This window comes from Cotesia glomerata, linkage group LG2 (genome assembly GCF_020080835.1).
Source record: "Cotesia glomerata isolate CgM1 linkage group LG2, MPM_Cglom_v2.3, whole genome shotgun sequence".
NCBI classification, from domain to species: domain Eukaryota; kingdom Metazoa; phylum Arthropoda; class Insecta; order Hymenoptera; family Braconidae; genus Cotesia; species Cotesia glomerata.
Window position 1 is genome coordinate 6,425,825 of NC_058159.1, and position 288,358 is coordinate 6,714,182.

The 288,358-nt window shown below is 28.7% G+C and overlaps 19 protein-coding genes, 2 long non-coding RNA genes and 4 other non-coding genes across 45 annotated transcripts in view; 14 read left to right on the forward strand and 11 right to left on the reverse strand.

Moving 5' to 3' along the window:
• The first annotated feature begins 20,595 nt into the window (after window positions 1-20,595).
• On the forward strand, window positions 20,596-102,985 carry LOC123259403. Its single transcript, XR_006508229.1, has 3 exons — window positions 20,596-20,743; window positions 20,825-20,908; window positions 102,852-102,985. It is a non-coding gene; the product is annotated as an uncharacterized LOC123259403 (long non-coding RNA).
• Window positions 37,517-38,956, forward strand: LOC123259402. Its single transcript, XR_006508228.1, has 2 exons — window positions 37,517-37,733; window positions 38,782-38,956. It is a non-coding gene; the product is annotated as an uncharacterized LOC123259402 (long non-coding RNA).
• On the forward strand, window positions 62,864-62,970 carry LOC123260236. Its single transcript, XR_006508425.1, has one exon. It is a non-coding gene; the product is annotated as a U6 spliceosomal RNA (small nuclear RNA).
• Window positions 63,491-63,597, forward strand: LOC123260235. Its single transcript, XR_006508424.1, has one exon. It is a non-coding gene; the product is annotated as a U6 spliceosomal RNA (small nuclear RNA).
• On the forward strand, window positions 69,821-69,927 carry LOC123260234. Its single transcript, XR_006508423.1, has one exon. It is a non-coding gene; the product is annotated as a U6 spliceosomal RNA (small nuclear RNA).
• Window positions 72,542-75,945, reverse strand: LOC123259400 (SAP30-binding protein-like). 4 transcript variants are annotated; one of them, XM_044719898.1, is made up of 3 exons: window positions 75,557-75,943; window positions 75,426-75,452; window positions 72,542-74,005 (listed from the first exon to the last, which is right to left on the reverse strand). In XM_044719898.1, exon 3 carries the CDS (start codon window positions 73,817-73,819, stop codon window positions 72,764-72,766), a length of 1,056 nt encoding a protein of 351 aa, XP_044575833.1. In that variant the 5' UTR covers window positions 73,820-74,005; window positions 75,426-75,452; window positions 75,557-75,943; the 3' UTR covers window positions 72,542-72,763. The 4 variants fall into 4 exon arrangements, 3 of the variants coding, with proteins under 3 accessions (XP_044575833.1, XP_044575832.1, XP_044575831.1); XM_044719897.1 differs by having other exon boundaries at window positions 75,056-75,452; XR_006508227.1 differs by lacking the exon at window positions 75,426-75,452 and having other exon boundaries at window positions 73,664-73,805; window positions 73,876-74,005; window positions 75,557-75,945.
• Window positions 79,050-82,106, forward strand: LOC123259399 (polyubiquitin). The gene is made up of 2 exons (XM_044719895.1): window positions 79,050-79,203; window positions 80,277-82,106. Exon 2 carries the CDS (start codon window positions 80,284-80,286, stop codon window positions 81,883-81,885), a length of 1,602 nt encoding a protein of 533 aa, XP_044575830.1. The 5' UTR covers window positions 79,050-79,203; window positions 80,277-80,283; the 3' UTR covers window positions 81,886-82,106.
• Window positions 81,949-88,116, reverse strand: LOC123259398 (NPC intracellular cholesterol transporter 1 homolog 1b-like). The gene is made up of 20 exons (XM_044719894.1): window positions 87,847-88,116; window positions 87,505-87,722; window positions 86,596-86,726; window positions 86,393-86,528; window positions 86,116-86,296; window positions 85,955-86,038; window positions 85,653-85,870; window positions 85,487-85,588; window positions 85,233-85,420; window positions 84,765-85,167; window positions 84,264-84,689; window positions 83,933-84,187; window positions 83,714-83,877; window positions 83,515-83,630; window positions 83,304-83,446; window positions 83,039-83,235; window positions 82,728-82,959; window positions 82,538-82,651; window positions 82,286-82,448; window positions 81,949-82,214 (listed from the first exon to the last, which is right to left on the reverse strand). Exons 1-20 carry the CDS (start codon window positions 88,046-88,048, stop codon window positions 82,183-82,185), a joined length of 3,705 nt encoding a protein of 1,234 aa, XP_044575829.1. The 5' UTR covers window positions 88,049-88,116; the 3' UTR covers window positions 81,949-82,182.
• Window positions 88,502-94,813, reverse strand: LOC123259397 (NPC intracellular cholesterol transporter 1 homolog 1b-like). Its single transcript, XM_044719893.1, has 21 exons — window positions 94,798-94,813; window positions 94,543-94,759; window positions 93,549-93,763; window positions 92,997-93,127; window positions 92,805-92,940; window positions 92,533-92,713; window positions 92,381-92,455; window positions 92,081-92,298; window positions 91,918-92,016; window positions 91,649-91,836; window positions 91,175-91,577; window positions 90,674-91,099; window positions 90,343-90,597; window positions 90,104-90,267; window positions 89,925-90,040; window positions 89,678-89,820; window positions 89,413-89,609; window positions 89,102-89,333; window positions 88,912-89,025; window positions 88,660-88,822; window positions 88,502-88,588 (listed from the first exon to the last, which is right to left on the reverse strand). Exons 2-21 carry the CDS (start codon window positions 94,748-94,750, stop codon window positions 88,503-88,505), a joined length of 3,750 nt encoding a protein of 1,249 aa, XP_044575828.1. The 5' UTR covers window positions 94,751-94,759; window positions 94,798-94,813; the 3' UTR covers window position 88,502.
• A 2,624-nt stretch (window positions 102,986-105,609) lies between the features above and the next one.
• Window positions 105,610-144,706, reverse strand: LOC123259396 (protein still life, isoforms C/SIF type 2). 7 transcript variants are annotated; one of them, XM_044719886.1, is made up of 29 exons: window positions 144,579-144,706; window positions 140,763-140,950; window positions 139,567-139,685; window positions 139,146-139,356; window positions 138,656-138,927; window positions 137,346-137,910; window positions 135,575-136,066; window positions 134,213-134,269; window positions 133,748-133,931; window positions 133,442-133,684; window positions 132,148-132,277; window positions 125,403-125,548; window positions 124,998-125,265; window positions 123,165-123,308; window positions 122,751-122,933; window positions 121,732-121,986; window positions 117,701-117,871; window positions 117,383-117,569; window positions 115,035-115,304; window positions 114,356-114,672; window positions 113,503-113,697; window positions 112,930-113,038; window positions 112,541-112,720; window positions 111,215-111,333; window positions 110,980-111,156; window positions 110,711-110,898; window positions 108,168-108,565; window positions 107,846-108,067; window positions 105,610-105,851 (listed from the first exon to the last, which is right to left on the reverse strand). In XM_044719886.1, the coding sequence occupies exons 1-29, from the start codon at window positions 144,704-144,706 to the stop codon at window positions 105,673-105,675; spliced, it is 6,297 nt and encodes a 2,098-aa protein (XP_044575821.1). In that variant the 3' UTR covers window positions 105,610-105,672. The 7 variants fall into 7 exon arrangements, with proteins under 7 accessions (XP_044575821.1, XP_044575825.1, XP_044575823.1 ...); XM_044719890.1 differs by having other exon boundaries at window positions 135,575-135,934; window positions 144,552-144,706; XM_044719888.1 differs by having other exon boundaries at window positions 135,575-136,018; window positions 144,552-144,706.
• LOC123259401 lies at window positions 109,104-110,257 on the forward strand. The gene is made up of 2 exons (XM_044719900.1): window positions 109,104-109,307; window positions 109,438-110,257. The coding sequence occupies exons 1-2, from the start codon at window positions 109,219-109,221 to the stop codon at window positions 110,240-110,242; spliced, it is 894 nt and encodes a 297-aa protein (XP_044575835.1). The 5' UTR covers window positions 109,104-109,218; the 3' UTR covers window positions 110,243-110,257.
• Window positions 111,743-111,826, reverse strand: Trnal-uaa. The gene has a single exon. It is a non-coding gene; the product is annotated as a tRNA-Leu (tRNA).
• A 9,632-nt stretch (window positions 144,707-154,338) lies between the features above and the next one.
• Window positions 154,339-157,233, forward strand: LOC123258861 (inosine-5'-monophosphate dehydrogenase). Its single transcript, XM_044719115.1, has 2 exons — window positions 154,339-154,913; window positions 155,798-157,233. Exons 1-2 carry the CDS (start codon window positions 154,596-154,598, stop codon window positions 157,040-157,042), a joined length of 1,563 nt encoding a protein of 520 aa, XP_044575050.1. The 5' UTR covers window positions 154,339-154,595; the 3' UTR covers window positions 157,043-157,233.
• A 2,341-nt stretch (window positions 157,234-159,574) lies between these two features.
• LOC123275532 lies at window positions 159,575-160,498 on the reverse strand. Its single transcript, XM_044743694.1, has 2 exons — window positions 160,331-160,498; window positions 159,575-160,244 (listed from the first exon to the last, which is right to left on the reverse strand). Exon 2 carries the CDS (start codon window positions 160,169-160,171, stop codon window positions 159,761-159,763), a length of 411 nt encoding a protein of 136 aa, XP_044599629.1. The 5' UTR covers window positions 160,172-160,244; window positions 160,331-160,498; the 3' UTR covers window positions 159,575-159,760.
• Window positions 160,499-161,260: 762 nt separating this feature from the next.
• Window positions 161,261-165,407, forward strand: LOC123275527 (protein AAR2 homolog). Of its 2 annotated transcripts, none has more exons than XM_044743687.1 (6): window positions 161,261-161,542; window positions 162,112-162,365; window positions 162,460-162,575; window positions 162,650-162,803; window positions 162,872-163,147; window positions 164,971-165,407. In XM_044743687.1, the coding sequence occupies exons 2-6, from the start codon at window positions 162,175-162,177 to the stop codon at window positions 165,377-165,379; spliced, it is 1,146 nt and encodes a 381-aa protein (XP_044599622.1). In that variant the 5' UTR covers window positions 161,261-161,542; window positions 162,112-162,174; the 3' UTR covers window positions 165,380-165,407. The 2 variants fall into 2 exon arrangements, with proteins under 2 accessions (XP_044599622.1, XP_044599623.1); XM_044743688.1 differs by lacking the exon at window positions 161,261-161,542 and adding an exon at window positions 161,874-162,042.
• A 249-nt stretch (window positions 165,408-165,656) lies between these two features.
• LOC123275531 (methyl-CpG-binding domain protein 3) lies at window positions 165,657-167,486 on the forward strand. Its single transcript, XM_044743692.1, has 5 exons — window positions 165,657-165,908; window positions 166,004-166,148; window positions 166,238-166,291; window positions 166,724-166,969; window positions 167,232-167,486. Exons 1-5 carry the CDS (start codon window positions 165,775-165,777, stop codon window positions 167,319-167,321), a joined length of 669 nt encoding a protein of 222 aa, XP_044599627.1. The 5' UTR covers window positions 165,657-165,774; the 3' UTR covers window positions 167,322-167,486.
• A 291-nt stretch (window positions 167,487-167,777) lies between these two features.
• Window positions 167,778-170,000, forward strand: LOC123275530 (metaxin-1). 2 transcript variants are annotated; one of them, XM_044743690.1, is made up of 4 exons: window positions 167,778-168,071; window positions 168,144-168,394; window positions 168,956-169,508; window positions 169,906-170,000. In XM_044743690.1, the coding sequence occupies exons 1-4, from the start codon at window positions 167,979-167,981 to the stop codon at window positions 169,960-169,962; spliced, it is 954 nt and encodes a 317-aa protein (XP_044599625.1). In that variant the 5' UTR covers window positions 167,778-167,978; the 3' UTR covers window positions 169,963-170,000. The 2 variants fall into 2 exon arrangements, with proteins under 2 accessions (XP_044599625.1, XP_044599626.1); XM_044743691.1 differs by lacking the exon at window positions 169,906-170,000 and adding an exon at window positions 169,670-169,703 and having other exon boundaries at window positions 167,779-168,071.
• Window positions 170,001-170,110: 110 nt separating this feature from the next.
• LOC123275525 (vacuolar protein sorting-associated protein 45) lies at window positions 170,111-173,446 on the reverse strand. The gene is made up of 8 exons (XM_044743685.1): window positions 173,229-173,446; window positions 172,588-172,786; window positions 172,367-172,516; window positions 171,618-171,997; window positions 171,089-171,361; window positions 170,832-170,996; window positions 170,472-170,701; window positions 170,111-170,410 (listed from the first exon to the last, which is right to left on the reverse strand). Exons 1-8 carry the CDS (start codon window positions 173,319-173,321, stop codon window positions 170,212-170,214), a joined length of 1,689 nt encoding a protein of 562 aa, XP_044599620.1. The 5' UTR covers window positions 173,322-173,446; the 3' UTR covers window positions 170,111-170,211.
• Window positions 173,447-173,769: 323 nt separating this feature from the next.
• Window positions 173,770-176,877, reverse strand: LOC123275529 (cyclin-dependent kinase 7). The gene is made up of 5 exons (XM_044743689.1): window positions 176,711-176,877; window positions 176,529-176,588; window positions 175,728-175,836; window positions 175,215-175,660; window positions 173,770-174,135 (listed from the first exon to the last, which is right to left on the reverse strand). The coding sequence occupies exons 1-5, from the start codon at window positions 176,762-176,764 to the stop codon at window positions 173,788-173,790; spliced, it is 1,017 nt and encodes a 338-aa protein (XP_044599624.1). The 5' UTR covers window positions 176,765-176,877; the 3' UTR covers window positions 173,770-173,787.
• A 49-nt stretch (window positions 176,878-176,926) lies between these two features.
• Window positions 176,927-179,268, forward strand: LOC123275526 (intraflagellar transport protein 52 homolog). Its single transcript, XM_044743686.1, has 6 exons — window positions 176,927-177,181; window positions 177,451-177,668; window positions 177,737-177,845; window positions 177,918-178,200; window positions 178,272-178,520; window positions 178,934-179,268. Exons 1-6 carry the CDS (start codon window positions 177,051-177,053, stop codon window positions 179,204-179,206), a joined length of 1,263 nt encoding a protein of 420 aa, XP_044599621.1. The 5' UTR covers window positions 176,927-177,050; the 3' UTR covers window positions 179,207-179,268.
• Window positions 179,269-180,186: 918 nt separating this feature from the next.
• On the forward strand, window positions 180,187-183,666 carry LOC123260196 (nuclear transcription factor Y subunit gamma-like). Its single transcript, XM_044721197.1, has 6 exons — window positions 180,187-180,264; window positions 180,364-180,557; window positions 180,786-180,918; window positions 180,985-181,449; window positions 181,920-182,045; window positions 183,481-183,666. Exons 2-6 carry the CDS (start codon window positions 180,535-180,537, stop codon window positions 183,652-183,654), a joined length of 921 nt encoding a protein of 306 aa, XP_044577132.1. The 5' UTR covers window positions 180,187-180,264; window positions 180,364-180,534; the 3' UTR covers window positions 183,655-183,666.
• Window positions 183,667-187,561: 3,895 nt separating this feature from the next.
• On the forward strand, window positions 187,562-196,665 carry LOC123260197 (eyes absent homolog 4). Of its 3 annotated transcripts, none has more exons than XM_044721198.1 (7): window positions 187,562-187,938; window positions 192,826-192,941; window positions 193,394-193,559; window positions 193,629-193,945; window positions 194,417-194,527; window positions 194,588-194,853; window positions 195,871-196,664. In XM_044721198.1, the coding sequence occupies exons 2-7, from the start codon at window positions 192,833-192,835 to the stop codon at window positions 196,504-196,506; spliced, it is 1,605 nt and encodes a 534-aa protein (XP_044577133.1). In that variant the 5' UTR covers window positions 187,562-187,938; window positions 192,826-192,832; the 3' UTR covers window positions 196,507-196,664. The 3 variants fall into 3 exon arrangements, with proteins under 3 accessions (XP_044577133.1, XP_044577136.1, XP_044577134.1); XM_044721201.1 differs by having other exon boundaries at window positions 187,593-187,938; window positions 192,826-192,911; window positions 195,871-196,665; XM_044721199.1 differs by having other exon boundaries at window positions 187,599-187,938; window positions 194,417-194,497; window positions 195,871-196,663.
• A 1,293-nt stretch (window positions 196,666-197,958) lies between these two features.
• LOC123260198 (digestive cysteine proteinase 1) lies at window positions 197,959-203,680 on the reverse strand. 2 transcript variants are annotated; one of them, XM_044721202.1, is made up of 9 exons: window positions 203,545-203,680; window positions 202,691-202,735; window positions 201,691-201,903; window positions 201,450-201,622; window positions 201,220-201,324; window positions 200,912-201,068; window positions 200,469-200,661; window positions 199,751-200,394; window positions 197,959-198,452 (listed from the first exon to the last, which is right to left on the reverse strand). In XM_044721202.1, the coding sequence occupies exons 2-9, from the start codon at window positions 202,725-202,727 to the stop codon at window positions 198,265-198,267; spliced, it is 1,710 nt and encodes a 569-aa protein (XP_044577137.1). In that variant the 5' UTR covers window positions 202,728-202,735; window positions 203,545-203,680; the 3' UTR covers window positions 197,959-198,264. The 2 variants fall into 2 exon arrangements, with proteins under 2 accessions (XP_044577137.1, XP_044577138.1); XM_044721203.1 differs by lacking the exon at window positions 203,545-203,680 and adding an exon at window positions 203,286-203,304.
• A 423-nt stretch (window positions 203,681-204,103) lies between these two features.
• Window positions 204,104-211,071, reverse strand: LOC123258817 (inner centromere protein A-like). The gene is made up of 4 exons (XM_044719047.1): window positions 210,724-211,071; window positions 209,322-209,763; window positions 206,516-208,424; window positions 204,104-204,724 (listed from the first exon to the last, which is right to left on the reverse strand). The coding sequence occupies exons 2-4, from the start codon at window positions 209,754-209,756 to the stop codon at window positions 204,531-204,533; spliced, it is 2,538 nt and encodes an 845-aa protein (XP_044574982.1). The 5' UTR covers window positions 209,757-209,763; window positions 210,724-211,071; the 3' UTR covers window positions 204,104-204,530.
• Window positions 211,072-216,837: 5,766 nt separating this feature from the next.
• The window catches only part of LOC123259379 (zinc finger protein 608-like), a 95,086-nt gene continuing 23,565 nt past the window's right edge, over window positions 216,838-288,358 (reverse strand). For 2 of the 7 annotated variants that reach the window (XM_044719835.1, XM_044719832.1), the window contains 5 exons: window positions 248,532-250,899; window positions 230,011-230,134; window positions 220,835-223,046; window positions 219,264-220,045; window positions 216,838-217,276 (listed from right to left, as the gene is read on the reverse strand). In XM_044719835.1, coding sequence (XP_044575770.1) covers window positions 217,206-217,276; window positions 219,264-220,045; window positions 220,835-223,046; window positions 230,011-230,134; window positions 248,532-250,349 — 5,007 coding nt within the window. In that variant the 5' untranslated portion in view covers window positions 250,350-250,899 and the 3' untranslated portion in view covers window positions 216,838-217,205. Of the gene's footprint in view, window positions 217,277-219,263; window positions 220,046-220,834; window positions 223,047-230,010; window positions 230,135-248,531; window positions 250,900-262,091; window positions 262,352-273,200; window positions 273,413-273,480; window positions 273,636-288,358 lie in introns of those variants that run through there. The other 5 variants (XM_044719837.1, XM_044719833.1, XM_044719834.1 and 2 more) reach the window with 5 other exon arrangements.

The window sequence follows — 288,358 nt, forward strand, 5'->3', positions numbered from 1 at the left end:
TGACGACACTGATGACGTCGTGAAAGATCTCGGGTCTGCAAAAAGTTGTCTGATGGACGACGAATTTAACCATAAAACAACTCGTTCCACCAGGACCATTAAATATATTTTGTCAAGTATATAAACATATCACTCTGTTTCGAAAAATAATTATCAATTACAAATGACAGTATTCCCGAGTCGAAAAATAACTACGGTTTTAGGTCTCAAAATGCTATAAAATGAGGTTTGTCTCAGTTTAAGCCTCACCATTTAAAACTCATGCCAGGAAAAACCTCATTTAGTACGCAATATTCCGGATTGAGACAAAAATGAGACATTTCTAAAGAACATTTAAATTTGAAATGAGGTTAAAATGAGGTTTATCTAATACACCAAATTTTCTTACTATGGGGCCCAAAGTGAGATATGTCTCATATACGGCCTCAACATATGAATGTAGATCGATAGAGACATGTCTCACACACGTGTCTTAATTTTAACGACGTATACCTGAGACAAATCTCATTTTTGGTCAGACTGAAAAATCTTGTATTATATGTATATAATTCATAGTTTTATTTTATTTAAATTAGACTTACATTTATAAAATGAAAAGTTCGAATTTAATTCAATTGAAAAAAAATTTTATTTATTAATAATAAATCGATACCAATACATACTAGAATGAATACTAATTAATTTAATTTAATAACTGATTAAGTACATTACTGAATTTTTTAAAATTCTATATATAACTATGAATCAATTGAAGAGTTTTTGAGATAATTTTCATTATTATTATCACCAGTTTCATTATTATCATTGTCATCGTCATCATAATCATCATTATCACTTCTGATCCTATAAATCCGCGACCAGTATTTTCATCAACAGAAATATTGTCCAGCAGATCTTTATCATCTGGAATAACATTATTATAATTTATTTTAATTCAAAAATAGTTTGGTTTTGTACCATCCAAATTTACATTTATATAGTTACTTACCACTTATTTTCAAAATTTTAAAATCTAACACTTCAAATAATTTTGATCGTTCATTTTTCCACTTTAACTTTACACTAGCGTTTTCATATCGTGAATGGACAGGTATGTTTGAAGTTTTAATGGTCTGTAATTGTTTTGATTTGGTCCAAAAAATAAGCGCATATATTCCAGACATTTTTACGAAAATTTTTCACTTTAGTCAAGGAAATCAACAATAAAGTTAAAAATAACAAACTGATCACAATTAGTTTATTTGAACTTTTTACTTTATAGAATACGAGAAGTGCTCAATATGAAAGCCTAAAAAGTACTAACCGGGATATTCTTGAGATTGTTTAACTATGGTCGGTTTTACTTGGTATGTATACATTGTTGTACATGTATACATGTTGTACATAGCCAGACATATGGCCAAAATTTTTTTGAAAGTAGTGTAGACAAATAAAATTTTTATAGCTCTTTAAAGTATTAGAGTCGTAAAAGTTGAAAGGCTTTCTTTGTATTTTAGTTCTTTTCAAGGGTACAAAATTTTTAAGTGTACGGGTTTCAGAAAAAATTGTTCCAATATTTAAACATTGTGTTTATTACTTATGAAAATTCATTATTTATGAAAATATATTTTTGATTTGTCAGCTATTTTAATTTTTTTATTAAGAAAAAAATGAATAATACTTTCTGTCATTCAGTCATGCGATTTCAAGTATGGATCACCAGATAAATTTATGAAATAATTCGTTTACACATTAGAGAGTTGTCGCTTACTCTGTTTCAAGTAAGAACTAGAAAAAGCATAAAATATAATATTTCAAGTAAACTAAAAAAAGTTTGGAAAATCCAAAAGTGCACGCCTCATAACGCTCATTCATTTTTTAAGAAAAAATAAATTGTGTAATTGATTAAAAAAAGAAAAAATTATAATTAAGTCATTTCTTACAGAGTATTTTTTTTTTCTTTTTAATATCAGCGCCTTTTTTTCTTGTCATATGCGTACGCAGTCTAAAAAAATCTAGCTTGATCAAGTCGCGCCATAGTTTTCACGTGACAAATAAGAAAAATTCATTTGTCTTTGTACGGTTGTATTGTAGTGAATTTTAATAAAAATTCAATTTAAAAAAAAAATACGTAAACTAAGCTACTGATATGAAATACGAACTCAATTCATCGCATTCTGAAACTAATAAAAAAGGTCCGGTCTTGAAATATCAACTTGTTCGGGAGTAATCGTTGGTACATCCAAAATGGGGTGACATCCGGACGTCCACGTAAAATTTTTTTCAAAACGTTTTTTTTTTTTTTTCAAAATGGTTACATGAAATGATTTTAGAAAGTAAAAGATGGTTTAATTTAAGTGTTTTCTCGGTGTACATCTACTTACATTATTGTATAAGTGTAATATGGTTGTGATAGAGACATTTAAAGATCACAAAATTGCTTGACCTTGACGAGTCGAGTATAAAGCACAACCTCACGCGCTTCGCGCTATGAGGCGTGCAATATATAATAATAAAATTCGACATAAATAATACCATAAATAATAAAATTCAACATAAATAATACCGTACTTTTATACACATTTTAACATCGTTATAAGAAAATATTTCTAAGTTCCAAATTATACCTTCTATCAAAAGAGAAAATTTTTCTAAGTGTATAAATGTGGAAATATTTCTAAGTTCCACATTATATATCTCATTTACTTCTCACTTCAAAATATTTGGATTGAGAGCGAAATGAGACTTTACTCGTAGACCGAAGTGTTTGAGGTCTTCTTGAGACTTTTCCGAAAAATAATGACTATTTGAGACATGAATGAGACTTAAACTCACATTTGAGACCTAAAACCGTAGTTATTTTTCGACTCGGGTTTACTTTGCGATTAAATTTTAAGTTTAATTTATAGATGATAAAAAATTTCTGTATTATAAAAAGAATATTTTTAAAAAATTGAATAATTAATCAATTATTATTGTTAAACTTGTAAATTTTTTGGATATTGTAAACGTTTAAAGTAAATTAATAAAAAAAAAGTTGATCATCCTGACAGCTGATTGCACTGAGAGTTTATTACTTCTTATTATTCTCTCTCTTGTCTTCGCGAACTGGCTACTTATCTCAATTTTCTTAATTAATATAAAGACTCGAGCAATTAATATAACGAGCTGTATAATAATTTTATCTGAGTGTGGAAATGAAAAGTTCACGAAGATATATTTCATTTAAAAGTTTACTTTAGCCCACTCTAACTGCAATTTATTACATGAATTAATTGGTAATTAATTAAACAGCAAGTACCGAGCGGAGATTAAGAAGCCCGAGAAAAATAACCGAAGAAGCGTTGAGTTTCACTGATGGAAATAAATAAATAAATTTATATTTCCGAGTTCATCGACTTGTTTTCTCGGTTTCAACTCATTTTATTTTCATTTATCTCCGCGCTGCATTCAAAACCCTGAGGAACTTTGCGGAGATTGAATTTCTTACGAGGATGAATCCGGGATGATCTCGATTCGGATGAAAGGGATTCGTATGGCACCTCATCCGGAACAACAAACAGTCCCATGTCACGAGATGAGTGTTACGCTTTTGCTTTATTCAATTTTATATTGAGTTACCAATTTCTCCAGTTTATCTCAAAATCTCTATCATTTTCCTTTCATATTCCTAAATTTCAACACTTGTCACTTACCGAATTCCATCAGTGAATTCAATAGAAACTAAATCTTCTTTTGTAAGAGAATGAATTACGGATTTTAGTTTTTCAGTCTTTTTTAAATAATCCATTTAAAATACACTAAAAAAAATTTTTAACACCAATTTTTTAGTCAAATTCTTTAGAATTTTTTTTTTTTAAAGATTTTTTCTAGACATAATTTTTTTTTTAATTTATCGATTTTTTTTTTTAATTTTTAAGTTTAAAAATTTTATATAATGATACTAATAATAAAATAATTGTACATTTTATTTAGTGTAAAAAATTATAAGCAATACTCTGTAATTACCTCATTTTTGAGCCTTACCAAACAGCGATTGAACAACATAAATAAAGCGCAAGTTAATAGTTTACGAAATGTCGAGAGCCCATTACAAGGATGTTAAATAATTTAGAAACCTCAGAACCGGCGCCCGAGGTTATTAAACGCAAAAAGAGCCGCATTATTGCGCTTCCAAGGTGCAATATGTCGAGCATGGCAGCGGAAAAATGCGGGAACGCATTCGGGTCGAGCAAGGCAATCAATATTGCAGGAGAAAACAAAAAGATGAGATGAGAAGGGCGTAAAATAGGAAAAAAATGACTAAAAAAGCAAACTGTTTCTCGCTTATCCCCTGAGGGAATGCCCACCTGATAGTCGTTACGGGATCACGATATCAAGCGGCGCCTGAGAAAATTCAGTCGAAGCGGTTAATATGAAAAATAACCGCGTTATCATCATTAACGGCGGATCTTCTTTATGAAAATCTCTACTATACAACTTATTTTTAAAATTTTCATACTGCCATTTAAAAAAAACTCAATAAATAAAAATCAAATTAGTTAAAAAAATATCAAAGTTGTGGTTTCGTTCTGCATGCAGCAAATTTATAAAATTATTTATTTACACAAAAAAAAAAATTGAATCAAATTAATCCGCATTAAAAATTGTCTATGGTTTAAAGAATGACCGCCGAGATTAACTTATAAAAATCTAATATAAAAAATATCATAAATCTCTTCTTTATTCGATAACTTATAGATGGCATCTGTCGTTAGAAACAGCTGAAAACAGTTAAAACTCAATTCCTAATGCGATAGTACTTAAATCCAGTATTTTTAGTGACATCAGTTACACACAACCATAACATTATCAATCTTTCTTAAAAGAACTCTTTTCTTATTTATTTAAATTGACATCTCTTTCATCCACTATCCACTTCGTCACACTCTTCGATTTTGAACTATAGTTCTATCGCCGGAAAAAGAAATTAAAAATCCGGATTTCAAAAAGTTCAAAGTATTAATATAATCTAAGCCTTTGGATCGAATTGGGATCTAAAAAAAAAAAAAAAACAGTGGAATTTTTTTTGTGAAAATTTTCAGATGGCCAGAATTTGTTCCCGGTGAAGTCTTCAGTAAATATATTTAGGGTAAGTAAATACGTTTTGACAAAACATAATTTTTCTTTATTCTGAACGGTGTCTTATTTTGCCCTAGTTAGAGTATCTACGCAGTGTTTGGAACTGGAGTTACTATATAGTTATATTATGAAAATTGAATAAATAGAATTGATTTATCTCTAGATAAACAGCACTAACAAACACTTAGACGCATATGGTTTATCATAAATTGTACACAAATAATTAGTGATGTCACGGAAAATCCAAGCGAACTAGAACTTTTGGACATCTGGTGAACACAATGAACATTTATACGAATAGAACTAGATTATATCAAATATATATTAAGCGCAGTGGTTTTCAAGTACAAAGAGAGGGTGGAGAATAGTATTAAACTGAATCGAATACATATATTTATAGTTATCGAGTGAATCTAAATTATATTATTTCACTCATTTTCTCGCTGTCACTGTAAATGCGAGTATAATTTTGATACTATTGGCTGCACATGTTATGCAACATAAATAACCAAATAAATAAAATTTTACCTTTTCCATTTTTTTTTGTCATATAATTTTATAACATTTTTTTCTTGGGTATGTTATTTTTACAGAACCATTCCTGTGAATTTAACAGTTTTTCTTTGTAAATATACCATAAAATCGTACCTCTAATTAGAATTAAGAATTTTTTTTGCTTTCATTATCAGCATCCCAATTTACATTAAGAAAAAATAAACAAAATTTACTGAACTATCTTGTTTGTGTCTTAAGTACTAATTTTGAAAATTAGGATCTTTGTAACTTTTTTTCCCTGTTTTTTAGCAGGCAGTGGTTCTAATACCTACGGACTACACTATGAATATAAAAGATTAGACCTTTCCTAATTCCCAATTGAGACTAAAGTGAGTAGAAAAAAAAAGTACTGGTGGTTCGGTAGAGCTATCACTGAAGGACCAATAACAATAAAAGCTTCTAATCTTCATAAAGCAAGTTTCCCCTGTTTGTTTACTGTTTCTCCACTCTCTTTACTTTTTTGTGCAGCTACTTTGTATGTGTGGCACACACAGCATTGTATTCTACGGCCTGGTATGTTCCCCGGTTGTTGTCTTGCTAGTCAGTTTGTTCTAATAGTTTTTTTTCCAAGTAGAGTAGAGTTAGAGCAGTAGAACACTAGGAATTCACGATAGGAGGGTCGCAAAGATACGTACGAGGCCAAAGGACACACGTGATCGAGTGTATACACTGATGTGCACACAAAAAATACACCGGATGATAATATAAAAGAACCGACAGCACTAACTGTATAAAAAGTAAGTAAACATATTTAGATGAATTGAGTTGAGAGGAGTTCAAGGAAAAATAAAAGTACAATCGATTTTATATTTTGGAACCCGTTCAAACTAAGAAGTGACTTCATATATTTTTTTTTTATTTATGAAAGCTTATAAGTAAATTTTTTTACAGAGATAGAAGAGTTTATTAAATTTTAATAGATAATCTTAATGGACTCAGTAATAAAATTAATTAAAATTTTAATTTATCATATGAACTCAAATATTTAAACCGACGAAAATTCAAAATTAAATGAGTTATAACTTTATAACTAGAACATTTGTACGAAAGCTCTTTAGCAAGAGTTTCAAAGCTTGGATTAATTAATCCCTCATACGGTAGCTCCGGGAATGTTTCTCAAAGTTTCGGCGTATGAAAAAAATAAAAAGTACCTAATATAATCCAGATAAAATATAAATGATAATTTTTGTATTATATATCATGAAATACAACTCCCACGAGTCCTAAACCCGAGCTGGTAAATCTAATCCCGAAGTTTAAACCGGTGAATAAGCTTCCCACAATCTCGAGCTAATTTATTTTGAAATAGTTTAAAAAATGACATACCCGCTGACACAAAGAACTTTTATCACATTGTCACCCTGAATAAATGACTGGTCTGGTAATGACGTAACGATAAAAAAGCTATACAGCCACCGCAATCCACTAAATAAAAAAAAAATAAAAAACACCTATGAATTATATTTTATTATTTGAAATAAAAATTACTAGTTACACAGATAAGGAGCATTTGATTTTTTCTTTATCCGGGGACGTTAATTCATCATATTTATTGGGCAAGCTCCCAGAAATTGAGAGGTGTGACCAAAATGACACGTGTTCCGAAGCGACACAGCTTCACAAGGGTTGTTAACACACGTGCCTATCATTGTTTGCATGAGAGAAAAAGAGACGCCATTTCGGTAAAGGGGAGCATGCACAACGATCTGTCCCCCATCCCTCATCCCCCAGCCACCACACACCCATCATTCATCTTCAAGCCTGCTTTCATCATTTACGCTTTCACGTACATAAATAAATTTTGACGTATATATGTGCCAAAAAAAATTTTTTTATCGGCTCAAAAATGTTTTGATACTTTTATTGCCTCATGGTCAACGTTTGGAATAATTTTTTTAGTCAATCAATTATTCAAAAGGTTTTTATGGGGACATTAAAAAAAATTGACATTTTTTTTGGAAACAAAAAATTCCAAAGGATAACCTGAGCAAATATTTACTAGAATAATAATAACAAATGAATAAATTAGTCTTAAAAAATAACAAAATTTCTAAAAAAAGAAAAGTTTCGATTCCAAACTTTGAAAAAAATTTTTATTTGCTACGCCAATAAAGAAAAAAAAATCACTAATGCCAACTTAGGTTATCTAAATTTCACTTACAGAGCGCACCCAATTCGAAACACTTGAATCCCAAACTCCTTGGTCTATCACAAAATCTTATCTGCATTATCAAAATGTTCCCCTCTCAGAGAACCTCCTTTACAATTGAATTCCCAAAAATCATCCCTACACAACGGGCTATCTTTCATTGCACTCAACAAAATTAACATACCCCTTATTATCCAGCGTCACCAAAAAAACAGCCTCAGATTTCCATCGATCACGTATTTTAACTCGGGCTGCCTTTTCACAAATTCTATATCTTGATCCAACATTATTCTCTCTTTATCGCCTCCATCATCGCCGGGACATTTTCTGGATTTTTGCATCTCCCATTTCTCATCATTCATATTTCTCACATTTTTTCACCCAATCCCATCTAGCTCCAACTCAAATCGAAAATCTTTTCTCCCCTCCGTGTGAATATTCTTTTAGTAAAAAAGTAATTTACATTTGTGTAGACTCTAGTATTCTACAAGACGCACTTATCGTGAGACACTGCATCAATCCTCCTTCTGTCTCCTGTCGACTTCTGCCCAAGAAAAAATGACAAAGGATTATCAAAAAAAAGACAAGAATCTACTCTTTATTGTGCTCGCCTCATCAAATATTATATTATGTGTCATATCTACGTTACCTACACGAGTATGAGAATATTTTTTGGCAATTACTTCAGTTTATTGCTGAGTTACTTCATCAAATCTAATAACGACTTACTGATTTAATCTGATCTGACGATTTGATAACACTTTTACCATCAATCAATTCTAATGGAAAAAAATAATAACCTATTCTTTCAAATAAGCCATTATTGTAAAATCGATGCGTCAAATTACCGATACAATTTTATTGAATTAATTTAAACAACATTCAAACACAGAAAATACCAGTCTTTTACAAAATTGATTTAACAGATAAGGTGTGATTTAAATAAAATTGTTCGCGTCCTCATTAAACTATGTACCTAGATGATCTGAGATAATTTCCTTAAATAGGTAACAGCAGTAAATAATTATCTTTTATAATTAAGAAATGGTAAGTTGATTACCACAATATTGATAAAAAAATGAACACACATCAAGCAGGAATGAGCTTGATGGTATCCTCCGCTTCTCACAATTACCAATAATAATAAACACGAACTAACTCTGCAGAGGTGCTGTGCTCCAATAATGTGTGCATAGATCTTATAAAGAAAATAGGGGAATAAAAGATCAGATCGGATTTATCGCTCAGGCTACCAAGATATGATTTACAAGGGAGATAACTGCCGCTATTATCTGAACCGTCCTACTCGTTCGCGTTCCCCTTTATTACAGGACAATCTTAATGATATGGACGATATAAATTAGATCGCTACCGTTCCACATGAATGCAGATCCTATTATCACATGCGCGTTAACTATGCATCTTGTAAATTTTAAACTTTACTATATATCGTTCATACATTCTTAGTAATTTTATGCTGTGAAATCTTGTTTCATCTATTTATAACTAATGACTGTTTACCAGCAATAACGATAATCCGATATAATTTCTTATTCATTCTCACTATCCACAAAACTTTTTTTTTTCAGTGAATGTAAATAAATACTAGACATAAAAATTCCTTAAGTATTTAAACGTTTAGTTTTCCAACTACCCCCAAATTAGTCCCTCAAAAAACTAAACCTTGAATCCTCCTACTTGTTATCTGTACTTGCCATTGCAATGGGTCCCTAAATCTCTCACTTAACTTCAAAAAAAAAAAAAAAAAAAAAAAGAATTGTGAGGGCGTCAACGACTGTTTGCCATTAGGCTGTAATTTAACGATAAGTATATTACTCGAAAGACCTCTGGTACAAATCTTAACTGGGTGCTTTGACAACAGCGTGCACGTAACGCCCTTTGTATTTTCTTATTTTTATTCTTAACTGTGACATGCAGCACACGTACATATAGACATAAGTCGGTTAGGAAATCTATTCTCGTCATATCACTGCTCACTCTGCTTTATCTTTCATATATTTCTATTTCTGCTGCACACCCTAATAATATACTCCATCATACGTAAGTCTCATCCCTAAATTTTTGGTAAAATATATCTTGTTTGGACAAAGCACACTCCCACATCCACATCCACACACATGTTACATCGAGATGACGAGAAACCGAACCAAAAAGGATAATAAAATACTAAGACTGAATCCACTTGTCTTTTGTTGTTCATCTACCGACCACTCGTATAATTTAGCGGATCAAATATCGTTTGGTTTGTTGAATCTTCGAGGGTTAAACTTATAATCTAACACATCACTTCTATATTATATATATCACGGGATTTTATTTCAGTTGAATGGTAATCTTGCGAAACGAATTAACTAAAAATACTATTTCCTTTTTCCCTTATTTTCCCCGATCCTGGCTAGGTTCCATGTAACGCAACACCGTCCGCAGTTTGTGTACCCAATAACGAGCGTCATTATATTGATTTTGGTATTGACGCGTATCTTACGCCCACAGGTTTCCCAATAGAACCTAATAAATAATCCCGCAGATGCGGATGCACATGGCTCACTCATGCAATTATAATTTCCCCGCACGTGCGCTCAGGATTTATATTATTTAATATTGTATTTACAATTTATATTTGTTTAAAACAAAAGAGTATTCAATCGAATTGGTGGATTTAAAGTAAATACACAGACGAATATCATTTATCTGGTTTCTGTTTTTTTTTTTACAACTGGTCGATATAAATTTTTATGGGTGTCTAGATAGCGATTCAATAGTCATTTTTTCAGATATCGCAGTAGTTGAGAAAATGAAGAGTTACCAAATGAACCGTGAGACTTTGATTGGATCGGCACACTCAACTGGAATGATATTGTTCACTTGTATTGAAGCGGTGATCAATGGAGTAATGATTACTTAAGACTAATCGTCAAAGAACTGATATTAAATTCTTTATTGAGAATAGCGATGTCTTGTAATTATTAAAAAGAATTCCTGGGGAAATATTTGAAGTTTTACTAAGAGATTTTCAAAGTAATATTGCGAAATGTTTATTAAATTTTTTTTTCAAAAGAATCTGACATAGCTAAAGTGGCCTACTACTGATTAATATATGTTATTACGTATTTTGCTGATAAAAGTCTATAAAATAATTTTTCATTATTCACAGAGAATTATTTTTAACGGTCAATGGGTATGATGATTTTCTAGCGACTCAATGTCGATGAGGAAGGCTGTTTAACCCCTCGAGGGATACTTTCCCCTATTTAAAAATAACAAAAAATCTCCAATAATAGGCTTTTGCAGTCATGAACAGTTAAAAATGTATTGGATACTCAGTTTTTTCAATAAAATGAGCGAAAAATAAAAAATCAACAAAGAAAGGGTATTACCCTAAGCTGCTCTGAGTAATCCCTGGCTCAGTGGGCATATGTCACTCGCTTTTAATGGTATTTTATGTCAATCGAATACCAGTCGTTCATTTTCACCGTTTTTTTATGACTTTATGAATTGATAGAGTTTTTCCATGATTCAAAAAGCTCAATCCCTATAAACTTGGTGTTCTATTAATCAAAACTGAACAGCGTAAATTTAGTTCGTTTTTTTTTTTTTCTATTATTTCGATTTTTACACAATCTATAGCACAATAAAAACTTATACCATAAAATAATAAATTTAAAGATAAATTAATTCAAAATTACAAATAAAAATTTTCTTGATACACCTATTCGATAATAAATAAAACTATTTAAATAAATTTTCTCCTATTAAAATTAATTTATTGACTAAAATAAAAAAAAAAAAAAAAAAAAAAAACAACAATAAAAGTTATAAGATTCAAAGGATTATAAAACCTTTGAAATATCATCACTTGATAAATTATTACGTTACATATGTATCGAACTATCGTCTATTAATAATATTAGTACGCAACAATATCGATGAATTGTGTGTAATTTCGAAGAGCACGCGCCTTTCTCTAACACCACAAATGTCAAAGTAAAGTCTAGAGTCTAGTCGCGATAGACTATTCAATTTTCATTGTAACTAAAAATAATGAAAAAAAGGAAGATGGTATTTCGCTCGGCTGTTGATATACAAAGCAATCAATCGGTTGGAATCTTTAGCGACTAGTCATGTGAAAAGATTCAATCACTGCAAAGGCATGCATTCAATGCAAGCTGTAACTTCATACACTTTTAAAGAGAGTACCACCATCTATAACGCAGAGAAATTTCAATTTGATATTAGGATATTACTATTTCACATTATACATATCAATATTTATATCTTGAAATAAATTGCTTACTTTTTTACGATTCGCGGCTCAATCCTTCGTTAATTTTGTTCTTTTAAATTTTTCATTACGTTACGTAAGTTCTTTGCGTAATATATTTCCGTGTTAATATATTTCGCACGAAGAGAAAAAAATTAATCAAATAACGGCATAAGATTTAATACAATTACGATAGTTATGTATATCAGAGTGATCACGTAGAATATATATATTATAATTACGATAAACTTTCTCCCTGAGAAATAATATCTCACTTCTACAGAGATTTAAGATTTTATCTCATCCACTTATGTTTCATTTTTTCGATTTCCTTCATTCGACCTGTTTAGTTGGTATTAAACAGTTATTTTTAATTTAAAACAGTTGCAATATTAATTATCAGAATTTAAATCAACTAAAAATTTATTTAAAAAACTCTTGGTAGTATAGTTTGCAAAAAAAAAAATTAAATAATTAATTGATGACCGTGCAAAAAATTTGAACCGACAGTTAATTACTTAAATCGAATCGTCCTTTCAGCCGTCATATAACTAAACCGTCCAGAATAATATAAATGTATCTGTCCGGTATATATACTTTTCTTTAGATACGTAAAACGATTCCACAGTAAAGTAAATCCAGAGGCTTTCACGTGTCCACCAAACGTCCTTGCATCCTTTCACCCTTGAAAGGAAAGTTAGGCAGAGTCAGAATGACAGAAAAAGATAGGACAGCCAGTAGGGTGGTGTGATCCGTGGTAATCTACGAGGACAGAAAGGGATTTTTCAAGGATTTTAAGAAAGATGGAGGCAAAAAACTCACCACAGACGTCACTTCGACAGTACGTCCATTTATCCTTGACCATTATCACAGCCTTTATACACTATGCTACACCCAAAACCCTACACCCGTGTCTCAAATTCAAATATGCTAATTTGACAATCCTGCCAAATTAGATTTATCTTGCCGGTCATTCGCATTAATATTAACCGACAACCGACTTACCCTCGCATTTAATCGCACATAAAAAACATCCATTTTTTCAGTTCAGACTCCAAAAAAAAATTAAATGGCCAGTTCAGAATAAAATAGAAGGGACAAAGTTTTTTAAGGGAAAACCGTTCTATTTTCTCCATAAAAATAGAAGTACGGGTTTGCCAAAAGTTTTATTGCCATTTGATATTTTCGGCTACTCTTAAACTTATTTATTTTCCTTTCAGTCTTATCCCGCTCGGTTTTTATGGTCTATTAGAATATTGGTTTATACGATCTATAATGCAAAGTATCTCCGCAGAATCATATACAAAAGATTTCCATAGCATAACTCTAAATCACCATCCACAATACTCCTAAAAAATACCGTCCAGTTTATCATCCTCCCGACCTGATGTGCCATGAAATCCTGTTACGATTTAGTTATTACCGATTTACATACACGGAGATAAAAGTATAAAAAACTTCACCGAATAATATAGGTTAAAATTATGTACTAAATCACCCATGTAGGAGTCCCCAGAGTTGAACGACGGGGCCAAGCTTGCGCCAACACTGGGACGCCAGGCTTGGCGTCCCAGAGTTGGGCCGAGACTGGGGAACTCAGTCTTGGCCGTTCCTTTGGTGAACCAGACTTGGGCCAAGGCTGGGTTAACTAGCCTCGGCCGTCCAATGGCGCGCCAATCTTGGGCCAAGACTGGCTTACCTAGCTCTGGCCATTTGATGGTACCCCAGACTTGGGCCAAGGATGGGTTACCTAGTCTTGGCCATTTAATGGAAAATCTAAAGTTAAATAATCATTAAGTAATATAATTTTTACCAGTAAATATTCTTTGTTTATCGAATATTTATTAGCTAATGGTACAATCGAAAATTTATTATTTAACAAAAACAATTACATATCATCAAGATTGATATAGTATTAAAAAAATTAAAATATAATAATTTACAGTTGAATTTTTAATGTTGATAATTTTAAACATTAAAATTTATAATAAAATATTAAAAATGTACAGAACGATTTACAAAGTCTAAAGTAATATAAGAAATTGACTCTTGCATTTTTTTACCTAATAAACATTTGTAAAAAATAGTTAATTTTCATCAAAACACAATATTAAATATCATGTTATATAAATAAACCGTCACCTTATAGATTTATTTTATGAGAATGATGAGATGTATTTCAACATATCGGTCGTACGGTGTAGGGGTTAGTTATCGGTCTCGCAAGCGCGCGGCTTGGGTTCGAATCTCGGTTAGGACGGATGCGAATTTCACTTTTTTTTTACTTTGCGAAAATTAGGTTTAAATTAAGAGTTAAGCGGTCTGAATTGGCGTTAGCTCTACATCAGAAATAAAATTTAAAAAATTTTTGGAAATTAACTATGGCTCAGCCCTAGCAACCAAGCCAGACTTCCACCAAGGCTGGGCCAACTCTGGCTTACAAGCTTGGGCCAGAGTTTCACAGAGTTGGGCCAAGCCTGGGCCCGTTGTTCTTTCCTATATAGGCAACTATATAATCACTTTGAATTTTTATTTCTAAATAACTTATTCAAGTTTCGTCACACTGATATAAAAATTACTTTGAAATTAATGAAAACTCAAAAATAAAATAATTATAAAAATAATAGATGAATTTTCTACTAAAATGCAGTATTAAATTACTTAACCGAATTTTTCAGACTTTATATCGAAAAAATACATAAGTTTATAACTATTAAAATATAACATGGATACAATGTACCTCTAGAAGACAATAAAATGTAAAATATTTTTTTTTATCGTCTTCTATTGTGATACCGGGTCCTGAATATCTACTTTGTATGCATAGATATTCATCCCCGCGTCATCAATGTTCAATAAACCCGTAGACGTGGCGAAGTATACAATAGTCTATCCCATTTTAAAGTAAAACAACCAGACATAAATATAAATATAAATATAAATATATATTGACAATATATAAAATAAATATTTTATATAGATGCATAAATTTTCAGATTTATTGTTTTACATTGCTTTGGAAGAGATCTGTGAGGTCATTGTTTGTCAAAGAAGGCTTAATAAATGCAAGGAAATAATATTTCGACATAACTGTGTGAAGTTGTGTATACCGCGCACATGAGCGAGAGTCTATGGATGTGTACGTTACAAGATCCGGTAGAGTTCGTGACAGATGAGCACGAATGGGCTTTGGACAGGGATCTGTACAGCAATCCCTCGGGATCCAAGAACGAGATTGATGCGTTATGGGATGCGATCACAAGCCATGCATCGGCAATGATGTACTCGTAAGTTATTAGATAGTTTTTTGAGGTTGGTTTGTCACTTGAATTCGTAATTTAAATCTATTTTTCTATTTTATTTAGAAAGTGGAATTAATAGACACACTGAGAGACAATTTTATTCACAGCGAATAAAAACGCGTATTTGGATTTTTTTTATTTTAGTACTACTTGTCAATAAATATTAATTACATATAAATATAATTTGTTTTGCAGTGAATAAAATTTTATTAGATACTAATATGTGTTTATTAAAACCACCGCCAGTCTCGCTTTAACGGCAGCCATCTTTAATCCTAAAGTCAAGGCGTAAAATTCGGAGTTATTGTTTATTAATAGTGAATAAAAATTAAAATAATTATTAAACAGTGAAGAGTGTCTATTAAACAATGGATGTTTTATTAAAAGAAAGGGATTTAGATGCATTGTGGCCAATATTTCAACGCAAATAAAAATTAAAATTTCTTTAAGTAATTCAATGTATATATGTGTATATTGCATGTTTATAACCTGCTTGTGGTTAGCCTTACTTGATTTTTAATTTTAAAGTCATCACAAGTGCGAATGGTACTATTGTTATATCATGTAGTGATTTTCAATAAAAGAAAAGTTAGTTAAATATAATAAATTCTAATTATTTTTTTATAAATATTCATAACACTGAAGTTAGCCGTCAGCTGTCAATTTTAAAAATTTTTTTAACAAATCAATCACAATAAAAAAATACTTCTAAAAATTTTCACTTGTAATTTTTATTAATTTTCACATGTGGAACTTTCAAGTCATATTTATTTATAATAATTTAATTGCTATAAAATAAAAAGAAAAATTTTTTTTAATTTATCTGTTAACTTCATAATGTCGTAAATATTTACCTTTAAAAATTAAAAAAAAATTTCTATGTATTTTCATTATAAAATTCCATTTCCTGATTTACATTTTTTAATTTGAAACTATGAATAATCGTCAATAGTTCAACATTATTTGGTGATAATAGATAGATTTATTATAAAATTTGTTGACAACCATTTATTAACAAAACGAAACCGATTATGACGTTTTTATCTTATTATTCATTGATTACTAAAAAACTAAGTTATTTTGTGTATAAATAAAAACGTATTATACACTAATAAACGCGTATTAAATACTAATAAACGTTTATTAAATATTAATAAATACGTATTAAATACTAATAAAATCTCAAAACTGGTCCAAATAAAAATTTTATTTGTATTTAATAAATTTTTTATTTGCGCATGAGCCAAATACGTGTTTTACTAAATACAAATAAGCGTTTATTAGTATTTAATAAAACTGTCTCTCAGTGCAGTTCAATTTTGCTTTTTCTATTTAAATTCTACGTTGAACTTATTTTTAAAAAATTTCGATACACGTTATATATGTTGAACAGAAAGTTTAAATTTGCTTAGAGAAGTTGTCATTTGAGAAAAAATAAATCTTGGTGCGGTAACCAACCTCTAAAGCTGGAGCTGAAGCCATTAAACGGATAGAAATGAAATGAAACTCAAGTAATATAAACTGACGAACAAACTTTAGCCAATTACTGACCACTATTGAGCGTTTGAAACATCAAACGAAACTTTAGCCAAGTCCTTATTCGTTTCAACAATTTCATCGATTTGGAACTTAATTTTGGTAAGTATTGAGTAAAGAAATAAATATTATATGTAATTAATTAAAAATGGAATATTAATAGGTAATAAGTGAGAAAATCTATTTGGTGTGATAAAAATCTGACTTTTAAACTCTCATTTGTATGGTTACTTTTTATATTTATGTGTTGATGTGGATAAGATTCAAGAACCTATACACAAAAGTCATAGTATACTGTACAGTATACAGCCGAGGGTATTAAGGGTAGCATGTATATACAGAGAGGGTAAAACACCCTACGCGAATGGTTATCACCTTGGTAACGACAAGTAGACCGTCGGTTTCCCGCAATCTCAAAGTTCTCAAAAGCATAGCTCAAATATTACGATAAACCAATCGAAAGCAACTTTTGATATTTTCTGTATTATTTGCTCCTCAACTATTTCATCTTTTATTTGCTTCGGAATAATTAGAATATTTAACGTTTTATTACTTTTGATAGAGTTAAATTCAAATATCAATGTAAAAATAAAAAATAAATTTTAGCTTAACCTTTACTTAATCGTGGAATTCATTTGAGGAAAAATTCGATAAACTATTGTTTTATTTAATCTCAAAATAAAAAAAAAAAAAAATAATACTTTTAAAAATAAACTTACAGTCGTTGTCGTTGATTTCTTCAATAATGATCCTCAGGAAAAATATCAGCAAGTACTTGATTACTTGCTTGATCTCTCACCACTATTACTCCGAAAATCAGGACTTTCTTTTTTCTAGAAACGAAGGAAATAATGAAAAAAAAATATTGATAATTTGATTAAATTAATTGTGAAATCAGATCTGTAATTTTAAAGAACTTACTTTATGATTGCTGACATATGATGATAGTTGGCGTTGACACTAATGCTGATGCTGACAATGCTGTCAATTTCGCCAAAAAATCACTCACGACACAATAATAAAAGCAATGAATAAATAAAATCGTAAAAAAAAATAAAGCATGCACCGAATTTTTATAAACTATTTCACACATATTTTTGAATAACCACTTTTAGTCATTTAAAATCACTTGAAAAAAAAAAAAAAAAAAAAAAAAAAAAAAAAAATATCATCTAAAAAACACTAACACTTTCTCACTTAATTACATTATTAACATTTATCAGTGATCACCAATAACTAAATTTTACTTTTACTACTACCCTACCACACGATGCTTGTCACTTTACTACACCACTACACTTCCAAAACACAGATCTAAAACTAATAAAAAAACTGCACATCCACTTTAAGTTTATTATTAAAATAATCAAATACCGAGTTAAACAAAATGGCCTACATCAATAATTTTAATTCCGTATAAAAATAAAAAATAAAAATCTGTCTTTATTTAACAAAATTAAATACTTCTTATGACATTAAAGTTAGCAATCACTTGATAAGTTTTCAATTTTATTTAATAAGTAAATTTGCTCCGAAAAATTATTTCTAAAAAATTGTATTTTTTATTTATTTAATTTTCTAAATGTCAATTTTTTTTTTCATATTCTTTGATGTAATTAAATTGTTTAAAAAATTCTTAAAATTATAAAATATCTGCTAACTTAATTTTCATATACTTCTTACACAAACGAGTCTTTGTATATAAAAACAAATTCGACGTATTCTAACTGTGGTCAGTAACTTGAAATATGGCACCGCCGAGCTTCCGAGAAAATTCGTTTTCGTTCGTATTCTATCGACGAACTCAATCGTCCTTGGCTGAAATAAAACCAACATATTTTATATGTTTTATTTTTTTCTTCAACTCTAATATTTCCGAGACCTACAACCTTCTCGTTTACTTATTTGTATCAATATTTATTTAATTCAAGAGAATTATTATTAATGTTATTATTATTATTATTATTATTACTATTTATTTAAAAAAATTTATTATTTTTAAGCCAAATTATTATTATTATTGCATATTCATTACCTTTTGCTTGTGTGTTATAGTGACATAGTGCATCTCATGCCAGCTAATTTTACTCGCTTTTTATTATTTTTGATTTATTTTTATTTGAAACAATTATTTTCTTTCATTTATATTATATTTATGTATAATTTAATTATAATTAATAGTTAGTGATAATTTATTTACTAATTAACCGGCAAGCAGAATCCCCGCGACATACGACTTACCGCTGACTTTACTGTGATGCGTTTGACCGTTACTAGAAGCTTCGATTATAGTTTCCTAAAAGCCGCGCGTTGATTGGCTCAGCGAATTTCAAATTTCGCCAATCAGATTTAAAGTTACTAAAATTTTTAACCGAATCAATTCAAATTTTTATTTAAACTGTCACGCACTCTAGTGACTTATAGGGAAGTTAATTGTTTAAATATTATTGCTGACCAACTGACTCCAGATTGGAGAAGCTTCTATTGTTGCTGGCAGCTCGGTACTCAGCTCGGTGAAATTAATTAAATAATAATTAAAATTTACTTAAAATAAAGAGATGAGAAGAAATATGCAAATATTGATAAAGAATAAAACAAAAATATAAAGCTGAAAGGTAAACAGAAATGCGAATGTCAAATCAAACAATACAATGGGCGGTATGTATGCGGGATAAAAGTAAAATAATGCTAATTAATTAAATAAATGTAATTTTTTGATAGGATAATACGAATATTATGAAAGAATAATTTTTTTTCAATATTAATATTGAAAAAAAAAATAATTCATCTCTAATTCTCTAAGATGAATTTTTTTATTGCAGTAAAAAAATAACATGTCCGTTATTTCATATTTTTCATATTATATGTCAATAAAAATGAGAGAATAAATAAGTAAATAAAGGTTGTAGACACTATAGACAGTGAAACTAAAATATATTTGTATCATTCCAGCCAAGGTCGACAGTGTTGGTGAAAAAACTAGAGTAAATTTTCTCAGAATTCCAACAGCGGAGTCGTGCCTCATGCTATTGTCCACTACACCGTTAAAATATGACTGTCGAGCTTATTTTCATATTTAAATACCCGAAGGAATGTGAGGTATTTATTTATTTTTTTTTTTGTTGAAGGGAAAATTTTTTTACGGAATTAACATTGTTGACGACGGCCATTTTTTTAAATTCAGTGATCGACTTTTTTGCAACAAATATAGTGTGTGTGAAATTTTTTATAAATAGTTTTAAGTTTGTGTCCTGAGAGTGTTATAAAGTGATGTGTAGAGTAAAAAACATCAATAGTATCATTGAGTGAGAAAGTGATAGTGTTTTTTAGAAATGATGAAAACAGCAGATGTCAGACGATTGTTTTATTTAATTTTTTATTTTTATTGGAGTTGATTTATATCGCTGAAAATCAATTCAGCAGATATTTAATAGTTTTAAAAATTTTTTTAACAAATAAATTATGGCAAAAAAAATTAGGAAAAAAAATTGACCCGTAGAAATTTTAATAAATTAAAAATGCAATTTTTTTTAATGATTTTTCATTAAAAATTTTTTTGGTAAAAAATTAAAAAATGGTCAAGACTGCTAACTTAAATGTGATTTTATATTGTTAAAAATAATTTAACAAAATTCGTTGAATGTTTTTTGTTTAATTTTGTTGCCGTTTTATTTATTAATTTATTGAAAAATGAAACTGTCGAGTGTCTACTGCTTTTATTATTATCTGTCGTGAGAGATTTTTCGGAGAAATTGACAGCTCTGTCAGCATCAGCATCAGTGTCAGCGTCAACCTGTGTCAAGTACCAACAAAAAATGAGTAAATATTTGAAATTTATTAATTTTACTTTTAAATTCATTCAATTTAATTTTCTAGTAATTTTTTTTTTCCATTATTAAGGTCATTTTTCTTAGGATTATTTTTGGAGAAATCAAAGATTTTACTGTCAGTGTCATCAAGTATAAGCGAGAGAGATCAACGACGGTAAGTTTGCTATTAAAAGTATCTTTTATTAATTATTTAATTTTTTAATTTCTAAAGTGGAATAAGTAAAATTAAAAAAGAAAAAAAATAGCAAAACTTAAGATAAATGTCCTTTTACTAAGTTGAAATATTAAAATATAATTATTGGTGAATTCATGATTACTTATGGAATAACTTAATTTTATTTGGAATTTAATGGAAAAAGTTATACAATTTTTATGAGTATCCCATTTTTTAGTCAGTTTGTCCTACCTTGGTATCTATTGAAAAAATTCATAATTTAATTATTAAAATTCGTGTACATGCTTTTAACTAAATAGTTTCAGTATGAGACATAGTTTTAGTACGAAAGTTATTCAGTGACGATAAAAAGCCGTAGAGAAAAAAATATAAAAAATTCATAACGACTAAACTCTTACTCGGGAATATTATTTTTAAACTGAGTAGAACAAAAAAGGTCACACAGATTGCATCGCGTTAACGTTTTTTAAGGGAAGACTACTACGTTAATTAGGCGCATACTCGGTTAAGATTATTTTTTATCTCGAGTATAAAAGTTCAAAAGAATATTATATTATGTTTTACTGTAAATACTCAAAGGCGTTGAATATAATTCTACAGATGATCATTTTTAAATCTTTTATACTTGACATTTAATTACTTTCAAGTCATAAACATTTTCAAAGTAAGTTATTTTTTCTTTGACTTTATCCATAAAAATTTATTTTATTTTTTTCAGAGTAAATAAAAAATATCATTTTCATATAAATTTATATAAAATAATCATTTAAAAATTCAAAAAATTAATTATTAAGTCAGCAAAGTTTTTATTCGACAAATATTGGTATTTTATTGAATAATTAATCAAGAAGTATTACTTTTGAAAAAAATGAACATAAATCACTTGAAACAGCCCTTTGAAGTTTACGAATCTCTTTTTTTGCTGACAAAAATTATTTTCGCTCTCAAGTGTGCCAGATTTAAGCTCTAATTTTTTGTCTTCACAAGAATCATTTAAGATTAATGGAATAAAATTTTAAAATTTGATTTATTGATTAAAATTAAGAATTTATTAATTTTTTTCTCTTTAATTTCTATCATTTTAATTAATACTGTTAATATAAATTAGTATTTAATAACAAATAATTATTCCATTAATTTTTTTTTGATAACCCAAAAGTATGTTACATTAGAATTGAAAATAATTCTTAATTACAGTTCTAACGAAGAAAGAAACGTCTCTAATTTCCATGAGCGCAACATCTGGTACAACTATTCATTCTTTCATTATATTTGGCAATAATGAATGATTATTTTGTGATTTTGATACTATTTAGCCCTTACGAAAACACAAAGAAAATAATTTTCCATCTGTTTAAGCGATCATGTATGCATTACACGTAAAACGAGTATAAAAATACATAATGGCCGTCAATGAAATCATTGAACGGCAATATAATATATAATATAATATGTGCAAGTATTATGAAGTATGTAATATAAAAGAGAATACGGATAAAGACCTTGAAAGGTTGACAATTGGGCGCTGATTTGAATGGACCGTTGATTGCGATCTAGCCGATTTACCGAGTCACTTTGTTAGGGGATTAGGTCTTTGAACTTTGTCAAGTATCTACACTTATAAACATCTTTAAGTATATAAGTGTACCTACAAATTGAACACTTGTACCTTGTATCCACCAAAAAACCCGAGAATCGACTTTTTAAATGAGAACTAAGTACGTTGATTTATTTTCTTGTAAAAAAAATTGCTTTTAATTTATAAGTTATTATAAATGAGTTGACGAATTTTCTACAACTTTAATCTCTTCCATTAAGGCGCGGTGAATCATTGATAAAACTGAAAAAACTTTTAATGATAAAATCGTGTTAAAAAATAACAATCTGATAAACAGTGGCTCAAAGTCTTGATAAATTCAGTGAGGTTCTATCATGTTCTAAATACGCAATTGCATTTTCGTCATTTCAGTAATCCCATAAAAGGCACGGTTCCTCTTTACTCAGAGCTTACCTTTTTCCTAAGAGTTACGGTAATTAAAAATTCTTTTCAACTCCGATTATCCGCACGAAAGATTATTTTTTTCTTCATTTTCTCCCCAACTCAACTCAACTCGACTCCGTTCTATTTTTATTTTATTTTTTATTCAATTTTTTTACTCTATACTTTAATACTTTCATCTCCTTTTACTTTTAAACTTTCCAATTAAGAAAAAGGGCAAATCTCGGTAAAACCTTTACTTTGCTGCTAAAATAAGTGACGTCAGGTAATTAACAAGACTGCTGTTAATTAATAGTATACAGATAGGTAATTTTGTTATTATTATTGTCATTTTTTTTTTTTTTTTTAATGTATAAACTTTAAAACAGTCGTTCTTTCGTTATAATAATTACCTCCGTTTTCTTGCTTTTAATTTTCAATTGAAATTAATTTTTCTATTAAATCATAACATTAAAATTATTGCAAAAATAAACTTAAACTTTTTTGCATATAAATTCAACATATGTACATATAGTGACATGATCATATAAGCCCCCGACTTTCCTTCACTGTCGGTTCGTGTCACCTTAGTAATTTAATACCTTATGGGCGAAAAAAAGAGCTGGATATCACCCGCTCGGCAGTTATATGTCCTATATATGTGTATGAAAGGGGATAGGATTGAAACCGTTACAAGTTAAAGTAACATCTCGAAGAAAACGTAACGATCGATAAATTCTGTTGAATACGCATCGCCGGGACAACATAATAACGTGATGTATATCGCACTCCGGAAATACGTGACTACCGCCATGTATTGACGCATATTTATCTGACAATTCAGCGCTATTAATTTCATTGATTCACATACTCAATCCTTTTAGTACAGTTAAGACTTAAGACATGTATTTAGTTTTGTTCAAATAATAAATTTATCTCAATCACGGGGAAAATTTTTATTCAAGCATTTAACGGCATTTTATTTTTTATTACAACTTTTAATTTATTTAAAATCAATAGAAATTATCTTATACTTTTTTCGCCGATTACTATTATATTAATTTTTTTATTAAACTATAAAAGTATTAAAATTTTTATTATACCTTGAAATAAAATAATTATCAAATTAAAAATTAAATAATTAAATAAATAATAGATAATTAAAAAATAATTATCAATAGTACGTAAATTTTTTGTGTCTACACAGAAAAAAAAATCAACTTGAATCGATTAAATAATTTTGAAGAACTTTATCCTCTTGATTTGAGCAGACAAATTCTTAGACTAAGAAATTTGTCTTGGTTTAAGTAAATTTTATTTGATTCAAGAATTTTTCGTCTTGATCCAAAACAATGAAATCTTTAATATTATTTTCTTGGTTCAAGAATTTTTCTCTTTATTCAAGTTAATTTTTTTCCTGTGTAGTAATTTTGATTCCAAAATTTACATAAAAAAATTAGGAAAACGGTTGACCCTAAAGGTCATCCCTGCAACTTACCGCTTATTCCGTTAATACCTGGGCGCTTAAAATTGCACCTACGAAGTTTTTGAGCTCTTCGAGCTCAAAAATACAATCTATGTATTGTTTTGAGCTCTCCAAGCTCAAAAAGATACCTTTTCTATGCTTTTGAGCTCTTTGAGCTCAAAAGTCTGATAAACGTTTCATAGAACACTATTTTTTGAATTTTCAAACCGCAATAACTTTTGAATGAATGAACCGATTTTTACGCGGTTGGCGGCATTCTACGCAGTTTTTTAAGCCTTACAAACAATTTCTAAGTTTTAATTGGTCAAACTAGAAATTTCGGAGTAATTCCGAAAAAACACTTTTTTGGTTTTTCTTTCCTGCACGATATCTTTCGAACGAATCAACCGATTTTGACCGGATTAGCGGCAATCGACGTAGTTTTTTTATGTTAAGAGCTGATTAGTTTTAGGAGTTGATTGATAAAGCCGTTTAAAAGTTATGCCAAAAAAACCACTTTTGAAAAAAAAATTTTTTACAGTTTTTTTTAGATTTTTCGAAATCAATCGGTCCGAATCAGTCCAAATTATATTCAAAATCTAAGTTCCCAAGCGTCACAAAAAAAATGTTGACTTTTTGGTAGATTTTAATCAACAAGAAGTTAAAAAATTAATAATCATCAACTTAAATTCAACAAAACATTAACAAAAAAAAATTTGTGCCGCTTGGGTTTAGCCAAGTCCTTTCGAATGGCAGCAACCGCGATGAAATCGGTTTAACCGTTCAAAAGTTATAAGAGGTTTACATACTTACACACACATACACACACATACATACATACAGACATAGTGACACCCTCGCGGGAATAGTCAGGGAAGCTTCCTAGGACCTCAAAACGTCGAGATCTGATGAAAACTCGATTTTCGAAAAACGGGGTAAAACCAATAACTTCCCGATTTTTGAAAATTTTCAATTTTCTTAGCGGAAAGTTAAAAAAATTTTAGCAGAATTTATTCAAATAATTTTTCAGAGTCTCATATTAGTCGTTTATTTATACATAACACGGTTTCCTTATTAAATAAAAAACTAAAGCGATACAAGTATACAGAAGAAAAATGGTAAGATATGAGTACATCCTTTGACAAAAAAAAATAATGTTTAAAACATATATAAGCTTTAAGTACTTAAAATATTTCGTTGGTGGTATAACGCAGTGGAGTACAAATTACCGAAATAGTTCTGTCTTCTTGAATCGGTTCTCCGTTATGAATAATAAACTACGCCGACAAAGTTCCTATGGATAGACAGAGCTAATGAGAAAACAAAAAGGTTTAGGATGTGGAAGAGTTATATACATCAGTGTACCCTCTTTAACTCTGTTGTCTCATTTATAAACCTATGATACCAGAGTGTTTTACTTTTTATTATATGTTGTATAGGGTATTGAGTAAAAGAGTTCTTATTTTTGTTAGTTGGAATTAGAAAAATGGATCGAGAATAAACTAACTAAACCTGAAGAAGTTAAGTGAGTGAAGAATTAACTGAAATAAATAAAGGAACAAGTAAATGACACTCGTGAAACTTTTATGTCTAAAATAAGAAGATAAAGTCTTTAACTGGTGTTTATAGTTTCACACAACGTTATCCCAAAAATTTAACTTGTAGGTGGGTGGTCTTTATTATTATATGTGTCTATTCACTAATTGTCGAGTTTAGTGTCGTAATCTAACCGATGGAATTTCATTTCAAACTATTCTAACTCACTAACTTTTTGTTTGATTTTTATTGTGTTCCTGGCTTGAGGGGCAGGTGGGTATGCATTGTTAAACTTTTTTCAATTTATATTATGTCTATTGCAAAATATATTTAGTAGAAGAACGTGCCACTTTTCGGTTCTTTTTAATAACATTTTTTCTTTTGCATTATTCAAACTGTTCAGTTTATGATTATAATTTTTTTATACACAATAGCTTAAATATTTTCATTGTAGAATTTTATCCCACTATATTAATAATATTTTTCTAAAGGAACGATTAATTGCACAATTATAAATATTTTCGATGAGACAACCATAATAATAATAAGATTTTATTACAGCAAAATTGAGAGGAAATTTTAAAGCATTATAAAGAAACTAAAATTCAATGCATACGTGGTACTTTTTATAATAAACAGAAAGAATAAGAAAGATAATAAACAATGCCGTGACATGTTTCCTAATAGATTAGTATAAGACATAAGAAAGTATCCGAGTATAAGCATGTTTTGCGACTGGGACTGGCAAGCAAGCTACTTGTCCAAGATCTAACGTACAGTGTCTTGTTCAGTAACCCTGGTTACGCGTATTTATGTACCATTGCTAGTACACATATGCCCGCGAAATTAAGCGAACTATCCGTGGGTAGTCCAGATCGAGATCGACGCGACGATCTCAGTTACTAAGAAAGGGTTTCGAATTTAAGACGACAGTTGAATATGCTACGTGATACGGATTTAAAATGATAACTTGATATATTTATTATTTTTTATCTGTAGTTGAGGTCCTTTTTTTGTTTATTCTGTCTGAATTACTGTTTTGAGAGAAACTTCATTTTTTTAAAATAACAAATTCATTTTAGGGGGCAAAAATTTTATAAAAAAAATTTTTTTTTTAAAAGCATAAATTATCGAAAATATTTATATGGGTAATTCTCTGTAAGGACGTCTTAAATCTGTACAAAATTTTCCAACCAAATTATTTTTGATTTTATTAGAAAAGAAATTAACAAGGGCTACAAAACTATCAGCTTAATGATAATAAATAAACAGCCAAATTAATTTTTGTTTTTTCGATATTTGTGTGTCTTTTGCCATATAACATGACAGGAGACTGTTTGCCAGGGGACTGTTTTTTTTTTTATCAAATTGAGAAAAATCAAGCAAACTATTCCAATGCATTGAACTGTTCAAGTTCTCAATGAATGTTTACATTAATTAGAATAATATTAAGACTTATGGATCCAATTTTATAAATAAATTATAAATAAAAATAGTTGCCAGAGGACTGAGTTTTGAAGTGGCCCAGACACATATTTCCAGCACAAACGGTGCTTTGACACTAAATAAAATGGTGATAAAGCGCTAACAACCCCATGGTTATTAACTTAAGGCTAGTTAGATCTTTATAAACCTTACAAAAGGTAAAATAACACGCTGGATTTTTTTTTTGGCTTTGAACTTCTGGCAGGGGACTGTTCTTAAAATGCTTAGGACAAACTTTGGTTTAATGAATTTAATGAAACAAATTAATTTTTGGTACTTTTTATTGAAGAAGATTGTTAGTTAACTAACAATTAAGTTTATAAACATTATGGACCAAATTATATGTTATGGACGAATAACTTAAAATTTAATCTTAAAGTTTTAATTTTGGGAATGGGACAGCTCAGGGGACTGTTATTTCGGTGGCTTACGAATTTATAGCAAAAAAACCAAAATTTATTTCATTTTAGTTTTCAATGCTCCAAATAGAAATGTTTTTTTACTTTCGTAACAAATTTTTTTTAATAACAAAATAACAATTTTTCCAATAAAAAAATGCCTGGGACAGCGACAAACATCCTTACAGAGAATCACCCATATATTAAAATTATTTAAAATTAGACCTCTAACTTAAATGTAAAAATTTCATAAAATTTTGATATTAATGACTTGAAATTAAAAAACGGGAAATATATTTACGAGGATAAATGGTGAAATGAAATCAAGACAAATGTTGCCATTAAAAATAATAATTATTTAGAGTCTGCAGAAATACGAGTGATTTTGGTGGTTAGATTTTTTGCTCAAACTTGAGCGATAAACATTTGCGGAAAATGCCCCGAAATACGATAAGATAAACGAGCTCGCTCGGTAAACTCATGGGTTGTCGAGGAATATGCACGAGAGTAATTTGGACTGTTGGCAGGCGTCATTACCGGCTTTTACTTTTCAGGAAAACCGCTTGAGTTTAAAGCATACTTGGGGAAGAATAGAGACCCGTTGGTGGTGGGTATAATATAAAGCAAGAAGAGGTTCGAGTGCTAAGTGCGCACAGTTGATGTCAATCCCGCAAAAAATGGGGACAAAAAGGATGGACCTGTGCTGCGCGACAGGGAGAAAGATGGCAACCCCTCACGGTGATTCAATTCGATACAATCAGAGAGTAGATTTCCACGCTTTCCAAATATATTGCCTCCCATACTAACACGACAGGACTAGATACAGATATATTCTGGATACTCAAGACTCAAGTGGGCAAGAGAGAGATATGAGATGAAAAAGAAGCAATAGCAATCCGCCCTCTGACTGAGACCGAGATCCCGTGATCGCAATGCCCAGAAACTTGCCCAATCGCTTCTATTTCTGTCTATTCTTTATCTACTTTCGCCTAATATTACTCAACACCGCTCGAGATATTTTATTATTTATCATTACTCATTACACATGACAAAGGCGTTACAAATTACATATTTTTTCTCCATACCAACTTTTATCCACTTCTATTTTATTCTCTGAAAATATAACGCTCATCAAATCATCAATTCCGTCAGCTCATATATATTGGATAGTTGTTTTTGTCTCGGTAAATTCGAATCAATTTATTATTTTTTTTTTTCCGGTCATTGATGTTGCGAAAAAATTCGGCTATTTATTTATCATTCAAGTGATTCTGTCACTTAAATTAATACCGAAAATGAATAAAGTTTTAAATTAAAGTTCCTCGATTGATTCCCTAGTTTTTAGAACACGAGTATAAGTACATTCGATTCTTAAAATTAATGAAGAAGTACCAGTAGAAACCTCGATAGTATTTCGGGAGCGAAATGTAAGAAAAAATCGAGATATTAAATTATATAAAATGAAGTTACAAACTTAAAATGTGTTTACCCACATTTCGCTAAAATTGAAACGCAACAGCTATTCTTTCAACGACTTAGCAACCCCTCAAGTAAATCTGATTTCCTCGCCTTTTCCGTTTTCCGAACACTCCAAAAGCCTACCCTCAATCTAATAACACTATTTTCAACGAATCTTCCTTTTAATTTATTTTCTTTCACAATTCACTGATATTTAAAACTTTTTTTACCAACCAACTATTTTTTAATATATATTTAAAAAATGTTTTTTGGAACCGAAAATTTAATTTACGGTCAACTAAATATACTGAATTCAAATATTTATACAATAATAATAAAAATAGACGGACAGAATTTTATATAAATAAATTTCGTCTTCATGTACATCCAATTGAGAACGTCCGATAGCCAGCACTTAAAAAAATTGAAGAAAAAACCTTCCCTTCAAAACCAGAGGGAAAGAAGTAAGGGTTTGATTGAATCTTTACATGTCATTTAACTAAATTTTTTATATTTCACAGAAAAAAAAAGGTTGACGTTGAAGTTTATATCTACTTTGAATTTCCAAATGTCTGCAAAAAAATAAAATTACTCGGGAATAAATTTTCGATAATTTTTTGTTGGTCTAGTCTAGAGACATTTGTTACTTATTATTGCTCCGAATAAACATCACATACATCGAGTGACCCCCGAAAATAGCCAGAAATTTTTAAGCGATTCAATTTACGACTCAATCAGCTGAGTGGATCGCTGTAAATTCAGTATTGCCTTATATTATACTTATATTTATCTGTTTTACTATAAAATAAGTGACCAAACAGAAAGTGTTTTATCTTATAAAAAGTTGTTAAACTTACTGAGTAGATATATATATATATATATATATATATATATATATATATATATATATATATATATATATATATATATATATGTATATATATATATATATGTATATATATTGATAATACAGTAGATGTATATGTGAATCTATAATACTTAGGATAGAATCGAAGCTATTTAACTGATAAATATAAGAAGGTGTTGAGTGTGAAAGCATCTAAAAGAATATCATCCGCAGACGTGGCAGAGTATCTTCTAGAGTGAAACCCAACCAAGTGAACCCTCTTCCATGGCGCCAGCTGGCATTTTTATACTTTTATTTTCGTTATCATCGTCACACCCGAACGGATGGAATGGGACGGGATGGAATGGACTATTCGTGAAGGAAAACGTGGTGAGACCATTGCAACTGCAAATAACAGACCACACGTTACGGTTACGGTTTACGGTGACGAAGTGGGTGAGAAAGCTAGACTCGACTAAACTACTCCAGTATATAGATACTCTTATATTATATAGAGAGTAGACCACACTCCAGTAGACTAGACAGATATCGAGCAAACGAGCAGAGCAAGTAAAGATACACTCCCTGCTCTCTGAGTCCCTGAAGAAATTGTACAGCGACGTTGACACATCTCCACGAATTAAATGTGTCATCGTATGTTACGTACCAATCAACTTCCGCAAGTACTATCATTATCACTTTAAATTGAATTTTATTTCTGAGACTTAAATACCTTTCCGTCTTGATTTCGTCACTCTGCGAAGAAATTTTCTGATATGACCATATTAAGATGACATATCAGATAATTTTTTAAAATTATATTAGATTTATTTTGTAATTCATAAATTAAAATTCACTGTAAAAATTTTAGCCCTCAATTGATATTTATATAGAGATCGCGGATCGATATTTTCCGTTTTCTAGTGAAATTTTAAAAGATTGACTGAAATTTGATTTTATATTAAGGGGGAACACCACTGTGACGATCGAAAAAAAGAGGTGATTTTCGGGAACTTTTTTGACAAAGAAAATGAAGGAATTTGGAGATCGGATATATTTATTTTATTAAGAATAGATTAAAGATTATTACCCAAAATTTTTATTAAAAAATATTTTATTATTACAAAGTTATTAACAATCTCGTAGAGCACTAGAAAAAATTTCCCCCTCCATGGTCGGTTCGATAACTAAAAAACGGATCATCTGAAAATAAAAACCCAAATTGCTTTTTAATCAGTAAGGATGTAGTTATCGTCGCACGTACGGAATTTAAAAAAATTTTTATTTTAAAGATTTTGTTAGCCTGGTTAAAACAAAAAGAAAACAGTAAGAATAGTACAAAAATTTTCAATCAGTCGCCATTTTTTTTTAAATTAAAATTTTCAAATCAGGATTTGACCAATTAATTAACCGCTACTTAATATTAAAAAATACATTAGAAATAAGGTTGGCAATAGCCTAATCGGCTCGGTACCTGCATTTCGAAAGAGTGGGACCAGGGTTCGATTCCGGCGCGCACCAATATTTTTCAATGATTATAAACTAAGAATATGTGCGTTTCATTGCCAGCCTCTGTACCGGTCGGGTTTTCTGTGGTTTTCCCATATAGTTATGGAGGTAAAATGTCATTATAGAAGTGCCTCCATACTATTTAAGACCGTAATGCAAATGCAGGTACTGATTATAACGCGTAAGTCGGCCACAGTCGCAGCACATGTGTGTCGGGCATGAAAAAAATCCCGACATGCAGGTGGGTGGGGACGAAAAAGTGGTTGAGAGTTATAATGACGGGGTTGAGAGATTATATTGCGGAGAAAAAAGTGGAGAGACAATAATTCCCCACCCTCCCTTGTAAAACACTCTACAGTGATACAAGTAAAACCATCCTCAATTATAACCTCAATTTACATTAGAAATAAGCTTTCTTTGTTGCTGTAAGATGGACAGCGGGGTTGTAGTTCCACCTCAGTATCCTCCTCCCGTGCGGTGTGTTTGCATGTTCCAGGGACGGGTATACAGTCAGTAGCAAAAAAAGTAGCCATAATTAATAGCTAAATTTATCATTAAAGACAAATTTGGGAACTGGGGAAATAAAGGATAAAGGGGGGAGGGGGGACCTTACTCAGTAGGAATTTTTCGGTGACCGAAAAAATAATTCAGACAGCCCAGACCGGGACTCGAACCCGGATCGCTTGGTTACGCGCGCCAAAGGCTCTACCAGTTAAGCTATCCGAGACATTGCCCGTAACTACCATTCAGTCACCTAATAAGACTTACCGAGTAATAAACACCACCGTCCATCTTAGGTAAAGAGCCATAATTAATAGCTAAAAGTCAAATATAACTTTGAACAAATTTTCAAATAGAATAAAATCAGTATACTGATTAAAAAGCAATTTGGGTTTTAATTTTCAGATGATCCGTTTTTGAGTTATCGAACCGACCATGGAGGGGGAAATTTTTTCTAATGCTCTACGAGATTGTTTATAACTTTGTAATAATTAAATATTTTTTAATAAAAATTTAGGATAATTATCTTTAACGTACCCTTAATAAAATGAAAAAATCCGATCCCCAAATTCCTTTATTTTCCCTGTCAAAAAAATTCCCGAAAATCACCTCTTTTTTTCGATCGTCACAGTCGTGTTCCCCCTTAAATAGCTGTAAAAATGTAAAAGATTTGATCCTCAGAGATGTAGCTAGAAATGTTTGTTTTAAAAAGCAGCTCTAATTTTTCCCCGTGAGTTCTTACACATTTTCCCTTTTAAAATCCCGTGTCTAAGCAGATATGGAGTAATAATAGTGCGGGTTGCCTCTAACAAGGTCCAAGATCATTATATTTGCACTCGGATTAATAATGAAGCTCACGCTATATATCCATGATATATGGTACATTTTATACAAACATATAGATATATAAGGCTAGTTAGAGAACCGAAAGCGAGAGCTTCAACAGTGTGCTCGGGATTATTTACTTCGGGAATTAAAAATCCCTTCGCAGCGAAGCAAATTCGAAAGGCTCCGGCGAACCATAAAGCCGACGTAGAGAAACATCCCCGGTGAATTAGCTCGCGTGTATCATCGTTCTTCATCTCTACTCGCCCACTGGGTGCTCCGGTAATTTCTTCTCCCTCGCTCTCTCCCTTTATCATTCGACATCCCTACTCAGTTGTTTCGAGGGAGGTTGAGACTGCCGATTAGTTTCACTCTTCAATTCATGTCCATGCTCCGTCGGTTTCACCTGCCCTCCGGGAATACCGTGCCAAGAAAAATGAGATAAAACTTGGGTGGTTGGATTCTGTATAAAAAAATTATTTATTTGAAAGGGGTTTTTAAATTATCTTATAAATTCTTTTCATATATACATAAACTCCTAAGCACATTATACTTAAGCTCATTACTTTGTTAAATAATATATTTCTAGCATATTCATATTTACATTATATCTGCTTAAATACATTTTAATATTTTATCTAATAAATTACAGTGTTATTTTTTAATACTCTCTCTTCCGTAAAATAAATTAAGCACATTAAATTTTTTTTAAAAAAGTAATAATTATCATTGTTTAAAAATCTTTATAATTTGAAAAAAAAAAATTCACAAAGAATAAAATCGACCCGAAACTTTATTTTATAAACACTTTATAAAATCAATTTCATCCCTCTCGCTTCTTCTTTTATAAGCTCGAGTCTCACAGTGTAAATGTTTGCACTTTAATTAATATTACTTAGCTCCCTCTGACTTATTTGACCATTCGAGATTCCAAAACCTGTAAATATATTTATAAAGCGTGAGAAATTAACTAAGAGTTGAAAATAATAAATAAATTCATTTGGACAAAATGTATGAATTATGTGAAGATAAATAAGTATAATAGAAATAGAAGCTACTGAAATTAAGGGTACTGTGGTCAAACACAGACTATGAATTACAGCTCGTAATAACTTACGACGGCTTACCAAACCCTCAGAATTAAGGACAATTGCGGATGGCTCTGTCTTGCTGACTTATATAAATATCCCTGTTACAAAGGACATCTGCGAAGTAATTTAATAATGAATACCTTGTAATCTTTGCAATTGAATTTTATTAATATTTACTTTCATTTTTATTTTATATACATACTTTATAAAATAATGTATTAAAAAAATATCGATAAAAATTACAATAAATTTTACAAAAAAAAATCACAATTACCGAACTAAATAAAATTTGAAAATGAAAATTTAATATTTTATTTTGGGTAATAAATCTTAACGGTGTGGTCTAACATGACAACGGTGAAACCACTCCCTTGGTAGTGATGTGATCAGCTAAAAACGCAAACGTGGCCGAAACCCACCCTCGTAACTGAAACTAAAACTCTTAAACTCACGCGCGTCTTTTCCGTCTTATTCGCCTTTCGTTTCTCTTTTGGCTTGGTATCGTCTTTGCCTTTGCCTTTGGCCTTTGCTTCCATTTCGGTCTTCTATCTGTATCTGGATGAATACTTGGACGGTCATATAGAACTATACCTTCTTTTTTTTCCACTCGTACTATGTGAACAGACTGGAGGAACGTATAAGGTATCCGTCTTATTGCCTAGTGGATCTTCCAATCCCGTAATCCCGGAAAGACCTCCCATCGTTATTCCATACGATTCAGTCTTCCGTTTTCTCGCTGTCAGGAAGTTCTCTGGTCATAACGATCGAAAGTAAACCTCGGCGCCAACCTCGGTATCACACATTTCTCGGTAGTAGTGGATAATAATAAATCATATGCCATCAGAGAAAATAATTGCACCCTAAAAGTATTATGATATTAATTATTCGGCTGTCCCGTTAAAAAAATTATTTTTATGTCTAAATTCAATTTTTTATTAATTTATAGTATAAATTTTCTTTCTTATCAGGTAAAGGGGAAAAAATAAATTTTAAAGTTTTTTAATTGTTCATCAATAAATACACATTAATTTTTTTAATTACACCTAAATGACACCAATTAAATTTTCTTAAATATAATTGAACTAATGAAACTTAATTTTGTTAATTATTTTTTAATAACAATTTTATACTTAGAGAATTCCTGATTCGTATATATAATCGAAAAATTTCATTTTTAATTATTATAAAATATAAAATTAATAAAAAATCATTACATTTACCCGGATTAAAAATAGTTAAAAAAAGTACACAATAATATTAAAACTAATAACAAAATAAATACCATTAAAAGTTATCATAGAAAATAATAACTATAAAGTTCTCAACTGGTTTCTGAAAGTAAACTATAATTAAAATTCCCAATAAAACTCTTTAGCTCACCGTAAACATCGGCGTCTAAATGCAAATACCCGAGTAAAGTCTGGGCAAACAATAACTTTAAATAAAATGTATACAGTAGCAAAAACATAAACTTGGATCCAGCTACTCAACTCGATCGGAGCACCAGCTACTACTATAAACTATATACTGGTACAGGTACACCAACGATATAACTCCGTATAAAAGTTATAGCATAGGCTCTACTCCAGCATCAGCTCGATTCGATCCAACGTCAGATGTAACAAGAAATAAAATAACTTCACCGAGTTGTCGTTGCCTTCTCTAATTATATTGACTTACAGACTTAACTTCAGATGTTTTATCAGTAACAACTTGAGGAAAAATAACTATACAGGTATTGAAATTCATGTAACAAGTCTTAGTCGCAAACAAGATATATCTTGACGCAACATAAATAAATTTTTTTACATTTATTGTTTATTATTTTTATTATCAGGCTTTTATAACTTTTGTTGAAGGCCACAACCGGGCTAGTAACGACAATCATTAAAATTTTCATCTTTTTTTTCTCTGAAATTTAAACTAATGGCTCAAAAAAGTAATATAAATATTTTGCACGCCTCTAGCGTGATCACAGACATAAATTTTCTAAAGTAATTTATTTTTTATTTTATTGACAAGCCTTAAAAAATTTTGTGCAATAGAAAAAATAATTTTACAATTTTTTTAAACTAAATTCCCATCAATAATTCATACGACCGGTTCTGTTAGACGAATTAGACGAAAGATCTCACGGCATTAAATAAACTTGGATAGAGCGATAATATTATAAGAATCATCAATTATTTTATTTGTTAAATATTTTTCCCTTGGTGTCGGTATTATTACATTACATTAGTCTTTAAAGTTCACATCACTTAGACAGTTCACACTTGTACTTATATTTATTGTTATTATTTATTGGAAATGAGGCGTTAACTCAACAATGACGATGAGGAAAAGATTCCGCGAGATAACAATGAAAATAATAGATAACTATGTATAATATATCAAGCACAATAGAATGAGAATATATAGAATAGACATAACATTAACAGGAACGTAACATGTCAAACGTGTTGATCAGCACAAGAGCCTTTCGATAACACTCAGCGACCTAACTCTGGACCATTAGCTATCCGTATTGATCACATATCAGACATCAGACATCACAGATCACACATTAGACATTACACGTATACACGACACACAATACACTGGTACATCCACTATCCTACATAACACCGTGCCTGGTCTCTCTCAACTAGACAATTCATTGTGGATAAGATTGTTTTGCGTAGGTTACAATCGTGATTGTGCTATCGCACGTGATAAATGTCGACAAACTTCTGGGTGTCAACATTTTGTGTTTTCAGGGGTGATTAATTTATTTTTCTCCTTGCGTTTTAAATTATCGGAGACGCTAATGCTGAGGTTTATTGTTTTTTACACTGCAGTATGTTGTGTCTATGCACTTTCGATGAATCATTGCATATTTAATGTAATCCTATCGCAGTTTAGGCGCGGGGGCGAAATTTATTATCAAAGAGTTCGGATAATTAATTATTCCGGCAATGATTCATTGTTCATCAGCTCAGTCCTTTGATTTCATCATATTAATCAAATTTTAGTTAATGAATAAATATTTTGTCATTGTTGATGGCTGTTTCATCTCTTTATTCGTACCGAGCAATAACCGAAAACGAGCAGCCTATGACAAATCACGATCCACTCAAGTTCTTACAGACTAATAACCCTAGCCAGATAACTATAGTGTCAAACGGAAAACCCGATCCATCTCTTCTTACTTTTAATTAAATACGCTATTTTGTATCATTTATAATTCCCTTCCTTCTTCGTCAAATCTTCAAGAGCGAGTATAATTTTTTTTTAATATAATCAAATGCAATATACGATAAATACACAATCAGGGAATCCCGTTTTATGTATTTAAAAAATGTAACTACTGAAACTCATGATTGTGCTTTCCCCGTTTTAGCAAAAAAAATAAAAATACTTTGTGTACAAACGTAATTGATGAAATAAAAATAGCTGGGATTCCCGATTGGCAGGAACATGTTATCAATAAAACAAGTTATCGATTGTTTGCTTGCTTTAAACGAGTTTATTCAGTATAAATATAAATACACTAACAATCAGTACAACTGACTCAGTAGAGAGAATTTTCTTCATTGAGTTGCGTTTTTTATTGAAAAGATATACCTAATCGAAATGATTTCTAACCAAATTCTTCGGTTCATTATTACTGCGTTATATTTGACTGTGCTCATTAAAGTTGTTATTGGAAAGTGTTTAAAGAAAGGTTTGATGGTATGTATTAATATAAATATATTTCAATTGTTTAAGGAAGTACGAGCATTAAGACAACTTTTGATAAAAGGCTTGATTTTTTTTTAATATGAAGTTTAAATATGTCTAAACGAATTCCGAAAATTTGAAAGAGATTGCCCGATTATTTAAATAAATAATTAACTTTGAAGTTGAGCAATTTAACATTGGTCGGTGAATATTTTTAAAAAACTTATGGATGAAAGTAAATATATTAGTGGTAAATTTAATTCAAAAAATGTACACTTGCCCAACTAATTAAAATGTATTAATTAAAAGAAAAATAAATGCCGTCATTAGCAAATGTTAAATGTACATCTATATATTGAGAAAAATCATATGGTTAGTGCTTTCCCAGTGTTCCCAGAAACTTTTGCTTGTCTGATCGACACAGTGCCGTCAAATTATCGGATCTTCTGAAAAATTATCGTACGCACAAAAAAAAAATTTTAAACTTAAGTTCTTGACTAAATTTACATAGTTTAAATTTTTTTTATGCCAAAATATTTTCATTTAAAATTCGGACATAAATTTACTCTTGAAAAATATTTACAAAAAAAATGTTTCTTCATGAAATGAAATCAAATAAAAAAATAATCAATTTTATATATTGATTCATATTAATTTATTAAACATTAGCATAACAAAATAAACTGTGTAGGGCGATAGGGCACCCGCGGGGTGCTGCATACTTCGAGCAGGTAATAAATGAAAGTTAACCCGCATGGATAAGAATGAAAATCAAACATATCGAAAATTATCGTACAATTACCGTACAAGACTCATTTTATCGTAACTTTTCGTCACATAATCAAAGTCGGATGTACGATCGTATAATGCTTCAAATTATGTGACGTTTACGATAATTATGTGACGGATGGGAACACTGTGCTTTCCCCTTACCGCGCTAGAGTCGATACTTATCCCCACCCTGCCTAGCGCTCATACTTCCTTAAGAATAAATTTAGTTAAAATTTTTTTAACAAATATGTTCAATCAAAAACTGAATTTAATTTTTATATTTTTTCAGTGTCATCAAAACAGTGATTGTTGTTTGGAATGGTGTTACAGACCCCCATTACAACTTCATAATATTTGTGATTAATGACTGTTTGAGGTTAACTACTAATTAATTATAATAATGTAAACTCATTAATTGAATTCTATAAGAAGATACATATTAAATAAAACTTCCTTGAAATAAATTTTCAATGTGCTCAAATGAATTGATGTTAAACATTAACCCACACGGAACATAAAAATTGAATATAATAAATATATGTGATACAATGTAGGAAAATTTATAATCTCGATTTGTATAATAAATCATTTTAAATTTAAAAAGCCACATGGCACTCAAAAATTGCACTTCCGTCATGTTTTCATTTGAAAATTGAGTTTGAAACTTTTCATTTTTCACAATAAGCCATTCTGAATACATTATACTCACACGCGAGTACATACATACATACTTGTTTTTATAACCATCCTGCACCCCAAGTTAAAAAGTATGCTCCCATATCGATTCGACTTCCGCTTTAAATACGTCAGCTCGAGATATATATGCGAAAATGTCACAGGGAACAATATTTTTCTACCCTCTAACTAATGATTTTTAAGATTGTTCATACGAAGTACACGAACCGTGCAATATATAACGTAATATTCTCTCAGTCAATTTACATTCGATATTTGATTGTGAAAAAAGAAAAAGGAGGAAAAATATATGTGATCCGGGATCATTTGTCGTACTTTACAAATCTACTATGTACTATTGAATATAAACTATTGTACTTACATACGCTCATGGAAACTTTACTGTCATAAATCACGATTTTTATTTCGAAAAGTATATCATTAAAAAACAGTGGCAATGTTTTATATTTTTTAATAATTAATACAATCGATTTTCTTGAGAAATTTTTTCAACATAACGCGAAAGATTTTTTTACATGATTTTAACATATATATCAGTGTAAAGAATTTCATTAAAAGAAAATTTTTGATGAAGATCAAACAAGTGGTATACCATAAACGTGGAATAATAATAATAAATGTAGTTAATCTGAGTAATGTGGTCGAGTAATTCGGACCACAACTTAAAAAATAATGTATCAGCGCTGTACTATAACACACAATAATTCTCTCATAATAATACTTAGGACGGTACAAAGTTGAATCATTTACGAAGCTAATTTAGTGCTGTGATGAGTTGATATATCCGAAAATTTGATATATTCTAAAATCTCTATTTCCATTTCCCGGCGGTACTTCGATATTACGAAATTCAGATGCGTGAAATGTGATCGTAAATGAAGCTTGAAATATACACGTATAACCCATTGTTATACTGTGTTTATCGATCCTTCGCCATTTTAATAAACAAAATTATTTATACGTACAAATAAACTTAAAATATCCTTCTTATGAAAATTTAAAAAATTCATTCCTACTGTAATAATAAATTCAAATTTACAAAAGCGATATCGTTTCTCGCCAGAGTAATATCAATAATAATAATCCAGGAAATACCTATAGAACAAAATTCCACATATATTAACACCATCATTTGCAACATCTGCGCTCACATGAATAGTCTATAAACTGTAAAGTTTATTTATACTAGTTTTTTATTTTCATTTTCCTCGGCGCATATACATAACCTGGATTCTTTTCTCGGGGATAAAATCATCCCGTCTCTCCTGCAATTCAACTTTCAATATCGAGTACTTTGAGCAATTCAATATTATCTACAAGTGATCAATATGTCACATATATTACTTTATGCATTTCCAAAACTACAAACAGCACTTTCAATTTCTCTTTATTACGTTCTGCACCTTTTATTTTTTCCTTTCTCTAGCTACTGACGCTTCTTTCCGTCTTACCATACCCGAATAAATATTAAATTAAGTATAGAAGATAAAGTAAAATCACGCGATACCAATTTCTTGCAAAATTGAAGTATGATCTTCGACTTTTGTTCTTCTGTATAATAAAATAGTTATAGAGAAAAATGATCCCATTTGTTTTATTAAATATTAGTCAGAGTTAGATAAAATTTATCGCTTACATGTGTAGGTTCTGTACGCGAGATTATAAAATACTGTATGTGACATTGAATTGTAGTGGGTTTTTATCTAAAAAAAAATCCATAAATAATTTTCACCCTACATAATTCGGTTTAATGTAAGCAATTTCGAGTAATGTGTGTTGTGTGAACGTGTATTGTAAAAATCGTTTCACTAAATATCTTGCAAATCTTCAATACAAAAACGGGATAACTTCCGCTTATCTTCCGCCTACGAATTCAGCGATCATAAAAAATTGGATGTGAAAGACTTATCGCACACTCTGATCCCATGTCGGGTTTTATCTTTCGACGAATGAAAAAAATAATAATAAAAAAATAACCTTGCTAAGATAATAAAAAAATAAATTGAATCTTCTTAGTCCTCAGTCAAGCTACTCCTGCCGCGGTGAGCCCTGAGAAATGACAATTTTTTTAAATAAAAATAAAAACACTCACGGTCTTATGAAATATTGAAGATTTTGTTCTGTTTATACTAAAACTGTTGCAATGTTTTTATTTTTTAGTTATTTTCTCAAACTTTAATACTTTGAATTATTACAATGCAATTTTATTATTTATTGCGATAAAAGTAGAGATCAATATCGGATCTGTTTTATTCAGATCGACTTATCATAATTTTTTTTTCTTTTCTTCCAACAAATATCTGCATTAATATATTAATATATTAATATATTAATATATTAATATTTATCGATATTTTTGTGTACTTATAAAACTTGAGTTTATATAAATAAAAATTTTGACCTTCAATAAATAAAAAAAAAATTGGAAAATCCAAAAGTGCACGACTCATAATGCTCATTTAATTATAAAATATTAATAAAACAAAGAATGAAAAAAAAAAATATATAAAACCGCTAAAAAAAACAGCTGTACTAGGAAGGTAATGCACAGGCGCCCTTGGTGGAATAAATGTACATAATATCTATAGATATAGATATATCACCATCCATGTTAATTTTACATGGATATATATAGATATACAGTCTTGTAGTTTTCGTTTTTTATTAATTGTAATTAAACGACACTGAATTAATTAGCCATTCACATTCGGTGACCTACAATTGTCGATTAGAATTAAAAAAAAAAAAAATTAACTCAAATAATGGATTTTTTCACAAGTTACAGTGCTCCGGAGTTTCATACATGACGGACAGGAAAATTTTTTGACCTAATTTGATATTTTTTCCGTTTTTATTGCACTAAATCAATTTTTAAAAAGTATGGAATTAATCTCCATTAAATTATCTCGACAATAGTATGCAAAATATCTTGGCTATAATAATAAAAATAGTTGCCAAAATGAGACGAAAAAAATTTTTCAATCGTAAAGCACTCTCTGATGCTTTGCATCATGAGTCGTGCAAAAAAAATCTTAAGATGAAGAAAATAAGCTAAAGTTATTGTTTATTATTGAGTAATTTAAAAACCTAATAAAAATAAATAATAAAATGAAATTAGTTATGGTAAAATTGAAATCCGCTTTCTATTCAATCCGATAAGGAGAAAAAAGTATATTAGCTATTGATAAATGAAATACGATAAAGCATAATCGAAATGTAACTCTGACATTATTGATTACAAGTGTGTAAATATGTATATTTATAAGATGGATGTGGATGGGAGCCCGGAAATATTATCCAGTCAATCAGAAGGTAATAAGCATAGTACAGAGTATACAGAATCATTGATAGCCCGATACGCGATACTGTACGATTGAATCAGGTTTTCGATGGCGTACTACGTGTCGCTTGATACGTGTCGTTACGATCGGTTGCTACTCTATCCACAATCCTCTATACCCCCTATACTCGGCCTTATTACTATTCTCAGTTGACCGTATAGTGCTAGGACGGGTTTGGTATGGGCTAAAGCCAGGAGCCTGCAGCCTGCAGTGTTGTTTATGATCGAAACCCATTTGCGATGCGAAACTACAATGCGTATCCTGGTGTGCTGCTGGGATGCATCCGTGCGTTAGAAATTGAATGTCGATGAGCACGTACCCGTGTCATTGATCTCTGCATTAAACTTTAAGCTGGAGATATTGCGAAAATAGTTCTGATCTCTGTTTTGATCTGATCCAATTGATATATAATCATAATCACAATCACAATCAATAAACAATAACCATAAATAAATTACAATCGGAGTAGCTCCAGTATCGACCTAAATTGAATCATAAAACATATTTATTATTTGTTATTTTATTTTAATATCCAAAGTTTATTTTGATCTCTTATTTATTTTAAAATTAATGTAATATTTATTTACAGTTTAAAAATTAAAAAGATTTTACCAGATTTGTTATATAAAAAAACATTTATGAATGTAATTATTATTATAATTATAAAAAAATGATTTGATATCATAAAACCTCCTTTTAATTTTCTGAAATAATAACGAAAATAATTATCCATCTTTTATAATAATAATAAATAATTAATGCTCATTAACGTGTAATATTCTTATCACTTTTATAGATAATTAAACTACAGAGTTGTTAATTAGGTTATCGAGTTTTCGTCACACGTTAAATTACCTCACTGTAATGAATCACTCGTTTTTTTGCAAAATACACGTAATTACAGACTAACTCGGTAGGTACATAACGTGTTATCATATTATAATACTCGAGTCATTAATTAAAACAGTAAACTATAAAACTGGTTCATTGCTCAGTACACGAAAATTAATCAACGCATCGCGATCAAGAATATTATCTTCATCGCTATCATTTTTACTTTAAACTTTACTCGAGGTTAATCATAAATTATCATCTCAAATAACAGCCTAGCAGTGCTTTAATTAATTAGTAATCTCTGAAATCATCATTATAATTTTGTAAAAATTTGTCATATTGAAAAAGATTATAATTAAGCTCTCATACGAACATGCTGATAGATATTTTCTTATTTTTATCTTTATCCTTCGGAGGATTTCAATTACAAAGTTAAAAGAGAACAATTTTTATGACAATATCTGAGAAAAATATAAGAGCTCACTTTAATTTATTTAATAAATGTTTATTGAAAATGAGACAATTTCCCGGTAAAATAACTTTTTTATTATGTATTACGGTCTGGTCCTTTGAAACAAGTTTGATTTTAAAGAAAATGCAGCAATTATTTGAAAATAATTGAATAAAAAAAAAAATGTGTATGTGTGTGTGTGCAAGTCACACACGGTAGAAGTGAAACTTTCGAAAAGTCCCTGATTAAATATACTCATTGAAAAGTATTGAAAAAATAAACAATCTCTTCATGTAAACTGTATATTTAAAATACATAAAAAAAGTATTAGGATTATTGAAAACAATTCAAATCTCATCATTTTCAATACTTTTCAATTAGTATTTTCAATCAAGGGTAGGCTACGAGAGATTGAGATAGATATAGAGTGTCAGGAGTATTAGGATAAATGTAAGGTTTATTATTTTTCACCGAGCCTAAAAATCATTTAATATTTTAATGGGCTTGTTCAAGTTTACTAAGTTCTTCGCTGGACTGAGCTTAGATTAGTATAACTTGCATTGTTTTTTTTATAGATATTCTTTAGAGAGAATGTAGTCACTTTTAGTTTTTGGTACATGATCTGCTAAGATCTCCCAAGAGCTTAGTAAACTTGAACGAGCCCAATGTAAACAATTATATTACATATATTACATTAAGTCTCTATATTGTCACATTGAACAAATGACACGAGAGGTTTATAGTAACTGAAATAGAAAACAAATGCTCTAGTTTCAATTTGATTTATATATCTTTGGGGTCATAATTTACAAGTAGGGTCAACCCCATTTTGGGCCATAACTAAGTGAAAAATTAAAACCTTTTAATTTTTTTTATTCTGCTTATTTTTACGGCGCATTTAAGATAAAAATGTCGTGAAAGAAAAAAAAATGATTTCGATAGCTTTTTTGCCTTCGAAAGGAAAAAATTTTGGCTTTCATTTTTTTGGATAAAATTTCTATTTGATCTTTTTTTGATGTTTTAGATATATATTTTTTTAAAAAGTACATAAAAAAATGAACAATTTGAAAAAAAAAATTGTTCAATTTTATAAGAAAAAAAAATTAACATGGCTTAGCTTGGATTGATCCCACTTGTAAATAATAACCATCTTTGGAAAACAGCGTCAATTACTGTTTTTGATCTGGTAGTTTTTGGCATAATTATAAAATTAAGAAAATTAAAATATTCACACAAATAAAAATGCATCAAAAATCAACACGCTTGCTTTTTATTAAAACTTACTCATACGCAGGCGCAAACACTTGTATTAAACACATACTAACATAACACGTAGAACGCTCGGACCTGGAGCAAGATATAGATATAGATATACTGACTATCCCACTACACAGGAGCATACATATGGACAATGTTTAGTAAACGATAGTGGGGATGCGACGAAGAGTCGCGCAAAGAGGAGACCGAGAACGTCTAATGTGTTCTATCTCATTCTCTCGCCGGCTGAATCCTATACATTTATGTGTTTGTGTCTCTATGGACTTATTTTTTCGTTTCATCGAGTTTGAAATCACAACGATTCTAAAGAAGTTTCACTTCAAAACGTAAAAGTTAATTTAAATTCTCTATTCATACGAAGAATTTATCAAAGCGATAAAAGATAAAAGCGAATTCGTTGGAACGATTTAGTAGAGAGAAAAAGGTACCGAGACCGAGTCAGAGTTTAATTGAGGGTAATCAACAAAAAAGGAAAAAAAGGATAAAAAAATAGTTAAATAAATGAGTAAAAGGTAGAGCGATGGAGGTTGTTGATGAATCGCATGCATTTGATCAAGTGCCATTGAGAGTAGAGACTTTATCCTCTATTCCATTGGATTTAGCTCTGGTTGTGGCTCTTGCTACGCGGTGTATCACCAGTTTTAGTTAACGGTATCCAGTATCGTACTCTAGTTATCCAGATTATATATACCCACTGTGGAATGAGAAATAAAGGGATAGGAGGAAAGGGTAGGAGTATCAGGCTCTGGGCTCGCTCATTGGAATTGGAATCAGCCAGGGTGGTAATGTTCTTGAGTAGCGATATAAAAGGCTTAGCCATGAAACGCACTTCGCTTTGTGTAATGCCAGGAAACGCAATTAGAGAGCTAGACCGGTCAGCATTTGGCGGTGTAGTGAGGGGGGTGATGGACGATCAGTCTGTAAAAAGGAGTAGAAAAGAAATGAGAAAGAGCGTGAACTCAAGAGTCGAGAAATCAATGAAATTTCTTCAACAACCTCTAGCTCCTGCTTTATTTCTCAGCCTTTTCTTCCTTATTCTCTCTTCATGGTTTATTGGGTATTTCTTATTTTCAGTCCCGCTTCTTCGTCTTGTCTTATACTGAGACTGCTGCTCCTGGGATTTTTCACGATATCGCTGCCCAGCAAAGTCAGCACTTGCGAAATTACGGATCCCTCTAATCCACCCGATGCAACACTTTAATACTATTTTATCTAACGTCAGCTGTTTTATTAATCGAACTCCTAAAATTATCTTTGATTTATTCCTTCCTATTATTTTTATCCCATTCCTAATTCATTGATTATTGCTCCCTCATTCGTGAATTAGTCACTCAATCCGCGAAAAAAATAAATATTCAACCATTTTTCTTTGCAAATTACAAGGGAAGAAAAAGAAGAGCACAATTATTGCCGACTTTGATAAAAAGAAAAATATAAAAATAATTCTTTCATTCAAAAATATATTCTTAGCTTACAATTATTATTAGTAAAAAATCACTCGTTGTTACTAACGATGTATGCAGCGCCATCTGTCTAAAAATGCGGTAACTAAGTACTAAAATCATGCAGTGTGTATATATACATATCACTAATCGATACAATCGATTTTAATGAAAGGAAAATAGAAAATAAACAAATACTTATAAATTTATTCATCAAAATTAAAATAAAATCTGTAAGAAATAGAGCTTTAAAAATTTAAATATTATTTTGTTAAAATATGCAAGAAATACATATCAACATCGTAAACAGTGTTCTCGCAGCTCGTATTATTTTCCAAGAAAGAAAATTCTATCTGAAATTATGCACAGGATCTAGTACAGGGATGATAAATATTGCGTTATATGCACTGGGAAATATTCCACCTCTCTAACTTATTCCAATCTTCCTCTTTTTCACATTTCCAAGTGGAGCTTCGGCTATACCTATATACACCGCGTGTAGTACCTAAACTGGATATAGAGATGGAAATGTAGAGTCGCGTTTTTTTCTCCAAGTAGAAAATATTTACGGTTAAAATATTGCTGAATATTTAAGCCCGCGCCCAAAATTTAATGTCCAATAATTTTTTTTATATTAAAATATATAACAATATTTATATTTAAGAATAACTTTATCTTAGTTTTCATTAATTGCTAAGTCTGATTTATTTTTCCGAATACACTGACTATATTTCGTGTCTAAATTTATTCTTTTAAAATTTATACCTCCGCTGTAAATTTTTTTCTTTCGCTTTTTTTATGAATTCAATCCTAGTGTATATCTGATACGTATGCTTTATGTGTATGTATTGAATCACTCGACTTTAAATCACATCGATAATATTTGCACGATAAAGCATGCTTACCAAGCTTTCCAATTTACTCCATATATTTTATACTTTTTATTTCCTTTGCTGCAACTAAATATCCGTAGATTTGAATGATCAATGATAAAATATCATCATGTAGAGAAAAAAAATTTTTTAGGAGTTATTTACGCACTTGGAACTTCAAAAAAACAATTTAATTATGTTATTTTATTTATTTTAGAGAAGAAAAAAATTTTTTTTTTCAAATTAGGTGTAAAAAACCTTTTTTCGTTTGATAAATATTAAATGATAATGGAAGAAAAAAAAATCCTATAAATAATACGTTTACGCAAACCAGAACTTGGTAATCCCAGGTGCAGCTTGTATTATTAAATACCGGAGTTAGTAAGAGGTTGTATTTATTTAGTAAATCAGTAAACAGCAATAAAATAATTCAGAAGCGTCCTAAAGCACAATAAAATAAAACAAAATAAATAAATAATTAACAATAAACTTTGAAAAATAAAATTCCTAAAGATTAACAGTTCGTTAAATGTCATAAGAGGGTTTTTATTTCTCGCAAATGTAAACGCTCTGGGCGTAAACAAAAAATGAGAGATGACTAAGAGTGTAGAGTATATATATATGTTTAATAGTAATGGTAAGAAGAAGCAGCCGGCCTGGAAAAAGGCTGAAGGTACCTATAGGATGAAAGGGGCCATGAAATTGGATGTAAGACGACCGTCTACGCTAAATTAGATGGTTCGTTGTTTGTTGCAATGGAAATGATTAGTGTGCGCCGTCATTTCAGAACGAATTTACGAGCGACACTGAGAAAATTCATGCCTAGCCTTTCATACTCCTTCATTTCCTTTCTCTTTTGTGCTCCCATTTTTTAACCCCACAATTTTTTATTAACTTATTTACTTACTTTTACACAACACCGTTTCTTGTATTTTGTGTTATAGTAAGATCTTCATCTCTGCAGTTAGTACCTAGTAAACGAATAAATAATCTCTTACTGAGAACGATGCATCATTCAGCGGCAATAATAGTTAAGAATGAGTTCTGCAAATGACAAATACTAAATATAAAATACAACAATTTGACATTTAATCGTCTGTATTATATTTAACAACTAGAAAATAATACACCACAGATGACAGACTTTGAAAATTTATTGCTTCTATCGGGTCTTGAAGACTATTACTAAGTAAAAAATTGTTTTATATTCCACAGAAAATTTATTTCACGACACATTTTTAAATTGACTGAAATTTTTTTTATTTTTCCCTTTAAAATTTATTTTTAAAAGATTAAAACAATTGAAAAAAGAAAAGAAATAATTTTTTTTATTCTGAACAATCTCCGGATTTTTATAAAAATTATTTTATTAAAATTTATGCTCTCAATATTAAAATTTCGTTTATTAATTAAAAGTGTTAAAAAGTATTTAATAAAATACTATTACAAAAGTAAATTTTTTCCTACTTTCTAAGCATACATATCTACAAGTTCAAATTAATAAAATCTTAAACATAAATACAAAAGATCAAAGCGATTAATGTTATAACAAAAGTACGGCTAATCTTTCTTTTGTACTAAAAAAAAGTAGGTATATAGTAGCAGCATACCAGTTGTGATTATATCCCGAAAGAACTACCGAACTGAAGGGGATGAAATCTCCAAAAGTATAAGTAAAACTTTAATTCTAACATAATCGCATTACGTTCGGTGTATTAGATCTTTTTTCGCCAAAACGTCATAGTTTTCTCTTGAGTAAATCGTAAGACCATCAATGCACCGTCCCTAACTCAAATACTTAAGTCTGTTGACCCCAAATTCTACCGAGAATAATATAAGTATAAGCAGAGTTACTTAAAAAAAATATAAAAAATTCAACCAACGCATTTTATTTTTAGATTTTCACGTCAATAATTCAAATCCAATGTCTTTTAATGAAACAGGTGACTGTCCGTTTTTATTTCGGTTCTCGGTGGTACATAATTAATTGACATGAGTCTGAGTGATCGATACGAACATGGCGAACCTGAAAAAGGTTTTAAGTTGAATTTAGTTATTTACATCCAATCAATTTCTAATTTTTGGCTAAGTAAAAATTTATCGAGATTAATTTCTCAAAAGAATACAACAAATATTTTATCTAGAAGAATCGACAGTTGACGGCAGCAAAAGTATTAAATAATACAAGTGTATAGTGTTGTTAAAAAAATTATCCATCGAAAAATTTATGACCCTATACGTAACAATCTGATCTTCTTTTGCACTCTCACTGTCCAGCTGGCAACCGTGAGTAGCGTTAAAAAAATACATCTTCCCCCTGGAAGATTAATCAGACAAGAGATTAAGTCGAAAACTGACGAAAATATTGTACCTGTAGGTTGTAATTAAAGATAAATAATAAAAATAAAAACTGATGAATTTACTGCGGTTAAATAAACGTCAAAAAATGATCGTTTTCGATTTGGATTTCTCACGAGAGGCTAAGTAGAGGAGTTACTACACATAGTACAGAGCATAGGATAATTTATGAGTGGCGGCAAGTCCAATAAGAGTTCGTGCAGCAGATCGTACACGATTTTTTGCCCACAAATTTTATGAGTGTTGAACTGCACCTCGGTAATACTGCTTACATTGGTATTTAAAGTTTATATGGACTCAATTTTACAGCGTCAGCTTTGCGTCAACGGATTGCCAAGTTTTGTTACTATTCCCCGCATTGAAAAATATATATGCGAATATATATTTTCACATATATTTTTTTTGCGCTAAATATATGTCCGCATTTATGTTAACATATATGTCCGTATAAATGTTCACATATATGCGCACATATAAATGCAATATATATGTCTAGAGATACACAGAAAAAAATTTAACTTGAATCAAGTAAATAATTTTGAAGAATTTCACTTTCTTGATTTGAGTAAAAAAATTCTTAAACTAAGAAATTTTTTTTCAGTGTATGCTTACATATATGTCTACATATATTTTAGCATATATTTTTGCATATATGTCAGTGTCTATGTGGAAAATATATGTTGACATATTTTTTTTTGCGTAAATATATGCGGCATATATATTATATATGCGACTTATATTTTTGACATATATATTTTTCCATGCGGGTCATATTAAAAATAACGAGAATTAGTTTAATATTTAAAGTACAAAAATGTCCTGTATATTACTAGCTAATAAAACAGCAAATATAAAATACAAAACCTCGACAAGGTTTGGGGAAAAAAAATTGAATGCTTTCTGAAACCTTTAGAGTGACGGATATAAGAGTACAGATCTTGAAAAAAAAAAAGTGATTTTATAGAGAGAAAAAGCATAAAACCGATGGCAATAACTTCCCCTTCACCTACCACTACATCTCCCGCTGCCCTTGGTCTCTTCATATCCAAGCAATACTTGAAGCCAATTTAACAAATCTTTCATCTTTCGCCGCTCTGTAAGAAGAGCACACTTGTTCTTCACTCGAGTAGAGTAAAGTATAAGCACTATATATCTTTGAAAACAAAACAGCCCTCTTCTAATCTTGTCGTCTTACATTTTCCTCCTCCACTTCTCGTCAATCTTTTACTTCTTTATGAACTCCCAAAGGATAAAATCGTAAAAACGATACTCAACTCCAAATGTCTTTTCACATTTGTCTCGCATCGCTTAATTTTATAAGTTACCTTTTAAAATATTAAGTATTTAATGAACAATAAAATTTAATGTTTTTTTTTGTTGATGCAAAAAAATTTTACAGATTAATTTACTGGAAAAATATTTTTAAAATGATCTATTATTTATTTTGATTAAATTTTAATAAATTATTTGAAATTTTACTCTCACAAAAACTTAATAGGAAAAAAATTTTCGGTAATTTCCACTATGAGACAAAATGCAATAGTTAGATTTGTAAAAAAAATTTACTAATACAAACCACAAAAACCATCTCATCAAAATAATGTGATATAATAAAACATAATACAATAAAATCTTTGATTTCGATTGATTCGACATCCTCGGATGCCCAATCGACATAATTCATTCCAGATGAACAATTACATTACTCGCTATAAATACTAAAGTCAGAAATACATAGATCAATCGTCCATAAATTCTTAGTCACAGTGTTCCATCATATCAAGTGAATAAGTATTCAGCAGGCTTTTCCCCAGTAGACTTTCCCGATTTCATACTCAACTTGTACTCGCTACGCCACGCTCTGCGACATATATAACAGAGTAACAATAAAGAACACGGAAAAAATGTTTCCTCGAGCGTGAACAAAGTTCACCAGACCCCACTGACACACGGAGGAAATTCAGTCTTCCTGCTGTCGTAGACCTTGATGGATGGCTGGATAATTGTGATCATTGCCAGCAATGGGGTCCACGCCTCATTCCAGACAAAAGACAATGTCTGGATTAACGCTATATCCTGCAATACAACAGTACTCTATTAGCTTAATACTTTTCTACATCTTACTAATTATTACATGCATTTATTTCAAACTTCTTTTCAACATCAGCATCATTTTTTTCTGTAATTAACTCGAAAAATTTTGTCATTTAGTAACTCCATACTCTCTAAACATTAATTAATGAAAATTCATGTTTAGAGAGTAAGAAAAATAGATTAAAACTGTATTATATATTTTTTTTAAATACACTGAGAAAAAAAAGTTCTTTTGAAAAAATTAGGCATTTTGATACGCTTTTTATTAGCTTCACTTGTAGTATGTTTGTTTGTAACCGACTCGTTTGGGCGCGATTTTGACCCACTTTAAACGGCCAGATTTCATTCAAGCTATGTAGATTTGTCGAGGACCGATGAAAATACACTAATTTGATAAAATTATTCCATTTTTTAATTTGCAAAATAAGATTTTTATTAATTTATATCATTTTCATCTATAGTCGACAAGGCAAGAATTGATGTTAATTTTAAATTTCAACCATTATATTTAACCGATTTATCTAATATTAGGAAATTTTCGAATACCAAAGAGAATTTTTTAATTCAACAAAACAAATAATAGTTAAAAAAAAATACACTTTTATAAATAAACCAAACTAAAAAGTCAAAAATAAATAATAGTTAAAAAAAACTAGAAAACATGCTTTTTATAGAAAACCAAAGTAAAAAATAGAAAATAAATCTGATTTAAGAATAGTGTAAAAAATTTTAATAAATATAAATTAATAATAGTGTAAATAAGAAAAAAATGTATTTTATTTCAAAAAATAGTGCTTTTTAAGATATTATCTTAAATGATAATCCTTCTACTCATATAGGTCAATAAAATATTTCTAACTATTGACACCACGCACTCCACGCTTTTTTACAATAAAATATACATTTTTTTCTTATTTACACTATTATTAATTTATATTTATTAAAATTTTTTACATTATTCTTAAATCAGATTTATTTTCTATTTTTTAGTTTGGTTTTCTATAAAAAGCGTGTTTTTTAGTTTTTTAAAACTATTATTTATTATTACAAGAAATTAATTTGTGAAAATTTTAAAAAATTTTATTTCTTATTACATTGATCATTTTTTTAAAAGAAATTTTCTCTCTGAGCGTGTTTTCGTATAAATTTTTTTAAATAGAGATAATAATTGAGCAATCTCAGAAAGACGAAATTGTCAGATGTATTGATCAGTCTAGTTGTAATTATAATTACTGTAACACAAGGATACAAATCCCACAAGTTAAAGTGTATCATGATACATATACCCCTGAATGACATTGTTTGAATAGGATGGTATACTAGGGCGCAGAATGCAACCAGATGTAATAGACATGTCTCCAAGCACATTGACGCATCAACAAGAGGTGATTACCCGCTATTCAGAGATATGATGGTACCGCCACAAATGTGTTTGTCATATCCCACTGGAAACTAATATGATCGGCTAACGCATACCTTCTTAATAGCCTTGTTTATGCCACTTGCAATCCAGCATTCATTATCTACCGATTTGCTCCGCAATCCAGAAGACATTCGCTTAATTTGTCATTTAAATTCTCTGGCGTTATTGCCGAAACATAACTACTGTTAATATTAATATTAATTAATATTATTCATTATTCAACATCACCATCATCATCACCATCAATATCAATATCATCATGTAACCCAGCTGCAATTAAGTTCGGTTGTAAATTCAAATCATTGGATGGGACAACTGGTCTCTTTAATGGAACCCTGCTAATATTCGCTCGACATCTACATATCGATACTGCCATTCTAATACGTCGTATCCCACATTTAGAAAATTTTACAACAGACGGTAAAAACAGTTCATTTTTAACATTGATTAAATGGGATTCAACGGATGAAAATATTTATTTAAAAATAGTTATTAAACCATTTGAGCTTTAAATTTTTAACATGACTTGCATAATATTGTTGTGATTCTATTTTTCAAAAAAATTCAATACGTCAAATTTTGTGGGATACGACGTATTAGAATGGCAATATCGATATGTGTTTTAATTAAATCATATATGTTCTTCGCTAGTTTGTTATTGATATGATTTATATTTTCATTAACATCCCGTGTAAAAAAAAAGTTTCCTGAAAAGTTCCGGAAAAGTTCCTGGTCCGGAACGTTCCTATGATGAGACAATCCGGAACATCCCCGGAATACTTCTGCAATGTTCTCGAAATAGTTCTGGAACATCCGTGGAACACTTCCGGAAAATCTCCGGCTGTTTTATAGAATATCGCTGGAATACTTCCAGAATAAATTGGGAATACTTCCGGAACATCTCCAGTACACTCCTGGAATATTCCCGAAATACTTTCGGAACAAATCGGGAATAGTTACAAAATATATTGGGAATACATCGGGGATATGTTTAAAATATCCCTGGAAAAATCCTCGAATGCTTCTGGAACATTTCCGGTAAACGTTTGGATTATGTTCCGTAAGTATTCCCAATTTATTCGGGAAGTATTCCAGCGATGTTTTATAAGTCTGTCGGAGATTTTCCGGAAATGTTCCGGAAGTGTTCCATGAATGTTCCAGAACTATTTCGAGAACATTGCAAAAGTATTCCGGGGATGTTCCGGATTGTCTTATCATAGGAACGTTCCGGACCAGGAACTATCCCGAGTCGAAATTTTGATCGTATTTTGAACCTCCTAAGGTACGATCAACTTCGGATCATGGAGTTCAAAGTACGATAAATTTTCATGTTAAATTTGATCGTATTTTGAACTCCACAGTGGTACAAATTTCCGTTTTTACCACTCTGGAGTCCAAAGTACGATCAGACAGAAATAAAAATTCGGTCCGATTTTGAACGCCTTGATCGTATTTTATAATGATAATAATAATAATAATACCAGGACTGGGCCATAATTAATTTTTAAGTCTGGCTCATGCCATTTGATTAAAAATTTATAAAAAAAAGAATTTTTCAATGCCATTTTTTTAGTTTGATTTTGATGTAGAGGTAACGCAATGTTAGACCATTTGACTCTTAATTTAGACCTAACTATTGCTAATTATAGAAATAAAGTGAAAATCGCATTCCGTTCTAACCGAGATTCGAACCCAAGCCGCGCGATTGCCAGACCGATAACTAACCCCTACGCCGTACGACCGATGAGGTGATGCACATCTCATCATTCTCATAAACTAAATCTGTAAGGTGACGGTTTATCATTTATATAATTTATGTTACTTGATATTGTGTTTAGATGAAAATTAACTATTTTTACAAATGTTTATTAGTTAAAAAAATGCAAGAACTAAGTTCTTATCTTATATTACCTTAGACTTTGTACATTGTTCTGTATATTTTTAATATCTTATTTTAGATTTTAATGTTTAAAATTAGAGTATTAAAAATTCAACTGTAACTTATTACATTTTAATTGTTTTAAGACCAAATCAATTTTAACGATATGCAATTGTTTTGGTTAAACAATAAATTAAATATACACTCATTAATCCATTTACCTGACAGTGAAAAATTTAGGACTTTTGTGGGTTCATACGTGCTATGAATTCGAAGATCTGAATAATCAAATATTAACACTGTTGCATGGTACCTGACATATTGATAGGCAGCTAGCAAGATCTCAAAGCCAATTCATAATAATGACAAAATTTATTCAACTATCAGCAAATAAAAATGTACGTAATTTTTGTCAGGACAAAAAAGTACACACAAAAATTTTGAATCAAACTTCTGATAATTGTTACAGTGTTGCCAATTACAAGTGTCTTGAAAATGTTGATATTCCATTAATAATTATGCTTGAAATTCAATGAAGTGAGTTATTAATTGATAGTATTACTATAAGACTATACTTGAGGCTTATGAAAAAGAATAAGCTATATGTCTCTGAAATGTATAAAGATAACTTGCAAACACAATCTTTAGTGGTGCAATATCTAAAAAATAACCATCTCCAATTTGGACTGATTTATTGTTTTATGCAATGATCATGCTGTATTTATTTACAAAACATTCGTAATTGTAAAATTAATCATCACTTTACTATTATTCGTGGAGTAGTTGCAAATAACGTATTTGTTGCTAATGGTGATAATTTTTTAAATGATAGAAGATCATTCTTATGTAAGTGCGATAAAACTGAAAACATTGAAGGTGTCGCGGTAGAATCATTAGCAGCACCTTGCTTCTATATAATAAGTAATATAGTTTAATAAGTAATTAAATTTAATTTAATAAGTAATAAGTTTAAAATAAACTAAAAAACATGCTTTTTATAGAAAACCAAACTAAAAAAGAGAAAATGAATTTGGATAAATGTAAATTAACAATAGTGTAAATAAGAAAAATATGTACTTTATTGTAAAAAAAGGCGTAGGGTGCATGGTGTCAATAGTTATAAATATTTTATTGACAGATATAAGTAGAAGGATTATTATTTCGACAATAGCTTAAAAAGCACCCCACGCTTTTTTTAAAATAAAATACATTTTTTTCTTATTTACACTATTATTAATTTATATTTATTAAAATTGTTTACATTACTCTTAATTCAAATTTATTAAAATTTATTTTCTATTTTTTAGTTTGGTTTTCTATAAAAAGCGTTTTTTTTAGTTTTTTTTTTTTAACTATTATTTAGTTTCTACTTTTTAGTTTGGTTTATTTATTTTAAACTACTATTAATTCCGTGATTACTATTAGTAACTATAATTATGACTATTGCCTTGACTATTGTGCCGAGCCGAGTGCTCGAATCAAAATAGTACGCATACGCAAGACCACGCGCTTGCCCTATCTCTCTTGCTCTCACGCGAAGGATGCGTGAAAAAATCATTCAATCTTGACGATCTTAATTAGGATAATGGAATAATCTCATCAAATTAATGTATTGTCATCGGTCCTCGATAAGTCTACGAAGTTTAAATGAAATCTGACCGTTTGAAGTGGGTCAAAATCAAGTTCACAGGAGTCGGTTACAAACAAACATACAAATGAAGCTTATAAAAAGCGTGTAAAAATTCAGACACAAATCTATGAAGCAGTACCGATAAATAACACGGAACGAGAATAATAGAAGTAAGAAGAAGTGAAAATAAACTGATTGAATTGAATTTCATATATGACCTTAAAATAAATTTTTTTTAATATTTCTCGAAAAAAAAAATTTATTTTATTTATGTGAATTTAATATAAGATTTTAATTATGATAAAACATTAAAAACTTATAAGTAAAGTCTAATCTAAAAAATGCTTACAAGAAGCCATAACCTCTTACTAAAAATAAATAAATATTGAGCATATACTAGAACATGTCTAAAAAAACGGTACTAGTACTAGATCACCATTTAATAATTCATTAATAACATAAAATCGATGTTTACCTTATTTTATTGCATAAATTAAACACTTTAAAATATTAAAAACAACACGTTTATAAATTTGAGGCACAAAATAACCGTTAAACAGCAAATTAGAAATAGGCGTCTTCGTTGTTGGGAAACTTTACTCGACGCGGCACCTGTGCAAATGGTTCAAAATAACAGCGGCCGTTTAAAATTATTTAATTCTTAATTATTAAAAATTGTAAGATTTAATAACATCATCAATTTAAATTCAGAAATAGTTCAATAATATTAAGGAAATTTTTTTAAACGTTTTTTTTTCAATAATTATATAAATGCAAAAAATACCAGAAGTGAGCATATACTGGGGCCTGAGCATATACTGGGGCTCTTACCTTATCCATGAAGTTTTATCACGATTTTTGCCAAAAATCTAATTACATTTTATGTATTAAATATTACATCAGAAATATATTTAAGACTTATTTTTTTTTAATTAAAAATATGTATGAATTTATTATAATTACATCTTTATTTGAAGAATATATATTGTGAAAAAATTGTTTACAAGGAATAAATAATTATTTTTAATAGTATTTTCTAGTAGGTTTTTTACATTTTTTAAAACTGATGTATTTTATAATGTAAATATATTTTTGATGTATGTGTTTAAAATTTCTTAATTTCAACACATATTATAATATTATCTTTATATATTCATAGGATTTTGAAAAAAAAAAAAAATAAATTGAACTATTTCTCGAAAAATGTAATTTAACACAAATTATATTGCGCTTGAGGAATTATAAAAACATAATAAATGTATAAATAAATAGAATAAATCCATGAAAGTTACAGGTTAATATGGACAGAAATTATTTTTGTGATTAGTTTAATTTGTTCAATAATTATTTATAATTAATAAAATTTTATTTATTACTTTTATCGGACTTGAAGGTTTAAAGTCGGATCTCTCGATGAACGGTCGGACCGAGGAGTTCAAAATCCGATTTCTCGGTAAACAGTACGTCCAAGACGTTCAAAATCGGAACTAGTCGGACCATGGAGCTCAAAGTAAGATCAATTTCGGATCAGGAAGTTCAATATACGAACTAGTCGGACCATGGAGCTCAAAGTACGATCAATTTCGGATCAGGAGGTTCAATATCCGATCGAAATTTCGACTCGGGTATTCCGGAACTTTTCAGGAAACTTTTTTTTACACGGGATTATAAGCCGATATTAGAAGTTAAATGTGTAATTTTATTCAATAGCACAATAAAACCCAAATAGAATAAAAACTGTTGACGTCTATTTTATAAAGTGATTGGTGATTGACACACCCTAACAAATTTTCGATACACACTGCGCCAAAACTCATTTGACTGTTTAATGTCAACTACAAATTTTGCTTAAGTTCTTTTCATCAAAATCATTTTTTTGAGCTTAATAATGTGACACTTATAATTTTTTTTTTTTTTATTTGATAAATTTGACATTAGAATGAATTTTAAAAGGATCATTATTTTGAATTAAATAAAATTCTGAATAATGAGTCATCTTAAATGAATTTTTGTTCGTGAAATATCACAATTTGATGAAACAGCGTTTAATTTAAATAAATTAAAAATATTCAAATTATTGAGAATAAGTAATAATACTATAAGTAATATTTTAAATAAAAATCTACGTGAGGATAATTTTTTTTATTTTTTGATAATTCAATAAATATTTAACCAGCCTTGCTTGTATAAATGAATAAACTTGTAAAAATAATTCTACAATATTAAAAACCAATAATCGAGCACTATCGCTTCAATTAAACGGTTATTAATTAAAAGTTAAAGCTGCTATCAAATATTTGTAAACGAAAAACTAATAAGTAGGATAATCGCAGATAAATTTGACGATTGAAAATACATATACCTCAACTGCATACTTTAATGATCCATTAGCATAAAACCGCTAAAATATACGACATAGTTTGTTCGGGTAAAGTTTTGTGTCGTTAGTCCATTAGGTAATTACTGACTGCTCTTAATTAAGAAAGTTAACCCATGGAAAGTAATTAAAGCTACGATATCTGCTGCTATAAATCTCCATTTTAAACCTTATTTTGTTTCCCATTTATTTTATTTACGGATTTATTTTAATCACTCATATATTCTGTATCACGATGAATATGAGTCGAATTGAGAAATATTTTTTTTTTTATCGAGGAAAATCAATAGAAGTGCATTTAAATTTAGTGTGTGCGAATAGACAAGTGAGTCAATATTACATGCACCGAAAACAATGGCGCTAACTACTCAATAGAAATAGACATAGATATTTATTAATCGAACTCATCAATTCGTTAATGGTCTCTTATTTGCCGTCTACTTGAAACCGAAACGCTCTTGCTATATACTCGTCTTTTGGCTCTATTCCATCACCCAAGTTCCGTATAATTGCTCTTATCAACAAACTATCGGTATACCTACAGCATCATTTTCTTTTAATTTTTTAAAAATAAATAGCAAAATTTTTAAATCTTAAAAAAAATGAAAAAATATAATTTAATTATTTCCGTATAAAGATGAGTACACAGAAAGAAAAATTTCTTGACTGGAGAATAAAATTCTTGGCTCAAGAAAATTTTCGGGTGCCTGAAGGAAGACCGAAGTTGTGTTGGCCGGAGTAAAAATTTTTCTTGAAATTCTATTCTTGATGGAAGTAATTTTTTCTTAATTCAAATTATCATTAATACTTGATACAATAAATTTTTATATTTGATTAAGATTTTTAGATACTTCAGGAAAGCAGTGCCACCTACTTTAGCTGAGAAAAAAATTTTCTCACCTTGAGAAAATTTTTCTCTTGAATATTTGATATTCATTTTATATTATTTTAGCGTGCAATTATACATATTGAATGAAAAAAAAAATGATTCAATATTATATGATCTTCCCATTTGACATGTTAATCAATAAAAATATTAATGAAAATTTACTTCTATCGAAATATTTAATTTTTTGGAGCAAAAGAGAAATTTTCTTATGACAAGAAAATTTACTTTTATCAAGAACTAAATTTTTTTGAGCAAGAGGCTGAATTTCTTCAAAACAAGAAGATTTTCTTGACTTAAATAATCTTTCTTGGATCAAGATACGTATTTCTTAAAGCAAGAGAATTAATTTTGTTGGAATAAGTGAAATTTCTTAGGTCAAAAAAAATTTTTTTTTTCGTTCAAGAAAATAATTAGGAAAAAAATATTTTCTTAGCTCAAGTCAACCTTTTTTTTTATTTAATAAAAAATTAATTATAAAAAAATAAAAGTAGTATCGGTTATACTTGAATGAAAAAGATGTAGCTGAAAGTTTTTTGACCACGTCGAGAGTTAAGCGACAAGTTCGTCCCGAAAAGTTTTCGAGTACTAAATAAAAATAAGAACCCCCAGAATGAATGCCCATAAATATCGAAGCGTTTTAGCGGGTTAGAACCCCATACCCATACCCACTAAGCAATAGCGCAATCTAATATATCCAACGGTACATTCCACGGATGTAAAGTCAAAAATAAAATAAAACAAAGTCGGTACTCAGATGACCAGTTTCCCGTTTAGTTTCTTTCCACCCTTTAAACCTCGAATTCAATTTTCCAGATCTGGTAATGAATTGGCTCGTCAATCCCATTTTAATCGAATGGAATTCGTCTGTTAGCTTGAATCCTTACCATACTCCGTACTCCTGCACTCTACTTCGGTCGACTGTAAAAAATTTAACGACTCTATCGTATCAAAGCTTAATATATTATCCAGTTAAATTAAATCAATTTTTAGTGTTCAACAGATCATTTATTGCACGCCATACCGTTACTTTCTCCAACACATTTTATTTTATTTTATTTTATTTTATCCTTGCACTTTATTTATATTCAATCCAATTTAAAATTCTGTTTTTACACACGCTCTGCGCTCTACCGGATAATTTATATCTATTTACCCGGCACTTTTATTGTTTCATTTCACACTTTCGATGATTAAATTCATTCAAATACTCATTAATCACTAATTATTTTTCCCATGGTTCATGTGCTCGAAGTTTATGTTCACTAAAAAAATATAATATCACGATGCACGTAAATATTTTTTAATTTTACAAAAACGATAATCATTAATTTTTTGCAATAACCCGCTAAAATTGACAATAACGCGCATCCGCAGCCATCCTACGTCACTGGGCCATGTGTCAGACACTCGATAATTAATAAAAAGTGATAATAAAGAGCATCTGCAACCATACGGTAAAAAATTACGACGGAAATAATTTTAAAGACGAAAAAATAAATGGAAAGTATTTTAAATACGAATTCTGGGTTAAATATTGAAAATACGGAAAAAATGTAAGTAAACTTTTTTTGTAAAAAATTTTTTTTTCTTACAAAAAAGGTTTCTATTAAATTTTTCGTATTTTTTATTTTTTAAACAGAATTTAAATTCAAAAATAAAGTTCTAAGCAATCAAATAAATTAATTTATTATAAATATTCAACTTTTTACAATAGTTTTTTTCCAACCTACGACGGTAACAATAAAAAGTTGATTGAAAACAAATTTTTAATGAATTCGCTTAACAAAATTAACTTTAAAACTAAAGTCAGTAATAAAAATTCTCATTACAAGAAATATTGTTAAAAAAAAGTGTTTTTTAGTTAAGGCTGCGACAGGTGAGGTTATAACCCCATTAAAAGTTTGTAAGGGTCAACTTCCAGTCAAATACACTCGAGTTGTGTTGACTGGCTTGCAAGTTTTCGTTTTATGTTCCCTTCTATCCGTATTTGTCCCAGACAGCTAAGCGAAATCAATATTAAGTTGAAAGCATTACTGCGTACATTGCTCAAGCCAACGCTGATACTATTCATTAAAAGTGTTAACTTTTCATTCTACTCTGTCCTAACTACTCCGTTCATTATTAATCTGACCATTGATTTATTCACATTTTATATATTTTTTGTACAGAGGTATTTTTTTAGTATCAATTTAAACTCAAAATTTAATTTACAAATTTAAACAGACTAATGAGATATTTTTTAAAATAGATATAATATAGATAATTGAAGACAAAAAAATGAAATAGGGAAAGGTCACAGGTTTCGTCGTAAGGTCGATTCTCAGTCGCAACGTCCACAAAAAAATATAAATAAAAAGAGAAGCCTTATTCGCCGGAAGCGATGTATATTTATCCATTATTCTGTTTTAATATAGAAACATATTTTTAGATGTATACTTTGTATGGTATTTAATTATCTTTATTTCTTTGATGAAAAATTCAATTCGAATATATTTTCTCAAAAAAATGCGCTTTGCTTTACAATTTTTATTCCTTTTATAAAAACATTTGAAAAATTTATTTAATTTTCAAGTTGTAAAAAATTTTAATAGAAATTTTCCATTATCTAAAAATTTATATTTACAATTAAATATAAATTTTTAATTACTTAAAAAATTTATTTTGATGTCGACATTTATTAAATTTAGAATTTTCCTCTAGAGAAAAATTGTTAAGGTGGCCGTTAGATGGCACTAGTTTACTTTCTTCTCGCATGTGCTTGTTATAATGCTGTTTTCTTTATATAACATTTCCAACAAAGAACGGATGTACTTGCTTTGGCAGTACATATACTAAAATTGGAACGATACAGAGAAGATTAGCATGGCCCCTGCGCAAGGATGACACGCAAAATCGTGAAGCGTTCTTTATTTTTTGTCATTTTTATTGATTAATCTATGTTGTAATTTTTTAACTGAAAAAATTACTAAATATTAATAACTAAAATTATTTATCAAATTTTTTATTGTTTTGCATAATTCAAGTAAAAAAAAAACAAAAACATTTGTTTTTTTAAGTATTGAAAACTTTATGAAAAAAACCTACTTTAGTATTTTTCACTTAAAGAATAATAAATTATTAAAGAATTGCCATTTTTATTAATTAATCTATGTTATAATTTTTTTACTAGAAAAATGACTAAATATTAATACCTTAAATTATTTATGAAATTTTTATTATTATTTTGCATACTTTAATTTTTAAAAAATAGAAATAATTATTAATTTTTGATTACTTAAAAAATTTATTTTGATGTAGATATTTATTAAATTTAGAATTTTCCTCTAGAGAAAAATTGTCAAGGTGGCCGTTAGATGGCACTAGTTTACTTTCTTCTCGCATGTACTTGTTCTAATGCTGTTTTCTTTATATAACATTTCCAACAAAGAACGAATGTACTTGCTTCGGCAGTACATATACTAAAATTGGAACGATACAGAGAAGATTAGCATGGCCCCTGCGCAAGGATGACACGCAAAATCGTGAAGCGTTCTACATTTTTTGTCATTTTAATTAATTAATTTATGTTATCATTTTTTAACTGAAAAAATTACTAAATATTGATAAAAGCGGCATGATGGCCGAGCGGGTTAAGTCATTATCCCGTTAGTTCGCTCGCACATCATGCCGTGAGGCGAGGGTTCGAGCCCCGACGGTTGTTCGAATAGTTCCAACACCAACCGTCGGGGGTCGCTCCGGTAGCCGAACTGTACTGGCATGGGTTTTCTCTGTGGTTTCCCCATCGCCACTATTCCAACAACCGATAGATAGGGGTGAGGAGGAATAGGGTAAATACAGTACAGAAAGCACAAGTCGGTCCACAGCCGCAGTAATAATAATAAAGAGTTGAGTATATAAATGTGCGAAAAATAAGGTTGATTATGTAGTGAAAATACAGGAGTGAAAAAGAGGACGCGCTGGGGTCCAAAAAAGCGTTGAATAAAATAGGACAGTATAAAAACACAGGACGGTGGCGCACTCGAGGAATGCGACAGCTACCATCTACGCAGCCTTGTAAAAACCAAGAACGGTATACAAGTAAAAATCGAAATAAAATAAAATACTAAATATTGATATCTAAAATAATTTATCAAATTTTTTTATTGTTTTGCATAATTAAATTTTTTAAAAAATAGAAATATTAATTTATTAATTTTTAATAAATTTTTTATTTTTTACCATTAATTTTGTATATACATTTTTTTCCAAGGATATTTTTATTAATTAATTAAAAATATTTATTTTATAAATTTGAACTTTTTAAATTCCATAAAATCTCTAGAAACAAAAAAAAAATCAAAAAAAGAGAAGCTTAGGTTTAAATCGATAGTTGAAACCACAGCGGGCCCGTTATCAATACAATATTATTGTGAAGCATCTATATTTCATATTACTTTAATAACTCCTCGGCCGGCATCAAAAGAATTTAAGCATAAAGCTGCCCTCGTTTCCGGCTGGAAGAGCGAGAAATTTTGTTCCGATAAAGATCTGGAAAGGCGATGCTTCTTGGGAGTTTCTGACTGATTTCGACGCCTTTGAGCTTAACCCAACCGAGAGACTCTCAACTGAACACCAAACATTCGAGTTTCATAGACTCTCGTGGCTTTCGCCTTACAGATAAGCTTTTCAAGATATTTGATGTTAAGATCAACTTCCTAGTCATCAAAAGCCCTGTCATCTCCACCCTTCCTTTCCTTTCAGTCTCCATTTGTCCGCCTTACTCTTAGTACCTTTTTATACTTACATGCCAATATTTATACGAATTCTTCTTGGATTTAAATCCGTCAAGTATTCGGCAATTTTTTTCAACCCCATTGTCTTTTAATTTTTTATAACATGTTCCAACAATTCATAGTGTTAGTCTTTTTCACCAACTTTCCGAGTCAAAATTTAAGTCGTAAATTCAACGTATTGAACGTTTAAAACGTCAGTTTAACGTATTGAACGTAAAAAATATAGATTGAAAATTTTCAAAAAAGAATAAATTCAACTGTTTTAAAAAAAATATATGATCCATAGTAAAAATCAAAAATTACCAAGATCGTTATTCACATACTCAAAATTATCTTTCTAGTTGATCATTTGGCATCTGATAGACTCTTTTTAAAAGAAAAATGAGCTTGATAGCTTCTAAGGCCAAATTTTCTAGCTGTAAAAGTACCCAAAAATACTCCAAGTACACGGAGAGAAAAATATGGAAATCATTCCTCTAATTTTAATGAAATGTTTTCCTATACACGGAAAGAAAATTATGGGAACTATTCCTATACCATTATGGGAATGGTTCCCATAATGCTATATAGGAATAATTCCTATACTATTATAGAAACTATTCCTATATCATTACGGGAACTAATCCCATAATATTATGGAAACTATTCCTATAATATTATGGGAATGGTTCCCATAATGCTATAGGAATCATTTCTATACTATTATAGGAATGATTTCCATAATTTATGGAAACTATTCCCATAATAGCATAGGAATGGTTCCCACAACATATAGGTTTAAATCCTACATGGAAAAAAAAAAATTGGGGCTGCCGCATGATACATTCCTGTGGAAGATACATGACTTTCATATGACAGCAACATGATTTTCATGTGGCAAGCAATAATAGTTAAAACAACAATAATGGTTAAAAAATAATAATAATAATAATAATTTATATTATTAAGAGAATAGGAACAATTTTGTCTCTTGGATAATCACATGGTGAAATCGATTTTTTAGTGAAATTTAGTGTCATTGCAAAGGACGACATGAATTTGTGCCTTTTCAAGGTTTCATATAATTCTCGTCGATAGTCAATTTATAATAGATATTTAGGTTGCATTCGAAAATGCTCTATCTCTACACATATAATTGAGAAATGACCTTGTATCTTGTGAACTATTAACATTTTTAAAGATATAAGCTCATATTGATGTTACACTCATCGAGACTTTTCATTTGAGTACCCACATCAATTTTTGATATATTTTATATATTTATATATATTATATATATGTATATATGAAAAATATATCAAAAATGCATGTGGGTACTCAAATGAAAGCTCTTGATAAGTGTAACATCGGGATGAGCTTATAACTTTAAAAATGTCAATAGTTTACCAGATACAAGGTCATTTCTTCATTATGTATCTAGGCACAGAACATTTTCGAATGCAGCCTAAATTCTTATTATAATAAATTGACTATTGGTGAGAATGATATGAAACCTTGAAAAGGCACAACTCCAAGCAAAAACCCATTTTATCACATAAATACACTGGCCACAAAATTTTCCTTATTCTCTTAATAATATAGATTATTATTGTTATGACTATTATTATGATTATTATTATTATTATTATTATTATTATTTCATTATTATTGTTTTTTTAACTATTATTGCCTACAACATGAAAATCATGTGGCTGCCCAATTTTTTTTTTCCGTGTATATATTATAGGAATCATTTCAAACTGACCCCGCACAAAGATTTTATCTTTATTTTATTTTGAGAATGATTCCCATAATGGTATAGGAATGATTCTTAGAATATTCTAGGAATCCTTCCTATACCATTATGGGAACCATTCCCATCATTATGGGAAATTTTCCTATAATTATGGAAACAGTTCCCATAATTCATAGTAACAGTTCCTATAATTGCCTGGGAACTGTTCCCATAAAATTATGGGAATAGTTCCCATATTTTTCTTTCCGTGTACCATTTTAAGAGCAATTACTTAAATTATGGAAATTGTACCCAAAATTTTTGGGAAATTTTACTATAATTATGGGAATGGTTCCTATAATTATAGGAACGATACCTATAATTATAACTGTAATATCGGCATGATTCCCATAATATATAGGAATAGTTTCTATAATATTATAGGAATCATTCCTATAATATTATAGGAACCATTCATATAATATTTTAGGAACCATTCCTGTAATATAATGGGAACCATTCCCATAATATTATACTGATAATGCCTAATAAAATTGAGATATTTATCATTACAACTCAAGTTATTTGAGACTTCGATGACCACTTTGAACTGAGTTTGAATAAATAATTTAAGATTAAGTACACGCGTGAATAAAAATTATGAAAAAGAGATTTTTTCACTCTAGTGAAAGATCAATTTTTATTTACAAAAAAAAAATTTATTAGCAAAAAAATATATAATAATTACTTTATATTTTTTATGTGATTGCTCCATTATTATGAACATAAAAATTTTTCTATTATTATGTCCGTCATTCCCATAATATTATAGGAACCATTCCTATAATATTATACGAACAATTTCTATAATATTATAGGAACCATTTCTATAATATTATAGGAACCATTCCTTTAATAATATAGGAACCAGTCCTATAATATTATAGGAACCATTCCCATAATATATTGAAGCTATTCCATTATTGTATAGGAATGTTTCCAATAAACTATGAGTATGGTTCTCATAATGAGCATAGGATTGATACCTATAATGATCATTTCATTATAGGAACCATTCCCCACTGGTTTTTAATTAAACACTTGGTAGTCTTCTTAAACCAGCCATATACCTTTAAAAAAAAAAAAAAAAAAACATTTTGGAAACGATTCCACAAGTAAAAAATTCGTACTAAGTATTTTTATCGTACAGATGGTAGAATTTAAACCAAAAAACTGAAATTCTGCCTAACAGAATTGAAAAAACATTTTTTATCGTACTTCCGTTTAAATGCATGTAGTTATCTGAATAGTTTTAATATTACTTATTTTTACTCCTTATCAGTTTGAATCGGTTCAACTAATATTTTTAACGTTCAATACGTTCAAATAACTATTTTAACGTCCAATACGTTGAACGTTTTCAACTTCTAATACGCTAAACTTATATACGATTTGAACGTTCAATACGTTGAATCTACGATTCAAATTTCAACTCGGGTTAGCTCTAAAATTTTTAATGATTTTTTTCGCAGTTTTCAAAATCTCACATTTTATCCAAGTTAGACCCTTAGAATTGTAAATTTTACGTCCACAGAATAGAAAGCGTATAGATGGAAGTGACTTTTTCTCCGTTTGTCGATGCTAATTCGTTGTACACATACGTTAAGCACTTGGTTCCCTATTTTTATATAGCGCACACAATAATATGATATTGTGTATAGTATAGCATACCGTTAACAATATAGCTCGATATAAATACAATGTATAAAGCTAGGATTGTTGCCTATTGCTGCTTAACAAGTAATGTAGAATAATCGAGGTTGACAATGGTACTTGAGACAACCTTTTTACCATTTTCTTACCTTCCTGTCAACTAGGAAATGTACAAGAAGAAAAGCGGTCTATATTCATGTTATTAAAATTTAAATCTAGGGATAAAAATATTTTTACTACTCTTTTAATGGTCCAATAAATATTTATTCGCGCCGACACTTGAGCATGCACTGAAACAAATATTCTTACAGAATTTCTCTTTGAATTTTTATGAAATATCTCAAAAAATAAATTATTCACATGCTTTAATATCAAACCAAACAAAAAACTAGATTGTAATTTTAAAATAAAAATAGAGTGATTAAAAAAAATTAATTTTATTATTAAAAAAAAAACCTGCTTGATATTAAATGTTGTAAATATTTTATTAAAAGAAATTTGTGCAAGTAAATATATTAAAAAAATATTTTTCATTGGATAAATTAATTTGCTTCATAATCATAAAAAAGTATCCATTCCACTATCAAATCAAAGAAATACAATCCATTTCCAAATAAAACATTTTTTGATAATTTATTTGTCCATATTTGTATTTCATTTATTTTATCACTGTAACGTCGAAAAAAAGAAATCGGATATTCATTTGGAGCACGCCTGCAAATACTCACTTCGCAATTTCGTATAATATCAATTTACTATTATACAATATATTTTATTTGTATTTATTTGTAGATGCTCTCCCTATATCCACAACGGTGTGATGTCTCTTTCTAACGTTATTTTACCCTGTCGTTCTGACTCGCTCTTGCGTTATAATCCAACCCCTGGAACATACAACTACCATTTGGTATTGTCACATAGTAATAGCAACTTTGGTATCCCCACGGGTTTAACTCGAAAGTTCCCCGTCGCTCTTGTGTGTTCGTTTGTCACTTGCGTCCATGGATATAAAGTGGAAATTTCTCATTTCCCATGCCCCAAAATAAAATGCTAAATTATATTACTTAATATTTCTCTTCTGAATATTTATATTTATAACTTTGTATGAATTTTTATTTAATAATACGCAAACTATTTTGTTTTAATCCACATTTAATTTGTATACTTAAAAAATTTTTTGTTATTACAATTATTCAAGTAAAATAAAAAAATGGAACTTAATCATTTTTTTTCTAATGATTCATCTTCATTAAAATTATTAAATATTTATTAAAAATTATTTATTTTTAAAATTACTTACAAGAAAATTAAAACTTGAAATTTTTTACAGCTTAAAGATTTTAAAAATTAACTGAGTCTTATACTAAAAATTTATATTTACAATTAAATATGAATTTTTAATTATTTAAGAAATTTATTTTGATGTAGACATTTTCAAAATTTTGAATTTACCACCAAAGAAAAATGATCAAGGTAGCCGGTAGATGGCGCTAGTTTACTTTCTTCTCGCACGTACTTGTTCTAATGCTGTTTTCTTTATATAACATTTCCAACAAAGAACGGATGTACTTGCTTCGGCAGTACATATACTAAAATTGGAACGATACAGAGAAGATTAGCATGGCCCCTGCGCAAGGATGACACGCAAAATCGTGAAGCGTTCCACATTTTTTGTCATATTCATTAATTAATCTCTGTTAAAATTTTTTAACTGGAAAAATTACTAAATATTAATACCTAAAATTATTTATCAAATTTTTTTATTATTTTGCATAATTCAATAAAAAAAAAAAAAATTGTTTTTTTAAATTATTGAAATTTTTCTAAAAAAACCAACTTTATTTTTACTTAAAAAATAATAAATTATCAAGAAATTGTCATTTTTATTAATTAATCTATGTTATAATTTTTTAACTGAAAAAATGACTACATATTAACACCTAAAATTATTTATCAAATTTTTTTATTATTTTGCATAATTAATAAAAAAAAAAAAATTGTTTTTTTAAATTATTGAAATTTTTCTAAAAAAACCAACTTTATTTTTACTTAAAAAATAATAAATTATCAAGAAATTGTCATTTTTATTAATTAATCTATGTTATAATTTTTTAACTGAAAAAATTACTAAATATTAACACCTAAAATTATTTATCAAATTTTTTTATTATTTCGCATAATTAATAAAAAAAAAAAAAAAAATTTGTTTTTTTAAATTATTAAAAATTTTATAAAAAAACCAACTTTATTATTTTCCACTTGAAGAATAATAAATTATCAAGAAATTGTCATTTTTATTAATTAATCTATGTTATAATCTTTTAACTGAAAAAATGACTACATATTAACACCTAAAATTATTTATCGAATTTTTTTATTTTGCATAATTTAATTAAAAAAGAAAATTATTTCTTGAATTCTTAAAAATTTGATAAAAAAAAACGAATTTTATTATTTTTTACTTAAAGAATAATAAATTATTAAGAAATCCAAAGTCCAAATAAAAATGACCCAATTAAAAATGGATAAAAGGATAAACTTTAATGTGCAATCAATTACAATTAACATATCATTCAATAATGAACAGGTATTGATATTTTAGTATTGAAATTTATCACATAATTTAGTAAATTAATAATTATTCCAATTGACAGGTAACAATTAAAATAATATTTAATTATCATATAATTTTAATTACGGCAGTATTGTTGAGTAATTCCAGTTAATAAATAAATTTATTAATTTTTACAGTAGTTAAGTTTCATTTATTATCAATTTTTCAATCCGACGTTGATCCATAGGATTTATTATGCTTGCAAAAATATATACTTGTATCGTAACATTAATTTAAACTATTCATTTATTTATTTATATTTAACAATTTTTCTAGATCCACTCTCGCATACAATTTTTTATTTAAAATTTATTTAATTGTAATTGCACAAGTAAATCTTATAAAAATTCCTGAAAAATTATCGTCTAAAAAATTAAAGGCAATCATTAAATTAAAAATACCTTTTTAAATGAATAATTATAATAATTCGTTATTAATTACTAGTTATCTTTTACATTTAATTAATGAAAAATAATTTATTTTTATACATTCCTACTATTATTCTATTTGTTTGTTAATTATCTAATTATTCAATCGTACACTCATTAGTTCTGAGACCAAAATAATAATATGTAATATTTTGTCAGGCAATTACGATTACAATTTTTATATTAAAAATTATTTTAATTACATAGCAAAAATTTTTTTTATTTTACTCAAACATTTTTATAAATTTAAATAATTATTTATTGATATGAAAATTTTAGACGAGTAAATTCTGGTTAATCATTCAAAATATTCATTTTCTACACTGCAAATGGAATGTATCGATTAATATTATAATAATAATGAATAAATACATCACTAAATAACTGTTTAATATCAAACAATATCAAGTAAACCAAATTAAAAATTAATTATCGCTAACAAAACATCAATACGCATTCTAACTATAAATAATAACAGTGATGATTAATTATTAATAATGAAATTCAATCGTCCGTCGGCGTACTTTATTATTTAAACATTTCGCTACTTAATTTTATTTATTAAATCGCTGATAATTAATTAGAGTTTAATTAACCCGTTTTATTGATTGCTTTTTTTAAGTTTCATTTAATTCATTAATACGAATTAAATAGTCTGATCATTTTCACAAGTCAATAAAACTTTATTGATTAATTAAATTTAATTTAACAATTATTCAGCTTCTCGGATTATTTTTAATCATAGAATTTTTTATTTTATCTACATATTTTTGTGAAAGAAAAAACAATCCAACATTAGTGTCAAAAATGAAAAAAATATTTACTTGATAATTTTAATTATTTTTTTATTTTTTCTGATTTTAAAATAATTGTTTTTTTCATAAAGATTCTTCTTCTACACAAAATTTTGCAAATATGTAGATAAAATAAAATAATTCTATGATAGAAAATAAATGCCATTGTTACAATAAAAATTGTACTCGAAATTTTCCTATCAAGAAAAAAAACTTTTTAGACAGTTTTTTGATAAAAAAATCTAGAGTATCCGTAACAATACCAAAGAAAAATCCATATAAATTGTTTACACGGAAAGAACAAGATGACACTGGGTATCATCCCAGATTATACTCAGTGATATTTGTGGTGAAAAAAATGTCAGATAGTAGCTAAAAAAATCCAGATTGTACTGCGTAATATCTGGATTATACTCATTGTAATCTTTATAATACTCATTGTAATCTGGATTATACTAGCTACTATCTGAAATTTTTTTTCACTCAGTATAATCTGGGATAATATCCAGTGTCATCTTGTTCTTTCCGCATACTAACCATTACAGAATTAAGTTTTGAATAAAACAATATCGTTACAATAAAGTATTTACCGTATTAAAAAATGGCATCATAAAAAATACAAGTATGTACAGAGATTGTGTATGTAGCTTGATTTTTACAAAATAACATATGTTACAGTCTTTTCTTTGGTAACGAACCAAAAGCAGATATTACAGTAGCTTTCGTAGCAGAACTGGCGTTTAAAGTTGTCAAGGTAGGCTGGGACAGAAGTACCGTGGGTTTTACACTGGGATTAGCGGTTCCAGTGGCAACTTGGTCCCACTTGCTTTTTCTCTTCTTGGCGTCCTCTTCAACAGTCGGAGCAGAACTGTTGGGGCGCTTGGCAGTGCCCGAGACAATTTCGATTTTGGTTTTTTCTTTCCTAGCCTTCTCGAGCTTGTCCATTTCGGCTTTTTGGACCTTGGCGAGCTCCTCGTAATACGAGTCTTTGCCCCACTTGAAGGGGTCAAACCGGTCAGGCGGGTAATTGGTACCCAGTTCATTGATGCTACAAAATTGAATAAGTTTTTCATAAATAGAGGGGTTGCGAAAGTCTTTGCGCTGCTGGATTGCTTGATTCATGTCGACGCCGCCCTTGGACTCCATTTTCCTGAAAAGTACCGTTATTTTTTCCTGGAGGTCCGGTGGATACTGGCCAGGTGGCTCCGGCGGAATAACAACACCGTCCGGGTCCGGAGCGTCCGAGAATTCGGGGCCATCTGAAACCAATTCTCCGGGATGACGTGAGGGCGACTTTTCACCGGACTTAACGGAGGGTGTTACGCCATTGTGATTAGGCGGGTCACCCTCGCTCGGTGGATTTGCCGCCCCCTCGTCATCCGAAACAATAGTATCATCAAAATATGAAACCAAACGATGCACCTTATTATGTACTGTTAGATTGTCAGTAATGACTAAGGTGGAGGACGGTGGATTTTTATTACTGGGTAAATTACTAATAGACTTTTTCCCAACGCCGGAAGCAACGTTCGGGCTATTGGAGGCTGATCTCCCAGATTTGGGACTGGTGTGAGCCTGCTGGGGCTGGCCGACTTGGGCATTATTGTAAGGGACGGCACCCTGGGGAGTGGAGGTATTCTCCTGGAGCTCGTCGTCCACCCCGTCCTCGCCCTCCGAGTCGGTATAGGTGGCCGTGAGAGATGCCAGAGCAACACTTTGTACAGACATGGTTAGTTGGCTTTGAGTCCGCTTTTTTCAGAGATATATTTTGTGTTGGGACTCACCGAATTTATGGTTTAGCTTAGGATTTTTCTAGCTAATGATGATCTCTAGGATTACCGCTTGTTTTTGCACAAGTACCTTTCTTTGCTGATATTATTAGCCTCTTACTGTCTCCTACTCGGCTAGTTTCATCTGGAATATATTGAAAAGTGAATTAGTTTTTTATTTCTACATTAATTTTTACACTAATAAAATTGTTAAATTATTTTTAAGTTAATCAATTTTTTCTACCCAGGCGAAAAATTTTTATGGATTTTTTTTTAATCAATTTTTTAGCTGATATTTATAGTAATATTTAATTTTATTACAAATCACAAATTTATCCAATTTAAAAAATATCTTCTAATTAAACAGGAAAATAAAATTTTTTATTTCTTATTTAATAATATTTTTAGAATTAGAATAAAAGATTTATAATAAAAAATAAAGAAATCATTAAAACATACTGTACGATTTTGACCTTGACAGAAAATAACTTTCATGTTATAAAAATAATTGTTTATATAAAAACAAAAAAAAAAGATAAAATCAGACAGTTAATATAATGAATCTTATAAATCATACAAACCAATGACAGCAAAAATCTTAATTATTTTTTTACTTAAAGATTATACATATAAATGAGCGATAAATACACGGAAAAAAGAACTCGAAAAATTACAGTATAAAATGTAAAATCGGTCCCGTCGTAATTAAAAGTAGAAAAATTACAGTTTGAAATAACATTTTTGTAAATTTAATTTTTTAATTTAATATTCAGAGCTTTCAATGTAAATATTACATTTTACAATGTAATTCTTATAAAATCTGTAATAATTACAATCTGAAACTGTAATTTTTCCAGTTTTTATCACGAAGCGTCACGTTGCATTATATACAGTAATTTTTTAAGTTTTCTTTTTTCCGTGTAGTAATCAGTTCTTCTACACTGAAAAAAATATTAACTTGATTCAAGAGAAAAATTCTTGAACCAAGAAAATAATTTTGAAGAGGGTAATTTGTCTTGAATCAAAACGAAATATTCTTGAATGAAGTAAAATTTCCTTATATCATGAAAAAATTATTAGTTTAAGAATTTTTCTACTCAAATCAAGATTAAGTTCTTCAAAATTATACACTTGATTCAAGAACATTTTTTTTCTGTGTAGAGTGTTTCTGATCTTAGTTTAATTCAGCAATTACCGGAGAGTAAAATCGAGGACTAATTTATGAAATTTATCAACCTCGAAAGCATTTATGAGTTTAGATTCAAAACTCCATCAAAGACGAAAGTTACCCTGACGGGTACGCTGAGATTGCCGACAGTGCGTTCAATTATCCAGCACTTAAAGTACTCTCGAGTTGTCCTCAATCGTCCTCTCTGGTCACTGCCGTCTCATCACATATTACATTTTTTTTACTCTTTTATAATTATTATTGTGATAACATTAAGAATATTATTATGGTCGATGAAATCGTATAGTATGTATCATACTTTACAATGAATTATAAAATTATTGTTATATTTTTCCGCCTGGGTAGTTACTCATGGCGAATTGATTTTCAACTCCACTTTATTTAATTAATTAATATTCGACATCTAAAATATTAAAAGAATTATTAAAACTTTAGTAACATGTATTAAAAATAAAATACATTAGATATAAAATAGATAAAACTAGGTTATGTATTTGTTAAACTTACCTATTAATTTAAAAAATAAAAAAGCAATAATTCCCAGTCATATAATTGATATTATTCATCACCGAAACATGGCTCAGTTGTGTATTCAAATACAGCTGGTCTGCTAAATATTTTTATACTGAAATGCAAACGCTGATACAGTATTTTGATGGCCTTGTTGATTGGAAAACAAACTCCTTCACCTAAACTATTTTCCACGGTACTTTTTACTCCAACACTTAAAAACGATAATCAGTTAAATATTTTATTTATAACCAGACTGCTGATCGATCTGTTAGATTTTTTTTATTTTAATTTAAATCTAAAAAAAGATTCTTTTTGGAACTTGTACACTACTTTTAACAGGTCAATACCATCCGGCAGCCATTTTGGGACACTAATTATGTTTTATGTATAGTTTTTTTTTTTCATAGGAATATTTTAGTTCTTCAACCACAGTTCCTTATTCACTAGATAGATTTTCACGCCATCTGCCATTTACTGTAATTAGAAAATATTTTTTTTATTAATACAAAATCAATAAATAAAACATTTAATTTATTTACCTATTATTATTATTAATTTTGCAATTTTGCGAATTATAATTTTTATTTTAAATTAGAGTTATAATTTACCAGCACTTAGTCACACTTAAAATAAAAAAATTACATTAAAGTTAGATGAAAATTAATACGTAGTACATATTTAATAATTTTGAACATTTATTAACATATAAATTATGGCAAAAAAATTGACATCTAAAAATTAAAAAAAATACAATTTTTTTAAAAACAATTTTTGGAACAAATTTTTTTGTTAAATAAAATTAAAAAATTGTTATATGACAGCTAACTTTTAAATATCATTATAGTTAGCAGTCACTTCAAAATTTTTTGATTTGATTGAACAAAAAAAATTTGATTCAAAAATTTATTTTTAAAAAATTGCATTTTTTATTATGACTGAAGTTGACAGACATTAAAAATTTTTTTAGAATTTTATAATAATTAAATTATTATAAAAAAAAATTCCACATGGAACAATTAATAAAAATTATAAAAATAAATTTAGCAGATATTTAATAAATTTTAGAATTTTTTTTTTAAATAAATTATGGCAAAAAAATAGAGTAAAAAATTGACATGTAGAAATTTTAAAAAACAAAAAATGCAATTTTTTAAAAGTAATTTATTTAAACAAATTTGTTTGTTATAAAAATTAAAAAATTCTCTAGTGACTGCTAATTTAAATGTCATATAAAAATTATAAGTGAAAATTTTTAGAAGCATTTTTTTTTATTGTAATTGATTTGTTATAAAAATTTTTAAAATTGACAGCTGACGGGCTATATAACTTCGGTATGATTTTTTATTTTTCAAAATTTCTACATATCAATTTTTTTGCCATAATTTATTATGATATTAAATTTAGCTGTCACTTAACCATTTTTTAATTTTATTTAAGTAACAAAAAAATTTGTTCCGAAAAATTTTTTTTAAAGAATTGCATTTTTTATTTATTAAATTTTCTAAATGTCAATTTTTTTACTCATTTTTTTATACAGTAATTATTAGGAAAATTATTAAAAATCTGCTAAATTAATTTTCATTAATTTATTTAATTTATTTGTTATGAAATTCTTAAAATTCTTAAATATATGCTAAATTAATTTTCATAATAATAAATTGTTCATGATTAATTTTTTTATATGAATTATTATGATGATTATATTTATATAAGATATGTTATTCGGTACTTTAATGGCTGCGTTCAAGTTTACTAAGTTCTTGGTGTAATGCCTCTAGATGCATCCAGAAGGAGACGCTACCAGCCAGTGCAAATTTAAATGTAATTTAGATTATATTAAATTATTTTATTAATTCATAATTTAAATAGTGAACATTATCCAAATTAGAAAGTTTAGGTTCTGTATCGTAGAATATTTATTATATAGAGTATATTTTGTTTCAAATAAATATAAGCTATTATCGAGTACAAAGGGACATTGTAGTTAAGTTCTGAGAAACCTTAGGTACTTGAGATTCTGAGGAAAAGCCATAAAAGACACGTGTGAGAAAAATTCTATGATCCCTTGTTTCAACGGCTAAATAATAACGTAACAAATATGTACCAATATCCTGTTACGTGAATGTGGAACGCTTCACATAATAATTACCGTAACTCCTATTCTTTCCCGCTTCACAGCATTATTTATATTTATAAAAATGCTTACCGTAAGATGGACGGTGTGGCTTGATGTATATAGAATAAGCGAAAGGAAATTTAGTATAGACCGGATAGCTCAAATGGTAGAGTAGCCGACATCTCTTCGGAAGGTTCTGGGTTCGAATCCCAGTCCGAGCTATCTAATAATTTTTTCTTGCATATTCTATAAACTCACATTAAGATGATCCTTTCCACATTCCTTTCTCAATCCTTTCCTACCAATATCCTGTTACGTGAATGTGGAACGCTTCACGTAATAATTACCGTAACTCCTATTCTTTCCTGCTTCACAGCATTATTTATATTTATATAATTATTTATATTTATATTTATATGCCCCCTGCGCAAGGATGGCACGCAAAATCGTGAAGCGTTCCACATTTTTACAAATATAAATAATGCTGTGAAGCGGGAAAGAATAGGAGTTACGGTAATTATTACGTGAAGCGTTCCACATTCACGTAACAGGATATTGGTAGGAAAGGTTTGAGAAAGGAATGTGGAGAGGATCATCTTAATGTGAGTTTATAGAATATGCGAGAAAAAATTATTAGATAGCTCGGATTGGGATTCGAACCCAGAACCTTCCGAAGACATGTCGGCTACTCTACTATTTGAGCTATCCGGTCTATACTAAATTTCCTTTCGCTTATTCTAACGTGAGTTTACTCACCGAGAGCTTAGATTGCTAATTAGCAATCTTATTAGATCTTAAGATCACGTCATTGTAAACCTCAATTTTATATTTTGAAGCTTTTTAATATTTTGTCAACTTGAATAATAAATTGAAACCAACTAAATAATTTTGATCAAAATTAAATAACGTCTAAATAGAATTCTTTTATTTAAAATGATTCCTTTCCCGCGCTGAAACCGAGTATTTTAACCCGTCAGAACTCACGTGAATTTTAGTTTCTCACTTGCACTACAGCGCCGCTCTATAAGTCGGATGTTGTTGCGTGAGCAAAATGCTCATAACGTGAGTGCTGACGGGTTAATACTCCCGGGCGAAAGAACTACAGTAAGTAAAGTTTTCAATAAATAAAAATAACATCCACTAGATGGAAGCATAACATTGGCAGATCCTAACAACAACTTAAAGTAACTATATTATTTTTTTAAAAAATCTACAATAAAACAATGCAAGGTATATTTATTTAAGTGTGTCTAAAATTAATTTTTTGGTAGATAAAGTTAGCCCTGCTCAGAACTTAGTAAACCTGAACGCAGCCAATATATCTAAACATTAACTATACGCAATTCTAGAGAATTTAAAGCTTGTAAGACTGGTAAAGCTGCTCCGAGCGCTCGGATAACTACCACCGTATTTTGCGTTCCAGATTATTCGTTGTTAGTCACTGGTGGGATACTTACCAAGCTAATAATTATTTACGTGATTCACGCAATTTATTTTCTACTTATATCAAGTAATTCTTCAACAAGTAAGTACAATATTTATTTTAATTAAATTATTCTTTATCGTTATAATTTATTAGGTGATTAAACCGGATCACAAAACAAATTTAATTAAAATAATTATTTTGATAGAAAGTTCTCGTATGTCCTTTGTTCTCAGGCGTCCATTTTATATCTGCAGCGTCACATAATTCAGGTCAATCAATAGTCGAGAAAATTTTATTTATTCGTTGATCTAAATTCATTTTGTTTGATATTTCCATTTAAATATTATTTAATTTAATTATAAAACAGTTTTCAAAATTTATATTTGTTTCGTGGTTATTAAATTCTCCAGTTTTATTATTATTATTATTAGTAAGTAAGTAAAATCTGATGAAAATAACGGACGCCATTACATGGAAATTGCTTTGTCATATTTTTCCTCAATTATTTCATTTGAAATTCTCAAAAATAAATTTAATAAGACTTATTTTAACAATTTAATTAATTAATAAATCCAAAATTTATTGTCATTATAATTAAAAGTGACATTTAATAATTCTTAGAATTTTATCAGATTAACTGTCAAAAATAAAAATACAGAATTGACATTGGGATTTAAAAACATTTAGTACAATGTTTCAAAAGTAATTTCTAGATTATTCATAATTTAAATGGGCTAAAAAAAAAATATTTGGTGTTTATATTAATTTCAGTATTTTATTTTTTGTGTTTATTTACTGTAAATCTCGCAGGTCTCTTTAAAAATTTAATCTATTTATTTTTCAAATTGAAAATAAAAAAATAATTAAATTCATAAAAATAAAAAAAAAAATATTCAGTAGGGTAGAGGTACCGTTTATGGCTATTTATTGTTCAAATAAACGATAGAAATGAATTTATATTAATACTATTACAAACTCAATTTGTTTTAATATAAATCTTTTAAAACTCAACAAAAATATGGTTATAATATTATAATTTTTTATAAATTAATTCATATGTTAACTGGCCAAAATCGGTACTTCTACCCTATTTTATATTTAAATAAAAAAATATTTTTTTTTTTTTTTTAATTATTTAATGAAACAATTCTAATTATCTCAATAATTTACAGACAAAAAATGCAGATCTTCGTGAAAACTCTGACGGGAAAAACCATAACTTTGGAGGTGGAAGCATCAGACACCATCGAAAATGTAAAAGCCAAGATTCAAGACAAAGAGGGAATTCCTCCCGACCAGCAGCGTCTTATCTTCGCTGGTAAACAACTCGAGGATGGACGTACTCTTTCTGATTACAACATCCAGAAAGAATCAACCCTTCACTTGGTATTGCGTCTTCGTGGTGGTATGCAGATCTTCGTCAAGACATTGACCGGTAAAACCATCACCCTGGAAGTCGAAGCTTCAGACACCATTGAGAACGTCAAGGCCAAGATCCAAGACAAAGAGGGAATCCCTCCAGACCAGCAGCGTCTTATCTTCGCTGGTAAACAACTCGAGGACGGAAGAACCTTGTCCGATTACAACATTCAGAAAGAGTCCACTCTCCATTTAGTATTGCGTCTTCGTGGAGGTATGCAAATTTTCGTAAAAACTTTAACCGGAAAAACGATAACTTTGGAAGTCGAGGCTTCCGACACTATTGAAAATGTGAAAGCCAAGATCCAAGACAAGGAAGGTATCCCACCAGACCAACAACGTCTCATCTTCGCTGGTAAACAACTAGAAGATGGACGTACCCTCTCTGATTACAACATCCAAAAGGAGTCAACTCTTCATTTGGTCCTTCGTCTCCGTGGTGGCATGCAAATTTTCGTCAAAACTTTGACGGGAAAAACCATCACCCTGGAAGTCGAAGCTTCCGACACCATCGAGAACGTCAAGGCCAAGATTCAAGATAAAGAAGGTATTCCACCAGACCAACAACGTCTTATCTTCGCTGGTAAACAACTCGAGGATGGAAGAACTCTCTCCGACTACAACATCCAGAAAGAGTCAACACTTCACTTGGTGTTGCGTCTTCGTGGAGGTATGCAGATCTTCGTCAAAACACTGACCGGCAAGACCATCACCCTCGAAGTTGAAGCTTCTGACACCATCGAGAACGTCAAGGCCAAGATCCAGGACAAAGAAGGAATCCCACCAGACCAGCAGCGACTTATCTTCGCTGGTAAGCAGCTTGAGGATGGTAGAACTCTTTCTGACTACAACATCCAGAAAGAATCCACTCTTCACTTGGTGTTACGTCTTCGTGGAGGTATGCAGATCTTCGTCAAAACACTGACCGGCAAGACCATCACCCTCGAAGTTGAAGCTTCTGACACCATCGAGAACGTCAAGGCCAAGATCCAGGACAAAGAAGGAATCCCACCAGACCAGCAGCGACTTATCTTCGCTGGTAAGCAGCTTGAGGATGGTAGAACTCTTTCTGACTACAACATCCAAAAAGAATCCACTCTTCACTTGGTATTGCGTCTTCGTGGTGGTATGCAGATCTTCGTAAAGACTCTGACTGGTAAAACCATCACCCTCGAAGTTGAAGCTTCAGATACCATCGAGAATGTCAAGGCTAAGATCCAGGACAAAGAGGGAATCCCTCCGGACCAACAGCGTCTTATCTTCGCGGGTAAGCAGCTCGAGGATGGAAGAACTCTCTCCGACTATAACATCCAGAAGGAGTCCACCCTTCACTTGGTATTGCGTCTCCGTGGTGGTCAATAATCATTCATCGTTTACCAGTAGATAAAATAGTCATACTAGAATACATTCTTTTATTAATTATAAAATTTATTATTCATTCCAAGTTTGATTTAATTGAACTTTTTTTTACTGCAGTCTCGTGGGTAGATTTATTGTAACCTACTGGTACAATTAGTAAATAATCTCGGCGTTATAATTCTGGAATTTATTTTGGCTTTTAATAAATAAAAAAAATAATAATATTTGGTGATTTTAAATTATTTATTTACATTATACTTAGATACATTCTATTTTTATTTTTATTATGAGTTATTTTTTTTAAATAATTTCAGAATCTGTCCTCACTGGGCCTGATAACAATAAATAGTAATTTTTATTAGTAACATTGATTAAATTTTTAATCAATAATCTTGATACTTACCAATAAATCGTAGGAGTACAGGTAAAAATATCAATCCGTGAGAAGCGCCGATTATTAATATTCCCAAGTACATTCTGAAGTAAAACACTTGGAATATTTGAGTCTGGGCGAATGCAAGAACAATAATTCCAATTAATTTCGTCATTGTTATGCCTGAGAAGACCTTTAAAAAATAAAAAACAAGGAGTTACAGGTAATTATTATTTTTTATTTTTGATGGAAATATTTATAAGGAAAATAAAATAAACTTACAGAACTGCCCATGTCAGTCAGAGCTTCCGAGGTTTTGGCGACTCTTGTTTTTTGAGTAGAAGTAAGGTACGAGTGAACCAGGTGACTGCAAAATTCAACAGAGATTCCAACAGTCTGAAAAATAATAAGCCATTTTAATGATTATAATTTTTGCGCTCCGTTCTTCAGATTTTATTTCAACGAATGTTACCATCACTAAATTGACGAGCGAGATTGCATTGAGAGTTATGTTCCACCAGTACATGTATCCGAGCATGTTTACGATGATCATCGCTACGGTCAACAGTACAACCACCGCCGAGAATAATGATAGTCCGGTGAGTAAGTACGTCACCACGAAAACGACGAGAAGCGACAGTCCAATCGACTCGAGCAGTTCTTGCCAAATCGTCAGATACTGCTCGAAAAATACGTAAAAAATACTGAAAATATAAACTTGTAGCTTCATCACATCTTCAACTCACCCCTAATGCTACTATTTTAATTTGATTAATAAAATACCTGTAGGGAAAGACCTCGATTGTTTGATTAGTCAGCGAGGCGCTGTTGATCATACTCGTTATATTTTTAGCGATGATCCGAGCGTACGAGAGAGCGTTGTACCAGTCTGACTGCTTCTTCAAAGGCGTATGGTAACTCATGAAGTACGTGTCTCCAACATCAATCATCCCATATTCGTCAGTCGAATACTTCAATGCCTGTCAAAAATTAAATAAGCCAATTATTCATTTTATACCACAAAAAAACGTATGCAATTACAACTCACATCAAGATATGCAGCGCGACCACCTTTCGCACAATCTTCATCTGGTATATCAGATACAAAGTAGCTGATATATTTACGAAAACTTCGCGCATCTGGTCTTAATCCTAATTCATCAGTTGGTATTTTACAGCTTTTGCAATCGTCTATAATGAGTTAAATTCAGAGTTATTTATTTTATTTTATTGGAATTTTAATGTTTGATAAAATTTACATCTAGTATGAGGACAAAACGATCCATTGCTTGGAAAATATTGACAGCAGTCGGAAATTGTGCTCCAATCAAAGTAATCATCCATCCATGAAGAAGCTGGTTTTGCAATATATGATCTGTATTGTTGTTACTAAATTAGTCATCAATGATAAATCAATAGTTATTTTAATATAAAAAAAAAATTAAATTAAATTTTTACATCGCAGATTGTTCAGAAGCAGTAAAAATTTGAGTATAGAGAGAGTCCGAATTGCACTTTTGACCGCCACAAATTGCATTTTGAACATTTGTATTCGTGTAATTTAGCCCACTCTTCACTACAAAATATACCGGTGGTCCCATCGATAAAAGATCTTCCATGAACTGAAAATAATCAACTCTGATCATAAATATAAAAATCATCATTTAAAAGCTGTACCTGAAAATACTTGAAAACGTATGAATCTTTGACCATCGAGAGCTTTTGATCTATACCAAGTTCGACATTGGGCCCAACTATAGAATGAAGCACTAACGCGCCTATAAAAAATACTATGACTCCAATTCCGACAGCTTTCTTCATCAAAAAAGGCGTGTAAAAGTACGAAAATATGCTATGAATAATTCTATAGTCTCCATCATCATATACTGATTTCTTCACTTGAATACAACACAAAATCTCAGCGCGATGATTCTGTGAAAGGTTAAACAGAAATACATATGCTGTTGTACTGAAAATATTTGTTCGTGATGATAAGAAAGGTGATTACCTCAGATCGCCTCACATCTAATGCGAGCAAACTTATAAACGCTGTGATTTGCAGCAGAAAGTTTATGATTATCGCCACTGATGCGTACAGAGCAAACGTATTGACAGCTGGCATGGACGAGAGGGTTCCAATCAAGAAACACAGACACTCGGAAATACTTGTCAGTAATATGCTGGGCCCTACTGACGATAAAATTCTTCCGATGTAATCTGGTATGCTTTCTCCAGCGCGCAGGGGATTTTTTTGGTGAGTTTGAACGAGGATGAAAATATTGTCGACTCCTACTGCCAATACCAGGAATGGAATCACCTCGAGTGTTAAAATCGTCGTTGGGACTCCAATGTAGCCGAAAATTCCAAAGGTGCTGGCCACAGAGGCTAAAACAATAACAATTCCACCGAGACTGATCAATATTTTGCTGGTAACCTGCAAATAGAAGAAATTAATCACCGTCATCAGTCGAAGCTTTGAATAAAATCATTGAGATTGTAGTTTTCTTACGAAGCACTGTGGAGATAGTTTAAATTGTCCTAGAGTCAAAACTATGTAGAGGAACATGAAGGCATAACTTATGACCACTGTTTGTATTTCAGTCACAGAAGTTCTTTGCAATTCATCTTCAATTGATCTCTCTGCGCTGTAAGCGACTTCCATAAACTCTGGACACGCGGTACTGGTCCAATTTTTCATGAAATCCAGATACTTTTGTTCCCACTTTAACATTGGTTGTAATTCTGTTTTGTTCAATGAATTTTTAACCAAAAAAGTCAGAACTAATCCAGTAGACTTCATATAGTCAGTACTTTCATATTTTGATTTATTATCCTGCTGAAACCCTCCGAATGATACATCTGGAATAATTGGTCCTTTGTACGGAGCCCTACAAGTTGGAATATATGGATTTCTGTAACGGAAATTAATTACTGTTATTATATAAATTCTTTTTTTGTTCTAGTCATATAATCTTACTGCATGCATTTGAGCAACTTTTCCAGATTTTCGTTAAATTCAGTTTTATTAAATTCTTCAAAATTATCTTGAAAGTATCCCCACACACTTTGTACCGCACACAATTCTAAAGTAACTGGTCCATCAAAGTCACTTTGAATTGGAGCAAAGCAAATTTTGTCCAAGCCTTCATTCGAATCCTGGCCAATCTATTAACAATGTCAATTCTGAATTATTTATTAGTTAAAATAAATTACTTAGCGTTTTAATTTTACTCTCAAAATTTGTTGTTGAAGATCATAAACGGCAGTAAGGAATTCCTTTCTGAATACTGGACCAACTTCAATAGTTGCATTACTTGAAGGTACATATGTAAACTAGTGTTAATACTTTGAATTAATATCAGTTTTTTCTACAGTATCATTATATCAAGTAACTTACATTTTCTAAGCCAACAGATTTTATAAAAACTTGCTCGGCGCGATAAAAAGGAGTGAAGTGACTGTCAAAATAATCTCTCTCAGATCTGGATCTACTTTGAGGCGAAGACCAAATTTCAATGGGATTGATGGTTATTTGCAGATACATTGAACCATAACTTAATCCTGCTAGCACATAAGATATCAGACACAAAGATACGGTAGGATATTTTGCAAAAACTGTTAACGAACAAGTAGATTAATTAAATAACTGCAAAAATAAAAAAAAAAAGTGTTCAGTAAAAATAAAAATTAAAAACTTGCAGTATCCCCATTTGGTAAATAACGATTCGAATTTTTTGTGATAACTTATTTGAAAGTCATAGCAGTCACTCATCTTAAAATTATCTGCACAGAATAAATAAAATAATTAATCGCTTCCTCCGAACTTAAAATTAATAAATAACATCTGAAAAAATACATACTGGCCCAAAATTTTTTAAAAAATATCTGATTCAAAGTGAAGATTGTACTGATAATAATTATCAATATTCCGACGACTATTCCGTAGCCATTAAGCTCAAGAATGGTAAAAACCGAGTCTTCTTCCTTCCACTCGATAATATTTTTGCAAACACAGTCGACACACCCGCATGCAGTCGAATTCTTAGAGCAATAAACAGAAATAAACAACAAAATTTATCTATGTTCGATATAACATATCTAAAAGGCAATTAATTTAATAAATTTATATATTCGTACTTCGTAAGCTTCACTGCATAATTTAGTCGGCGGATTCAATGGCTCGGTTAAATTTTTTTCTTGATCCGGTTCATAAACATAAGTTATTTGAAAGGGAACCATAGGAGTATTTCTGTCTCCCATAGAACTGAACCATCTGTATATAAATTTATTATTTCAGCATAAAAACTGAAATTTTTTTATGAAAGTTTTAAAATACCTACAATTTGGGTGAACAATGACTTGCTTCGTACGGGATGCACGCTAAGTCCATAACCAAATTACCTGTCTGTGGGTTTATTACTCTTCTACACGACTCATAAGTCGCATTTGCATATTCTTCTGATATATAAACCTAGTTAGAAGAATATAAATATTAGAACGTTTTGTATAATTGTACACAGAAAGAAAAATTTCTTGACTGGAGAACAAAATTCTTGGCTCAAGAAAATTTTCGGGTGCCTGAAGGAAGACTGAAGTTGTATTGATCGAAGTAAAAATTTTTCTTGAAATTCTATTCTTGGTAGAAGTCATTTTTTCTTAACTCAAATTATCATAAATACTTACGATACGATAAATTTTTATATTAGATCAAGATTTTTAGATACTTTAGGGAAGCAGCGTCACCTACTTCAGCCGAGAAAAAAATTTTCTCACCTTTAGAAAATTTTTCTCTTGAATATTTGATACCCATTGTATATTATTTTAGCGTGCAATTATGCATATTGAATGAAAAAAAATGATTCAATATTATTTGCTCTTCTCATTTAACATGTTAATCAATAAAAATATTAATTAAAATTTACTTCTATCTTTATATTTAATTTTTTGGAGCAAGAGAGAAATTTTCTCAAGACAAGAAAATTTACTTCTATCAAGAATTAAATTTTTTGGAGCAAGAGGCTAAATTTTCTCAAAACAAGATTTTCTTAACTTGGATCAAGATACGTATTTCTTAAAGCAAGAGAATTAATTTTGTTGGAATAAGTGAAATTTCTTGTCAAAAAAAAAATTTTTTTTCGCTCAAGAAAATATTAGAAAGAAAATTATTTTCTTGGCTCAAGTAAACCTTTTTTTCTGTGTACATATATTAATAGATAGCAATAATTCTAAATTGAATTAACATATATTACCCTAACTTCTTCGATATACTTTTTCCCGGTAGCGATATTAATTTTACTCTCTACCTCGGCCATAAAACTACTTTGATTTTTAGCACAAGTCAATTGACAGATTGCCTGGAGTAAATTTCTGAAACAGGTTTTACAGCGACCAAGTATCATTTCAGCCATTGTTAATTTTTCGTTTATTGCAAAAATTATGCCTGCATCACAGCAAGTTTCAGGATGTTCTAAATAGCAATCAAATAATAAAAAATATAATATAATGTTCGATAATAATTTTTTATTAATAAATGACTGGTCGATTTGATAAAATTTTATTGATTCACAAAAAAATAAATGAAAAAAAATTACCGGTGTCAGAAAAAAATTCTGGGCATCTTTTCTTGAGAATTTTTTCAGCTGCTGAGTCATTTATTAATTTAGCTGGTCCGTTGTAAGGACAATATTGATGACCAAACGAGAGATCTGCACATATTCCGTACCAAACACATGTAGGTTCAGTAGTTACAGAAGAAATGAACGCACCGATCAAAAAAATTAATAAATACGCCATTCTTTAAATAAAAACACTATTTAAAATTAAAAGAACATTTGTAAAAAAAAATATACACGTATAGTAATATAATTTTAAATTCAAAAAAATTTAATAATGACTCATTGAAAATAATTTTGTCTGATGGCTATATTCGTTCAATTAATAATATCAACTGAAGATACCGAGAAGAAAAAATAACAGACTTCGGTAACTTCATAATTTTGATCAGACTGAACTTTAGAGCGACTTAAGAAAAAAAAGTAGCTTATCATTGTGATTATCAGCCAGGTGTTCAGTCACAAATTGATTCGCATTAAAACATTTAATCTCTGGTGATAAAAAATTTAATAAAAGTGTTAGGATTAAATAACTAAAAAAGTTTATTATTTATTTATTCAATAAAGTTATAAAATACGCTAACTTGAAAAACTAAACACACGTTTTTAATTTAAGAAAACATAAAAATTTAAATTTAATTTGCATCTTTACTGATGTTTTCAGTACTTGGCTCAAAGACTTCTTCAGGAGCTTCAGAGTCAGTATTTGCTTGAATCGGGCCTGATAAAAAAAAGGATTTTTATTATAATGAATGATACAAATAATTGTTGGATTGAAATTTTTAGACTTACCAATAAATCGTAGGAGTACAGGTAAGAATATCAATCCATGAGAAGCGCCGATTATTAAAATTCCCAAGTACATTCTGAAGTAAAACACTTGGAATATTTGAGTCTGGGCGAATGCAAGAACAATAATTCCAATTAATTTCGTCATTGTTATGCCTGAGAAGACCTTTAAAAAATAAAAAACAAGGAGTTACAGGTAATTATTATTTTTTATTATTGATGGAAATATTTATAAGGAAAATAAAATAAACTTACAGAACTGCCCATGTCAGTCAGAGCTTCCGAGGTTTTGGCGACTCTTGTTTTTTGACTAGAAGTAAGGTACGAGTGAACCAGGTGACTGCAAAATTCAACAGAGATTCCAACAGTCTGAAAAATAATAAGCCATTTTAATGATTACAATTTTTGCGCTCCGTTCTTCAGATTTTATTTCAACGAATGTTACCATCACTAAATTGACGAGCGAGATTGCATTGAGAGTTATGTTCCACCAGTACATGTATCCGAGCATGTTTACGATGATAATCGCTACGGTCAACAGTACAACCACCGCCGAGAATAATGATAGTCCGGTGAGTAAGTACGTCACCACGAAAACGACGAGAAGCGACAGTCCAATCGACTCGAGCAGTTCTTGCCAAATCGTCAGATACTGCTCGTAAAATACGTAAAAAACACTGAAAATATAAACTTGTAGCTTCATCACATCTTCAACTCACCCCTAATGCTACTATTTTAATTTGATTAATAAAATACCTGTAGGGAAAGACCTCGATTGTTTGATTAGTCAGCGAGGCGCTGTTGATCATACTCGTTATATTTTTAGCGATGATCCGAGCGTACGAGAGAGCGTTGTACCAGTCTGACTGCTTCTTCAAAGGCGTATGGTAGCTCATGAAGTACGTGTCTCCAACATCAATCATCCCATATTCGTCAGTCGAATACTTCAATGCCTGTCGAAAATTAAATAAGCCAATTATTCATTTTATACCACAAAAAAACGTATGCAATTACAACGCACATCAAGATATGCAGCGCGACCACCTTTCGCACAATATTCATCTGGTACATCAGATACAAAGTAGCTGATATATTTACGAAAACTCTGTGCGTCTGGCCGTAGTTTGAGTTTATTCTTTACTATGTTACAGGTCTGGCAATCATCTATAATGAAATTAATTGCATAGATATTAAAGATTTTATTTAAAATTTAAGTAATAACTTTTTTCATCCAATGCAGTTATATATTTAATCGTGATTAAATTTACTTCGGTTATGAGGACAAAACGATCCATTGTTAGCAAAATATTTACAACAATCTGGAATTTTGCTCCAGTCGATGTAATCATCAATCCATGAAGAAGCTGGTTTAGCAATGTATGATCTAAAATGTAGAATTTAATTAGATCACCAAGTTATTCTAATAATTTATAAAACCAAATCTTACATTTGAGATTGTTGAGACGCAGTGTATATTTGAGTGAATACAGAATCTACGTTACATTCTGGACCGCCACATACTGCATTCTGGACGGTTGTATTGGAGTAATTCAATCCACTCATTACTACAAAGTACACTGGTGGTCCTACTGATAATAAGTCTTGCATAAACTGGAAAAATTTTATTATAGAAAATTTTTTGCAACTGTATTTAAACATTTTGAAAAAAATTATGATGTTTTTTACATTGAAATACTTTAAAACGTATGAATCTTCGGACATTGAGAGCTTTTGATCTAAACCAATTTCGACATTCGGCCCAACTATAGAATGAAGCACTAACAAGCCTATAAAAACAACTATGACTCCAATTCCGACATTTTTTTTCATCAAAAAAGGCGTGTAGAAGTACGAAAATACATTATAAATAATACTGTGATTTCCCTGGGTGGTTGTCGATTTCTTTATTGAGAAACAGCACAAAACATCAGCACGATTATTCTGTGAAAGATTAAACAAAAATACATATGCTGCTGCATTGAAAATATTTGTTCGAGATGATGAGAAAGGTGATTACTTCAGATCGCCTCACATCTAATGCGAGCAAACTTATAAACGCTGTGATTTGCAGCAGAAAGTTTATGATTATCGCCACTGATGCGTACAGAGCAAACGTGCTGACAGCTGGCATGGACGAGAGAGTTCCGATCAAAAAACACAAACACTCGGAAATACTTGTCAGTAATATGCTGGGCCCCACTGACGATAAAATTCTTCCGATGTAATCTGGTATGCTTTCTCCAGCGCGCAGGGGATTTTTTTGGTGAGTTTGAACGAGGATGAAAATATTGTCGACTCCTACTGCCAATACCAGGAACGGAATCACCTCGAGTGTTAAAATCGTCGTTGGGACTCCAATGTAGCCGAAAATTCCAAAGGTGCTGGCTACAGAGGCTAAAACAATAACAATTCCACCGAGACTGATCAATATTTTGCTGGTAACCTGCAAATAGAAGAAATTAATCACCGTCATCAGTCGAAGCCTTGAATAAAATCATTGAGATTGTAATTTTCTTACGAAGCACTGTGGAGATAGTTTAAATTGTCCTAGAGTCAAAACTATGTAGAGGAACATGAAGGCATAACTTATGACCACTGTTTGTATTTCAGTCACAGAAGTTCTTTGCAATTCATCTTCAATTGATCTCTCTGCGCTGTAAGCGACTTCCATAAACTCTGAACAAGGGGAACTGGTCCAATTTTTCATGAAATCCAGATACTTTTGTTCCCACTTTAACATTGGTTGTAATTCTGTTTTGTTCAATGAATTTTTAACCAAAAAAGTCAGAACTAATCCAGTAGACTTCATATAGTCAGTACTTTCATATTGCAACTTATTCTCCTGCAAAAAACCCCCGAATGCTATTTCTGGAATGATTGGTCCTTTGTACGGTGCCATACATTGCACGTTGTACGGATTTCTACAAAAAAAGAAAAAGATCATTTTAATTTCTACGATTATTCTTCAATCTTTTTGATTAAATTTTCTTACTGCGTGCAATCAAAAAGCTTTTGTATACTGTTATTATAACCGTCGTTAATAAATTCCGTCAAATTATTTTGGAAGTAACCCCACACACTTTGCACTACACACATATCTAAAGTTACTGGTCCATCAAAGTCATTGCGAACTGGAGCGAAGCAAATTTTTTCCAAGCCTTCATTTGAATCTTGTCCAATCTTAACAATTAAAACAATTAGAACTTTTTTTTTCTGATTTGTTAATTTTAATACAAATTTATCACATTTTCAACTACTTACTTGTAAAATTTCTTTTTGAAGATCATAAACGGCAATAAGAAATTCTTTTGTAAATACTGGACCAACTTCTAGTTTCTCATCGTTTAATTTGTATGTAAACTAATGTTAATGCTTTGAATTAATTTCAGTTTTCTCTATAGTATCATTATAACAAGTAACTTACGTTATTTAAGCCAACAGGTTTTATAAAAATTTGCTCGGTTCGATAAAAAGGAGTGAAATGATGGTCAAAATAATCTCTCTCAAATCGAGATCTACTTTGAGGCGAAGCCCAAATTTCAATAGGGTTGATGGTTATTTTTAAAGAAGTTGAACCATAACTTAATCCTGCTAGCACAGAAGATATCAGACACAAAGATACGGTAGGATATTTTGCAAAAACTGTTAACGAACAAGTAGATTAATTAAATAACTGCAAAAATAAAAAAAAAGTATTCAACAAAAATAAAAATTAAAAACTTACAGTATCCCCATTTGGTAAATAACGATTTGAATTTTTTGTGATAACTTATTTGAAAGTCACTCATTCTAAAATTATCTGCACAGAATAAATAAAATAATTAGTCGCTTCCTCCGAACTTAAAATTAATAAATAATACCTGAAAAAATACATACTGGCACAAAATTTTTTAAAAAATATCTGATTCATAGTGAAGATTGTACTGATAATAATTATCAATATTCCGACGACTATTCCGTAGCCATTAAGCTCAAGAATGGTAAAAACCGAGTCTTCTTCCTTCCACTCGATAATATTTTTGCAAACACAGTCGACGCACCCACATGCAGTCGAATTCTTCGAGCAATAAACAGAAATAAACAACAAAATTTATTTATGTTCGATAGAACATATCTACAAGGCAATTAATAAATTTATATTTTCGTACTTCGTAAGCTTCACTGCATGACTTGGTCGGCGGATTCAATGGCTCGGTTAAATTTTTCTCTTGATCCGGTTCATAGATATAAGTCATTGTAAAGCCGCCGAACATTTTAGACATTTGACCCATGAACGTAAACCACCTGCATGCAAAGTCATTTGTAATTACAAAAAAAAAATCAGTTTTTATGTTTTATACCTTTTTGGCGTACATCGACTCAGTCCATACTTTCCACAAGCCATATCAAACGCCGATTCACCGGTCGCTGGATACAGTACTCCTCTACAAGAGTCGAAAGTCGCATTTATGTATTCTTCTGATATGTAAACCTATTTTTATTGTTTATAAAGTTATTTATTTTATTATATTATATTATATTTCTGCACAGAAAAAAAAATTTACTTGAATCTGGTAAATAAATTTTTTTGATTTAAAAAAAAAATTTTAAACAGACATTTTTTTTTTAGTTTAAGTAAATTTTACTTGATTAAATTCTTCTTCTTGATTCAAATTAATTTTTTTTTTGTATAGTTAATTATTTGATAACACTGAAGTTGACAGACAAAAATTTTTTTATAATTTTATAGCAATTAAATTATTATGAAAAAAATTTAATAAATAATTCCACATATTAAAATAAAAAAAAAAATTAGTGAAAGTTTTTAGATGCATTTTTTTATTGTAATTTTTATAAAAATAAAAAAAATTGACAGTTGTCAGCTAATTTCAGTAATTATTTGAATTATTTACCTCAATCTCTTCGATATAACTTTTGTTAGTATATTCATCGATTTCAATTTTGGTCGCAGCCATAAAAGTACTCTGAGTTTTAGCACACGTTATATCACAAATCGAACGTTTTATATTTTTCAAACAAGACTGACAACGTTCGAAAATCTGAAGCATCCCTATCTTGCTACTCATTGTGGAGATCATACTTGAATTACAGCATGTTTCAGGATGCTCTGAAATTAATTAGAGATTTTTAAATTAATTTTTCAATATTAATACTAATTATTCAACATTATTCGAAGATCGGTGATTTTACTTATTAAAGAACATTTATTATTTTAAGCCAACTTACCCGATCTTATTTAATGGTAGGCTATTCAATTTTTATTTAATAATTATTTTCACCACATTTTAGTATGAGCACTCATACCATATTCGCGATAATTAAAAATTTTTATTTTTTATTTTGAGACAAATTGTGTAAAGATGTAATTGTTTACTCAGTGAAACTTTTTTCGGTAACCCAAAAAAATAATTCGGACCACTCAGACCAGAAGACAAATTATTTTTTCGGCTACCGAAAAAGTTTCACTGAATAAACAATTACATCTTATGATAATAAAGTTAGCCAACATTTTTGATTTTGCTTAATTTATTAAATTAGAACAAAAAAATATTTTTGTCAAATTGCATTTACAGTTCTTCAAATTTTTTTACAAATGAAATTTATTTTTTTATAATAATTTTTTCAATAAAAAAAAAAATTCTTAATATTTTTAGATGTCGGCAAACTTTATTTTCATTTATATCTTTACACAATTAGTCTTAAAATCAAAAATAAAAACTTTTAATTATTGTATCTTCACCCGAATATGGTATGAGCGCTCATACCAAAAAAATGTTGTAGTGAAAATAATTAATTAATAAAAATTGAATAGTCTATCATTAAATCGGATCGGGTAAGTTGGCTTAAAATAATAAATGTTTTTCAATTAATAATAATAAAACATACCAGTATCAGAAAATAAATGAGGACACAATTCTTTCAATTTTAATTCTGCTGTATCATTATTAAGTAACTTGGCCGGTCCGTTGTATGGACAATTTTGTGTCCCGGATTTTTTTGCACACTCTCCATACCAAACACACGTCGGATCGGCAATAATAAATGACAAATTGTAAAAGAACAAACCAGCGAAAATAATAATAAGTTTCGCCATTATAAAATTAGTACACTAATCTTCAAAAAAGTTTTTCATAAATTGAATTTTTTTCAACTAAAAATCGATTTATTAAATAGCACTTTAAATTTATTTCACTTAAAAAATAACTTTAATGATACATAAATGCTGTTTACTGTAGAAATAAATTAATTAAAAGAAATCTAATTAATACAATTCAGGAAGACGTTAATAGATTATCGGACAGATGTTATAGCCTCAAAAAATTTTGACTCATCGTTTAAATTAATGTCATCAATTGATATATTAAATGGATACTTTTAAGCGTGACGCATCGTTATATTTTTTTGTCAATTCCACGGAATTTCTTGACAATATTTATTTTGATAAATATTTTAATTAGGAACAAATATTATAGAAATTTTCTTATAAACTGTAACAAAAAAAATGTGTGTGTGTGTGTGTGTGTGTGTGTGTGTGTGTGTGTGTGTGTGTGTGTGTGTGTGTGTGTGTGTGTGTGTGTGTGTGTGTGTGTGTGTGTGTGTGTGTGTGTGTGTGTGTGTGTGTGTGTGTGTGTGTGTGCAAGTCACACACGGTAGAAGTGAAACTTTCGAAAAGTCCCTGATTAAATATACTCATTGAAAAGTATTGAAAAAATAAACAATCTCTTCATGTAAACTGTATATTTAAAATACATAAAAAAAGTATTAGGATTATTGAAAACAATTCAATTCTCATCATTTTCAATACTTTTCAATTAGTATTTTCAATCAAGGGTAGGCTACGAGAGATTGAGATAGATATAGAGTGTCAGGAGTATTAGGATAAATGTAAGGTTTATTATTTTTCACCGAGCCTAAAAATTATTTAATATTTTAATGGGCTTGTTCAAGTTTACTAAGTTCTTCGCTGGACTGAGCTTAGATTAGTATAACTTGCATTGTTTTTTTTTTATATATGTTCTTTAGAGAGAATGTAGTCACTTTTGGTTTTTGGTACATGATCTGCTAAGATCTCTCAAGAGCTTATAGTCCAGTCAGCAGGGAGATATTAGGCCGTTTGTTTACGACTTCCAATGCAAATGAGATAAATTGCAATTTTTTTTTTTTAAATACTCAGAAAAATATGTACAATGCCTTTCAATGATTCGTACTGGTCAAGAATTTTACTTTTTAATCGTCTTTGTTATGAATTGTAAAAATTTATATTTGTAAATATTTAGAGATGTCCAAAATTAAAGATATCTAAATTTACTGGTCTATATTTAGAGATGGCTATTTTTTAAGTTTACGAATAATTAAAACTATCAATTTTTTTATATTTCTAAATTTTCAATTGTCTTTTTATTGACTTGTCTAAATTTATTCTTCTCCATTTTTTTAAATATCTGTCATTTCACTTGTTTGTTTTATGATTTGTCTAATTTCATAGATATCTTATTTTTAAATTTTATAATTTTATGCTTATCTTTTTTAAAATAATTCCAATTTTTTTGGTAATTAATTTTTACATTAATACCTTTATTATTATCGAAATTTTGAATTATCCTTATTTAGACAAATAATTTTTTTATTATTTCTAATATAATATTTATATAAATTTTTTACTTAGTGATTTCTTTATTGACCAAATTTGTTGGCCAAATTTTGATGTTTCCATTTTCCGTAGAATTCTTGACCGGTACGAATCATTGAAAGGCATTGTAGATCATTTTTACAAAAAAAAAAAATCACGGAAATTCAATTGTTTAAAAAATTTCCTTTTGGCAAGTAGCTTTACGTTGAAATATCTCGGAAACTACGCAAAAGTAGTCGAAACATGCTGTGTATGAAATTTATAGAATTAAATAAGGAACAAAATGAGCCAAACCCGATGTCTCTACGACCAACAGTTTACGAGATATTAATTTTTTAATTAAAAAAAACGCGGTTCCGCTCAAGCGCTGATAAACAAATAGCTGTATCTCGGCGAAAAATCATTCGATTTACTTTTTTTTTTTTAAAAAAAATTAAAGCTATTGTTGTTCTCTATAAGCAAAAAAATCAGCTAAGCTTAAAAAAATTTTTTTGAATTTATATGAATAATTTTCTGTTTTTCGAATTTTTGCATTAAAAAATAGTTAAAATTAAAAAAAAAATTATTTTTTTTGCATAAAAATGTTTTTCCGTCAACAAATAATCAATGCGAAGAAAAAAAATTAAAAAAAAAAATTTTTTAATGCAAATAAACAGTTAACAAGTTTAAAAAAATATGAGCTCTGCGGGGATTCGATGTCCGGATCCGAGGAAGTGCGCGTGCGCCATTCTCCTCAAACCGTCGTCGGAGAATGTTGGGGGAAATAATAATAATGTGAAACGAATAATAACAATAGTAAGTGCCCGCCCAGATTTTTATCATTTTTTCTTAATTAGTATTTTATCATTAAAGTCTTAATTAGCTTTTGAAAAATCAATTTCACAATATAGGTATCAGACGATTCAGAATTTCATGAATCGTAAAGATATCCTATCGTGTAGAGAACTTTTTTTTTTTAATTTTTTCTATTTGTTTAAACAAATAGTTATTTAACAATTAAAAATTTGTTTCCACAATGTAGGTATTAAACGATTGCAAATTTTATGAATCGTAAAGATATCCTATCGTGTGGAGAACTTTTTTTTTGAAAAATTTTTTCCATTTGTTTAAACAAATAGAAAAAATTTATTAAAAAAAAGTTCTCTACACGATATGATATCTTTACGATTCATGAAATTTGCAATCGTTTGATACCTAGCTATATTGTGAAAACAAGTTTTTTTTCGTTAACTAACTATTTGTTTAAACAAATAGAAAAAATTTATTAAAAAAAAGTTCTCTACACGATAGAATATCTTTACGATTCATGAAATTCTGAATCGTTTGATACCTATATTGTGAAATTGATTTTTCAAAAGTTAATTAAGACTTAGAAAAAATTATAAAAATGATAATCTGGGCGGACACTTACTATTATTATTATTATTCGCTTCACATTATTATTATTTCCCCCAACATTCTCCGACAACGGTTCCGGACATCGGATCCGGACATCGGATCCCCGCAGAGCTCATATTTTTAACTTCCCGCTAAGAAAATCGAAGATTTTCAAAAATCGGGAAGTTATTGTTTTCACCCCGTTTTGCAAAAATCGAGTTTTCATCAGATCTCGACGTTTGAAGGTCACAGGAAGCTTCCCTGACTATGCCCGCGAGGTTATCACGGTGTCTGTATGTATGTGTGTGTGTGTGTGTGTGTGTGTGTGTGTGTGTGTGTGTGTGTGTGTGTGTGTGTGTGTGTGTGTGTGTGAAAGTATGTGAACCGCTTATAACTTTTGAATGGCTTGACCGATTTCATTGCGGTTGGTGCCATTCGAAAGGGCTTGACTAAACTTAGATTTTGAAAACTATTTGGACAGATTCAAATCAATAGATTTTGAGAAATCTTCAAAAAACTGAAGAAAAAATTTTTTTCAAGTGTGGTTTTTTTGGAATAACTTTTAAACGGCTTAAAGGTTCAATTCCAAAAACTAATCAGCTCTTAACCTCAAAAAACCACGTCGATCGCCACCAGTCCGGTCAAAATCGGTTGATTCGTTCGAGAGATATCGTGAACGAAAGAAAACCGAAAAAAGTGTTTTTTCGGAATAACTCCAAAATTCCTAGCGCGATCAATTCAAAATTTGAGATTCTTTGTGACGCTTAAAAAACTGCGTCGAATGCTTCTAACCGCGTAAAAATCGGTTTATTCATTCAAAAGTTATTGCGGTTTAAAAATTCAAAAAATAGTGTCTTATCAAATCTCTATCAGACTTTTGAGCTCGAAGAGCTTTAAAGCATAGGAAAGCAATCTCTTTGAGCTCGGAGAGCTCAAAATAACCCATAAATTGTATTTTTGAGCTCGAAGAGCTCAAAAACGTCATTGGTGCAATTTTAAGCGCCTAAGTATGGAATTAGCGGGAAGTTGCAGGGATGGCCTTCAGGGTCAACCGTTTTCCTAATTTTTTTAAACTTGTTAACTGTTTATTTGCATTAAAAAAATTTAAAAAAAAAAAATTTTTTTCTTCGTATTGATTCTTTGTTGACGGAAAAACATTTTTATGCAAAAAAAATAATTTTTTTTTAATTTTAACTATTTTTTAATGCAAAAATTCGAAAAACAGAAAATTATTCATATAAATTCAAAAAAATTTTTTTGAGATTAGCTGATTTTTTTGCTTACAGAGGACAACAATAGCTTTAATTTAAAAAAAAAAAAAGTAAATCGAATGATTTTTCGCCGAGATACAGCTATTTGTTTATCAGCGCTTGAGCGGAACCGCGTTTTTTTAATTAAAAAATTAATATCTCGTAAAATATTGGTCGTAGAGACATCGAGTTTGGCTCATTTTGTTCCTTATTTAATTTTCTAAATTTTATATGCAGCATGTCTCGACTATTTTTGCGTAGTTTCCGAGATATTTCAATGTAAAGCTACTTGCAAAATGATCTACATATTTTTCTGAGTATTTAAAAAAAAAAAATTGCAATTTACCTCATTTGCATTGGAAGTCGTAAACAAACGGCCTAATATTTCCCTGCCGACTGGACTATTAGTAAACTTGAACGAGCCCAATGTGTACAATTATATTACATAGATGGCATTAAGTCTCTATATTTTCACATTGAACAAATGACACGAAAGATTTATAGCAACTGAAATAGGAAACGAATGCTCTAGTTTCAATTTGATTTATATATCTTTGGGGTCATAATTTACAAGTAGGGTCAACCCCATTTTGGGCCATAACCAGTGAATCCAGATCGTGAGCAGAAAAATCCCCACCCAGCATTACGCACCGTGTTATTTCGCTTGGGGAAGGGGACATTTCTGCTCACAATCTGACTTCACTGGTCATAACTAAGTGAAAAATCAAAACCTTTTAATTTTTTTTATTCTGCTTATTTTTACAGCGCATTTAAAATAAAAATGTCGTGAAAGAAAATAAAAATGATTTCGATAGCTTTTTTGCCTTCAAAAGGAAAAAATTTTGGCTTTTATTTTTTTGGATAAAATTTCTATTTGATCTTTTTTTGATGTTTTTTTTTTGTTAAAACAAAAAAATGAACAATTTGAAAAAAAAATTGTTCAATTTGATAAGAAAAAATAATTAACATGGCTTAGCTTAGGTTGATCCCATTTGTAAATAATAACCATCTTTGGAAAACAGCGTCAATTACTGTTTTTGATCTGGTAGTTTTTGGCATAATTGTAAAATTAAGAAAATTAAAATATTCACACAAATAAAAATGCATCAAAAATCAACACGCTTGCTTTTTATTAAAGCTTACTCATACGCAGGCGCAAACACTTGTATTAAACACATACTAACATAATAACACGTAGAACGCTCGGACCTGGAGCAAGATATAGATATAGATATACTGACTATTCCACTACACAGGATCATACATATTATATGGACAATGTTTAGTAGACGATAGCGGGGATGCTACGAAGAGTGGCGCAAAGAGGAGACCGAGAACGTCTATTATGTTCTATCTCATTCTCTCGCCCGCTGAACCCTTACATTTATGTGTTTGAGTCTCTATGGACTTATTTTTTCGTTTCATCGAGTTTGAAATCACAACGATTCTAAAGAAGTTTCACTTCAAAAAATTGATAAATTCCTATGCTTAGTATCTATTAATTTAACGACCGGATTTTTGTAATCAGAAGTAGATTTATGAGTACTATAAACTACAAATAGAAAAAAAAATATTTTTTTCACAGTAATTAAATATTTAAGTAGCTTAAAAAACATTAAATTGAGTAGCTTAAAAAACATTAAATTGAGGATAGGAAGGATTTAAATAAATAAATGCAGAGTTCATAATGAATAATCATATTTTAATGACGCAATGATTGTACAAATGGATCTTTCGTAAACGTCTTTACGTAAACTGATAAACAATAACAGTAAATATAGTAAGTATAATCAATAATCGTAATTATACTGGCAATTAATACCGTATTTACTTATTTTCATGACTACAAAGTTTCAAACACAAAAACATTATTTTAAAATTTATTCATTCATTAATCACTATAATACACTCTTTGGCTCATTAAATCAGCTAATGTGCCAACAAAACAAAATCTTTTTAATTTTTTTTATTATTATTAGTTCATATTCATATTCATATAATTTTTTAAATTCAGAAAGACTCATATTTTATTTATTTTCGTTTATTTTACACCCAGTGGCGTACCGTTTCGCTAAATGATCTAAGAACTACATTTATTTCTTGTCTGTATAAAACAAGGGAAATATATATAAATTTTTTTTTAAATCTTTTATTTCGATCCCCTGTATTTTATTTAAATATCATTTCCCTTGTCTCATTGTTCAATTGCACAAGATTATTTTATTTAGTTATTATTATTTTTTTCAATATTTTTGTCATTTAATGTTTACCCGTTCTTATTTTTTGTTTTTTTCGGGAAATATCGTAAACGGTAGCGTGAAGGTTGCAATAAAACATTTTATAGGTGTAATTAATCATTAAAAAATAATAACAATAATACAATAAAATAACGAATTAAAAATATGATGCTCGGTACTAGGCCAACTATTGGGACGCCTCTAATCGAGAGGGTTTCGATACACTTTACATATTAAAACTAAAAATAATTATACAAATTTTCATTTCTGCCTTACGAATAAACACTTTTTTTTTTTTTTTAAGTCAATAATTATCAATCAAGTACAATAATTGTTACATATAATGATTAATTAATTATTAATAAAATAACGACTTTCGACCCGCGTATTTAACTAAGGTCAATCCCAATGTGCACGAAGATAGAGCTTGATGACAATTATTTTTTATGAATCAACAGCATGATTTGTTTGCTTTTTTTATTTATTAATATTTATTTTTTTTTTATTTATTATTAATTATTTATTTTTTTTTGTCTAACTATCGTACAAAGGGAAGTCGGTTTTAAAATAAAACTTTAGAGATTTTATAAAAATCTCGGTAAAAAATTTTGAATACTCGTCTCGTTATGATTTGTCATTATAAGTTTGTTGTTATTAATTATTAAACTTTTATTTTATTTATTTAATACCTCATTATTCAGTAGATTCGCAGCTTTAATTTATTAAATAAAAAATAATTTTAAAAAAAATTACCAAAGCTCGCTTTCAAATAAATTTTTTTAATTATAAAAAACATTTTTTAAAGGCAAAAACATTTTTACATTCGCATTATATTATATACATATAAATATATATTATATTAATATATTTATATATTCATACATATATATATATATATATATATTCATATATATATATATATATATATATATATATATATATATATATATATATATATATATATATATATTTTTTTTTTTTATTAAAGAAAGCGAATTCTCTCGATCGGAGGACGCGCCTCGACAGAACTTTTACATAAAATATATTTATATATATTATATATAGAGATTGATATAATGCAATATAATAATAAATATTAGTTTATATATTTAAAATCAGCAACTTAAAATTTATTAATTTATTTAAATATTTATATGTGCGCAATTTAATCCGCCTATTTAATATAATTTAAATTATTACTTAAATTAATTATTCAGTTAATAATATTACATTTGTTCGCTGTCGAATCTTAAGTGACACCTTAATTACGTATTTAGATTCACTATTTTATTAATTAATAAAGTTAGTCATCAATATATATGTAATAAAATCAATAAAAGTGAGTAATTGAAAAAAACGGGCCACATATACATTTAAATAGTTCTGTTTTTTTAATTAAATAAAATTTTATTTGACCGTGTAGCTTTTTTTTACATTACGCGCAATCAATGCTCGTTCTCAGATAATAACTCTATACCATATTTTTTTTTGTTTTTCTTTTTGTTTATTTTTTTTTTTTATTTTTTGTCATTTATAATTGAGCCCTATATCATTATAATCTTTCTATGGTCCGGCATTAAAATCGTTATTTTTATTTTAAATTTTTTTTTTTGCTTTTTTTTAAACATTTTTTTTATTTTCGAGTTTTTTTTTAATTCACTCTTATGATATCTAATCAATGTCTTTGGTTATTTTTTTTAGATTGGTGTTAACAGGCCTTGGCGAAACCCAGTTTCAAACCAATTCATACAACGCGTGGTGAGTTTATTTATTTATTTTTTTTTTATTTTTTTTGTTTGCTTTAAATATATGAGAAAATAAAAAGAGTAAAAAAATTTAAATTTATTTGTTTACGATAATTTATACATAACAATATGTATTGTATAAATAATTAAAATTAAATTACTCTTTTTATGTATCTCGTTATTATTTTAACTCAATTATTTTATTTTAATATATTGTTATTATTAGTTTATATTTATTTAATATTTTATTTTAACAATGACACGTGCACATTTTTCACAATGTTATATAATATTCTGAGATTTATATTTATTCATTTATTTATTTATTCGTGACTAGTATGAGATTCATTATCGTCGAGCAGTATCTATTATACACGAAAATGCTGATTATCACGCGATTTAATTAAAGCTTTTTAAGTGACTTTTGTTCTGTATATTTTTTTATTAATATTAACATTTATATTAATAAGATAATTAATATTATTTACTCCACTTAATTGCTAAAAAGAGTTCAGTTAATTTTATTTTAAATTTAAATATCAAAATTATAAAATAAATTTAAATTTAAAATCAAAAATTCCAATTTTTTTTTTATTTAAGTAATTAATACAAGTTGAATATTTTATAAAATAAAAATGCAAATTTTTAATATTTTACTTAAAAAAAAAAAAATTTTTTTTTAAATATTAATTGAATAAAAAATTAACTGAACTCTTTTTACAACTAATTATTTAAAATTTATAAATTTCAATAATAATGATTAATAAATTCAATCTATTCGCGGTCAGTTTTTTCGTGTTAAATCAGACGCCGGCGAGTTAAATATCGTCACACGCGGCGTCTCTCGTAAATCATATCCAACACTTATAATTAATCTCACAATATAATTAAATTTTCTCTCAATAATTTAATCATCATCATAATATTTAATATACTCCACATAATTATTGACAATAAATGTTAAACAGCTATACATAAAATATTAAACATTCCAGCAATAAAATTATAATTATAATTTATAACAATACAAGCTCAACAATGCAACCAAAATTAACAAATAAACATTTATTAAATAAACTTTTAAAATTTGCTTCATAGAAGGCTAATTAAATTTAAATTATAATTAAGTAAAAAAACAATTAACATTGCAGTAAAGTATATACATTTGACACATAAAGGACTTAATTAAATTTGCCGTAAAAAGCTTGAGAATGACCTTGATTTATTATCAAAATTTTCCTCTTACGCTAAAAAAAAATTTCAAGTCGGCGCTTATGATTGAAGTTGTCTTTTTGAAATAAATAATTTAAGTAATAAATGAGTCATATTAAATCAGCGTGGATCGGGCCTGCCGAGATAACCGCGCGTGACGAGTTAACATCATTCGTTTACTCTGAGATTTATTATAATCTAACTTTTATATTATATTAATTAATATATATGTATTGTTTAATATTTTATTTGCATTTAGGTATTCATCTAATGGATACTTTCTGTTGCCTAATTTACATATTAATAAACCCAGTCATTGGTAATATGTTTCTATACCAATTAATAATTATCAATTATTAATAATAATTATATCAGCATTGGATAATTTTTTTTTGTTAATTAATTATAGTAATATCCACCCGTACTATCAATTGCTGATTTGCTAGTACTTTGAGTATATTATAATTCGTAAATTTGTCAGTTCTATTTAATTAATATTCAATATTTATTTATTTAATATGTTAGTAACAATATATTTGTCAATTACTGAAGATATTTAAATTTCAATTTTTTAAGCAATGGTAAAAATAAATTAGCTTGACTTTAAATACCCACAGTGATTAACAAATAAATTATACCAACAAAGAAACAACGGTAATAAATAAAAATGATTTACAACTCAATACAAAAAAATAAAAAAAAAATAAATTATATAAATATTTATAATTATGATTGCATTGATATTTGAACTATATATTACATTATTTATTATATAATAAATTTTACTTTGATTTTTTATTAATTGTTCAAACAATATGGCAATTGAATATACATTTATTTATTTATTTTTTACTGTTTTATATATAAGTGCAAGTAAATTCAACAAATTAAATTTTTATAAAATTAATAATAAAAGATTAGTAATTTATTTTTTCTGTTAATTGTTTTACTTATCTCCAGGTTTTAACTGTAATATGCATATAACAATGTATGTGTACGTAAACGCTTTAATTATAAATAGAGCGTATTTATACATATATATTTTTTATCTTGTATATAGATAAGATTTTTTAGTTAATTTTTTATCATTAAAGTAATCATTGTAACACTTCGTTTTTATGTTATTTTAATTTATTACTTAGTTATTTTTATCATTATTATTTTTTTTTTTTTTTTTTTTTTTTTCCCAATTAAATTATATTCTATCAGCAAGATTATATACAGAAATTATTTTTATTGCTGTTCGTAATTTGAAAATTAAACCAATAAAATTATCAAAATATTAACCCTGTTTTTTTATTTTACTAAATTTAATTTATTAAAATTTAACCAGAAATAAAATAAATCTTTTATTCAGTCAGTTAAAGTATATTTTATTTTAGAGTGAAAAAAAAAATGCGAACAGCAATAAAAAGTAAATATTATAAAAAAAAAAAAAAACGAGGGTTTATTGATTAAAAATAATGAATAATTAATTTACTAATCTATTATTGTTAAAATAGTTATAATTATAAGTAATAATAAAATCTATGAGTAATAATTATTATTAAAAGTTAATTATTAACTTAAACGTGATTATTAAAGTTAGATTGTTGAGCACAATTATTGATTTCTATTAAAGACTTTCGGGAGGCGCTATGGGCCGAATTAATATCTGCAAATTCACCGGCCGACTTACCCTTTCGCGGCAATGTTGTGGCTTCCCCGAGTGACGGTAGTTCCCGCGGCTTCCAAATTGGTGAACCTGATAATAACGACGTACAGATTTTTTTTTGTTCTTTATTTTAATTATTTATCACCTTCATATTTTTTCACTAATTATAATTATAATAATTCATGAAAAAAAAGAATAACTAATAAAAAAAAATATCTTCATTCATAGGCGCCGACTTTCGTTTAAAAATTATTTTAATAATACTTATTATTAGTAATTATAATTATTCATAATAATTATATATACGCAAACATATTGGTTTATCATTAATAATTATTATAATATCATTAAAATTATTGCTGTACTACATTATTAAATAATAAGTTATAAATCAAGCTTCTCCACTTGCCCACTTTATTGCGGGCTTTCTTTAACAAGAAATTTTTTTTTTTTTACTATGCATAGGGCTAGTAATTGGTAATTATTTTCGTATTCTACAAGTTGGGTATCCTCAACCTTTTTATATACAAAATAATAACAATAATAGTAATAATAAAAATAATATTTACGAAATAGTTCTGTTGAAACAATCTAAATAAATAATAAACAATGCAGCAAAATAATTATTATTTTTGAGGTGAAACGTGCCGGGAAAGCGTGCAATAATTTACGTTATTCGTAAATATATTTTAGAGCTTTCCAACCAAGTATAATCCAGAAGTCGACGCCTATGATTGAGAAATGCATGCAACTTAGCTAAATTTTAATTACCCGTTACCAAATAATATACTTTTATTTTATTTTTTTATTATTTTCGATAAATAGTTGTCAATTTTTATTTATAATTAATATTTGCTTATACGATAATTAATTTTTCTACTTTAATTTTTGATAATTCTTTAGTAAACTTCTTTTTAAAAATAAAAAAATCCTCCAGTCTTTAATTATTGAATAAAGAAATCCAAAGCTATTTAAATAAATAATTAAAATTTTAAAAGTGATTAGTTTTAAAAATTTTTTTAAGCTTTATGTGCGGTTTTAAAAAATATATAAGTAATAAATATCTGAAATTAATTAAGGAGGTAATCTGGTCTAGAAGCATGAAATTTCAGGTAATTTTTGAAGTGCTGTAAAAAAAAAGGCAATCAATATTTTTAGTATACATTTTTTTATAAGTTATCTATTAATATTACAAGAGTAGAGAAAAAAATTTAAAAAGTTGAAAATTAAAAAAATTAGCAGCTGATAAAGTGGAGGGGTCTCAAAAAATTGGCACGTGACTATAACCACAATTCCAGCCCTCCTAGCAATCGAAAACAAAAAAATAAAAAAAATTATTAATCTAGAGTAATGTCACTATAGTTGGAACTACGAAAAAGTTGAAAAAAAAATTTTTTGTAAAATAGCGACTGCTTGGAAGAAAAAAAAAAAAAACATTTTTTTTTACCACTTTTTTTTGATTTTTTCGAATTTTTTAAAAATAGTAAAAATTGAAATTTAGGGATGACCGTAGTTCCAACCATAGCGATATTACTCTAGATTAATAATCTTTTTTATTTTTTTGTTTTCGATTGCTAGGAGGGTTGGAATCGTAGGTATAGTCACGTGCCAATTTTTTGAGACCCCTCCACTTTATCAGCTGCTAATTTTTTGAATTTTCAACTTTTTTAATTTTTTAATTTTTTTCTGTATTCTTATAATGTTAATAAATAACTTATAAAAAAATGAATACTAAAAATATTGATTGCCTTTTTTTACGGCACTTCAAAAATTACCTGAAACTTCATGCTTCTAGACCAAAATACCCCCTTAAGCAAACTTTAAAAAATAAATATTCATTAATTATTTAGCATTGAAAGTTGATTGAAGTTTAAGTAGAAGTTTTCTAAAAGAATTACCAATCTACCTTTACTAAAACAAAAGACCTATCGTAAGCTACATCATTGCAAAAAAAAATAAAAATGCATGAACAAACTAAAAATATAAACAAAAGTATATTTATAATACCGATAATATCTACACCGGCAATTCACTGTACGGATCAAAATTTTTAACTCGTTTAGGCAACCTAGCACGCCTCTTACCCAGCTCTTTAACTGAAATAGGCTGATAGTTCTCGGGCTGGTGTGACGATTGAATAAGTCTCGCCTGGCTGCCAGTGCTACCAGCGGAGATGGTCGAGGTGGTACTCAGCGTCAGGTGGTTAGGAGTTCGCCCTAAATTGGTCTTCTTCTCGCCTAAAAAAGCCTGGGAGTCCTCCTCACCCTCAGACTTTGTTCCTGAATCCATATCAATCTTTACTTCACCTAAAATTATTTATTACCACACGAAAAATAATAACATGTATGAAGGAGTAAAGTCAAAAAATTGCCATTTTTTTTTATAAAAATGACAATTTATTAGCACCTGAGGTATCACTGATGGTTTTGCTACGAGTACGGAATGAAATTTGTTGGATAGGAATGTCATCGCAATCTCTGTCCTCGGAACTCTCGTGTTCAACCGAGGATTTTGGATGACTGTGCTTTCTCCGCGAGTTCAGGGTGTTTGACAGGATCTGCTGCTTGTTCGCTTTCTTCGAAAGTGTTCCAGTCGCTCCGCCAGAATTGCACGGGGTTCCGCCATTCAGACCTTGATTCTGGACTTTATCAAACTTTTCCACATGCCCGGTAGACATCCGCGGGGCCATTGTCATCGGCGGTTGAGTTATGTTCGGTTTTGTTGATGGTATACTCATATTTCGAACCGATTCGCGGATTATTTGGCGTATTGTTTTCAAAAATGCATTTCTGAATTCTGTCGTGCTGTAATAAAATTATTTTATTTAAATAAATTTTTTATATTCTATTATTAATTACTCATCAAATAAATAAGCTAAAGTAAAATTATCTATTTGGTAAAATATTCAAGTTAAAATAATATCGTACAATCTATATTTAAAAGTAATGATTAAATGTCTTTATCAACTAATAGCCTTCATTATTATTTTTTTACTTTATTAGCCTCGTTCAAAAAAATATTTCAATTACTTAGAATGAAATTTAAAAATTTGTTTGAATTAAATTTATTTTATATTTTATTCAATCAATTATTTTCAATGGGTTAATTAATGAAATGACTCATTGAAACGCTATTTCTTGAACTTAAATGTTTTTTAAAATATTTTTCAAAACTTCCTTATCTATTTTACGATTTAAAGTTGTAATTATGATTATCAGTGACGTCAAGAGATTAAGTCCGTTAACCAATCACAATGCGGATCTATTTTTTCTTTATCTTGACGCAGTTAATGAAAAAAAAACTCAACTGTTAGAAATTAATTGGATAGTTAAAAAAAAATCATTAATGTAATAAAAACGGCGATTGAAAATTTTTTTTTTTGTTATTTTATTTCTCCTAGTTCAAACACAGCGTCAATAACTACAAGATTTATAAAAATATTTCTGTTTAAGTAATCATGATTTATAATAACTTAATTTTTTTTGGTTTTTTAATTTTCGCAAAGTGTTTAACTACAATTGAAGCTGTAAATAATGTTAAAAATGGGCAAGTATATTTTTTTTTACTCAAGAACTAATTAAAAATAATTCAAAGTCCATTTATTTTTAAATAAAATAAAAAAAATTTTTTTAAGTGAGATTTTTCAAGTTTAATTTATTAAAATTAAAATTTTTAGATTGGAGAAATCTACAGAAGTAAAACAATCGAATAAAACACAAAGTTCGCCTTTTGCTTCTGTTGCAACAACTGTTAGCTCGATAATTACTGAGAAAGAAGCGTCGAAAGAAAATGTTGGGACTTCTGAGCGTACAACCGAAGAAATAGCAACTACTCATATCCCAGAGCAAAGAAAATTTCGGCCGAGTTCGTATTATGAAAATGGCGGAAACTATGAAGCCGCTCTTGTTATTCTTCCCACACCCAAAAGTGTTTCAGAGCCATTTTTATCTACAACAGAAAGTGTAACTCCGGAGCCAAAAAACGAAACTACTCCAAGAGTCCTCACTCCTGAAGAAAAAATTCATCCGATTATATTTGATTTCATTTCACGGATTAAACGTGTTAAAAATTTATTATCTGCAATTAATAAAACTTCAACTCCGATGGTTCACCCAGTAGAAACTTTTTTCAACCCAAGAGACCCTAATAATCCGAAATTAAAATATTTCGAAGACTTCTACCGCGAAGTTCTGAATGTTAGTGATACCGATAATACCAATACTACAAAAGATCATCGGGATAGCAGCTTCATTAGAGCTTACTACGCAAAGAAAAATTTCCCCACTGCTATAGACTATTCTAAGGAGGACGACAGTGTTATTACAACTCTAGGCGGTCCGGAAAATCATGAAACACCCAAGAGATCGCCTTTTAACACTAAAGGCATCTACAGTCCAAAGTATAAACAATTTTCTAAATTTCACTATGAATTCTTCCCCTATTATAACGGTTCGAAAATAATCGTACCGATTCATACTTGAATTTTTAAATATTTAAATTTATTTTTGTTAAATTGATTTTAATAAATAACTATCAAGGTGAATGATTTGTTTGTTAGTTAATTATATCTATTGATAAGACATCTGAGTCAGTTTTATTTGATATCTTATCCGTGTCTTGATTATTTTTTCTAAATATAAATTTGTTATTTTATATGTCAATTAAAAAACTTTAATATTGTAAAATAAAATGCTTGTAATAATTATAGACTAAATTATTTAAATAAATTTTAAATTCTATTTTTTTTTAAATATAAAATGGGGAAAAATAAAAATGTTGATTTTAAAATTAAACAAAATTTTTTATCAGTCATGAATATTTTTTAAGTTTGAAATTTCTTATCTGTAGCAATTTGTCTTATCAAAATTAAATTTTAAATAAATAAATTTTTATTTGAAAACTAAAATTATCATCCCAGCAAACAAATATTTCTGAGCAATATTAATTACCTGTTGGATAAAACGTAAACTTTTTCCGATCGCCTCTGTAATTGACTTCTTAAGTGAATCAATTCCCACAGGAAATGAGACTCCATGTCCTTGGCTGAGCTGGCGCGCACCTGTACCTCAGTCACTGGAATAAGTACTTGGTAACGAATTATTTCCACTTCGCTGGAATTCGTTTTAGTCGAGACGCCCTGTAGAATTTTAATAAAATAAAAGCTTTTGAGTAGCTTCAATCCACACAATAAAATAAATAAATAAAATAATTTTTGTACCATAAGCTTTTTCTTTTGCCGCAATCGCTCTTTGCATAAAAATACAACCGCGGATTTGAATACAAAGCACATTGCATGAAGCTCCAGTCCTTTCTTTATTTTACCCAAGAAGTCTGATATATTCAGCCACTCCACGCCGCCGTAGTAAAGTAAATCGCCGGGGCTCAAATCAATTGGCTAAAAAAATTTTTATTTATTATTTCAAATAAATAAATAAATTTTTTATTTTTATTACCTGCTTGCATGATTTTTGATGTTGTCGGAATAAATGATCGAATATTGCGCCATACTCTTCATGAATTCTCTGCATTTCGTTAATATGCTCGGCTACTTTTTCCATTCCCTTCAATGCCTCTGTAAATATAATATGCATTTGGTTTTTTCTATTTATTTTTTTAATTTTTTCCAAAGCAATATGATAATATTTAATAATAGTTCAAGAAAAGATATTAATTATGTTAGATGATATTTAATAATATAATAAAACTATAATATAGTTATTTCAATATTTTTAATTAGAGCATCATGTGATGACAGTTAAAAATAAAGTATATTAGTGATTAAGTTGTTTATAAGGATATTGTTACTTATATATGTATAATGAAAATGTTAAAAATAAAATCCTGTTTCAAAATCAAAAAAAAAAAAAACTTTGTAAATATTTTTATTTTCTTAAATAATTATCATTTTTCAAAATAGAATTAAATTTTATTAATTAAAATAAATTTATAAAATGAAAAAAAAAAAAAAAAAAAAAAAGAAATGCTGGGTGTGGGGTTCGAACCCACGCTCCCATCTGGGAACCAGAGCTTAAATCTGGCGCCTTAGACCGCTCGGCCAACCCAGCGTATTTTTTTCAAGACCATATGTTGGATAAGAGTGGAAGACAAATTCTAAGGTTTTATCACGACAATGTTCTATTTTTTAATAAAAAAAAAATGTTGTAATTAACTATTATTCAATGCACATTATCCATCAAAAATTTAATTTTACTCAAAATTCAAATATCAATTTTACTACTAAAAATTAAATAATTAACACAGAATTTCCATCAAGAATTATTAAATAATTTAAAAAAATTAATTGTTAATTTTTAATACTTTTTTTAATTATAAAAGTCATATTTGAATTATTTTTATTGAAAAAATTGGTAGAAAATAATTATGCGAGTATTGACTATCCGGCAAGGAAGTGGCTCCATCTACTCAGTGTAACGCGTAAACATTAAATTTATGAATTGCGAGGCTGATTTTCTATCAATGACTGGTTTATAAATTGAATTAAAAAAAAAATTTAATTTAAAATGATAAAATTATTTTTTAAAAAATAAAAATTATAAACTTTGAATAAAATTGATAAAAAATTTTTTCTTTAGCATAAAGTTCATTAAAATAAAATTAATTAAATGTAATGGAATAATTTATAAAATATTTAATTATACCTCTGAATATTATTCAAGAGGAAGAAATATTCAAAGCGGATTGGCATATTAATTTCAGAGATATAATGGAAATACTTTGCAACAGTTAATTAAATAAAATATTAAAAAAAAAAACTGTACCAGTTAAATGTTGATGTTCTTCGCTCCTTTCATCAGTAAGATTTTTCAATTGTTGTAAGAGCAAAGGATACTTTAGTATCCTTTGAATAGGTTTAATTAAATAAGATTCCAAAGTTGATGAATGCTGCTGTCGTGGATTTCTTGCTTGTAAAAATTCTTGTAGTGCTTGATTTCCTTCGTCTGTTAGACAGTTATGATACATAACATGTAATTATTATTATTAAAATTTAATTATTAATTAATACATTTACTTCAAAGCAGTTTTTTCTTAACTTGTAAATAATTACGAAAATAATTCAACATTATTAATTATTTTAATTCGCTCAAATAAACAACTGGTAAATTTTATAGGGCTTTTGTAATTGAAACTTGATGAATAATTAACTTACTTGGATGTAAAACTTTTTGAGCCTTTGAGTGACTGGCACAGAACGAGCTGTATAATTTGAAGTGATTCACGTAATATAAAAAGGCACTTCCAATAGAAAATAGGACACCCTACAAAATCATTTAATTGAATTTAATTATTTCGAAAATAAAAATAAACAAGTCCTGAAAAAAGTGATTAAAAATTAAAGAAGAATTTCCAATTAAATATAAAATATAATTAAATGAATTAATGTTTACTATTAGTTTGATAAAATTAGAAACTGGTCAGTTTAGTTAATTACATAACTGGAATTTCTATTTACGATGTCAAAAGTAATTGCAATCACGTTACTCAAATGGTATTTAATTTGACTGAACATTAGTGGAAAAGCGAGCAATTAATTACCTCAGAACTATTTTAAGCTACTATTCATTTTTAATTTCTACAACGTTAATTTTACCTGAATTCTTAATTTAATATTACTCAAAGTTTGTTTCATGATAAATTAAAATAATAATTAAATTTGCATTAATGTATGAGAGAAATAATTTTATAAATAATTAAGAATTACACAAATTTATTTAAATTTTACCTTAAATTGACTTGAATGGTCGAAGTTATTAAAATCAGCCTCCATTTCAATAGCATGATCAAGATTTTGCAAAAATTGCCTTTGAAATGTTACAATTTCTTGTATGTTACCGAACAGTGCATTTATTTCGGCATTTGACAAGAATGTTTCTCGTTTTAGTGGCTCCAGATAATTTTCTAATAAATTATTAAGATTCTGAAATGAATAAAATTATTTTATTAATATGATACTGAAATTAATAGACATCTAATTTTTTTTAACAAATCAATTAAAGCAAAAAAAATGTATTCTAAAAATTCCATCTTTAAAAGTTCGAAAAAATTATAAATGCAATTTTTTAAAAATAATTTTCTAATTTATTATTAAAAAAAAATAGTCAAGTATGCTAATTTTAATGTCATTAAGGTTCTAGGTCATTATATCCATTATAACAAAATCCAAAGGAAAAATATCCAGTAAATATATCCAATGGGAAAAATATCTAATTGAATAATGTCCAATATTAAAAAAATCCAATGTAAATATATCCAATAAAAAATTATTTATTAATAATATTTTAATATCCAATTAATTTTAAATAAATAAACCACCAGGGATATGTCTATGTTTGATATTTTGGCAATTGGATATTATTGCATTGGACATTATTTTGGAGATTATTAACATGGACATTATTGTCTTGAATTTTCTGACTGGTTACCATTTTTTATTGAGTAAATTAATGGTAGTCTCTTAATAAATCTCGACTTCAGTAAACTAAGAAGCTTAAAATAGCATAAGGAAAATAGACGTAAATTTTGGAATAAAAAAGACCAAAGATATTAAAGTTATAAATAGAAGTGTTTAAATTTACCTTTACGTAAGTACGTTCAGTATCGATGAGCTCGCAAATAACTTTTTTAAGTTTTTCCGCATCACTGAGCTGTCGGCTCGGCGTTAATACTTGGGAATGAGAGCTTACGACACTGCCAGTAGGACTAGATTTACGTGTTTCGCTGGGTGAGCGACAGATTCCAGTAACTTGTTCAGCAGTCTTCAATAAATTTTCAATCTCAAACGAATTTGTTCGTGACGTCTGCTTGTTATTTTCTAATTGAGAACCAGAAATACAATCTTTCATTGTAAAGGCACCGTCGTGCATAATATAACCACCACCACCACTCTCTTTGCCTAAAAGATAAAGAAAGAAAGCAAAGAAAAGAAATATATAAAAATAATAATAATAACAACTGTTAAATAAAATTTATATCTCAATTTTTAACGAGACTACTAACAAATTCTAAGCAATTAAGCTCTAGCAATTATTGCAATGATTTTTTAATTACGCGAGACTAATGAGATCGTTACATTGAGACTAAATAATACTTTTGAAGACATTGATACAATAACTGACAAAAAGGTCAGAAATTAATATTTCATAAAACATAACATTTTTTAATATTAAATAATAAATGAAAAAAAAATTAATTTAATTAAAATAAAAATGATATATATATATGTGTGTGTAGCTATAAAATAGGGATGAAACTCACTCCATCCTGGTACGGCTGGAACAATCAGCCCGGAAATCATTTCTTCACTGATAACTGGTGGATCTGTAGGCGGTGGCGGACATACCAGGCTTTCAATATCATCGGTTACTCTCACAATACCCGGTGTAACGTCTGGTGGCTCTGTTCTAGATGACCGCATCATCATGCATAAAGCTAATTCTTCTTGGAGTACACTCTCCAAATACATCATATCCAGATCGCTTACTATTGCTCCATTTATCACCATAATTTCATCGCTTTTAATAATACCTGAAACATTTATTATACATTTTAATATGGTTCAATTCCAGATGAATAAATAACAAATATCAGGATCACGGGTATTTGGAACACACAAGTTAAATCAATTGGAACAATCATTGAATTGCAACGTTTCGTCTTTATTCTTAAGACTTTATCAAGCTCTGAAAAATAATATAATAATTGATAACATATGTAAATGTAATGAACATGCCAGAAACGTTGCAATTCAATGATTGTTTAAATTGATTTAACTTGTGTGTTCCAAATACCCGTGATCCTCATATTTGTTATTTATTATACACTGAGAAAAAAAAATACTACTCTTGAAAAAATTTTCTTGTCACAACAATATATATTCTTGATAATTTTCGAGAATATATTTTCTTGTCTCAAGAATTGATCGAATTAATCGAAGTATTTTTTCTTTAATTCAAATGAACCTATTCATTTGTTAATCTATCAAAATTAATGCCAACATTTTATATTATCATGATAGATATTGATATTCTTTTTGTCAAAAAACCAAATTTCATTTTAAACGATTCTTGAATCAAGAAATTTTTTTCTGGACAAAAAATTTTTTTTTCTCATTGTATTTTTAATTATTTATCTATACTCTATACTAATATTATAAAGAGGAAAGATTTTATTGTTTGTTTGTTTGCATCGAATAGGCTCCAAAACTACTGAACCGATTTGAAAAAATCTTTCACTGTTGAGAAGCTACACTATCCCCGGGTGACAGTCGTGCGAAGCCGGGGCGGACTGCTATTTTTTTTATATAATCTCTTGGATTCTCTGAGCAAAAATGAACCCCAGTTACAAAACTTTTAGTTTTATAATTTAGGTATTTTGTTCTTAGAAATATTTATTTTGGAAAAATAGTGTATTTTATTTTATTAGTTATGAAATGTGAAAACACATTTAAGCCACATTTGTGCAGCTAGAATAAGAAAGCTTTTATAGGCTTGATTTTATGACCTTAGACACTTGAGTTGTACAAAGGTCTCCTTATTTTACTATGTACAGTACAACCAAACATTACGGTCTTAGTTGAGAAGAAAAACATATGTTTTTCCGAGGATTAGAGCTGACAATAAAATAAATCGACGGTTTAATTAGCAATTGGTCTAACTTCTTATTTTTTAGAGACTGATTTTTTAACATTTTGATGTAGCAATAGTCCAATTATAAATTATTTGAATGATCCAAACAAAAATACTATACCTTTATTAGATATTAAATAGTTTTTTAAAATGATAATAAATTTTGAACTAATTGTTTTTTCGTACAAATGGAAGATTCTTTAAAATGGAGATAGACAATTTGCTAATTAGAACGTCGAAATGTAACATTATAGTTAGCCTGCGATTAAACTCTGTCAAATAACGACACTTCTTTCGATACGATTGTTTTGAAATAAAGTTTCTATTTGAATTACTCTATGTTTTAATAATATTGAGCTTTCTCATTATTTATTATCAATCCTATTCATAAATTCCTACATAATCAAACATTAATCATACTAATCAAATATTTATTTTTTTTTCTTAAAAATTTTAATTTACTTCCATACAATAATAAATAATTTTTTATTATTTAAATTATATTTTTTTCACCGACGGTTTTTTACTAAATAATAAAAAAAAAATTTTTTTTAATAAAAATTTTCAATTTAAATATTCTTCCAATGTTAAATTTTTTCAATACTTATTTATATATACATAACTATTTTCTTAAGAATATAGTTGCGCGTTATTATATTCAGTCCATCGGAGCAAACATCATTCACCTTTACTTGATCACCGATGAGTGATTGACAAAAAATCGATTTTTTCAAATAGCACAATTAAACTTTCTCGTGCGTGGATGTATGTAATTATCCTTGACTACGTCATTTATTAATAATCATCCCGTCTAATTGTTCTAAAATTATCGTACTTACTAATAATAAAAATAATACATCAATATTAACAACCAGCCATTAAAAATAATCAATTGAATATTTTTAAAATTTTAAATTAATCTGTCAAACTTATTAAAACAGACTTTTTACTTGTTTAAAAAATAAATTTAATACTCACCATTTTGCATGGCTACGCTTTTATCCTCAACCCGACTGACGTAACAACAGAGTTCGTCCTGTCGATCCGAATTTTCTATAAGTTCCGCCTCGACGGAGAAGCCCCACATTTGATCGAGAGTATTTCGCTGAAGTTCTACTTGATAAAGTATCTTTGCGCAGACCTCAACTACTTCGTGGGTGTGTAGCTATTTAAAAAAAAAATTCAATTTTATTATTATTATGCAATAAAAACAATATTAAATATAGAAATCTACATCTACAATTGATTTATCACAAACTATTTATTTATTTTTTATTTTATCTACAAGAAACTTACGTAAGTTTCAATTGTATCCGTCCTGTGAGGCACAAAGTAATTATGGTCTTCCATTTCACGTCGTTTCTTCACTCGGACGAAATGCTCCATTGGATTGAGACCTTTCCTGCTGCAGGCGTTTGCCAGGAACTCCTCTACTGTCATTCCTTCGCGGAGGAAAACTGATACAAACTAAATTAAAAAATAAATTTATTTATTCACGCATAAATATCTTGAATTTAATTATTTTATAATAAAGTTTTAATTAACTAATTAAATTTTTTTTTCATAAAAAACTTACTTTCAAAATTTCATTCTTATTACATAAAAAAGTTTTTTTTACATAAATTAAAATAAAAAGGTAAAACTTAACCCGTTTTTAATCTCAAAGTAACTTAATTATTTTTTAAAAAATTATTTAACAAATACCGGAGTTAGTTAAATATTTAATATTTTAAATATTTTTAAAATTTTTAATTTGGAAAAAAACTGGACTTTATCCGGCTCGGGGAATTGCAGATCTCACGCTATGCAAAGAATGCGAATATCTTACTCTCGATGAAAGACGCATCTGTGCGGAATTCTCCTTTGCAACTAAATTATTTAACAACTTGGTGGATTGTCCTCAATTGCTAACACTGTTTAAATTTAAGATACCAGTCTTAGGTATGAGAAATCAAACTCCAATGTACATACCTATTGCTAAATCTAACTTATCACAGGCAGCGCCAATATATCGCATCTCTAATACAGTGAATCGCTTTTATCAATGGGAACCTGCACTTGATATGTTGAATTGTCCTAATGGCTATGTAACTGCGTTACTTGGCAAACTAGCAACTAAGTGGCGTTAAAGATGTGCAATTATGAATTAATAGTTAATAAGTAAGTTTTAATAGGTAATAATTAATAAGTAATAAGCAATAATTACTCAGCAATTTTTATGAGTGAAAATGAATGAAATCACTATGCTAGCTATAAGTCATCTTGTTATACATCAAAAATTTATTTTTCTTATGTACTAACAATTGTATTATTAACCCTGTTAATGGCCTAGGCTGTTGGGTTTGTTTATTGAAATAAAATAAATAAATAAATAAATAAATATCTGCTAGCAATCTTGCAGTCACTATGTGACTTGTGAACTATAAATAAATAAAATTTTGCTTTATTAAATTATTACTTTTTATTAATTATTGACGTTTTTAAAGATATAAGCTCATACCGATGTTACACTCATCAAGAGCTTTCATTTGAGTACCCACATTCATTTTGATATATTTTTCATATAAATATATATACAATATATATAAATATATGAAAAATTGATGTGGGTACTCAAATGAAAGGTCTTGATGAGTGTAACATCAAGATGAGCTTATATCTTTAAAAATCTCAATAGTTCACAAGATACAAGGTAGTTTCTTAATTTGTTAAATTGCACTGTACTTTCTTAACTATTAACTTATTTAAAGATGTAAGCTCATCCCGATGTTGTACTCATCAAGAGCTTTTATTTGAGTACCCACATGCATTTTGATATATTTTTCATATAAATATATATACAATATATATAAATATATGAAAAATTGATGTGGGTACTCAAATGAAAGGTCTTGATGAGTGTAACATCAAGATGAGCTTATATCTTTAAAAATCTCAATAGTTCACAAGATACAAGGTAGTTTCTTAATTTGTTAAATTGCACTGTACTTTCTTAACTATTAACTTATTTAAAGATATAAGCTCATCCCGATGTTGTACTCATCAAGAGCTTTTATTTGAGTACCCACATGCATTTTGATATATTTTTCATATATATATATATATATATATATATATATATATATATATATATATATATATATATATATATATATATATATATATATATATATACATATACATAATATATATAAATATATGAAAAATTGATGTGGGTACTCAAATGAAAGGTCTTGATGAGTGTAATATCGGGATGAGCTTATATCTTTAAAAATTTCAATAGTTCACAAGATACAAGATAATTTCTTAATTATGTATCTAAAGATAGAGCATTTTCGAATGCAGCCTAAATACTTATCATCATAAATTTACTATTGGTGAGAATGATATGAAACCTTAAAAAGGTAAAACTCCAGGTCAAGACTTTTCCAACGATACCAAATTTAACCATAAAAACCCATTTTATCATATAAATGTACTGGCCACAAAATTTTTCTTATTCTCTTAATAATATAGATTAAAATAGATACTTTATAAAGGATAAACATAAATGATTAGCAAATTATAAAAATGTATTAACCATGAATTTTTAATTAACTTTATTCTTAATAAATTGAGTAATTTAAGATAAGAAAGATTATTTTTAAATATGATATTATTAAATATCTCAGAGTTAAATTAGTTTATCATCATATAAAGCTTTGACTAAAATTTAGATTAATTATGGATTAATTACGTTAGTTACTATAAATATCAAGTATCGGTAGAGACCGAGCCCTTAGAGAACAAAAGCAATTTACGGTACTTAAAAGCAATCTTTTGGTCTTTGATTATTTTGCAGTTGATCAACTTCTGAACAACATAGACTTGGGAAAAATCCTCCTCTTCGATAATTATAGTCTTTAAAATTATTTATCGAAAATTAATTTTGTGATTCATTTTTTTAGAAAAAAAAATTTTTAAAAATCGGCAAGTAAATTTTCAATTTAATTTAATTAAAACGTTTAGTTTGATAAAATTTTATCTAAGCTGAAAATAAATGCGGTTTTTCTCTAATGACATAGATTATTGCAAAAAGAAGCTAAAGTTGATTGATTTTATGACTAAGCCTGGATTACACTTTATATATTTGAAAAAGAAATAAAAAGCAGAAACCCAGGAGAATGCAGTAATCAAAGCAGAAAATAAAACAAAAGTTACAACATATTGAGCTTTAAAATAGGTCAAAGTCACTCTGCTCTGTACGAGAGTTAATAAATTTAAAAAATAAATTTATCGAGTGTTTTTATATATTTCATAACTTCTGGAAGCGGATTTATTTTATAACTTTCACTGGAAATATCGACAGGAAAAAAAGTTTTTAAAAGTAATAAAATAAAGAGCTGGAAGTCTTAAAAAGGTGTGAAAAACTCCGCTAAAACTTAAAATGTATTATAGGTGAAGAAAACAAAACTCTGATGAAAAAAAAACACAATAAACTTTTTAAAATTACATTATTGGAAGTAAAACTATTCTATAAAATTTATATATAAATAAAACTATCGATTTATTTTCTCCACATTATAACTCACGGGAAGAAATTCAATTATTGAAACTACTCGGCTTTATTGCAAATAAAGTTTATCACTAAACTCTTTGGAATTTTAAAAATGATTATTAAAGTTTTAAATAAATTGTTTCTTTAATTATACCACAAAATTTATCTTAAAAATATTTAACTAGAGCGGTAAATATTAATTGACGGTTTTATGAATTCAAAATAATTTTACCAAAAATGTAAATAATAATTCTGGAAACTTATTACAGTATGAATAATTTTATAATTCAAATACTCAGTACTGCATGCTATATATTTCTTAATTGTAAAAATACACAGAGCCAAGTATTGGAATAAAATAAAATTAATTAATAATTTTAATCCAGAAAAAATATCTACTATAAGTTCAATAAAACTTTTAAAATATAACAATAAATTATAATATTAAATATTTAAAGCATAATTGATAAAGTTTTAATTACAGTGTCGCAGGATAAACGGAATGAATAAACCCAATAAATCAGGGCTTAAATCTCAATCGGATAATTCAAAAGAGCAATTAAACTACAGGAAACTAAAACTGCCGGTTATTAGTTTAATAAAAAGTTTACAAACTGACTTTGCTGAAGTTAACATACTTGATACTTGAGTAGAGGTATTACAGCTCTTAAAATTAATTGCACTTGTGTATTTAAAATAAAGTGGCTCGGTCTCAATACTTGGTATTAAGTCTAAGAGGATGAAAAAACAAACAGAATACTCTACCATAAATAATAAAAAAGTATCTTACTTGGTTTTCGGGCACTGAAACTTTAACGCTCTTCTCGTCATCCCTCGAGGACATTTGCAGAGACCTACGACTAGATCCACTATTTGATCTTGACAAAAGTGGAGGTCTTCGCTTAGTAGCACCGCGGCCAGCTAACAAATTATTGAGCAAGGACGGGCTTCGGGCGCAAATAAATGCATGGAAAGAGGACACTGTGAATACGCCAAGTTTGTTCAGGGTTTGCTTTGTTGCTCTTGATACATGAGTTAGTAAACTCTGAAATAATCCAGCCAAAAATTACATTGATTAAAATTTTATTATTATTCTTCTATAACTTTGTTTTTTTATAAAAAAAAAAAAAAAAAAATTAAAGCTGTAAGAAAATTTTTTAGATGTAAACTATTGCAGATAAATCTTTGCACCGTTTTATAGGTCACGGCCGTACCCGGGAATTTATCATTATATATTTCTGACACGAAGAGAAATCTAAAATTTGGAATTGTTTCAAGATCCTGATTTGCGGGTGGTTTATATAGTTAATTTGATAAATAAAAAATTGGTAGTTTGATTATGGAAGAAATTTTTAAAGGATTTTTTGAATGAATATTTTAATGAAAATGAATAATAAATGAATAATTTTACCTCTAACTTGAATTAAAAAACTTTTTTAAATCCTTGAGAGTAAATACATCCTTCATAATTATAAAGAAATCGATTTTTTTAATCAACAAATATTTATCTACAAAAGTATTTTTTTTCTCAAGGCTGCTGTAGAAGCCTTTAGAAATGTACTCATAATTAAACTTAATTAATATATTCATCAAAGCCGACCAAAAACAAAGATTTTAAAATAATGAGCTTACAAATATCAGCTTTAAATGATAAGCCTGAAACACACCACTAATTATCTTAATTAGATAGCATGAATGTTCGCTCTCACGCAATTATGTTCGCTGATAAGCGTCATGAAACATCGATCGATAAATTTTTCATCGTCGCTTGAGGAAAATTCTGACAGAACTGTTTATAAAGTGACGTACCTTCGGATTGGGTAATTCTCCACTCTGCAAACTTGCCATATAACATCTCAAGCGGAATTGCTCGCAGTGAAGACGCTCGAGATTCTCTTCCCATTGAACAATCTGGTTACTAATCTCCTGCTTAGTTTCAATGTCAGAGACAACGGATTGCTGAAGATCAGCCATGTGCTTCAATTTGTAATCCTGACAAATTAAACCAAGACGCTCAAGTTAATATTCTTCTTCATAAATAATCAACTTTATAAATAAAAAAATCAAAGAAGAAATAAAAAAAAAATTTTTTACTTAAAATTTTTCATCTCGGATAAAAAAATTTCAAGTTTTTTTGGAAGCGAACCTCTGAAGAAATAAAAGGAAGCTAAGTGCTCAGTACAGCCAAAAATTTTGAATTAAAGATCTATTAAATTAACTCACCGACTCAATGGCTTTTTCCAACCGGAAAATTTCCTCCTGTAGTAAATGTAAAGTACCAGTTTTACCACGGTGTCGGGCAAAAGCCGCGGCACAGGCTGAGTGAATGCTATTCACCCAGTTCTCGAGTTCCACTTGACACGGAGCCTGAAAAACAAAAACTCATAGTTTCTCATGGAGTGGCATTGTATGTCTACCGATCGTCGATAAACTCTCGGTTTACAAGTGTCTAGACTCTTTAGAAAACTAAGAAGACAAGTATAAGTGCGGAAGTCGCTAGTAAAAAACAACCACCAGCATATAGAGCTTTATATTTTTCTTCTTTCTTACTTTTGAGCGTTCGTTTCTGTTAATAGCTATAAGGTCTTGAAATCAGCTCTCATCTGATCTTGTTGCAATAAGCATGTTTTAATAGAGATTTTAGAAACTGTGCAAAACAATGTTGTGAAGAGTCAATGACAATAACAATATTTCTTATTAATACTTATTATGGTATGTTATCATGTTATATTATCTATAATTAATCTATTATATTCTATTATTCCAATTCACGGAAAAAAATTGAATTGTAATAAATAATAGTCGATTTATAATAAGTAATGATCAACTGCTAAAAATCACCATTTCAAACACTAAAATCGTAATTTTACTAATCACTTCATAATATTTATCATTTAAATGCTACAATTTATACTTTACATGGAAGAAAACACTATTTCAAACAGTAATATTCGCTATGTGAATGTCGAAAAACGTAAAGTATAATAATTACTCGTGCAAAAGAAATTCTGATTTAAAATAAATTTAAGATTGAAATTCATATTTTGACACAAATATGAATTAGTTTTGAGATTAATCCAAATTTGAAATTGATTTTTAGTTAGAAATTAGTATGCCTGTAGAACTTTTGATCCTACTTCAGAATTTTAATAAAGACTTAAAAATATTTTATATATAAAATTTATCCTTAATATTCTTAAATCTTTATTAGAATTCTGAAGCAGGATCAAAAGTTCAACAGGCATGCTAATTTCTATCTAAAAATTAAATTCAAATTTGGATTTATCTCAAAATTAATTCATATTTGTGTCAAAATATGAATGTCAATCTTAAATTCATTTTGAATCAGAATTTTTTTTTGCACGGGTAAGAATTTTGACTTTGATCACATGATATGTAAAAAATATAAAATACAGTTACTAAATTTCCAATAAAAGCAACGTCAATATTTACAAAGTAAAATGGTAAATTTTAAACGCAACGCTAAAAATCAAACTATAATTATTGACTTGCTTGGACTGGTAAAATATATATTTTAAGAGTAGAATTTTTACTGTTTCAAATGTTAAATTTTCCTAGATTGAGATCCCTTCTCCTCAATAGAATTGACTATGTATTGAAACGGTAATTTTTACTGTTTGAAACTGTAATTTTTTAAGATTACAGAGTCGTTATTTACTATAGTGACAGCTACTAATCACTTATTTTCGATATTAAATTATAAATTGTGGCTTTTACACTTTCTACATTAAGTTCTGTAATATTTATATTTTTGCCACCCCGAGGTCCGCTGTACTGCTTGAAACTATAAAAATTAACCGTAATCCAAGTGAATTTTACAGTTAAATTTTTTCCGTGAATATTAAATTGATTTTAATATGTACTCATTATAAAATGTACTTAATTATGATCGTTTTTAAGGAGCACTTGCTCTAGGATCAAAATTTAATAAATAAATCAATAAACGTGAGTGTAAAAAATTTTAAACTCTAAAAATAATTTTTTTTATGAATCTCTTATTTTTAAAAAATAAATTTAATTTGATAAAATTTCTACCTGAAACAAGTAAGCATCTCCAAATGCAGTACTTAAACAGAATATGTAATCTCGCTTAGGGTGCTCCGGAATCGGTTGCATTATCGCTCCATCCACTATAATAAGGTGCTTCGGAGCAGTCTCAACAGCTCGGCTTTCTTGGGACTCGCAGGGATAAAACAATAGGGTTGTACCCTTCAGACATACCCAGTAGCCCTTCCAACCGCGTTTCCTCGCCAATTCAATTTGATGCTTTTTGCGCAGCAACCATTTTTTAACACTGAGATAACTGGAGCGACAAAAGTACAAAAGGAATTATTTTTAAATGAAGGAGACGCTTCTTTTTTTATGGTAAAAGATAAATTAAGTGTCACATGATAAAATGGATGTTACAATATGCCAATTACGGCAAATTGGGTGACGTACCCAGCTTTTCGCACTGCTCCGGTGCAGTTAAATGAAGCAGCTGCAGTACCAGTTTGCTTCCCGCGGTAAGGTGAATTCATAACACTCTCTCCGTCGTCATCGTCGCTTACCGCTGTTGTTAGTGACATACGGTCGTCATCTGACATCTGGAAAAATAATTAAAATTTTAAATTAAACTTTAGTCAATCATTGTCATTAATTATTTCATTAAAATGTTTCAAAAACAATTATCGAACAATGAAATTATTAAAAATTTCACGATTTATTACTCTATCCAATTAACTGATTATAATCATAAGCCAAATATAATTAAATCCTGTCCAATTAAATGCTTACGTCATAAGAATTATTTGCATAAAATAAAAAAACATCCGTTAAATATTTTAGGTGCTCTCAATTGAAGGACAAAAATTTATTCAACCACTATTTTTATTTTTTTATTTCAATAAAAACGAAGATACTTATTACGAAGTCACTAATTGCTTGCAATGAACCAGAATGTTGTTCACCGCCAACAATGTTTTATCATCAAGCTTCACTGAAATAAAATGAATTAATCCCACAATGTTTAAATAAAAAATCAAAGTATTTTACAGCTCCTTGTCATAAAAAACGTCATGTTACCTCAAACTTAACGAGTAAACATAAAAAAAAATCTAAAAATGAATAACCCCTGACATTTCAATTTCAAGCGTGTCATGATATCCAATTATTCGTTTAAAAAAAAATCCTGGGATAAATAACAGGCTTTATAAAATAAAAATTCACCCCGTGAGTCAGGACCTTTACCTTCTTGCCAACGAAGCCATTAGTGAACCTTATTTCCGGATCAAAACTGACGACCTTTCTCAAAAACTCAGCGTTGCAATCATCCGCAGTAAGATGGGGATGATAATGACAATAGCAGCTCTCTTTGAGGAGCTTCAAGCTTTTCTTTGACGAGCCGTTCATTTTGTACATAATTCCCTTTTTGGCGTAACTTAAACCGTCGATGTACCGATGAGCCCAAGTACTGAGCGCGCCGTTAATTATTTTCAGCAACTTGCAGTAATAACCCTCAACCCCAACTTGGTTGACTTTTTCCTCAACACTTTTGCAATTGTACCAATAAAGTTTTTTGGTGTCGTTAATATTAATAACACTTATGGTGTGTCGCTTGCACAGACAGATTAATTTTTTGCACTGCTTTCTGTGGAGAGTTTTGAGATCGGTGTAACCCTCGGCTACGCTGGTATCACCGCTCACTGCCAGCAGATCTGGAAAACTAGACGCACACCCCAGTAACCATCCCTGATCTACCATGCTTCACTCAGACACCTATAATAACAACAATGACAGTGTCTGTGTCTATATCGGTGAGCGTAATATAAGAACCCAAGCACAGACAAATGTTTTAGTAGTAAAAGCAAAGCTCGCCATCGTTTTAGATCTAACGGTTAAATAACAGAGCTTCCTAGTGCACTAGTGGCTGACTGCTTGATGTTCTCTTGCTTTGCTTTACTTTATTTTCCCTTTTTTCTCAGTCACTGTCCCACATTCTCGCAATTGTCTTCGATGACGACGCTGGATGGATTCTTCATCAAGGGTGGCTTCCATTATTGTCTTCCAGTTGCTGCCAACTGTTTTCTCTTACTACTTATTATTTATTACGGTTTAATGTATGGATGCAAGTGATAAATAATAATAATAATTTACAAGACTTACGGATAAAAAATACTTGAAGTATTTTATTTTGATTTATTAAAAGTTTTTTTTTTTTTTTTTTTTTTGATAAGAATAAATAAAATATTTTATTATTTCTTCTTTGATTTTTAATTAATGTAATTCAATCATCGAATCCTTTGTGTCTCATAATAATAGACATTAAACTCGAAAGTTCTTTTATTGCAAATTTAACGCCACAAATAACCAATGTATACATTACATACAATGTAAATATTTTATAAGCTCTGCGCATCTTACATCTCTTCTGTCAGAGTTAAAACTATGCTCCATATAATTAAAAACCATTAATAATTAATAAAATACTACTATTTTACTAGGACGTTATTTACTTTTAATTATTCAATTATTATTATCAATATTTAGATAAATATTCTTCAACAATTTAATTAGCTTGTAAATAGTTTTTAAACAGTCGAAAGACTATGTATATAAAAATAGTTTTTAAAATATTTATTTATTTAAAAGTACTGTTTTAATAAATAATTTGTACGTATGAGTAAACATAAAATAAAATGCTTTAGATTTTATTGCAACCGGAAAACATTGGCTAATAGTTTAACTAAGCCAATCGTTACAACCGGAAATCGATATGATGCACTCGTACAAATCGACACAATAAATAATTAAAAATTTAATAATAAAATAACTATTTCACAAACTGCTTTTAAAATAACTCTATTTTTATCTTCATTCTTCATTATTAAACTTCTCTTTTATTCAATAAATGTTTCTTCAACATCCAGGTACCTGGTTATATCGCGCGTTAAAACATTTTTGATTTATCCCGCTATTTTTATATATAAATACTAATTGCAATTGCTATTAATTAACCCACGATCACACTTCCATCACAGTAAAAGTATTTAATATTATTATTACAAACGTATATATTTATTTATAAATTATTTCTTCAGCTGAAATTTCTTCAATAACATGATTCCCAAGTTATCATAAACTGCGCAACTGTGGCCGCGTTCACCCTCTGGATCTTTAACGGTCGACGTCCACACGCAGCAAAATATATCTGGACGTCGACCGCGTGCCAATGTTTCCAACAATTTACTGACCTACGATCTCAAGACATCAAAAAGTCTTCATTGTTCTAAAGTAGTCTTCTTGGAGCACCTCAGTATCTACCAGAAGTAATTTAATTTATTAAACAGACAACCAACCAGCTAGCTATATGCACTAAAATTCAAGAAAATAAACTTGGGATTTATTTTCCGATCAACCTCCGCCTTCCATATTGCGAATAAATCGGTTAAAAAACAGAGAAGAACACTGATAAGCTCCACTAAAAATCACTAAAACGATGATCGGTTAATTACGGTGATAGATAGATTATTTAAAAATGATTATCAAGTCCCGGAGGTGAAGCGCGTCAGTACAATCTGGGGAGCAAGTTGTTGAGTAAATAGTCACTGGCAGCTAACCAGGATGACAGACATGGTACCAACGGCGCTTGCTCGTTGCTGATAATGGTATCAACTGTTATGAATAGTAATAATGTTAGAGCGGTGTTGGTGTGTAGGTGTTTAGCTCTGGATTGGAATCTAGTCTGGACTGAGCAACTGCTGAAGGAGAAACCAGCTGCGGGAATAGATAGAGCCTGACTCTAGTCAGTGTTACACTACCTACTACCTCCTTATGACCGAATCAATAACGTTGCAGTGACGGTAACGTTGTGCCAGTGATGCTTTTCGTTGGTAGGTAGCGAGGTAGCTGGGTATGTAGGTAATGTATATATAGCGCCGATGGTTCAACCTTCAAGCTCTTGTACGTGTGGGATGTACGTGCACAGCTTTGCTCAGTGTAATTTTAACTCACACAGGCCGGGGATTCCAGATAAATGGTTGAATTATTGGGCATGCGCGATCGTTCATTTTTATTCTACTTATTTTTAACCCCACTATGTTGTTGGTACCGCAACGCGCCAATTTACTGTTGGCAACTCCGCTGTTTTATGTATTTATTTCTTCTTTGTTTTCATTCCAAACATCTCTATTTGTTTTTCAGATAGTTTTTGGGTTTTTTTAGTCTCCGGTATTGATAATGTGATAAATTATACTTTGCTAAGGGTAAATGTTTCAGTTTATTTATTTTAAAAATAAAAATGTTTTTTATTCAAGAATATACTGGAATTTTTTCATTGATTATATTTTTATAGTTTAAATGTTTTTAATTGAATATAATTTAAAATTTCATAAGAAGTAATAATATATTTTTAATATTAATTAATTAATTAATTTATTTATTTATTTATTTCTTTATTAACAAAACCTGACAGCCTGTATGGCCAGTTATGCGGTTACAAAAAGATACATTAATATATGTTGTAAAGTGTTTTACACATGTTGCAATAAGTAAATAAAAAAAGAAAAATATTAACAAAATATAAGTTATAGATGACAGGTGTTTGACTCTGACGTACATAATACTATACGTAATACTATATTTATTATTCAATTACGATAGATTAGATAAGCTCAATATAATATGTATGATTATTTAAGAGCTGGAGTATGATCATATGCTTTAGCTAGTTAAATTGTCTAGAGTTATATTGATCAAAAGTCAAAATTTAACTTTTTTAATTTCTAAAAAATATTGACATTTTTTTTTTAAATTGTATATATGCTTCAAAATTATATAAAAAATTTAACAAATATTTTTTTTTTAATTTTTAAACTACTAAAAAAGATATTGAAATAAAATTTTGTTAATTTTTATTAATAATTATACTGTGAACAAAATTTTAAATTATTTTAATAAAAAACTTAAAATTTTTTTGAATATTATCCTAAAAATATTTTAAAGATTTTCACCCCCCGTTTAAAAAAAAAAAAAAAAAATCTCGATGTACGTCATTGGAACTGCATTAAGGGCGAGCAGTCGCTATAAGCACTTGCGCATGCATAAATTTTGAAAGCAAATTTAATATTTGGGTTTATTTTTCGTTTTACCGCATGCTCTTGGCTCTTTGATATCTCGTAATCAAAACTCAGTGATACTTTTGTGGAAAAATAGCAAATGAGCGTCAAATATCTGGCTTATATCTCCGCCTCCATCCCTTTGCCGCGAGATATGAGAAAAAATATGTTGTAGATAAATAAAGAAAAGACGTAACTATTTTCCACTATTGCAACTTCATATGCTTTATAATTTTCTATACCCTAGCACAGGGTCAGTAGGTTATCGATATTTGTCCTTTGAAAAATAAAAATAGATATACAAGGCTGAATTACTTTGAGTTTATATTATATGTATAAGTAGTACATCCAGTGTATAAAATTTACCATTAAATTTATCCTGACATTTCTATATAAATTTACTATCTAGATATAACTTTGTATGCTAAACTTTTATGAATTCAAATTCATTTTTACAATTCAGCAAATTACATAAAAATATCTCAAGAATAATATTTAGCAAAGTTTTATGATAAATAAATTTTTTAATAGCTTTGATACGAATTCATCTGATTAAATGTTCAACTTTTTTTTTATTTTATTATAAGTTGAAAGTTATTTTAAATATTTATTGAGCCGTAATAAATATAAATGACTAGATTTCAGCGATATTGATTGACAATATGCAGTAAATGCTGAGTAATAAATAATAATATAAAACATTAGTTTTAATAAATTTGACAACTAGAGTGATAGATTGCGCTGTGAGAATTTCAATTCTCTGATTTTAAATAACGAAATTGGATACAATTTATCGCGACATCAAAGTGAATGGGTTTGTTCGGAATTCACTGGATTTCAGAGGCTGTTGAATTCAAATTGAGTGAATACCTCACATGCCTCTCTTTCTCTCTCCGGAAGTTATAAAAATATTCATGTAAAACTAAATGTCGTAAATTTTTTATTATTAAATTCTAGTGACACTGAACGGACTGTAATTCTTCTTTTATTGAAGAAACTCTAAAAAAAATTGGATTCTATAGATATCTTTATTTTTCGTTCGGTTTTTACTGGCATTTTTTTTTCTAATTAAAATTTTAAAATAAAATAAAAAATTTCAAGCAAAAAATAGAATTTTAATTTATAATTCTTATATTGAAGAAATTTCACACCAAGTCGATCGCGTAAAATTTTTGGCATTACTTTCATACGTTAAATAATTCACTGCATTCATATTATTTGGTGTCCAAGCAAATGTATTCATGAAAATTTAAACTACGTAAAGAATTTTGGCATTTCCTCTAAATAACGGACAGAACATTTTATTTATTTTTTAAATTTGAATGTATTTTTATGAAAAATTACTTTTAAATTCTCATTCGTCATCCGAGTAAGACAAAAAATGCTCCAGTTGTTTATCCAAGTATAAAAAATAAAATAGGTATCGTTTATTATCAGAGACTTCAAAACTTTTTGAAAATATTTTTTGTTTATATTATTTAAAGCCGTAGATAATGTAAAATATAAATAAAGAAGAAATAAAATTTACTAAATAATAACTTTAACTAGATTTACAGTATTAATTTTCTACTTCGACAATTTTTACTCGTAAAATAATATTTTATGAGCTGAAATAATTAATTAGCTTCAAAATAAAATATTGTTACACAAAAATCAGCACACCTCAAATAATAATAATAATAAATATTGCTTTAATTATAAAATATTCTGAAGAATATTCCATTAGATCATTAAAATTTTCACTATCATAATAACGAAGTGACTTATTTTTATAACTACTGAAAGTTAATGCAGTGTAAAAAGTTACATAATATTTTTTACTATTAATTTTTTATCACGACTAACTCGATACGTTATCTCTTTACATAATTTATTAAATATCAGGAGATGAATATTTTTAAATTATGGTAATAGAGGTGTCGGGTGTCCAATATTAACTGGAGTGTTTTTCTACCCTTACTAGAATAATAAAGAAGCTTATAGTCATATCGGTGAAAATAATGAATGGTTTCTCTTACATAAGTAAAGGGAAGAAAAGATCTGGACGCTGATAAGGCAACTGAGAACTGATAAGGTCAATGACCACTCACCTCTGACGACGTCAAGTAGCAGAGTCTTGAGTCTGTACTTTCCAAGGATGCTTGTTGCACAATTCCATATCTGCTGTCTCTATCAGACATGTAATCTGATCTTACACTGTCTTGTCGATCAAATGTTCCACTAGAAAATAAATCATCATTTATTTATTCATCATTAATCATAATAATAAAAATTCAAATCTCAACAAATTTTTAATAAATATTTATTATTATTATTTATTGTTTTTTTTTATTGAACAAATTTTTTTTTACTTAAATTAAAAATATTGAAAATTTAATTTTTTATAATAAAAAAAAAATAAATAAAATCAGTAATTAAAAATTGTAGAAAAATAATAATAATAATTAAAAATTAACGCAAAGTTAAAAATTATTATTATTATTCATTGTTTTTTTTAATTAAAAAAAAGTTTTTTTTACTTAAATTAAAAATGTTGAAAATTTAATTTTTTATAATAAAAAAAAATAAATAAAATCAGTAATTAAAAATTGTAAAAAAAAAATAATAATAATAATAATAAATATTTATTAAATCGGCAGATTATTTACTATAATAATCTTTTATCTTATTTTTACCAATAATTTATAAAAAACTCTTGAACACAAGAACTTTAACTTTAAAAATATTTGTCCCAATTTAACTTGAGAATAAATTAAAAATTGTAAAAAAAAAGGAATAATAATAATAATTAAAAATTAACGCAAAGTTAAAAATTATTATTATTATTCATTGTTTTTTTTAATTAAAAAAATTTTTTTTTACTTAAATTAAAAATGTTGAAAATTTAATTTTTTATAATGAAAAAAATCAATAAAATCAGTAATTAAAAATTGTAAAAAAAAAATAATAATAATAATAAATATTTATTAAATTGGCAGATTATTTACTATAATAATCTTTTATCTTATTTTTACCAATAATTTATTAAAAACTCTTGAACACAAAAACTTCAACTTTAAAAATATTTGTCCCAATTTAACTTGAGAATATGTTGATAAATTTAAAATGATTTAGTAAATCCAAAAGTTAATAAACTTTTAATAAACACTTTAAGTAAAAGCTTCAATAGATGAGCAAGATCTGACATTCAAAGACATTTTCTTCCAACTAAAACTTTTAATTGAATTTATTAATAAATAATTATGTTAGCTTCAAGACATCAATACGAAAAATTTTCTTATCAAAAAATAATTAAATCTAAATTATATAAAAAATCTATAACATCTAAGTTTAGTTTTATAAATTGCAATTAATTACACTAGGCTAATTAAAATAACAACTCACCGTTGTTCCATCGAGTCAGTTCTATTTGACCTGTAGCCACTGTCATTGAGACTATTTTCCTGTCGCAACGAGGGCAATGACTCCCAAGGCGATTCTCGCTTGTGTCCACGGTCATAACTAAGATTTATAGAATTAGAGGCTGCTGATCCTAGTGTTGAGCTACCAGATCGCCATCCATCTGAATGTCGGAACCATTGAGCTCTAGCTGACTCTCCAATGCAGCTGGTACATCTTTGCGAGACGCTGGAACAATTTTTTTTTAATTTTCTACTTCACCAAAATTTATAGCAATTATAAAATACTTACTTGGGTTCATACTTAGAGTTGTAGTCGCTAAGATATCCTTCTCGTTCGACAGCTTCGCGTTCTCGCTTCTCCCTTATAATTTCATTGCGATCGCTGTAATATCCGTCGCGATCCTTGCTATTTTGCCGGTCGTTTGAATAGCGATAGGACAGCGGCAGCGTCGATGATTTGTTGGAATTAGGACCTAAGTCATTGTTTATCACATTTTTCGTTAGATCATTAACAATATTACTGATATTATTATTAACTTTATCATTTTTGATATCCGAGTACACTGTCCGTTCATACTGAGCGAATATTTTACAGGTAACGTGAGACGGTGATTTAAATTCAACATAACACGTAGTTTTTTCACGGCGAGGTACGCTCATTACCGGTACTTGAGCTTATTTATTATGGTTAGATAGTGTACATGGTTACATTTTTATAAAAAAAAAAAAAGTTAATTATAAAGCTTGTACTTACGCTTGCGCGATGCGTGCGGGGTGCGTTGAACATTCATCGGAATATTTTCTGCCAGTTCTATAAAAATAAATTTTAATAACGTTACTGCTGTTTTAAAATATTATACATTTTAAAACTAAAATTCAGTAATTTTTAATTTAAATTTTTTACAATAAAAAAAAATTTATTTTTTCCCTTATAAACTTTTTATTTAAATAACTATACGGAAAAAAGTAAACTGTAATAAATAATAGTCGATTTATGATAAGTAATGATCAACTGCTATAAATTACCAATTCAAACAGTAAAATCGTGATTTTACTAATCACTTTATAATATTTATCATTTAAATGCTACAATTTATATTTTACATAGCAGAAAACATTATTTCAAACAATAATATTCGCTACGTGAATGTCGAAAAACGTAAAGTATAATAATTAAGAATTTTGACGTTGATATTTATCATTTCGTATCTAAAAAATGATCTTATGATATGTCGAATGTATAAAATAAAGTTAGTAAACTTCTAATACAAGCAACGTCAATATTTACAAAGTAAAATGGTAAATTTTAAACGCAGCGCTAAAAATGAAACTATAATTATTGACTTGCTTGTACTGATAAAATGTATATTTTAAAAGTATAATTTTTACTACAATATATTTTCTGTAGACTGGTTAATACTGGACAGCCAATAAAAAAATTCAGATTTATAATTTTTACTGTTTCAAATGTTAAATTCTCCTAGATTGATACCCCTTCTCCTCAATAGAATGGACTATATATTGAAACGGCAATTTTTACTATTTGAAACTGTAATTTTTTAAGATGACAGATTCGTTATTTACTATAGTGACAGCTACTAATCCCTTATTTTGGATATTAAATTATAAATTGTGGCTTTTACACTTTCTACATTAAATTCTGTAATATTTATATTTTTGCCATCCCGATGTCCGCTGTACCTTTAGAAACTATAAAAATTAACCGGAATCCGAGTGAATTTACAGTTTACTTTTTTTCGTGCAATTTTTTAAATCCCCATTTTTTATCAATAATTTACTAATAGTTATTTACTTATTTCTTTATTTATTCCAGACAAAAAATAATTAAATTTTAACTAAACATTTATAATTATAAAACAATAAAATATTCTCTCATCCGTAAATCAGTTTTTATAAAAAAAAACACCTTTGGCCTTTTTAAATCTTCCTAGTTCATTGATTTTATAGCAAAGAAAATAACAGTAAAAATTGAATAAAATAAAATAATAAAAATTATCGAAAGGAATAAAACCGAAGAAAAATAAAACAAACTCTAATTAAAATAATACCAACAAACTATATAAATAAATAAACCTGAGCTGAGGCGTATTCTGACCTAGATTTTCCATGCTTTGAGTTAAAAGCGCTTCAAAGGTATGAAGACTGTAGCTTTCAGCGTCCATTCCCTTCGCAAGAGTGTTTCTCAAATGCATTTCGTACTCGAGCAATAAACGGCTGGTCGGACTCCCGGGGGTTGAAGTGGGCTGCATATTCTGCTGCTGTTGCTGCTGCTGGATGTTCTGCTGTTGCTGCATATTTTGCTGCTGCTGCTGTTGCTGCTGATGCTGGATGTTCTGCTGCTGATACGGGTGGTGGTGCTGCTGATGGTGCTGCTGCTGCTGCTGTGGGTGGTGCTGCTGATGATATGTCTGGCCGTTGTAACGTCTGGCACTGCAGTGGTTCGGTTGTTCCATATCTGAATTACCATTAGATGAACTTGGCGTTGTTGCGTAGCACTGATTGTCGAAGATAACGTTGTCTGACGGTGGGGACATGTCACCTGTGCACCGATTACGTTCCAAATCTAAGTACATCCTGCCTCTGCCGCCTAAGACAGAGCAGATACGCAACGTGCAAGTACTCAACAAATGGTGCAGCAGGTCTCTAGACCTCTATAATAGCTCATTCTTCATTAACAATATTACAACCGCTTTTTTACGCTTTTTTCGATAGCTAATGCCGAAATTCCGATAAAGTGACTGTCCCCATTGTGTCTGTTCCAATTACTGACCTCTTTTATTAAACTACCCTTACAATTCATTTCTTTTTTTTTTATCTTCGATTATGTACTCGCTAGTTATTACTTACATTATTTACATTTAAAATGTAAGGGTTGATTATTCAACTGCGTAATGGCTGAGTTATTTTTTTTTAAGCATTTGTTGGCAGAATAGCAAACTCGAAAATTTTTATCTAGTTGGGTAATTAGCGCTATGAAGTATGGTCACTAATTGGAACATACACTGTATATATATATATATATATTTAATAAATAAAGCAATCGATAAAGTAAAAAATATTTTTTCTTACATATTACAAGTTTTTTTTTTTTTTTTTTTTTAATTAAAACTCGTGGTATGTAAAAAGTAAATAAGAAAAATTTTTTTAGAAAAAACAAGATTTTTTTAATTTAAAATTGAATTTTTTATATTTTTTTAATAATCTAGTTGAGAGATTCAAAAAAACTTGTCTTTGATGAAGATATTAAAAAATTTAATAATATTCTCTACTTGATTTTTTTTTATTTTAACTCTCTATTTATTTAAGTTAATAAATTGATTCAAACATTTTTATTATGATTTTTTTAAATATTGATCAAAAAATGAAGTTAATTGTTTTCTTCTTTTAATTTCTTGACATTAATAATTTTTTTTTTTCTATAAAATAAGAAGACTTAATTTTATACTGAAAAATAATTTTAAAAAAATTGAAATTTAATTTTTTCTACTTTGATTATTATTCTTGTTATTGATCTCTCAACTATTTTAGAGTAAAAAAATAAAAATATCTACAAAAAATTTTAATAATTACACTAGCAAGAAAACTGTCTAAAAAACTCCATTCACTTTATATTAAAAAATGATTAATAAATGCAATAAGAAAAAATACTAGATTGCATAAAAATGAAAAGTTGAGTTTAATGAAAGAGTTTGATTGGTGGAAGCTATTGAATGAAATGAATAAAAATGTAAATCAATACTCAAAAACGAAATAAGCTGAGTATAACAACAGAAAATCCATAACATTGTAATAATCAAAACCTACATATTAAAAAAAAAAAAAAAAAAAAACGATAAGAGTAATAAAGAGAAGAAAACAATACGTACCAGTAGAGTATTGACGAGTCATTTCATGAACACTTCTTGATCCTTGAAATTTATTATTATAGGGGCTTCTGTATGGATGAGCATAATTATCATTTTCCGGTTCGGAATGTATGTACCTCTGATTATTATTATTCGGATGATAGTAGTGATGAGTGTGAGCATGAGGATGACGTTTTCTCGTCATTTCTGGTGAAGTTGCTGGACTGTCAATACTTGACATTGGTTTGAGCATCCGTTTCAATGTATTCGGATCAAGGCTAATACCGCCGTTTTGAGCATTTTCAATTCTCATATCGTCCGTACTCTTACTCTTGGATTTTCTACTCCCATGATTGCTGTTGTTATTAACGATGTTGAAGAAATTACCATTTTGCATTTCGTACTCCGTGTAGTCTGCTGATTTTGTGTGGTGTAATTGTTCTTTACGAAATTTGCTACCTAATGTACCCCCTACTTGTATGCTTTCTGATTTCAGAGACTCACTCCCATTTTGTGTCGCACTGTCTTGACGCTTTATTCCTTTTTTAGGTGATATCGTTGTACCTTTGTCATCTGGACTATCAATCTACCAAATTTTATCATTATTATTATTATTAATATCTCTACCAACAATATTATTACCATTGTATTGAATAATTCATTTTTTCTTCTTTATTTTTAACGTAAATTTTTTGACTATTTATTAAAAAAAAAAAAAAACTTTAATCTCAATTTTCAATTTCATAAAATCTAATTCAAAAGTTTCTCATAAAAACTTTTTCATAAATTTTTACTCTAATTTTAAGATATAAAATATCATTAATAGTGAAGAAATGTAGAAAAAGTTTTTCTTAAAAAAAAAAAAAAAATTTTTTTAATGAAATTTAAGGTAAAAGCCCCAATATATGATCATATACTGGTACATAATCATATATTGGGGCTTTTACCTTACTGTTTAAAATTAAAATAAGTAATTTTTTTATGATTTCAATAAAAAAATTACCTAAAAAAAATAAAATTTTCAAAATTTTATTAAAAAAATTGCGTTAAATAATTTTAAATCAAGAATAATTAAAAATAAAAAATTTTAATTTTAAATTTTTTTCTATAAAAAAAAGTTTTTTTTAAATTAAATTTACTGTTTAAAATTAAAATAAGTAATTTTTTTATAATTTCAATAAAAAAAATTACTTTAAAAAAATAAAATTCTCAAAATTTTAATCAAAAAATTGCATTAAATAATTTTAAATCAACAATAATTAAAAATAAAAAATTTTAATTGAAAAAAACCAATAAAATGTATTAAATAAAAATAAAAAAAAAAAAAATACCTGTGAACCAACGGTAGCAGTGCCAGTAGCAACGTTAACAGTTTTGGGCGTTGTCTGGCATGTTTCATTCTGTAGTTGTTTGTCTTTACTGATGTGCCTTGACGTATCACCGTACTTGGATGTTTTACCTGGTGTATCGGTAGTATTATTGACATTGTCGTAAAGTGAAACGCTGGATGTTGCGTTGTTACCTATCTTGTCACGTCCAGGCGTCATCTCTACATCCCCGGAACGGGGGTTCAGTACCATGTTTCTAGGTAACGACACGGGGCCTGCGCAAATAATAATATATTAATAATTTATCCTTTCAATCAGCTATCAATAATTTATAAATAATCCACCGAGGCTCCTTAGTTATATTCCAGCAGACTTGAACTTGACACTAAAAATACACCCAGTGAATTAAGTATCTTGGAGTCTTTTACACCGTGAATAAATTTAGCTAATTCAAGAATTGAATAAATAATTATAATAAGTAATTCTAACTCACCGCAAGGACCTGCTGAAAATCTCTGGTCTCGAGTCCGTGAGATTCTCAGTTGCTCAGGAACCATGCAAGTGCACTGCGGAGCTTTTGTTCGACTAGGAGAAGCTGGTGTAGAAAGAGGTTTCATCCGTGTTTTGACCTTTTGCTTGTTGGGAGGCTCCAGCTTCAGGGAATACGAAGAAGGCGCTTTGCGGGGTGTTTTCGTCGAGGGTGACTGGAAAGGCCAAAGATAAAATGTCAATCATTCGCCCGGGTAAACTCCACTTTGTTATTTTATTGATAAAACGCATCTACATCTCCGGCTACATGTTCTGTCTACTATTATTATTATTATTTTTATTACTGTTCATTTAGCTGAAGCTGAAATTCGCGTCGGAAATACTTGATTTAATATTAATATTAATATATATGTACGATTACTTACGCAGCAGTCTTTGAACTGTTTAGCGTCTATTGGAGAGGTAAAGTTTAGACCCCATGTATCATTGGTCATTGAGTCTTTCCAGTAGATAAAGCATTCTGATGCTTGGCCGATTCTTGTACCTTTAATTTTAATTTTTAGTCATGTAATTTGAGCTTTTTTTTATAATACTGAAGTTAGCTGACATTTCAAAATTTTTAGAAATTTTTTATTAAAAAATTTTCAATTAAACAATTAAAAAAAAAAATTCACATGTAAAAAAATTTAAAAACTATAAGTGCAATTTTTTATAAATATCTTTTTAATTGTAATTTAATTTAAAAAAAAATCAAATATTTTTAGACGTCTGCTAACTTCAGTGTCATTTTTTTTGCGTATTTTTATTTATAAATTTAATTTTCATTCACTGAAAAAAAAAAATTAACTTGATTCAAGAGAAAAATTCTTGAATCAAGTAAAATTTCCTTAAATCAAGAATTTTTCTACTCAAATCAAGAATATTAATTTCTTCAAAATTATATACTTGATTCAAGAACATTTTTTTTATGTGTTGCAATTTATAAACAGTCAAAAATTTTTCGTCATTGTGTAAAGTGTAAAAATTTATGTGTAGAATATTACACTCTAGTGTGTAGAATTTAACATTCTTATATGTTGATTTAACATATGTTGATTTAACACACTAGAATTTGAAATTCTACACTACAGTGTAATATTCTACACACAAATTTTTATACTTTACACAATGACGGAAAATTTTTTATTGTGTATAAATTAAATAACAAGATTTTGTTAAAAAAAAAAAACTAATTGGGATTTTAATTGGAAAATTTTATTTTTTATTATTTTATTTAAAAAAAAAAAAAGTTTTAGTTTAAAAAATATTTATAAACTTTATAATACTTGAACTTTTTAAAATATCATCCAGATATTTAAAGTCTTCAATTTAGTATTTAAAAAAATAAAATAAGCTGAATTTTAATATTTACTGTAAAATAAAAAAAAACTTAATTTTTACCAATAAACTACTTTTATTGATTATTAACTTTCTTGTTAAGTAAACTTATTATAAAGTTTGCTAAAATAAAAGTTTTAAAAAGTACACTTATTAATTTAAATATTTTACAATAAAATTTTCCGTCTTGTATTAATGAGGTAAATATTATAAGTTTCTGTAAAAAAAAAAAAAAAAGACTGACCTGGTTGGACCAGTCGTACATCTAGGATCTTGTCAACTTGACTATTGTAGGCGGTAATATGGAAGACCATTTCAGGGGAATCCGAAAGACAGCGAATATTCACGGGGACAAGATCCTCTGAAACTTGCTGCCATTTGACAAGACCTGTTTGTCCAGCCGCGCTAACGTGGAAAACTTCAGCCCACAATCTGAAAGTACTCAAAATTTTGTTAATCGAGTGTTCGTTGGTGTCTATGCATGAAGCTGAGCAGTACTAGATGTAATTTCAGATTTTTCATTTAAAAATTTATTGAATAAGCTTGTTAATAATTTTATTAACAAATTTATTCCGTAATTAAAGAAATAAAATTTATTGAAATTTTTTTAGTACTGTCTCAGCCTGAAGAAGTCCAGTCGCTTCACAATTTATTTTAAACTTTTTATTTTTAAGGGAAAAAATATAAAACACAAATTTTTAATTTAATATGAAAAAATAATTAAATTTTTTATGAATATTTTTAATTAACATTGATTGCGATTAGACCTCTTTGAAAAATAAAAATTAATAAATTTTTTGAATCAATTAAAGGAAATACAGAAGTTTAAAATAAGACATGCAAAAGAAGGGAATAATGAAACTTAAGCTTATAATATAGATAAAGATTTGCAAAGCATCAGTTGCAGGTCGAGATGAAAGGAATGACAAATATATACACATGATTGATAATGCCAAGTGATTGATAATGTGAGTGATTGTGAAGTGTTTAAAAAATTTAAACAGCAATATATATTTCCTGTTATCAAAGAAAATTTAAACATCTGACGGAATCCCTTTCAAGAGGAAACCTTTGAAAATTTTTCGCTAAGAACTAATCTATCAATTTTTATCGTCTAAGTAATCTACACGGAAAAAAGAAAACTCGAAAAATTACAGTATATAATGCAACGTGGCGCTTTGTGATGAAAACTGGAAAAATTACAATTTCAGATTGTAATTATTACAAATTTTATAGGAATTACATTGTAAAATGTAATATTTACATTGAAAGCTCTGAAAATTAAATTAAAAATTAAATTTAGAAAAATGTTATTTCAAACTGTAATTTTTCTAGTTTTGATTACACTGGGACCGATTTTACATTTTATACTGTAATTATTCCTGTTTTTTTTTTTTTTTTTTCCGTGTAGAAACGTAAAATTGGAAGACACGGAAAAAAATTGTGATGTTTTTTTTTTTGAATAAAAAAAATTGAAGAGTAAATATCACCTCGATATTTATCTAGAGATTTATTCAACTCAATTAAATGAACATTTAAGTTAATTGAACATTGTTTGATAACTGCTTACAAGCTAATAGCCGTAGGTAATTTTATTTTCAATGCAAATTAATTATTTTTAATGCTTTTCAATGACGGTAATAACTTTCTATTTGTGGATGTAATTAATATTTGATGGAATAATTATAAGTTAAAAAAATTTTAAGTGATCCCTGTTTTAAATTTTATTATTTTTTCATTTTTTCGCTTGACGTCTTTCCGATAATAAAGTGTGACATCAAAAGATCGAAAGAACGCTGTCAAAATCTAGTTCACGATTTTTTATTCATACAAAAAATTCACATCCTACTTAAATAAATTAAAAAGTTTAAGAATAAAGTTTAATTAAAAAAATTACTTAGTTATATTAAAGTAGACTAGTTTTTTTTTTTTTTATATTAGATTTTTTAATTTTAATTAGGTGAATATTAAAAGCAGTCAGTCAATTATTCATTAACTTCACCAATATGTAATTAATTATAAATTACTTTTTATGTGGAAAAATATTAATTACTGGACAAAATTTAATTTTTTTTTTTTAACTTCAATAAAATTTACATATATTTTTAATTCAAATAAAAAAATGTAAAATCCGATAGAATAATTTTTTCCCGGCTCGAATAAATCAACAAAAAGCCGCCTAAAAAATGAAATAAAAAAAAAATAATCTTCCACTTTTACTCGCGGTGATCAAACCTAAAATACTCTGACGACTAAAAAATGATAGATATTTATTCTCCATCTCTAAATAGATTATAGATTTATAGATAATCAATGATCGTAAAACTACATTAGAATAAGCAACTTGTGAGAAATTAATTGTAAGATACATACGTCAGTTGAAATTGCTGTGCACAAAAAACACTTGAGTAAATTGAAAAGGGGTTGAGAGAAAAAAAATGTGTCACAGAGACATGAAAAAAAAAAAAAATAATAATAAATTTATACATCAAGGGTCTACACGTGAAGTAACCACGTGTCGTAATCTATCATACATCAGTAAATTCATTCAGTTTATTGAAAGACTTGTGTACTGACGGCATAATATTACACTGATAAAAAATCAACTTGATTTAAGGGGGATAGCCACTGTGAAATTTCAAAAAAAAAAATTTTTTTTTTTTTATTAAATCCAAGTTTATAGATTCAAAAATATGTATCTAGAGTTTGGTATCAAAATTCCGAATATTTTCCGAGTTATAGTAATTTTTGTGACAGCGCGTCAAATGACTTTACACACTGATAGAAGGATTTGTTTATAGTTAAAAATATTTGTTAATATTTAACAAATCATTTATTAGAGATCACTTTTTAGTCCTTAACAAATATTTTTTAGTATTTAAATAGATTTATTAATATTTAATAAATGAACATCAGATTTATTAAATACAAACGAATGATTTTAAATACTAAGAAATATTTGTTTAATACTAAAAAATGGTCTCTAATAAATGATTTGTTAACTATTAACAAATATTTTTTAATACAAATAAATCCTTCTATCAGTGCACGCGCGGCACTCCGACGAAAACGCGTTTTTCTCGAAACTACTTTTTTTTAACTGATAAGCACTGTAATTTGCATAAATATGAACCGATTTGCAACTTTTTTTTTCCCCGTATTCGTCTATTCAGTAGCTATAGTTGCACGTAGGGGATTTTGGAAATTTTGATATTTAAGATTTTTTAGGGCTGTTTGAATCCAAAAAAATAAGTAAAAAAACGAAAAAATTTTTAATATGTCGCCATTTTTTTTTAAATCCAAATTTTCATAATCCCCTACGTGCAACGATAACCACATGCACTGATAGAAGGATTTATTTGTACCAAAAAATATTTGTTAATAGTTACCAAATCATTTATTAGAGACCACTTTTTAGTATTAAACAAATATTTCTTAGTATTTAAAATGATTTGTTTGTATTTAATAAATCTGATATTCATTTATTAAGTATTAATAAATCTTTTTAAATACTAAGAAATATTTATTAAGGACTAAAAAGTGGTCTCTAATAAATGATTTGTTAAATATTAACAAATACTTTTAACTATAAACAAATCCTTCTATCAGTGTGTATGCAGATTACAACGCTCTTTCATTTTTTTGTTTTAGATAATCCGTTTTTGAGTTAGAGATCGCATCATGGAGGGGGAAATTTTTTTGGTGCTCTACAAAAATGCTAATAACTTTGTAACAACATGATATTTTTTGATTAAAATTTAGGAGAATAATCTTTAATGTATACTTTATAAAACAAAAAAACCCAATCTCCAAATTCCTTTATTATCCCAGTCAAAAAAATTCCCGAAAATCACCTATTTTTTTGATCCTCACAGTGGCTATCCACATTAAGAGAAAAAATTTTTTTGATTAAAATTTTTTTCTCAAGTAAAATAAATTTTTTAAATCAGTGTTTAATAATAATTATTACAGAGAATTAAATGTTGACAGAGAGTGATCAAATGGAAATGGTTTAATGGGATGGTATGCGCACCTCTTCTTTTCTATTACGCTTCCGCACCTGAGCAAGTGGGCAGAATCTCCCCTGTGGCTGCCGCTACTTCTTCCACCTGTCTGCCATGGGGATTCGTCGTCGCGGTAGCCTCGTTTCAAAGGCGCACAACTGCATGCTGATAATTTGTTTCCCATTTTCGAGTTTAAATATCAATACTGAAGTTTTTATAATAACAATTATAATAATAATACTTTATTCCTTGTCTTAATCTTTCTCTTAGACTTTTTTATTGATGAATTATAAATCCAATTCAATTCATTATAAGTAATATTATTTTCTCATCTTTAAATCGACTTTATTTAGTCTTTCATCTCTCGATGTCTTTTCTCTCCCTCGCTTTGACACAATTTTATTTGGCTTTTTATTTTATCTAGTTATTTTAAATAAATAATTATAATTATTTATTCTCTTTGGTATTTTTTATTTTATTTTATTTGGCACCAATTTTATCAGCCGATTTATATTTTCCTTTTAAATTAATGAGCGATATTTAATGGTGTTAATTATAAATTCATTTGTTGTTATTTTAAACGGAAGCACTCGGTAGCACAGATGATCGGTTTATAATTCCCGATCGAGAATAAACGGAGGTATCTTTATTGTCACATCATTGTTGGCGACCGTGATTATCAGCTTCTCCGTGGCATCATCACTGCGAAAATACAAATACAATATAGATATTATAATTATTATTTAATAATTATTCTAAATGGGGTCAATGGGATCAGATCTAAAGTTAATTAATTATTTGCAATAACAATGACTGTTAATCAATTTCCTATTTTGTTTCCATATGATTGATTAAATAAATTTAGATTTTTATTTTTATTTAACTATTATCTGGTAGTGACAAACTGTTTCAATATTTATTGCCAATTTGGTGGACTGGTTATTGTACTGAGGGTTTAAAGTGTGGAAAATTGTCGAGAGTTTATAATTGCTATTGACCGTAAAAATAATTTGGCAAGAAAGGAAACATTTTATTTAGAAAATTTTAAAGTTAAAAATAAAATAAATAAATTAATTATACTTTAAAAGAAAACTATTTTTAATATTTCAAAATTGGAAAAATAAAATCACTTTTTATTGAACTATTAATTATTTCGGCTAGTAAATTGATGAAAATTTAATTGAACGGTAAATTTATGATTCGAAATAGCTTCATGGAAATAATAGCGACGTACTGATAATTTATAATGTTTTTTTTTTTATACCAAAGTTAATTTAATTGAAAATGAATGAAAGCACTAAAACATTACGATTGATTTTTCACATTTGAGGCTTCTATTGACCAATACGTGATTCTATAAATATATATTTAATGTTATGTAGATAAATTTCAGCGACGCGTCATGCAATTTTATTGGAAAGAAATTTTTTATTTAATTGAATTTTATTTTTTTTATATTTTACTGCATATTATTTTATTTTTAATTAAAAATAACAAGTATGATTGGTAATTTTAAAACTAAATTTAAAGGGAAAAATAAAATCCGATTAAAGTTGTAATCGAATTATTTACGTTATTGACGTTTGACGACAGAAAATTGAAATATTTCTAATCTATAGGATTGTAATTGAATAATAATAATAATAATAATAATAATAATAATAATAATAATAATATTAACCCTCGGTAGCGAGAGCCAAAAAGGTTAATTTCCGTTGAAGATTTTAATTGAATCAACCCGATGTTTCGAGGGTAGAGTAGAACATCTAACGACTTGTCAGCCGTCTATTTATCTTTTTTTTTTTATTTTTATTTCTTCTCGATGAAAAAATACTCTTTACTGATAAAACTAAGCACGGCTTGCACAAAAATACGCTATCAGCTCGGTCACCTTTATTTAAAATTTCATTTTAAAGTTGCTGGGAAAATTAGCGACCGTGTTATGGTAATTAATGATCTGTTGACGTAAAACGGATCTTGTTTAATATTAATTAGCGACTTTAAATAAATTATTTAGAGAATTTTTCAAACTTAAGGAAAAAAATTTTAATTAAAAATGAATTTTTTCATTAAAATTTTTTAATAAATATTTTTCAAAAATTTTTTGAATGAAATAATAAAAAATTTTTGAATGTGAAATTTAAAAAAATGAATAAAATAAAACAAGAATGAGTTTATTATGTATTAAAGAAGAAAGTATATCAGATAAAGAGTGCCGTCTGCATTAACACTGATTACTTTCACTAAAAACTTGAGACAAAATATATATCAGTGATGCATTTACACTTATATATTAGATATATAGACCTGGAACCGCTGGATGGACTATACTAGACATAACTGACCTGACTACTAAGCCAGACTGTGATATTACGTAGCTCCGCAGGCTACGTAATGACTCTAGTCTTTCTACTTTATCATTATTCAACAGACAAGTAAGTAGAACAACTGTTAAATATCTACAAAAGTATATGTCAAATGTCATAGTAATTTATCTCTTATTATACAACCTTGATTTTAAATCCTTCTCACCGAATTATTGTTACTGTATTTTATCAGTCGAGTGTGAGACTTGGCTTTTTTTATAAAAACCATTAATTACAAGGTGAAAAGTTTTAGGTGTCTAAAAAATCGATCTACTTGTTTGAAAGTCATAAAAAAAAATCCCACATTTTTAAAATCAATTAAAGTGATTAATTTCAAACTTTAACGTGATTTTTTTGACCTTTGAGAAGTTTTTATGTTATTTATGCATGAAAGAAAAAGTAGCGTAAGATGACTGTAGCGTGAATTGGAAGACACATGACTCTAACGCAAAGGGTCGGGGTTCGAGCCCCAGCGCTGTTGAAAAACTAATAAAATTAACAATAGAATAAATTTCAATATATTACTATAAAATCTGGATTAATGAAATATAAATTCAGATAAATGTCGAGATACTTTTATAATAAAAATTTTTATGACTGAGACTCAGACAAAAAGTCTTTCAAGTTTTGATTAATGTTAGAATAAAATTTAAAAACAACTAATAAATTTTTTTAAGACAAAATTGACTTTAAAAATAAATAAAAGTTTAGATATCTTATACATGCGCGGTCGCAAATCTATGTCCAAAGTCCGCAGGATCATGATAACAACTGCATTGGCTCTCTTTCTCTCTTTTATGTATCCTCTTATTTTTGATATTCCTATTTTATTCCTCTATTTGCATGTTCAAAATTACATAAGCCTCCGGAGACCGCGGAGAAAATTGAAAAAAAAAAAAAAAAAAAAAAAAACTTTCTGCTCAAGGCACCAGCAGATGATTAATTTAAATCCATTGAACTTTCAACCTGAATTTCGTGTAATTGAGTTAGTAATTACTTTTTAATTATTTCTGTCCAATTAAAATCAAAGAATTCATCAATCTGCGCTTCTCTGTTATTTTTACCAACTAAAATTTCAAACTGTTTTTTTTTAATTAATTTTCAAACGGGAATAAAATTATAGAGGAAAAATATTTTAATAGCTTGGCAACACCAAAAAAAATTTATTTATTTAATAAACTAAATTTTAATTAATAAAAAATAAAAGAAAATAAAATAAAAGAATGATAGTTAAATTTTATATTCCAGGACTAGGGTAAATGACCTACTTACTAACCGTGTCCTAGTTATTGACCTCATTCTCATATACACTACTGTCAATTATTTACGATTCATTTTACAGAATAATTCACCACTCTGTAATTTATTTTTATTAAAATTATTTATAATTTTCTTATTTTTACACTCAAGCTTTTTTTATACTTAAAATTTTATAAAAAATTATTGGTCTTAAAATTAATAAAAAAAAAATTTTTTTTTTTAATTATTCAATTAATATTTATTAATTATAATTTACAAATTTAAAATAAAGAAAAAAAAATTTTTAAATTCCAATAAATTGAAGGAAAAATAAAATCCAAGTAGTAAAAAGGCTTAAAAGTCAGACACTAAGAACTGACCGCGATAACAGCCGCGGTAGCGATATGCACTTGAACACGGTTATCAACAAACACGTGAGTGAGACGGGAATAAAAATAAAGGGGTGGGGCTGAGCAGACCGAGAACAGAGGCGAGTGACAGTACAGCAGGGCGAGGTCGTGGTGCCAGAAAAAGGTGGATTCTTTCGCCCTAGAGAAAAAGCAACAAAAAGATAAAATGAAACTAAATAAATAAAAAAAGATTAAAAATAAAACTCGTATTGACATCGAGGGACAGGAAGATCTACGATGTATGAGCTGGAATACTCAGCTGGTATTAGTTCCCGAGCTCAGAGGTTCAAGCTTGAAGCTTCGGGGGGATCAAAGCACTCCTGTTTCACTTCTCTATTTTTCAACCATACCACTCGGCTCCGATTACTAGGGTAGGGCGAAGTAGGTGCACTCGGGTTGTACGCGTGGGTGAAACGAGCTCCCTAAACGCTATATCGATCTCTACTCAGCTCCGATGCGTTCACCTGTCGCCCTTCTCGTCATGGATATCGCATGACCCTCATCAACTTATCCGCTACTTTGTTTATTTGCCTGATCAGAGTCCTGCCAAAAAGTTCCTTAAATTTTTTTCAGTAATATTATTTTCTTCAATAATAACAATTAATATTTTTTTTTAATAAATTACCGGCATAAATTACTGATCATTTTATTTAACAAGAGTTCATTGACTTGAATTTATTTTTTTTTTATTTCTTCTTTTATAATTAAAACAATTTTATAAAATTCAAAATATTAGATAATTTTTTTATTCAAAAATTAAGCTATAAAATTGGAAAAATTTTCATGTTTATTTTTAACTAAAAAAAATTACTTGGTTGCGGTAAAATAAAATTAATTGTGCAAAAAAAAGATAAATTTTTCTTTCGTTTTTTTTTTATTTTGAACTAAAATAAAATTAATCATAATTTTTGATACCAAAAAAAAAATAATGATTGTAATTAAGAGTATTATTGTAAAACATATGTGTTAAAATGGATGCCAACGACTCCCGAAATTGCATCTATCGTAGGTGCACCGCATTCACTGGAGCGACGACGCCCAAGAACAGAGGGAGGCAGTGACGGAGGAGAGGGCACTAAAGACCACTGACGTAAAAATAGTTAGAAAAAAAAAAATAAAAATAAAAAGCACATTTGAGCCATTTTGTCAAAACTGCCGACTCTGACCGACAAAATTTATACGGAGTGGATTTCCGAGCTTTTTCCGGCGACAAAAACCAGGAGATGAAGAAAACTCCGAAATGGTTGATGTTAAAAAATAAAATGTGAATTTACACTTACGGTCGACGACATCCGCGAGACCTCACCCGTAACATACCGTGATACTGATGTAGATTGTACAATAACACAGAGAAAGCGCAATAGTGAGGTAGGGAGAGAAGAAAGTGAACGAGGCAACGGGGGTAAGGACAAGGGTGGAGCGTCAGAAACGCATCGTCACATGACACAAATCCACAGTAAAATTCAAATTTACGAAACACAATTTTATAAGACAATCACTTATGATTAAATCTATTTATTTAAAAAATAACTATTGGAGTTAAGCACTCACCGTCAGCTTCACTTTTGCTCTTCACCCGTTTACTCTTTATTCGTTAGTTCACTGGCTAGCGCGCCGGTTTCGCGCGAATTTATCCAGAGCGTATCCATGGATACTGCGGGAGAGAAGATCAGGGCAGTCCTGGATCTTAACAGCGCCCCTATCCAACAAATGTCAATATCCCTTTTTCTGCGATGCGCCCGTGCGCCGTATCTTCTCCGGAGATTTTATTTTATTTGAATCTGCTGTATTTATTATTTAAAAACTCTAAATTCCACTTTTTTCCACACATTAATTACAACTACCTCTACAATTTATTTTATTATTACTATCAATTTTTACAAATTATTTTATTTATCTCAACAACGAACGAGTGACAAAAGCGCACTTTTTATTAACAAACTAAAAGAAAATAAAAATAAAAGATAAAATGATAAAAATATTTATAAATTTTATTCAAGTACAAAGTTATGCTTAATGCTTAACAGGTTATAATTCTCGGTTGTAACGTCGGTCCAGATGCGATGCCCGACGTACTTTTTCGGGGGTGGTTTTACCGTGAGAGCGAGGTGCTCGTACGTTTCTATACAGAGAAGAGGTGTAACCATGACGATAGACGATCGATCTGTGACTTGCGCGCTTCCTATTCCGCGTTTACTGAGAACTGAGAACCGAGAAGCTGTGTGCTCTAGGTATATGTACACACAGATGGATTTTATTGTCCAGGTGTGAGTGTGTATTATAGTAGAGTGTAGAATGTAGGGGATGAAAGAGCGAGCTGTACACATATATACTTCCCCAGACCGAGATGTTGATGTGGAAATAGAAAAGAGAGGAAGCGAGAGAAGCTGATGTCGAGAGAAGAGATGAGCGAATCTCGAGTCATCTATGTCATCTTTTTTCCCCTTCACTTCGTCATCCTTTATATTCTCTTCACTCGTTATTCTATTCTATTACATCAAGTTTATTCTTCAGTATAGCTTCAATGCTAATCAACGTTATGCAACCAACCAACCTTCTGTTGATTGTTAGTTGCTGATTACAAGACAAGATACTCTATGAAAGATCATAATTACGATTATCATTATCATTTTCATTCGGATTATAATGGAAGATAATAATGCCCAAGATTAAGAATATTCTTAGTATAGATGAAGATCTAAACTTTACTGGGTTGGATTTTTGTGACATCGACTCGTACGTTTCTTTGGTATTTATATGTACAAGTGTGGATATATATTACTTAGCCGCTGGCTTCGGCTTCAGAGGCTTTGGCTTTACCAGAGTTATCCTTTACTTACGAGATAGTTATACGTGATCTAGGCGTTGGTTACCCCTACTTACCGAGCGTTACTGAGGTCATCGCAACAACCCTGAAGGGTCTAATAAAGATCAAAATTACATTATTGATGCGTCAAAAGGTAAACGTGGTGTCGGAGCTAGAGAAGCGCTCTTGATCTATTTACAAGGGTTGCAAGAGCCTTAATTTTGTTTTATTTAAAAGAAACTAATTATAATTAATGATTTATTTTTATTAATTTAGATTCCGAGATTTTAATATTGAGTTCGATAATTGATTTATTGTTGACTTAAATTTTATTTAAAATTAATATTTAGCGGTTTAGATAGAAAGATAAAAATTTTATTTGGCTCTGAAACCTAAGCTCCCTCAAAGCCATCAATATTTAAATTACATTGGTTTACATAGGTTACAAGATTACTTAACTAATTAAAGGTTTACAATTAGATTTAATTTCAAATGTAATAAAATCCAAATAGATCATTTAATACAAACAAATAACTTAATTTAAAGTCATAATAATTCTACAAGAAAAAATATTTAAATAGAATCAAAAATAAAGATTGCAATTGTTAATTGTCATGTTCAAAAAAGTGATTGAAGCAAGCATTTTTAAATTCAACCAAATTATCTACAGCCACAGTCTCAGCTGGCAGTGCATTCCAGATACGTAATTAAATTTAGTTAAATTTAATGGTTTAATTAAATTTGGATTTTTTATATGAAGATTTTTTGTTGCAAAAAATATTTTTTAGGAGAGTCGTAAAGATTTTTTCTTCGCGCGAAGATATTTTTAAACTTTGTTCTGAAATATAAAGAATTTTTTTTTTTAATGATTTGTTAAAATATTTTTATTAATAGAATTTTTTTTTATAAAAAAAGATATTTATATAGTCTTTTATAAAAATATTTAATTATTATAACTATAATTTTTATTGCAAGTGTTTCTTACTAACGGATAAATTGTTAAGTTCTGAATTTATCGACAATCGGAAAATTGTCATCAGTTGCAAAAATAATAAAAAGATCGGAGTAAAATTAATATAAGTAGAATATTAAAAATTTTTTCTCTAAAATTTCAATATAAATTATTAAATTTATAATTGCAATAAAATAATTTTAATAACTTACCGTCAAGTTTAGAAATGGCAGCTCTTCAAAATTATCAAAATAGTGAAAATCACGTTTTCGGTGACTATTGATGTATAACTTTTGATTGAAAAGAAATGGCTAATTTTTAATAAATTTATGTGAAAGCTCATGAAATTACCTTCAATTTGACGGATATAATATTGAAATTTTGACCTTTTTTAGTTATTTTATCAAAGCTAAGAGTTCTATTGAACCATTTTCAGGCAATGTGTAGTACAACCGACTTATGAATGTTATTCTATCGAGAATTCTCAACAGATCTTAATGAAATTTAGTATATAGATTCCTTGAACAATAAGCTTGCATAAGCCTTAGAATGAGCGAAATTCTTCGATTAGTTCAGAAATAGTAGCTCTTCTAAATGATCAAAATAGTAAAAATGATGTTTTTGGTGACTTCATTTAAGTATAACTTTTGATAGAAAAAAGATAGATAGATATATTTATTTGTCCTTAGAGCCGAAGCTCCCTCAAGGCCATCAATAAGCAATACATTTTATATATATATATATATATATATATATATATATATATATATATAGATGTATAAGTATACAGTATAAAAATACAATTACAATAGTACTGTAAGTTTGATAATATAACAACAGCAAGGTTTTAAAGTTACCTAAATACAATAAAGTTACTTAATAAATTTACAGTAGTTAGTTAGTAAATTTATAAACACTTTGAGACACTTTGAAACAGAAATTATAATTAATTAAACAAATATAATAATGATTTTAATTGTCATTAGCCAGAAAAAATGAAAAAGATGCATTTTGAAATTCAGGAAGATTATCTACAGTTGTCAGCCCAGGTGGCAACGAGTTCCAGATACGTATACCATTGATTATAAAAGATTGTTCATACATATTACTATTTGCTCTTGGCAAACGCAAGTAATCTTGTCTAATGTTACCTCTACGCATTGATACATTAAAATATTGAAGTCCTGGGCCAAACAACTGCCGATAATTTAGCCTTATTTCTTTAAAAAACAAACATGCTATGAAATAATCTCTTCTCTTACTTAATTTTAGTCACCCTAATTTATTATAATAAGGGGTTACATGTTCATAACTGATTGATAGCTGATTTTTGATAAATTTATGTGAAAGCTCACAAAATTACTTTTAATTTGACGTATATAACGTGAACTTTTTGACAATTATTAGTTATTTTGTCGAAGTTAAGAGTTCAATTGAATCATTTTCAGGCAATGTAATAATTATTAATAATTAATTAATCAAATAATTATTAATTTGTAAAAATTGCAATGAAAATTAATCTAGCATATATTTAGTAATTTTTAGAATTTTATAACAAATAAATTATGGCAAAAAAAAATTGACTTGTAGAAATTTTATAAATTTAAAGATGGAATTTTTTTTAAATAATTTTTTGGAACAAATTTTATTGTTAAATAAAATTAAAAAATTGTAAAGTGACAGCTAACTTTAATGTCATAAAATTGCATTTAAAATTTTGCGCGCAGCGCATGCGCATTTGTAAAATTAAATTAACCAATAAAACCTTCCCATATTTCATTAAAACTTACCTTGAAGTTGATTAAAAACTAACCAAGTTATTATTATTATTTATATAATTTGGAATAAACGCGTATTAAAATAACTAATAAATAATAAAAATAAAATAAAAGAATTTTTAAATAAATATTTAATTAAATGAAAATAAAAATTGAATAAAGTGCAGTGACATTTACTTACACTATTTACCGTCAGGTGATGCATCAATCGAGATGATAATAAATATACATAATATATATAAATTATGTTCATAAATGGTGTATATAAGATATCCGCGCAATGTGCATTCGGTCACTTTGCCAGAGTATCTAGTGAGGTGTATATCGGGCGCTAAATTAAAAAAAGCACGTGTTAGTATTAAATAAAATAGTTATTTACACCATCTTCCTGCCTGTGAAAAAAAAATCAATACGCCTTGTATTTTATAAATAAACAAACAGTAAGAACAACAAAAATTAACGTTTAAAAATTTAATTGTCAATTTAAAAAAAACGAGAATCAGTATCAATAAATAACAAACGATGGATATTCCGGCTGCTAAAATTGAAGACATGGAGCTTTCTGACGACGGTTTGTCTGCAAACAAATTATTCACAGCTGGTGAGGGACTCACGTACAATGATTTTATTATTCTGCCCGGGTACATCGACTTCGTCGCTGATCAAGTCGAACTGGTGTCTCCGTTGACGAAAAAGATTGGCTTGAAGGTTCCGCTGGTCTCATCACCGATGGACACCGTCACCGAGTCGGACATGGCTATCGCGATGGCACTCTCTGGAGGCATTGGTATTATACATCATAATTGCACTCCTGAGTACCAGGCTGCTGAAGTTCACAAGGTAAAATATTTATTATTATTATAATTTATTTTAATTTACAATTGTATAAATTTTTATTTTAAAAATAACAGACACATGTCAATTTTTTGAGAGATAAAATATGTAAAAAAAAAAATTAGCACATGTAGAAAATTTAAACAGTACACGTGTAATTTTTTTTTTTTTTTTAATTATTTAATATTAAAAATTATAATACTGGAATTGAGAAACATCTGATAATTTAAAAAAAAATTTTTAACAAATAAATAATAGCAAAAAAAATTATGAAAATTAATTTAGCAGATATTTAATAATTTTTAAAATTTTATAACAAATAAATTATGGCAAAAAAAATTATAAAAAAAAAATTTACATGTAGAAATTTTAAGAAATTAAAAATGCAATTTTTGAAAAATAATTTTTTGGAACTAATTTTTTTAATAAATAAAATTAAAAAATTGTTAAGTGACTGCTAACTTTAATGTTATAAAAAATTATAACACTAAAGTTAGCTGACGTTTTTAAATTTTTTTTAAATATTAAATTAGAACTAAAATATATTTTTTAAAAATTGCACTTAGAGTTTTTTGAGTTTTTTACAATTGAAATTTTTTTTTTATTATTTTACAATAATATTTTTAATAAAAAAAAATTCTAAAAATTTTTAAATGTCGGCTAACTTAATTTTCATTAAAAAATTTCATCTTTAGAAGCTCTAAAAAATTATAAATGAAATTTTTTAAAAATAATTTTCTAGACCTATAGTTTCTTAATAAAAAAATTTTTTTAAGTGTCTGTTAATTTGAATATCATTAAAAATTATCAGATGTCTACTTCAGTGTCATTAAAAATTTTCCAACAATTGATTTAAATAAAAATAAGTAATTAAAAATTTTTTTTTTTAGGTAAAAAAATACAAACATGGTTTCATCAGAGATCCAGTAGTTCTTTCGCCAACTGACACAGTGCGAGACGTGTTGAATGTAAAAGCGGAGCACGGATTTTGCGGGATACCAATAACAGAAAACGGTAAAATAGGAGGCAAGCTGGTAGGAATCGTGACATCAAGGGACATCGATTTCTTGGAGGACTCATCTAGCCCTGAGAAAACAAAGCTAGAGTCTGTGATGACCAAATCGCAAGACTTAATCACCGCCAAGTTGGGAGTGACATTGCCGGAGGCTAATTACATTCTAGAGAAGTCTAAAAAGGGTAAACTACCTATAGTGAATGACAAAGGCGAGCTGGTGTCGCTGATGGCTCGGACGGACTTGAAGAAGAACAGAAGCTACCCAATAGCCAGCAAGGACGAGAACAAACAGCTGTTGGTCGGCGCAGCCATCGGAACGCGAGAGACTGACAAAGAGCGTCTCAAATTACTAGCATCCGTAGGAGTCGACGTGATAGTCCTGGACTCTTCTCAAGGAAACTCGATCTACCAAATCGAGATGATCAAGTTCATAAAAAAAGAGTACCCGAAATTGCAAGTGATTGCTGGGAATGTAGTGACGACAATGCAAGCCAAGAATTTGATCGAGGCTGGTGCTGACGGACTCCGCGTGGGCATGGGCTGCGGGTCTATCTGCATCACCCAGGAAGTCATGGCTGTAGGACGGCCTCAGGCTACTGCTGTCTACAAAGTAAGCGAGTACGCGAACAAGTTTGGAGTTCCAGTGATCGCTGACGGAGGGATCCAGTCTCTGGGACACATCATCAAGGCTCTCAGTCTTGGAGCGAGCACTGTCATGATGGGATCATTGCTAGCTGGTACTTCTGAGGCCCCCGGCGAGTATTTCTTCAGCGACGGCGTTCGTTTGAAGAAGTACCGTGGCATGGGATCTCTGGAAGCGATGAACAAGAAAGACGCCAAGGGTTCTGCTATGGATCGATACTTTCACAACGAAATGGACAAGATGAAAGTCGCCCAGGGCGTCAGTGGGTCGATCGTTGACAAGGGAAGTGTCCTCAAGTTCTTGCCCTACTTGCAGTGCGGTATCAAACACGGCTGTCAGGACATCGGAGCCAGATCCCTTCTGGCGTTGCGGGAAATGACCTACAGTGGCAAGCTCAGATTCGAGCGGAGATCTCCTTCTGCTCAACAGGAAGGCAATGTACACAGTCTCTTCTCCTACGAGAAAAGACTCTACTAATAATTCATTTTAAAGTCCTTTATCCATCGTACCTGTCTCTGGTTCCTGTCTGGAGCTATAGAATATCACCTTTTAAATTTTTTCTTCTGAAAATTCTTTTATTTTCATGCGGGTAACACATACAATTTATTATACCATTTATTTTTTTAAATGAAGATTAATTTAGCAGATATTTGATTATTTTTTTTACATATAAATTGTGGCAGAAAAAAAAAATTGACATTAAAAAATTTTTTAAATGATCAAGTAACTGCTAACTTTTATTTCATACTTTTTAATCGATACGACAACCAGTCTTGTAAGGCCTTATCAATTTTAGTATTGCTTCCACCCTATATCTATTGACCACTAAACCCATTTTGTGATAAATTTTCAATATACTTTTGTCTTTGTAATTAATTGTAAATTTTTATCTAAAATAATGACGATTATTAAAAACTGATCAATATTATAAGAAAGTATGACTTATGCCAAATTACAATGTGAGGGATCATACAATCACTAAATTAAAAATAGACTTAAATAATTGTACACGTATTTTTATAGACGAAATTTAGTTGGCCATAATATTTTTAAACAATTATTAGTTGGTAATATTTACATAAACCTTTTTTATTATTTTATTATTATAGTGATTTTTTTTTCAACCCTTCGAAAATAAAATTTCTTATTTTCGATTATATGTAAAATTTACAGTTTTTAAATAATTGACTTTTAGAATTTATTTTAGACATTAAAAAACAATTGTAAGGAATTTTTTATTCCGATTTATTTTACACTTAATTAATTAAGGTTTATTGAAATAAAATTATAATGAATACCTTAAATTTTTTGTCTTTTTAAATCCTATGTTATATATGTATATTTTTTTTTTTTAGGAATTGAATTTTATTAGTAAAAATTTTTAATTATTGGAATTATTTAAATTTCTGATTAATTCATTTTTAAAATTGTTAATATTTAAAAAAAAATAATTTAATATACAGCAATATTTCCAGTTGATTAGAATGTAAAAAAGTTAATCAAATACAAATAAAATTCTATTTTATCTTGATTCACTTGATAAAGATCATGTTACTCGTACATTAGTTACAACAACAATAAATTAATGCTGCGCTGTATTAATTATGGAGATGTTATAGTTAATGCGAGACGAATCTTCAAGGTAAAGATTAAATAACATCTCGAGTTGCTATTAAAAATATATATCGTCTACACTTGTGAGAACAATAGTCATCATAAGTATGTACTAAGAATTTACCAATCAAAACAAATTGTGTATACTTAGAAAATTGTAAATATTGCTCTATATATTTTATTACTTTCATTCAATTATAGTAATTGATTTAAATATAGAATGATATTATAAGATATTATTTCTAAAATTATACATTGAAGCTCTATAAATACCGGATCGATTTAAGCTTTGAATTATTTTTTCAATTGCTAAATTTATTGACTTAGAGGAAAGTAGTACGTAATAATTCATAGAACTAACTGAAAGTAAATTTACGCTAAGATAAGTTACTTATTTTGATACTTACTTAAGAGCTTCCAAATATTTATTTTAGCGCTTTATTTATAAAAAAATAACAAGTCTTAATTGGGTTCATTAGCCGCATATTTTTTATTCGCTGTATTAATAGACTCGCCAAATTAATCTAAAATTTTTACATATTTTTTTTTGTAAATTATTAAAAATTAATTAACTATTTTTTTTGTCAGATTAAGAGATTTTATTCTAAGAGAAATTGAAAATTTAATTAAGGTAAAAGCCCCAATAGATGATCATATACTGGTACGTGATCATCTATTGGGGCTTTTACCTTACCAACTGCAATTAAATAATTCTAATATCTTTTCAATTTAGATTAAAAGTAGACAATAATTATTGATTTGAATTATACTTATTTAATTTAATTAGATAATCTATACTTACTGTTTTAGTCATTACGTCTAATTAATTTTACAAAATTATTATTAATAAAAATAAATTATAAAGATAAATAATTAGTATTTAAAGGACTTAAAATTATTTAAAATAATTTAAAGAATGAAAAAATAATTTATTATTATTAAGAAGGGTTTACATTTTTCCTCTCTCTCGTCCTCTATTGGACAAACGAAAGTATCTCTGTCATACTTGTACAACAAATGGAATCTTAAAACGCATTTTATGCATAAATAAATGAAAACTTTCCAAAAAAGCGCTTCGTTCTTCGATAGATAATTTAATTATCTATCGAAGAGCGAAGCGTTTTTTTTCGAAATTTTATCACATACATGAGAAAAAAACACGTTTGAAAATCAACTATAAACCGCTCTTAAAATTACATATTTTTAGTAATAATTATTTAAATTGTTATTTTAACACTTGGAAAACTTTTTTTTACACTAAATAATAATAACAATAATATGGCACTATTATTTGGTAAATTATTAAATAATACATTAAGAAGTACGGAATATTGAGCAAAAATTTTGTAAGCTCGAGATATTTAAATAAAATTAAATGATATCAGTCAATCGAAATAATTTTTGGCTCTTAAAATATTATTTTACTTAAAAAATACAATAATGAGAGTTAACAATAGCCAAAATTACCCGATCAGCTGTATTGTTTAATTTTAACTATATATTAAATAATGACAAAAAAATAAGCTGAACAAAAAACACACTTAAAAACTAAAAAAAAAAAGATATTTAAACTGATGAAAGTTATTTTCCAGCTTGTTTGGGAAGCTGACTCTGAGACTTAGCTGATTTTTCAGCTCTAGCGGGAACATTTTTCTTCGCAGGTTCAGCTTTTTTTTTACTTTGAGCCGGCTTTTTCTTTTCAGGGGCGATTCCCATGATTTCTTCAAACATACGCTTTGACATGTGGCTTCTAGGTCTTGATGGTCCTTTTGGGATGTCATCGACGTGCATCCACATCTTCTTTTCAGGAGCTGCTTGGCGAGTTCGGAACTTTCGTTCGACAGCTCTGCGAATTAAGTTTCCCTTCGGAAGAAACGGGTAATCAGGATGAAGAGCTGCGAATTCTCTAGACGCTGCGGAAGCATTTTTCTTATTTTTTTTGTACAACTTCACCATCTCTTCGTAATCTTCATCTGAGTAGTAATGCGACATTATGCGAAGATTCTTTGTCACTTTTATTTTTTAACACTAAATTAAATTTATCAATTTTTTATTGAAATTGTTTCTGTAAATAAATTTATATATTGTATTTAATTATTTATTTTAATTCATTGAATAATTTTAATTAATAAAGAGAATAAAAAAACTTACGTGGTTAGTGCGTGTATAGACTATAGACGGTAAGAACTTGTCTGTTCCTGTCAACAATTTGATCTGCGCCTCACTTCTAAACAAAGGATGTGGTGTTTGAACTTCAACTGTTTTTTTTAGTTCGTAAATCTACCGTTTATTGAAATGGCACTGAAGTTAACAGACGTTAGAAATTTTTTTGTAATTTCATAGCAATTAAATTATTGTGAAAAAAAAAAAATTAATAAAAAAATTCCAAGTGTGAAAATTAAAAAAAAAATTATTAGTGGAAATTTTTGGAAGTATTTTTTTATTATAATTGATTTGTTGTAAAAACTAAAAAAATTGACAGTTGTCAGCTAACTTCAGTATCATTCACTTAGAATGTTTGTGCTCAAAGTTGAAAAAAAAGTTTTTTAAAAATAAACATATTTTTTCATGAAAATGAAGTTAGCTGACATTTCTAAATTTTTAGAAATTTTTTATTGAAAAAATTTCAATTAAACAATTAAAAAATTTCACATGTAATAAACTTGAAAAACTATAAGTGCAATTTTTTAGAAATATCTTTTTAATTTTAATTTAATTAATAAAAAAAATCAAAAATTTTTAAACGTCTGCTAACTTCAGTGTCATATTTTTTCATGTTAATATTTATAATACTAAAGTTAGCCGACGTTTTTAATTTTTTGATTTTTTTTTAATAATTAAATTAGAACAAAAAAATATTTTTAAAAAATTGCACTTACAGTTTTTAAAGTTTTTTACAAATGAATTTTTTTTTAATTTTTTTTTGTAATCATTTTTTTAATGAAAAAAAATCTCAAAAACTTTTAAGTGTCGGCTAACTTAATTTTCATTAATATTTTTGTAAAATATAAATTATATCAAATTATTTTCTTTTCTCATCAATAAATAGTTATGGTAATAAAATTAGCATATTTATTACAGAAAAAAATTATTTATTGGGACCATGCTGAAATGACGTCACGATGACCCTTGACATTCCCAGGTTGTATGTAACCCGCATGGATGTATGGTTTTTATGACTTAGTTTTGGGTACTCGAGTAATCCCTTTTTTTCAGCGAACGTTTTGAAAAATAAGTTACTTAAAGGATTATATAAATGACAATAAAAAAAGTAATAAATAAAGATCTCTGAGTTTTTCTCAGTATTGTATAGAGTATTCTAAAACGTTCGGCATCTTATTCTAAGTGACCATTACAATTAATGTGGGTTTATTTTAACAAAGAAATTTTTTTTCTCAGCATGTCTAAACTAACTGAACAGTACTAAAAGTTTTTGTAGGTTTTTCCTTAGGAATTTTCAGTGACTATAAATTCGTCTATACCCTAAAATTTATGATAGAAAAATTCTTATAATTAACAATAGAACTTAGCATAAAAAAGTTTAAAACATTTTAAAGATTCTTATTTTTTTCTTACCGATAAGTACTATTACAAATAAAAATACATATATTTTAAATCTTACTGGGTTTTTCCCGCTATTATTATTACAGCCATCTGCTTATAAGCTTATATATGTATTTAATTTTATATTAGTGTATGTACAGGGAACGTTGCGATCAATCCTTTCGGATTCACAACATTAGTAATTTTGTTAACCTCAAAATCTAGAAATAAATAAAATCAGCAGTCAGAAAATAATTAATTTTAATTGTCAATATAAAATACAAAGAATATTAATTTATTACCAGGTCTTAATAATTATTGTAAGTATTATTCATCTTTATTTTTACTTTTATGTATTTGTTTAATTTTTTTATAAATTTATTTTTCAGATTTTTAACTCTAAAGAATCTAGCTGCTATACTAATTAATTAATTATTAATAAATAAATAAATATGGCGAGCAAGGAATCATGTGAAATGACTCAAGAAGTAGCTAAAGTATTATTTAAAAAAGGAGGTACATTAGTTGTAATGGACATGCTCCCAGGAACAGACTTTGGAATAGATTTAAAATCTTGGACTACAGGGAGTAATTTTAAAGGTATAAAAATGATACCTCCTGGATTACATTTTATACATTACAGGTAAATTAATAAAATAATTGGTACTGTGTCTATCAACTCAACTAACAATACTTGAATATTTAATTAATTAGTGTATCTAATTAATATTTTTTAGTGCTAAAGATGAATTTAATGAATCAGCCCCCAGAGTTGGATTTTTTCATATTTTTAAAGAGCAAGACTTCATAGTAAAGCGGTGGGATAATAAAGAAACCGACATGAGTTCTCAACGTAATTATCAATTACATTAAAATATTTTTATACCTTATTTTTAAAAATATTATTTAATTATTACTGATTTTCAGCGATTGAAGAAGAAGTAATAGAAAGAATAAAAAACAATCACAAAGAACTGGATAAATTTTTGGGTCCTTATCCTTACGATGTACTTAATCAGTGGAAAGAATTAACTAGTAAAATCAGCGATAATATTTTAGAAAGATGTCAGCCTCTAACTGGGTAAGAAAAAAAAATTCTATCAATTAAATTACTGATAATTAAACTAATTAATTTTTCTTCTTATTTAGTTACGTCCGATCCGCATTAGAGTTAGAAAATTATGACAATGAAATGCGCTTGAAAGAAAGTAATAAAACTCAACTGCGACGAAGAGAAAGCGGACTTTCAGTAGAAGCTAAAGAAGAATTGCTTTTACCAAATTTAAAACCAAAAAAAGGTACAGAGCTTAGATTTACAGAGGTGCCAGAAAGAAATTATCCCGATGATGCAACACCAGCTGAGATAACCGAGTACTCTTTGGATTCATCATATGCTCTTAGTTCGACTATACAAAAAATGAAAGAGTGAGTCTTTTAATTTAATAATCTATATCTATACTAATAAATGGAGACCCGGTTTTTTTGTCCGGTTATACCGCGAAAACTACTAAACCGATCGGAATAATACTAGGGTAAGTGTCGGTATTACTGCAGTTTTTTTCGTAAGTCTCACTTCGAAAGCATTTTTATAAAATTTTCTCAAGATAATAATAACTTTTTTTTTTTAAACAAAAGTTTGACTTATTATTAACCCAAAATTAAATCAACAATGAGAGAAACAAATATTTTCGTTAAATAATAAGCATTTAAAAAGAAGTCTAAATGCATGTATTACTGCAGGTCTTAAAGTAGCTTGCTCCTATTACTGCATGTCCATTACTGCAACTGATCCAGTTACTGCGTACCTATTACTGCAGAACGGCTATATTTTAGGATTTACTTAAAAATGAACAAAAACTTATCAAAAAGAAAATTTATTAGTTTAATGTAATAACAAAAATTCTTCATAATCTAAATAATAAGTAACACAGCCTTAACGTATTATTAATTGACCAGAATTCGTAAATTTTAATTGATGTAATCTTACAATCTACTGATTATTGCTTTCCTGGACTTGCCTCGACTTCTTATTTTTTTGTTTATTAACTTTTGATTTTTTATTAATTTTATCCATAGTTTATTTTTCACTTCAAGACAACTTGATTCACGCACTTATTTAGAGGTCAGAATAGCCGTGTTTACGTCCGCAGTAATAGGTACAGACATATACAAATAGAGGCGCTTCTATTACTGCAGTCGACTGAGAAAATTGCAGTAATACACGCACATGCAGTTTTTCGGTACCAGTTACTGCATGCTTAATTAAATAAATTTTACTGATCAAAATGTAATTTTTATTAATTATTTGATTCTAAAAAAGGGTTATCTAACTTCTAAATGTAAAAAATATATTAATTAGGCCATTTATATAAAAAAAAAGACTTTTTACGACCACCTCTTTTTACACTGAAACTCTTAAAAAAGATAAAATTATTCACTTCTGTAACTACTTAATTTTTATTAATTAATAACAAATTGAATAATTGTCTTACTTATAAAACCACTATGCAGTTATTTTCCGAAAGGTTTAAATTAACAGAAATAATTTTTTTTTAATCAAAAAAGTCATAACCCATTTATTGATAATTAAAACAAGAAAATCTGCAGTAATACCTACACCTGCAGTAATACCCACACTTACCCTATTAAAAAGAAAAAAAAATACTCTGTAAGAAATGACTTAATTATAATTTTTTTTTTTTTTAATCAATTACACAATTTATTTTTTCTTAAAAAATGAATGAGCGTTATGAGGCGTGCACTTTTGGATTTTCCAAACTTTTTTTATTTATTTTTGTAAGAAAGACACGGGAATGTTATAATGATTGCACATTGAAAGTTACAATGAATATTAGCTAGAATAATTACATGGATAAAAGGTGCATGCCAATTCGACAGAATTTGGAATCTATGCAAGTCAAAACAATATTCTAATTAAATTTCAAGTCTAGATCTAAAAATGTAATTCTATAAAGCGCCCAACGGAGCGGGCAAGTAACAGCTAGTTAATATTATAAAGAAGAAAAATTTGATTGTTTGTTTGTTTGCATTGAATAGGCTCCGAAACTATTGAACCGATTTGAAAAATTTTTTCACTGTTGGGAAGCTACGCTATCCCCGGGTGACATAGGCTATCTTATATTATGATTGATTTTGAAATTTTTGTTAAATACCCGTGCGAAGCCGGGCGGACTGCTAGTTTAATATAAAAAAAAAATAGATGTTTAATTAATTTGTTTTATTTACAGCCAATCCGAGATAATTGGGGAGTTACAATTAGCATTCGTCTGCTTCCTGATCGGCCAAAGCTTCGAAGCGTTTGAGCATTGGAAAAAACTTATTGCTCTAATTTGCGGGGCCGAAAAAGCGATCTCTTCACGCCGAAGTATTTACGTCGACTTTTTACACACAATTGAAATTCAATTATCTCATGCGCCTGAAGATATACTTTGCGATATTGTCGCGGATAATAATTTTGTTTATTATCATTTAAGAAAATTATTTGCAACGATTGAGATAAATCCAGAAATTGAAGGACGCTTAAAATCTGAAGCTGCGAGGCTCCAAGTGCGACTTACTAATCAATTTTCCTGGGATTTTTCTAATTTACAACAAGAAGAATTCGATGAAGCACCTGTTGTTGTTGCTATTAATTAATTTATAAAAAATAATATTTTTGTACATTGTAAATAAATTTTAAAATAAAAAAATGACAATAGTCACAAAATAAATTAAATTTTTTTTATTAAAAAAATAATCGATTTTTTTTTTTATTATTAATTTTTTATAAAATTTGACAGGTAGTTAAAAATATTGTGCGCATGCGCAGTAGCGTGAGCGATAGTGGGAGGCAATTGTAGTTTATTACAACTCAAATCAAGAAATTTTATCGGTTTACTATAGTCTAAGAAAGCATTTTAATTATTTAGTCTAAGTGCTGTGTGCTGATATACTATTGTATAAATTATCTTAATTGGTTTTGTGTATATATACCGTGTATACAATAGTGTTTATTTATTTATATCTATTAATAATAATAAAATTCATGAAAAATGAATATGTCAATAGATAAAAAAAAGTATTCCTCGACTTTGCCAACAAATTGGCCGACTCGGGACGAAATTCCACGAAAAAATTCAAATCCACTACCTCCATCATCAGGCAAAGTTGATGTTTACTATTATAGGTTATTTTTTTTATACTGTTGACAGTAATTGAAATAATACAGTTATTGTTACTTTTTATTTTGTAGAAAATTAATGTTTTGTTTATTTTTTTCAGTCGAGGAGTAAGGAACGATGCATCACTAGTACCTCCAATAAGACAAACAGCATCTATTTTCAAGCAACCAGTTACGATTTATAAAACACAAGACAGAAAAGTCAGCAAAGATGTCAAGCATGGTGCTCAGGATAAACCAAAACAAGTTTGTATTGTTTAGTTACATTAATAAAAAAAAATATTGAAATGTCAAATAGAAAATAATTCAATTTTTTTTTTTTTTTTTCTTTTAAGGAAGGAACTGATAAAACTGACAGCAAGTATTGTTCTCAAGACAAGCCTAAACAGGTAAAATAATAAATTTCTTTAATTTATTTATATTATACAATTTATTACATTAAAATTAGCATTTGACAATTTTTTAATTTTATTTAACAAAAAAATTTGTTCCAAAAAATTATTCTCAAAAAATTGAATTTTTTATTTTTTAAAACTTCTAAGGTAAAAGCCCCAATAGATGATCACGTACCAGTATATGATCACTCCATGTATTTGTATATCTATATTCACAAATATAGGTATACAAATACACGGAGTGATCATATACTGGTACATGATCATCTATTAGGGCTTTTACCTTACATGTCAATTTTTTTTTCTAATTTTTTTTTAACATCCTTTATTTGTGATAAAATTCTTAAATATATTCTAAATTAATTTTATATAATATATTATTTTACGCTATATCAATTATAATTAAAAATTAATAACTATTTTCAGTTATTCTGGGAAAAACGATTGGAAGGCTTAAGAGCATGTGATCCAGATGGTTATGAATTCAACGGAATGGATTTACCTAAAACCCTAAAACCCGTTGGACCTTACATAACCGAAGAAACTCTTCTTCAAAGTGTAGCAACAGCTCTTCACATGTCTTCCCAACCAGTCACCGGACAAACCGGCTCCAAAACTTCATTAGAAAAAAATCCAGGAGTATTTTTAAATCCTGACCAACCTCTCGTGCAGGTTAAAAACTTAAAATTTTCATAAAAATATTTACCTATTAATTTTTTTTCATTCTATATAGTTTATCATTTGTGTTTGGTGTTTCTAAAGTTCATACTTATTTTTTTTAATAAACTAACTTATATTTTCATTGTAAGTTTTGATTTAACATTTACACAATTTATTTTTTTTTTTTTATTATATCATAAGTAATTTCAATTTAATTAAGCTTTTTACTTTAAATAATTACGTGTTAATTATCATCATTATTATTTAATTACAGGCAGTAACGATAGCTGACGAAGATATTAAAAAGCAAGAAGACCGAGTTGCTATTGCCAGGAAGAAACTTCAAGAAGCATTACGTTCTTAATTTTTTATTACTAATTAATCAATTGTCCATATTATTAAAATTAAAATTCACAAATAAGTTTTTTTATTTAAGTTCGACTTTTATACTTGACAGCTCAATCACATAAATCATTGATATCAATTATATATTTAAGTTATCGATAAAAATAAAATTTTTTTAATGGTACATTTTTTATAAAATTAATTTATTTAAAGAATATTTAATTTTTTATACTTAGTGAAAAAAATTATGAAATTGTTATTGTGTAAAAAAAAAAATGAAAATCAAAGAAGCAAATGTTTGATAATTTTTAGATTTTTTTAAAGAAATAAATTACTGCTAAAAAAATTGTCATATAGAAATTTTAAAAAATTAAAAATGCATTTTTTTAGTGTCATTCAAGATAATAATGTTTTTTAATACGTACATAGTCCTAAGAGGGAGCTTTGATATGTAAGTTCTTATAGTTTATTAAATGAACGGCAGAGGAGCTTGCCGCTCAAGCCTCTTCTAAATTTTCAATAACAAAAAAAAAATTTTTCTAGGTTATTTATCATGCGTTTATTATTATTTTGTCGGTGTTGACAGATTAATTAAATCCATAAATAATAATCTTACGCGCATAAAAATACGATAATTGTAATTATAAATGTCTAACTATTATTCCGGTTTTATTTTATGAGAATGAGTTCAACTGAGACGTTTCAGTTGGATGTATGGAAAGGTGACTGGGGATTGCCATCAGTTGGCATTCGTTGTTTGCAAATCTTGGTAAGAATAATTTAAAATTATTATAAAAAAAAAACTAATTTTCAATTACTAATCTATAAATATTATTTTCAGGCCTATGCAAAATTTAGCAACGCTCCAATAAAAGTAAATCCGACATGTAATCCCTTCCGAACACCACATGGACATTTTCCAGTTCTACGAAATGGTTCTAATGCAATAGACTCTGTTCCACAGATAATTAATTTTTTAAAAGAGAAAAATTACTCTCCAGATAATTCATTGAGCTCCAAAGAACGAGCTGATATTGTGTCATATGAATATTTGTTGAAAGAAAAGCTTTACCCAGCTCTTCAATATGTTTGGTAATTTTTATTTATTTATTATTTATGATTCTTTAAAAAATGATTCTATAAAAAAATCAAAAATTTTTAAATGTATGATAATTTTATGACATAAAAGTTAGCAGTCATTTGAAAATTTATTTATTTTATTTTACAAAAAAAATTAGTTCCAAAAATTTAAATTTTTTATTTTTTTTTTTAATTTCCACACGTCAATATTTTTTTTATTTTTTTTTTCGTCATATACGGAAAGAACAAGATACTACTGGATATCATCCCAGATTATACTGAGTGAAAAAAAATTTCAGAAAGTAGCTAGTATAATCTGGATTACAATGAGTATAATCCAGATATCACGCAGTATAATCTGGATTTTTCTAGCTACTATCTGAAATTGTTTGTCACCACAGATATCACTGAGTATAATCTGTGATGATATCCAGTGTCATCTTGTTTTTTCCGTGTAATTTATTTGTTAAAAAAATTCTTGAAATTAAATAAATATCTGCCTCATTAATATTTCATGATAATTTTAATATCATAGTATTTTTATTTAGTTAATTAAAATTTTTTTTCTTTCAGGTGGTTAGATCAAAAAAATTTTAATGATTTAATAAGACCTTGGTACGCGAAAGCGATACCATTTCCATTTAATTTTCACTATCCATCAAAGTACGAAAAACATGCTCGAACTTTGATGGAAGCGCTGTACATAAACGAAGATATAATGACTGTAATTGAAAGCAAAGTATATTCCGATGCACAAAAATGCATAACTCTGCTGTCAACAAGACTAGGTGACTCGGAATATTTTTTTGGTCCAAACCCAACTTCGTTAGACGCATTGATATACGCATATCTCGCTCCATTATTAAAAGCACCACTGCCAAATCCAGCTTTACAAAATCACTTGAAAGCTTGCACAAATCTCAGTAAATTTATATCACGCATATCACAACGTTACTTTGAGTATGACTACCAAGAGTATGAGAAAATAAAGGCCAAGGAGAATGAAAAGAAACACAAAGTTGAAGTTGATACTGAATTTCCGAATAATAAGAGGGACAAAATATTAGCTGGAATGTTTGTGACCTTTGCTATGATTTCTTATGCTATTTTCACCGGTATAGTTGAGGTAATTATTTTTAATTATTCATTTTATTTATTAATTTCCATTATTTTAAATTAGAAAAAAAATAAATTTTTTTGTTAAAATTTTAAAAATTTTATTAGATTTTTTGAAATACAAATATTTGTGTAGCAATTGATATTATTTGTAGGTTCTTATATTTTTAGTAAGACGAAAGAAGTTTATTAAAATACCTAAAAAGAAAAAAAAACGTAAGTAATAGGAACTGATAATTTGTAAAATAAATAAAAAAGCGGATAAAAATATTTTAATTATTTATATTAATATTTTTATTGCCTTACTTCATTTCCCGGTTGACAAAAATTGTAAATATAATTAAACATTAAATAATAACCATTAAAAATTTTTTAAAGTAAATAATTAATTTAAATATTTGTTCTAGGTCACGACAAATGATGATGACTATTTTTTGGAAGCAGAAGACATAGAATATGATTAAATTGTGAAATTTTAAATAGATTGAATAAAAGTGAAAAAGAAAATTAAAAAATTAAAAAAACAAGTAAACAAAAAATAAGACGTGTTTGTTTATTATAGATATTTTTGAGTAAATAATTTTACAGCGATAATTTCACGTCAGAAAAATATAAATATAAATAGCCTATTTTAGGAATGATAAATATTATATATTCTTCTTTTTTAAGTTAATTAGCAATATATAAAATCTAATCTATGTTTAATTAAAGTTTTAATTATTTCGAGATCTATATCTCGGTACAATTCCAGTAGTCGCTGATATTATTTCATTGCAAAAACTTTCAAAATTATGAACTGTTGTGCCTCCTAGTATTATTTTTACACTCGGATTTTGTTTATTTAAATTATGTACTGCCAAACTTTCTTCATAAGTCGCGCCACCAATTATAAATACAATTACATCTTGAATCCTGTAACAGAAGTATAAATTTAAATTCAAAGTTTATAATTAATTTTATAAAAACAATTTACCTTTTAGTCATGGTCATTTGTCCTAAATAAGGAAAAGTTTGAGTATTTAATTTTCCTTTTATGAGATCTTCTAGAGTTTCACTGAGCAGCGGATTGTGTTGAGTGTATATATTCTCAACACCGCTCAGACCCTTGAATAATTTTTTAGTTATCTTCGCAACAGCTTCGCGGTCAAATAAATTACTCTGCCTTTGATTTATTCCACTGTACTCTAAAATACTGTAGACAAGCTAAAAAAAATAATTAAATTTATTTACTGTTAAAAGCGTGTTCAAAATACTCAAACGTCTATTTTATGCAAAGATGTTGATTTTGTTGTTTATAAATATTGAAATAAATTTTAATTAATAAAATAATTACTTTTGTGTATTTTTCAGGAACTTCTCGTTTTTTTAACATTTCAACTAATGTTCCTATTTCATTATTTGTGTGCTTTTCATAGTGCAATGCATACAGCATCACTAATCTCGTCGCATCAATATCACGTACTTTTGGATTGTTTAATAATTTCTTTATTTTTTGTAGCTGTAATTAAAATTTAGTTAATTTTTTTTTATAGATTAATCTAAAATAAATCTAATTATTTATTTAATATAAAATTAATTTTCAGTACACACTTGATTGGAATGTTCATTTTGACAGCACAATTCTTGTTCAGTCTCCGAAACTTCTAATAAATTATGATTACCAACTAAATTAGAGAGCTCACCAACAACTGTTACATGCTTAGAAACAGTACCAGACATTTTTTTAAATAATGGATAAGCTTCAACAAAATTTTTCATGTCTGCAATACTTTCAACTTTTTGATGTTTCTTAGCTTTTCTTTGAAACTCTTCCATTAATTCTTTTATCGTTTGTCCAATTTCACCAAAATTTAAATACATAGCCTGTAAAAAAAATAAATTATTATTATTATTATTATTATTATAAGATTTTTAATAAAAATTAATTTAGCAGATCTTTAATAATTTTTTTAAGAAAAAATGAGAAAAAAATATTGACGTAGAAATTTGAAAAAATTATAAATGCAATTTAAAAAAAAATTTTTTCAGAACAAATTTTTTTGTTAGATAAAATAAAAAAATTTCTACGTGATTGTTAACTTTGTCATATATTTTTTTAATATAATCGAGTAAAAATTACCTCAGCATAAAATTCATCATGTTCAGCACTAAGCACAACTTCTTGTAACTCTTTAGAAATTCCTTGTATATGGGACAAGTCAACACGATTGTTATTAATACCTAAAATTTCATGAACCATAGCTTGATAAGTCCATTGATTCAACAATGGAGTAACTGGATCATCTCGTCTATCGAGTATCAATAAAAGCGGATCTGACTCCTGTCTAAATTTAAATGAATTAGATTCTTTTATCAGTACTTCACGTATTTTTTCAGACAGTCTTTTGGCCATTTCTGAACTACTTTGGTAACGAATGTAAGGACATTTTTTTAGAGAAAGTAAAACTGATATAATTCCTTCGCAAGAGCGATGTAAATTCACTGGATTCCATGTAAGGCCTGTCAATTATTTTAAAATAATTTAAAGCAATATATATAATAATTTCATAATTTTAGTGACAAATTATTGCAAAAAAAATTGACATAGAAATTTAAAAAAATTATTTGAAAAAAAATTCAATTTTTTGAAGATAATTCTAATCTTAGTATTTATTTTATATAAATTTTAAAAATGAAAATGAAAATAGCAGATATTTGATAATTTTAAGAATTTTAGTGACAAATAAATTATTGCAAAAAAAATTAGAAAAAAAATTGATATGTAGAAATTTGAAAAAATTGAAAATGCAATTTTTTTAACAAATTGATTTGTTAAAAAAAAATAAAAAAATTGTCAATTTACTGCTAACTTTAATGTGATTTTCATACCTTCAGCACATGAATTTATTCCAATTGAAAATAAATGTGGATTAATCGCTAAGTAATCAGCATAATACTCTTGCACTTCCCTGACAACTTCTTGCTCGTCACTTTCAGCTAATAATTTAATATCAGCTTTTGGAATGATATTACTGAAATCTACAGATTAAATAATGACGATTACCATAAATTCATTTAAAACAGTGTTTAAAAAAAGAAAAGCTACTTACAAATATAATAAATTCCATACTTTGGATTTCTTAATTCATTGCAAAGTAAAGCAACATTTTCTTTGGTTGGTCTGATGAAAACAATACATTTTAAATGTCTAAGCTCTTCACCACGTACTTGTGCATCTATTTTATCAAACAAATACACTTCTTTCATTAAAATTTCCGAATGACTGTACACCAAACTGACAATACTTATCTATAATAAAAATGAAAATTTATTTATGATTATAAATTATAAATTATAAATTCTAATTAGTACCAAAATCTTCTTACTGATTATTTATCAATTCTCATTATTAAAAATATTGAAGTCAGCTGACATCTGTCAATTTTTTTTTATTTTTCTGACAAATCAATGATAGAAAAAAAAAGAAAATTTATTTAGCAGATATTTGGTAATTTTTATAATTTTTTTAATAAATAAATTATGGCAAAAAAAATTTTTTTGTTGAACAAATTTATTTATTAAATAAAATTAAAAAATGATCAAGTGATTGTTAATTTTAATGTCATATTTTTTTGTTCCAATTTAATAAATAAAAAAAAATTAAAAGATCAAAAATGTCGGCTAACTTTAGTATTATTTATAATTAATAAAAAAATTGTTACTTTAACCAATAATATAAAAATAAAATTACCGTTTGTTTATCCATTAAAAGAACTTTCATACCCGGTCCACTTTCTTCAGTCATTCGAGTAATGTAATGTTTAATAGCTGTCACAACATTCATTTTTTTTTTTAATTGTTCACTAATAATTAAATATTTAAAACTTAATATATTGTTCAACTACTTTGTTATTATTGAAAGGTCTTAGGGCTATTCGCAACTGCTGGTTTCATTTCGTATGTTTGTGTACATTAAGTATACACAGATATATACATATATATTTTGACACACTTATAACTATACATGTGTGTGATAATTTACAGGAAGTGTCAAAGTCACGTGATATTTAAAATATTATTTAACAACAATAAAAAAAAATATTTTAGTTTAACTTTCTGAATTATTTATTTTTAATTAAATATACAAAAAAATTATAATTATTTATGACTACATAATAATTATTTAAATATATAAAAAATAAACGTCATTATTTTTTATTTAATTCAGCTATTCATTCACACAACATTCACTCAAAATATTTAAATGATTAATAAATTTCAAACTTCTCTATATAATTATTTATAAGAGATTAAAATTGTAAACGCTTTGCTAGAGTTCCTCCATCGATATTTTCGAGTAATTTGCGCTTGAGACTTGGTCGGTTTTCTTTAAGTCTTCTGACACTTATAGGCAGTGGTAATTTGTCCCCAGAAGTTGGTGAAGGTTTATTGCTGAAAAAGGGCATTTGCAGTGCCTGGCTGCAGGTACATCTCTCGCTTGGGTTGATACGTAATAAACTGGAAATTAAATCTAGAAGATCTGCACTAACTGCTGTGAAAATGTCTGAGAAAGGTATTCCGATAAAAGGTTTGAATTGGATGAAATCTGTTAGTTCAGTCATTCCTGGCCAAGTTTCTTCTGTAGGCGTTCCTAGGGTCTGTAATAATAAATATTTTTAAATAAAATTGCATGTCAGAATCAATAATAATTATGACACTGAAGTTGACAGGCATTAAAAATTTTTTTAGAATTTTATGGCAATTAAATTATTGTAAAAAAAAATTTTATTAAAAAATTCCACGTGTGAAAATTAATAAAAATTACAAGTGAAAATTTTTAGAAACATTTTTTTATTATAATTGATTTGTTATAAAAATTTTGAAAATTGACAGCTGACAGCTAACTTCAGTATCAATAATAATTAAGGGAGAATACCACTGTGACGGACGAAAAAAACCTGATTTTCGGAGATTTTTTTGACAGAGAAAATAAAGGAATTTGGGGATCGAATTTTTTTTATTTTATTAAGGGTGCATTAAAGATTATTACCCTAAATTGCAATTAAAAAATATTTAGTTATTACAAAGTTATTAACAATTTTAATTTTCAAAAAAAATGGTGACTGAAAATTTTCTCATTATTTTTATTGTTTTTTTTTGTTTTAACCCAGCTAAAAAAATCTTTGAAATCAAAATTTTTAAAATTCCGTACGTGCAACGATAACTACATCTTTACTGATTAAAAAACAATTTGGGTTTTTATTTTCAGTTGATTCGTTTTTGAGTTATCGATGCGAACATGGAGGGGAAATTTTTTACTAGTGCTCTATATAAAATAAAATAAAAAAAATCCGATCCCCAAATTCACAGTGGTTCCCTTTTAATTATGATAAAATTAGCAGATATCTGACAATTCTTTGAATTTTTACAATTAAGCAATTATAAAAAATTCACACTTAAAATTTTTATAGGTGAAATTTTTTTTATTATAATTTAATTGTTTTATTAATCTAAAAATTTTTTAGATGTCTGATGACATTAGAGTTAAGTCACTTGATAATTTTTTAATTTTATTTAATAAATATAAATTTTAAAAAAATAAAAAAAAAGGAATTATAATTTTTTTTAATTTCTAGATGTCAATTTTTTTTTATTAAAAAAATTATTAAATATCTGGTAAATTAATTTTCATAGATGTCTGTTAAATTCAGAGTCAATAATAATTAATAAAAATTACCTGAAATATTCTAGTTAATTGATCTAAATCAGACTCTCCAGGTAAAAATGGATTACGCAACAATAATTCAGCTAAAATACAACCAACTGCCCACATATCAACTCCAGTTCCATACAATCTTGCCCCATAGAGCAGCTCAGGAGCTCGGTACCACCTGGTTACAACTTGGTGAGTGTTTATTCTATTCGGAGATCCGAAGAATTTAGCCAGACCAAAATCACCTATCTTTAAAACTCCCTTTTGATTTACTAATAAATTATTGGGCTTCAAATCACGGTGGAGAATCCAGTTGCAGTGTAAGTAATCTAGTCCTTGTAAAGTTTGGATCATATAAGACTTTATGTGAGATATTGTAAATACAATACTTGAATCTTTTATTATTATTTCTAAATCGGTGTCCATGAAGTCGAACACCAACGACACGTTCGACTTGTAACCAAACACATCTGTAAAATTATGATAATTACTCGTTAAATTTTTGGTTAATTAATAAAAGGTCAAGTCAATTAATACCTAGTAAGCCGATAATATTATCATGCTTTAAATCTTGAAGTAATTTTATTTCTCTTAATGCTGTTCGGTTTATACCATCGCGAGCTTCAGCTCTGCTTGCTACTTTTATCTGAAAAATTAATAATGCTTGTAAGAAAATTTATGAAAATTGAAATTAGCCGACATCTAAAAATTTTTATAATTTTTTTTATTGAAAAAATTATTACAAAAAAAATTAAAAGAAAAAATTTCACATGTTGAAGATTTGAAAAATTATACGTGCAATTTTTTTTAAGTATTTTTTTACTCGTAATTTAATTGATTAAATAAATTAAAAATTTTTGAACGTCGGCTAATTTTAGTATTATAGAAAATTTTACGAATATAACATCTGATAATTTTTATAATTTTTTTTTAATAAATAAATCATAGCAAGAAAATTTATTTAAAAAAATTCATCTTGAGAAGCTTTAAAAAATTATAAATGCAATTTTTCAAAATAATTTTCTAGATCTATTTTATTAAAAAAAAAAAAATGATATTAAAATTAGCACACATTACCAATTTTTGATTTTTTCAATCAATAAAAATCATAAGTAAAAGTTTTTTAAAAAAAATTAAACTTAAAATTTTTCAAATTTTCTACGTGTCGAATTTTGTCTTTTAATTTTTTTTAATAAAAAAATTCTCAATACTTTTAGATGTCGGCTAATTTAATTTTTATAAAAAAAGAATAAAAAATCTTTCAAGTATACTAATTTCGGTGTCATGTAAGAAAATTTTTTAAGAAACATGTGACTTATTTTTATCAATTAAGCAAACCTTTTTTACTGCAACTATTTGATCCGTTTCAGTATCTTTTGCTTTGTATACTGTAGCAAACTGTAACAATACAATAAATTAAATGTTAATAATAATAAAATAAATATTAAACATTAGGTTAATTGTTTAAATTTATTTATAAAGAAAAATATTTATAAATTAATAATGATTATGATACTAACCTGTCCTTCTCCCAAAAAATCAATTTTTTCATATCTTCTCAATTTTTCTGCCATTATAATTATTAATTAAATAATACGAGAGTAAATAATAAAAAAACAAATAAAAATGAAACGATTTTAACCTAACCTAAGGAAAATCTACCTTCTCTCTAATGTTTTTCTGTTTTTGTGAAAGCAAAGGCGCGCGCAACAAAAACAGAAAGTTTTAATTGGTCGAAATTCAACCAATAAATTTACATTATTTGACATGGATATTTATTGGTCTCCCTTGGCAACCAAAATGTAAAACATTTATCTGTCAAAATTTATGACATAAAGTTATAAACTATAAGTGGGTAAAATGAGTTCAATAATTAGCAATGACAATGATTCTCAGTTGATAATTTTCGATTCTTCCAAGAATGAAAGACGTTTAAATGATGAGTTTAAAGTATTGCAAAGAAAATTAAAACCAAAATGGAAATTTTTGGAGTAAGTTTTTTTTTTTTTTATTAGAAAATTTATGACATTAAAGTTAGCAGTCACTTGACCACTTTTTTGATTTTATTTAATAAACAATTTTGTTAAAAAAATTATTTAAAAAAAATTGAATTTTTAATTTTTTAATTTTTGAACTGTCAATTTTTTTTTTGCCGTAATTTATTTGACACCAAAATTCTTAAAATTATTAAATATCTGCTAAATTAATTTTTATAAAAAATTTTTAAAAAGTCATTTAATTAATCACTTTTTTTTTTCAGGAACAATGAAGTATTGTCTGAAGAATCTTTATCTAGTGGAGATTTATTAGTATTACCAGAACCAAGGAATAAGTTTACAGAATTAGAAATGGATTCTATAAGAGGGTTTATAAATAATGGGAAAAATGTTTTAGTGATGCTAGGTGAAGGTGGAGAGAATAAATTTAATACAAATATTAATTTTTTACTTGAAGAATTTGGAATAATGGTTAATAATGGTAAGTACAGTTCTATTTTTAATTCATAAACTTGCACATTGAATTTATATTAATTTTTTTCATTACAGATAGCGTCATAAGAATTAATTATAGTCGTAAATTACACCCGAAAGAATGTACAATATCTCAAGGTCTATCGAATAAATCGCGATTTGTCAAAAATCGTGATGAAGTTGTGTGAGCATTGATAAAAATTCTAGAAAAATGCTTCTAATTAATAATTATACATTAAAAAAATTATTTTTTCAGTAATATGAATTTTATTTATCCATACGGAGCAACATTGAACGTCGTCCAGCCTTCAGTCGTTGCATTGTCAAGTGGGACTATGGCAATACCTACCAACAGACCAATTTGCGCCTATTATTCTTCACCAACAAGTTCTGGAAAGTTAGTAGTACTCGGTTCATCGAGATTACTAACAGACTCTTACATAGAAAAGGAACATAATGATGCTTTGAGAGAAATGATTTTTGATTTTTTCAAATCTAAAGAACAGTTTTCTAAAGAATATCATTTTGATGATATTGATGTAAAGATAATGTCCTTTATTTATTTATGAATTGCAATTTATTAATTTAATAATTAATTATTTTATTACAGTACTCCGAGTATAATTTTGTACCAGATATAACACAATTAGCAGACGAACCAAAAGTTTGTACTCAAGACCTAGATACTATTGACATTCCTCGAGAATACACAAAATTATTTAAGCATCATTTTTATTCAATCAACTTGTCAATGATACCAGAGTGTATTAGTGCGTATCAACTTTTAGGAGTTAAACATGAACCATTAACGTTAATTAAACCACATTTTGAAACTCCGCTACCTCCAACTCAAGCTTCGGTAATTAAAATTTTTATAATAGTAAAGTTAGCCGACATTGTTAATTTTTGGAGTTATTTTTTAATTATTAAATTAGAATAAAATATTATTTTTAAAAAATTGCACTTATAGTTTTTAAAGTTTTTTAAAATTGAATTTTTTTTTATTTTTTTTTCAATAATTTTGTTAATAAAAAAATTCTAAAAAATTTTAGATGTCGGCTAACTTAATTTTCATAAAATTTTTCAAGATTTTAATTAAAAAAATTACTTCTAAAAATTGTCTTCAATAATTTTTTTTAATTTCCACTTTTGGAAATTTTTTTCATTATATCATTGCTATAAAATTCTAAAAAAAATTTTAATGTCTATTAACATAAGTGTCATAAGTTTGAGGGCTTAAAAAAATTAACAAATTATTCTTATAAAATTAAGGTTTTTCCACCAAGTTTCCAAGAACTTCAACCGCCAGCCCTAGAACTGTTCGACCTCGATGAAGAATTCAGTTCTGACCTGCTAAAACTATCACAGTTGACAAATAAATACATGTCAATGAAAGATCCTGCTAATGAATCAGAACTTGATTATTATATCAGAGAATTTGGAGAAATGATACGAATCAATATGTCATCCGATATTCCTACATCAAAGGAAATTTTGAATTTCGTTTTTCAAAAACTCAGCAGTTTTAAAGCAATGCCTAATTAATTTTATGAAAAATTGTATTTTTCAATTATTAACTATGTAAAAATAACTTTTTAATGGAAATTTGTATAAGTCAAGTTTTTAAATTATTATTTATAAATTTTTTAGAAAAATTGTAAAATAAAAAGTAGCAGACATATTTTTGTGTGTATATAGAAAAATTCAAATATTTAAAAAGAAATGACAATAAAGTTAGCCGACATTTAAAAATTTTAAGAATTTTTATTATTGAAAAAATTAAAAAAAAATTTCATTTCTAAAAAATTTGAAAAACTGTAAGTGCAATTTAAAAAAATATTTTTTAGTTCAAATTTAATAAATTAAACAAAATCAAAAAATCAAAAATGTCAGCTAACTGAAATGAAAATTAATTTAGCATATATTTAACAATTTTTAAAATTTTATAACAAATTATGGCATAAAAAATTGATATGTAGAAATTAAAAAAATAAAAAATTCAATTTTAAAAAAATAACTTTTAAACAAATTTTTTTGTTAAATAAAATTGAAAAATTCTTAAGTGACTGCTAACTTCAATGTCATCTAACTTTATTATTATTATTATTATTATTATTATTATTATTATTATTAAAAGAAGAATAATCATTATAAAATAAGAAGTTTGTCTGCTACCTTTATTTTTTTAAAGAATTTTTTTTATGAAAATTAAATTAGCCGACATCTGAAAATTTTTATCATTATTTTTATTGAAAAAATTGTCACAATAAAATTAAAAGAAAAAATTTCACATGTAGAAAATTTGAAAAATTATACGTGAAATTTTTTTTAAGTATTTTTTTACTTGCAATTTAATTGTTGAAAAAAATAGAAAAATTTTTGAACGTCGACTAACATTAGTATCATATTTTTTTTCCCGAATATGTGGTAAACTAAATTACAGGTTTTGTGCAAAAAAATAATGAATGATAAATAATAAATAAAGGTTACCTATAAGCGACATCTCGAACGAAGCGCAACTTGGGCTGATTTTCATGATAAATAAATAAAAATACGATATAATAATTGATTTTGTTACTGCAAAAACCCATAAACATTATTGGGTACTTTATTTTAGTTTTTTAGTAATTTATTTTAATAAATTCAGTAACTAGGACATTAAAATTATCCGGAGTTTTTATTTACACACGTGATTGAAACAGATCTTAAAGGTATATACTGTAATCTGATTGAGTGTGATTGAGAGACGGCGATTGGCGAAATTTCCGGCGCAAATATTTGGCCCAAGCTTATTCATTTATCAATTTTATTTTTAATGATCCATAATAATATTTTGATTTTAATATTTTTTGTTGGAGAGTAAATAAACCAAGATGTCTTTATTCTTTGTCAATGCGTAAGTTCCAACATTTGTCTTACTTACTTTTAGGTTATATTGTCAGTGGGTTTGTTATTTATTATTGTTTTGTTACATATGTGATTTAACAAAGTATTTTATTTTTATTTATTTTTTAATTGTTGACAATTACTTTAATATTATTATTGTTTTAAAATAAGAAAATATTTTAATTCTGGAATTTTTTTTTTTATCAAATATTAATTATTTTTTTTTTTTTTTTAATAGAAATCAAGACAGCGAAGTAGAAGGAGACTCTAATGGAGACTTACAAATATCATCTCCAGGAAGTTCAGAAGCACAGCAGGCATTAACGACATTTTGGCCAAAAGTTGCTGAAGAAATAAAAAAAATTACTAGTGTAAGATTTTTTTTTCTTATTTTTTAAATGAAAAAAATAATTATTTATGTATTAAAATAATTACAGAATGACCTGAAGACACAATCATTGCCGTTAGCGAGGATAAAAAAAATAATGAAGCTAGACGGTGACGTGAAAATGATAAGTGCTGAAGCTCCAATGTTATTTTCAAAAGCTGCTGAAATATTTATCCATGAATTAACCTTGAGAGCGTGGATCCACACGGAGGACAATAAAAGACGTACATTGCAGAGGAATGACATTGCGATGGCCATCACTAAGTACGATCAGTTTGACTTTCTGATCGACATTGTACCGAGAGATGAGTTGAAACAGAGCAAAGCACAGTCGGATAATGTCGTACGAACTTCGATGAGTTCTGATCAAGTTCATTATTATTTTCAATTGGCTCAACAGCAGTCTAATAATCAGACCGTGCAAAATAATGGAGCGCAGTCGATACAAATCGTACAACCGCCTGCTGGGCAAATACAAACTATTAATATGCCCATTAGTAATTCTGTTGAACAAGTAAATATAAAAAAAACAAATATTTTTTTTTTAGATTTATAAATAATATCTTATCAATCTTAAATATTTGTCAAAAATTTAATTTTTTTTTCACTAAAAAAAAATATTTTTTATTTAGAATTAAATATTTTTTTATTTACACGGAAAGAACAAGATGACACTGGATATCATCTCAGTTTATACTCAGTGATATCTGTGGTGCAAAAAATTATAGATAGTAGCTAAAAAAGTCCAGATTATACTGCGTGATATCTGGATTATACTCATTATAATCTGGATTATAATCATTGTAATCAGCATTATACTAGTTACTGTCTGAAATTTTTTTTACTCAGTATACTCTGGAATGATATCCAGTGTCATATTGTTCTTTTCGTGTAGAATTAAATATTTTTTATTTAGATTAATATTATTAATTAAATATTTAAAAATTTAGTATTAAAATACTTAATTGTAAATAATAATTATAGGCTCCTCAACAATCGAATCAACAAGTGATACAGCTTCAACAAGCGCAATCACCATCCTCACAAAGCGGAGGAATTCAAATAGTACAACAAATTGTTACTCCTAATGGTGACATTCAACAAATACCTGTAAGTTAAAAAAAAATTAAATTTTATTTTAACCCGTAGTGGTCATTAGGGGTTTAGATGACCCCAGGCAATTGTTAAGTTGCTCTTGCTTCGATATCATTCAAAATGATATCTGTGGTACCATCTATTATTGTTTGAAGATTTTTTGAAATTCATGGAAATTTAGTTAGTTAGTTAGTTAAATATTTATTTATTTGACCTCAGAGCCGAAGCTCCCTCAAGGCCATCAACAAGCAATGCATTTTTATGTATATATATAAGTATATAGTATTAAAATATAATTACAATAGTACTTTTAGTTTAATAACATAATAACAATAAAGCAAGATTTTAGAGTTACCTTATACAGTAGTTAATTAGTAAATTAATGAACACTTTGAACAGAAATTATAATTAATTAAACAAATCTATACTAATAAATGGAGAGCCGGTTTTTTTTTGTCCGGTTATACTGCGAAAACTACACAACCGATCGGAATAATACTTAAACCATAAAATGCAGCGTGTTTCGGAAAAGGTTTTAGTATATGATATGTTGGTGATTACTTATCCGGAACCTATATTTTTTTAACTTAAAAATAATGAATTTTTATTGTAACTAAATTTATTCTATTCAATTGTCATTTGTTTAAAATAAATTTTTTAATTCTATTGGTTTAAGTTTATATACTAAGTAGGCAGATCTCTTCACTTATAAGACGCGCAATTTCTTTAACTGAAACTTTCAATGCTCATATCAACTATTATTGATTTTTGTAAGAAAGACTCGGGAATGTTATAATGATTGCGGATTGAAAGTTACAATGAATATTAGCTAGAATAATTACATGGATCAAAGGTGTATGCCAATTCGATAGAATTGGGAATCTGTGCAAGTCAAAACAATACTCTAATTAAATTTCAAGTCTAGATCTAAAAATGCAATTCTATAAAGCGCCCAGCGGAGCGGGCGAGTAACAGCTAGTAAAATAATAATTTTAATTGTCATTAGCGAGAAAAAATGAAAAAGAGGCGTTTTGAAATTCAGGAAGACTATCCGCAATTTACGATTTCAATTGCACAGATAAATATAATTTTTGAAAAGCTTGACATGACACCACTTTTTTTTTTTAAAGTATGCGATATCCGGAGTAGAACCCCGGAGGTCATTTTCATTTATCTCAAAAAATGAAGTTTTTAGTAAAAAAAAGTCACATTTTTCGATATTTGACTTTCTTGCATTTTTTTTTTATAATTAAACAATTAAAAAAAATTAAAAAACGATTGAGTTATTCAACGGAAAAGAACGCAAGTAGCAACAATTTTTTCCGTGCATGGGGTCAACTAGACCCAGTATGACCACTACGTCATTTTTAAGAAGTGTGACCACTATGGGTTAATAATTTTTTTTATAAATATGAATTATTAAAAAATAAATTATTTATTTATTTATTAGATTCAACTGACACCTCAGCAACTTCAAATGATAAGAATGCAAGTGCAAGGTGGCAGTAATCAGCCGATAATAATCCAAGCAGCACCCATAGCAGCTCAGCCTCAAATAATTCAAGTAGCCGGAAGTGGTCAAGCACCGGTATACCTGCAAACCAACGGCACTGATAATGAATAACCGCACCTAAAACACAACCCAACAATATCTTAACTATAAATAAAATAAAATAAAAGTATAATAAAAAGTAAATAATAAAAGTAAGGATTAAGACATAAGTATAAGATTGTACGGTAAGAAAATAAAAAATTTTTTAAATTAACCGACGAGTAGCTTGTCCCCAAGTTCTTGGAATAGTGCCCGAAGTATTCAATAATGAACATACATGAAGACTTTCACATACACGGACATCATTCATGCGAAATCAAGTGAATTGATGTGAGATGACGTGAAGAATAAAGATAAGCACCGGGCTCAAGATGTAATCTGATTCGTCGCTCGCTCTTCGCTATCCTCGAAGCTGCTTCATATGCTTGATTGAACAAGGCCCTGAAACTGGTGTACTGGTGCAATGCAACGTGTATTATGTTTCACGATGCTGCGGTCGCGTCTGCTGGTCCTGTCCGACCTCTGAACTAGCTTCTTTGGCCACCGTTGAAACCACCAGCTTATTTTATTATTATAACAAGTATCCTACATTTATTAGATTATAATTAATAATTTATATTTTTTGTTTTAGAATTAATTATCTTTCCAGTGATGCTTTGTTTGTTGTTTTGTATAATTATTAGGGGCATTTCCCGACATATTTTGAGTGTAAGGGATTTATTTTATTTTAATATAATTTTTTAACTGGAGTTTTGTTTAGCCAAATTTTGAAATTTTGAAATCTCAAAAAAAATGCCTAAACAAAACTCCTATTAAAAAATTTTATAATACACGGAAAGAACAAGATGACATTGGATATCATCCCAGATTATATTCAGTGATATCTGTGGTGAAAAAAAATGTCAGATAGTTACTAAAAAAATCCAGATCATACTGCGTGATATCTGGATTATACTCATTGTAATCTGCATTATACTAGTTACTATCTGATATTTTTTTTCACTTAGTATAATTTGGGATGATATTCAGTGTCATCTTGTTCTTTCCGTGTAAATAAATCCCTTACGCTCAAAATATATCAGGAAATTACCAAACACAACTCTTTTTAAAAGCGGAACTCAAAACTCCAATTTTAAGAGGTCCATTACGGAAGATGAATTTTGGCACATCCTAATAATTATATTACATGTATGGTCAAGTATGCAATTAATTGTTATTTATAATAGACGATGATATTCATAGAAGAAGAAATATATTCGCTTTAATGATAAGATCAAGGGATGATTTTAGTTGCCAGGGAAACTTGCCATCTCATTGCACAAATTGGGTGGGGTGTGTGCAACCATAGTATATGAACCAAGCTACTTGCCACACGTATACTTGATACACATACTGCGAGTTGGGGGCCAAAAAAATTTTATAAAAAATTTTTTTTTTTCAGGATTTACTGAAGATTTTAAAAGCAGAAAAATTTATAAAATTATCAAGTCTGCTGTAAGCTTTCTTTATACGTTATAAAAATTTTAGGAGCAAAATATGCAGCATTCAGCTGAAAAATTCTCCTGCATCTACACCCAATATCTTCGGCATTACATCCACATTTCTCTTACTTTTATTATTATTTTATCTTTTTAGTATTTTTTCTCGAACCACCCCACTAAAGTCTACGCCACTGGTGAGGTACTCGGATTTCACGACATGTTTACAAAGATCCTAGAGATAAGTTGAGAATGGCCGCTCCAGCCCCATGCCTTCTCCATGGTGTAAGGTGACAGCTGCCTACGTCTGTGTGTACCATATACATCCATATGTATGTGGATGAGAGCGAGTATTTGTATTGATATATATACACATAATAAGGATAAAATACACCTATTTAATGTGCTGAATACACACGCACGCCTTTCTCTCCAGGAACACCAAGATGTCGTGTGTGTTAGATGAATGTCCGAGGGGATGAATTATTATGTATTAAGTACGAGTGTGAGTCAATTTAGGGGTACACACCTTTTAAATTTTTATTTGCTATAGTAATCTATAATAATAATTATGATGCTCCGTATTTTTTATTTTTTTTTTTTCACAGGATAAATTATTTATAATTATGACATTAAAATTAGTAGTCACTTGACAATTATTTAATTTTATTTAACCAACAATTATTTTTAAAAAATTGCATTTTTAATTTTTTTTAATTTCTACAGGTCAATTTTTTTACCATAATTTATTTGTTAAAAATGTTATTAAAATTATCAAATATCCGCTAAATTAATTTTAATTTTATAATCGCATAAAATTTTATTGTATAGATTAAATTAGCCGACATTGAAAAATTTTTATAATTTTTTTATTGAAAAAATTTGAAAAATTTTAAGTGCAATTTTAAAAAAATATTTTTTTACTTATAATTTTTATTGAGTCAAAAAATCCAAAATTTTCAAATATCTGATAATTTTATTGTATAAATTAATTATTATTATTAATGATACAAGTAAAACATAGTTAAATTTAAAAGCTATTAAATAAAAGTTTGTCGAGACTAAAATGTCCAGCTCGCAGCCGATTAACGTTTTGTTTGATTTGTTTATGGACTAAAAGGTTGTTTGTATTTGTAGAGTTTCAGCTCTTTAGTGCTTTAGCCTTTTTTTTTTTTTTTATTTATATACACTTATGTTTATTTTTTTACATTACTAAAGTGGTCTCATTTCTTTTTAGTTTAATTTACTTGAGTGGAATAGCCCAAGTTTGATGTACCGTGAAGAAAACGATGCCTGGACCGATCTGTGGATTAGCCCTACTTAAACTAGACTTAGATGTCCTTCTGGATCTGGACCCTGGATTTTACTCGTTTTTTTTTAAAAACTTTGTTTTAAATTGAAACAAAATCTTGGATTTTTCTACAAGGTATTTTAATTCTTAAAAGAAATAGTTCCTTAAATTAATAAAACTAAGTGTTTTGATATCAACTTATACTTAAAATTTTTATCTTTATTTATTTTTAACTCAAGACTAAACACTGATAATTTTTTATGACGTGAAAATAGATCATTTTTCAATTTTACTTAACAAAAAAATTATTTTTAATAAATTGCATTTTTAATTTTTTTTTAAATTTTACGTCAATTTTTTTTTGTAATAATTTATTTGTTACAAAAATTTTTAAAATTACCAATTGTGCTGAATTAATTTTAATAATTTTTTTTTTTTCAATTCAATGCTTTATAATTTATTATTAAATTTATTAATCAAAAAATAAAATTTTTTTTGACATTAAAGTTAGCAGTCGCTTGACCATTTTTTAATTTTTCTAATAAATAAATTTGCTCCGAAAAATTATTTCTAAAAAATTGCATTTTTTATTTTTTTAATTTTCTAAATGTCAATTTTTTTTCTGATTTTCTTTGACATAATTTATTTATTGAAAAAATGATTAAAATTATAAAATATCAGCTAAATTAATTTTCATGAATTTTTTATAAAAATTTTTCTAAAAATAAAATTTTAAGTAACAAAGCTAATTATACTGTTAATAAAAAAATTTTTTCAGATCCATCAGCAAAATATTTACGCCTGTCACTAAAAAATAAAAGTATGTAATAAAAATAAAAGCACATCAGAGTGACATAAGGGTAGTCAGTGGTTTTATTCAGCCAAATGAATGCTGACAACCGGTGACAATTACTTGAACAAGGGGTTAATCCCCTCATTTTTGTTCAGTCCCTACAACAGCATTGTAGGCCTCTAATGTGTACGTATTATTTTATACATATAGCTATATACATCCCCTTTTATCTTATTTTTTTACTTTTGTCCATCTCTATTCACAGAACTCCCACTCGTACTCACATTTGCTCTGTCCCAGCATCTCTGCTCTTATTCACTCCAACATATTATTTTTCATTATATTATACCAACATATATAGATTTAATGTGACTACATAACACACCAGAAAGAAGAGGAGAGACACAGTAGGGAAGGGAAGCCCACGTGATCAACGGGCGGGGGTGGAAAGCGACATTTCGCATGCCCAGAACTCCACAGGCTGCAGCATCACAACGAGCCGGCTCGATCTACACCTCGGATGTTATTTTATCCTTTGTATTTATTTGGATTTTATTTCACCGCTAAATAATTTGTAAATAATCGCTGTTTTATTGCTTGTCACTCACAAATATTTTATTTCAAGTGAATTAATCATTTTTTTCACTTTTCATAATTATTTTTTATGTAATAAAAATTTTTATTTTTAAACGTGATATTTGGCCAAGGGATGATAACGTGTGACACAAGTTTTGTTGTTAAAAATGTTTTATGAATTGTGGAAAATAAGAGGGAAGTGATCTGCTTAAAAAGAGGTGAGAAATTTAATTATTTTTTATTTTAAATAATTTAATTATTTTTTTTTTAGTTTAGGTGATAAATAAAAATGTTTAGATTTTTGGAATTTGATAATAAAGTTAAGATTAAATCTTTTCCATTTGTCACTTCACTTCCATTCGGGTTAATATGCCAATATATTAACTATGTTTATGATGAAAAGATAATCTTTTGAATTTTGAAGGTGATTCACTAAAAAAAAATCAGCATAAAAATTCAAGATCAAGATAGCTCCAAAATTGCCTAATATTTTATTCATAAATTAACTTAAATATTATATTTTATTTTAACAGTAACAATATTACTGTTAAAAATTTTTTTATGTTTTTTTTTCTCCGTTTTTATGACCCACGAGTTTTCACATCTGGTTCTCAAAACGGAGAAAATTTTTCTCTTTTATATTCTCTCTGGTTTATTATCAAACTTAAAGAGAAAAAAAATATTTAACGAACATAAAAAACTCATAAATAAAAATTTTTAATTTATGAGTAAATATTTACTTGAAGCTCAAAAACAAAAAATGAACTTTTGATAATTTATTATAAGTGAGTATTATAATTATCCATTAACCAATTAGTTGTTATGAGTAATCATAATTATAATATTGTTATTAATAAAATAATAATTAGTATAATTGGTTAATGCACTTGTTATAAAACAATAATATATAATAAATAATAAACAACTAATTTCATTGTTCGCACAGGCGCGTCTCTGGGACATTCGATGTCAAACACAACTACAAACTTCTGAATCGATACTATACTATTACAATAACATTTATAACTATTAATTATTCTCTATTCATTGTCTGTCACTACGTGATGATAATTTTCCAGTTCTAATTATCAAATTTCGACAGATTTCACAAAGAAGAATATAATAATTGGATAATTATATTAATTAACATTTAATTTGTAAAATTTCGTTATACAAATGAACGCATAGAATTAGCAGAGGAGATATGTTTGACAAATAGGATATTTTATGCAAAATAGTCCATCCGCTCTACCTTTTTATTAGGCGTATATCTAATTTGGCTCGTTAAACAATCATGTATTTTAATTGGAATTGATGCGAGACTCGGGTCAAAGCTTAAAAGTTTTATTTATCAAGACTTTTTTATTTCTTATTTATATTTACCTTGTTCTAATTTATATGGAAATTTTATTTTTTATTAGATTCAATTATTTTTAAGGTCGTTTGATCTAAAATTTTACTTCACAAATTCTTACTATTAATAGATGAGAATTAATTTAGCAGATATTTAATCATTTTTAAAATTTTTTTAACAAATAAATTATGACAAAAAAAAATGAGAAAAAAAATTGACATGTAGAAATTTTAAAAAAATCATAAACGCAATTTTTTAAAAATAATTTTTCAGAAAAGATTTATTTGTTAAATAAAATTTAAAAATTATCAGTGACTGCTAACTTTAATGTCATTATTAATAATAAGAAGAAATGAAAAAATGTCTAAGTTAACTCCTCTAATTTATTAGATGATCTGTTAATTAATTATTAATTATTAATTACTAATTACTGGGGGTAGAATAAAACCTGGAATTTTTAATGCTCACATTCTCCGTCACTTACGTGATCGCTCGTATTGCAAGCGAAGCAACTTGCTCGCGATAACACATTGCTTGTTTAGAGAGACATAATAACGACAGTAATGATGACTCATATTACCTCTTATTACCCATTCTTTATATTATATAATTTATGTATTATTAGTGTTTACTTGGCAACTTTGATTATGGTGGAAAAATTATTTTGCATTTAATATTTTTTATTTAAAAGCGCTCACTTATTGGCTCCATTGAAAAATTAGAATTATATCCTGGACGTCAAAATTTTTGGTAAAAAATTTTTCTTCGCTTTTATCTGAAACTAAAAAAATTATTTTTATTTAAAATTTTAATAATTTTTAAATTTAATATTAATTATAAAAATATCTTTATTTTTCGACATTCAAAATTATGAAAATTAATTTAAAAGATATTTAATAATTTTTAGAAGTTTTGTAACAAATAAATAATGGCAAAAAAAATGAGAAAATAAAAAAAATTTTAAATACAATTTTTTAAAAATAATTTATTTCTTAAATAAATTTGAAAAATAATAAAGAAACTACTTACTTTAATATAATTAAAAATTTTACTTAAAATTTAAACATATTAATATTTTTTTATTAATTTTCTGGGAATTTATTTCTTCAATCCCAATAAAAACTTTTTTAGATATATAAATAATCCTTGAAATAAAACTTTTAAAGAATCAACAATCATAATTTCATTTTTCTTCCATAAATTCATTGATATTTCCTGTAATTAAAATCCCAACAATTAATTAAAAAGCTAAACCTTAAAAAATACAGTGTTGCAATGAAAAAAAAAAGTATTTATTTCACTTTAAAATATTGATAATTTTTAAACTTTATATTAATTACAAAAATACCTTTATTTTTTTTTATATTAAAAATGATGAAAATTAATTTAGAAGGTATTTGATAATTTTTTTGACAAATAAATTATGGAAAATGGATGATATCTGTAAAAAAAATGGAAGAAACTTTTAAAAGTCATACATGCCAAAAAATGGTCAAGTGACTGCTAACTTTATTGTAATTAAAATTATCATTTAAAATTTAAACCTGTTAATATTTAAAAAAATTTTTAATCTTCTAGAAATTAATTTCTTCAATTTCAATAAAATTTTTTAAAGAATTAATAATTATAATTTAATTTTTCTTCCATAACTTAATTGATATTTCCTGTAAACAAAACCCTAATAATTAATGAAAATTGTTAGCCGACATCTAAAAATTTTTATAATTTTTTTTTATTGAAAAAATTATTAAAAAAAAAAATTTCATTTGTAAAAAACTTCAAGAACTTTAAGTGCAATTAAAAAAAATTTTTTTTTGTTTTAATTTAATTAATAAAAAAAAATCGAACCAATTAAAAAACTAAACCTTAAATAATACAGTGTTGTAATTTAAATAATAAAAAAAAATATTTATTTAAATTTAAAATTGAAAACTCGTATATTTCCATACAGATAACTTTACACAAACACGTAATGTCAAAAAAAAACATATTGCGGTGATGGTGATATTCGAGCCGGTGTTTCCATCAATTCCACGTTCAAAGTTGCACTCTATTCCCACAATAAAGTACAATCGAATAGAACGGATAGACATGGAATAGGATTCTTACGCAAGTCATCAAGAGTATCAATATCATTACACTTAGCCGAAGTACTCTAGAGCTCAGCGTAACCTGGAGTAGTCTGGAACGTTCAGGCGAGCTAAGTGCAAGATGGCTTTTATGTTTCTTCTCCATTGTTTTTATTTTTACTTACCAACTTTAGTTTCATTCTGAAGGGCGGAGCGCGGTATCAGACGCATTATGGACAGTAACTCCGTTTGCTAACATAAACCATCAAGAATAGCATAGCGTGAGCTTAGTTGGCAAAGGGCGTCCCATTGAATTTCCAGTTACCGCCCCAAGAGTCCTGGTGCCGCCTACCCATCTCCTAGATCATCATATCCTTCTGCAATTGGCCATACAATCAAGGATATATATGATTATATCATAATTATAGATCTCTACTTTTTGGCATTTATGCTCGCCAACAATGGCGTCAATTTTTAAATTCTTCTGCGCTTAACTTTGAAAGAAGAAGAAGATTATAAGACTTTTACTATTATTATTCTGTTATTTTTTCATGACACTAAAAAATTTTTTAATTAATTAAATCAGAACTTTAAAAATTGCACTTATAGTTTTTCTAATTTTTTTCATAAGAAAAATCCTAAAAATCGTCAGATGTCTGCTAATTTTATTTTCATTATTTCTTCTCAAATGAAGTATACTTACTTATTAATTAAATTAAATTAAATAAAGGTAAAAGTTAAAACTAAAGTTTAAATTTCTACTTTTAAATTCTTCTGGGCTTAACTCTGAAATAGATAATAAGATTTTTATTATTATTCTGTTATTTCTTCATGACACTAAAATCAGCTGACATTAAATTTTTTTTTCATTTTTTTAATTAACTAAATTAGAACTATAAAAATATTTTTTTTAAATTACACTTATAGTTTTTCTAATTTTTAAAATGTTAAATTTTTCTCTTAATATTATTCTATTAATTTCTTTTAATAAAAAAAAATCGTCCGATGTCTACTAATTTTATTTTCATTATTTCTTCTTCCGTAAAAATATACTTACTTATTAATTAAATAAAATAAAATAAAGATAAAAGTTGAAACTTCTACTTTTAAATTCTTCTGCGGTTAACTCTGAAACATAATATAAGATAAAAAATAGTAATATTTTTATTATTATTCTGTTATTTCTTCATAAGCTTAAATTTTTTTTTTAATTTTTTTAATTAATTAAATTAGAACTCTAAAAATTGCACATATAGTTTTTCTAATTTTTTGAATAAGAAAAATCGTCCGATACCTGCTAATTTTATTTTCATTATTTCTTCTTACGTAAAGTATACTTACTTATTAATTAAATAAAATAAAATGAAGGTAAAAGCTAAAACTAAAGTTTAAGCTTCTACTTGAATATTGTACACGTTCCAAGGACCGAGGATCCGGTTTTCAGTTACTCAAATTACCTTTACTTCTTGGTACGTTGTTGTTTAATATTATATGTTTCATTCTAGTACATTTTATTCTTACACTAGTCTTCGCAGATTATTTAGAACTCGAGAGGATTTTGAAATTGAATATTATTTTTTTAGTGTTTTGTATCCAGAAGATATTATATGTCTTCTCATATATTCGTACATGTAAATATTTTTTTTATTATTAAATAATATATGTGTATGATTATTTTACAGGTTGGATATGTTAACCGAGGACAATGACCCAACTAAACCGGCAGGGGTTTTAGACAATACTGGAAATGTTTCATCCTCGACGGAAAGTACGCTCCAACACCCTCGTGTTAATAATGGTTTTTATATTTATTTACACTTAATATTTTAATTATAGTTAATTTAACAGGCATGTAAATAATTTTTAGATTTTTAGAACTTATTAAATTATAATGAAAAAAATTATAAGTGTAAATTTTTTCAAATATTTTTTTATAATAATTTATTTGTTATAAAAATTAAAATAATTTTTTTTCTTCAGTAATTTTTATAACTTAAATAATGGAAATTAATTTAGCCGACAAATTATTAAAATTATTAAAAAAAATTTTAATTTCTAAAAAATTAAAAAAACTATGTGTAATTTTTAAAAAATGTTTTTTACCTTTAATTTAATAAATGAAAAAAAATTAAAAATTTGGGCTAACTTTAGTATTATCTTTAAATATTATTTTTTTTATAAAATTTTTATTGAGTGTTTTAAAATAAAATAAAAAAAAAATAATATTTAATTTATTTTTTATTTTTATAGAAACTGAAGTAAAAAATGAAGTACAAGACTGTCCAGAAAATGAAAATGTACCGGGCAGTGAATTGTACGTTGATGAAAATATAGACGATAAAGAACAGGAGTATCCTGATTCTATGGAAAAGTCTGACTATAGTACTCTTTATGGAGCTAATCAGTATTATAACAGGTAATTTTATTTTGATCCAATTGTAGTGAATGATAATCACTTGCTAAAGTTAAAAATTGATTTTTACAGTTTATATAATTCTCCTTCATATGGATCAGTAACAAAAAATTCACCGAGCCTTCAAAGCTCGTATTTAAGTTCATACACAACACCAAGCCCAATGGCCCAGTATGGCTCGTATCCTGGATACAACAGCAGCAGTTCAACATTTTCACCAGTGGGGCAAAACATATCTTCAGCCTCCCAGAAATTAGACTACAGCGCGTATAGTAGCACCTGTCTCTATGGGAATGAGCGGATGCCGCTTCAATATTCCGGGTATTATCCGATGCCAGGATATCATTCGACATCATCGTCATTTAATATCGGAAACCTTAATTTCACAGGTAATAATAATAATAATGATAAATTATTGATACCGTGTATTGAGAAAAAAAATTAGCAATGTTATAATAAATTAATTTGTTAAAAATTTTATTTTTTAGCTGAAGAAATAAAAATTTTTCTCACAGTAATTTTTTTGTTGAAAAAAAATTTTCTAAATTTGGGAAAAATAAAATTTTAAATAAAAATTCACAAATTGTCTAATAAAAATTATTTTTTAAATTAATTTATCAAAAATTTTATTTTTTAGCTAAAGAAATAAAAATTTTCTCATTAAAAAAAAATTTTCTAAATTTGGGAGATAAAAAATTAACAAATTGTACATAAAAAATTATTTTTTAAATTAATTTATTAAAAAAAGTTGCTGTAAGATAAATATTTATTTCTTCATATAAGAAATAAAATTATTAATAAATTAATTTATCATTACGATATTTTCAATAAATAATAAACCAATTTAATCTGTTGTAAAGATTCAAACAAGGCGAGTAGTCTCACGCTGGACTCATCCGGCCACGACGCCAATGATTTGACGACCCGCGACACTATAGAAGGTAAAAATAAGAAAAAGATGGATAGGACAAGTAAGTTTAGCATAGTGGGACGAGAGACTGATCCGACGAAGGGATGAAAATTTATTTCAGGCGCATCAGCGAAGCCCTGCAAGCGCGGAAGACGTCAAAGCGGAAGCGGAAACAGTATTGGATCCGCTGATACTACTGAAGGCGGCACGGATCGGATATTCATCTGGGACCTTGATGAAACCATAGTTGTGTTCCATTCCCTGCTTACTGGACAGTTTGCGACCAAGCATGGCAAGGACCCGGCGTTGTTGGCTCAGCTGGCGTACAGGATGGAAGAAATGATATTCAATTTGGCAGACACACATTTCTTCTTCAATGACGTTGAGGTTTTTTTATTTTTACTCATTTAGCGTTTAAAAGTATTTTTTTTAAATATGACATTAAAGTTAGCGGTCACTTGACAATTTTTTAATTTTTTTTAACAAAAAAATTTGTTTCAAAAAATTAGATTTGAAAAATTACATTTTCAATTTTTTAAAATTCCTACATGTCAATTTTTTTTGCCATATTTTTTTTGTTATAAAAATTTTTAAAATTATTAAATATCTGCTAAATTAATTGTAATTTTTTAAATTTAATCTAAAAATAAATACTAGAATTAAAATTGTTTTTAAAAAATTGAATTTTCAATTTTTTTTAATTTCTAAATGTCAATTTTTTTTGCCATAATTTATTTGTTGAAAAATTATTAAATATCTGCTAAATTAATTTTCATTTTTAAAATTTATTTAAAAATAAATACTAAGATTAAAATTATTTGAAAAAAATTGAATTTTCAATTTTTTTTAATTTCTAAATGTCAATTTTTTTTTCTAATTTTTTTGTTACAAAAATTTGAAAAATTATTAATTATCTGCAAAATTCATTTTCATTTTTAAAATTTAATTTAAAAATAAATACTAAGATTAAAAATTATTTAAAAAAAATTGAATTTTTAATTTTTTTAAATTTCTAAATGTCAATTTTTTTTTTCTATTTTTTTTGTTACAAAAATTATCAAATATCTGCTAAATTAATTAAAATTTTTATAATTTATCTAAAAATAAATAGTACGATTCAAAATTATTAACAAAAAATTGAATTTTCAACTTTTTTTAATTTCTAAATGTCAATTTTTTTTGTTAAAAAAATTCGAAAAATGATTAATTATCTGCTAAATTGATTTTCATTTTTTGAATTTATCTAAAAATAAATATTAATATTAAAGTTATTTTAAAAAAATTGAATTTTCAATTTTTTTAAATTTCTAAATGTTAATTTTTTTTGCTATAATTTATTTGTTAAAAAAATTTAATTTTTAAAATTTATCTAAAAATAAAAACTAAGATTAAAATAATTTTTAGGATTGCGATCAAGTGCACATTGATGACGTTTCATCAGACGACAATGGTCAAGATTTATCCTCGTACAACTTTGCAGCGGATGGGTTCCAATGTGCATCTGCAAACAATGGAATTTGTCTGGCTTCCGGAGTCCGTGGTGGCGTTGATTGGATGCGAAAGCTGGCCTTTCGTTACAGGAAAATAAAGGAAACATACAGTAATTGCAGGAACAACGTAGGCGGTTTACTGGGAGCTAAACGGGAGTCCTGGCTGCAATTGAGATCAGAAATTGAGCTGCTCACTGACAACTGGCTCACATCTGCTGTCAAGTGTCTCAGTCTCATCAGCAAGCGCAGTCACTGTGTTAACATACTTGTAACCACCACACAACTCGTTCCTGCGCTGTCCAAAGTGCTACTATTTGGTTTAGGGGGGCTTTTTCCTATTGAGAATATTTATTCAGCGACTAAAATTGGTAAAGAGAGTTGCTTCGGACGAGTTGTAGCTAAATTTGGAAGGAGATGCACTTATGTAGTCATTGGCGATGGCTCTGATGAAGAAACTGCTGCTCGAGCGCACAATTTTCCCTTCTGGAGGATAAATAGTCACTCGGATACTCAAGCGCTCTACAATGCCCTTGAAATGGGCTTTCTTTAATTTTTTTTTTATAAAAATATTTAAGATGAAGATAAATCTTCGCTACATCTCAACTTATCGTCATTCCTAATTAGTTATTATTATTAAGGCCAAGATTTTTGCCTTTTAGAAATTAATGTTTTAAATTTTTGATATTACAGCGAAAATATTAGTCCTAAAAAAAATTTTTTTAAACAAAAGTTGTAGGAAATTTAATTTTGTACAAAAAATGTCTTATGATTTTTTTATACAACCAATATTTTCACTGTAATTTCGAAATTAAGATTTATAATAAATAAAATTTAATTTTTTAATAATTATTAAAATCTTAATTTTCAAATTACGGCTTTCTGATTGGTCTTAAGAAAACATTATAAAAGACTTTTTTTATAAAATTTAATTTTGAAAAACTTTAATTTTTTTTAAATTTTTATATGACCAATATATTCGCCGTAATATCAAAAATTGAGATTCATAATGAATAATTCAAATTTTTGGTAATAATTAAAATCTTAATTTTGAAATTACGGCTTTCTGATTGGGCCTAAGAGAAAATTATGACATTTTTTTTATAAAATTAAATTTTGAACAACTTAATTTTAAGAAAATTTTTATATGATCAATATTTTCGCCGTAATATCAAAAATTTAACATCATTAATTATTGTTGTTTTCAAATTAAGGCAAAAATCCTGCTTATGGTTATTATTATTATGATTAATAATTATCATAAGACTTAATTATATTATTAAGTAGATAATCTAGTAAAATCGATCGTTTTATGTGACTAAATTAAAATAAAACATGGCCAATAATTAAATTTATTTAATGATCGATTTAAATTCAGGGTCGACGAGTGATTAATAAAAGAAGCTATAGAGTAAATTTAAAAAAAAATTTAAAGGATTAATTGAATGGGTCTGATAAATTATTTATTTGTAAAATTAATTCTATTGTATTTTGAAAGAAAGATTACTGTCAATTGAGATATTAGCGAGCTTCTATATGTATAAAGATTATAAATTTTATTAATATTAATATTATCATGATAAAAAATTATTTTAAATGTACTTAAAGGTGGACGAAAGTATGATAAAAGTGCAACGAATTTTTTTTAATGCTATTAAATCTTTAAATATTATTAGTTTTTTTATATACCTGATTATTAGCATATCAAACTTAATATTTAACAAAGGTATCTTATAACTTTTAAAGTTTACTTATTGAAAATCTATGTACTAAAATTATTTATAAATTTTTTTAAATGCGACTATTTGTCATAATTTTTTTTTTTTTTTTTTTTTTTTTTTTTTTTTAAATAAAATTCAACGATTATTTTTAACTATACAAAAAAATAGTTGGTATATATGTGAACTTAAAGATATAGAATAAAAAAATAAAAACTATATATAAACACATATGGTACAAGAATTAAAAAATTACGACAAAAAAAAAAAAATAAATCAAAAATAAATTTAAAACATTAAGAAAATTTATTTCTTAAATTTAATATTATAATTTGATGAAGTTAAATTGAATTATTTTAACATCTTATAAACAGGATGTATAGTTTACAATATTAGTAATGATACAATATAATCTAAACATAATAGTTCTAATAAAAAAATAATGATCTTACTTTAATGAGTGTGTTAAGGTCAGCTCCTATTATTGTTATATAATCTATCTATATAAACGATTAACTTTTTATTTTTAATAATATTCATATTTTTTTTTTTAAATTCGTATGTAGAATCACAGATTATTTCGGTGCTTCTCTTCACGCAGCTATGACATAAGTTGGTGCTGTTAAAACGCCACAATTGTTATCTTTTTGAGCCATTAGAATGTACCCATCATTACCCCAGTAATTAGACCATGAATTTTTAACGAGCCAGTAATCTTCGCCATTCATTGATCCCCAGCCAACTGCTAGAACAGCGTGATCTAAACCGTCTACTGTATTTTCTGTAAAAAAAATTATTATTTATGTGAAAAAAAATTTATTCAACATATTCTTTAAATAGAATTTTTTCAAATAAATTTTTTTTTCTTTATTAAGGAGGAATACCACTGTGATGGTCGAAAAAGAAGGTGATTTTCGGGATTTTTTTTTACAGGGAAAATAAAGGAATTTGAGGATTTGATTTTTTTTATTTTATTAAGGGTACATTAAAGATTATTGCCCTAAATTCGTATTAAAAAATATTTAATTATTTCAAAGTTATTAACAATCTCGTAGAGAACAAAAAAAAATTTAACCCTCTATGGTCGCATCGATAACTCAAAAACGAATCATCTGAAAATAAAAACCCAAATTGCTTTTTAATCAGTAAGGATGTAGTTATCGTTGCACATACGAAATTTTGAAAATTTTTATTTTTAAAAAAACGGCGACTGATTGAAAATTTTATTATTTTTACTGTTTTTTTTTTGTTTTAACCCGGCTAAAAAAATCTTTAAAATTAAAATTTTAAAAATTCCGTATGTGCAACGATAACTACATCCTTACTGATTAAAAAGCAATTTGGGTTTTTATTTTCAGATGATCCGTTTTTGAATTATCGATGCAAACATGGAGGGGGAAATTTTTTCTAGTGCTCTACGAGATTGTTAATAATTTTTTAATAATTAAATGTTTTTTAATAAAAATTTAGGGTAATAATCTTTAATGTACCCTTGATAAAATAAAAAAAATTCGATCCCAAGTTCCTTTATTTACCCTGTTAAAAAAATTCCCAAAAATCACCTTTTCTTTCGACCATTACAGTGGTGTTCCTCTTTAAAAAAATAAGTTTAAAAGTTTAAATTTAAAAAATTAATTAAAATAAAAATATGTTAAAAAAAATTAATTAAAAAGAAAAATATGTTAAAAAAATTAATTAAAAAAAAAATACAGTCGAGTCGCGTTATGAGTCCTCTTTGTGTCTCTCTCATATTAACAGGCGAGACCATCTTTTTCTCGCTTTGCTCTCACAGAGTTCAACGGAACTATCTCTGTCGCACTCCTAACAGCAGAGCAATTGCAGTTTCGATTGGTTTCACGAAACGAATGAAATTTTTGAAAAAAACCCTTTGTGGTGAAATAGTTTATTAAATTATCTATTATCTCTAAAAACGTTTTTTCAAAATTTCCATTCGTTTCGCTCAGCCGATTGAAACTGCAATCATTGGTCTCGGCTGTTAACGCGAGTCTGGTTAATTAAAAAAGAAAACAAGCAGGACTCATAACGCGACTTGACTGTATATTAAAAATTTTAACTTACTGCAATGAGCGTCGTAGAAAACTCCATTAGAATAGAAAGAGAAAGCTTTTTGTGAAGCATCAATGGCAATGGACACTGGACCATTTTTATAAAGAGCGACCTTCAACGCTTTAGGATCCCCAGAAGTAACATTGACAAAACCAGCCATCTTAGCAGTTAACGTAACATTATTGATATGACAGTAACCGTCTTGCCCAATGTATCCGCCGTACTCATCTTCAGTAGGGAGTCCACCGTGCTTCATGATCCACTCGTATGATCGGAAGTCTTCACCGCCGTCACAGCCATTGTTACCGTAGCCCCAAGAGCAATCTATCAGCGCTTGTTGAGATAATCGTACCAGATTTTTGTACTTCATAAAGTAAGCACCTTCGACTGCGCCTGTTGTACCAAAACTCCAGCAAGATCCGCAAACTGACTGATCTTTAACGGGTGTTACGGCGCCATAAAGTCTCCAGTCGTGATTTTCTGGTAGCGCAGCAGACTCTTTTTCTACGTCATGTGGGAAAGGTAGTCCACCGTTGTAAGAAATTGGACTGAATCGCTTTCCTCGTAAGTATTTCAACTCGGTGTCGTTGCGATCAGCCAAATGATTCACTGCCAATTGGAAGCCTTGATTCTTTCGGTTTATTGAGTGGATGTATCTGATTATATTAAATTATAATTGTGTAATTTTTTTTAATTTTGTTGATATTAAAATTATTTCAATTTATTTTACCTCAAATTTTGACGGAATATTTCCTTTCGGTTACCATGCTCTTTTATACCGTCGTACTGTTTGTTGTGTTTTCTTTTGAAAATTTCAAACTCTGTGTCTACGTGACGGTGATCATTAGAAATAAATTCATGGATAGGATTGAATGTATACAGATGTCGGTCTCCTGGTCCTGGGAAACTAGTGCATGACATGTCTAAAAAAAAAAATTTTTTTTTAAAGTTACTAAATAAATCATTATTTATAAGAATAAAAAACAATCGTAGTTGATAAATATAAACTGAGTTGGGAAAAATAAATTTAAAAATAATTTATCGCTGCGTATTAAAGTTACGTAATCTTATCGATATAATTTTAGTGTAAGTTTCAATACAAAGTGTCTATTGTTAAAAATTATTTATTATAAAGTTGATAAAGTTTTTTTTTTTAATAAAAATTTAACTTACTGCTAGCAATTTGGAAAACATTTGCATCTGGAGTTTCATATGAATACCAATCATAATCCAAATAATAATGATCATAATGAGATCCTAAAAGTGAATTAAATCCTTTCATCTCGTATCTTACTGGAATAGCTTGTTTTACTCCATTATTAACTGATTTCTAATTAGAAAAAAATTAAAAATTAATTAAAAAAAAAAAAAAATAAAAAAAATTGATTGTTAATTAATAAAAAATAATAAAAAAAAAAATTAATTTTTAATTAAAAAAAAATTAATTGATAATAGATAAAATTTCCGAATAAAAAAATTACCTTGTATCTAATCCAAAGAGTATATTTATTAGTTTTTTCACCAAACTTCTCTACAAGGCGCCATTTTTCACAAGGAGCCCCATCGATTATTTCTTCCCCGATGCACTAAAAACATACATTAATTTTATCACTGTTGTTAAAAAATATATATAATAATATTACGAAATTTCCAACTATTATAAAAATTATCAAGGAATTATTGATAAAATTTTATTTTGAACATCAAGTACCTGCATGCCACTCGTATCTGGAAGAATTGTTTGCGGCTGGATAGCCATTTGATCGTCTCCGTAAATTTTGAAACATGACTCTTTATTCAATTCCTGTTCAGTAGTCATCGGAGCTATTTTGATACTCGATCCGTGACTTCCATCACCGCTAAGCTGGAATGTTTTCACCATTCCTAAAAACAAATTAAAATTTTTTATTTTTAAATCAGTGCACAAATTTAATGATAAATATAATTATTACCTCCGTAATAATCGATACGACTTGATCCTAGCTCGCCATCATACCAGGCGTAAAACGGCTCTTTTATTTCAGCATACGGAATATATAAAGTTCCTTTTGTGACATACTGATTACTAAATGTTGGAGATGTTAGATATTTTGTTTTAAGTGGAGATTTCAAATGCTTCTTGCTGAATTTTGGGTTTTTTATGAAGGCATTTGCACACGAGATTCCTAAAAAGTATAAAATGTTATTTTTATCAATTTAATAGGTTTAGTTATTTTGTTTATAAACGACACTTAAATTAACAGAAATTTATGATACTAAAATGAGCCGACGTTCGACAATTTTTTATTTTTTTTATCAATTAAATAATTAGAACGAAAAAAATATTTTCAAAAAACTGCACGGATAATTTTTAATATTTTCTACACGTAAAATTTTTCTTTTAATTCTGGTTTAAGAAAAAATTTTTATAATTATGGTTAATATTATCGTCCATAGTTATCATAAATAAATTTTTTTATCTCAGGAATGTGGACAAGATAGGATCATAATAACAAATTACATTATTATTATTATTATTATTTTTTTTTTAAATAATAATGTAATTTGTTATTATGATCCTATCTTGTCCACATTCCTGAGATAAAAAAATTAATTTTTATAATTTTTTGTTTTGAAAAAATTATTTAAAAAAATTTTCATTTGTAAAAAACTTAAAAAACTGTAAGTACGATTTAAAAAAAAATTTTTTTGTTCCAATTTAAGAAATGAAAAATAATAAAAAAATTAATAACGTCGGATAACTGTATTATATAAATAATAGAAATTTGACTGTTTTTTTATTTATATAAAAAAAAATTATTTAAAAAAATTGCAATTATAATTTTTTAGAGTTTCTAAAGACGGAATTTTTTAAATAAATTTTTCTTCACTATAATTTATTTCTTAAAAAAATTATAAAAATTGTCAGATGTCTCTTAATTTAAGTATAATTTATAAATTGTTAAAACTTACCGATAAATAGGATAACAAATATCCTTAAATAATTCATTTTGTTTCCTGCAAATAAATAAAAATTATCATTATTCTACTCTAATTACAATTATTAATAACTAAGTGTGATAAGAGGTGATAGCACATTGACCTGTTCAATTGTTGTCTATTAAATGTTACGCTTGTGTTTAGTATGATAATTATTCACAATTAATATATGAGTTCATTGATCCATAAAAATGAGTTTATTTTTTGACAGTTTAATTATTATAAACAAATTTATTTACATAAATTATAATAAGAAATAAATAAATAATAAATAAGAGGAATATTTTTGACTTTTCTTTGTCATTTTTGTTGGAATTTAAACTTTACTAACAATAACAATAACAACAACAATAAGACACTGAAGTTAACTGACAGAATTTTTTTCATAATTTTTAATAAAAAATTCCACGTGTAAAAATTAAAAAAAAATTATTATTAGAAATTTTTGAAGTATTTTTTTTTTTTGTAATTGATTTGTTATAAAAATAAAAAAAAATGACAGTTGTCAGCTAACTTCAGTATCCTAACAATAATAGATAAATTAATAATAATTAAAATTTTTACTTACAATAATACACTAGTACAAAATTTATTATTAAAAATGAAATATTTATTTTTTTTTTAATATTTTTATTAAAATATCAACTTTAAATATTTTTTAAAGACGCTCTTGGTGGATGCAAACGTCCTTTTGTGGTTAAGAATGAAATGGCGTTTTAGTGGCAAACTTATTCAATATATAAGGAGTAATAAGTGAAATAAAAATAAAAAAATATATATGAACAATAAAAAAATAATAAAGTGCAATAATTGTATATAGTACTCACACGTCGAAGATGATAACAAAAGCGTGAATAACAAAATGATTCACAAAATAGCAATTCACGCCTCCTTTTATATTGCGCGTCTGCGCTGGTAAAAAAATCTCCAACGTTTACTCAGCATCTTTGATACTCTTCATAGTTAAAGCAGAAAATTACTATGCGTTAGTCAAAATATATTTATAAATAAAATTATTCATTAAAAAATTATTTTAATTTATTAATTTTGTTTTTTAATAAATAATAGATTTAATAATAATTTTTTATAAACTTTTTTTTTTTTATACAAGTCACTAATTTGACTAGACTTGTTTACAACTGATAAGTTTGACGTTAAAAATAATATTTTTTTTAATCATTTCAATAAATGTTTAATTTATGTTATTAAATATTTATATTTATATACTTAATTGTTAAATAAATTCAAATATTTATTTAACATCAGAATTACCTTTTGATGAATTATAAATTATATTATTTTAACTAAATATTTCAATTACATGAAAATGATAAAATAATTCTGCGGAAAATTATCAAGTATTTTTAATGAATAATCACAACAATATAATAAAAAAAAGTCATTTATTACAACGTATAAAAAGGAATCATAACTAATATTTCTTTACTCTAACATTATTAATCATAAGAATACTTACTTAGAATAATATTACTTTTCTAATTATATCTTAGAAATTAATTCAATCTATTTTAAAAAAAGTCCGTGCACTTTGATTAATTAAATTTTTCGATAAATCTTGTTTCATATACAGGTCAATTTAGAATACATTACAGTAGTTTACTTAAATAAAAATCCTTTAATCAGCTTTATCCCACATCTAATCAGAATGTTCCTAATAAAATAATTACCAGAAGAAAACAAAACTTATACAAAAAACAATTTTGTTCGTTCTATAGTTCTGCGAATAAATAAATAATCATATTATTAAACAATATATATTTAAAGTAATGAATGATAACTAATGATTAAATATTTATTCATCTTCCATCATTGAAAACCGAGGCGGTGATTTCCACACAGCACTCGAGGTCCTCTTCATCCGATCCTTCTTAACTCCCACAAAAAGCTCTGACAAATCCGGCGTGCATTTTTTAGCTCCAAAGAATTTTAAAACATTATTTATCGGAATGTACTGTTGCAGTTCCAATTGTAAATTACGAATTCCGGCTGTAAAAAAAATATTAGTTAATAACCAGTTATAAAAAAAAAAAAAATAAAAAAACTTGGCTGTGTTACAGGCCTACTCATAAAATCTGTATTCACATCATGTAATGACATCTGTACTCAGATATATTTTGATTCTAATTCATTTTTATTCAGATACAATTTGATTCATTTAAATCTCTACGCCAATTTAACTTTACTAAATAACACTCATATTTACCTAGAACTCTTAACAGTTGCAATTCTACTCAAATATAACAGTAGTCACCTTCAAGCCTGCTCAGTTTCGTTTATATTTATTTTTAATTCTATTTACTAAAATTATCGCTCAGTTACATATCGACGGTCTAATTAGCAATTTGTCTAACTCCTTATTTTTTAGAGGGTGATTTTTTAACATTTTGATGTAGCAATAATCCAATTATAAATTATTTGAATGATTTAAACCTAAATATTGTAACTCTATTAGATATTAATTGGTTTTTTAAAGTGATAATAAATTTTGAACTAATTGTTTTTTTCGTACAAATAGAAGATTCTCTAAAATGGAGTTAGACTGAGTTAGAATGAGGAGCTGATTTTCAAAAGGGTATCTTTTCATATTTTAAAAGACCAGTTTTCTGAACTTTTAAATATTAATTACTTCGAGAATTATAAAGATTTATAAATGAAAATCGAATAGTATCTTCATAACCGTGCTATCACTTTATAGATAAATTAAAAAAAGTTCGATACAAATATTTATAATTGAAGATAATCAGTTTTTTTGTCTCGATTAATCAAAAATGAAAAGATACCCTTTTGAAACTCAGCTCCTCATATTTATTCATAAAAAAAATATAATCAATTATATATGTAATCAGTGATCACTGACAACTGTACTCAAGATCAACTGATTGAGAAATTTCTATTTTATAAATTAACCATACATATGAGTGTAGAGTTGATCGTGAGTACAGTTGTTAGTGATCACATATGTAATTGATTCAATTTTTCTATGAATGAATATGTAACTGAGCGATAATTTCAGTGAATAGAGTTAAAAATGAATATAAACGAAACAGCAGGTTTGAAGGTGAGTCTACTTATTTAACTATGAATTATTAAATAATTTCGAAACTTTTTGCAAGCACTATTATTTTCTATAGTATTACTACTATGGAAGATAATTATGCCCCACTTAAAGAAATTGTAAGCATTATTTTCAAACACTCGATGCTTGCAATTAGGTGGACCTCATATTCTCTGCCGTCCATTTTACGGCCGTAAATAAGTCTACTTATTTAACTATGAATTATGAAATAATTGCGAAATTTTTTGTAAGCACTATTATTGAACGAGCAGGCTTGAAGGTGATTACTGTTATATTTGAGTAGACGGCTGCCCAATTCCAAAATAAAGTAACTGACAATTTAAAAATTTTTCTTATTAAAAAAAAGTTTGCGCGCCAAATTGATAAAAAATTTGATTTATGAATAGAAAATACTTGAATATGAATATTTTTAAGAAAAAATACTTGAAATTAAGCTCTAAAAGTTATAAGAAATGCAGCAATATTAAAAAAAATCAGGTATAAAAATTTTGCAGTTACTGTGTTTTAAAATTGGGCAGCCATAGAGTTGTAACTGTTTAAAGTTTTATGTGAATATGAGTGTTATTTAGTAAAGTTGAATTGGCGTAGAGATTTAAATGAATCAAATTGCATCTGAATAAAAATGTATCCAAGTACAGATGTCGTTACATGATGTGAGTAGAAATTTTATGAGTAGGCCTATAACACAGCCAAAAACTTACCTTGTGCCCAGTAAGGTATAGGATGTTTAGGATTAGATTCGTTATCTGATTCATCATCATCAGGATCACTGTCAATTTTATAAGACGTCGGGGCCTCATGTAGCTGTTGTTGTTGCTGATTCTTCTCCATCTGCATAGCTTTAACTTTAGCTTGATACTGCTGCTTCAATTTAGCATTTTCAGCAGCAGCTGCTTGCTGAGCTCTGAGTTCCGCCTTCTTGCGACGTTCATTCTCCTCTTCTCGTCGCCTCTGTTCAGCGAGTTTCCTTTCAGTTTCTTCAATCTCATGCATCCTCTGCAGGCGCAACTGCTCTTCTTGTCTCTTCTTTTCTTCTTTCTCCTGAGCGCGTTGGAGCTGTGCGAGCCTTTTCTTTTCCGCTTCTTCGCGCATTTTTTCCTGCATTATCAAAGCATGTTTCGCTTTCATTTCTTTCTCCTTCTCCAACCTGAGGCGCTTTTCCTGCTCCAATTTTTCTTGAGCCTCCCTAGCTTTTTTATTCTTGAGCTCTTTCTCCTCCCGCTTGCGTCGTTTCTCTTCAGTTTGCTGTCTCAGCGCCTCTTCCTTCTTGATCCTAGCATCTTCGTCTCGCTGCTTTTTCTCAACCAAGCTGTCGATAGAGCTTGATTTACTCAGTGGTTTCGAGTGGCTCACCGAATCGACTGACGACGCGTGACTCAGATGGCTTGTCTTGGAAGTAGTCGCTGCTTTGGTAGAAGCTGGTAAGACGTGAGCATTGACCGGAGTATGAGCTAAGCGATTCACTGACATTGGCATGTGTAATCGCGCTTTGCTGACCGGAGTCGTCCTCAATTGTTGCTTCTGCGCCAGCTTGTCAGACTTAGCAACTGGTAGGCGCGACTTTTGAGCAGAATTTAGAAGCGCATTCTCTTTTTCATTGTCATCATCACGCTTTTGTTTAGCGATGGCTATTTTTTTGGCTTTAGCCAATGACTTACGAGCGCGAACATCAGCTGGGTTCGGAGTTTTAGGAGCTTTGCTGGCTGCAGTATCAGCAGCGTTTGCCATAGCTCGCGTTTTAGTTCTCGTAACTCTTCCAGTTGTTTGTTCTTTTGTAGGACTTCGTGCTACTTGTTCAAAAGCCTCGACCTTATTCTTTACAGATTGCTTTGCATAAGGACTGAACAGCGCGTTTTGTTTATACTTAAGATCCTTTGTTTTAAGATTTGTCTTAACCGGCGTAGCTAAAACTTCATCTTCAGAGTCTTCGGTTTCACTCACTACAGCGGCTTTTAATTTTCTGAATTTTTTGGTTGTGGACTTGGATGAATTGACAGCTTTAATGCGTTCCGGCGAAGACTCGTCGTCAGTAATAAGCTCATCAACTTCTGAATGAACGATATTAGATTTTAACGACGACGTTTTCTTACGAAATTCATTCTTTGATAACAGTACTGTTGGCACCATTTCACCGGAAGTTGATGGCAGAGAATTTTTACTCAAAGTGACAGTTTGATTCATTTTATCCAACACTACTGTCACGTTCATCATTTTTCTGTCAATGGTCATGGTGCTATTGGGATTCATCGTTGAATTCATCGGCAGCATTTTGCTACCAATAGCATCTTCATACATTGACGCTTCAGTGATAAGAGTGTTGTCTTGTTCACCAATACTCTTATCAGCTGGTGGCTCTGGTACAGAAATTTTTGTAGATCGAGTTTCGCGCGGAGGACTCATCATTTCAACATCGCTTACATTTTTATTATTATTATCCCCTTCGTTCAGCTCAATTGTTGAAGATATTCGCTCGACTTTGATAGTAACTTTCTCCATCAGTTTGTGACTCTTTTTCTCGATTTTTGATTGCTTGGATGGTCTCTTTAACTCTTCGTCATCAGATCCACTAACAGGTTGTTTCGCCCGCTTGCCTCGAGTCGTTCGGGGTTTCTGTTAATAAAACACAAATCTATATTATTAAGAGAATAAGAAAAAATTTGTGGCTAGTGTATTTATATGATAAAATGGGTTTTTATGGTTGAATTTGGTATCGTTGGAAAAGTCTTGACTTGGAGTTGTGCCTTTTCATGGTTTCATATAATTCTCACCAATAGTCGATTTATAATGATAAGTATTTAGGCTGCATTAGAAAATGCTCTATCTCTAGATACATAATTAAGAAATGACCCTGTATCTCGTGAACTATTGATATTTTTAAAAATATAAGCTCATCCCGATGTTACACTCATCAAGACCTTTCATTTAAGTACCCACATCAATTTTTCATATATTTATATATATTATATATATATATATGAATATATAAAAATATATCAAAAATGCATGTGGGTACTTAAATGAAAGCTCTTAATAAGTGTAACAACGGGATGAGCTTATATCTTTAAAAATGTCAATAGTTAAAAAAGTACGGTGCAATTTAACATAATTAAGAAATGACATTGTATCTTGTGAACTATTGACATTTTTAAAGATATAAGCTCATCCTGATGTTACACTCATCAAGACCTTTCATTTAAGTACCCACATCAATTTTTTATATATTTTATATATTTATATATATGAATATATGAAAAATATATCAAAAATGCATGTGGGTACTTAAATGAAAGTTCTTGGTGAGTGTAACATCGGGATGAGCTTATATCTTTAAAAACGTCAATAATTAAAGAATTACAGTTTAAGTTTATGAAAGTCATTATTTAATAAAGCAAAATTTTATTTATTTATAGTTCACAAGTCACGGCAGTCACATAGTGACTACAAGGTTGCTAGTTTATAATTATTATAAATTAAAATATTTATTTAATATATAAAAGTAATACTTACCACTACTACTTCCATGACATCTTCATCGTTAGACGGTCTGCGTAGTTTAGCATTAAGCGTTATAGATTGCTGTTTTTTTATTTTTTCATTAGCCTTGACGGAAGCACCGCGTCGAGACCTAGGAACGACTACTTCTTCTTCTTCCTCCTTGTTTGGTTCTTCATCATCGGTCTTCGCTGGTGTTTCGAGGGTTTTCTTTCCTTCGGGTGAAACTTCTTCGTTCTCCAGAATTGTGTGAATACGTTTACGCTTCGGTGTTTTTGGAAGGAGTCCCGGCCTCTTGTTGGCTATCTGAGTGCCCAAATCTCGAATGAAGTTTACATGGTCTTTGCGTAATTGTTCTATTGTTGCCAAGCCAGCTAAAAATGTCTGATGAAAACCGTTCAAGTCATTTAAGACCATATTTAAGCCTGCTTCCTTGGCGGAACGATCCATCTTGCTGCTGAAAAATTGAATTAAATATATTTTATTTTTAAACAATGCATTGAACCCTACAGCAAAGCCATTAAGCGGGTTCCATTAGAAAAAAAAATAACATTTACATTATGTTTAATAATAGTACTTATAAATAATAGTAATAGTAATGTCCGTATTTAGTTTAACAAGTAAGTACATAAAGTGCTCTCAGTCTGACTCAGTCTCTATTTGATAGACACAGTTTCGAGAAACGATCAACATTGTTTATCTGATAAACATCAAGGCTGTTATCAATTTTATAATAATTGTTAATAATAATAAAATTAGCCGACATTTTTGATTTTTTTATTTTGCTTAATTTATTAAATTATAACTAAAAAATATTTTTTTTAAATTGCACTTTTAGTTTTTGAAGTTTTTAACAAATGAAAAAATTTTTTTTTCAATTTTTTTGTAATAATTCTTTAATAAACAAAATTATAAAATTTTTTAGATGTCGGCTAACTTAATTATCATAAATTGTTAAATATTAGCAAATTATTATTTTTATTTCGGTAAAAAAAATTTAATAGCTACTCTAATAAATATTTATAAACATTTATCACTATTACACTGATGGGTAATAAATAAATTATATAATTACAACAACTAATTAAAAATATATACAGTTTTGATAATTATTTTTTTCTTGATACTTTTTTAATTTTTTCTTTTTATTTAGTGAAAATTAAATTAGCTGACATCGGAAAATTTTTATAATTTTTTTTAATGATTTTAAAAAATTAAAAAAAAAAATTTGATGAGTAAAAAATCTGAAAAATTCTAAATGAAATTTTTTAAAAATATTTTTTCATTTATAATTTTCAAACGTGCTATTTTCAGAGTCACTGTAAATAAAAAATTTCAACCATCTTGAATTGCCGGGAAACGAAGAATGAAAGTTTGAAAGAAATAAATAAATGAAATTAAAAATTAATAAACTCACCGAGATAACTCTTTACTCCTTGTGTAATCCAAAAGTCGACATCAATTAATATTCACTATGCTGATAATAGTTGTATTTATCCAGTAAATAAATCTAAATCTAAACTTATACATTAACCTTTAATCGACTAAAATAACTGACACGGATGAAAGAAGTTAATAAATAAACAGTCGATAATAACTAAACAAAAATTATATATATTTTTTGAAACACTAAATTTTAATAAAAAATAAGGCTTAATAATAATAAACTCAATGAAATTATAATTTTAATATAACTAATAAAATAAAAAGACGCGCTAAACAAACTGTCGAGCACCAAGCCACACCAGTCCAGCCAGTATGTATAAACCAGTGAGTGCAAGAGGGGAAGGCTCCAATTGGGGGCAATGAAAAGGGTACATGAGTTTTAGCGCCTCCAATATTTGCGTCTAGTTATGAAAACGAAATAATACCGTAGAATCTTTTTTTTATTTTAATTTAATAAAAGATTTTTGAATAATAAAAAAATGTTAACAACAATAATAATAATAGTAAAATATATGTAATTAATAAAAATACTTTATCGGTTTTTAACGCATATTTTGAATCTCCATGACAGTTATTCAGTTCTTGGATACAGCTACCAGATGGCGTATGAGTAGAATTCTAAATAACCTTCCCCTCCACACGTCTCGACTTGACAGTTAAAATTTTAAAATTTTTAGTTATAATGAATTTAAGGTAAAAGCCCCAATTATTGACGGGGGTCTAAATATTGACATCCTAAATTATTTTTAAATATATTACATTATCTGTAATAAGAATAACGATCAAATAAATTTTTATTAAATTCTAATTAATTAAAAAATTGAAAAAAATCACATTCAGTTCAAAATATTAAATATTAATTATTAAAAAAAAATAAAGTTAGCACCAGTTCATCAAATCAGCTTACGAGCGTCTATTTTCTTAACAACTTTGGTTAGAAAAGCATTTTTTTTAACTGCCGAGTTTAAATTAATTTTTTCATGTAATTATATGATCTATTTTTTTTTTTAATTAACAATATATGAAATATTTATAAAATTAAATAATCGAAATTAATTATATGCTTTATGATATTTAAATAATGGGAGTCAATAACTAGTTCATAATTTTTATGGTGAATCCCATATTGACAGCCAGTCGACACCGCTACGACGCCTTTTTTTTTTAAGTATAAAATACGTTATATACGCGATTATATTCAAGGCTTTTAACTGTCAAATAACTCGGCGTGTTTTAGTGTTAAATAAGTTTTTAAATAAATTGTTATATTTTTCATAATAATTATTCATTCATAGAAATTATTATTAATTAACTTTAATAATACTGATTACTTTATATCAAGTTTTTGATAAATAACAATATAACCAAATGATTCGACGCATGTGCAGTAGGGGCGTCAATAATTGGGGTTACAGTACGTCAATAATTAGATCAATCAGTTTTTTAACCCGTCAATAATTGGTGTATCCAGATCATATATTTAATTATTTAAAATTAATTAGTAAATATCACTGACTATCATTTTAAAAAAAGAAATTGATTAGTTAAAACATTACTGAAGACATTACCTCAAACAAAATTCATCGATATTTATATTTGATTGCTTAAAAAAAATGAAATCATAACTTTGTCTCTTATAGCGTCAATAATTGGGGCTTTTACCTTAGTTATAAATTTTTGTAACAAATAATTTATAGCAAAAACAAAAAGATATAAAATTGCCATGTAGAAATTTTAATTAATAAAAAATGCAATTCTTAAATAAATAAATTTTTGGAAAAAATTTTTTTGCTAAGTAAAATTAAAAAATGGTCAGCTGACTGATAAATTTAATGTGATAATTTAATTTTAACACGACATAAAACTTGTTGTTCGCATTTCTCAACTAAGTAACTAATAATTTATAATTTATCTTGATACCATTTTCAATTAACATTTATGAATAACGTAAATATTCATTGATATATATAATTGACTTATCTTAATGTTAATTAAATAATAATTACCAGTGATTAAAACTAACAGCAAATGAAAATTAACTTGGCAGATATTTAATCATTTTAAAAATTTATGTAACAAATAAATTATGGCAAAAAAATTGATGTTTAGAAATTTAAAAAAATAAAAAATGCAATTTTTTGAAAATAACTTTTTAGAACAAATTTTTTTGTTTGAAAATTAATGTAGCAAATATTTAATAATAATACTTTAATTCTTAGTAATAATAATAATAATAAAGTTAGCTGACGTTTTAAATTTTTTGTAATTTTTTTCATTTATTAAATTACGACTAAAAAATACTTTTTTAAAATTGCATTTATAGTTTTTAAATGTTTTTACAAATGAAAATTTTTTTTATTTTTCTGATAATTATTTCAATAAAAAAAAAAAAATATAAAAATTTTTAGATGTCGGCTAACTTAATTTTCATAAATATTTAATAATTAAAAAAATTTTTGTAACAAATAAATTATGGCAAAAAAAAAATTAGAAAAAAAATAGACATTTAAAAATTGAAAAAAATTAAGAATGTAATTTTTTAAAAATAATTTTAGAACAAATTTTTTTGTTAAATAAAATAAAAAAATACTCAAGTGACTGCTAACTTTAAAGTGATTAATAACAGTGAGAAGAAATAAAAAAAAAGATGTGAGATTTTTCAATATATTTTATTTGTATGGACAATTTCGGAGCATAGTGCACAATATATTTTATTAATATATAATAATAATAATAATAATAATAATAATAATCATAATAATAATAATAAGAATAATAATTATAATCATAATAATAATAATAATAATAATAAAATGTCTGGGAAGGGAGTCAGAGTACATGGTCTGGATCTGAACACAATATCTTACAACATAACGACGACTGTCTGTATTCTGTATTTGCTTCTGTACGTTATTGTTATTGTTATTAATTTCTCTCCATTAATTCTTATATATTTCGAGTAATTATATAAAGCACATTAACTATGATTTCATTCTAAAAAAAGAAACAAAGGAGATAAATTAGCGAAGTCAATAATATTATTATCATTATAATATATTTTTCAGTCAGTTACGATTTGAATAATTGGTATTTATTTAATTACAATCCCCAGGTTAAGTTACCGCAATTATTTAAATATTTATATATAAATGGAATATTCGTTATTTAACTTTATATTTTTCTAATTACATTTCAATTTATTACAAGGGATACGCTGTTATTATTATTTATTAATTACCTCTAATAACGTTCGTAGGTACAATAAGGCTCGATGCGGGTGTAACCGAATAAAAATAGCTAAATATCATCCAATCACTCGTTTATTAACTCAGTAGCTCGTTACTTATTACTTTTATTAACAATCTATTATTTATTAAAAGCAAATACATTGTACAGCCTATACAATTTCCGGAATAATTTAAAAATCCTTTTTTTTTGGTAAAACTCGGAGATCAGGGCAGGGTCCAGGTACTTAGGCTATCTGTATATTTTCCATAAAAAGCTTACTTATTTTTTTTTTTTTAATTACTCCGTTTTAAATAAAACGTTAATTTGTAATGTTAATAAAAGCAAATTTAAGTTGTTAATATTTTAAAAGGTTTGTTTTTTTAACTTTGTTTTATAAAAATCACAGCACAGCACCAGCAATATTTTGTTAAAAGCCTACCCTTTTTCTCCGGTTGACCTCATTAAAACTGAGGCGTTTTACTCGTTATTAAAGTTTCTGATAATTATGCAATTAATTTTTGATTTGGCATTTGCGACACTATGCAGTCCAATAAAAAACTCTGCGCATCCTGGTACAGGATACACAAAGCGTTCATACACTTGTCATTTCGCAATGGCAATTATAGTAAAATAAAATCATAATAAAATAATACAATATAATAATCATATAATTATAATATTATTACAATTAATTATTATTACAATAATAGTTATCCTAGTATTATGTATTCACCTAAATTTAGTTGTATATATATATATATATATATATATATATATATTTATTATTTTTTTTTCATTAATAATACGTTGATTTTTTTGTTATTTTTATTCAATTTTTTGTCACTACTTAATTCTTTGCCTCTCTGGTCTTATTTTATTTTATTTTTAAAACCTACTATCGCATCACTAGCTAGTTATATTTTCATATTTTTTTTTCTTCATTATTTAGTAAACAAATAGCGTTCTACTTTTCGATTTACATTTTTATACTTAATAATAACGCATCTTAATTATTTAGAATCATTATTTCTTCCTTAAGAAGTATCCACGCATACTCTCTAATTTTTTTTTTTTATTTATAGGTTCTTACTCGCTAGTCACGTTAATATTACATTGTATTTATATTTATATTTATATATATCTTCATATTTATGTATAATAAATTTTCTAGAGATAAATTTATCCATTAAAATTAACGCAGTTACTAAAAAATGAAATAAAACGTATGCCAGTTATTATCTTTACAGTTAAATACATATCGGACAGCGAATTATGGTTATATTATAATCTATAATCACAATCACAATTACTCTTAATCATTCATATCCATTTACATACATAAAAAAATTCATACATTACATACGTTATTAAATTATCATACATTTTAAAAGATATTCCATCAATTATTTAATAATTATTAATTATTAATTATCAATACGCTTAATATTAAATATTTGTGTAACTCACGTAAAAAAGTGTCTGATCGTGAGCATTTCAGTCTACCAAGACTTGAAAAAAAGCAAGTCGTTAATCACCGTTGAGACTTTGTTCTTTACTCTTTACTTTTTTTTTTATTTAAAGTTTATTATTTTATTTTAAAATAATTGCAGATCACTTCATCAACGTATAGCTTTTTCCCCGTTTTTATTCTCAAAAAAAAATTAAAAAGGATTTTTTTATAATTGTTAATTATTTTTTATTTTTTGTTTTAAGTTACGTGAAGTGTCTGCGAGATATTATACAGAGTAATACGTCTCTCATTACAGTAATAATTTGCACAGGTGAATAATACATACTACGGGTAGTACCATTTGTTACATGATCCCTAAAATTATTATTATGATTATTATTATTATTATTATTATTATTATTATGATTATTAATTATTAATTATTCATACAAATATGTATAAGTATTTAATTTTTTTCTTAAACTAATTTTAATTACAATATTTACAATTGGGGAGCAATAATATTGTCTCCAGGCGAGGTTGCCGGAACCCAGTCCTTTCTAAAATAATTATTTACCATTATTATTACATTGAACGTTCTTTATTCTCTTTATTTATTAAAAGTCAACTATAAAAACTTATATTTTTAAATGATCGTTAATCACAGTCGATTAATGACGCTAACTTAGAAAAATAAAATAGTAATTGATAAAAGAGATAAAAGTGTTGCTAAAAAAATATCAATTAATAAAAAAATCTAAGTTACACAAATATTTATTACTTATAATTCATAATTAATTATTAATTACTAATTATTAATTATTAATTAAATTACGGGTCGATAAAAACAGGGTGCTTTGGAATTTAGCATGGTCCCCCTCTAAATTGGACTTTGAAAAGTAAATGCCAGAGCCAAAAGCCTTTTTTATTTTATATTCATTAATTATTCATTATTTTATACTTTATTTATAATTATAATTGTTGCTAATTAATCATCGGGTTAAGTAATACCGCCAGCTTATGCCGAGCTGCATATCGAGATCTTTATCAGCCGGTTTGTTCTTCTCGTGGAAGCAACCGTTTATTTTCTTTTTTATTATCCGTATAATATTAGCATTTTAATGAAAAAAATATATATATATTTATATATATATATATATATATATATTTGTTTAATGGCTAACTAATAATCGTCCCACATACGTATACCTTTGGAGTTGTCCCGGACTAGGATGATAATTCCGCATTTTTTTTTTTTTTATTTACAATTTTATTTAATGTTTACTGCATTCTTTTTTTAATTTTTTCCATTTATCAATTTATAATTTACAATTAAAAATTTATAATAGTGAAATTGTTATAAAAAATTATTAAATTTTAAAAATTATTTCTTATTGAAATTTAAAAATTGTCTTGCAATTTTTTCAAATCATTTTTCAGATAAAAAAGTAAATTATAAAATTTTAAAATAATAAATAAAAATAAGGATGCAGTGTGTGCATTGATGGTGAATTGATACAATAATTGTCAGCGATAGTGAAAATAATAACAATGAAGATAAATGATAATGATGATTATTGCTGGGATCGGTAGTTATGCCTCGGCAATATCATGATGATCCATTGGGTTTAAAGTCCGTCGAACGCAGTACAGTCCTATGGTTGTCTGCCGGGGTTCCCGTGCGAGTGTCCACTACCAGCGGCGGTTGCGGTGGAGTGCGTGTGGTGGGTTTGTGCGGAGTTTCCGGCGGCGGGGCCGGGACCGGGGGCCGCGGGTCACTTGGGCGGGAAGGGCGAGATCACCGAAGCGGCTACTGCGGCAGCCTGCTGACTCGCCAGCACGGCCGCTGCAACATACATACAATTTATATTTACATATATGTTATGTATATAACATCTCACGTTAGTATTATATAGCATTAATGGCTCTTTGTTTTGACCTCGTGCACGACTGCGATCCGACATGCTTTGCCAGTCTCGTTAATCAACACCGAATAACAATTACTATTGCAATTTATGCTATCCTCGCTATAATTATAATTATCATCTATTTTATAATTCTCGTGTAAAATAATTCATTATTTCTTTTTTTTTATTTTATGTTTTTATTAAAAAAAAAAAAAATTGTAAGAAATTTAATTAAATACTTTTGTAATAAAATTTTAGATTCTAATTTAAAGAAATAATTTTTTTTTACACAAATTATTAAAAAATAATTAGGATTAATTTATTTAAAAATTTTTAGGAAATTTAATTAAATATTTTTTTTTTTTAATTTTAGATTCTAATTTAAAGAAATAATTTTTTTTACACAAATTATTAAAAAGTAATTAGTATTAATTTATTTAAAAAATCGTAGAAAATTTAATTAAAGAAAAATTAATTTTATTTTTCTTAAATGTTCTTTTCTTTTTTTTTTTAATTTAAAAATGTTCTTGTTTTAAGAAATAATTTTATTTTACATGAGTTATTAATGATTAATTAAATTGAAATATCGTCAGTCGGCAAGAGGTTTTTATAAAAAAAAAATAAAAAGAAATTAATGATATAAAATAAATAAACTACCAGCGATCCCGCCCGACTCCAGCTCTCAACTTAAAAAAAAAAAAAAATAAATAAATAAAATACGAAAACGCGGTCGGTTGGCCATGACAAGGGTTGAGACACTTGAGGTAATGGTAAGGATAATTATCTGGCAATTATTCATTTCAGAGGAAGATAAAGAGGAATCTTATAGACGATTAAAAGGGATTCTCTAGGAATCCTGGCAGTGAAAGGCTTTTAAAATAATAATAAAATTATTTTCGATTAAAATTTTGTATGAGATTTTTGGAAGACTTCTAAGCTCCCGCTAAACACTTGCGTTATACACATATATATATAATTATAAAATGTATGTAATAAATCCATATGGTAGTTTTGTATTTGATACTTAACTCCCGACAGTTTTCGAGACAACACGAATTATCACAGTCTCAACTACCCTAAGTTTCGATCGCGGTATTAATTATAAATATAATAAGTATCATGCCCTGGTAAAAGTTCAATTCGCGATTTTGTTGTACAATTATCTATCAGTAGTCGCTGATTACGGTTCGCTTGTAAATTTCAATTATTAAAACTCATAAAAGCTTTAACTTTTTCAAAATACCCAATTGCAATAGCCAAAAAAAAATTTATTTTGAATTGATAATAAAAATAAATAAAAAAAACTTAAAGTTATTTAACAAACTATCAATGCAATTGCAATTGACTAGACTTTTTAGAGAGGCCCAAGTTTAAAAATTTTATCTAAATATTATTTTAAATTTTTAAACGGTAAGAAATTAAATTTTATTTTAACAAAATAAAATTTATTAAATTAACCAACTTTTTTCGGCTTACCGTTTAAAAATTAAATAACCTTTTCTGAGATTTAGCAACACTTGGAACGCATTTTATAATAACAATAAAATTATAGTAATAATAATAATAATAATAATAATAATAATAATAATAATGATAATAATATTAACATTGAAGATTTATAACAAGCCTGAACAAAATCGCGTGTTAATTTAGTTAATAAAAATGGGGGCATTGTACCTATCGCGTGCCAGTAAGCAACCATTAATCTCCTCTGTTCTCCTATCGTCAAGGAGTGTCTCAAGTGGTGTACTTAGCATCAGGCGCATTAGATCGGGAATTGTTTGGCCACCAGCATTTATTCACAAAATTTTATTAATAATTTAAAAATAATAAATATTAAATTCAAATTTTTTCAATGATTAATTAATTGAGTTGGAGCCGCGGATCGCCTGAAGCCTTACTGTCAGGGCCTGACAAGTGGCTTACCTCCGTAGGGCGCGGAATACTGTCCGGGTATCAAAGGATAGCCCAGCCCGACGTGGGTGTGATGGTGAGTGTGGACGTGCCTCTGTGGAGGCGGAGATCTGGTGTCTTTTCCGAGGTTCCCGTTACCGTTGTCGCCAGGTCCTTGCTGCTGGGGGTTGTTCGGCTGCTGCTTTCCCTGCTGAGGGCCCTGTCCAGGAGGTGGCCCGGGTCCACCAGCCACCGAGGTCGGAGGACCGCTGGGCGGCCGTGCGGGCGCTGGACCCGCCGACGAGGGACTGCCCGACGCCGCTGAAGTCTTCGGCGTAGGGGATTTCAGAGCTCGCTCCTGGAGCTCGTGGATTTTGTGTGTCGAGTAGTACTGGCTCGCGTGGTGCTGCAGAAGGTCCAGCGCTTTCCCGCCTTGAGGTCTGCTCAGGTCCTCCGGGGCGTGGAACCTCGGCAGGAGGTACGGGTTCCCCGAGAACGGGCCTGGGATCAGCATCGGACTCAGCCCCCGGTACACTGAGTGGTTCGGGTCGAATGGCACTCCGTAGTGCTGGGGAGGCATGTAACTCGGGTGGTGGATGTACGCGTACTGCGAAGTTGGAGGCGGAGGTGGACCCTGGGTTTCCATTGTCGGTTTCACGCCTTCTTGCTTATTTTTCGACTCCTCGCTCTTCCCGAGGTCTTGCGGCTTTTCCTGCTTCGGCTGGTGCTTTGGACTCGGTGGTGGAGGTTTTGACTGCTGAGGAGGCTTCACTGGCTCCTCTTTCCGCCTCTGCTCACCCGGGTACAAGTAATACCTAAAATAAAATTTTTTATTAGATCATTTATTTATTGAAGACATTTTTTTTTAAAGAAAAATTTATTACTGGCTTTTAATTTTATTTAAGGTAAAAGACCTCATTAGTGGCATTTTTTCTTTTAATGAAAAAATCTTCTACTTGGAATAAAAATAATTTTTTTGATCTCAACGTTTTAAAGATTAGAAATAATATATTCATTATTGAAATTAATCATTTCATTAATTGATTAAGTATCAAAATCAAAGATAGTGTCAGTAATGAGGTCTTTTACTCTATATATTTATTTATTTATATATTTATATATTAATTCATTTTCAATGAAATTAAAAAAATTTTTCTCTTAATTAAAATTAATTTTTTTAGGCAAAATAAATATGTAAAAATATTTAATTATAAGGGATTTTATTTTTTTTTTAAATTTTAACTTCTTCACTAAATACACGAAGAAAAAATTATTTTTATGATTAACAATTATCATGAATATATTCTCTTTTCTAAAGAATCGGTTGAATTGATTAAAATAATCTTTATTTTATTCAAACAAAGCTGTTTTTATAATAGCCTATTATAATGATGACAAATATTGATATTCTTTTATCAAAAAATAAATAATTAAAATAGATCATTCTAATAAATTGATCTAAAAGATCTCATGACAAAATTTTTTTTTCTCAATATATAACAAATTATCACAAACAACAAAAAAATATATTTCAATTTAAAAAACTTTATTTATTCCTGCAGCTTACAAAACTTTAAAAATAATATCCCCGATTAAAAATCTACCTTCTGTCATCCTGAACAGGCCCAGGAACCGGTGGCCCTCTCTGATTCTGTGAGCTGTGATAGACATGATAAGGACTCATCTGGCTCTTCATCTCAATGCTCTCTTTAAGAATCTGATGGTTTTCATGCTGCTTGTCCTTGATACTGGACTGCTGCTGCTGAACTTCCTGCTTAATTTTATTCTTCTGCTCGTCCATTCTGTCGACCATCTCCTGCTGCTGAGGCTGCTGGGGCTGCGCAACCGGCTGGGGCTGGTAGGAATACGCAGGAGGAATGTAGGTCCCATAATTACTATAATAATGCGACTGCTGCTGGGGCGGTGGCTGACTGAGCTCCTTCTTCTCCTTCTCGGAGTTCTGCAAGCTGGCCATCAGGGGCATCTGGGGTATATTAAGCGGCTTGATGTCCTGTTTAGGAGTCAAATCACTGGGCTTCTGCTCACCAGGCTTGTCCTGGACACTGGGTACCAGATACGGGGGCTGCCCGTAGTAAGGGAACATTCCATAGTGCTGAGGAACGTGGGTCTGCATCCCAGCCTTGACGTCCTTCTCCTGACCCTGCTTGAGCTTGTCAGCAGACTCGGCCTCGAGCACCGGCGCACCGTCGTCTGAAATATCAGAGTACGCTGGACTCTGGACATCCTCCCTCGCGGAGTCGATGATCGGGGCCTCAAGGGGCGACGGGTGGGGGCTTCCACCCGGGGACTTCCTGGACTTCTTCTTGTACCCCTGAGGCTTCGACGACCTGGGGTCCTTGGACTTGTCCTGCTCAGGCATCAGGGCAGCCGTGGGCTTAACCTTGAACTGGGGCATCTTGGGATGCAGCCCCACGGTGGGATACTGCATGTGCGACTGGACCGGGTGGCCAGAAGGAGGCGTGCTCTGGAGCCCAGGTTGAGGCAATTGATTCGTCAGCCCCTGGAGGCCTGGGTGCTGGTTTAAAGCTTGAAGACCCGGCTGCTGCTGAGGCGGGGCCTGCTGAGGTGGAAGACCGGGCTGGTGGACCATGTGGGCAGGGGCTGGCTGGCCCAACTGCGCCTGAACGGGGTGCTGGACCGGCGGTAACTGGTGAGCGGGCTGCAATTGCGGCTGCAACTGGGGCTGAGGACTCATCAGCTGGCCAGGCTGCATCGGCTGGCCAGTGAGGTTCTGCGGCTGGAGGATCTGGTTCTGCGGCTGGTGCTGCACCACTTGGCTAGGTGGTGGGGGCTGAGGTATATTTATCGGCTGAGGAATGTTTGTCGGTAAGTGCGGCGACGGTACGGGCCTGGGCGACGGACTGGGGTGCGGACTCGGGTGGGGACTGGGACTTTGTGGTGGGGGGTTCGCAGGCGAGACTTGCTGCACCGGGGGCTGTCTGGGACTGGGCGGAACCACCGTCGCTGGAGGAACCGTCGTTGCAGCGGCTGCAGGCGCTGGAAGGTCGTCTTGCCCGAACCTGAGGACTCCAGGCTTGACTATACTCGTTTTGTCGGCGAGAATCGGCGTTGGGGGATCAGCCATGGGGGAGGGGACTCTGGGAGGAGGAGTAGGCGTGGCTGGAGGAAGCGTCGCTGCAGGCGGACTGGAGGCTCTCACTGGAGTACTCTCCGGCTTGTCTACTGGAGATTTGACGGGAGTTGCGGGACTGGGTGCTTCGATGTTGCTCTCGTCGTTCTCGGACATACTGGTGACTCCTTCCTTGGTGTCTTCATCGTCGGCGGAACCGTGGGCGTGGTTCTGGTGGTACTTGAGCCCGTTTTGGTTTTTGTACTTTTTGCTGCAGTTCGGCTCAGGGCACTCGTATAAAACGGGACTCGCGGGTGGAGACCCGCTGGGAGGGGTTTGAGGGGGAGCTCTTCGCTTGCTCTTTTCCTCTTCTTCGGGGCCGCGAGATTTTCGCTTGGCGGCTGGGTCGGGCCGTGGGGGAACAAACGCCGCGGGACTAGGGCTTGCTGCTGGAGATCCTTGGGCGCCTCTTCGGCCTTTTCCGCCGTTCCGGAGCTTGCTGTGCACGGAACTCCGTGTTTCGGTGAAGTTGCTGAGGTCGTTCCCGGGCGTTGCGTTCGCTGCAGCACGGCCTCGTTTGCCTCGGCCTTTTGGGGTCCTCGCGTCCAGGTCGCTCGTTGGAGAATCGCAGAACCGCGGTGGCGCCCAGTCGTGTCTCGTGCAGTCCAATAACGTACCGACGTACGTTTTTCCTCGCCACGTTACATTCACGACTAATACACCTGCAGCAGAAAAATAGGATATCTTAAATAGTAATTGTCAGTTTCGTTTATTTTTGAGGTTTTATTTTTTTATTGGTTGTAATTTTTTGGGGAGGGGCAAAAAAAAGATCATTTTTATTTTTTTAATATTTTATGAAGCTAAAAACTGTTTTAGGTTTAATTGATTCAAGAATTAAAAAGAAAAGTCAGTAAAAAATTAATTATCATTGATGTTTTTTAAAAAAAAAAAAAAAAAAAAAAGTGAATTTTTTACGCCACCTTAATAATTATATTATTTAAATAAATAAAATATATTATCAGCAGTAGCATTACAAATATTTATGCGAATAAATAATATTTATATTTATATTGGTGAATATATTAGTAGAGTATGTTGACAAAAGAAATAAACAAAGTGTTTTATTATTAATAACTTAAAAAAATAAAGCGAGAAAGATGTGTTAATGTTAATAATAACAATTCAAGGTAACAGAGATTCAAAAAAGTAAAATTTATAAATAAAATAAAATATAGTATTGAGGCATTGTGAGAAAAATATATTTTAGCTTATATTAGCTAGCTCTCGTCAATGGTTAGAGAATGACGTCACTGTTGTTTGCCTGAAGATAGAGTGAGAAGTGAAATAACAAAAATAAAAATAAATGAGAAGGATAGAGCGGGTATAATTTGTCCTCGTCTGATTTGTTATTATCGAGCATCTGTTCCCTACTTCTCTTTATAACTCTCTCATAATCTTCACTCAACGTGTGATCAACGAGGCGGATAAATAGCCGTTAATGGTTCACGAGTGTCCATTTACAGAGGTCGAATAAGACACATGAGTACGTATTTAACTCATCATGGCTAGAGAGTTACTTTTTATTCTCACTCTACGATGTTGATTAATCAAATAAAATATTCAATTTTAATTCCTGTCGTCGACTTTCTGTGAGAGATCCTCCAGTTTTTTCACAAATATTTTTTCAAATATATATTCTTCTAAAAAGATAAGAAAATTTTATAAAAAAGATAATAATTTCACTGAAGATCAAAGAAAACTCAAACATTCAAGATAAATCTAACTTTATCCTTAAATAATGTTTGATAGAGTAAATTTATCAAAAAATCAAGATACTTTTTTTGTAGAGCGTTTAATTTCCTAGAAAAAATATTTGTGAAGCTAGTCGGTAATTTTTTTGTGAAGAGATATAATATTCTAAAGTTTTTAAATATTTCTTCTCATGTTTGAGCAAAAAATTAAAACATTTCAATTGAAGAAAAAAAATTTTTTATACGCTCTAATCTTTATAAAGATAAAGATAAATCCTTTTTAACGTAGATGTAGACGAAATAGCTCACCGTAAAGTATTAAAGATAAAAAAAACAATCGACTTAAACTTGTATGCGTTTTTGAATAGCATGAAAGTCCGATTGTACGTCGTGTTCGCCAGTGAACCGCGACGAAGCTCGTGGAATGGGAAACAAATCTCGCCGGAATTTATAGCTGTGGTGGAGAGTCTGCTGGTGTTCAGTAAACTGTGGAGTAAAGTGAAGGTGGTCCTGCGAGGACTGGAGAAGAAGAACCAGAAAGAATCCAGAAGATGATGCTGCAAGATGAAAAAGGAAAAAAGAGAAGAAACTTGAGCTCTTGAGGTAAGGCGAGGGCACGTTTGAGTGCTGAGGAGCTTCAATAGAGCCCAGCCGCCAGTGTATAGACCTCAGCTTCTATCTTCTTCTCTCTGGTGCAGAATTCTTCAGCAAATTTGGCCTTGTCTTGATTAAAACGTTAAATGTCCACGTATTATATTGGAAATGGATCCAACTCTTATCGCTTAAGTCCTGGAGATAATTATTGCAAGTGAATTTGTTTGCTTAGCTGGATAGAATAACAGGGAAGTTTCCGAGCAGAGAGGAGCTTAAAGAACAAGCACAAAATAAAGAACAAGAACAAGATGAAGATGAAGAAGCTAAAGTTTCGAAGGAAAATTCGATGACGAGAACACTTTAAAGAAGCATAAGAGCTTCTACTCCCTTTCATCCTTCTCGACGCTCACAGGGAACCAACTGAGTCAAGAAGGTAGAAGCACCTCCTCGTTTGCTCTCTCTTCTCAGCCTTCTGTGTACTCTGTATCTTTGCTCAGATGAAAGAGAGAGGACAGAGCCGACAGAGACCGAGGGAACCCCGAAAGGATCGATAACGAGCTGCGCTTGCTTGCGAACCCCGGTACCATTCCAAGGGTAGTCCCGAGATATTCCCTACAGATCACCACTTCTATCATCTTCATCAACGTCTGTGATATCGACGGGCTTTCAAACTATGCACCACTACAGCTACCATCTCTTGGTGGTATTGCTACTATGCTGCTAGTCGAGGTGCATTATTATATGAAAAGTTAGTAGTATAAGAGACGTCTTTTATCAGACATCCTGTTTGCAGGACAAGTTCAGGGAATATGCCACATTCTTGGGTGTATTATTTTAATATTTACCTTCTACAAACATCAAACAGAGACTTTTTTTTAGATATTAGTTTTCGACCTTCTGGATTCATTTTTTTTTTTTTTTTTTTTTTATTGCCAAGTTTTATTAATTTTGGCTTGAGTTTAAATTTAGCTTTTTAGTACAAGGAAAAAAAAATTAACTTGAATGAAGAAAAAAATTCTTGAACGAAAAAAAAACAATTTTGAATAGTTTAATTGTCTTGAATTAAGACGAAAAAATCTTGAAACAAGTAAAATTTTTTAGTTTAAGAATTTTTTACTCAAATTAAGAAAATGGAATTCTTCAAAATTATTTACTTGATTCAAATAAATTTTTTTTTCTGTGTAATTTTACATCAGAATTTTTTGGTAATTATGTTAACGACTTTTGAAAGTGGTTGTAATTTTTTATCTATGTAATTAGGGGAAATATTATTGAAATTCTTTGAAATTAAGCTTTAATAAATTACTTGAAGAAAATTACAGAAGAAATAATTTGTAATAAAAAATAATTATATTTTCAATTGACAAAATATTTAAAAAATATCATCAATTTGAAATATTTACTAAAAAATTTTTAGGCATTTAAAATAAAGTCTCTTAACTTATTAGAATAAATTTTATCCAGCCATGGACTAGAAAAAAAATAAGAATGTTTTTTAAGGGCAATAAAAGTTTAAAAATAAATTTTATTCAGTTGAATAGCGGGTATAAAATGTAATACCGAGTCATAAAGAATCTCATGAATTTGTCGGCTATTAAATCCTAATTGAAAGTTGGCACGAATGGTGAATCTGCGAAAACTGACGAACATGATGAGCGAATTTTTATCATTTCACACTACTCAAGTTTTAAACTGAAAATAGAAGAGAATAAGTAAAAAAAAAGAAATATAAAAGTTAAGAAAGTGAGAATAAAAAATAAGAGACGGTATTTTTAAAGAAATGAAGACAGAGTTTTCTTATGTATATTATTTCACAAGAATATTTAACATCGCGGCAGATATTATACCAAGCGAACTCGCTTCCATTTGTGTTGAGCAAAATAAAAAAATCTAAAATAAAACGAGTATCGAGCCAGAGATAGGGAAAATTATACGTCGACTCGGAGTTGAAGAAAAAAAGCAACCAGAGATGAAAGAAGGTGGAAGATCGCGTTGGCAAGGGACCGGGTTCTTCATCCCGTCCTGGGGAGGCAATAAAATCCTGGAGAATGATGCCCAGAAGACAGATTGCCTGCTATTCAATTGAGATTCGATGGATACACGTATATATTTATATATATATGGATGGATTTCCTAATACTCGCATCTGTTTGGACATCCTTGACCTGGCGTATTATTTCTAGCCTATTCCAAAGAAAAAAAGTTGAGAAAAAAAGAAAAAAGTTGCTCAAAAATGATATCATAAGATTTTAAGTTAAACAGTCTTTTATTCTTCGGTTCTTTGTCTCTGTTATTTATCAACTCCGGGTTTGTGTGGTCTTTTGTTAACTAAAATTTAAACTAGTCAAAAGTTGTAAAATAATGTTATTTTAATGTAAGCCATCTGATTAATTATCAAAAGCATTTCATAGTTGAATATATAATCGGTTTCTGTTAAGCCCAAAGGAGCTGCAAGAGGAATAATAATGAAGAGTATGTATATACATATATAATATAGGAGTATATGGTATGTCTAAAACCAATCCCAAGAGATGCTTCGAGAGCTCCAAGACTACAAATTACATGAGTTAAATTATTATATTAAATATTTAAGATAGAAACTTCGAGCAAGACGTTCCTTATCCTCTTACAACTTGCGCTATTGTCTTCTCCTGATAAATTGTTGTTTTTAACTAGTATAACTTTAATAACCGGATTGTTAATTATTAACCGTGGTTAATGATTTATAAATCTATTGTGTTTTGTAGGTAATTATTTTAAGATCATTACTTCATTGCATTGATGAATTGTTCTCTATCTGAAATTTAATCACGCTGTAATTGAAGATAAAGAACAGTGTATATAAAGTTATTCTCTGGTAGTTTAAACTAATTAATTAAATCTCCATTTTGTGAGCTGTAACTTGGGTAATATACTTGCTTTGGAAGTTAATGATACTTTATTTGGGATTTAGGAAACTCATACTTGAATGATAATTTTAGAAAAGAAAATTTGTGAGCTTAGAATTGTAAAATTTTTTATAATTATTTTTTCATTAAGGCTTTGAGTAGTACCACAAACTTTAATTTTTGATAATGGTGGAGTTTAGTAATTATTTAATTATTAATTTTTTTTTGAGATTTAAAAATTAGAAGAATATTGATTTATATTAGATGTAATTACGCAGTTAAGAGAAGAAATATTAAGCAAAAAAAATTTAATTGAAAAGTTTGATTATTTTGAATTGAGAAAAAATTTTTAGTTAAGTAAAATTTACTTGAAACAATAACAATTTCTCAGTTCAAAAATTTTTTTGGTTAATCTGAGATGATTAAACTTTGGAAAATAATCTTTTGTTAAAAAAATTTTGCAATTATTTTCAAGAATAGTTTTAAAAATATTAACAGTAATTTAATAAGTGTAAATTTTTGAATTTTTTGTATTGTGAATTTATCTAAAATTATAAAAGTTGTTTTTGCAATTATAAAAAAAAATTAATATGTAAATTTGATAATATACAAATTGGGAAATTTTTGTTTTTTCAATAAAAATTCAAATAGTATCACCAAGTCTAATTTTTGATAATTAGTAATTTTGAATAACTATTTAATTCAGTTTGTAATGATTAATTATCTTTTCAAACTTTGAAATTACACAAAATTTTAAAAATTTGAGCACTACATTAAATTTGATTGAAAATAATGAAACTGGCTTCTATGACAAATTTCAAACGTCGTTAAAGCTTCATTAGGCGCTTGTAAATCATTCACCAAACAATTGCTGAATATACTATTGTGCTGTTTATTTTTCTAATTAGTTACAGCTGTATCATTTCTAGAAATATTAAAATATATTTTTGATTTATAAATATAAATTTTATAACTTTTACTGTAATAAAAATTTTAATTTTTATAATTAAAAAAAATTTTCATCCAAGCGAGTTTTAATCCCAAAAATTCAATTGTAAAAGCTAGCAGGTTATTCTGAAATAGTTTTAGACAAAGTAATTACAGCTGAATGGGAGGATTTAAGTAAATAGTGCGGATTATGAGATTAAAAATATAATTTTCGGGAATTAATATAATGTATTAAAGATCCAAGAGATAAATTTTAAAGCCGTAATTTAATCAAATATTGATCTATGATAATTTATAAATAATTTTTAATTAATGTAAAAAAACGTTATTGATACATGTGTCGTTGTTAATATTCATTTATTCAAATGACATGCTAATTTGCGTTGTATGTTAATAAATAAATCGTGAAAGGTTTTGATTACCGATACAGACATTTATGATAAATAAATTTAAATGCCAGCGGAGTTAAATTTAATAAGCTACCTAAAAAATAAGTAATGGAAAGTCTGGTGTAAAACATGGATGTCTACACTACTCTGCAATATTAATAATAAAAATAATAATAATAAGGAGTACAGGCAAACAAGAGAGTTTATATTTATTTCTTAAGCGTAAGACGTGGAATGGAATGGATAGGCAAGGAGCTTCAGATAGAAGAAAACGTCAAGTATAAAGCAAAGGGAGATTGAAGCTTTTAGGTACGTCTTGTACTCTCAACAGCAGAGTTAAGAAAATGAATTTCAGGTTTAAATGCATGTGAAAACTTAAAAGGGTTAGAGCTGTTCTATACAGACAGGATAGCTGGATTTTATCTTATTTGCGCTGTACCCTCTGCCATCCATTCACATTTTCGCCGGCGTTTCAAGGGCTGTGGAAAAATAATGCACTCGAATTTATATTGTTCCATTTAATTTCAATGGAGATGTCTCTCGGTACTGAAGAAAATCCACCTTACAGAGTAAAGCTTTCTCGACAATATTGCGTCGAACAAAGGATCAAGAAATTTATTTAAATTACTTTGATGTTCTTTGTTGTTTTCAATCATTCTCTGCTAAGAGTATCATGAATTTATAACTACTAGTACACAGAAAAAAAAATTTACTTAAATCAAGAAAATAATTTTTAAGATTTTCATCTTCTTGATTTGAGTAGAAAAATTCTTAAATTAAGAAATTTTTCTTGGTTCAAGAATTTTTTACTCAATTCAATTTTTTTTCTGTGTAGAGTTTAAAATATTTGTTATTTTTTTTAATTAATTTCCAATTATACAAAACTAAAAATGATATATATTTTCAAAGCTCAACTTCTAAAGAATCTATATAATGTTGAACCTAATTTAATTATAAATAAAAATTACAACTACTTGTAAAAGTCCTGAACAAAATAATTGGGAATTAATGCTGAGGCAGTCAAAAAATTGTTCCTTAAAATTCTTAAACAAATTTCAACTAAAGCCCAGCGGAGCATGCGATAATAATAAAAATAAATGAAATGATTTAGATCCTCACCTCCTTCAGTCTCGTGCCAAACGATGCCTTCCAGTGTCACCGAGGTTCCAGGTTCACACGGACCCAGACATTCTGGTTCTGTGATTGTTCCAACACTCGTTCCGACGCAGACATCAGACATATCCTGTAATCAAAACATTGATTATTTATTTCAATCCAGAAATTGATTTTATATACAAGGTTTGATATTTTCTAAAGCAATGATGATAAATTTACCGACAATTTGAGAATTAATAATTATTGTGATTATCAGGGGGAATAATAGCCGTAAATATCTTATTTATTCGAGCAGTAAATTTTAATATGTTGAGTGCTGTTTGCTGAGTAATGGATAATGAGGAAATAAATATAGCTAATAGAGAAATCCTAACATTAGCCAGTTTAACAGGAACTCTTGTTTGGCGCCCTCTACCTTTACCTCAATCTCCATTTATAGTTTTACTCCAGTCTTTAACCCTGTAGGATTACAATGGGAGTTTTAAATGCAAATCGGTGAGTTTATGTTGAGGCTTCCATAATTACAGAAGCGTCCGTTGCCTTTACTTCCATATCCATGCATATAATGCTAAGTACTGAGGTCACGCCTACTCAGAGTTTATTCCGCACCGTGAAAACGCAGCACCTGAATACGTAGAGGCTTTAAGTACTTTCTGAGTTATCGCACTGACCTTTTTAAACTGTCACGGTTTTGCAAAATTTTTATTTTTTTTTAGGGATGTTTTTATTTACATTCCGGTATTTGAGCTTTGTTTTATTGTCCAATCGCCGGTGGAAAATTTTATTTTACCATAAAAGCTTGGGTAGTTTATTCCTGATATAGATGTTTTATACTCGTGTGTTATACGAGCTTTATAAGTATCGAAAGTGTATATTATGTCGAAGCATGCAAGTATTTTACGATCAGTTTTCTGTACTACCCGTCTAAAAAGGTTCAGTTTATGGCACAAGTTACAAGGTTTCGAGACGCTAGACTCAACTTTTAACAATAACAATACTTATACTGACGAAACAAAACCGATAGCAATGAGAAGGCTGTTAAATAAATATATGAGCTATGGGAGATTTTTAAGTCGGGCTGAAAGTACTCTTTGCTTAAGTTGGAGATTTATTAACTGCTAGTAAATTTATTATATTTATTTATTGATGATTAAAAATTATTTTTTTTATTTTAATAAATATTTTTTGGAAAGAAACGCTGTATTTATTAATAGGTTTGCAAATTTTTACAATTTTAAAAACTTAAGCGCTTAAAAATAAATTAAAATTTTTATAAATTCTATAAGAAGTAAATTTAAAAATAAAAAATTTCAGTTGTAATTAATATTCCTTTAAAATATAATTAAAATTTTTTTTTTGTAATTTTAAGATTAATTATAATTATATTTTTAACGTGTAATTTTTTCATTTTTTTTTTTTTTTGGAGCGCTTAATTACTAAAATTTACATTCAAGTAATTTTTTATAGTGTAAAAAACTCCTCAAATAAAATTTTGACACAAATTTTATTTAAAGCTACTAATAAATATTTATTGACAGCTAAAAAATATTTTTTAACTTGAAATAAAAATTCATTAGCAATTAAAAAAATATTTATTAATTCTTAATAAATATTTATTAAATCGTCTAATATTAAAAAATCATTCAAAACTCATTAAATATCAATAAATTCTTCTATCAGTATAAAATTGTCAATCAATAGAACTAAAAGTACTTTTTTACAGTAGTCATAAAAAATATAACACCGATAAAACTTCTCAGCAAATGATATAATATCGAGAAAAAAAAAAACAATTAACGACTTAGCGCAAATAAGACGTCACTTTATGGACTTTACGAGGATTTTTCAAGATTATATTAAACTATAAAAGAAAAAAAGGGTAGTACAATATACGATATAACAGTGAGTATTAGGCAGGTTTATAGATCTTATGGTCTGGTGGAGTGGCGACGGAAAAAGGATTAAGTATTCCTGAAAGATGTCTTGTCCTTAAGAGCCTGGAAAACAATCTTATGGGATAGAAAAGAAAAAAGAAGCAGACGTAGATGGAGAGGAAGAGGAAAAATGTTGCGGTACTTACGAGCAACTTGAGTCTTAACTTTTGTTGTGAAACAAAAAATTACCGTGTGCTGGTATGTGCGGGTATATATAAATATAAATACATATACAGTCACATCAACATCGACGGCATTCCTCTTTCACATTGTATGGCTGACGAGCTTGAGAATTCAAATCCACCTGCAGTATACATTATTGTCGATTTATTGGATAAATATTTGGCGGATAAAAACCCGCAGAAGTAGAGGTGGTGGAGGCTTTTTTAGTTACCGGTAGATACAGTAAACTCTCCTTACTACGTATATACTTCTGCTCAGAGTGAAGTTTTACTTTTATACGGCTAAAATGAGAGAGGTGTTTCGTGGCAGAAAGAAGAAAGCAGAGTTGAAAGACGAGTCTCAGGAAACCCGAGTACGAGGATTGAGAGTCCTCCTCCTTGCTGTTTTTTTTTTTTCTTATTCTTTTTCTTTTTCTTCAACACTCGGCAGCCATGTTCACTCTCTCATGAATATATTCATGAGTTTCTAGCAGACACTGTTACATTACCTCTATAATGTATATATTTATGTGTATATGTGTGTGTAGAAAATATAGTTAGCAAGTAACTCTGCATATTCTAGCAGGTTTTAACTCTGCAATTATTACCTGGTTAATTACTAAATTTTCTCTGCTATTCACCATCTACAATTTACTATTTTAATATCTTAATCCTATCTACGAGAAGATACCTTAATTGATTGTGTTTTTAATTACATAATTCTTTATTGATTTTTTGTCTATTTTTATATACTACACTGTGATATGTATTTTTATAATCTATTGGAATTTTTTTTATCGATTTAAGAGTCATAAAAAGTGTTAAATACAATTTTGATATTTTGTTAAACGTTAAAAAATATTTATTAATTTTTGATTAGTATAATATGTTCATAAATAATTTTTAGTCTTTTAATTTCACTTAATATGCCAAATAAAAATTTTCCAATACATATAGTGTTAAGAGTTTCCGATAGGTGGCGCATGGTCGCTAAATCGTCTCACTACTAGAGAGTTAAGTTTTAAAATAAGTATTTTTTTACTTTTCTAAGGTAACTTATCGGTTTATACTTTAATCAATTATTAATAAACTAATTATTGTTTAATTAGACAAATCAATTGAAGTAATAATTTAAATAAAAAGTACTAAAATTGAAAATTTATAATAAATTATTTTTTTTTAAATAACCTATTAATTTGTTAAGTATAAGCAATTTTTTTTTTTAGGAAAAAACATGAAATTTGTTATTAATACTTAATAAATTGATCCTGTTTTTAATTATTAATAAATTTTTGGTAGCTATAAATTGCAAGCGACGTGACTGGAAAATGTCGATGCAAATCAGCTAGTTGACGGTTATGAATAATGAATACTGTAATAGATATCTTGGTTACATCTGTAGAACCTGAGCATTGCATCGGAAATAGAAACGGTAGCCCTGGTGGCTAATTGCGGACCAATTACCGGGCAGGTTGGTGCGCTGCGTTGCTTGCAATCACGATCCAAGGCGGCGATAAAACCTCTATGGTATAAAGTACGAGGCTCTGTGTTTGTGTTTGTCTTCAGCCAGCTCATTGCAGTGTTGCGTTTAGTTGTGGAGCTAAAAAGACCCAAGGGCAAAATAAAACAGCGAACTGTATAATCCCGATGCGCTTTTTCCTCGGGAAAATAGAAGACGCTGTCTAAGATAATTATTTCGTGACAACCAACGTGGAATTTACTTTTTTCTCTTTAAATTATACAGACCGAGGTATATTTAAATCCCCATGCCCTCTTCGGTCTCCACTCTATTGTCAAGTTATTTCGTGTAGATTAATTATTCTGAGCTGCATAAATAATTGGATTTTCTTTTCAGTAGTTTTATTTTTATTTCATTTTAGTGTTTACTTTTTTCACCCATTAAACATTCAGCTGGATCAGCTCAATTTATTAATGACCAAGATGAAGATGATGAAGGATGACGAGCGAGCTGAGAAGTTAAATTGTTACCAGCCGTATAATTACGCGGAAAACAAAAATAAAAAATTTATATATTTATGCTTTGTATATACCATTGATAATGATGATAATAAAAAAGTCGTCTTTTGTTGTTACTCCGGGGAGAGAGCATTATAGCAATCAACTTTAATGGAAGAAATAAAATGCAGGTGGTATTACTGCGTATATTTCTTTCTTAGTTTAGTTGTTGTTATTTTTGTTTTTGAAACCGCGAGAAAAAGCTGTGTTGCTGTTTTTACACTTTTTCCCTTATTTTCCCGAGAAAACTCTCTGTAATCCTATTTTGGCATATCTAAATTCATTTTGTAACAGTGCCAAACATATAAAACTCACTCGTTTTTCGGTGAACTCAAAAGCTCGTTTACTTTCTTTCGTTTAGTGCTGCCAAAACTTTCACGCGTTACTTTTCGTTCAATTGATTTATGATAATTAAATTTTGAGTGTGTTATTAAAATTTTTTCAAGTGTATTTATTAATAATTGAGCTGATATTTCTTGAAAAAAAATTTTTTTTCGACGGTAATGGTGTTGAAAAACTTCGACAGGTGGCGCATGGTCGCTCAATTATTTCCTTCGAGGAGAGTTAAGTTTTGTTACTTATTTAAGTAGTTTCTCTAAAATTAAATTTTTATGTTAATTAACTACTTAGCGATAAAATATGTAGAAAATTGTTCTTAAATTTTATTTTTTACCTCCATATATGTTTAAATATGATCAGATATACTTTTATAAAGTCTGATATAAAAATTTGCTTATCAGAACATTTTTTTACGGTTTTTTTTTTTTATTATACATGCCGCTATCTTTTTCCGATCGGAAATAATTTCACAATAAATTTTATCACAAATATAATATAACATCGAGTACCGATAAAAATAAATTGAATTTTATTACAAAATTGTTTTTGACGAGTTAATGGAGGTCTTTATTTTTTTAATTATTTTATTAACTCATCACACACTTCACAATTACAAAATTAATTTTAACATTCCCTCTATTTAATTGATTGATAAATTTTAAATGGATCGTAATTCAACTTTTGTGATTAAATTAAATATTTCAATGAAAATTCAATATTTCTCTCTCATTAAATATTAATTCTTATTGTCATTAATTAATAGCTTCGTTATATGTATTTTTTTTTATTAGATGAATTAACTCAATAATTACTATTGTGCAGCCAATTTATATGTGATTTCACTTAAAATAGTTAAAGTCAATAGACGTTTTTTTATCATATCTGAAACTATAAAATATAATACCGCTCGTTTGTAACTATAGTATTTACAGATGTACGTAACAAGCACTTATATTTATGTATATCGAGAGATATAGAATGAGCTCGTTCAAGTCTATCGATTTTAACCCCTCGACAATTTTATTATTATAACGCTTTGGAGCTTGATATTCCAATGACTTAACAGTGATTTCATAAACTCTAGACATTGATCGATCGCCAATTATTCTTTGCCCTCGTAATTAATTTTAAAAAACATTTATTCGTTAATAAATATTATAACATAAGCAATTTATCTTATGAAATATAAATTTTAGATATTATCATTATTATTATTTTTATTGTTGTTGCTGTTACACTGTTGATCTTTTAAGACTATTTTATGGTGTTTTTATTTAATATTATAATAATAATATATAAAAATATGAAAAAATTGATAAAAATCATTTTTATAGAGAATTCAATTGCCTATAAAAAAGATCTCTTATCATTTTTTTGTATCATAAATTTTTGCTCACAATAATAATATTGATAATCAAATTTAAAAAACTTAAAGTATTATTTTTGTTGTTAATATTATTATTATTATTATTTATTAAATCAAAGATGGTTAATATTATAAGCCAGACTACCCGATCCAAATTGTTGGATAATGACTAATTTTTCATTATTATTTTTTCACCATAATATTTTATCGGTATGAAGCCTCAATAACATCAGAGAAAATTTAGGTGAAAATAACAATTAAAATTTGTTTTGACAATTATGATTAGAGAAAGATTTAATTTTTTACTCAGTGTAACTTTTTTCAGTGACTGAAAAAATAATTTAGATAGCTCAGACCAGGACTCGAACCTGGATCTTTTGGTTACGCGTCAAATTATTATTATTATTATTATTATTATTATTATTATTAAATTGTATTTAGATATATGTAACAATAGTATTTATGAGTAATAGCATTTACGATATTAATATTTGCTATACTAACATATGAGAAGCTAATGAAAATATTTTTAAGTGGAATACTCTAAAGAACCCGAGAATCATTCAATCAAGTTTTTTTAAACAACCACAACTACTAATATATCTTGTAGTATGATAATAATAATAATAGTAATAATAATAAAGTAAAGAGCAGTGGGATTGGATTAAAAAAGACAGAAAGCGTTAACGAATGCCACGTACGTACTTTGTCGACGGAAAAAAACAAGACGGACATGTTGGTATACCATGAATCGATCAAAGGCCCTTGGGCGACACTCGGCAAGAAATTCTGACGAGTAAAGCGCTGCCTTATTAAAGTTATATTAACTTAAACTATCTAAAATGTATGTAGAAATTTTTGTATGTGTTGCTGTTAATGTGAATGGATATGGGCTGTTACTACCACTTCGAGACGATTAACTCAGAAGAGTGTGCCCCTGAGCGGTTAATGCCATCTTGAGAGCTGTTATCAACTGTAGTAATTATAAACACTTGGTTTTGTGAATTATTTTTAATTAATTACTCGAATTTTTAATCAGCTGCTTTTAATATTGAAGGGCAAAAAATTTTGACAACTATTTATTTTAAATTAAAAAAATTGTTGGGGAATAAATAAAAAAACTTTTTGAGAAATTAAAGAAAAAAAAAAAATTAAAAATTAGATAATTAAAAAGAAAAAATTTAAAGTAAAATTTGGAACTGAACTAAAAATTTTTCTTTAGATAAAAATGATGTTTTATCGAAAATTTTGAATTTAATTTAAAAAAAAAAGTACTTGAATATACTCTGAGGTTTTAAAATACATAAAAAAAAATCTGACATCTGAGTGATTCAATAAATATTTAATTAAGGCTACCAGCATAAAAAAGAAATCTCTTAAACTTTGGACCTGAGAAAATAATCCTCTCTAAAAAGTAATAAAAAGTAAATGCTTTTAAAGAATATGTATGAGCTCCGAGCTCAATAAAAATAGAAAAAAAAAAACGAGTTTAATATCTTAAACATTGTTTACGCAAGAGCGCGTCGTTTAACATATATTTATAAATTCATGCTGGGAGCAATTTACAATTACTCGATAATTAAGAGCGGAAGTGAAGTAACACTAATTCATCATAAACCAAATAAGTATTTACATTTGCATAATTATAAATAAATATGCAAATTAAGTATATTAATGCGATAAATTATATTGATTAGTGCGCTAATTCAAACAAAATAAGTAAACTACACATACAAGTAAATATAATTCATTTCCCTCTACATTTAGTTCTAAACTGTTTTGTGTGCTTTTGACGGGCTGAATGTTTAATGGAATTAAAGCGACTAATAACTAAGCGTATAAATAATTATCTGAGCTATAAATGTTTAATGAATCCTCGTTTTACGAAATAACTCGGCTATTCCCATGGCTGCTTATAACTCGATCGACGAGCGACAGGTTACATAAATACATACGGATTATAGAGTGACGGCATACATCATGTACGTATACACCGACGTTATAAATCAAGCATACATTTCGTCGAGAATAAACGCAAATTTATTAATAGTATTGAGTAGTGTCTATACCTCGCAATATTGTTCCTGATAAAATATTTATACAAATTTGCTAATAGCTTAAAAGCATGATTAATCGATAACTTTATACTTGCTCTGTGATATTCTATCATTTTAAAGTCTAGATATGATTCATTGATTTATCGAAAAAATTTTATTCTTTGAGATTAATAGCAATTAATAATCCGTGTTTTATAGAATTATATCTTAAGAATTTTTATGATATACTGATAGAAATTTATTAAATTATTTAATTTGATAATTGAGGAATTTATTAAATATGATATGAATTTTTAATAAATCTTTTTTTGGAGAAAAATTTATTTTAGAGTTATTAATAAATGTTTATTAAATTATTTTATTTAAAAATAAGTTAATAATTTATCAAATACAAATAATTATTTTTTAATAAATATTTTTTTAAAATAAAATTTCATTTATTAAATTAAAAATTCATTAAATTATTTAATATTAAAAAATTATTTATTGAAAATAAATTAATATTTTTTAAATATTAGTAATTTGATCCAATTAGAAAGAATTTATTAATTTGTAAAAGGGGAAGAAAAATTAATTTACTAACAACAAATATAAATATTTATCAACAATTGATAAAACTAATTAAATATCAACAAGTTCTTCTATCAACATAGATAAGAACAAACAGTTTTTAAACCAAAAATTTTTTTTTTCAAATTAATTAAAAAAAAACATACTAAAATCATTGAAGATAAAAAATCGAAGCTTCAATTCATAATTGATACCCAGTGAAACAAAAAATTGGATCCGCGAAAAAAGGATTTCTCTCATGATTGAATTTATTTAATCCACTGATAAAATTATATTTTCCTCTACGATATAGAACAGTTACGATTTATATTTCCAAAAGAATAAATATCCTACAAAACACGAGACTAGACACCGACAGAAAAATAAACTGATGGTGTTGGTTTATATAGATAGGAAACATTGACACAAGTAGACAACTAGCAAATAAATCTGATCGGAAATCCATCGACCGTGTGCCACTTTAATGAATTTAAAAACTGATTGAATATTGGATATTGTTATCTCTCTACATGAATTATTATCTCGGCTAAATATAATTAATGCAATTAAAACAAAAATGAATAATCATAATCAGTATAATAATATATAATACATTGTACGTAATGAAGATGAGCAATGTCGATGACAATTAGTTCAATCAAGTGTACGGTTAACATTTAACGTCAGGAGAGAACATGATTACGTATTATACATCATACGTATGTGGATGGATTAGGGACTGGAAGTGATGCATAACCAAAGAGAATAATCTCTCTGGGGAGGACAAGAAACATCAATGTCACTATTCTGGGCATAATCCACCAAACTATCTTCCTTTCTCCCATTTATACCGCAAACTTTCAACGTTATATTGAAACATCGATATTCTGGAATCTTGTTGCGCAGCAGAGATGTGTTGGAGGATATGTGATGCATACATGCTCTGCCAGACAGACTGCTACAATTTATCCCTGAAAAGAGTCCACCCTTGAAGTAGAGACAGACATAGCGGCTCAAAACTCAATACTGAACAGCACCTTTATTCCATAGATTTTCCATCTCTAGGTTATGTTCCATCCTCTCATCCTCTTTTCATTTCATCCCATTTTCAGGTGAGCCCATTCGACATTTCGCCCACGTAGAACCTTGCGAGCCAACCAGAATCCTCCATGCACTCCACCAACCAGGGAATATTGATTCATCGGGTTGCGCCATCTGTCAGCAGACCGCCGCTCTCAATATTATTCCCGGTGTTGCATTGCACTGCGGGATGCTCTGAGCTCGTCCGAATAAAAATCAGAGTCAGAGAGAATCATCTCCAGTGTTTCGTAAGCCAAATTATGAATAATATTTGCATTGATGTCCAAATTGCTGGGCTGTGTTAAGCAAGCCGTATGCAGATGTAATAAAAATAAAATAAATATTTAACTTTTGGATATTGCCACTTAGCCACACTTTTATTTTATTTAATCAAATGCAATAAAAGTAATGACTTGGTGATGTAATTTCTGATAGTAAAAATAAAAACAACTTTTAATGTCTCTTAACTTGTGAGTCACCAACACCGGATGGAGAAATTAGTCCAGATTAATGGAGATATTTGTCGTAGAGCCAGCGTTTGTAGAATTGATTCATATGTTGCGTGCATTAATTCCCATACATGTTTGCCGTAAATAAAATATACGTTCGATTCAGTATTGTATGTTGAGGATCGAGATGGAGACATACATGTAGCTTGTGAGCGAGCAGCCAGGTCATTCAACCGAGACAATGAGAAAGGCTGTGCATGTGGGTTATGAACGTTAATAAAAGATTTAACGTAAAAGTTTCTTCGGGTATACACTGATAGTAATCAGGTTAAAGATTATCGACGAGTGATAATAAAAGTTAGCTGCTATGTACTGTGAGCATGGGTATCATTACTAAACGGGTTACCTCTCAAACTCAAACAATCGCTAATTTTTATCGTCTATCACCGCCAGTGTAGATATTGTGCAAGTAAGTATGTATGCTGTTGATAAATATTTCTGTTTGGTGTTTGTACATTAAATGCTATTTGCAGGTATAGTCGCTCAGCTCGTATGGACATAGTCTAGCTATTACATGTTGTATATAGCTGGAAAATGTCTGCGATAGTGTGCAATGTTCAGTAATGTTGCATCGACAAAACTCCTCGGACGGTATAGAAATACACTCGGAAAGTTGCTCACATTCAGCGTGAGCCAAGCTATTTGATGTAATGTTGAAGTTCCATTTACGAGGGAGCTTTAACCTAACATAAGGAACAAAGTTACCCTGGATATATAGATATTATATTTATACACACCGTTTTAAGCTCAGGCTTTTGAGTTTCAGTTTGACACACACATGTTCCACACACTCGGTGATAACACTGCAGTAGGTATTGCTATATCTTACAAAGTTGTTTACCCAGCTTGTACTTTTCCCTTATCTGCTCTACAGTACACATGTGTGCTGTAAGACTGACAACACTGTTTTATAAATCCATACAGTGTTTAACTTTGTATCTTAATGTGGAAAATACTTTGTGTGTGTGTGAGTGGGTGGGTGTTGGGTAACTATCAGCAACTAAACGCTGCAGACAGAGATGAGATTATGAGGGTCGATACTTGCGTCTTTCCGTTCGGATGTGATATAGTTATATAACTGCACAACTATCAGGGTAGTTTTAGAATTTCTCTTCGCATTGATCAAGAGAGACAGAGACATTTACGGCAAACTTTCTTATAAGCTTCCTTTGAGGGCTTTTTGAACACTCGAGACTATTTTCATGAGAATTTATGGGCTGCTACGCTGTTTGCTAACTTTTGTGTCTCATTACTTCGAGGCTACTTGCATATTTTATTAATTTTAATTGTTTTAATTTAACTCGAGAATAGTTGACAACTTTTGAATTATGTTATTTTTCTGATTAAGTTTTCAAAGTACTTATAGGATTAAAAGTTGAAGAACCAATCCATTAATTTTAAACCTTTTTATAATAAACGCGGGATGAATTAGTGCGCTGATAGGATTTGATAAGCTTTATTTATTGGTGATAGATTATTGTATAACAACAATCAATGTATCTCTGATAGTTCATCAATTATTTATTAAATAAAAATTATTAACAGTCAATAAATAGTTCATTAAATTTTAGTAAATATTTTTTTTGTTGGAAAATATTTATTTGAACACTTAAATAAAACGAAGGGCTGAAATTTTATTTAGACTATTTTTAAAATTCTGTAATTTGAATAGATAAAAAAAATGCTGATAGATCAGGCAGATTTATATTTTTTTTTTTATCTAACAAATAATACAAATTATGAAAATTTTTAAAATATCTACCTATTAATAAATAGTAAAAAAATTTTATTAAAAATAAAAAAATATAATAGCTTATGATAAAATTAAATTCTACATAAATGAATTTATCAACAGATAATAAAACACTATCATTACAAAATAAATATGAATATTAGCAAAAAATATTCAAATGATCCATTAAAAAAAATGTAAATAATTTGAAGATATTTTAATTTGTCTCCGGTATTTTTATTTCTCTAGAACATTTGCATTATTCAGAGATATTTTTTGTCTCGAAATATTCAACGTCCGCAGAAATTCAGCTCATACACATCTACAGAAATATTTTGTCTGTCAAGCAAAGTATGTGTAGTACAGTAGTCTAGTCTTTCTTCTCTCCTCTGTCTACTTATACACCCACACATGATATTCTATTTAACTTTAATATAAAATACTACACAGACTACAGACACATGTCATATACTCGACGTGTGACACTATCTAAACTGAATATCTCTTAAACAAAACTTAATACCAACAGCAAGCTTAATGTTTACTCTTTAAAATTATCCCTTTACCCGGATTGTAATAACAAAAAATAAATTTGAGACACTAAGCGTAAATGTATCAACACACATAAATACACGAATGTTGTACAAAGAAAAATATGTCGTTTCGTGGAATAGAATATGTAAAATATATGAATATAAAAATAATGTACCAAAGCTGAGCTAAAGTTGAAGTAAAGCTTGGGTCTTGAAGTTGATGCAACCGGCAGCAGTTGACATAACTATAACGAGTGTGTTAGGTACTCTTTCAGTGTCTACTTCACGGTTTAGTTGTGCCTCCAAGTGCTCACGCTGAGCTGGTTAGTTTCTCTAATTGGACACGGGCAAATTAGTCAAACTAATTCCAAGTTGCGACAAATTCCTCCCAAAGTTAACTGGCGAGCCGCGAAAAAATTTATCAACCCGCTAATAAATATCAAGTACAAGACTGATTCCAGGAATTTATTTATTGCCTCAGTCAATCACCCGAGATTTATTTTATTCACTTTGATCGTTGTAAATTATGATTCTCCTGCAGCATGTTCTCTGTACAGCTATTAATTAAATTAATGCCGCAATTCTTGAGCTCATATTATGTAGATACGTATATACCAATCGGCTATACTGATAAAATAATTAGAGACGATGAAATTACATTTATATTCTGTTGAATTAAATTTTATTATCTGAAATGTAGAGGAGTGCTTAAATAGAGAGCTAACTTGTTAATCGTTCAAACTACAGCGATAATTACCTGTGCCAAGTAAAGACACTTTACTCCACTCGGGTGAGTTAAAACTGTACATAATGCAAAAAGATAATAAACGAGCATCCGGGGGGAATTTTAACTTTTTAAATTCCGTTAGAGTGTTTTTTGTTCTACTTAATTAATATGTTATGAGTTGTAATTAATTTTAGGACTTGAATGTTAAAATAGTTAAAATTTTTAATTAAATTTTTTTTTTTAGTTTATCAAAAATCATTTTTCAAAATATCGATTTTTGGATGAAGAAATTTTTTTTTAGTTAAAAACAATATAAAAAATTTTTTAATTAAAAAAATATATTCCTAAAAATTTTTTTTATTATAAATTCTATTAAAATATAAAATTTTATTATAAAAAAAAAATGATTAAAAGTTGTTTGCATTAATATTTAGATTTTAAATTGAAAAAAATAGTATTAAGTGTAATTATATTAATTCTTGATGGCTGACGTTAAATATTTTCCCTACACCAAGTAAAATAAAATAAAACAGCGTATTTAGTAGTGAGACTTTCACACCGAATTACTTTCAGCACACCGAGCATTTAATTCAACAGTGTATTGTGGAAGTAAATGAATATATAATGAGAATAAGTAATAAAAATTTGAGATCAACAGAACATAAATATCATAAGAGGTTAAACATTAAATATTTGCATGAAGAGAATTAATAATAATAATTATTATTATTGTAAATTAAAATATTTAATTAACTGTTATCGAAAGCTTAAAGCCGAGAAATGAAAATAATGAAATACATATCGTTATTATAATATTTGATATCGAAATACATCAATTCCGTGCCAGTGACCGGGGAAATAAAATATGGACTCACGCGAGAGGCACATTTGCACGCGATCAAGCCCAGTTTTCAGGCTGACTAACGGCGGCATCACTCTCGGAAGAAATGAGAGTAAGTACCGAGCCAGTTAGTTGGAGAAATATATCTATCGCTAACATAAATCCCGACAAGTCACAAATAAGAATAAAAGTTTTAAGTCGCGAGTCTTAGTCATCAAATAGTTGTCAAGAGCTGAAAAAGTACTTTTGAGTGTAAGAGATAATCTGTAAAGCCTCAACTCACTATCAACACTTCCGCTCGGCTTTCATGTTCCCGTACTGGCAGTACATTCAGCGCTTTTTAAAAGTTTATAGATCGATAAAGAGGTCGCGTGGAAAATCGACACGAGAACAATACCATGCATCTCTCTGTTATACGCCGAGCGGAAGCTCAAACCCAAGAAAAAAGAGATAAAGGGAAAATAATGGAAATTTTAAATAAAATAAAAAAAATTAATACCTCAAACGCTTGAAGAAAAATATTTGTGAGCTTTTAAATTACAATTTTATTTTTTTTTTAATTATTATCTTTGATATTTAGTTAGTAAATCTATATTATTAAGAGAATAAGCAAAATTTTGTGGCCAGTGTATTTATATGATAAAATGGGTTTTTATGGTTAAATTTGGTATCGTTAGAAAACAGAAAACAGAAAAGTCTTGACCTATAGAAGTACCTTTTCATGGTTTCATATAATTCTCACCAATAGTCAATTTATAATGATAAGTATTTAGGCTGCATTCGAAAATTCTCTATCTCTAAATACATAATTAAGAAATGACATTTCATCTGGTGAAATATTGATATTTTTAATGATATAAGCTCATCCCGATGTTACACTCATCAAGAGCTTTCATTTGAGTACCCACATCAATTTTTTCATATATTTATGTATATTACATATATGTATATATGAAAAATATATCAAATTGCATGTGGGTATTCAAATGAAAGCTCTTGATGAGTGTAACATCGGGATGAGCTTATATCATCAAAAACGTCAGTAGTTAAGAAAGTACAGTGCAATTTAACAAAAATCATTATTTAAAAATGCACATAATGACTGCAAAGTTGCTAGTATTTGTAAATTAAATGAAAAATTCACTAATTGTTGAAAAATTTTTAATATTTTTTGGACAAAATTAAAAATGAGCGAATAAATTTATAAAATTATCTTACAAAAAATTTGATTTAGTTATTTTTAACATCATTAATTCCAAAAATATCTAACTCAATCTAAAAGTTAATTAATCCCAATTAAAACAAATTAACCAGAATAATACTTGCAAAGAAAATGAAATAAGAAATAAAGTTCGTTCGATTAATTTTGATACTATCCACAATTAATCAATCTTCCCCAGGTCTTATTTTTATCATTATCTTACCCTCGTAAATGAATTATTTGAGTTTCCTTTCTCTTAGCTCAGTACCGATCGTCTGCTGATGAGAACGTCGATCCGGAATGGCGCTCCAGGATGCCATTTTAATTAGAACTGACGGTTAATTACTGTAATCGGCACGGGAACCCTCGTCGAAAGTAAAGGGGCTGTTGCTGCCGACTACGACGACAAAACTCTGACAAGTAGCAAAGTAAGAGTGAAAAGGCAAAAGCATCCAACCCACCCGCTGAAGCAAAAGCTAAAAGTCAAAGCTAAAGCACCACCAACTTTATCTACACTCTACATCTCTCTCTGTCCTTTTATTTTCTTATTTCTCTCACGTTTGTTCATATTCATAGTCGTAATTTTTAAGCCTGTATCCTTGTTCATCTGGTGCACGCATTGCCCAACTGTTGTGTGCTAATTTAACATTTCCCTTCAGAAACTTGTCTCTGGTCCTTTATTTAAGTTTACCTCGCCCGCCGGCAGAGCTCCCTTTGTGTTTCATATTTTGTATTATATATTTCTAAAGAATCTTCGTGTATTTTAATAATAATAATGCAATGGTTATTATTATTTTTTTTGTTTCAGAGCGCCTTTGTGCATTAAAAAATAAAAAAAAAGTACTCTTAAACCTCAAAATAAATACTAATACAGTAAAAGTAATACTTTCATACGTCTTTTATTACGTATTAATGTTTGAGTCCATTGGAATGTTTATTTTTGTACGTCAAAGCTGAATAATAGCGTTAGTTTGCCGAAGGGTGTGGTGTGATAAAAAATACAAGGGGAAAAATATCAGGGGAGAAAAGCAACTGGCTATTTTGTCCTAGGTTGAGTGTATGTGTATAAAACTACTCAATTATTATTTTACTTTTGATCAATATCGCGTTTGTAACGCCGAAGGCATCGTTCTATACAGATCCTAAAAGCCAAAGCTTGAATTTTTTTTGGTAATCAAATTAAACTCAAAAATTCAACACCGTTAATTTTATTTATAGAATTCCTTTTATAAAATTGATCAGAGCTTTTTTTTATCGACAATTTAATTACCTGAAAGAAAACCTTATAAATTTTTTGAATCTTAAATATTTTATTAAAGTTTTAAAACATTTCTTTATTTAATTATTTTAATATTGTTTTTGAAAATAAATTTTTCTGTTTAATGAAGAAAAATTATATTGTTTATGATTTTAAGTATTGGATCGTTAAAAAAAACTAAATAACTCAAATAAAAATATAATATTTTTGATTTAAGAGATTCAACATTATTCCAGCGAATAATTTTTGTTTTCAAGCTTTTAATTTAATCAAATCTTGAGCGGAATAGATTGCAATTAGCTAATGCGAGGTTAAACACCGTTAGATAAATTGCCAACCGCGAATACTTGAATAGATTCAATCGATTAGTGAGATTAATTCTCTAGGTATAATTACCATTCATCAAGAAAATTTATCATCTAGAAAATTTTTCTATCTAAGCAACAAAAACCAATTAAAGGTTTCGAAATAAAAACCCAACCAAAAATGAAGGCAAAGAAACAAATTACGTGAAAGTATCTGGAGGTGCGAGAAAATAAGCATTAAAAATATATGACCAGAAGAAAAAAGTGAGCAAGTGCGCTGAAGAACACCTCGTTCTCGTTCATGGTCTTGGTCTTTCCTCGCTCCGAACGGAAGGTATTTAATTTGGAGAGAGCTTTTACGTCGGTGTCGCTGTTTTCCGCGAGTTTACTGAAGAAAAGCGAGTAAGAAACAAAGGGGCAAAGAGCAGCAGCCCCGAGAGGGTTCGCAGTGAAGAAAGGGAGGAAAAATAGTGAAATACTCTGGAGTAGCTCGGGAAGAATGAAGAGGGAAGGGGAGGAAATTTCCACCCCCTGGACTTTGGTGTAGTCTCGCCCTCGTGTTTGCTGGTGTATTCATTCCTGTATTCGCGGGGGCGGAGACCGCAGAGTATTGATTTCAACCCCTCGACTCGGCTGCCCCGAACTTCCCTTGCAGCTCCACTATTTCTGCTGCTACTGCTCCTGCTGCTGCCTTTTCCCTCACCACCCAATTTTACTTGGCTCATTGTGCGAGTGTGTGCATGTAGCTGCTATTGTGTGTATATATGTGCTTTGGTGTTGGTGCTTGTCCCTCGTCATCGAGCAACCCCAATCAACCCCCGGCTGTTCGGCAATGTTGTCACACAATCCTCGTGAATTAATATTTTAATAAAAAATAAAAAAAACACGGAAAAAGTAGACGGCGATGAAATAGAGATAAAAAATAAATGGGTGTCGATAAAGATATAGAGATGTTTTATTGATGTTTGTTACAGGGGGGACATTTGGAGGTTGATTTGTAATTAGAACACCACAGGCAGTAATATAACAGGAACCTCTAGCTAGCAAGTCTATTATCTTCAATAGGAAGTATTTCAGTGGTAGTCGTTAAAGCGATTAAATTAATTGGCGGTTGTATTATAAGTACTCTAGCCAGAGGTAAATTGGAGTTTGCCATTGCTATTAAATGTGACTTTAAGTGGACGTTTTTAAGTGGATGTATTGTTGGCGATCAAGACCACCAAGTGGTGACACTCGAGTATCCACTGGTCTTTATCTTCGATACTAAATAGACTAACAAATTTATTTTATTTGGTAATTTGGATACTTAATGTCATTTTATGATTTATTTTTGGGAAAAATTATAAAGAAGGTTTATTACTCAGTGGTCGATAGTTTGAAGATAAGATAAGGTGCTTATGGATACTTTTTTTTAATTGAAACATTACAGCCTCATTTCAAAGCACAGAAATTGAAATTTTTTTTTTTTTATTTTTCTTACAAGAAAAAAAATCGACACTTAAAATTGATAAAAATTTGATTTTAGAAGGGTTTACATTTTTTCTCTCTCTCGCCCTCTATTGGACAAACGAAAGTATCTCTGTCATACTTGTACAACAAATGGAATCTTAAAACGCATTTTATGCATAAATAAATGAAAATTTTCCAAAAAAGCGCTTCGCTCTTCGATAGATAATTAAATTATCTATCGAAGAGCGAAGCGTTTTTTTTCGAAATTTTATCACATACATGAGAAAAACACGTTTGAAAATCAACTATAAACCGCTCTTAAACGTAGAAGATGTATTAATCATTAAATTTTTTAGGAAAAAAGTACAAAAACTTTAAATCAACTATCAATTAGAATTCAATTTCGGAAAATCTGTTTTTAAATGAGACAGCAGTACTTTAATAACTAAAAATAAAAAAAGCCTTACCTTTGGCTCAGAATTAGACGTCTTCATCTTCTTCATAGGCGGCGAACTACACGCAGCCGTGTCCATAGCCTCGTCAACACTCGTGTTCAAAGTAGGCCCAGGAACAGCAGCGACTTTGGTCTGCTCTGGTTTCGCGGCGGAACCAGCAGCAGTCGCCGAAGCTGGACTAGGAGGAGGACATGGAGCAGCAGCGCTGGTCGCGGGAGGACCAACACCTTGAGCTCCTGGGAACCCAGTTCTAGAACTGGGTGGTGGACCCTGAGGTTGCTGAGGAGCAGTCGCTGCAGGAGTAGGACCCTGCGACTGGGCACCAGCCCCCGTGGAATTTTGACCCTGAGACACCGGCCTGGCAGTTCCGTTCATCTCGGGCTTGCTATTCTGCTGGGGCCCGTGACTATTGCTCTGGGGCTTTTCGTGCTTGTCCCTGGCTTTGTCCCTCCTATGACCACTGGAGCCTCTTTTGGAACCCACCGTCGAGGATGCGGGCGGTCCGGAAGCCGGGGAATGTGGCTTGGACTTGTTAGAGGAGGAAGAGGAGTTCCCCGTAGGAACATCAGAGTTTTGAGAACTGGTCGAGGAGCTCGAGGACGTCGAAGAGCCCGAGGAAGACGTCGAAGAGTTGGACGAGGTGGAATTACCGTTCCCGTCCTGGTTGGAACTGGTTCCGTTTATTTCGTTGGACTTGACAATTTCGTGCTTAGTCTCGCTGGTCTTAGTTCCTGTCTTGGTTCGTTTGATCTTCATCTTGAGGCCTTTGTCTACGGTGGCCGAGTGTTCAACAGCCATTTTTCCGGGATTGCCGGAGTTTATGTGAACCGCGTTAACAGAACTCGTCTGCTTGCCTCCCGTTCCGTTCCCGGCGTTCGAGCTGTTGCCGGTGGCGCCCCCTATGTTCTGGTTGTTCCCGGAACTGGAGTTGTTCACCAAACTGTTGCTGTTGTTACCACTATTGCTACTGTTATTACTACTATTATTACTATTATTAGAGTTATTACTACCGTTAGAGTTATTATTACTATTAGTGTTGTTGCTGTTGTTGTTGTTGCTAGAGTTGTTAGAGTTGGTATTATTAGCGTTTTGGTTCCCGGAGGAGGCTAGCCCGGAGTTAGAATTACCGCCGCAGGACGGCGACGACGATGAGTTTGAGGAGGACGACGACGAGGACGATGAACAAGACTGATTTTGGTTGTTCTGGTTAGAGAGTGCGGTTCCACCGACCGACAAAGGCAAAGAGTTCTGGTGGGGAACAGCGTTGTTAACCTGGTGCTGGTTACTCTGTAACTGGTGACTCTGGTGACTCTGGTTCTGATTATTCGTGGCTGCTGCCGAGGCAGGCGTTGAAGCCATCCCGTTTCCCGAGCTTAATTTCTCGTCCCTCGTCTTCTCTATGTCAGCATCGAGGTCGATTATCAGATCGCCTATGCCAATGTCCCATTCATTGTCGTCGTACTCAAAGTTGTTGGTCACATTCGTCGTGGCCGTGTCCGTGTCCGTTTCTCCGACGTTAGCAGCCACTGTGCTTGCTTTCGAATCACGACGTCCCACCAACCGGTCGCCCTGCTGCTGATGCTGGTGATACTCCCTGCTCGCTTTCTCGCGTTTGTTGGGCCCGCTACCGCTCGGGGAAGGCGATGAAGACTGACCTGGAGCTGAGGATGTTGACGATATTGGAGTTGTCGTTGATGAGGATGATGATAATGATGTTAATGCTGTTGATGATGTCGACGAGGATGTTGATGAGGCTGGTACCGCCAAGCTTGGCGAGATTCCTTTGCGGTTAACGTTAGGGAGGCGACCGCCTATTGGCGTGGTCGCCATGCCCTTGGAACCGTTTCCTCGGCGCCCGCCAGCCTGTACACCGAGGACTTGAGGTGTTGTCTCTTCGGCGAAGAGCTTAATCCACTGCCTGGAGTAGTTGAACCCGGACCACCGCCCGCGAGACGCTCCTCGTCCATCGAACACATTACTTTTCGCCGGTTACTACACACCCTAACTGGTTACTACTGGTATTCTTTCTCTTTCTCTTCTACAACTCAACTAACAACTACTGACTAAAACTCGTTGTTACTATCACTCCACTTTAAAACTGCGTCTCGACACTGTACCTTCTACCAACTTTTATTATCCACAAACTATTGATAGCTCACACCTAAACAAACCTTAACAATAATCTAATCCACTATTCAGACACCACACTAACTGTAATTCATCACTCCCACTGATAAAACTTATCCACGATCACTGGTTGATCACTCAATTGTATAAAAAAACACAGCTATCAATCCGTAGGATGCTTCGCCAGTTATCCATTTAGGCATCCTCCAGCTCTGGAGAGCTATGCCACGTTGATGACTCCATCAGTTTGGATCTGAAACATCAAGAGATTTTTTTCGTTAGATGATGATGATTATTCTTTGTTTAAATTGATATTTTGTCGAATGGATCAAAGACATGGAAAAATTTCTTATCATTTTTTCATATCTTTAATATTCTACCTAAAATAATGATAATATTGATGTAATGTTAATAATTCAAAAAATGAAGTTTGTTTTAAAGTTTAAAATAGATTTTCTTGAAATAAAATGTTTTTACTTTTTTTATAGTCAAGTAGAATCTGTTAAAATATCTACCATAAAAAGCATATATTGAGAAACTCTGACGTCAATCTAAATGACGTCAATTTTTCTACACAAAACTCGGCAAACACGACAAGTTAAGGAAAAGATCATAAATTATGAAAAAAATAATCAGTCAGAAATAAAGTATCATAAATTCCGACACATCTTCAATGTTTTCTCAAAATCAGCGACGAGGGTGCTTATGTTCGGTTGAAAAGACATATAATTGACAAGATACAGAGATATAATCCCGGGCAGATTCGAATTGTTGAGTGAATCGGATATAAATTTAGGATTCATTAATCTTTAAAAGCAGATGGCTCTCACGGGGAGCAAGAAAATACTCAACCAGTTATTCGTCTCCTCTAGGTTTGCCAACAAATTTGTATTCCCACTTGGGGTGGAATTCGTGTCAGAGAGCGATTAATTTAACCGGCGGCATTTTGGCTCGCTACCAAACTTACTCACACAACATAGAAGATCAGATAGATCGCAGACGAACTCTGCTATGCCGGAAAATGTAGTATAGAGTTGCATCTCTATCTCTGTCTCTCCGTCTCTTTCTTTATTTTCTCTCTTTCTCGTGCTCTATCTCACCGCTGCGTTAATTCTAAAACTTTATGCGCGAATAACTTTTGCAAAAAGTACAAAAAGCTTCATTGGAAGGCTTATTTAGCTCCTCATTCTCATTCTCATACCACATACATTATTAGTTAATCTCAAAACTAATTAATCAATTAAATTCATACGATACGATAACTTTCTTTTTTTATTATCGTGTTATTCCGAGCTTATTAAAATAAAATAATCACTAACTTGCTCGGCAAGTGTTTTTATTTAAAACAGCTATCTAACAGATGTCAATGTCAAAGATAACATTACATTAAATAATTACTTCCTTTCGACTTCAACTCTCAAAGTTTAAGTAAAACGTTTTTTTTTCATCTCTCTATTTTATATTAATAATAACAATTGTAATTATAATTAATAAATCTCATGCTTGTACGATCATATCACTATTATTATTATTTCGGATGAAGTATTGAAGATATGAAAAAATGATAAGAGACCTTATTTGTAGGAAGTTGAATTCTGTACAAAAAAGATCCTCGTCAATTTTCTCATCTTTGATATTTCAAATAGAATATTAATTTGAACATATGAAAAAACTTTGTTTTTTACTCGAGTTTTAATTATCAGTTAACGAGTTTGAACATGTTAGGGACTAACAAATGTTATTTGATGTGAATATTTTTTTAGCAGTGAATTGTGCTGCGACATAAAATGCAGCGTCTGCAGCTCGTAAACAATAGCCAGTCAATGGGCACTTGAAAGTGTAGTAATATTGTTCTTAGTTTACAATTGGCTCTGTCGAAATGCACCGCGCTATTATTTAAGAATGAACTGAGCGTGTAATGTAAATGTATATGTATAATACGATATGGTAGTTATAAGTATGAAGAATAGTGCACCACCAGCTGATTAAAAACCACAACGGCTCGAGTGTTGATGTGTGTGTGTGTGTGTGTGTGTGTGTGTGTGTGTGTGTGTGTGTGTGTGTGTGTGTGTGTGTGTGTGAGTTTTAATGATACGTTGCATTAATAATCGACGGTACGGTAAAAACAAGTTCAGTGTAAGTGTATACACACTATTCGTTCATTAAAACTTGTGGCTGTTTCAAAAGTTTAGTGTATTAGCGATACGTTAAATTAAATGAAACACTTGGCTCAAGAAACTCATTTTGAGGTGAACCCTAAGTATATAAATATATTCTTGGCCACCTGTTTTTGTTAAGAAACTAGTAATTAAATTGAAAAAGTCTTTATCTCTCGTGCTACGAAATTACACTGCAAAAGGAAAATAAAATATTGGCCAGAAATTTTTTCACTCAAGAATTTTTTGAAATAAATTACTTAATTTGTTACTTTTTTAATAAAAAAATATCAATATTTTCCTTTATTACAATATTTACACGAATTAATTGCTTTATTTTAATTAAATAAAAATTAATTTAATCAATTTTTCAATATATGTTCAAGTGTCAAGAAAATATTCCTTTTTCTCACTGTATAAGTTTTACACTAATAAAAGAGTTAATTTAATTAAAGAAAATAAATTTTGTACCAAAAAAAATAGTTAAAGAATTTTATTATTTTCAATCTCGCAAAAGAGTTTGTAATAAAAGAAATTTTTCTTACTTCGTAGCAAGAAAATTCTTCAAAATTATTTATGAATTCTTCTTTTCAATCAATAAACAAATAGAAAAAAATTCAAGTTTTTGTAGAAAGTAGAGTAGAAAAATTCTTTAGACAACCCGACAAAAGAAAATGGTTGTCAGCGAGTTAAAATGTCGTCCAGCGTCTGCAACAAAAATTCGGCCGGTAAAAAAAAATATAGTAAGAAAAGGAGCAAAAAACAATCCTTTTTCTCTTTAATTTGAGCAGTGGACACCAGCGCGACAGTAACACAGTGGCGTTAGATGGAAATATGTATTTATTTAGTCCAGGGCTGGCATGTGATGAAAACGAGGGGAAATGAGAAGAGTAAGGTTAGTTTTTTTCTTTCATCTCGGTTATTCTGTCCTGTTCTGTTTTTTCAATTTTTTTCTTTCGTAATAAAAACTCGGGTCGTATACGCCATATGCCTGCAAGCTGGAGATGTCCCTCATGTACTCAGGCTCGGTGTATTCCGTGATATCCCCTATGTTCAAAGGCTCTTTATACGGCGCTGCTCGGTGGGCGAGGAACAAGTACATACATTTGTATATATGTATTGAACATTACAGACACTACACATACATTACAATAGTACAGTATTGTATAGTACATGGAGCCGACCCCAAAAGTCACGAAGCGGCAGATGCTCCTGTGGCCGTGTTCACTCATCCGTTTCACTCTCGCTCGCTTATTTGAGCCTTAGTAGGTATTAGGACACTGGATAGAATACGGCATTATGTGTTGCCCCTACCGTGTTATATCTTATGTACGTGTTGGTGTCATACGGGCTCTGCATAATCGACCGAATTTTATTTTAAATCACGGGTCATTCTAAACCGATTAACAGGAGATTGCTTTTCATTCACAGTATTGCTGCTATTTACTTCAGAATACTCTCTAGAGTTATTGCAGCTATTGTTACATCAAAACAATATATTCTTTTTAGTTTTTTAATTAGTCAACACAGTTTTGTATCTACTCGTTAAAAAATTTTTATATATGGGTAAAAAAATATTTTTTATTTAATCTAAATAATTTAAGCTAATTAATTTGTTAAATTATGCAAAAGTTGGTTTAATAATTGATTAAACTTCAAAAACAATCTCAGATAAGTTCTTTAAGAGAAGTAAAAAGTGATTTTTATTTTTGAACTTTATACTTTAGAGTTAACTTTCCTTCTAAGAGAAACTTTGCCGATCATGCGCCACCTGTCGGAGAATTATAAAACTAACTTTTATCATAAAATTATATACGGTCATATCAAGTCATATATTGCTATATATATTGGTATGGTCAATTTTTACAGATGATTATTGATTAAAAAAATTAATTGATCGTCTAAGATAATTTTACATGTCATTAATTTCAAAAAAATTGGATCCAAATAACTTGTTATAAAAACTGTGTAGTATCGAATAAAATCGTCCAAATACTGAAAATCCATAAAAATATCTATTTACCTGGAGATCAGATCAGCAAATTTAATTTTAAAACCCGTCAAAGTGTGTACATAGGACTAGGCCGAAATTGTAGAGTAGCAGCTGGAGCAATATCAATACAAATACCAATACGACTCGTCACTGTCTAGTCTGTGTCCATTGATTGCAGAGTTTGTGGGCATATCACGTCAAGCTTCTACTTCGACACCATACATTTTAAACTATGTTCTGTACCAAAGAGCTTTATTTGTAAAGGAGCCGAATGCCAGAGGAAGAAGGCGGTGGAGACGTTTGCTAGCGTCAAAGGTGCATAAAGTGAAGTAGCCCTAACAACGGTTGAACGGTACAGGTAGCAGCCTATAGCGGACGTCAATTGTTGGATCCAGCCATTCGATACTGAGTCTAGTTCAGTTTAGTTTGTTGTTGTTATTGTTGGATTCTACTCCGTACAGTGTATAGTGGGCATTCAACTATGAAGGAACTTTAAACTGCCTTTCGCCATATAATACTCTGCTTTCCACGTTTGCTAATATAAATTATTCATCGTCTCTTTACTTCACCGTCATCGTATCATTCTACGACATATGCTTGTTATAAGTGAAACAGGTGTATTACAATTCATAAAAAGCCTCTTAATTCGGTTAACTTCAACACTATTTTTTATCTTGATCAATTTTTTTTATCTTGATCAATTTTAGTAATTGATTCTTTTCATAGCATGGAAAAATTTAGAATTGACCACAATTGGGATGAAAAGTTTTTTTAAATCTTGGATCATTTCTGGAATATCGCATCAGTGGTTTTGATTGAGAGATGTTAATCTAAGACTGGTATGTGTAATGTCTGTGTGGTATGAACATAAAGATAAGAAACGAAAAAAGAGATAAATTGATTTCTCGGAGGCTTGCACGCCAGGTGGGAAAGCCTGAGAACAAGTCGCGTGTATTGTTTGTTCCCAAACTATCGGGTTGATATGTTAAAACTTTACTGCTTCATTAATTATTATTCATGTAAGATACATACTTGTTTATAAATTCTAATCAATAAGTATCCAAGCTAAAATTAAATTATAATCTCCAATTATTTGACCGAAGAATTTATCGTCAATTAAAAATGATGAATTATTAAGCTTTTATTTTTGTTTTTATAAGACTTCATTAAAAATTTTTTCGTTTTTGTTTTCTACTTTATCAAAAATTTTGCTCATACCTTCTTAATTGTATAAATTTTTGACCTCGGATCAAGTAACAAAACCATTAAAGCAAAGCAATATAACTTGACATAGTTTTAGATAATAAACAATAAACTGCGGTTTGAATAAAAAAAAAAGTTAATTTTTCGCTACAATCAAGCGTGGCACTGAAAGTCATAAATACTAATCGTCAATAATTTAACAAATGTTTGGATTGAAAAATAGCAGACCAATATTAGCGGAAATGATATTAAATTAGCTTGGAGGCAGAGAAGCTCTCTGAGGGGCAAGGGTCTCTGTACAGATATAATAATACCCAGTACACACGACATTACATGTTACATGTTCCGAGTTACACGAGAGGAGCACAGAGGTGAGTTAAAACAGGTCGAGTTGGCATAGCATGATAGTATGACGGGTGTCCATTATCTTTATTGCACCGTCGTCGGCTGTCGTAAACGCTGTGCTGCTTTTCTGCCTTTACTTACGTTATTATTATTATTCTTATTATTATTATTTCGTACATTAACATACATGCGTTTGATGGGTAATAAGTTTAATGTCCAAGACCGATTTTTTATCACTATTTCGGTTTTTTAGTCTTTTAACGCAACAGCAAAACTATAAACAGTTACTCCGGCCTTCACCCACTCACCATTCGTAATTTACGTTTTTATTTAACCGGGAACCGCGTCTACAAATATTATTATTTTTATTACATAGATAGTTTGTCTGTACTCTAGTATTTGTTCGTGCTGATAAAATACTATGCTTGATATTTGCTATCCGTAGTAAAATATTTTTTGTATAAATTGTTATCTCTTTTCGGTATTTCACAACTGAGTAAACGCTTTATTGTCAACAAAACTTTTAAATGAGGATAATAATGATAATGATAATGATAGTAATAATAATAATCATTGCAGAGAGATGTTACAAAGTGTGGTGGCTGTACTCAGTACGGAGTTTGTGGTAAATGATCATGTAAAAAAAATATTAAAAATAAGTTGAGCACGATACTATGGTATACGGCTTTCAGCTTGGTTATATTATTATTATTTATTTTTTATTGTTATTATTATTATATTGTATAGTTGAAATTGCACAATAGCGAAATTCAAGTTTCAACGAATAGCGGCAAATGTGGCTCTCAAATGTACCGGGGAATATTATTCAACGGCGGTCGAATGAAAATGAACTTTATGTTCAACTAAATCCGCTTCAATCAAATATATATTTTGCATATTATATATAACTATATATTCTCTGTCTACTGTTTCATGGATTCAACATAGAACTTTAACATTAATGAAGCTAAATAATAAAAGATATTAATTACTCATAATTATTATTATATTCTCTGTTCAAAAGTTTGAATATTAATTTATGTTTTTCAATTGTATTATTATTATTTCAAGCTAAATATTAAAGATATGAAGAAATTATGAGACCTATTTTGTGGAAAATTAAATTCTTTAAAAAAAGAACCTTACAAAATTTTGATATTTTAGACAGAATATTAATTTGAACAAGAAATAAAAAAATTTAATTATTATCATTATTCTGAGCTAAATATTGAAAATATGAGACTTTTTTTGTAGGAAATTGAATTATCTATAAAAAAGATCTTGATGAATTTTTTTGTATCTTTAATTTTTTAATTTAAATATTAATTTGAACAAGAAATAAAAAAATTTAATTATGATATTTAATAAAAACGCAATCTCAAGAGATTAACAATGTAAACAATAAATAAAAAAATAAAAGAAAGGCATGATCTTTAAGATCAGCGTAATCTCATAGCCGGTGGGTTGATACTCGCTCGTTACGTGTCAGCAACACCCATGGGCTGAGGAAACGGTAACGATAAACTGAGCCCAGCACAGGATTACACATGCATACAGCATATAACTAACTAAATAACTAAGCTAAGCGTACGTCTGCCGGAAGTACTTGTCAAGCACTTAAGCAGCCCCGATACGAGCAGACGTTGCCAGGAGGCCGGGGGATCACTGCGCTACGCGATGAGTATTATTTCACCGTGGATCCTACACCGTACATTATATACAATATAATAACTAACTAATAACTTAACTAGGCTCGTGCTCAGGCTCATATGCAGACAGACGTTTAAGACAGACTTACTCAAACATAGACCGTATTTTTAATATCAACATTATGTTAATAATGCCTTCGGCGATCAACTTGTCAGCTAAAGATCGTTTCAATTTTTTATTTTTATTATTATTAATTATATAAATACTATATCAAAGCAGGCTGTGTACTTGTGTGTCTACATACTCAAATAATAATTATAAATTAAAAATACGCCCTGTTTGCACGATGATAAAATAACATTTATGAAATATTAAATAATATTTACTCGGCATACAAGTAAGCAATGAAAGGTAATTTTAAAATAAAAATTTTTACGTATGTGTGTGTGTGTAAATGTATATGCATGTGAGTCGACATGTAAACATATAAATAAATAAATAATAAAATAGGTACGAAAGCAAGTGTACGTAGGTTTTGGATGTATGTACACTGTATATCGTGAGTTGCCTGTAGTTACGGTGGAAGCATAAATATTTATGTGTAGTGAGACGTGCAGTGCATAAGCGCACGCGTTTGCCGTGCACAGAATACTTTGCCTCCAGAACACATCAGGTTCTCTGCAGAATACTCCAGACTTTAGCTATCCGCGATTGCTATGTCGAGCTTTTGACAGTACCTGCTCGCGTTCCCCGGAGACTCGTTCCATACAAGTCCTGGAACGCTCCAGTACATATTCATACCTACACATGTATTTGTTTAGACGTATATAGTTGCAGATATTTAGTGCTGGACGTACCAGCGAGAATAGAAACACTGCACGAATTTGTTTGCAATTTTAACCGTGAGAACGGTGATATACACATTGCTTGTACCTACATGGCAATATATGCTTTATATATATATATATATATATATATATATATATATATATATATATATATATATATATATATATATATATAAATGTGGGTAATGTGAGCATAAATATGAATATATACTAACGTTGGATAATACTAATTTATCAGCGCTGATTTATATTCATTTTTTCATGTATTTAAATAATTTATTTTTGGTTTGTTCCGGCCTGACAAATGGGCTTTATGGACGCCAGGGGTTCTCAGTTTATTAAATTAAAGATTGGTGAATTTAGTTAGTGTTAATAAAATTATTTATTTAGAAACTGCTTGTTAATTTAATAAATAAAATTAACTTTGAATAAATATTTTAAAAAATCTTGAACTAAACTCTAAAATCTTAAATTTTAAAGTATTAATAAATATTTTTATGAAGAAAATTACATTGTTAATGTAAATAAATTGATAATAAATATTTATTAAGTCAGATAATGTTATGAAAAATCATTCAAGTAATAATAAATTAAATTGTTTGTTAATTTATTTAATAAAATTAATTGTTTTTTTTAATACTTGATAAAATCATCTAATATTAAGAAATATCAAAAATTTCTTCTAGTAACTTGAAAAGTTAACAAGAAAAAATTTTACATAAATGCAAAGTTTGGATAAAAATTTTTGGAGTAAATTTTACTGTTTGCTTACTCAATGTTAATCTCGATTTAATTTTTTACAGTATCCTACTTAAACTGACAATTGTCCCAGAGATTGTTATCTAAATGTTTCTCAAGAATTTTTACAGCAGCTGGGACATAATTTTAGGTAATAAAATTTAGTGCTTGTCAATATATTTTTAAGACTACATAAAAGCATAAGCTCGGTATGAGAACATGAATTTTAAGAATGGCCTATTACTCTCTTAAATCGTAATAGTGACTTTGGACTATGAAATAGTGACTATTCACTATTTAGTAGTGAAAAGTATACCACTATTTGAATTAGTGATCTACTCTGCATTGCAAAAATAGTGAATAGTCACTATAGTCACTATTTCGATTTAAGAAAGTAGAGCTCCCAGGTATCTTTTCAACAAAACATGTTTGTAATTTCCGATCAAAATTTTCCTATTCAAGTTTTTCTTTTCTCAAAATTTACACAAAAGATTAGCAATTTTTCCACTGTAATTATTTATTTAAAAACTGCTGAGTTTTTTTTTCATTTTTACCATCAAGTTAAACAGAAAATACTGCAACATTTTTATGTATAGAGATTTAGACTGTTTTAAATTATAAAAACCTTATCTCCTGCATAATTTCTCGCATACATTTGCATAATTTAGTAAATTTATATTTATATGCTTGGAAGTATTTAATAAATCCGGAGCGAGTTGACATGAAAGCTTACAGCGAAAGGCAATATAAATCTCGGATTCTCGAGCTATGGATTAGAAATACTTTTATTATATAGATATATGTATAGGAAGTGTCTGTCGTGTGTAAGTGTCGTCTTTTCTAGTCAAAAACTCATACGAGGTAATTCACTCACGGGAGCAGTTTATCTCCCGTATCGCTTCTGGTCGTTATCTCCGCAGATCTTCTCGTCACTTAGTCTATCAGTCGAAAGCCTGTATAACACCACTATACTCCACTTCGCCAGTGTGCAGGCAAACTCAACCACCACCTTTTCTTACCGCCCCTTTCTCTCGCTTCCCCCCGGTGCCATACACACACTCACACGCATTCACAGCGGATTGAGAATTGAGCCTCGAGGTTCCATTAAACATTCTCCGAGGTTCTCAATCGATTTATTGCTCATCAAACTACATATAAAAATTTTTATTGTTTTTTTTTATTACTAATTATAATTTGTAATATAATCGGAATTTAATAAATAGTATATTACATACCTAGGCCAGTAAAATAAGAAAAGTCTCAGATCACATGTAATTGTTGGCCGAGGCGAAGCCGAGGTTGACAAACATGTGATCTGAGGCTTTCTTATTTACTGGCCAAGGTGTGTATACTATTTTTCTGCTCGACGTAGCCGGAATGTGGCAACTTTGTTTAGCGCAGCGGCCAGAAAGTTGCCACTTTCCGGCCAGAGAGCAGAAAAATATTTTTTTGCCCTCCGGGCGGAAAGTGGCAACTTTCGTCCCGCTGCGCTAAACAAAGTTGCCGCTTTCCGCCTTCGTCGGACAAAAAAATAGTATACACTCCACGGGAAGTAAATAAGAAAGCCTCAGATCACATGTTTGTCAACCTCGGCTTCGCCTCGGCTGACAATTACATGTGATCTGAGACATTTCTTACTTTACTTCCCTAGGTGTGTAATATACTATAATTTCAGAATTTTGGATTTTTAAATTATCTATTAAATAATATTAACAAGATAAATTTTTTTCTCTAAAAAAAAAACGTTAATATCTTTTTGGAAAATTTGATTAATTTATGCTCAATTTTTTAGACTTAAAATTTATCTAATAAAAAAATTTTTTTTCAAGATTGATCAATTTTAAAAATAAAGTCAATTTTTTTAATGATTCAATTATTTTAGGTCAAATTTTTTAGATTATAAATTATTTAACCAAAAAAATCTATAAAAAACTAATTAAAAAATTTAATGGTTTAAAATTATAAATAAAAAATAAAAATTTAATAAAATCTTTCCAAAGATTAAACAAAAAAATTCTTTCAACTTCAAATTTATCTGACCGAAATTTCCATAAAAAAATTTAATAATATAAAATTATAATTGTAACATTTAAATAAAAACTAGCTTCTTTCTTGTAAAGAAAATTGTCTAATTCATAACAATTCAAACAATAAAAAAAATCAAGGAAGAAAGATGTCCGATAACGTTAAAGACAATAATTATAACATCCTCTGAGAAAGACAACCAAAAACAAATAAAAATCTTCATCCACAACTATGAAATAAAATAAACTGAGAGTCACTGAAAGTAACTCGACTGCGCCTCAGGCTAGGATGAGGAGAATAAGCTTAATACAACTCCGCTCCGATATAATTAGCGTGTTTAACTCTGATTTATAATGACGGTGGAAACGCCTACCGGTAACCCAACATCGAACATGTTGGCTCTGTAGGATAATCTCCTTGTCCTCCTCGCTGTTGTATGTCCGTCCTATATCTCCTATATATATTCAATGTTGTATATTGTACTTACATAGCAATAGAAATAGCACCTATGTCACTAGACAGACGGCTATCCGTGTTTAAACGCTCCTATCTCCCGATTGTCACTCGCACTCGATAATTATTTCGCGAGTCAACCAAATAACTCAGACACTAACTGTCAGTTCTTCACTGAACTCTTCAACAAAAGTCACCTCGACTATTTCCTTTTTTGAGTTATCTTAACAAGATAATCTGCGATTGCTCCATAAATAAATAATCGCCACGTGTTTTCTAATTCCCGACGCTTACGCCCGTAAGACAACTCAAAGAAGACTAAGAGCAATCTGCACCTTCACCAATATAGTATATAGGGGAGGGGGGGGGGCAAAATGGGGTACTTAAGAAACCGTTATGATTTTAAGGACTTAAATATGCTGATTTTTCTCGTTTTCAGTCGTAATTGAAGGAAAATAATCAAATTTCAAATTGCCGTAGAAAAAAATTTTTTTTTTTTGCGGGCAAAATGGCGTACCCCCTGAAAAAGTGAAAAAAAAATTTCATTATCCAAAAATGAAATGTCGTTAAAAAAATAACATTTTCTTATCGATAAGTCTACGAAAGAACCCAGAGAGATGAACAAATCACCCAAAAAAGAAACATTGTTATACACGGAAAAAAAATCCTATGAAAAATTACTATAGTAACATCGTAATCCAGGACTAGACTTTCAGTATCTCCATTTTTACGATGCTGCCGTCTACAGAATACAATTTGAATTATTGAAAATTACGATGTTATTTAGTAAATTTTTTTTCCGTAAGAGCAAGTGAATAAGGACGCATACTATATGTTTTAATAAAAGAGAGACAGAGTCTAGTAGTTTGCGACGCCACCACCGAAAGATGACCAACTACTGTATCGAGGATCTTATTATGTGACTGAACAGAAACTTTAAATATTACCTCCGATAGCGTGAGGGGATAAACCTTGGACTTGAGGCGGAGAGGACACCGGGTTCGATTCCTGAATGATACAGAATTATTTTTTCGGTGACCTGAACTTCTTTTTAATTTTAGTGATAGAAATTTACGATGTTGCATCGTATAAATTACGATGTTTGAGTTCTGGCCCGGCACTGCAATGTCCTATACTAAAAATTACGATGTTTGCATTGTAATTTTTCGTACAATTTTCTTTCCGTGTAGTTGACGCAATATACTCCTAACAAAAATTGAAGTAGCAAAAACAATTTTTTAATTTTGTAGTAATTTTTGACGGGTTTCGCTTGAGTAAAAATAATATCAAGATAAAAAAAAGAGTTCCGTTGAGAAGATTCTAATTTTTGGATCTCCCGGTGAAAAATTTTTTAGACATAGTTCTCACGCAATTCCAAGCAATAGCACGAAAAAAAAAAAAAAAAAATTTATTTTGTTGAGGAAATTTTTTTTTATGAAAATTATTTTTATTCTGAGTAATTTTTTTTTTTTTTTTCCGAAATTATAATTATAAATATTATTATTATTATTATTATTATTATTATTATTATTATTATTGTAATAATAATTTTTATTACAATTATAATTATAATTATTATTTTTATAATTATAAATAATATATTTATAATTATAAATAATAATTTTTTTGCACTCTCTTTCTTGGTTTAGGGATTCAGGAAAATTTTTTCAAGTTTAATGATTTTGTAGGCCTGAAGATCTTACTTTTTAAATTAAATATCTCACAAGCCCACCAAATGATTTTAAAGAAATTGGCGGCCTCTGACACAGTTTTCTGAGCATTGATAGTTAAATTATGACATCAAAAATTATCCGAGAATGGATTTTGAAGTTATTTGTAAAAGACATTCTTTTAGAATGGTTAGTTTACACAGAAAAAAAGGTTCACTTGAGCCAAGAAAATATTGTTCTTCCTAATTATTTCCTTGAGCAAAAAAAAAATTTTCTTTTTGACACAAGAAATTTCACTTATTTCAACAAAATTAACTCTCTTATTTTAAGAAATATGTATCTTGATCCAAGAAAATTTATTTAAGTCGAGAAAATCTTCTTGTTTTGAGAAAATTCAGCCTCTTGCTCCGAAAAATGAAATATAAAGATAGAAGTAAATTTTCATTAATATTTTTATTGATTAACATATCAAATGGGAAGATCAAATAATGTTGAATCATTTTTTTTCATTCAATATGTATAATTGCACGCTAAAATAATATAAAATGAGTATCAAATATTGAAGAGAAAAATTTTTTTCTCAGCTGAAGTAGGTGGCATTGCTTCCCTAAAGTATCTAAAAATATTGATCTAATATAAAAATTTATTGTATTAAGTATTTATGATAATTTGAATTAATAAAAAATTACTTCCACCAAGAATAGAATTTCAAGAAAAATTTTTATTTCGGGCAACACAACTTCAGTCTTCCTTCAGGCACCTGAAAATTTTCTTGAGCCAAGAATTTTGTTCTCCAGTCAAGAAATTTTTCTTTCTGTGTAAGATTTTTCTTCGACACATTAGAGGTTTACACTCACATACACACACGCCGACAGATTCCCTCGTATGAATATTAAGAACTAGTTCCTAGGACCTTAAAAATGTGAAGATCAGATTAGAGCTTGATTTTCGAAAACTGGCATGGAACCAATGACTCCCCGATTTTTTTTTTTTTTTAATCATTCATTTGTAAAGTGAGAACTTAAAAATTTAGAAAAAGTAATCGTAGATGTAAAAAAAAATTTATTTCGATGCACAATGACGATAAAAATTACTGTAAGAAAAGTTAGAAAAAAAAATTTTTTTTTGTTTTTTTAATTAAAAATTTTTTTTTTTTTTAAATTGTAGGAAATGACATTAAAATATATTTTAGGAAGCTGAAAGAGCTTTTTGGAAAAAAAAAAATTTTTCTTTAATATATAATACGTACTTTTACAACTACATCTTTACCTAACCAAGATTATTTTCATATCTGTATAATCAAGGGACTGTTAACCTAAGCACCTTTTTCATGTCAGGTATATTTTCTGCCAGGGATCAACTCCCTCAAAATACCCAAAAGGTCTTCTTGGTCTTTTTATAACTATTATTATTACTTCTCCTTCTATTCTTTTCATTTCTTTCCATTTAAAATAATTCCAAGGCCTTTACTTGCCTAAAATCTTTCAACACTAAGCCCAGTCTAACCTCTACTCTAAAATATCTATAATATCTCCACTTTGGTTCCTTCTATTCACCCACATACCTTTAGACGAGCTCTGAGCAGACTAGACTATAATTTCTACACAGAGAAAAATTTAAGAGCATTGTTTTGTCTTCAATTCTGCGCCAGAGTGTCTACTTATTTTATTACCTGGCTAATAAAGCTTTTATTTCAGTCTTTTATTCCGCAAATTACGGTGGGTTTTGTAAGCACGCGGTCTCTGCGATAAGTAATGTACTTGGATATTTGTCTAGCCTCTATAAAAAGAATAAAGAGTGGGATAGCCAGTTGCTTTCGAAATGGGACGAATTTCGATGCCTTTCACACCCGGATTCATTTTTGGATTCGCGATTAAACCTTTCCTTTTTTTTATTTACTTTCTTAAAAAAATTGATGAACTTGTTTATTTATTTATGTACCGGATATTTATGTTGAGCAGACGCAAGCGAGTAGGGATTGCGAAAACGTCGATAAGGCATTATAGAGTCGATCGTCACGACGACCAAATAATAGATTAGCTCCGATTGTATTAGATTACGATGACATTCCTAATTAACTGTTGCTCGTATCTCCCTTTAATTAGTGAAAACCGTTTGTGTGTATACATTCAAGTAGACATAGGTATAATGATTGCCACAATAATAATGATAGGAATAAGTAATTTAATGAATAGATGTATGTTGAATTCAATGTATTCGTGGCAATTCAAGTCGTAGATGTAGTTGTATATTTATCTGTAACAATATATAGTCGCTATGGAATAAATGAGTTAATATCGACAACACACAAATGCGGTTATGTCATCCGTTGACGTTTGTCCACAAATTGAAATAATTATTGTCGGTATATATTTGTATTATTATTATGACCACAGAGGCATAACAACTTTTAACTTGCTGATGAATTATTATCTTTATTTTTGTTATAAATAATTATTAATAGTTTTAAAATTGTATTATTTTAGGCGAAATATTACAAATACAAAAAAAAATATAAGAAACCTTTTTGTAGAAAATTAAATTTTATATAAAAAAAATCAATTTTTTCGTATCTTTGATATCCTTTAGAAAAAATGTTCGTTTAAATAAAAAACTGCATTTTTATCATTATTATTGTTATTATTTCAAAGTAAATATTGAAAATATGAAAAAATTATAACTTCATTTGTAAGAAATTGAATTTTCTATAAAAAAGGTCTTTATTGAAATAATTATTGTCGGTATATATTTATATTATTATTATGACCAAAGAGGCATAACAACTTTTAACTTGCTGTTGAATTATTATCTTTATTTTTGTTATAAATAATTATTTATAGTTTTAAAATTGTATTATTTTAGGCGAAATATTGCAGATACGAAAAAATGATGAGACCTTTTTCGTAGAAAATTAAATTTTATAAAAAAAAAAAGTCCTTATCAATTTTTTCGTATTTTTCATATCCTTTAGAAAAAATGTTAGTTTAAATAAAAAACTGCATTTTTATCATTATTATTATTTCAAGGTAAATATTGAAAATATGCAAAAATTATGACTTCATTTGTAAGAAAATGAATTTTCTATAAAAAAGGTCCTTATCAACTTTTCATTATCTTCAATCCTTTAGACAAAATATTGATTTAAAAAAAAATTTTTATTATTTTGTCTGATAAGTGTATAATAATAGGTGTAATAAATAAAAATAATGATACTGATAATGATAATGATGTTGGCTTATCTGTGTATTGATATAGCTTGTTATGATAATAAAAAGTAAAAATAAAAGAAATACTTTTTAATGTTCTCAGGACATTACAATAAAAAAGTGTTTATATGTGAGCGTGGATAGCTAATAGCTCGAAGCTAATAGCAGCTGGTTTTATCAAAACAACTTCGATCGGACTTAAAAATTCATGTTAATTATTCAATTACCTGGTATATTTATTTATTATTACCCTGGATAGCCAAGAATTATTAATACGGAGTTAATTGGTCTGGTAGTATGACATTATTTATTCATTAGTCGTCCAATAATTAACTAGTGACCAGTTTATGGAAAATGTTGAATGCAAAGTAAAAACCGAGCATGATTCGAGTAAAGAAATCATTACAAGGACATGACAAATCGAGGACGCCGTTGATTAATGACTCTAACAATGTAGACACTTTGTGTATATAACCGCAAGTATACATAATGTACTATTATATATAATAATAAATATATGTGGTTCTACTTGTTGAGAAATAGTTAAACTACTAGGCTAGTTTTGAAGACGAAAACAATTGTTGCCTTAGCCAGTGATTATATCTTAATTTTATGTTTTACGGTATTGAAGTCTAAGTAGTCGGTAATTTATTGTATAAAAACTTGTCTAGTACATACTTTTATGTTCTGTACAATGTTACATGATTTTAGAGATTTGCTCCGAGATTTGTTTCAATGACCGGAAGTTTGGTGTTCATTTGCATTAAGCAGACCGGGAATGGAATTAAATGCGATACAGATGTATGAGAAAGAGAAAAAGACATTTATATAGATGTATTTTATATTGGCCGGAGAAAAATAGTTTGAGAATCAACAGAACGGTAAACAGTGTTAGTTGGGTACGAAATGACGTCAAGCTCTTTGCCGGTTAATATAGAGGAAACTTTCTAACTTCCGACAACGGTAATTCAATGGGTTATAAGTTCGACGGTGGGAGTTGAGCTACGATAGGAAAAGTTTTACTAGAAGGTGAAAATCTTTTCAAGTGTCTTTTAAAATCCTTTTTATTTTACCCAACTCCTATTATTTTCAGTTTTAAGAGTTTTTTATCGTAAGACTTAAATTTATTCGATTTTTCTGGGTTTAAAAATTCATTTTTAATCTTCACATTAATTTTAGAAAATAATAATAATAAAAATTTTTTATTTTTTCTTTAAATTATTATTCTGTTTAAAAAATCAAAGATACGAAAAAATTGATCAGAATCTTTCTTATAGAAAATTTAATTTCCTACAAAAAAATTTTTTTATAATTTTTTCATATTTTCAACATTTGTCCCAAAATTTTGATTTTAAAATTTGTAAAAGCATTATGTAATAAAACCGAATTTTGATAATGAAGTACTGACTAAAAGATTAAAAATAGGAAAAGTTGATAAGAATCTTTTGTTGTAGAGAATGTAATTTTCTACAAAAAAGGTCTCTTATTATTTTTTCATATTTTTAATATTTCGCTTTAAATAACAATAATAGAACCAACCTAATTTTAAAAACATTAAAATGATAAAATTATCGACAAATTAATTAAAAATAAAAGTTAAAAATAAATGAAGACAATTACAAGCTTTCGAAACCGTAGTCTTGATTCCGGGTAATCGTTCAATTTATTTTTCATTATTATCACTATCACTGTTATATCTCAGAAGCATTGATGGCAATTAAGTTTGTTAAATGAATTCCTTAATTGGAATTTAATTATTACAGATATACCTGTTACTGTTAACGTGTAATAGCAATAGTATAATAACAATATAAAAAAAAAACTTTGATTTTAAATCACGTAGTAAGTGTCTGGTCTTATCCGTGGTAATAAATCTTCCGGGTCGGTAAAGGTCTTATTTGGAATTTATTTTTACTCTGGCTGTTTTCTTGCTGTTTTCACGGATAATACTCATCTCAATACATAGTAGACAATATATACAATATATAAAATACATACAATACAAAGAAGAGGAGGAGTATAAGAGTGTATTAGAGCTCAATCCATCTTACGCGTAACGATAGCCCCTCCACGTGATTATATCTCAGCACGTGCGTGTACAGTCGCTCGCAACAATCTGTACAATGATGTACTTAAATTATATACTTAATACTTTTATTCAATTACCACTTTCTACATTATTCCTTTAATAATTTCAATTGTTGCTATTCAATGTTAAAAAAATTTTATTCTTAATAAGAAATTAACCGTCAATTAAAAATTACAAATACTTTCAGTTTAATTTTCATGAAACACAGTTTTGATGGAAAGTTTTTGTAATTGTTCAAAAAAATTATTAATTTTAAAAATTAAAATTTCTTTATTTGCTTTCTTTTTTTTTATCGAAAAAACATAAAAATAAAAATAAAGAGAATAGATATGCATACATTACGAGCAAAATAATGTGACGTGTATACGGTGCACGATGTATGAGAGGAGTGGGAATACTGTACTCGCATGTACTCGTTAATTTACTGGGATCGTGTGAACTCACAATAAACGAATCCCCCGGGCTCTCAGCTCATACACGTGCATCCAGATAATCAAAAATTCATTGTCACGTATGATAAGGTTTTTTTTCATCCAATCGAAACTTTTGATTAAAAAAAAAAAAAATTTTTTTTACATGCAATAAAAATTTTTGTTAAATATTAAAAAATACATGATTTTTAACAATTAATGATTGGAATTTAACAAAAAATAATTACATGTGATTTATAAAAAAAAAAAAAAAAAAAAGTTTGTTAATATTGGATTGAATCGATAGGACGAAAATTGTAGCAAGATAGTAAAATAAAATAATGGGGTATCGGGTGGTATAATTTACCCGTGGATTCGGGTGGCAAGTAAAGATACGGTCTTTCAAGCCGTTACGTGGTTAATAACGCTCGAGTCGACCGCGACGCTCGAGTACGAGAACGAGTATAGTTGATATATAGATATAGATGTATGGAGAGGGTTCCCAGCACTTTGGAGCACATACGTGTTATATTACAAGCATGTGTGAGTGTGTGCATGTGTACATGTGGAAGGAGCGTGTGTGCGTGAGTCTGGTGGCGATAGGCGCAGGAGCGGCTTGCCCGTCGAGGCATCGATCCGAGGACAGACCCAACGAGCTACCAAGCATGACAAAGACACTATATATATATATATATATATATATATATATATATATATATATATATATATGTATATATGTGTGTGTGTATATATATATATATATATATTGTGTATATATATATACTTTTATGTATGTTTACAATACTAATTTTATTAATAAAATAATTATTTATTGATGATAAGAACAATATTTTTTTGGAGCAATTATTTGCATTTTTATTTTTTTGCAGTGATTTTTTTGGGGATAAAATTATGATTTTGTAAAAGATGAGAATATTTTTCAAATTTTTTGTCTCTTGTGGTTTTTTTTTTGTTAAAAAATTTTAGTTTAGCGAATGATTTCATAAATTTCTTTTTTAGTTTTTATTCAAGTTTTTTATAGACCGCTTATATTATAAATTACAACTCTGTTTTTTATTTTTGGTTTTAACTTATTCATGATTTCTTTTGCGGAAAATTTAAATCTTATCACATATATGTTATTTTATTATATTTATATAAAAGAAATTAACATTCAAAGTATTTTGGTTTGAGAAAAAAATTTTGAATAGACCATTAAGTTTTTAAAATAGGATTACAAATATTTTAATGTAAAAAGAGATTAAAATGTTTGTGATTGCTTTAAAAAAATTGAGTAATGGATGGATTAAAAAATTAATCAATAATAATATAATTATAAGATTGTATTTTTATTACTTTAATTATTTTAAGCAAACTATTAAAGATATAAAAAAATGATAAGATACCTTTTTTGTAGGAAATTAAATTCTCAATAAAAGAAGCTCTTTTCAATTTATTCATATGTTTGATTTTTTAAGCAGAAGATTAATTAAACAAATAATCAAAAAGTTTTATTATTATGATTAATTATTATTATAATTATTTTAGGCAAAATATTGAAAATATTCGTTAATAGTTAAAAAAATCATTTATTAGAGACCACTTTTTAGTATTAAACAAATATTTTTTAATATTTAAAATGATTTGTTTGTTTTAATAAATCTGATATTCATTTATTAAATATTAACAAATCTTTTTAAATACTAAGAAATATTTGTTAAGGACTAAAAAGTGGTCTCTAATAAATGATTTGTTAAATATTAACAAGTATTTTTAGCTATAAACAAATCCTTCTATCAGTGTGCTTATCAATTTTCCGTATTATCTTTGATATTTTAGCCAGAATATTAATTCAATGAAAAAAAATAAATTATAATTCGAGTAAAATTATGAATATTTGTAATGATCTAGATAAGTACGAGTTATATATAGTTAAGGGGTAAGGTAAGGTAAGGTAAGGCTTTAACGCCAAATTGCTATAATACTTTGGCGCATTCTGGTGGCAACACGCCTCTACTCTCTCACCTCGTATATCAGGTACGTATATATTATATTATTATTCTCGAGTCTGTTCTTCTCCGTTTACTTGAATAAGTGTATGGATATATATGTATGTATTTTGTATTCAGTATTCAGTACTCTGTATGTATCCTAACTCCGTAGGCGCACTGACGTATCCTTTGTCCCACGCCGTAATCCAATTTCACGGACTGGCACAACCTACGAGTCGAGCTGAGTAGCAGGGAGAGGGAGGGGACTTTTAAACACTACGAGCGAAAAGAACACACCATTCATACATTCATACATACATACATACATACAGAGGTACATTCAACATGTATGTACATCCAAGCTGAACTCCAAACGCCAAACGCCGACAGAGATGGATTTATATATATATGTATATATATATATATATATATGTGTGTAAATACAACCGAGATAGAAATCATACGGATTGGAGTGATTGAGTGTAGTTTGTCTCTCGACTTTGACTACTGCATCAAACGTCAACGGTTTTTTTTTTTTTTTTGTATTTTTCTCTTTTTTTATGTACTCGCTCCAATTAAAAAATTTATTGTTTTTTATACTACTTTTTTTTTATTTATTTTTATTGATACTAATTGAGAGTTAATTGAGAATTATCCGATTGAAATTTGTTGCAATGTTTTTTTTTTATACTCCTAATTTTTTGGTTTTAATTTATAAATAAAAATTCGACAAGTTTGTACTCAGAAAATATTCTTAAGAAATTTTTGAAGTTTCTTAAGAAATTTTAATTAGTAAAAAAATAAAAATTATCAGCTATTTTTTTTCTATTTAAAAAAATATTAGAAACATTGAAATTCTTATTGTGTAGAAAAATAAAAGTTATTTGGAGTAAAAAAATTATTTGCTCGATATTTTTAGAGTTATTAATACAAATGTATGTTTTCCGAATCAATAAATATAAATTAAATAGACATTTTTATTTATTGAAAGGGTATAAACACCCTGTTAATACCCGCAGGCTATTTTTTTTTATTCTACAGTTTATATTTATGTTTATAAACACAATTTTTCAATTTGAAAAAAAATAAGTTAATTTTTAATAACTATAAAAAAATCGACATTTTTATTTCTAATTTGTTTTTAATAGTTAAAAAACAAATTAATTTTTAGTTTTAATAAAAAAAATAATAAAGTTTCTCACATTTATAAATTATAAAAATTAGTGATAACAATAATAGATAATTTAAAAAATGCCTGGTGTATTTTTAATATTATAAATAAATTATTTTTAAATATTAATATTAATGTTAAATAAATTTTCCACATAAATAAACAAATGTCTAATCTTTTTAATTTAATAAATAAATTATTATTAAAAAATTTAATATTAATGTTAAATAAAAAGGGAATAAATTTTTTAAATTTGTAAAAATTACTAATAACAATAATAAATAAATTAAAAAAATGCCTGATGTATTTTTAATATCATAAATAATTTATTTTTAAATATTAAATAAATTTCCCACGTTAATAAAATAAATATCTAATCTTTCTAATTTAATAAATAAATTATTAATATTGATTTTAAATAAAGAAGGGAAAAATTTTTTTAATTTGTAAAAATTCCTAATAACAATAATAAATAATTAATGAAAAAAAAATGTCGGAGATATTTTTAATATAATAAATAGAATAAATATTAATAATAAATAAAAAAAAGGGCATAAATTTCCCACATTGATAACAAAACAAATAAAAATAAAAAATAATACTGACGGATGTTGAAAACTAAAAGATATGTCGTCGGATACTCACACACTGTAATCCATACACACATAGGAATTGCACACACTAGTAAAAACTAGACTGCATCAGATACAGAGTATAAACTCCACATAAATAAATGTCGACACTCAATAATATAAATATTTCATCCAATAATAATAAAACAAGTTAAATATTAACTTTGATACAATATTATTAAAATATCATAATATATATATAGATATATACACAGCACAAAATATATATAACACACTTGGATAAAACAACTCACACAGAGAGCAAATCACTAAAATCCAATGAGAGATGAAGCGCTCGCACTGATGAGTTTATAAAACCACCCAGAACAATAATTATTAATTATTTATTTATTATTTTAAGGAGAATCAGAGAAACTCGCGTCGCCGGTTCGAGCGCTTGGCGCTTACTGAGCCATCAAGCACCCCCTCTTGCCCCTCGAGCACGAAGCTGCCGTTGTGGAACGACTGCACTGGCGTCGCACCCCGGGGACCAAAAAATTCCTCAATTCTCGATTCTCCCTCTCGCTCTCACTAATTTCCTCCCTGGCTTACCATCCAACTTACACTCGTGCTCATGCTCGTGTAATATCTGTCATCCATCATACCGCTATTTATTTATATTATTCGGTTCATTTTTTCCTTCCTTCCTATTTTTTGGTCTATTTACTCTGTTTTACCGAGCAATTGGTAAATAAAAAATAAAACGATTTTTATTGAGACTGAAGATGAAATTAATTTTATTGCATTTTAGTGGAAGCGTCCCATTGACGCCGGCCCGCCGGGACTCGAATTATTTTAATCGATTGTTTTCTTACCGCCGATTCTTTTATTTATTTTTTTTTTATTTTGCTCTTTTGGTATTAAATTAAGTGATAAATATCTAATTTATTGCTTTTTCTCTTATTATTCGTCCAATATTTTGTTTACTGTTAAGTGGTGCAGGTCTTAAACTTAATAAACATTATTAATTACTTACTGATAAAAATAATCCGATAATACGGTGTGACACTTTTTTAAGTACTAGGTATATTTATGATAACTTTATTGTTGTTTTTATTTATTTTATTTTATTTTTTTTTTTTTTTTTTCAAATTATTGAGTAATTTCAAAAAATATTCCTTTGAAATAGAAAGAATTTTTATTTTTTAACTTCTACTAATTTTTCCGACCTATGCTATCTAATGCTAGTATTAGATATATACTAGCAGAAAAAAAATGACCGTAAAGGCAGGAACGGGTTAAAAAAGAATTTTTATTTTATTTAATAAAAAATTGGTAAATTTATTTTAAAAGAAACTTTATTAATTTTTATCGATAAAGACAAAAATATTTGGGAAATTAATAGTTTTGTAAAGAAAGAATTTTTATATCAATTTTTCTTTAACTTTCATTAAAAAGAGATAGAAATTTAAAAACTTTTTTTTTTTTAATTAAATATTTGTAAAATTTATTTATTAATTTTTTATTTAAAAAATATTTTTTTTTTAATGAGAAACATTAAAAAAAAAATAATTTTAATGAAAAATTTAAAATAAAAATATAATTTACTAATAATAATTAATTACCTAAACAAAAATTTCCTCTAAAATACGTGAAATTTTAACAACAATTTAATAAAATACCGTTTATATTATAAATTCCTCGAGCCACGTGCTCCAAGTTTAAATATTAATCACTAGAGCACCAACACTTACAAACTCCAAAGTTGATGTATTAAGCCTATTATTACAAATAAAACAAAGTGTATGTACTGTAGACTTTATTTGCATTACTGTGCTTTAATATTAATTTAATACTTAATACTATAACTTGTTCTTTGGCTCACTTATTTCTACATCCCTTCTCACTCTTTCTCGCCGTAAATCACTCTTATCTGTCTCTGTCTCTGTATATCTCTCTATATATATATATATATATATATAAACCTCTGATATTTTATGTTACGCACACACGAATATGAATAAATATAATGTATGAGTGAAATAATTCTCACACTCGTAAATAAAATGATAAACGCAGTAAATATTAACTAAAGCCATCAGATATTATTATATGTAGACTGATGTGACTTACTTCTCGTCTCTTGTGATACTTGTAACTATAACCAATTGATTGTCTCGTTATTTTTATGCGTATGTATAAGTGGAATTAATACCATTGTAATTGGATACAAGAGAAGATAAAAATAAATTATAGTTTTAAAAAAATACTTTAATAAAAAATAGAAAATAATTTTTACTTAATTTAAAATAAGAAAATTGATTAACAAAAAAATTAATTTTATTATTTGTACTAATATCGATCAATAAAATACTTACAATAATTGATAACAAGTACCCCGTGTTTTTTTACGATAAAATTTATTTATTTTTATTTTAAACTTATTGAAAATAATTTTCTATTTTTTACTTCGGTTTTTTATTAAAACACTTATTTTGTATTTTTAAACTATAATTTTTATCAATTAAATACAATAATACAATAATAATTAAAAAAATTATGAAATAAAATAATAAAATAAAAAAAAAATTTTCAGTTCAAAAATTTTTCTTTTGAATCAATTTAATTTTTTTAAAGTAGATAAACAAATACAAATAACACCTCATCAAGATTATGAGTATGTGTAAATAATAATTGGTATTCATGATAAATGACAATTTTAATTTTTTAAAAACTTATAAGTAAGCGGCAAAGTAGCTAAAGAGAGCTAAAGCCAGATCGGGTTTAAGACTTGTCTTGGGTTTCCGACTAATTGCGTGACCTTAAATATAATATAAACGAAGCGTCTTGTAGTGCCTCGATATGAGACACTGTCACTACGTTCATATATCTACAATAATAATAATCAATGATGATAATAATAATAATAATAATAATATAACGAGGAGTGTGAGTATGAGTATGTATGAGGAATGAGTTTGAGGAGGAACGAGGCCGAGCGTTGCGTGAAGTTGCTTCCGCTGCAGCGGTGACACGCAGGCAAATGCTCAATAAACACGTGACACAGACATTAGGCGTAACAACCTCAAGTGACGGACTATTTTGTTTTTTATCTTTTATGTATTGCAAGTAATACTTAATAACCGAAAAGTTAATTGAGATGTTTGCTGTTAAGTTTCTGGGAATTAATTTCGCATTTTTTGGCAAGGTGCGAGTTTAATTATTACTGCCGAATAAAAAAAATTGATTAATTAAGACCTCAGTAATAAAAAAGTAACTATTTTTAAAACATTATTTTTATTCAGTGAATAATTAAATAACTATTTCACTTAAAATTTAAAACATTAAAAGGAACAAATCCGGAAACGAAAAAAGTTAATAATTCAGAGCTGCTAATAAATTCTCCGGTATTGATTTGGTGGCGAGTTTTCGGAATGATTCATCAGTTCAATTATTCATTACAGTATATTTCATCCAATTATTACCTATCGAAATGCATTAAATGTAATTGGATTAATTGAAAAAGACATTACATACCCGAATAAGTATTAATGGAGTAACCAATAGAGACCTAAATTTAAAAAATGTTGATTTTATTTTATTAATATCTGTGATGAATTTCCGAATTGTTGAAATGAAATATCGAAGAATGGAATTTGACCTGCAAATAGTTCTAAAGACTGTTACTAATTGTGAAATAGCTGCTCAAAGGTCCGAATGGCTATTAAGGAATTTTATTTATTACAGGGTTTTCTTTCGAAAAGCAATATCACTTAGTCGTATTTTTTTATGGGTTGTTCGGGAAGTCTGTCAATAATTCTGTAAATTTAAAATTAGTAATAGAAAATGAAATTTACTGTTGAAAATTTATAAATTTAAATTGTAAATTAAATAATTTCTCGGCAGTGACTAAAATTGATACATTGTATAAGTTGTTTTGGCTGCAATTATGTTTTACTAACACAAATATAAATCATTGTGTTGTTAGCTAAGTATTCAACATTGAAACTTGGCCAAACTTTTGTAAGCATTAATTTGTAATAATAACTTTTTTTATATTCGCTAGTTGTTTTAATTAATTAATATTTATTATCCATTTAAGTAATTGAAATGATTTAGTGAATTAAAATGTAGCAATTAATATAAATGTTTATTTTAATTTTTAATGTTAATTAATGCAATAAATATTAATTTAATGATTGTAAACTTTTTTTTAGCAATATATAAAAATAATATAATCAAAAACAAGTGTTGAGGTTTCAAAAAATAGGTCTCACCTTTTGCTCACATTTGTTTGTCAATTTACATTCTTTATAGGGAAAAAAAAAAAAAAAAGAAAAGAATGAACATAATAAAATAACATACAAGTATAAGAAAAGTACAAAAAGGAATGAGTATAAGCATGAATATGAATTTATGAGGGGAAAGATCAGCTGGTTACGGTGGAAGTGGCCCAAATTTGTTGCAAAAGAGCACCTGGATGTCGGTGTGAATGTAAACGAGGGAAAGATCCCCTAATACACGATAAAATTAAATCTTGGATCATAATATAAATAATAATGTATGTATAATAAATAATAAATAAAGCGAGAACCGAGAAAATAAAAATAGAGTCGATTGAAAAATGAATATCAAATAAAAGTAATGGTGCGAATTTGTTGTGACGTTAAATTTGTAATTAGGGGACAATTATCACAGATGGGATATTTCCGGTTAATCAAGATGATCAACGGAGCGTAGAATGCCACTAAACGATTACTTCAGTAGCACGCTCGAGTGAGCCCTTCATTGAAAAATCCTGGTACCAATAAAATAACTATTCGCTAGTCTCTCTATTCTATTGCTTACATATTTTATTATGTATTATATTTTATATATTTAATAGTATATATGCAGTTAATTTATGTGCAAGCTTGTGAACGATAAATTTTGCATTGTATTAGCCATTGCCTGTCGTTCAGATTATATATTTATTTATTTAACTAAAAATTTAATAACAATATTAACTTATCTTTTTAAGATTGCATTATTATTATAATTATTTTGGGCAAAATATTGAAGATATCAAATTTTTTTTATATCTGATTTTTTAGACAGAATATTGATTTAAAAAAAAAATTTATTATGAGTAATAATATTTCTATTAATCTTAGTAAATGTACGTACATAAAATGCGCGTGTGCAATGAACGATGCGCGATCCTTGGATCTATTATTTATTGCCCAGTAATTCAATAACCATTATTATGATTTATAGTGTATATAATTGCTAACATAATACACATAAGTAATAGATAAAAAAAGCATAGAAATAGTAACTAGTAATTTTTATAAAAGTTTCTTAGGAAATATCTTCAGGCTCTATTAAGCGCTTGTTAAAACACTGTGGGAGCGTCAAATGGTCATTAATTTTTATCAGGTTATTAATTACTAGAGCGCTTAATCCAATTAACGTCGGGACGAAATAATATTTGTACCCATTGAAAATTTTTAATGTCTCTCTAATTTTAATAAAGTCACTGAAATAAGTACAATTGGATATTTAAATAAAAACCGGGAGTATAAAATATAATTTAGCATTTGATATGGAAAAGTTGCTCCAAAAGGATATATCTTGAGTATCGTAGGAAGAAAAAGCTTTGTGCCGGTGCATTTGCCGGCAAAAACGTAATAATACGTACATAGAGCTGAAAAAAGTCGAGGGCTTTGACTACGTGAGAATTTCCATGAGAGGGACGAGAAAAGAAAACGATTAAATAAAAAATGAGAGAGCAAGAGAATACGAGTGGCATTGGCTGGCAGCTGCAACATTCGCTTTAAAAAATGGACATACTCAGCCAGCACACAGCATACATCAGTTGCACGGTAAGTATAAGTGGCTGCTGCACTGTACGGATACATACACACATTTTTGCTCTACTCATGCATTATATTATTCTCAATCTCTGCTCGACGCGCTGACGATTAAGAGTTACTCATGCAGTTTTCCGGGTTAATACTCCGGGTCACGGAGCCGACATGTTGCGCACAATTGATCTAATAATAAACGACAATAAGCTTCATTGTATTAAATATAAATAAAATGACGGTTTAACTCTCAACAATTTTAACTTTTAATTTAATTTAATTTTTTAAAATGAAATTTTGGATGGAAAAAAAAATAAATAAAGAGCCGAAGGAGCGATATAAAAGAGTGGAAAAAGTGTCTTGCGAATTTAGCATGTTGAAAGATAATTGCCAGCGCCCGAGGGCAAACTGGAACGTGGTGGTCGTGGCTAAGAAACTACACAACCGGTTAAAGTGTGCGTAAAACACGCACACAGCATAAATACTTGTAATCTCACTTTAGCTGGCTCTCTCATACCTAAAAGTGATGCCGACAGAAAACCGGCAAGTAATCTCTCCCATCCGATGTACAATGTGGATATATATGTATGTATGGATCCTCGTGGCCTCGCGTTACATATCCTTTGTCCGTGTGGTAATCCTTAGGCCAACCACACACATGTCTCGATTTATGTATAAATGCACTTTTGCAAGATGGTGTATGTGAATGCATGTATGAACCGGGAGCTCAAGTTTAATGGTGTTGAGGATATGTTGCGCGGTAGCTCGTGCGCACATCGCCAAAGATAAACCGACTTAACTTTATATCCAAGTATATATAAAAAAAAATAATTATTATTATTATTATGATAAAAATTGATACTCCAGATATCAAGGTATTAAATCTAATCGCGGTTTTATTAAAAACGCTCATGAAGGCTGATTATTTGCATATTTCATTAAGTCGATTGATTTTTTAAGTTTTTTGTGTTTCGGTTATTTAATGGTAATTTTTCAATTGATAATAATAATAAATTTTTTAAAATTTTATAATTATTATTGTTATTTTGGGCGAAATATTGACAATAAGAAAAAATTATAAGAGACTTTTTTTTGTAGAAAATTGAATTTTATATAAAAAAGTTTCTTATCAATTTGTTAGTATTACAGCTGATGTCGTTATGAATGTACTGAATTATTCTGTGATAATTGGTAGAAAATTTAAGTTGTTAATTTTTGAAAAAATTTTTTATAAGATGCATTCTAATACTTTGTATGTTTCAACAATAATATATTTTAAACTGTGAACTAGTATGATTAAGGTATACTTGTATACTATGAAATTTTTTTTACATATATTTTTGTATACAAAAGTTATAATTTTTATGTTTATTTGTAGTTGCTGAGGAAGTCCTAATGAAAGGACGAAACGTTCAACTAGAATCAATACATAGTTCGAAATTATTGTCCTGAATTCCTGTGACCAATTTTAATGAATTAACATTTTCTGGACGTGATCAAAATTTTAAAGTTTCTTATCAATTTTTTTTATCTTTGATTTTTTCGACAAAATATTGAAATAAATAGAAAATTCAAAAATTTTTATTATTATTTTGAGAAAAATATTGAAGATAGAAAAAAAGGATGAGAACTTTTTTTATAGAAAATTAAATTTTCGATAAAAAAGGTCCTTATGAATTTTTTGTTATCTTTGATATTTTAACCAGAATATTAATTCAATGAAAAAAATAACTTTTTTTTTAACAGTAAAAAATGAAAATGATATTTTATGAGGCTGGTGAATAACAAATAAGAGATAGGAAGTAAGTTTTTAACGGCTGTTTGAGATGAGCACATTTGATCCAGCATGTGATGTAGCATAGAATGTTATTATGTTTTAGCATTTAAATGGATTATTGGGCCCCTGAGTGAGCTACGCCATTGAAAAGGTATCTCCATACAATATTCTACCAGTAAAGGCATTGAATATAGGAGCAAGAAAATAGGGATAAGGATGTATGTAGATAGGGAAGATGTTTCACGATTCAGTAAACTCAAACCTGTTGTTCATATTCTTTGGTTGGTATCTACCAATTCAACTTCTATGTCAATCAAATATTATGATTAGATTCTCTCTCACCATGACTGTGTTAATTAATCAGAACCGAAGTTAAAAATAAACGCAAAAAGAAAGATTTGTTTTTAGGATGCGAGCAGAGGATGGCTTATTCGTTAGTCGTATCGCATACAAATACCAGCTCGTGCTGTCGAATGCCTGGCACTGTTCTGGTGTTGGTTCACGTGTGTTTACGGTGCTATCAACACAACACAGAACAGAGAACATACACGTCTGTGAAGACATGAGAGAGTGTTTTATCGTGACTCGCATTTATGTTACAACACCGCGGTACGGCTACTACTATGTGTACATACTTGCATGTGTGTGAAGTATGTATGCTGCGAACGTCTAACGACAGAGAGGAAGACACCGACGACATTGAATGGTGATTACACCTTATACATTAATGTGAAAACAGTGTCACGTTTTTTAAATATTCCTTAATTAGTAACCAGTAACCAGATCCCACTATATCTTACGTCGTTACATCCTATCCTAACTTTTAGTCTTCTCCACATCTATTTTTATTTATATCTTTTTACTAATTTTATTCCATTTATTTTTCCGCTTTTATTTATTTTAAATAATAATTACTAAAAAAAAATTTTTATTCAATAGATAATCTATTTCTTCATACTTAGGAAGAATAATTAACACACAATAAGAAAAATTTCTTGACTAGAGAACATAATTCTTGGCTCAACAAAATTTTCGGGTGCCTGAAAGAAGACCGAAGTTGTGTTGGCCGAAGTAAAAATTTTTCTTCAAATTCCATTCTTGGTGAAAGTAATTTTTTATTAATTCAAATTATCATAAATACTTAATACAACAAATTTTTATATTAGGTCAAGATTTTTAGATACTTTAAGGAAGCAACGCCACCTACTTCAGCTGAGAAAAAAATTTTTCTCTTAAATATTTGATACTCATTTTATATTATTTTAGCGTGCAATTATACATATTGAATGAAAAAAAATGTTTCAATATTATTTGATCTTCTCATTTGACATGTTAATCAATAAAAATATAAATTAAAATTTACTTTTATCGAGAAATTTAATTTTTTGGAGCAAGAGAGAAATTTTCTCAAGACAAGAAAATTTACTTCTATCAAGAACTAAATTTTTTGGAGCAAGTGGCTGAATTTTCTCAAAACAAGATTTTTTTGACTTAAATAAATTTTCTTGGATCAAGATGCGCATTTCTTAAAGCAAGAGAATTAATTTAGTTAGAATAAGTGAAATTTCTTGGGTCAAAAAAAAATTTTTTTTTTCGCTCAAGAAAATAATTAGGAAGAAAAATATTTTCTTGGCTCAAGTGAACCTTTTTTTTCTGTGCAATTTTAAATTATAATAATACAATTTTATTTATTTTTCTAGATTTAATACGATTTAATATATTTTTTAATTAATTAGAGACAAACATTTCATTAAAAATAAAAATCGACATAAAAATTAACGAACTTAAGTCCTGCCATAAAAAATATAATAATTATAATTCTTGTTAAAAAAAATTTAGATTAATTTTTATAAAAAATTTATTATTATTACTAAAGTTGTAATTGAAAATAAAATAAATGTTATTATTTTGTTTGATAAACACATGTAACTATTTGATAAATAGACAGCGTATAGAGTAATAGTATTGGATTGGATAAAAAAAATAAAAAAGATATAAGAGAAAAGTTTATAGGGTGGAGGAAGGAGGATAGGAGTACTATAAAGTGAGTAAAGGGAATAACTGGTATGTATCCCTAAACGTTTGAGTGACGAGAGTCGAGTGATTATCTCAGAGGCTCTGAGCGCAGTATATATGTATAAGATAAAATATATATGTATTGGTAAGCATAGAGAGTATGTATATAGAGGGTAGCAGTGACTATAATGCCGTAAATGTCAGAAGCCGGGTAGAAGTAGAAGTGGCTAGGGGGAAGCTGCCGAAGAAGGCGCTGAAGTGAGGCAGCCGCCTGTTCACCATTGTGCGAGAGAAAAACGACCAAGACCCAAACTCACACATACAGAATACAGAATACAGAATACAGATATAGAAGAGTTGTTTAAGCGAGAAAGAGAACATAAATGCCCGGGCAAAAACCCACGACCTCGCTCCTTTCAATGGCTTCGACAATTAAGACGGAAGTTTATAATAAACGTAGATGTCGTAATTGCTGTATTTAAAAGTTTGCGTGACTTATTTTTATTTAAGTAAAAACATGCTCTTGTGATTAATAGCGACATTTAATTAACGTGAGAAAAAAATACTATATTCACTCACTAAATATTTAGTTTTTTAACAATCAACTATTATATTCCCTATCGGAAAATTTTTGTCAATGGAATTTTTTTTAATGAATTTTTTATTTTTTTACGCAAGATATGTTTTCATCACTTTTTTTATTTTCATAATAAATTAATCTCATGGATTATTTTGATAGTTTCAAATTTAATAATACTTAAATTTTTTTCTTTGAATAAAATACTTTAATGTCTTTATTATTTTAGAGTATTTTATTCTTAAATAAACAAATGCTTGAATTTTATCGACAAAATTTTTTTAAATTAATACTAACAATTTACTTTGACCAAAAAAAATTTTTTTTTTTAATTAAAATGAATAATTCCTGCTAATAATGATTAACTAATTTATTCCCTTTGAATAAAATTCTCCAATATTTTAATTTTTAATTTTTCGTATTTTTGGAGTATTAATTTATGTTTTTATCAGTAATTATTCCACAAAAAGTCAATACTACTCCAATTATCAGACCATGAAAGAGAATTTTTTAGGAGGTTCAATATCAAGATTTGAATTCTGTCGGAGGGTTGTATTTCTTGGCTTTGCAGAGTCAAGATCGAGTGTAATATACGTTTATATATCAGGTAGAGTGTAGAGCTGTTTCCATACACATGTGTGGGTTAGGAGGGTCGATGGAATGGAAAGAGGAAGCGACATGACGATGCCGAGTCGTGTAAGAGACCGAGTAGTATAGCAATAGCAGTAACAGAGGATCGACTCAAAGCTGCTGCTGCTGCTGCAAGTGCTTGGAAATGAAGGAAAAGGATCGACAATGAGAGAAAGAAAGATGAGGATATGAGAGAGCCAATATATACAGAGACAAGGACAGAGCTAGTCGGTGTAGTCTGGCGAGTAGAGTCAGGTAAAATTGGACGGTCTTGTCCAACTCTGCTGAGAAAACAGGGATAGACACTTGTACTCGGTCTTCCATAAAACATTGCTGCCGACTCTGTTTCTAAACTCGACACTGTTCTACTCCAAACTATAAGGATGATTACGTACACACTCTATTTAAAATCCAAATTTATTAAACTTCATACTTTTACATTGGAGTTTGCAATTACAATTATTGTAATTATAAGTCAAATTGGTAACAATATTTCCGGAATGCAATTATAAATAATAACTTGAGAACATATAATTGTTTTTAATCACGAGCATTGATAACATGTAATTTATTATTATTATTATTTATAATTAACAATAATAACAAGGCATAATTCCAAAATTTATTTTATTATTAATATTTTCGACAAAATATTGAAGATACAAAAAATCATAAGAAACTTTTTTTTATAAAAAATAAAATTCTTTATAAAAAAAATTTTATCAATTTTTTTTATTTTCGATATTTTAGACAGAATATTGATTTAAACAAAAAAATGAAAAAATTGTATTAAAATTCGTTTATTTTTTTGGAGTTGAAATTTATTTTTAATAAAATTTTTGTCGCTAATTTATTAAAAATTTTAATATATATTCTTCATGTTAAATCAATAAAATTGTATTATTATTGTTAATGATGAAATTACTTGAACTAAAGGTCGCTAAAGGCGACAGCAATAACTTTTCAATAAAGTAAAATATTTTTTGTTTTGTTAGTTATTATGCTGCCATTTACAATTCAAGAGGTAATTAACAAATGTAAAGAAAAATTTAATAATAACAATGAATAATGAGAGAAAAAACAAAGTTGTTAGTGACAAGATTTAAATCGGCGATGGTTGGGTTTGTCGTTAAAATAAATAGAGACAGGTGTGAAATAGCTAGAAAGACACGATAATAAACTGAACGACTTGATGAGTAATTGCGCCTTACTCACATACATCAGCTTAATTTACTCAATACATACATACTCACTTACACTTGGTTTGCATGGAGATAATTACGCTCACTTATATTTATAATTATATATAATAGCCATACTTGAATTTCCAAAATAATTTTTCCTAATTGAATTTAAATCGCCCGATTTTATTGTTACGTAATTATATAATTATTTAAGCAAGTATATTTAATCGATAAATAGTTAAGTTTGTATACATAAGAGGGAATTAAAAATAAACGTCTCGAATTGATAAGATAGATACATTTGTAATATGTATAGTAGATAAAAAAATGTCAAGAAAAGTATGTTATTTATAGAAAAATATAAATATATAAATATAGATAATTCAAGTTTGTTATTCATCAAGTTGTTTGTTGTGTTGTTATTTTACAAGGGGGAAAACTTACTGATGATGATAAAATGTAGTGTAGCGTGGGATGGATTGCCGAATGGAATGGAAGGTGAGCAAGAGGAATATATATATGTATATATATATATATGTAGTCAAGTATGCCGGAACGTACAAAGAACCATTATTATAGGATAGGAGTATAGAGCGAGGGAGCACTTGGCCTCGACGAACCGCGAGGCAATTTTACGGACTACCGACATAATAGTGTGTGGATGTGTGGATGTGTCGTATGTGAATGTGCGCCGCAGATAGCACTGGCACAGAGACAGTAACAGCGGATACTTTTCCTCGTAGAATGAACACGCGCCGTTTGATTTTCTCCCTCATATCTCCCTGTTTGCCCGGTGGCAATCGTGTGTCCAACGGGTGATTTATTTCCGAAGCTCCTCTATTATCTCCACCGACTGTCTCCTCATCCTATCCCGACTATTGAGTTTACGCCAGAAGAATAATTATCCTACGCAATGAGATAACCTTCCTAAGTGAAAGCCACTAAAGGTCAATTCGATTCTCTAGTTACAGAATATATCACTAATTATTGACTAATCATTTTTATTACGCGGCTTTCAGGTGTTATTTCGACCAAAAGTTTTTGGAAAATTAATTAAGAATTGTTCTAATTAATAAATGTGATAAATTTTTGTAAAAAATTTACTTAAAAGGAGAAAAATTTTTTTTATTTTACTGAAAATTAAATTTTTCAAAATGATTCTCTTAATTTAATTTATTTTCTTTTCTTTGTAAAAAATAATAAAAACTCTTTATTGGAAAAATTATTTTTAGCAAAATTAAAATTCTTTTTGCTAAAGTTTTATTGAGCTATAAAAAATTTTTTTTATCTTAATAAAATTTCTTTTTGCTTGAAAACAATTTAGGTCTTTAAAAAAAAATATTTTGTGACTATAAAATATATTATTTAAATAATATATATTTTAAACTAAAAAAAATTTAACTAATAGGTTTATTCTTTATAAAATAAAAATATATTTTTTACACAAGGGTGGCTGCAAGGGCAAGTAGTTTAATTGGTTTAAGGCGAGATCGCTTAATTTATAATTCAATTGTAATTATTTTTCAAAATTTTTTATATTTTGATATATATATTGTTCATATTAATGTCTTCTATGAAGAATACAAATAATATGTACAAGTAAAGTAGTGCATGGCAATGGATATGTCGAATAGTAGTGTGAGGTGATGGTTAGTGAAAGCGATAAAATAAATAAAATAATTTAGAGCGTGTGCGAGTACTCAAATAAAAGTAAAGAGGAATGTAGATAAATAAAACGAGTTATTTCTTGTTATATCTTCTGTAGAATAAGCTCGCGGTGGTTTTAATTTTTTATTCAAATGTGATGCTGCATTCCCATTCTCATTCCCGATTCTCGTTTGGTAGATCGCAGTAGGAGACACTAACACGCTCACTTCTATTTCCGTCGACTCTGCAAACTTATGCTTGCAGAGACGTGACTGGATTTACGTTTTATTAAATTTTGTTCGCTAGTTATGTATCTTTATAACTATAGTTTGGCTTTTGCCTTCATAAACACGACAGTAAAAATAAAAAATCATAATAATAATAATGATGATGCCAGGTAAGAAGGAAGACAACTTTATGGATAATTTACTCAGCTGTCAGAGCGCAATTACCATGTATTACGTTAAATAAATAAATTAATGATTTATTGCAATTTTACTGTAAAAGTAAATAAAAAATTATAAATAATTAGAACCAATCATAATTATAAAACTTTTTTTATTAGAAATTAAAATCAGCTGCTCTGTTTAAGAAAAAACTAACTGCATTTTTTTTTGTTTAATTAAACTGATTTTTTTTTATATAAAAAAATGATTAGACATTTTTTAATTATTTTTCCAAAAATTAAACATTTTATTCCTGATAAAGGTATTTTTATTATTTGAATATTTATTATTAATATTGGGTGTCGGGTGTTGGGTGTCCCTTGATGACATCGTGTGGATAGAAGTAAAAATATCCATATCCATATACAGAAAAGTACACACATGGATGTATGGTTGTATAGATGTGTATGTATAGATAACGTGTCACGCAAAAACGTGTTTCCGGATCGATTCGGTAGAGTTAGCCATAGCGTGCGTTTCGTGCTAGCCAACTCAGCTCAATTACTGTGTTTACCGACCACGCTACACTGTAATGCCAGTCCGTTATACTTTCGATCGTTGGTTCTTCGGTTTAGTAGTATAGAGCTCAGCTCGACCTCTACCTCATCGCAATCGAGCAAGTCGCATCAACGCTCTCGACCCCTTTTTCCTTCCCTTCTCTTATCCTGGCCCTTAATCTTCCTCTTTCCTTTACTTATATTTTATTTCCTTTTTCCCGTTTTTCTGTTCACACTAATTGTCTTTACTTATGTTCAAAAACTGTTTAAGTAATTGATTATGGCAAGTTACTAATTTAAAATGATTTATTGTGATAATTTATCATGAATTTGCTGATAGAAGAGTTTGTTTTTACTTTTGATGAATTAATTTAGTTATTAAAGAATAATTTATTATTTTTTAACTTTTAATGAATATTATTTCAATAAAATTTCATTATATAAAACAAAATATTCCATAATCTAACATCAGAATTTGATAAAAAAAAAATTTCTTAATTAATTAAACAAAAAAAAATTCATGTATTCTTCAGTCTCGAAAAAATAATCTCAAGGCCAGTTAGTTACTCAAA

Coding starts and splice junctions, on each gene's coding strand:
- LOC123275525 (XM_044743685.1), bottom strand. CDS start 173,321: ATGAATGTTGTGACAGCTATTAAACATTACATTACTCGAATGACTGAA. Junction 170,997..171,088: donor AAAATGAACATTCCAATCAA/GTGTGTACTGAA, acceptor TTTTAATTACAG/CTACAAAAAATAAAGAAATT. Junction 170,411..170,471: donor CAAATGACCATGACTAAAAG/GTAAATTGTTTT, acceptor CTTCTGTTACAG/GATTCAAGATGTAATTGTAT.
- LOC123275531 (XM_044743692.1), top strand. CDS start 165,775: ATGAATATGTCAATAGATAAAAAAAAGTATTCCTCGACTTTGCCAACA. Junction 165,909..166,003: donor GTTGATGTTTACTATTATAG/GTTATTTTTTTT, acceptor TATTTTTTTCAG/TCGAGGAGTAAGGAACGATG. Junction 166,149..166,237: donor CTCAGGATAAACCAAAACAA/GTTTGTATTGTT, acceptor TTTTCTTTTAAG/GAAGGAACTGATAAAACTGA.
- LOC123258817 (XM_044719047.1), bottom strand. CDS start 209,756: ATGGATCGTTCCGCCAAGGAAGCAGGCTTAAATATGGTCTTAAATGAC. Junction 208,425..209,321: donor ATGTCATGGAAGTAGTAGTG/GTAAGTATTACT, acceptor TTTTATTAACAG/AAACCCCGAACGACTCGAGG. Junction 204,725..206,515: donor TATACCTTACTGGGCACAAG/GTAAGTTTTTGG, acceptor TTTTTTTTACAG/CCGGAATTCGTAATTTACAA.
- LOC123259400 (XM_044719896.1), bottom strand. CDS start 73,819: ATGTCTGTACAAAGTGTTGCTCTGGCATCTCTCACGGCCACCTATACC.
- LOC123259398 (XM_044719894.1), bottom strand. CDS start 88,048: ATGGCGTATTTATTAATTTTTTTGATCGGTGCGTTCATTTCTTCTGTA. Junction 83,878..83,932: donor ACGTTTTCAAGTATTTTCAG/GTACAGCTTTTA, acceptor GATTATTTTCAG/TTCATGGAAGATCTTTTATC. Junction 83,447..83,514: donor GTTTTGTCCTCATACTAGAT/GTAAATTTTATC, acceptor AACTCATTATAG/ACGATTGCAAAAGCTGTAAA.
- LOC123259397 (XM_044719893.1), bottom strand. CDS start 94,750: ATGGCGAAACTTATTATTATTTTCGCTGGTTTGTTCTTTTACAATTTG. Junction 93,764..94,542: donor TCATTTATTTTCTGATACTG/GTATGTTTTATT, acceptor AATTAATTTCAG/AGCATCCTGAAACATGCTGT. Junction 89,610..89,677: donor GTCGCGCTGCATATCTTGAT/GTGCGTTGTAAT, acceptor AATTTTCGACAG/GCATTGAAGTATTCGACTGA.
- LOC123259401 (XM_044719900.1), top strand. CDS start 109,219: ATGATTTATAATAACTTAATTTTTTTTGGTTTTTTAATTTTCGCAAAG. Junction 109,308..109,437: donor GTAAATAATGTTAAAAATGG/GCAAGTATATTT, acceptor TAAAATTTTTAG/ATTGGAGAAATCTACAGAAG.
- LOC123275532 (XM_044743694.1), bottom strand. CDS start 160,171: ATGTCGCATTACTACTCAGATGAAGATTACGAAGAGATGGTGAAGTTG.
- LOC123275527 (XM_044743687.1), top strand. CDS start 162,175: ATGGCGAGCAAGGAATCATGTGAAATGACTCAAGAAGTAGCTAAAGTA. Junction 162,366..162,459: donor TTACATTTTATACATTACAG/GTAAATTAATAA, acceptor AATATTTTTTAG/TGCTAAAGATGAATTTAATG. Junction 162,576..162,649: donor AACCGACATGAGTTCTCAAC/GTAATTATCAAT, acceptor ACTGATTTTCAG/CGATTGAAGAAGAAGTAATA.
- LOC123258861 (XM_044719115.1), top strand. CDS start 154,596: ATGGATATTCCGGCTGCTAAAATTGAAGACATGGAGCTTTCTGACGAC. Junction 154,914..155,797: donor AGGCTGCTGAAGTTCACAAG/GTAAAATATTTA, acceptor TTTTTTTTTTAG/GTAAAAAAATACAAACATGG.
- LOC123259396 (XM_044719885.1), bottom strand. CDS start 144,706: ATGGGAAACAAATTATCAGCATGCAGTTGTGCGCCTTTGAAACGAGGC. Junction 136,067..137,345: donor GACTCGTCAATACTCTACTG/GTACGTATTGTT, acceptor GCTCTGTCTTAG/GCGGCAGAGGCAGGATGTAC. Junction 117,570..117,700: donor CGGATACAATTGAAACTTAC/GTAAGTTTCTTG, acceptor TTTTTTAAATAG/CTACACACCCACGAAGTAGT.
- LOC123275530 (XM_044743690.1), top strand. CDS start 167,979: ATGAGAATGAGTTCAACTGAGACGTTTCAGTTGGATGTATGGAAAGGT. Junction 168,072..168,143: donor TTCGTTGTTTGCAAATCTTG/GTAAGAATAATT, acceptor TATTATTTTCAG/GCCTATGCAAAATTTAGCAA. Junction 168,395..168,955: donor CCAGCTCTTCAATATGTTTG/GTAATTTTTATT, acceptor TTTTTCTTTCAG/GTGGTTAGATCAAAAAAATT.
- LOC123275529 (XM_044743689.1), bottom strand. CDS start 176,764: ATGGCAGAAAAATTGAGAAGATATGAAAAAATTGATTTTTTGGGAGAA. Junction 175,837..176,528: donor AAATAGTTGCAGTAAAAAAG/GTTTGCTTAATT, acceptor TTAATTTTTCAG/ATAAAAGTAGCAAGCAGAGC. Junction 174,136..175,214: donor AATTAACTAGAATATTTCAG/GTAATTTTTATT, acceptor TTATTATTACAG/ACCCTAGGAACGCCTACAGA.
- LOC123260197 (XM_044721198.1), top strand. CDS start 192,833: ATGTTAACCGAGGACAATGACCCAACTAAACCGGCAGGGGTTTTAGAC. Junction 193,560..193,628: donor GCTAATCAGTATTATAACAG/GTAATTTTATTT, acceptor TGATTTTTACAG/TTTATATAATTCTCCTTCAT. Junction 194,854..195,870: donor TCTTCTTCAATGACGTTGAG/GTTTTTTTATTT, acceptor AATAATTTTTAG/GATTGCGATCAAGTGCACAT.
- LOC123260198 (XM_044721202.1), bottom strand. CDS start 202,727: ATGAATTATTTAAGGATATTTGTTATCCTATTTATCG. Junction 200,662..200,911: donor TGTTTTCCAAATTGCTAGCA/GTAAGTTAAATT, acceptor TTTTTTTTTTAG/ACATGTCATGCACTAGTTTC. Junction 200,395..200,468: donor ATATTCCGTCAAAATTTGAG/GTAAAATAAATT, acceptor TAATATAATCAG/ATACATCCACTCAATAAACC.
- LOC123275526 (XM_044743686.1), top strand. CDS start 177,051: ATGAGTTCAATAATTAGCAATGACAATGATTCTCAGTTGATAATTTTC. Junction 177,669..177,736: donor TGGAATAATGGTTAATAATG/GTAAGTACAGTT, acceptor TTTTCATTACAG/ATAGCGTCATAAGAATTAAT. Junction 178,201..178,271: donor ATCATTTTGATGATATTGAT/GTAAAGATAATG, acceptor ATTTTATTACAG/TACTCCGAGTATAATTTTGT.
- LOC123259399 (XM_044719895.1), top strand. CDS start 80,284: ATGCAGATCTTCGTGAAAACTCTGACGGGAAAAACCATAACTTTGGAG.
- LOC123260196 (XM_044721197.1), top strand. CDS start 180,535: ATGTCTTTATTCTTTGTCAATGC. Junction 180,919..180,984: donor AAATAAAAAAAATTACTAGT/GTAAGATTTTTT, acceptor AAATAATTACAG/AATGACCTGAAGACACAATC. Junction 182,046..183,480: donor GTGACATTCAACAAATACCT/GTAAGTTAAAAA, acceptor TTTATTTATTAG/ATTCAACTGACACCTCAGCA.